Raw genomic sequence first — 265696 nt, forward strand, 5'->3', positions numbered from 1 at the left:
TCTAATACTGAACTCTTTATTTGCAAGAGAAACACTTACAAGCAGCTACCACGGTGCTCTGGACACACACACACACTTCTAGTCTCCAGGCATCTGTCCACAGATCTGGGCCCTATGGAGCATCGCAGAAACAGGGAGACCCTACTCTGCTGCTGGCTTATATAGCCTCCCCAGTCCGGTTGCATGCCCACAACCTGAGACTCTTCCTGTATGTAAGGCGGCACTTTTCTTCCCACCTCAAGATCCTCCTGGTTCTAGGAGACAAGAGGGACAGGGGAAGGTCAGCTGAACAGCCTCTTCTTCCTCCATATCTGACATACCTTCCTGTCTCAGCCTGCCCTTCTCTCCTGGCTCCTGCCTTGCGGGCAGTCAGAGCCCATAAATCAGTGGTTACCTCTTCTGAGTCACTCCCCTGGTCCCTGGTCCCCTTCCTCAGTCACACGTTCTTTGGAGCCCTGCCAGTCCTTGACACTTTGCAATTTGAAAGAGGACATGTACTGACCTAGAAATATTGAAGCTAACAAAAGTTATCATCGCACCCATTTTACTTACCAAGCAAAAACTGAATTATTTTAATCTAACCAAAATACTTTTGAATTCCCAAAACATGTTACAACTTTTGAGCACTCATTTTTGGAATTTGAAAGTTGAAAAATTCAGTATGCCCCACTACTGCATCTTCCATACCACCAGAAGTTGACCACCCTCAGTACTCATAGTAACACTGAGTCTAGAAATACTATACTGTCAGTTGGTAAGTTGGAATTAGTCCAGTTTTAGAGCCACATTAATGTTTATTTTGTAATCTGTTTTGACCTCTTGCCTGCTTTCCCCTACCCTTTCATTCTTAGTTTCACAATTTGACCACTGAAGTGTGATTGCCAACCTCTGGATTCTGGAATCCCCACATCTAGACACTTGGAATCCATGCTACAGAAAGTTTAGGATCAGAGGCATGAGAAACCAGCACATTCTGCTGAACTCTGCCAGAGATAAATTCAGTTTTCCACAAGCTGAAATAATTGATGTTATCCACTTTGTGACCATCTCCAATTAACCCATCTGAGAATGCATCTCTAGATGTTCATAGGACATTGTTTATATACATCATACTAAATCCTTCTGCAAAACAGAATCCTTGGGTCATTTCGCTCACTTTTGTTGGGCAGAATAATGCCTGGGTCTTCTCTTAATAGGTTGCTCAGTGCTTACATTTGTTGAGTTTACAGTTCTCTGAATTTGGTACCACCTAAAGACACAGCTCAGTCTACTCCATCAGTGGCCACAAGTGCAGGCATTTTCAACAAACGCACCATTGCAACATGTGTGTCAGAGCTACTTGGCTGAACCCAAGTATATTCACAAAATACAGTGGTACCTCAGGTTAAGTACTTATTTCGTTCTGGAGGTCTGTTCTTAACCTGAAACTGTTCTTAACCTGAAAGCACCACTTTAGCTAATGGGGCCTCCTGCTGCTGCCACGCTGCCGGAGCCTGATTTCTGTTCTCATCCTGAAGCAAAGTTCTTAACCCGAGATTCTATTTCTGGGTTAGCGGAGTCTGTAACTTGAAGTGTATGTAACCTGAAGCGTATGTAACCCGAGGTAACACGGTATTGCAAAATAGATTTGTACTCTTTTTCAGAGGTTGTGCTTCGGAGGGGTCTCCTCCAGCAGGTTATTTCAAATACATACTTAATTTAGCTGGTACTCACTTAAGTCAATAGGAGCAGCTTAAGAACACTGCTGTGGTCCTAGTGCCCACTCAAGGGACCACTGCCCTCACTTGAAGGGTGGGAGCACTAGGACAAAACCAAGACTCCACCCCCATCCCACTGCTGACCAACATACATGAAATAATTGAAGACCCAAATGTCTAGAGTGCAGCCAGTGCACATATGTGTTTGTGTTATTGTGCTTTTATGGATGTTGCATTGGTTGTATGTAATTCCTTGAGTGTTAGGTATTCTTCTACATCTGGTTAGAAGCCAAACTCACTCCGAGGAACGAGTGAGTCAAAGATTCTGTTGTGAGTGATGACATCTTCCTGTCTTCAAGCAACAGGATGAATACAGCCGACTTGGTAGTTTTAGTGCCCATTTGAGAAATGGTTTCCTGCTGCTGTATGGCACAGCTGCTCTTTTCACCTATTGGCTGTGAAGTAGTGTCCTACTTCTGGTGGCCTTGGGCAACCCTCCTCACCCCCAGCCGCTATACAGCACAGGCACAATGCAGAACACTGGAGTTAGGGCACTGGCTGCACAGCCAGAAGGGAGCACACGGTTAGTTTAGGCAGCTAATTACTGGAACACTATCTGTAGGAACCCGGTTACCATAGGTGTTGGGCCCTATGCGTGGTTCTCTGATCAGGACTGCAAGTACTGTTTCTAATAAAGTGCAGATTAGAATATAGTTTGACACAGTCATACACTTCAGGTTTATATTTACAGTTTAATAAAAGTATAAATTCAAGTCTCAACATCTGTCTTCTATACTATAAAGGTTTAACAAACTACTTATTAAATAAATTAAAGGTTTAAACAAATGTAGTTTTCTGTTGGCTAAGGGACGTTAAAATAATTTTGTTCTCTACATTGTGAACAGAATGACATAAAATAGCATCAAAGCAACAAAAAGTAAGATTTGCTAATACAAGTGCCCTACTGCCTTCTACTAGATTTGAGGTCAATGCAGCACCTCGCGTCCATTCTCTTAGACAAGGAATAACTTAATTGACCTGCTTATAAGACTAGTCATGCTATGAACGTGTTTTGTAGAACGGAGAAAAGGGACAGAGGATACAAAATGATTTAATAACTTTATCATTCAACTTTTCCAGCTGTGCTAAAATAATAGAACACAGAATTACACCATTGTATACCATAAACTCCTTTGTCACCAAAGCATTGACATTTGCCCTACCTATGACATACAACATTCTTCCTTTACTTTCTGGCATAAAATGCCTCGTTTTGTTTTAGTTCCTTATATAAACTGGGTGTTCAAAATCAATGAAAAGTCCTTTGATGGCAAACTCCTGAAAAAAAAATCTAGCTCATGTGCCACATTATTTTGTTAATTATGTTACTATTAATAAACTCTCTAATATCTTTTTTCCGTGCATATGCATTCACAATTCCAGAAGACCGTTTGTGGAAACAGTTATCCAAATTGTTCTTGGAACTAGCTATTTCACTTTTGAAATACTGCAGCAACTATACAATTAAATAGCCAGCAATTTCTAAATCAGAACAGAAACAAGTATTTTATAAATGTAAGCACGCTTGTCTAAGAAGCAGCTCACACTTATTTAACAAATTTATACTTTGTTCTAATACACAATCATATGCATCTTTTTTTGAAAGATAAATGTAAGGGATCCAAGACCCGTTTGCTTTTGTGGAACTTCCAGAGGGCTGTGCTTAGGAATTGCAACACAATCCTATATACCATGGATATTTTTATGTATGCAATGTTTCTGTACCTTCCTTCATCACAAACCATTCCTAAGACATGATTAACTTTGTTCCAGGCAATTTGCAAACTTCTGCATAAAATAAAATAAAAATCTCAACTCAAATTTATATGACACAATTATATTTACCAAATATAGTATATTCCTGCAAGTAATTCCCTTTGAGTAATTTTAACAGGAATCAAATTGTTAAAGGCAATTTTCTTTCTAATCTAATGTTTCACCACATGCTTATAAGAATTTGTCTGAATTGGAGTTAAATACAAATAAATGGTGTATCTGTTAATTATAAATCCAAAAATTAACTTATTCTCTGCAATCATGCACCATCTAAAATATGTGATTTAATCTTTGGGAGACTATCTATAGCCTACTGCAGAACATTCAGAGCAAGATTCTTTTCCATATCCTTGGATAACCTTTATATTAACCCATCATTGCCTTATCCTCCCTAAACAGCCCCCCAATTTATAGAAATCTCTCAGACATATCAAGCACTGTCTTGGTTATTAACTGAATGGTCCCAATGAAGTTTCAGAAAAGAAAAGTTCATGCATACTGCGAAGTCTGCACCAAAATGAGTAATATTCATATTACAGAAGCTATTGTTCCTATTTATCTTAAAACTCTCTGCTGTATATTCCCTTTCTGCAAGGTGGCATTTAAGTCCAATAACTAGACTTAAAATGTTAAATTCTAGCCTACAGATAGAATGGTTTTCTTTTGCAAGTATACAAATAATAATGTCTGTCACCATTCTAAAAACTGTTCTCTCAGTTGAAGGGATTATGGCCGAGATCCTGAAAGCCTCTCAGGCAGAAAGAAGGGTTTGCTATATTATGCTGTGCGTTTTCTTTTTATTACTAGCAACAGCCTGTACTATCTTCAGCACCATCACATTAGGAGTTTTTCCCATTTGTGGAGGCGGCTTTTCAGGCGGACAATTCTAGAAGTCAGCCCTGCTATGTATGTGGAGGCTACAAGCGGCCCTTTAAAATCAGCAACTTTTGTAATAATCCTCATTCTCCTTTAAACTAATGTGGGACAGTAAGAAAACCATACAAAATTATAGGCTTTCAGATTTTAGAGGCATTTTGTAATACTGAAACACTATTCCTTTATTGTGCTGATTTAAAAAAATTCCTGTACCTAGCTCCGAGGCTTAGCTTGCTTTTGCAATTTATTACTGACACTACTATGAAAACGTATTTAAAACAAATACAATTTAGAGAATTAAAAATATTTATACATGAAAGCAGTTGACAGTATAAAAATCAACAGTGAAATTAGAGTTCATACATATAAAATAAAAATACCAACAGGAAATTGTCCCTTTAACATAAAGGGGTTGGGGAGAAAAAGAAAGGCAAAAGATATAAAAAAGACTGCATTGTTAATTAACCTAAACTTGGTTTAGCTTTCTTGATAGGAGAGGTTGACCACTCAAATACTGATTTGTATTGTCAGTCTAAGCACTTACAATGCAACAACTCCATAGCATTAGAAATGTTTTCAGGACAAACTTTAGCTGCCACTAAAGCTTATGAAGATTCAATGAGCAAAATGTAGTAATAATATGACAAGCTACTGTAAGACACTTTATATTTTAATACAAAAGGATTCTTCGTTCAATAGCCTTTCGGCAAATAGGACATTCACTCATTCGATCGCCACAAAGCTGACATGTTCCGTGACCACAAAGAAAGATCATATTCTTTAGACGGTCCAAACACACGGGACACATGGTCTGTAAGAGACAAAAATGAAACTAAAGAACTGTCTGGAGACAAATAATAACCAAGTGTTATACCTTATTAGCTTACTATGCCTAATGTAAACACAATTTTCAGAAAGTGAGGCTGGTGAAATAAATAGCATAAAAAAACTCTGAAGGATACTCATCAACCACCTGCCTTAAAGTAGTGTTGCTAAAATTTAATTCAGCGATTAAAAATTCTCAAAGCACTTAACATACATCTTTAGCGTTCCTCACAGAAAGATACACCAGAATCATTTTGTATTGTATATGGGCTTAGGCCAACTTCACATTTGCTAAATACATTCAAAGTTTTGAAGCAATGCTACATTCTTCATGTTTTTATTATTATGACCATCATTGCTAAGGACATAACTGTCTTTGTAAATGACATCTATTTTATACAATTAAAAGGTATAGTGAAACATGAAATAAATCTGTCACACAGAAACAGACTGTGAAGCTCAGTTAAACACTTCTGAAATTTTGGAAACACACAAACCCTTTCGGAATTTCTAATGGCAACTAAAAATGAAATCTCCATATATTTCTAGATATTATGACCCCTTTGAGTCTGTAGAACTCTGTCTGATGTGATATTAAATAAAAACGGAGGCCATGACTTTATTAGAACGCCCAAGTGCTGTCTGTATCAAAGGAGGCCAGAAAGGAGACTGTTGGTCCTGCCTACAGGACAGAAAGGAAGGCAGAGTCTAGTTTGGATGACTTAGCTGATTTGTCCTTGGAAGGATAGACCATTCAGGAAACTCACTGCTCAGTTGGAGGATCACTGCTGTCCTGAAAATAAGTTTAAATGTAAGTTTGGGGGCGGGGAGGGGAACAAACTAAAGGTGGCTTTTGGCTTTTTATCTGCGCATTCATCTTTCTCCCCTACTTTTTAATAAAAGCATAAAAATTAGGAATGCTTTTGAAATCAGGACTAGTAGTAGTTTCCTGTGGATTTGTTCTCTTTGGCTCTTGTTCTGGTCTCTGGTGGCAGGGGAGAAGAGACTATGGATTATATCCAGCACTGTACAAACAGTTCCACTCATGCAATGGGATTTCCCCTTCCTCTTCTCTCCCCACGCACCCCCATGATCTGCTCTGCAGTTTACGTAAGAACCATTGCTGGTTATATTTTCTGCAGTGTTTGTGCTAGAAAGTGGGTAGAGGAGAGGGGAAAGAATAAGACATGAATAGATGAGGGAGTGCCTTTGCAGTGATTGTCTTAGCAGTAGCACCCTACTGGCACTTTCTTGCTGCCCGGATTCAGAGGGAGCTGAACTCAACACTACTGCCTGTAACTACTGCCTGACTTTTATCACTGTTATTTATTTTTATCATCAGCTTTGTGGATAAGGGCTGGGTAACAAGATAGTGGACTAATAGATAAAGGTTGATAAAGTCCAAATAGAAATGTCATTTCTAATAAGTTTTTTTTTTTATTTAAAAAAACCCTTCTACATGGCAGGGTTTCACTATTTGCAAAGGTTTAAAACCCATATTCAATCTGCCATAAAGTTTGAAGAAAAGAAATGTAATTCTTTCAAATGATGTGGCTTTTGTCCTACATTCCAATTGTTAAACATACATGAAATGAGTTGCCTTTCTGCAACATATGCACATGCATCATTTTTTAAAAATCCAGTTTGTGTCTGTGGGCATTTTATGTGAAAATAGAAGAAAGAGTACGTCCTGAATCTTTTTCCATTTTTTAAAAAATATTATTACTGAACCTAAAAGATGCTTAGGGAGATATTCTAGAGTTGATGACAATAACTGCAGTGCACAGTATGCCTACTAACTATATTCCTTTAATTGTTGTTTTAATTATTGTAACTTGTCCCATGACGTTAAGATGAAGGATTGGTAATAAATTATAAAATAACAATAATAATATTCATAACATAAACCTTTATATTGATTACTTTCATATAATGCCTTAAAAAAAACAAAGCTTTCATTTGATATTGATCATAAAAGTTATCTAAATCTTTTACCTGCTCCTTTATGTCCTGCAACTGCTGCTGCAATTTCTGTACATCAGCGTTGACATTGGTATTGTCCTTGTCTTTCTGCAGAACAGGAATGTTTCCACTTGCTACACAATGCAGAGAAAAGAAAATGGTGACACGAAATACTTACAAAAGAGCTGAACCAATTTAAAAATTACTACTAGCCCATTAACTGCATCAGAACAATGGTTCCAATGCAATCCATTTCCTGAATCAGGAAGGAGTTTGCAAATTGAAACCACTGCTAAAAGAAGAAAAATAAACAAACTCACCAATGTCATCTGTGGAGTCTTCTGTACCTTTCCCACCACAACACATAATGAAAGGCACTCTTCGCTCTACCACTGCCCGACACTGTACACATTTTTTCATCAGGCTGGCACAATCTGGAGGGGGGGAAATTATTCAGATTGATGCAGGTTTTTTTTTACTTATTTAATGTAAAAGTGGAACGTAATGAACAGATTAACAAGAAAATATCGTAGGGAGCCTAGAACACATAGCACACCCGTTTTGCATAGTCCTCACCAGTGAATATTGATTCATCCATATTAGGAACTGGAGACAGTTTATCATCTAGCACAAGATAGTTTCAAAAAGGTATGCTCCTCCCACCAGCATCTACAATCAGTTATTCACTTTTATAAGCAAAGGGATGAATCTCATACCAATCTGAGACTAAGCTTTTCCTCTTCTCTGGTAAGTGGGTGGGCAGAACACCCCGTATACATTTAAGTGTGACAAACTCAGAAACTGACTTTTATATTTTAATATATCCATCTTCGAATAAACTCAATCTATTTCAGTAAGTGACTTTAATCATCTTATTCCACAGAACAACTGTTAGCCAACAAAAGGACTTACTTTCACAAGCACACATGTGTCCACACGGCTGAAAGAGCACAGCTGCTTTTTTGTCTGAACATACTACACATTCTTCAATCTACAAAGAAAAATTACATAGCTCTTCAACTTTTCATAAAGAAGCTTTTAGTTTCTCAATTGTAGCTCAATCAGCTTAATGTCTGTTCGGGGTACATTAGTTCAAAATATGATTAAATATAACACTATAAAGCATATAGAATAACACGTCTTGCTAGGAAGACACAATGGCTCCAGCCTCACAACATTTGAACATTCTTTGAGTGTGTCAGCACTTAGGAAAGGATGATCTGATAGATACAATACGCTTGCATTTTTTTTTAAAAAAAGCTTTTCACAAATCCCTCACAAATACTCCTGAGTTAGCTTAGCAACAAATTGGAAACTGGTTAAAAAAAGAATGAATAAATGGACAGTCCTCACAGTGGAGTGAGGTGAGGCAGGGTCTCCTAAGCAATCAGTGGTTTTTCATTTTTTCATAAATGTTTTGGAGTTAAAGAGGAGCAGAGAGGTAGGCAAGTCTGCAGACACCAAATTCTTCAGGGTAGTGAAAACCAAAGGAATCTGCAGAGATGCAAAAGGATGTCTCCCAAAACTGTAGACCTGGTAAAGGTGCAGAGAAAGTCGATCAACATAGTCATGAGGGTGGAGCACATTCTGTACAAAGGAAGGTTTAAAGTTGGCGGCAGGGTTTAGTTTCAAAAGGCAACCAGTGAGAGTTGGAAAAGGTTTATAAAATTCTGCAAAGCATGCAGAAAGTGGACAGAGATTTTTTCTCTTTTACTCATATCACCAGAACTTGGGATCATCTAATGAAAACAATTGGCAGACGATTTAGCACAGTCAAAAGGAATTCTTAAGAATATAACAGTCTGCTGCTTAGGATTATGACCCAGACTGTCATTTGCTTAAGCGTTTCTGCTGTTTGATTCTAAGAGCATCATTTAAAATGCTCTAAGTTTAAAATGGCGCATAAACACTTATATTTTAAGATATGTCATACTAAAATGAGCTGGAAATAAAAGCACGCACCTTTGTCCTGGACTGAACTTGTTCTTTGCAGATAAGGCATTTCTTGACTCTTGGTGAACAGAGAGAACAGGTAGCAATATGCCCACATGGACCAAATAGAGTATCTCTCTTCATATCAGAACATACCATGCATTCTTCTAAGGTTTCTGAATCATTGCTGATCATAGAAGGGCTCCGGGAACCAACCTGACCACTAAACACAAATATTCATTGACATATTATATAAATATTCAACATAATCTGCATAGTTCACCTAACCAGCCATGCTAGTGGAAGCTGTGTACAATGACTTCCACATGTGTAACAGGGCTTTCCCCTCCTCTCCACCTCCTGCATCCCCCAAAATTGGCATGGGATGAGAACCCCTAGAAGAGAGTACATGGGAGGGGAGAGGGGGCATCATTCCATCTGGCAAGTTGCAATGCTTTTGCAGGTTGAATGATTGGAAAAAGATGGGTGTTCATTTCCACCCTATACAGTGGACGCTCTGGTTGTGAACGTGATCCGTGTGGGAGGGACATTCGCAACGTGCAGCACCGTGTCTGCGCACGCGTGGGTCATGATTCGGCGCTTCTGCGCCGAAACCTGGAAGTAACCCGTTCCGGTACTTCTGGGTTTGGCGCGGTGCGCAACCTGAAGCATCTGTAACCTGAGGTATGACTGTATATATAATCATTTTGCATTATATCATACTTTTTTTTTTTTTTTTTTTTGCTTCAAGATTAATATTTTCTCATCTGCATTGGAAGTTCAGGGGAATAGTAAACAATGTGCCCTGCAGGTAGAAAGAATTAGGTAGAAAAAGGTGGCTATTCTGTATAGCTTAAAATCATGCCAAGGGCAAAAAACCTTAAGCTTGGTAAGTATATTTTTTTTATTTTTTTACATTCCTCCTGGACTGTTTTAACACTTAGAGTGGCACTGACATTTAGTAAAAATGGAAAACAAATAACAGAAGAATATCTTCATTAATACTTCTTAAAACGTCACAAAGCTGAATTCACCAAAACCTAATCAGGCTAGATATTATAAAAAAAAAAACCTGACAAACAAATAAGATGATTTAACATCCAGCTTGTTTTACTTAATATCTAGCATATGAAGAATTCCAACAGACTCAAAAGCCTTCCTTTATGGCTTTTCAAATGATCTTAATAAATATATTACAGAACAGTTTCTTCTCTGAGGTTCCCCTCCCTTAACAGGAAAACATGGCTATATGCACTTTTGACAGACATTTAGTTAAATTTATGTTGGAAAACTGGCAAAACCTTGGATTATTATTTAAATATTTCAAAAACCTGTGAGGCCCACTGAAGAATAAAGAGGCAACAGCTGGGATCTAAAGTTCTGCACACAGAGTTCAGACTGGGCACAGGAACCTTTACCTCATTCCTTCAAATGGCAAGTTTCCTAGACAGCTCAAAAATCCATTGCATGGTCAGGGGCTTTCTACACCAATATCCCATGACACACAAGGTGCTGCCCCTGGGAGAATATATGCAACAGTGTGTATGTGGATGGAAGAGCCGATTTTGATCATGGCTCATATTCCAAAATTCCTGATCTCCTGTATGATCTGGAACAGGGAGCATGCATTAAGTAATTTTCTACCTCAAAGTTTTGACCAATTTCAAAATGTTGCTGAGGGCAGCATGCACAGAATAGCCACAGTGGACAGTGAATTCAAAAATAAAAACATTGTGCGAAATGTTAATTAAAAGCCAATGGCAAAATAAAATAAATGATTGAAGAAAAGGCTTCCACTAGCCCTGGGGTGGAGAAAACATGTTGGCTCCAGGGGCTGATTTTTTTCAGGCCCCATCCCGAAGGAGAACTTGTGGGCAGAATAACTCACCTGTGTATCACATGTCATTACGATGTCATATGGTTGTCCCGCCTGCCCATTCAAATCCCCTGCATATGGTGTACCCCAAGCATTTGGGAACCATAGCTCAAGGGGCATTGCCGCCCCATGTGTTGCACTTTAGGAAGGGAAAGGAGAAAGTAGTCTGCATTTTGCAGGCACTGCCAGCAAGTGAAACTTCTCATTGTCAGTGCTTGCAAAAGGAACCTTTCTCTCCACTCTGTCAGCCCTATGCTTGGCACTTCTCAAAGTGTTCGACATAGGGCTAGCAAAGGCTTCTTTCTCCCCTTCTGAACAAGTGATCGGGAGCAGAGAAAGAAGCCTGAATTTTTCAAGTATTGACTGTATACAGGAGAAATCCCTCTCTCAGTCAATGCCTGCAAAACACCAGGGCTGACTGTCTTTGCTGCCAAACTGAGCTGGATTTAACCCCTTGATTGTCAGCTAAACCAAGGATTACAATACATTAAAACATTAAGTAACTTAAATGAGAACACCACTATTCATTGTAGCTCACATGAAACTAAATATTGTGAGAATGCAAATCTACCTTAATTTTATTTGCTTCTCTTAGAATTGGATAAACGTACTTATTTATTTACAAGGTTTCTTACCCACCCTTCACCCCATAACATCCCAGGGCAGGTTACAACATATGTGTGTGTGTGTGTACTTTATCAGCTGTTCTATAGCAAACAGAAAATTGGAAAGGAAATGTGGGTTAATCCTATTGCGCTGCTACAATACAAACCTGACTTTTTCTTTGTGACATTTAGCCAATGCTTTACAGAGGCTAGGATCAGGACACAAGTCAAGGGGCGACTGACCCTTCTTATTACGAATACCAAGGTCAGCTCCGTTAGCTGCCAGGAAGCAGGCAATAGATGCTGCACTCTTCTTTTCTGCTCCCTGAGTACCCAGTCCCATTATCAACTGAAAGAAAGTAAATTCGCAACTAATGATGTACCTGAAAAATAATACCTTATGAGAAAACAAAAGCAACAAGACAAAACTGTATCGTTAATAGATCTGAGCAAATACTAGCCCTGAAGTGTAACTTCATGCAGTTAGTTCTTTTCAAAGTTCCTTGAACAGAGTGGAAGACTGTATCGTCTGGTAGTATCAAACACTGCATGAGCAGAGTTCCAGTGGCAAAGTGAATGGGACTACCAGGTTGCCTCAGAAGATGGCGGATTTTGCTCCGGTTGAGCAGCTAGCTCACTTGCTGTGAGAGCTGGGGGGAAGCACAGAGGCAATGTGTACCTCCAAAGAAAGCCCAAAGGATAAATTTGGGCATCTAACAGTCCAGCGGCATCAAGGTTTTAAAGCTCTCTCAATGCTTTCTGGATCAGGAAGTGTTGCCCTTCCTCTCCCTCTCCCCACATTCCATCTAAATCTGCTCCTTAGAGTCCTCCTACCCCATGGAGCTGATTTCGAGTATGCATGGGGAGCTGCAGAGAACATGAGAGGAGGAGGAAATTCCACTGGGAAAATCCACTGCACTAGTGGAACAGTAGTGTTGGATATGATGCATGATGTTGACAGTTCTTTTGTACCAAGCCATTCATCCCACATACCAACCCTTCATGTGCAACTCAGCACAATTCTGGCATCTGCCATATTTTTAAGTTCAACTCTAACCCCCATCTGCTGTTAACACTACTGCCATAAAAATCACATAATTTCTCTGCAGTTATTTTTTCCTATTGTTCTGCCTCAATGAAACTACTTGAGTAATAAAAATTAACTCACTTTCCTAGTATATACAACCACACAGACAAATATGCTGAAAATACTATCTAAAACATATATATAAATTCTATTGTCAGTTTCTATCGTTTAGTACTAAGCATACAACTGAAAAGTTAGAAGCCATGCATACTATAATTATTTACCTCATTTTTGTTCTGGACTACTGCTTGTTAATTCAAATGACATCTTATGAACTTTAAAAAAGAAATATAAACTGATTACCAAAATCAGAAATATTTGGGGATTAAAAAAAAAAGTTTTTCTACCAAAGTTGTCCATGATAATATGTCAAACTAATTATCAATTGGCATTTATAATGGAATATTATCTTTAAATAATTGCTTTTCAGAAAACAGGCAGCAGTCCAAAACACAACAGGATCTTGCAACATACTGCAGAGAGAAAGTATAGTAGAGAAGAAATAAATAAATTCAAATTATTTACTGTGTTCTTCGATGGCTCCCAAGCAGTATCTACCTTGCCCACATCTTGCATGTCTTGGAGCTGACGAAGCTGTGACAAAGTATGATGCCTCAGGGCTTCATGAAGGGGTGTATCCCCATCTTTATCCTGAATATCCAGTTTAGCACCTGCACGAACTAGAAGCTGAGGAGAAACAATTCAACATTTTGAACATTTCTTTTCTCACATAATGAGTCACAGACACATTAGAAACTCTGAAGTGCACAATAGCACATAAATTTGCCATGCAAAGTCACTTTAATTATGTTCAGACTTAGTTGTATCTTTTACGCTATACAGTGGTACCTCTGGTTACGAACTTAATTCGTTCCGGAGGTCTGTTCGTAACCAGAAACCATTCTTAACCTGAGGTACCACTTTAGCTAATGGGGCTTGCCACCATGCCGCCGCCACACGATTTCTGTTATCCTGGGGCAAAGTTTTTAACCCGAGGTACTACTTCCGGGTTAGTGTATCTGTAACCCAAGGTGTTTGTAACCCAAGGTACCACTGTATACTTTGAACTCCGTTTTTACCAAATCTAATTTTAATCTCAAGAAATATAACTAGCATACAATTTGATATGTCAGAGTTAAGTAACAAGCTGATAAGAATGGGCTGCACCTAATAGTTGAATGGCTGGGCGAATGCAGCCAGATAGGCAGGGTATAAATAATAAATTATTATTATATTATTATTACAGTTGCATGACCAGAAGGCAGCTCAGACAACCAAACTTGTTCTTCCTCTCTCACTGCAGCCTAACACCCCCTCCAAAGTCTCTCCATGGGGTTGGGGACAGGGCTCCAGAACAGTGCAGGCCACAATGTACAGGAGGAGTAAGACTGCACTGTACAAGTTTCCCTCATCTGATTTCAGATTTTCCCCACATCCCACTATTCAGGAGTCTATTTGGTGAGTCTTATCAGGAAATACAAGGGCTACAGAGAGGGAAGAGGCAAAGAGATAGGCGGCACAAGCTGTCTTCCATTCATGCAACCATTGGGACACAACAAAAAGAGTGTTCTATCAGCAGCTGCTTCAATTCAGTGATATTGTAAATATATATTTATTTCATTTGACCGACATCACCTCTTATGCCTCCCTATTTCCAAATTCAGGAATATTAATATAGTTGGGATAAAATGGAGGCAAAATACAAGTTTGCTGTGAAAATGTATGTACAAGCTCAGTTCAGACATTGCACTACACCATTGCTTAGCATGATAGGAACAAGCTACAACAAGCCTTGGGATTATGTCATTCCGAATTCTCCTCTGGGACAGCCACAAGGCATAATTCGGAAGTGTTGTTGTGCAAATAAATCAATGTACCCTACTTTTCAATCTACAATAGAACTAGCGAGAATATCGAAAGCAAGAGTATATTTCATTTTTTTAATGTTAATATAGCAACAGACAGTATGTGTTTGAACAGAATTTAAGAATGATATATACTAGAGAGAATGAGCAAGCATATATATTGCAGGGTCCACACAACAGGAATTGTGTGCTTGTGGCCTGGTAAAAGAAAAAAGCACCCAATTGGGCAACTGTAACCTACAGTCTGAGAAACTGCCTTATGGTCTACTATTGGTACCTTACCCGCACTATTTGGGTGTGCTGTCGTTCTACAGCAAGGTGCAGTGCAGTTTGTTGATTTACATTCTGGATATCCAGGTTAGCATTGCCCTGAAAGAGATGTTTCAATTGTTACTTATTAACATTAAAACCAACAAGAAATCCTGAACTGGACCTTTTCTTGGTCCCAAAAGCCAAAAAATATTTCATCTACATATTAGTTCATGAGGCTAAAACCAAATGAATATCTAACTATTTATAATAGCATACATTAAATATTGATCATGTGACATGAAAACCGCATTAGATCTTTCCATTAGTCATCTTTAAAACCCAATTTATACATAAGAGCATAACACTACTTGCAAATGGAATTAATGTAAGCAACAACCCTCAAAATGTCTTACTAGATTAGACAGTAACTTTCCCACTTGCTTACAATAAAGGCAACTTAAGCTACACTGGGACTAGCTGGTAAAATGGAGTGGGGGAGCAAGGCTAACTAGTGTGTGTTGGCTGTGAAAAGTGCAAATTCCATGCTAGGGATAATTAGGAAAGGAATTAAAACTGCCAGCATTATTATGCAGTTATACAAATTTATGGTGTGACCACATTTGGAATACAGTTCTTGTCGCCTCACCTCAAAAAGGATACTGCAGGGGTTAGAAAAGGTTCAGAAAACAGTAACCAAAATGATCAAGGTGACTGGGCAACTTCCTTGTGAAGAAAGGTTGCAGTGCTTGGGACTTCTTAGTTTAGAGACAGTGGCCTGGAGAAAGTGGGTAGATAAAAGTTTTCCCCCTCTCTTATAATTATAGAGCTCATGGACCTCCAATGAACCTCAAAGTGGAAGACTCAAGACGGATAAAAGAAAGTACTTCTTCACGCAGCACACAGTTAAACTCTGGAACTCGCTTCCCCAGGAGGCACTGATGGCTACCAGCCTGGATGGCTTTGAAAGAGGAGTCAAAAAATCCTAAACAAAATCATGAGAGGGCTATTAAGGGCTACAAGCCATGATGGCTATGCTCTGCCTCCACAGTTGGAGGCAGCAATGCTTCTCAATGGCAGTTACTAGAAGCCACAGGAGGGGAGAGGGCTCTTGTGTTTGAATCCTGCTTTCAGGTTTCTCACAGGCATCTATCTCAGTGTTTTTCAACCACTGTGTGCCGCGAGATGTTGCCTGGTGTGCTGTGGGAAAAATTGAAAAATTTGAAAGTTTTTTTTAAAAAAAATTCAAATTTTCGCCCACTAGACGGGACTGTGTCCTGGGTATGGGGGGGGGGTTGACCCCACCCTCGGCCAGCAGGGGCGCCGATTGGTGCTCCTCAGGGGGTCACCCTCCACTTTTCTGATGCCCGGGATGTGATTGGTCCAGACTCCAGCCTGGACCTATCACAGTAGGACATCATCTTCCGACTTCCTTCCCGCCCGAGCACAGTGTGCGCAGCAGCAGAGAGAAGAAGACGTTGCGACTTGAGTCACCAGGAGGACCCGAGAAGTTGTCAATTTATTTCTCTTCAGTCTCCACTGAATGCCTTGACTGGGTTAGGGACCCATATATATATATATATATATATATGCTTTCGTAGATTTTCACGGGTACAGGAATGCAGGTTTTGGTGTCCTCGGGTGTCTTCCCGTGTAAAAGTTGGGGTGTCTAGGCGACGTTTCGACGAGGTCTCACTCGTCATCTTCAGGCTGGTGCTTTCGGCTTCTTGTTACTGGAACAGAGCAGGATCTCAGTGTTTGAGTTCCTATAAATACTGTTGAGGAGGTGTGGTGTATAGCCTCCAATGTTCTGGGCAGAGAGGAGGTTCCCAGGCTAGTGTGCCTTTTCTTCTTTTGTTCCTTAATTACTTGAGGGATATCTTGAGTGATTTCTTGAGTGATTTCCTGAATCCCACTTAGGTGGGTCATTTAAGTGGGTCACCCACTTAGGTGGGTCACCGGTCATCGCTAACCTGTACATGGAACACTTTGAAACCAATGCTTTAGACAAGTCAGAACACAAACCCAAACTTTGGCTCAGATATGTTGACGACACCTTTGTAATTTGGCCACACGGGAAGGAAAAACTGGATAGCTTCCTCACACATCTCAACAGCCTACACCCCAAAATACAATTCACTATGGAAATAGAAGCCAACAACCAACTTCCCTTCCTTGACGTCCTAATCTACAAAAAACCTGATGGCTCCCTAGGACACACTATCTACCGGAAAAAAAACACACACCAACCGCTACTTACATGCACAATCACACCACCACCCTGCACAAATAAACTCCGTAGCCAAGACTCTCATCTCCAGAACCAAACGCCTGGCTGACGAAGACCACTTGACAACTGAGTTACAGAATCTCTCAAATGTGTTAATTGCCAATGGATACCAGCAAAACAGGGTTACGAAGCTAATCCAAAAAGAAACACCCCCCAAAAACCAAGACACAGAAGAAAACAATGGCATAGCCCTCCTTCCTTATATCAAGGGCACTACAGATAAAATTAGCAAAATCCTCCATAAACACAATATCAAAACAGCCTTTTGCACCAACCAAAAAATAGCCAATATCCTCAGAAACCCCAAGGATAAAATTCAGTTGGAAAACCAAGGGGTCTATGAAATACCCTGCAAAGTCTGCCCAGCCACGTACATTGGACAAACAAACAGACGAATAAATGCACGGATCGCAGAACACAAGAATGCCGTCAAAAAAGAAGAAAAAACTTCCTCTCTTTTCCAACACATGAAAGAAACAGGACACGAAATTAATTTTGCAGATTCCAAATTGCTCTTTAACATGGAACATCACCACAAGAGAATAATCATGGAAGCCATCGAGATAGAGAAACACCCTCACAACATGAACAAGCGTGACGACACATCCCGCTTGCCAGACATCTGGAAATTAGCCCTCCCCACAAAATCTGACACCAGATCCAGAGGCACACAGAACGCCATCACCAATCAACCACACCAGACCCAAACCCAGACCCTCTCCACAGATAAATTACAGACACCATCCAGTAACCAAACCAGGGTGGCACCTCCGGATGCTGCACCCCCCTGCAATCCCTACACAGATCTGGCTGGCACAGGCCACAAAACCACAGCTCGCCCCTATACACGAAGCCAAGCCAGAGCACAACCAAGTGCAGTACAGCCATCTTCTCAGAAAAACTCTTCACAAAGTTCAAGAGTTCAAGACACGAAGGCTTTAGCAACTAATCCACACCTAATGACCCACCTAAGTGGGATTCAGGAAATCACTCAAGAAATCACTCAAGATATCCCTCAAGTAATTAAGGAACAAAAGAAGAAAAGGCACACTAGCCTGGGAACCTCCTCTCTGCCCAGAACATTGGAGGCTATACACCACACCTCCTCAACAGTATTTATAGGAACTCAAACACTGAGATCCTGCTCTGTTCCAGTAACAAGAAGCCGAAAGCACCAGCCTGAAGATGACGAGTGAGACCTCGTCGAAACGTCGCCTAGACACCCCAACTTTTACACGGGAAGACACCCGAGGACACCAAAACCTGCATATATATATATATATATATATATATAATAATTTTTATTAACCGGCCAATCAAATAAAATTAAATCACATCACATAAATTCCGAATTACAAAACCGAATTTTAAATTTTGTTGAGGGGACCCATATTTCAAGATCCGAAGGGGGATTCTGATCATCTTCATGCTACTGCCAAACAGAGTTCATAATTCTATCCAGTCTTATCTTGCTGTTTCCACATCACATCTTGTTCATATATTTTCTCTTTTTTCTTTATGATCTCTTCTGATAGTCTCCTTAAGCCGATAAACACCAATAATATGCCTGTGTGAATTTTTCCGTTCTTCCAATCCTCAAATCGAGATGGTTTCCATATATCATCGCCTTCATAGATAACATCACTCTTTCCATCATTAATCTCGCAAAACTGTCGCTCTTAAGTCCCTCTGAGGAGTTTCACCCACGATATAAAAACAGCTCTAATTCTCTCTTTCTCCTCCCAGACTCAAGACCTCCGACAGAACTTCCCAATATGGCGACGGCATTTTTAACTGCGTCATTCCAAAGCTCTTATACATTCCATGCTCTTCTTAAAACAGGCTTTGGTTCAAAAGTTTATCTCCACACAGCCTTAAATCCACAGCTTAAGTCCTTAAAACGACATTTCTGACTTGTGAGGGGAGGGGATTCTTGTTTAATCACATAAGGAAAGAAAGGAAAGTTTTTTCCCCCTCCCCCATCAGTCATTTGCCATACTGAGTCTTGGCGTATCTTCTCATGATTTATTCTTGTCTTGTTTTATCTGAGATCTCTTCTGTTACCAATCTTTACTCCCCCTCCTTCCTTGAAATATGTGCGTTCCTTCATCCAAATTCTTTCTTTTGAAGTTCTTGCAGCTAGTGGCGCGGATCAGGGACGGCGTCCAGGAGCACCGGAATCCCACAGGAGGGCTTTGTGCCTAGTGCCCCCATCTCCACAAATTCGGGGGTGGTATAGGGCACAGCAGGCAAGGCAGTCCCCCCCACCATCCTGGGGGGGGGGGGGTAGGGAGGCTAATTACTCTCATCATAGCCTCCAAATTACCTCGTGTGGGTCGGAGAAATGTTATTGTCAGCCATCTTCCGATGCGCCCCCTAGTGGCCCCCCGGGTTAGGGACCCTTATAGCTCAGCATCAGTTGGTGGAAAGGACATGACTTTACAGGAGCAGGAGGAACTAACTGAACTGAGACAAAATCGTGGTTTCAAGCTAAGATTTGCTGATCTACCTTTGGACAGTTTTTGGTTGGATACTGCCAAGGAGTTCCCCCTTCTGGCAAACAAAGCTATTTTGACATTGCTCCCATTTTCCACTACATATCTGTGTGAGATGAGCTTTTCAAGCATGATTGCTATAAAAACTAAATACAGAGAGAGACTGAGAGCTGTTGACGAAGAGCTATGTGTGTGTCTTTCTTCGATTCCAGCTTCGATTCCTTCTGATATTTCCACAGCTGCCTCAAATAGCAGGCAATGATAAAATAACTTTTCCAGACACCATGGAAGGTCAGTGACAGAGTAGACAATACCGGGTAAGATGTACAAATGATCTAACTCATTAAAAGCCAAACTGGCATAGAAAAACGGTTTTGAAGATATCTTTTTAAAAAATTATTGCTAAAGTATATTTTTAAAAAAACCTTACCTGATGCACCAAGAGTTCTGCCACTTCCACATGATTATTAAGTGCTGCCAAATGCAAGGCAGTATAGCCATCGTCTTTTTTCTCATCCACAATCCATGGTCTTGGGAGCTTAGACAGTAACACCCTCATTGCACTGAAATAAAATATAAAGTACTGTATATTATCCTGTAATGGTCCAATGGTCAAGTTGTAGATACTGTATTGGGCAATTCCACCGGTTTCCATAACGGAAATCCATTCACGCAAAAGGTCTCCTGTTTTTCTTTGTGCCTACTCTAGCATCCACATACTCCCAAAATCTGTTGGGATTCTTTTCTGAGTAAGTTATTTTTAATCACTTTAGCGAGATTCTTTGAATTTTACTAAATTTTCATCCTAACTTTCAAGCTCCATGAGAACTATGCAAAAAGGACATTATTATATTCCAGAAGTAATAAATTATAAACAGCTTCCCAACGTTTATCATGAAGGTGATGTTGCACCAATGTCCTAATTATGCAGTGATATGGGGTTGCCTGAAGAAAGAAAATACTTTCTTTTTTCACAGAAGTACATATGTAGAATGTCTACTTCCAACCCTGGCCTCAATCTCAGCTTCTTCCTTGTGATTAAGTTACTTCACATTCAGGAATGATGTTCATGCAGCTCATGTACCACCTGGTGTGCTTCAATCTGCTAGACTGACACTACATATTTTCTTCCTATTAACTTATATGAATGGAATTCAGATGCAAGATTCGATGGCAGCAACAGTGCTCCACTGCTTTTTTCTTTAGAAAATTTCCCCAGCCTTTAAACTATGATAATTTCCCAAGAACATACATGGAACCTAGTACTTTGGTTAGAACAGAAGGTGCTGCTAGGGGAGTACAGAAAGGAAATGTATGTGTGTTATACCTTACATATATTTAGTTAATATATTTAAACAGTGGAGGGAGCTAGGTAGGAGAATCCAAACATGGGGTGCCACCAGAGAAAATGCCCATTATCTATCTAATTATCTATCCATCTGACATTTGCAGGCTGCAACATGGAAAAAGGCATGTACAGGTAATACCAAGGAGTCCTTGTGATATAGCTAAGGCTAAATAATTCTTATTTGTCAATTATTTTATATTGCACTCACATATTGTATTTCCAACACATTATTCCCTTCAAATATTTTAAAACATTTAATAAGGGAATGCTGTCCCCCACATCCTCTCTACCCCCTTTTCTGAATGCTGCATGTTGGAGTTTCCTGCAACAGCAATAACCACCCTTCCCTTCAGCAGTCCTCCCATAAATGGAGAGCTGTGATTACAGGAATGCTGCATAGAAATTACTTGTTTGAGGTCCATCTGATTGGAGCCCGCCCCTAATTGCTTGCAATATGGTATTTTATCAAGAGATGAATAGGAAATGCCATATTTTTAGCCATGTTTAATATATTGTTTTGTCTGCTGTTTTCACTATTCATAAGATATACTGCAGTATTTCCTAAGCTCAACTGCCCTTGCGCTATGAAAGATTTTAAAATAAAACTAAGCACAGTTTTTCCATCTTGCTTATTAACAGATTTAGGTTCAATTCTTCAAATTTTAATTTGTTTTCACACACAGAAGTATTTCTAAAATGGCATTACATTTAAATGCTGCTTATTCCTTAGTTTTTTCTCAGCATCTTTCCCCTCGTTTTGATGTCTAATGCCTCAAAACAGAGTCACAGATGCTCGAGGCTTGTGAATTCAAGATAAAAAAAATCTAGAAAAACCTAAGTAGAAACAGAATACCTCACTTTATTTGACATTGCTAAAAACATATCAGCACAAATGACTGAGCACTGTTGGGACTGCAGGATGAACAATCAATAGAGAAAGAAAGATAGAGGCACGCTCTGCCCCTGGAACTGCAACCAACAGCCGAGATACTATTTTTTGCAATGGTTGACTAAATATGGTCAGGGAAGAGAGAGGCAGAAGAGAGTCTGTTTGCCTGGGAGTGGATGTTTTGAATGCTTAGCTGCCTATAAAGCTGAAACAGTTTTGCTCGCTCACTCTGAGAGGCAAATAGATCCAGTCGAAATAGCATGTATGTGGGAGCCCTGACCTTAACAACATCTATTCAACACCTGAAGACAGGAAATAGCTACAACAAATCTGGCTGGAAACTGAAACCCAAGGAAGAAGAGAGACGAAGCGCAACATCTGAAGTGAAGGAAGGGGGAAATACTTTATTGGGAAGGGGTGGGGGGTGATGCAGGTGCATGCTTAATTTTTAAGATTTCGTGAACATTTTTTGTTGTTGTTTTCAACCGACAAACAAGAAGACTTTGTCCTGCTTTGGGTTTCCTAGCAGCCTTACCCTGGATATTTTACTTTCAGTCTTGCAGCCACAAGGAACTTGTTTCCACGCATCCACATAACAGATACCTATTAAAATTCCTGTTTATGTTTTAGATGTAACTATTTTAGAAAGTGAAATATGTATTCACTTTCACCTTCTCACTGCTCCCCCTCCCACATAACGAAGAGCTGAATCAGCGAATAGAGTGAACACTCAAGATGAGATGGCTGCTGCTGATGTCTCTCTCTAGGTCACTACCTCTCTTCCAACTGCAAATGCTGCATGATAAGCTTACAGGTAACAGAGCATTAGAAGTCCTAAATTATTCCACATGTTTAAAAGATTCCTGTCTGCATGTATCATTTAATAGATTGTTTTTGTTAATCTCTATTGTAGGTAACACTTATTGCCAGTGTGTTTAAGTATCAAGCATCTGTAAAGAGTAAATTTGGAAAAATCCTATTTAACCTAAAAACCATAGACAGGTACCTGTTTGACAAGAAATCTTGTCTTAGCTGTATTTTAGAACATTGCATCCATTGCTATCTAAGCAATTTCTAAAAGTATTAATTTTAGAGAAATGCATCACTTCGTTCTCCCTTTCAAACCACATCTAGCTAGCATTTTGTGACCATTTTATTACAGTAAGGAAAAAGGATGGCAATGCATGAACTGCACAACACTTTTACTAAGAGAGAACATTAAAGGTATTTTATTCTTAAGCATGATTACAATCCAGTTCAAATCTGAAAACAAGCAAGTTATAATTCTTATGCTGCATTGCTGTTCCTCCTTGTAGTACTGTGCTAGCTACTGCTAGGCTCTGATTTGCTCTCTATCAGCTGCACTAGCTTTTTGTCATGGGCTGCAGAAATTGAACATACATGATTTTTCTCTTGCCTGACTACCGTTTAGATGTTTTACTCAAGCTTTTCTCTAAATTAATACTTATGAGAACCTATTTCCTTGTTCAGATCATGAATCAATGTCACAAATGCGATTAAGCATCTTTCAAAACTGTTATTTGTACATTTCACCTCTTAAAAAATAGCTGACCCCACAAACAAATTTTATAGGTTTTTGCCACCTGATCTTGTAATTTCTATGCCACACTAACAGATTCAATAGAAAGAGATGGAATTAGATGGCTAAATATTGCAATATATCTGATATAGTAAATGTGGTAAGCTGGCAAATGACTCTGTATTGCAAATATAGGAACTATTGCATGAACTTAACTATTTCATAAATGTTCAGTAAGGACCAGCTCACAATGCGTGAACTAGAGCCAACTATAGGCCAAAGATTTCCCGTCACCCGCTTTGAATTTTACACTCAGCATCATCTTCAATAACTCGATAAAAAAAAATTGTGGGAGCTACAACAAACTACTAGCATTGGGATTTTTTTTACAAAGAAAATCATTTCCATTTTATTTGGATAATTGCCTTCAACCTCTAGAATGAACAGATTTAAATATGGATGCAGACAGCCAGCAAACCAAGCTCAAAGTGGAGTACAACATCCCATTTCATGGATATAATTGGTACAGCCAACTTTTGATGAAGGCAGATTATTCTTCATATGCAAGCTTAATTGACAGTAAGAAGCAACGGAAGTCCAGACAAGTACTTGAAATCCTCATAGACAAACAATGACTGTTAATATGCTTTAAACTACTGTGCAGGTAAACTACACCGTGAATTTTAGCTTCACCAGCAGATTAAAACAAAAACCAGTTCCTGAAATTAATTGGGAACAATTATTTTGCACTTTAGGATAAAGAAAAAATGTTTTCAGTTTCAACCGGCAATTAGCAGCTGTTAAAACCTGTCCAGAGCACATACTTCTTTATGTACCCATATGCAGATACAATATTATGGAATGTAAAGAAGTATGTATTTTTGGCAGGTATGAACTACAACTAAAAGAAAACTGAACTAAGCTGATCAAAGAATGAGGAATCCACTTTAGTCGTATTTGGGTGAAAGGATCAGGTGAATAGTAGTACAATTTGTGAAACATTAACATTTGTCTAAGTGTTGCATATATCTTCATTGTCAGAACAGTATTGGTTGTAGAAGCAGACACTTTATTTTCTATCCTAAGAAAATAAAATCAACATCACTAGAATAAACAATAAAAACACGACACTTGTGTAAGCATGTAGGTGTGAGAAGATCACTACTAATCAATTGAGGGTCATAACCTTTTAAAAAAAACATTATTTAGCTGAAAACTCAGGATAAGTGGATTTGATATTATGGCACAATGACATCTGGGCCATAAGGCACCATATACTTGCTTATGCTGCAAGCAGCCATATCTAAATTCTCATTCAATTCATGTGTAAAGCTTTCATATGTCAGCAACCAGATGTCTTTAGTTCCCAAAGGCTTGTTTTCAAAAATCAGAAGAATGCTAATTAAAGTTTTGAGAAATTTAAAGATGGTAGATTAAATCTGAATATCATGAGGCAAAATTTGAACCACAAAATATGAAATTATCTTGTTATTTGTTAAACAGGTTTTTTGATGAAGAGTTAAGAAATGAAATGCTTGCTCTACCCCTAAACTATTACCTGCAAGAACCAGGTAAAAACTGAAAAAACAAGAGCTGAAGCCTTAAAGAAACATTCATAATACATATATTAATTCAGCTCATATTACCATTTCATATATCAAACAATTCCTAAGTAGTACAAATTCTCAAAATCAAATTCTAGCTGTTACTAAATGGAGCAATGTTAAAAATATCAAAAGTTTTCAAATTTGGATTATATTAAAGATGTGACTGTTTCTCATTATGTAGATTTGAAATTGAAAGTTATGGTTTTTGTGTATGTTGGAAGCACATTTTGTTTTAGCCAGCCACCAATATTTAAAGATAGTTTGTAAAGCAACACTGGTATTATAACTAACACTATAATCAACCAATTTATAATCTAAGAGCAGAATTCACAAGCAGCAAAGGAATCAAACCTTGCTTATTTCTATGAAGCACTGCTCATTTCTAGAAATAGGGCACCTGAGCAACAAATTAAAGATTAACTTCTGAAGGCTCACATTCTTAAAATTGAGCATTAACATGAGTCAGACTTTGCACCTTTTCCTGCACCAGTATTGTAAACAAGCAGCAAAACAAACCTTAGATCAAAATCGCATAGAACTCGGTAAAGTCTTGTTTCTCTTAGAACATAGCCACACTATAATGTCATCCCCATCACTTAGGTCAGCTGTTGAATTCTAGCTAAGCACAAGCTGAACTCTGGACATCTGCTGACACAGTTGTAACCCAAACATCTCAACCATTTGACTGACAAGGATAACAGATGCTGACATTATCAAATGCTACCATGCTTCTTTCCATGGTCACTTTTTATCCTGATATAGCCAGTACATGAAACTATTGCCATCCAAAAGAACACTCGAGCAGCTGGACCTGTACAACAGTTTCCATATAACTGATAAAAATAGATACCAGTTTTATTGCTGCTCAAGGTTTAAGCCAAATATGTGCCGTTTCTATATTTAATAACAAGGAATGAGTGCATATTTACAGAAATCACATCACCACCAGGGCACTTTGCAACAAAGCTGGCAGGATACATTTAATGTATGCATTATTAATATATAAGTTGAATATTACCCTTCCTTTCGATTGGCTCAGTGTAAGCCTTTAAATATCGTATTGATTTACTGCATGTACTACATTTCTTCAAAATCAAAAGTGTATGCACTTTTAACTCTGATATCAAGGGTTATGTATTATAATTGAAACAACAAGGAGAGGTAAGAACTGTTTATGTAAACACACACACACACACACACACACACACAAATGTTCTATATTGAATGAACATTACTACAGAAAAGGCCTTATAGAACACGGAAATATGAACCAAGGTTGTTCCAAAGTACAACTATAGAAGCATTTGTCGAACACCACTAACAACCTAACATTGCTCCTTCTTCACCTTCCCGTAATCAGTTCTCTGTCAACAGCTGCTGTAATTAAATGTGGCAGTAGCAAACTAATATAAAAATAGTATTCTCTTTAACTGAAGTAATCCCCTTGGGAGATAAATACGATACCCGATAGCCAAGAGAAACACATTACTAGTATTAAATAGTTCAACATTCACGAGAACAATCAATTTTAAGGCCATGACTTAAAATCTTCTTTTATGAATCTTCTATTATGATTAGAAGTTACGATCATAAAAAGTATACAAAGAGAACAAAACCAACTATTGCAAGCCACGAAAGTGTTTTCTCCTATTGTTTAACATTTGGAGTTTTACTTTTTTGAACTTTTTATTATAGAAAGATGAGCCATTTAGGGGAACTTTGGAAAATTGTAAATTTAAAAAGGAATATATACTGCATACAGCTCTTGTATTCACACAATAACACTTTAATGAACACAACATGGAAACAATTGTATGCCTCTTAAACTTCAATGCTTTGCTAAAGCTGGTAAAATGGAACCAAATCACTTGTTTAATGGATTTGGTCCCCTTCAACCAGCTGTAGCTATGTATTGATCACTACAGGACAAATGCTTTCATCAACAAGGTATGTTAATAATGGAAATAATATTCAAGAAAAAGAAGGCTTTTAAAAAGCTGTCAAGCACATGAATGCAAACAAACTATCAAAAACTGACCACCAGCATCTATTCCTGGCAAACTTATAGTAGGGACCTCACTTCCAAACCAAAATCCACAATATTGGAAATTGTGTCTCATCCGCCCATTCTTATTGTATATCAATATGAATTTGAGGTTAACAGTTCCTCTTTCTTTATGTCACTGTTTGTTTTAAAAAAAGAGTAAATGTATGTCAGTTCTCATAAAATAAACGCAAAATACATGTAAATATATTTGTGCTACAATTCCTCTATTTTAATACTATCTTTGTACAACTCAAATTAAGTTTAAAGAGTAGCAAGCATTCACTAAGACCTCTTTTCTATTGTGTTCTACAAAAATGAGAGTGTTTTTTCAACACCAAAGGGCCAATACAGATATCAAGCACCACTATAAAAGCTTAAGATGAGATGAATCTGTGATAGTAGTACTCTTCCACAAGGACATTATGGGATCAAAAACTATCCTATTAAATCAGATCAAATTGATACGGTTAACATGCAACTATTATAGATCAAGTCATAGTTTGGAGAAACTAACTACAAAGGTACCTCGGGTTAAGTACTTAATTCGTTCCGGAGGTCTGTTCTTAAACTGAAACTGTTCTTAACCTGAAGCACCACTTTAGCTAATGGGGCCTCCTGCTGCCGCTGCACCGCCACTGCACGATTTCTGTTCTCATCCTGAAGCAACCTTTTTAACCTGCGGTACTATTTCTGGGTTAGCGGAGTCTGTAACCTGAAGCATATGTAACCTGAAGCGTATGTAACCCGAGGTACCACTGTAATGGCAGTACTCCAGGGATGAAGCAGTAGGATCTAAGACTGAGTTGATAAGCTTGTTAATAAATTCAAAGAAGAGTAGGGGAAAGCATTGCAAGCAGTCTAATTTTATAGTTATCACATGACTAGAAGTACAAGGTAAGTAGAATAGCTTTTACTAAAGCTTTGGGAAAGCAATCGGTGTCCAGATAAAAAGTAATTGTGTAAGCAACGGAAACAAATTAAGCAAACTTAAGTACACTGTAAACTTAAGTACCTCTTTCTGGAAATAAATCCCACTGAGCTTAATGAGTTTAAGTTCTGAGCAGACATGAAGAGCATTCACTTTTAAATTAACTATGACCTGGTTTGCACATAATACTAAGACAGACTATGACTTAGCACATGAAGTGAAGACGGCAGCTGCTTTGCTTCTCTATCCAGCCATGCTGGCGCTGTGAGCTAAAATGTGGTTTGGTTTAACATGTCATCTGAAACTAGGCTCATAGTTTCTCTTTCTTGACAAATCACAAGCTGCAAACCTTCAATAAACTTTGTTACAGCTCATGACTTGTCTGGAACTAAGCCAAACCATGCCTAAATTCACAGCAGGAAGAAAACCGGAGGAGGAGCAAAGCAGCTACAATCTCTTCTCCAGGAACCAGCATGCAAAGCAAAGCTATACTTCTAAGAAATGCTAAGATTTATAGAAAAATATTAAATGCCAGGACCCTGGCATTTATTTAAACATCACTTTCTAGGATACAGTTATAGGACCAAAATTAGAATGGGAGAGATGAACTAATGTTTCTATTGAAATACATTGTTGTGAGTTTGTGCAGCAAAGAAACAATACATTTACAACATAGTTAAAATATTGCTTTCATTTCCTCTGAACAGTAGCGCGCGCGCGCGCGCACACACACACACACACACACACACACGAGTCATACACAAATGGTTAATATTTTTTAAATAAAAAATGAGGGCCGCACCACACAGATGCAGAGATTGTCTATGCCAAGCAAAATGACCTGAATTATTTCTTGCCCACTGGGTCCAACTATCTCAACTCTGGGCCCATAATGTAAGCATGACATTTTTACAGGGTCGATGTGCATAAAACTCAGTGAATACATAACTAATGATATAAGGATCTTGCTAGTGTAATTATTTAGCTACAGTAACTTGTGGACTATTGCAATGCACTCAATTTGGGGCTGTCCTTGAAGACAATTCAGAAACTTCAATAGGTCCAAAATGCAGCAGATTACTGGCTGGGATTCTATTTAGAAGTCTTATAACCTCTGTTTTAAAACTGCTGCAGTGGCTGCCAGTTCATTTACAAGCACCCAATTCAAGGTGCTCATATTAGTGTTTAAAGCTCAACTAAGGGCCTTTCGTTCTACCAACCTCCATCCTTACAGACTTTTTCAGGTGTTAGGATATGCAGAGGAAGGTCTCTTTGTAGTTCTATCACCAGCCGCCATATAGGGGCATAGAATCTCCTGCTCAAGAGCAGGGCAGCAGGCCATCCAAAGCTATAAAAGTTTCCAAATGCTGTTTTGCACAGTGCAGGTCCCATATAATCTCTTCTAGTATATATTTTTCTTAGGCTGTCTTCACACTAGTTTGCAGTGGCATCTACCAACAGGTGGCACTGTAAACGACAGTGTACCTACAGCCTTCTGAGAGCTGCAAAATTATGGCAGCAGAGAGTAGTGGAGGAATGAGGTGCTGGGAAGCATTTTCTTATGCAACTCTAATACTTGGGAAATGTGCCTTTATTTCTAACTTTGAGGACCAGTGTCATGGTTTTGATACATCAGTTACTAGCTATTTCATTCCAAGGCTCTTCTATATCAATCCTCTTCATGGTTGCTATCAGCATGCCTCAAATATATCACTTCTCGACCTATTCAGTTACCTGAATTTTTAAGCAATGAGAATACAATTTCATTCTCAACACAATAATATGTTATAGCCATGTACTGGTAGCCTAAACATCCCCACATGATGGCTATTATCAGAGTCCAAAAAGAAGGAATTATGGTGGCAATCAGATAAACATGGGCAGCAGTTAACAACACAGGATAAAAATAAAGGATTGAGGTGGGATGGAAATACAAATGCAGTTACACATGAAACATATCATAATATAAACTGCACATGTGTACACAGGCCCTGCATTGTGTCTGAATAGCAGCATATATTACAGTGGAACCTTGGTTCTCAAACTTAATTCGTTCCGGGAGTCCATTCGACTCCCGAAACCAGTTCTGCAATGCTCACTTGGGCTGCTGGGAAGATTTAAACCACTTAGCAACAGAAAAGCCATAATGTACAAATGAAACTTGCATCTGAAAAAATGTATAGTCTTTCCCACAATGAAATCTATTTTTTTTTTCTTGCTGATCTTTAGGAACTAACAAATGTTTACTGTACCTTGGATTTCCTCTTAGTGCAGCATGATGGAGAGCATTAAATCCATTGTTATTTGTAATAGTAACATCTGCTCCAGCTTCTAAAAGTACGGCCAAGATGTCATCACGTTTTTTACTTATTGCATCATGAAGCGGCGTGTCACCCTCAGAATCCTAAAAATAGGCATTAGTTAATTCCTGCTTATTACTGCATATTTGCAGAGAAAACGTCTGATGCGGAAGTTACATTTAGTAATTTGTGTTATATAAAGATTACATTTACTGTATACAGAATATAAAAACACGAATGTTAACTTGATCAATGCAAAATGTAACTTTTGATAAAATATTATGATCTTTTAATCCCCATGTTTCAGCTGAGGTTGCTTTCCCCACTCCAATACCACCACTGGGCTATCTAAGGACTATCATGCCATGAGGGGAGAAGGAAAAGATAGAAAAGACTGGAGAGCTGTCCATCATCTAGCATCTAGCTCCCTATATTTCAGCTGAAGTGGTCCTGCCTTCTCCTAAACTATTCCAGTAGGCTACTCAATACCTATCTTGCCCTGAGGGGAGGAGAAATACAACTTTCAATATAACTTTCCCCCTTTGTAGCTTCTTTTTGTTGCTTCATTCTACAATTTTAATTTATGCTTACTGTTTCTATGTAAACCGCTTTGTAAAGTTCATCTGAATAGCAGCATATATTATAGTGGAACCTTGGTTTTCAAACTTAATCTGTTCCGGGAGTTCATTCGACTCTTGAAACCATTCGAAAACCAAGGCATGGCTTTTGATTGGCTGCACTCAAATGGAAGCTGCGTCGGACATTTGGCTTCTGAAAAACGTTCACAAACCAGAGCACTTACTTCCAGGTTTGCAGTGTTTGGGAGCCAATTTGTTCGTCAACTAGGCAGTTCAAGAACCAAGGTTCCACTGTATATAAAAAATGTAAGTAGAGAACAACCAGATATTCAAAGAACACCAGGTATGATGAAAATGTCTAATACATTTCCATCTATGTTTGAGGAATTCCAATAGTTATTTTGTCATTTGTTTGGAAATTGTATCTGTATGCTTTGCTACAGCCATAAACTGGCCTGCAGGAGCACAGCTGTGTATGGAAGTGTCCCCAGACTGTAAACCTGAAAAGGTGATACCTATCCCACCCAGAAGAGGTTGAACACCCATTTCCAGATCAGCTTGTTCACCCTCATCCAGTTCATTACAGCCTCTCAACATTGACTAAGAGTTTCCACTGCCTTCCTGGCATCTGATGGAAGAGCGTTGGGTGCCATCAGTATACCAATATGATTGTACTCCAGACTGCACCACTGCACTCCAGATCTCTAGATAACATCTTGCAATGTAATATATCAACACACCATGCTATCACTGAACATACATGCACTCTATTAACGATGAAGCCCTTACTATCAGAGGAAACCAACTTCATTGAAATTTGAGAGATACTGTTTCAATCAATAGCAGAAGATCCCCGAGATTACAAAAGTTGTCTGTCTATGATCTAAACTATTAAACACCGCAGAAGATCAACAACTGAACTGATAGTAACATGTTCAAGTCAAATCGAAGAAATAATGGCAACAAATCAAAGTTATGATTGCATAGATCAATGTTATAATGCATGTTTAAGGTCATAATTGCATATATTTCCATATACGTATCAATGTATACAGCAAGAAAAACTGCTCAAATCTAACAATTATATGGAAATTTGGAGGCAGATCCCATTTTATAACTTTAATGTTATTTATGTACATTCAAAAACTCCACATTTCCATACATTTTATTGTATCAAAACAAATAATAAACAGGAGCTTAAATTACCTGGAGGCTGGGGTGGCAACCAAAGTCCAGTAATGTCTTTACTACTTGGAGATGACCTTTATTAACAGCAATATGAAGTGGTGTCTGTCTACGTTTATTGCGAGCATTGAGATCTGCACTGCCTCTGTGCAAAACTTCTATTACAGCTCCTTCATCACCAAAAGCTGCATGGTGAACAGCCCTGTCTCCATCTTTGTCCTAAATGATCAAGATTCAGTGGAATTAGTCATATTACTCTTGCACTGGACAATAACTCTGGCTCATGATAAAGCACTTTCTATACCAATAGCAAAACTGTCTTATACAGGCCTTCACAACATGAATTTCGTTATTGAACCAACCAATATCTAGTGATGTTTTATTTATGTTTTATGGATACTTTTACTGTTTTTATTATATTGTACAGGTTGTATACTGCCTATATATTTCTTTTGAAAAAGAGGTTTATTAAATAAATAAATAGCCACAAAGGAAAATGCTGCAATGGTATAAAACATCACAATTATCCTAACAGTTAGAGAAAGAATAAATGAGAATACTGTATAAAGTACAGTCCATGTGACATTTTGGCAAGATGTAAACAACACAAATTGCACTACTTATGCATCACACCAGTTATTTTGCTGTTAAAATGTACAACTATTCCATGTAATAGTCTAGTGAAGTTACAATGCAAAGACTAGGGCAGAACTCTACGGTTTAGTAGGGCAGCACAAGCGGCAGAACACGGGTTTTGTGCCTCTTCACTTGAAAGTGCAGTCCCTATCACAATATGGATGTCTCATCTCTTGAATGGCCACTGTTAAACTATGTAATTATCACAATTCGTATTTTTCTGCATTTCATTTCCTTCTGACCTCACTATTTACAATCCTCTCCCCAAGGTACAGGCATATATGTACATACCTGCAACTCAGGATAATAGGATAATACTGAATACATCAGATGAAGTGGACAATAGTCCACAAAAGTTTATTAATATGTCTGTTAGTCTTTTAAGATGCCTCAAGGCTTAAAAAGACTGGAAACAATCAAATTAAACAGATTGCAATAAAAGGAGTCATAAAAAGTAAAAATATTCCTTAGCCAGAAACATTTATAAATGACTGATCTGAAAGTTTAAAATCATTATGTAACACTAAGTGACTTCTATTAGTAGCATTTAGTGGACAAATTAAAGATTTAAATACCTCAGCTTCTACATCCACATTCTGCTTCAGAAGCAATTTCAAAATATCAACATGCCCATTCTGACTAGCAGCTTGCATAGCTGTGTGTCCTGCACACTGCCCATTCACCTGGAAATACATGATAAATCAAGTCAAGGCAGCTTACAAATACAGAATACATTTATTATATGTACATATGCTCAAGAACTGCACCAAACTATCTAGAGAACAAATTCAATTTTGAATGACAAGTAAATAATCTAACATACTTTACAAATAATTTATTGAACACATTTTAATACTTGTCATTTGATGAATTGTCTCTTCAAATTCCAGTATCTCTTTCACTTACCAGCTTAGCTAAACTAATGCACTATAAAGACCTTTAAATCTACTAAAGAATTGAAGACTTAAATTAAAAATTTAAAAATTCCAAAGGATTATGGAATGGGGTGTCAATGATCATCCTTAAAGTCATTTGGCTAGCTCGGATCAAATTCTGACAAATTATTATCTATTAAAACAGTACCAATACAACTACTTTTTCAAGACATTTTAAATGTGTATCAGTGTATCTGCAGATCCCAAGATACAGGGAAATCCAAAGCAATACAATCAGGTGAAGGCTACATGTCATAATTCCCTATTTCTTCTCTTGGATGAACCAGGGCATTTCACCCAAATCCTAGCTACTTGAAGGGATAATTATAACAAATATTTCAGGATAAAACTTCCTCTTCTGGGTAAGTTGAAACAATATAAAAAAGCTTTTGACAACAATACAGTGTACAGGTAACTAACGAAAGCAACAAGCTGAAGAACACCAGAGTTGGACTGATTTTCCCTTTTAAGCACTGTACAATTAAACTTCTTCCTTTCACTCAATGCCATTATAGCTCTAGCTGCAAAGATCATGGAAGGAAGGCCTATCTTTGTTTTGACCATTGAGAAGTGCCATTTAAAAAAACAAAACCTAGAAAGGAATTGGAAGTATCTTTTTGCATTAGCAGTTAAAACAAAGTACTCACATCCACATCTGGTCTCTTAAGCAAATCTTCCACTTTGGCTACATCTCCATTAGCAGCTGCTTTAACCAGCTCTTCATTAAGATCCCCAGATTCTTGAGTTTCAAACAGTTTCTTCAATAACTGGGACAATCGCTCTGTGAATATTATAACAATTTATTTTAATACAAATCACAATATCTGAATGTTGTGTTGCACTTGAATGAACGTCAATGTATTTATAACTCAAAAACACTCTTACGTAAACCAAACAAATTATCTATCTAAAACAATGTTGCAATTTGCTCCAGAAAAATAGCAGCAAAAACAGATTCATCACTTCATAACTTAAATATTAAGAATCATTCCCTCCAATAGTGAACTTGGGTGAGTCAAGTGCCTATCCATTTAGAAGTAAAACATGGCCAGCAAACAATACAGAAGCACTTCTACATACTGGGGGTATTCATATGGCATACAGAACTATAGGACTGTACATTTAAACTCATATAGCCCTGTGAGATTCCATGTCTTACAGAATGTTGATGAAATAGAGATAAGAAAACACTCATTTCATTGAGTGCTCAGAATGAATGGCAAAGGCAGAAAATTGTGCCTTTGGCTCCTACCTTTAAGGTGTGGCTGGACAGCAGCACAGTATGTTTCCTCCCACTTAACTCAAAATTATGGATTTCTCTATTCTTTTCTATGGATAGCATTCACTTCTACTCCCCAAAGAAAAGAAAAGGAAGGTTCTAAAGGAACCTAAAGTTGAGCAGACTGTGAGAGTTTAGAAATAGGTGTGTAGCTGAGGGCAGCTGAGACATGAAATGGCACCTGACTTGTCTGAGCTGCCAGTGGTTCACCCACAGAATTTGTCTTACCAGGATTAAATTTCAGTTTGTTGGCCTTCAATTAGCCTGACTGAGAACATGCAAGGAATTACTTCCACTGAAAATGCCTACAAGCTTTCTTGCACCATCTTGTGGACTGTCTAGTGATTATGACTGATGGAACATTTTAGCTGCATCTGACCCAGTAAGGTTGCAGTCCTACAAACGATTACCTGGAAGTAAATCCCACTGACTTCAATAGGGCTTTTTCTAAGGAGGCATGTTATTTATATCCACAACCTGTTTTTTTATTCTTCTGAAGCAATTTAGAACACCATACAACAAAAGTATCTTCTAAAATCAATTCATGTATAAAGTAAAAGTACCCAATTATCCTTCCACTCTCCTCTGCAAACAGAATAATTGACAGAACTGTTTTACATTAAGAAAATTTTATTTCCCTGAAAGTTAATGTAGTACTTTCACTAAATATTTTTCTCTTAGGTAACACACCTTTAATAATTTCACATCTTGTAGACACTAACTTTCTAACTTACCCCCAGATGCATTGCTTATAGCGGAGCCTGCTGATGCTACCTTTGACACAGCAGCTGGATTGTATGTCCAAGAAGTTCCACAAACCTCTACTTTTAAGTCACTATCTGAATAGATCTGCTGGACCCTTCCAACTTTACCTAAAGTCTACATTGAAGACAAGACAGTCAAACACATTTATTATGTTACAGCTTTGTAAGTACAGATTGTCACATCCCATACTATATTTTCAATCAAGCTGTATATACCCTAGCCTCCCCCAGTCTACTGTCTTCCAGAAGGTTTGGACTATGAGTTGTATCTAATGCAAGCCCAACTCAGAGTAGATGCACTGAAATTAATGAACATGACTAACTTAGGGTAGTAGACACATGAAATTAATTGAAACTGAGTTTTTAAAACAAACAAACAAAAAACCCCTACAACTCCCATCATCCCTGACTACTGGCCATGCTGATGGGAGTTATAGTCCAAAACTTTGATGGCACCATGTGGGAAAACGCACCACTACTGCTTGAATCGTAACAATAGGCAAAGATGAAAGCTAGAAATGTGCAGAATAATCATTAAATTAAAATCTAGTTAATTTCTGTTATGAAGTTGTTCAGAAAGACATGTTCTTTTCCAATAATTCCAGGTGTTATTTATGTGGTCCTACATCTTCCAGACCATTATAGCTATTCAAGCGCCTACTGTTGGAAATTTTTGTTTCAAATACCTTAGAGCCAGAAAATTAATAATTTCTAAGAAAATCAATAGTTACAGAATTGTCTAGTTATCCAATCCTTAGCATAAACTTAATAAATGGGGAGAGGCCAGAGAATGAGAATGACAACTGTCAGTGCTCCTCTTAAAAAAGGACATGCTTTTCCACCAACTTGTCCCTTACTCGCATCACAATGGCAAATGTAAGTAAATAGCTTGAAAATACATCCGGCAGAAGACACATACTGTATTCTCCTTCCATTGCGCTAATTATATGGGGATGGTGGTCTCAATTTGCATAGGAAAAAGACCTGACACACTTTTATTTCAAAGGGTATCACAAATATCCATAAAATCTCATTGAAGGTGTTGTTAACAGAAATTAATTATTTTCTGGGATAAGCTGTGGTTGTAAAAGAACAACTAGAACAATTGTCCTGAAAGAGGGAAATGACAAGTCTTCTTCACATGTTGATTTAATGAAGTATCAAGACTAAAATTTCACTATCAAATTCTTCTATTTCCAAGCATTAAGAGACAGAATTATAGCATTATACTAGGAATTTCTATACCAGCACCACAAGACATGAGTGGGCACCAGAATCCTGACACTGATGCAATGGCACAATTGACACCAGCCAATTGTGTACATGAGCCAACATCTGTACTGGTGCACAGATTTCTGCCCAACTGCCACAGCATGAATGTATAGGGGTTTTTGCACCATACTATGAGCACAAAAACGAAAGGTTTCCCTTCAGCATTGAACGGTTCCTCATTTAGAAGAAACCAGACTTAGCTTAAACTTACAGGAAGCATTGCTTCAGCCCATTCGCCGTGTCCTCTTTGAAGCAGCTTAATTCTTTCTAGGTCATAACAAACTTGGACAAGATCACCCACTTGAAATTGTGAAGTACCACCTTCAGCACCTTGAGCAGCATCTCCACTTCGGACAACGTTGGCTTTGGTGAGAACAGCAGGGTTAAAAGTCCACCTGAAAAATATCAATGGCCATGAAACATTATGATGAAGTGTTTAGTGTTTATATTAACTGTATAGGTACATTACTAACCAATCTTAACCCACATCTGCCAGTCTACAACTGGTTGATTTTGCAAGACTCCAATATGTCTCCATGGTTGTATCTAGTAGTTTAAGAGTATCCCTCAAATGTTTAAAGTAAAATGAAACGGATTAATGTAGTCACATTTCTGTAATAAATTACTGGCCCCACATGCTAATTCAATTTGATAACTGACTCTCATTAAGTATTCCAGGCAAGAAATAATGGCAGAATGTACCTATTGCCACTTGGATACTGAACAACAATGTCATGATCTTCATCTATGCCACAAACTGTGCCAGTAGTAGTTAAAGTTTCAAACATTCCATCAGTCCATCCTCCGTGGCCATGCTGCAAAGACTGAACAATCTCCAAGTCAAGATCAATGTTTACTAGATCACCGATCTGCAGTCCACCAGGATTTCGGTTACCGTTTTGTTCACCTAAAGTTAGAATTTTAAAAAGACAAAGTAATGTTTAGGAATCCTCATTCACTCTCGCAAATAACCAAACTACCAACTGGATCCGTTGTAGTCCTAAGGTTCTCATTCTGGTAGTGCAATGATTTAACCTTGGCAGAGCAGAATTCCCTCCCCTTCTCCCTCTTGTGCACCCAGTAAATCTGGGAGCTTCCTCGCTACCCTGCAGAGGAGATTTGGGAAGGAGCAGGGCAAGGAGAAGAGGTAGTGTAACCAGCCAGCGGTGAAATGTATGTAGAAGTCAACTCACTAAGCAATATAGATAATAGTATCACCATTACAGCTAACAGAAGTAGCATACAGCTAGGAATTGTTAACCATGATAAATACTAGACAAAAAAGTATTTTTACCTTTAGTGGTGTCAATTCCCTACTAGGTTATGCACACACACAGGGTTGTATCGAATGCTGCACTAGCAGGGTTCCACTGGTACAATGGGATTTCTGTTTCTCCTCCTCACCCCAATCCCAACTCTAAATCTGTGGAAGGGGGTCCACTCATCCCTTCATAACTGTTTTTGAGGATTTGTGGGAAGCTAGAGACATTCCATTGCACGCACAGAATTCCACTGTATCACTGGAGCTCCAGTATTGGATACGAAACAAAGACTTGAGTCAAAATAAATCACAGAGCAAAATTCAAATTATGTTACATTTAACTCACCAAGCACAGGACAGTGGTCTCTGTAGAAGGACCCTCCTTTCGCATCCTGAACACATTTAAGGTCTGACTAAAATAAAACAAATGCAGAGACAGAGACACAGATCTTTAGCTTTAAGTATGTGAATACTTAAATACTGAGCCAGAATTTGTATCACAATAGTAATTGAGTATCTAGACCATTTTTGCAACATGCTTCCTTACGTTGTATACTTCCTTCTGTAGCCTATGGAAATTTGAAAAATAGATGATTGTGTATTGTGACAGATACTGTTTCAAGTGCTAATTCAAGAGCACTATAAAGGGAAATGCTAGTCCTGTTGATTTGGATGTAATTTTAAATTTTATATGGCGTTTTTGTGTGGTTTTATGTAGTATTGTTGTAAACCACTGATATATTTTATGAATAAAATATATGAAAATAAATTAATGCTTTCATCAATAATCCTGCTCATGTCCTGTGCCCTCTCAATCAGTCAACTCACAGAAGGCTTTGTCCAACACTATCATCCTTTGTTTCACCAGTCTAATAGTACCATGTTGTATTAAAGTTTCCCAAAATAGTCTGCAAAAGCTTAACTTGTATTTTTAAAAGTGAAAATAAACTTTCTATGCACAGTAGTTAAATAGTTTTACCAAAATTTATGGTTTCTAGAATTTTGAACAAGCACACTGAAGTATTCTGGATGCTATTTTATCCTTTACAGGATACATAAGTAACTTATTTTAAAATGTAATCACTATTGAATATACTGTAGATAGTAGCAAATTCTAGTATGTTTCTTCTTCCCTAACTCTTGCTTTCACTATTCCTAATCCAAATAGCAGCCATCTGGTGCTATCTCTGAAGCAATTCCCATTGGGTAAAGGTCATTCAACGCATGTACACTAAAGTGTGAAGCGAACAGGAAGAGTCTTCTAATCTGTATCATCTGGAACTAGAGGAGTAAACAAAGGAACAGGTGGTGTATAGGCCAGCCATGTGCTGTTCAAAAATATTTCTTTTTCTTACTTGAGAAAAAAAGGTCCCAAGTACTAAACTTGAGGTACTGGCAGATTGCATCATGAAAAGAATATGTCATCCCCCAAGTTATATGAACACACACCAGAATGATCCTAAAAAATGAAAGGCTGCTAACAGATTACCTCAGAACCAGAACATTTATTTAAAAAATACCTCAACTGCAAGACAAAACACATATGCATTCACACAGCACGCTGTGATGTTACAAATATGCTTGCTATAATCTGACCCTATATCTCTAAGGATTCGTTGAAATGCACTGCTCTTTTTTCACTCCTCTCACCAATTCAGTGTGATCAGAAAGAATCAAAGAATGTACATGAAAAACAAATGACTAAGCTGCTTCCAATAGCTAGACATGTCTTTGCTTAAATAGGAAGGAAGCAAAAAAAAAAAAAAACCTTCCAAAAGAGGATCCTAGACTCAAATGATACCTTCTATTCAGCAAAAATTGTTTCAAAATAAAACTATTTCCTTCAGAATTTAGGAGAAAGGTGAATTTAAATACAACAGCCAACACAACAGGAATAAAAGTATAATCATATCTACACATTAGTTACAAAATTTTGGGACTGGCATATAGGAATTTTTTCCTGCATACGAAATAAATCGCATGTAAGGGACAACTGAAAATTAGTAAATCACTGTTTCCAAATAGAAAAGGAGGGGTGAAGTTTGCTTAGACAATATTTGTGCAAACTACTAAGACTACTAAACGCAGTAACAGTAAACTGAGATTTTAAAAAAGGGAATAATGACTTCACTAATGTGAAGAAATACATTTGACATACTATTTTAGCAGGTATGGTCATGTTTAATGAATCCCATTTAGCACATTACTTTATTCTGCTGAAACATAGTATTTCTCAGTTTGCTACAACGCACTGTGTCAAACTGGAGAAAAGTAAAAACTGTCCCAGTTTTGCCAAAGAGTCTGTTGTATTATTGGAACCACATGGGAAGTTCACTTCTAAAACTTGAAATTTAGTCAAACTTCAAAGAACGCTAAAATACTATGAAACTATCCAAATGTTTACTACAGCCTAGGATGTAAATAAATTAACATTATATTAGGAAACTAAACTCTTTTCAGCAATTTTCTCATTTATTTTGTTGTAAATAAGTATCTTATTTACAAAACTAAATGCCTCTGATTGGAATAGAAGCTAGCTCATAAGTTGTAAGTAGTTTGCATGTTTAATGAACTGAGACCAGACTTATGCATATGCATGAGTTGTCCCTACAGATGTAGGAACAATGAAGTGGCTAATAGCATGCAAACTGACAGAAGGATGTAACAAAAGAAGATAATAGCACAGCGCAAGCCGTTTTTACTATTCCCCCATGAAGCAATTTTACTCTTTGTATTGCTTTACTCCTTACCATGCCCTCAAAGCCAACTCTGTAAAGGTTTTTAGCGCCATTGTCCCATAAAACATATGCTGCACTGTGTGGACTTGATGCACTCCAGTCTTGGATTTCAGTGACCTAGCAAAGTAAAGAAGAGGAATGGGAGTATGTTGCCAAAAAAGTAAATAATCTTTATCCACAACCTATAGATAAGAATGCTTCCATTTATTAATCATTTGCTTAAAACAGTTGTGCAGCACCTTTGACTTCCCAGATGTTGCTGAACAACAACTCCCATCATCTCTGACCATAGGATGTGCTTGCTAGGGCTGATAGGAATGGAAGGCAAAAGGTTACCACGTCCTAATTTAAGACATTTATATCCTACCTGTTGAAAAAGTTCAAGACAGCCAAGAAACAAAGTTATAATATATAAATAAAAATATGAAAACCCCCAAAAAACTACATCATTATTTAAAAATACACAAAGCAGGACCAAAAAATGGAAAGATAAACTCCTTAACAGCCAAAGGTTTTCAAAAAGGAAGCTCTTCACACGGCATCAGGGAATGGCCAAGGTGGCTCTCTCTCTGGGAAAGGAGTTCCAAAGTCTGGGCACTGTCCCCCCAAAGCCCTCTTCTCTGCTCTTAGAAAATTTTGGAACACACAGGAGGGTCTCTGTTGATGACTTTGCATATCAGCAAAGCAGCAAGCCAAGTTATGCCTCAATATTTACACACATTTAGAGGAAGAGTCTTAATTTTCAAACTAAAATCAGCTAACAGACAAACCCCCATTTTATGTTTTTAACCATGTAACGAAAGTGGAGCTTTCCTTCAATTTAAACATTAGTGAAGTAAGCTTACACAAAATATAAAAACACTGGACAACCAATAAATTCACAACATAGCAAAATGTAAAACAGCTAATTTGTCTTAAAAACCTAGCACATCAAGATAAGCATGATTTTATTTAGGAGAGGCTTTAACACAAACAGAATTTCATTAAGAAGGTGTACACCCCATGCACACATACCCGGATCCGATTCAGGACCCAATCTGGCACTTCAAAGCAGCCTCCATCCAGCATACATCTAGACCAGAGCTATAACCAAGAGACTTGCTGACTTTAATCAGGGTTTAAAACACTAATTATACATGCAATCATGGGGAGTAAGTGGTGTATGCATCTCCTTCAACCCCTTGACTCCCCCACCCCCTTTGGATGGGCCCAGGATGCTCTGGGCAAGCACAATTCAACATGGGACTGCCTCAACCTGCCCTAGCTAAATGCCAGGTCAACCCAAATTGGTCTGGGTTTCAGCGTGAGCCAGTGTACAGTTCTAAATTATGTATCTGGCTAACACTACAAAAAAGGCAGTTTCTGTACTCAAATAGGTCTGATTTAGTGAAAGGTCAGAGTCTAGAATGAAGATCCCAAATCCAGTTGGAGAAGTTCATACGAGCATAAAAGGTAAAGGGACCCCTGACCATGAGGTCCAGTCGAGACCAATTCTGGAGTCGCGGTGCTCATCTCACTTTACTGGCCGAGGGGGCCAGCGTACAGCTTCTGGGTTATGTGGCCAGCATGACTAAGCCGCTTCTAGCGAACCAGAGCAGCGCACAGAAATGCTGTTTACCTTCCCACCAGAGCAGTACCTATTTATCTACTTGCACTTTGACGTGCTTTCGAACTGCTAGGTTAGCAGGAGCAGGGACCAAGCAACGAACCGCCGATCTTCTGATCGGCAAGCCCTAAGCTCTGTGGTTTAGACCACAGCACTAACTGCGTCCCGTACATATGAGCATAAACGGGCCTTAAATAACTGGGTCCCAGACCATTTCACAGTTAGGAAAAAAGTAAAAGCCAGCACCTTAAATTGAGCCTTGAAACAAACTGGTAACCAGTGTAACTGGTGTAAGATAGTGTTAAATGGTCTTGCTCCTATCATCATCTTAGCAGCAACATGTTGAACCAAATAAAGCTTCTGGCTAGCGTTAATGGCAACCTGAATTAAAGGTTATTGCATTAATCCAATCTGAGTGTTACCACTGCTGATGTAGGCTGGTTTTTCCATTTAAGGTTGCAACTGGAACGTCATCCTAAACCACTAGCAGACACTCCTGAATACCAACATGACCTGAGCATCTAGGGTTAGCATCAGATCCAGAATCCAAAAGCTGAAAACTTGGGTCTGTCAGAGGGAGCATAATTCTATCCTGTTCGATAGAATTCCCCACTAACAGCACCTCTACCTTGTCTGGATTATGCTTCCATTTGTTTACTCCCATCTATTCCAGTATTAGGGACGCGGGTGGCGCTGTGGGTAAAAGCCTCAGCGCCTAGGGCTTGCCGGTCGAAAGGTCGGCGGTTCGAATCCCCGCGGCGGGGTGCGCTCCTGTCGTTCGGTCCCAGCGCCTGCCAACCTAGCAGTTCGAAAGCACCCCCGGGGGCAAGTAGATAAATAGGGACCACTTACTAGCGGGAAGGTAAACGGCGTTCCGAGTGCGGCTTTGGCTTGCCACGTGACCCGGAAGTGTCTCCGGACAGCGCTGGCCCCCGGCCTCTTGAGTGAGATAGGCGCACAACCCTAGAGTCTGTCAAGACTGGACCGTAGGGGCAGGGGTACCTTTACCTTTTATTCCAGTATTGCCTAACAATGGCTTGGGGTGTCTACCACCTCCCTGGAATTATCTGGTAGAAATGTATAAGCGGAGCTGCTACTGGCTTTAACTGCACTTCAGGTCAAACCTCTGGATGATCTCACCCACTGGCTTCCTATAGATGTTAAAAAGCTTGAGGGACAAAAAGGAACCCTGTAGTACTCTACTCACCAAAACCATGGGGCAGAGCAGCCTTCCCCCAGCACTGCCTTCTGGCATCAACCTTCCAGAAAGGACTAGAGTGGCTGCAACACAAGTGTCCTCAAGTTCCAAGTCAGCAAGCCAAACCAGACACAATACCAAGGCTGATCCAGGAGAATCAGTAGGTACACACATACCAGACAGCCAAATCTATCCCTCAAAGGACAATAAAGATATTTTCTTGGAACCAGGCCAAAAAACATATTAGGATTGATTCAAGCAATTGGCATTATTCAGTACTAATTGGATAAACCACCAAGCATTTCAAATAGCAAGTTTAAAGGCAAGTTAGAAACTGGATGGTAGTTAAGGGTCAGTCAGTCCTCCCCCCCCCCCCCAAAGCGTCTCAATATGTCTTCATTTACCGCATTTCCCTTAGAGAAGCATAAGTCACTTCTGTGGTCCAGGTAGTCCATGGACGGGCTCTACTTAACTATGAGGGGCTAGGATCAAGAATACAAGAATATATACGTAGACTGTCCATGTCCTCAGTGTACCTAGTGCATCATCTAGACATGTAAAGGTGGAAAAGTAATCACTATAACATGACTAGATGGTACACTCACTATATCCATATTTGGCTCTGCTACTATGATGAGATCCAAGTTGATACAGATACTAGCAACTTGACCTGTAAAATGTATTGACAGCCCCTCTTCCAGAGGGGGATGAAGGCCTCAGCAGGATTGTCAAATACCTCAGCAGAAAAATCCCCCAGACACCAAGAATACATTTGAATCTGTAAATGCCCACAGGTGCATCAATGCAACAGGTCCACCAATTCTGAAGAATTATTTTGTGGCCTGTATTAAAAACCTAACCAGATATGGAACTGTGCACGACAAGGGAGTTGTCATATTCTGAACTCTTACTTTGCCTCGACGTCCATTGCCGCCATCCTGATCTTCCCATTGCCAATCAACTCCTCGTACCACCCTGGCACCTGTGAAGATTCCTCTTGCAGTGATTTTCTTTGATTTACGGCGAGACTCCAGCAACACCCTAAAATTTAATATCAAATGGTAAGTTACAAGAAATATCAGATTAAAAACTAGTTGTTCAATAGCAAATATATAATTTTCAGGAATCAAAAGGAACTGTTTTGATTAAAACCATGGGCTCCTTTGCAAGAATGTATGCGATAGAAATTAAATAAAAATAAATTTTAACATGTCTTAAATTTCAACACATTGAACATTTTGTTATCTGAGGTGGTGACAAGACCCTTCTATATCTAATACAGTCTCATAATTAGGCATTCTAATGAAAATGAGCATTTAAAACATACCTTTCACTTCCTGGTGTGGTTATCCTGTAAAAGCGATGTCTAAGATGATGTTTATCCCCATGATAACACACAGTGCATAAGTCATAATTGGTGCATTCTGCACATTTCCATCGAATACCAATTATTGGTTGTTGGCGACACGTATCACACATTGTTCCATCATGTTTAATTCCTGTGGAAAGGAATAGAGTTAGAACAGTATTTTGAAATGCATACATCCAAGCATATGCAATATACAAGAGCACATGCATCAACAGCATATGCATACACAAAACAGCTTGCTAAACAGCCAAGGTTTCCGCACCACCACTCCATGTCAGTAAGAACGCTGAAAAAGCATCACAGCTCCACTAGGGGCGCATCAGAAGATGGATGACAATAACATCTCTCCGACCCATACGAGGTAATTTTGAGGCTGTGATGGGAGTAAATAGCCTCTCTACCCTCCCAGGATTGTGGGGGGCGACTGCCCTTGCCTGCTGTGTCCTATACCACCCCCGAATTTGTGGGGATGGGGGCACTAGGCACAATGCCCTCCTGTGGGATTTCGGCGCTCCTGGACGCCGTCTCTGATCCGCGCCACTAGCTGCAAGAACTTCAAAAGAAACAATTTGGATGAAGCGAATGCACATATTTCAAGGAAGGAGGGGGAGTAAAGACTGCTAACAGAAGAGATCTCTGATAAAACAAGACAAGTCAGAGGAACAAGTATGAATCATGAGAAGATACGCCAAGATGGGGGAGGGGGAAAAAACTTTCCTTTCTTTCCTTTATGTGATTAAACAAGAATCCCCCCCCTCACAAGGACTTAAGCTGTGGATTTAAGGCTGTGTGGAGATAAACTTTCGAACCAAAGCATGTTTTGAGAAGAGCGTGGAATGTACAGTGGTGCCCCGCAAGACGAATGCCTCGCAAGACGGAAAACCCGCTAGACGAAGAGACTCGCGGAACGGATTCTTTTCGTCTTGCGAGGCACCACTGTATAAGGGCTTTGGAATGACGCAGTTAAAAGTGCCGTCGCCATATTGGGAAGTTCTGTCGGAGGACTTAAGTCTGGGAGGAGAAATAGAGAAATAGAGCTGTTTCTATATTGTGGGTGAAACTCCTCAGAGGGACTTAAGAATGACAGTTCTGTAATTAAAGATGGAAAGAGCGATGTTATCTATGAAGGCGATGATATATGGAAACCATCTCGATTTGAGGATTGGAAGAACAGAAAAATTCACACAGGATTATTATTGGTGTTTATCGGCTTAAGGAGACTATCAGAAGAGATCATAAAGAAAAAAGAGAAAATATATGAACAAGATGTGATGTGGAAACAGCAAGATAAGACTGGATAGAATTATGAACTTTGTTTGGACGGATTTGGACAACGCAGTAGCAAGAAGATGATCAGAATCCCCCTTCGGATCTTGAAATATGGGTCCCCTCAACAAAATTTAAATTCGGCTTTGTAATTCGGAATTTATGTGATTTGATTTGATTTGATTTGATTGGCCAGTTAATAAAAATTATTTTTTTTAAAAAAAGAAAAAGCATCACAGCTGGTCACTGAAGGCTCCAATACTCAGATGTTCTCAGATGTAGATAGCATTAAACCACTCACCATGTTAGCTACTCTACGATACAATGGAGACAGTAATATATTATCTAAATGTGGTATCTCAATATATCAGAAAGTTTTTAATCGCTAGAAATGAACTTATTTGAAAGGAAGGAGACCAAGCATTTTAACAGTGCAGTCCCAAGCCTGTCCACTCAGAAGTAAACCTCACTGAGATCAGGTAAGTATGCATTAAGTCAGGCTTCCTCAAACTCAGCCCTCCTGATGTTTTTGGCCTACAACTCCCATGATCCCTAGCTAGCAGGACCAGTGGTCAGGGATGATGGGAACTGTAGTCTCAAAACATCTGGAGGGCAGAGTTTGAGGAAGCCTGCATTAAGTACTCTCAGATAAGTATGTATAGCAAGGGTGGGAAAACTTCTTCAGCTCAAGGATCATATTCCCTCATAGCAAACCTTCTAGTAGCCATGCATCTGTGATGGGCAGGACCAGAAACAAAGGTGGACAAAAGCAACCAATGTCTTACCTTTGTACAAGTTACATTCCAGCCACACAAAAATCAGTTCTCTCTCTAAACCCCCAACACATCGCAGCCCCAAACATTTATCACAGGCCAAAGGTACATTCCTGCCAGGCAAAAAACTTTCAAGGCTGACAACAGGTGTGGGAGTGTTGGTCAGATACAGAGGCCATCTTGGATCCCTGGCCTCAGTTGCAATCCCAAGACTTATCTAAGAGTAAGTCCCACCAAACTCAACAAGCTTACTTGTAAGTATACATTCCACTGTAAATGTAATTTTCAAACTATTCAAAACTCTATTTTGAAATTCTATTAAAATACTTGCACATATTTTAAAGATATAATTCAACAGCAATGACTTCCCTTGGACTGCTTAAGTGTTAATAAAAACTTATGAAACTACTAAGGATGCTTAACATACTCATTTTAGCATGTCCAAAAAGCAACTGTCATGTATATTTACAATTCTGAAACTGCCCAATTTGTCTGATACCATTTTAGTATCCATTTATTACACTACCAATTAAATTAATTTAAAAAACTTTTAGGTAACCTTTTCACAGAAAAATATAGCAATGGAAAAGTATCTGTCCCTCATCATGAGGCACAAACTTTATTTTCTGCCCAACTTATTTCCTAATGGGCAAGTGTGACAGTACTGATAAAATGTTAGGTGATGTTTGTAATCAGCACTGAAAATCCCCCAAGGCAATATGAATATACACATATGCATGCCCTTTACACTTTGCATGGGATGCATCAAGTGTGGAATCCCCTATAACAAAGACTACACTCTTATGCACATTTACTTGGGAGTCACATTATGTTCAATAGGGGCTTCAGAGTAAATATACATAGAATTGGGCTCCATTATTAGTTAATATGCATAATCTGAGAAAAAAGGCTAAGAGTATTTCAATTAAAAAATTGAGCAGAAAAATGTACAAACCACCTGGTTTTGCTTGTTACTATTTACTGAGAGGAATGTAGTTTGTTAGCAGTTTTGAAATGTCAATTATACCACAGGCACTAAAAACCACTTTGTATCTGTCAAAATAGGAACATCTGTCAGTAACATTCACTTGCAAGTTTACTGCTAGAAGGAAGATGCTCAACGCAGCTGCATTCACTTTCAAAGAACTCCTCTTTCAAAGTTATCACAGTCAAAGGCTACAATCCAGCGCACACTTACTTAGAAGTAAGCACCCCTAAAGACCCGGGGGGGAGGTTGGCTCTTTTGATTAAAGCAGTCAAGGGTCGCCCTATAAAATCCCAGACCTAACACCAACTGGGGAAAAAGTTGCAAGGAAATGAAGACTTCCTTTCAGCACCGAACGATAAGGTAGGTCCCCATTTTCAAGAAGACAGTCGTCCCCGCTGTACTTATTGCAGTTTTATAAATATAAATTTTATTTGTGCATTCAATAAATAAACACTTGTCCCAAGGGCCTATACTCAACAGAAGCAATAGTTCTACGCATTCTCTGGCCTGTGAGCAAGCCCACCTGCAGTCAATGAAGCTGACTTCCTAGCAGAACGAGCCCAGGGTCGCGCTTGTAGCCCCTTCTGCGCTGCGTGGCATCCCCACCCGTCCGTCCCCCCCCCCCGTCACAGCTTTGGGGGGGGGTCGTGTTGTAGGAAACAGAGTTTCCATCACAGTGAAGAGCCCGAGGGCGGGCAAGCCCATCGCAAAGGGCCGCCTGGATGTCTACCGACTACCCAAGCCGGCGCCCCGACGACGCGACGCCAGCCACGGGCAGGGCGAAGCGACATTCCTCCACGAAGAACAATAAGCCCTCTCTCTCTCTTTCGAGCCTCGCTGGGAAGCGACCCCCGCCCCACACTCCCCGCTCGCCCCCTGCCTCCCTCTCACCGGTGGGCGCGCTGTCGAGGATGCGCAGGTCGTAGGCTCCCGAGCAGCGGTAGTTGGCGGCCGTGCCGTTGTCCCACACCACGACCACCTCCTCGGGGCTCTCGAAGCTGCGCACGGTGCCCACGTGGCCCTCGCCGCCGTCCTGCTTCCCCCACTTCCAGTCAGGCCCCCTCACGACCCGGGCCCCGACGCCCTCCACCATCACGCGGTTATTCCTCGAGTTGCTCATCCTGCCTCAGCGCTTTCGCCCGACCGCGGCCTCACGGGCCGTTGAGGCCAGTAACGGAAAAAGAGGGAGGTGGGAGGAGGGCCCGAAGGCTGCGTCCACTTCGACGCCGGGGGGCAACAAAGGCGGCGAGCCAGAGCCAGAGCCGGGCCGGCCGGTCTCTCTAACTGGAAAGGGGTGGGGTCGGACGCGGCCTCCGCCAGCGGAGCGCGACGCCTGCAGCTTTACTGGCCGGCTCGCACCCCCCTTTCCTCCCCGCGATGGTCTCTCCCCCCGCGTAAGGCGCTCGCGCCGCTCCCTACAGGTTCCAAATGCAGGGGCGAACCCGGCGCTTCAGCTGATCCATCCGGGCACCATGGCGGCAGCGCCACCACGGCCTGGCGAATGGAGGAAGGGCGACGTGCCCTCCTGCGCATGCTCCGGTTCTGCCATTTTAGCTGCCGGGGGAGGGAATGGCCTCTCTCGGAACAAAGAGGAGAGGCTCCTCAGCGCCACCTAGGGAGCCGAGACGTGTACTGCGTTTTCTAAAGGCGTTTTCTGTTTCCGTTTTCCCTTGAAAACTTTCCAAAAAGGTAAACGGGGATCTTGTCTGAATTGAAAAGTGTTTAGGATTGTTAAGTACACACGTATAGATTTTCTGCTGCTGTCCATGAGGGCTATAGATGCCAGGATCCCCATAACACTGCTGCCCCTTTAACCGGCATCATCTCATCACACCGACCAAGATCTTTCATCCAAAGCGTCCAACTGTTTCTTGATAGTAGTAAAAATGTCCAAATGTCTTGATAGTAGTAAAAGTCATTTAAAGATGATGGCTATAAGACAAGAATATTACACACCACTCTTATGTGCTTAATAGAGACAGATGCTAGTTCCATAAAACGTATGGGTTCTTGGTACACAAAACTCGGTCCAGGATTGTAGCCTGAACGTATCGGGAAAATGATATGGGCAAAGTGCTTGATGCCAGCAAAGTTTTTATTAAGACAAAAATATATAACCTCAAGAAACCTGGTATTACAGGCATGCCTTACAAATAATAATGTGTTCATTAACTTGTTTTTGTTTTGTTCTTAAAAAAGCTTTGGAGATTTTACTATTTCATCCACTGAAATTGCATTGAAAGATGTCATCCTTGCAGATATCCTTACTAATAATAGCCTGGTGATAACTTCCAGAGGACTAGCTGTATGAGTCTGTTGCTGCAAAAAGCAACCTTAGACTAACACTTTTATTATGACATATATGCCTTTTTTGTACTAAAGTCCACAAGCTTTTGATTGCATGTGTCGCACCAGCTGGCAGCCTTAGAAACTGTCAAACCAAATTCATTACTTTTCCCTTACCACTGAAAACAAAAAACAAGTACAATTCAAATTCCACCCAATAGATGGCAGATACTAGCCATCTAAAGTTGGGGCAGCAGGGGCGGGGGATTATTTTAAAGTGAGAAAACTGCAGGTGGCAACCCCCATTGTTTTCTTTCAGGTCTTGGGCTTCACTGATTCCCTGAGGAAGCCCGATGCAATGTGTCTTGAGTATTAATTAGGGAACTCTATTGTTATACCCCTTCTGCCTCTTTAAAGAATAACTGGATACAAAGCTGTGTCAGTGTATGGTAGCTTTCCCAGCTGTGTGCATACAATACATTTCCTGGTACGTAACAGCACCCTTCGTGCAACACATGTCCAGCTTCCATATTCATTCTGATTACCTAGCTAACTATTTCCTTTTAATAGTGCCTTTGTTGTTTTTCCTTATTGCTGGATGGTGCCTTCCTAGCATTCCATCCCAAGCCTATTACAGCTAGCCACTATTCAAATGTGCTGGTCTCAACTTTTGATTTCTATACATGATGGAATTTTCTTTTGCTTTGCAGGTGCGTTCCATGCACCAACTGGTGGCTTAGCTTCTGACACTGAGTATCTTTGGGGTGGGGTGGGGTGGATGGCTGAAGATGAGATATCATGTGACAGGAGCAGGGTTGTACAGTAAGACCAGATGTACACTGAACATTTATAATGAACTACAAAGAAGGGTCCAAGCAACAGGAGCTCATCCCGTCATGGGGATTCGAACCACTGACCTTCTGATCGGCACTTAACTGTCAGGGGTCCTTTACTTTTACCTTTTACAAAAAAGGGTAAGTTGCTATGAAACACAGCACACTCTGGATTGGATTGTAACATTTTTATTATGCTGCCCAGAGAAATCTGTTTATGTAATAGCATATAAATGTTGTTATTATAAATGAATAAATTTGTTTATCAGAGCAAAACACTTTTATAGATTTTACAATTTTCTTGCCTTTTTCTTTCTTGGCTCATAGTCATTGTGCTTTTTGTTCCCTTAAGGTTTTTCAAGCTTTTGGGGTCGATGGCTCCCGTGACCAACTACATTCTTTCTGCGGCACCCCTGTGGGGATCAGGAACCCAGTTATGTCACTCCTTGCCTGTAGAGCTGGCAGCCTCTCACCCTTTTTCAAACACCCACCCTGTTGGAGTATTCCCTCAGCCTCCTCTCCCCTCTCCTTGGGAGTCCTTTGGGCAGCTGCAGCTGCTGCCCAAGCCTTTGAGCTTTCCCCCACCCCTTGCCCCAAAGAGAGGTGTCTCCTCACACTGCCCCACAGGGGCCTGGGAAGCAACCCCTGGCCAGTCCTAGAGGCACCATTCGCCTTTAACATTTAGTCTGACGAAAAGTTCTGTGGAACTCAAAAGGTTGAGTCTGCATTTTTAACCCTGATTGGTCCTTTAATATTTATGAAATATTATTGTCAATATTTCATAAATTTATAAAGCACACCACAGCCTGGAGCTATTAAAGTAGCATAAAATAAGCCTTCACTCACCTCCCTACTCAATCACCATGATCCTTGTTATGATACAATTATGATACAAGCAATTCATCTTCAACCTGTCACCCTAATTTAAAAACAACAACAGAGTTCTATGAAACTTGTTATGATTCTAGTACTTTCTCTAGGCCTAGACAGCATCTTAAAAAGCAGAGACATCACCTTGCCAACAAAGGCCCGTATAGTTAAAGCTATGGTTTTCCCAGTAGTTATGTATGGAAGTGAGAGCTGGACCATAAAGAAGGCTGATTGCCAAAGAATTGATGCTTTTGAATTATGGTGCTGGAGGCGACTCTTGAGAGTCCCATGGACTGCAAGAAGATCAAACCTATCCATTCTTAAGGAAATCAGCCCTGAGTGCTCACTGGAAGGATAGATCCTGAAGCTGAGGCTCCAGTACTTTGGCCATCTCATGAGAAGAGAAGACTCCCTGGAAAAGACCCTGATGTTGGGAAAGATTGAGGGCACAAGGAGAAGGCGATGACAGAGGATGAGATGGTTGGACAGTGTTCTCGAAGCTACCAGCATAAGTTTGACCAAACTGTGGGAAGCAGTGTAAGACAGGAGTGCCTGGCGTGCTCTGGTCCATGGGGTCACAAAGAGTCGGACACAACTAAACAACTTTCTCTAGGAAGGGAGTGGATTGTGAAAGCTGCTGGAACTCTGGGAAATTGGGGGACTCTAGTCCATTATTATCCTGAAATGGTTTAAAGGGATATTAGACTAATTGATGGAAGAGACTAGTATCAATAGTTATTTTGCCTGATAACTAAATGTAGAGGGATAACAATGTAGAGCTGTCATGGACTGGGTGGATGTATAGAAGTGGTGGGAGGCACCAGATGAATAACCCCCAAGGGAAGGAGGCTCAAAGCTAGGGGACTGGTAGTGGGGTGATAACAAGTGGTCAGAGGGAGAAGAGGGAGCAGATTGGGAGGAGGTGTCAGAAACTGAAGAGGTAACAGGGTTTAGTGAGCAGGAAGAGGCTGTGGCAGAGAGCAGTCCAGAATCAGAGGCAGAAGCGGGAGCTGGAGAAGAGGGTTGCCAAGAGGCAGGCTGCTGAAAAATCAAGGACGTCTCCCTCCCCCACCGTTGCAACCAGCTCCCCTCCCCGCTAGTCTCCCAGAACATGAAGGGGAATGAAGAGGGCAGAACAAAGAGGGACAAGAAGAAGGTGCCTCAGGTTGCTGAGCAGGGACCCAGGGGAGGAGGAGCCTTAGAGTGCAGTGGACCTTCAGTCCTCATTGCGGCAAGACCTACTAGGAAGAGCTGCTGTGCTCTTTAGGCCTGATCTGTTTTCTTTCTTTGGATAAATAATTAACTTTACTGACACCATGTGAGTTATTGCTGACCAGCTCCCGACCCCTGCCTTGACAAGAGCACATTCTTGGCATACAAAATGTCCCAGGTGCAATCTCCAGTGTAAAAAGATATCTAATAGCAAGTGGTGGTAAAGACCTCTGCCTGAGACCTTGGAGAGATCCTGCCAAAATCAGCCCTCCAAATGTGGAAGAACTCCCCCTAAGTTCCAGGCAGCACAGAAAATAATTGTGATGAGAGATGTAGTCTGGAAGACACCAGATTAGCTGTCTCTGCTGTGGAACATACTGGTCTGGGTAAACAAATAGCCTGACCTGGTATTTTTATTTTTTCTATTTATTTTATAAAATTTATATACTGCTTGATTGGAAAAAAAATCAGCAAACAAACTTCAAAGTGGTTTATTGTCTCCAGCAGGGGGAGCTAACATGATTACAGTGGTACCTCGGGTTAAGAACTTAATTCGTTCTGGAGGTCCGTACTTAACCTGAAACTCTTCTTAATCTGAAGTACTACTTTAGCTAATGGGGCCTCCTGCTGCTGCTGCACCGCCGGAGCACGATTTCTGTTCTCATCCTGAAGCAAAGTTCTTAACCTGAAGCACTATTTCTGGGTTAGCGGAGTCCGTAACCTGAAGCGTATGTAACCCGAGGTATCACTGTACTGTATTTCCCATTCTGTCTAGAATTGATGGGTGTTGAGCCACAATGTGTGGAGGACCCCATGTTGACAGCCCTACCCACCTGAGAGTTGGCCACAGTTCGCTCTGACCAATTGGCCCTGTGGACAATACCGAGCCAGATGGACCATACCTACAGTGGATGCCTATGGAGTTAAATTTAACTCTATATAAGGCATTTTCCATGTTCCTACTTGCTTGGGGGATTCCTGCAGCCATCTGGCTTGCTTCTGTAAAAATCTGAGTCCTGGACTAAATGGATAATTGAGGCATTAAACAGTTAGGCATATGGTACTTTCAATGAGACTGCCACAAATCCTGATAGCTGAAAGGTACGGACAGTACTGAAAATGGGATTTGAAAATCATTAATCCGTGAAGAGATCAGCCATGCAACCCTGCAACTTCTTGCAGACACGTTGATTTCAATGTCCGGAATAACCAAAAGCATCAAAGCTAATATTTGGACAGAGGTCTTTCCAGTAGCTGCCAATATTGGGGTTTTTTTAGCGTGTGGCCTCCGCAACAAAGGCCGATCGAGCCACGTCACCAGGAAACGGATAGTGTCCGGATAGCCAGCGTCACGGCCTGGTTGCCACGAGCAGCTTACCCCCAATTCAGCTTCAACGTTTGCAATCGGGATAAAGGTCGGTCTGCACAGAGAGGAAGGAGGGCCAATCAATGCCCGCGTCCTGCCGATGCCAGAAGGCCGGCTCCAGCCTCAATGCCCACCCATCCTCCCCAGGGAGAGAAGGGGGAGCGAGGGCGGAGCAGCGTGTCCTGCTATGCCCTGTGGCGAAGCAGCGACGGAGGCGGAGAGCTTCTTGCTGCTGCTGGTGCTGCTGCAGCCGCTGCAGGTGGCTGCTTTTCTCGGATCCTTCCGGAGGGGGCGCTATCCTGCTTGGGCTCAGCCTCGACGGCAGCAGCAGCAGCAGCAAGACCACCAGCATCCTAGGCGTGCCGCGCGCTTCCCCGGGGCTGTGATGTAAGCTGCGGCCGCGCAGCTCGGCGGCGACTTCTGGAGAGATGAACCTGCAAGGGCTGACCCGCGGGGTGTCCTTCTATCTGGAGAGCCGCGTCCGGGAGGGGCTGCTGGCTTCCGGCGTCGGGTGGTCCCTGGTGCTGTGCTTCGGGGCCGCTTACGCCTGCTATTACCTCAGCAGCATCGCCAAGGTAGGGGGGCTTCTCGCGTCCCGACCCCGGCCAATGGAGGAGGGAGCCGCAGAAAGCGGAAAAGGCCAGCCGAGGTCAGCGCCAGGCTAAGCTCATCTTTGAAATAAGCAGGGCTATTGTCCTTGGCTCGCCTCGGGTGCAGAGGCGGCGGAGGGAGGCGGCGGAGGGAGCCTTTGCAGCGCGCGGCGATGGCTGCTGGGCTAGTTTGAGGGGCGGGGGGGGGTCCTCTTTTCGTTTTCATTGTGAAGGAGTGAAATGCAGGTCATTTTGACTTTGAGCTCCCTGCTGGCTGGGCAACCTGGTGCTTTGGAATTGCGCAGCGCATATTGCAGGTGAAAAGCAAGGTGGAAGGGAACAAAATGTGAAATCTCAAACCTGGGGTAAAACATGTAGAATTATATACACCATTTTATACAAACAATCACACTTTACATGAGGAGTAGACGTCTCCTTCAGGATGTGTATAGTTTTACTTTTGCCTCCTAAGAAGAACCCAGCTGGAGCAGACAGACCAGAGGTCTAACTAGTTAGGGACCTTGTTTTGCCAACCCAGTGCCTCAGGGAACCTCCACTCTCAGGGCAGGAAGGCAGTAGCTCCTCTCCTCTTCTTGTTCCTTGGCAAGGAATACTCAGAGGTATTCTGTCTTTGAACCTGTGGGTTGCATCTGTATGCTTCATGACTAGTAGACATTGATAGACCTATCCTTTCACAGCACCTCAAATAGTTTGTGTAAAAGTACATTTCATGGTGACAAACTCATGAGTCGTACAGGCGTTTTTCAGGATTCACAATTCAGCTGAGTGCAGCAAAAGGCTGTCAGCGTAGAAAACTACACTGGCAGAAAATGGCAAGTGGGCTATTTGAACCCATACGGGCAGTGTGTTTCCAGGCTGAAGCCCCAGAAAAGATCCTCTCTCTCTCTCATTGCCACATTCTAGATCAGAGCCCCAAACTGTGGCTTGAGCTTTACCCAGGTGGCCCACAACATGTCTGTAATAATACAATTGGTGGGATGGGTGTCTGTATAATTAGGAAGTGATGAAGGGACATGTCAAGTGAGGCTGTAGTAAATTAGGAAGAACGTTCTGTGAAAATAAGTTGTTAGGAAGAACCTGAAGGAGGGGAATAGCTTGAGCAAAGAATGGATCTTGCTCCACCAAAGCCATGAATAAATGTAAGACTGCAGTATGATGTTCACTTACCCAGGAGCAAGTCACATTGAACACAGTGCCAACACACTTGCCTTTTTCTCGCTTTAGAAACCTCAGCTGGTGACTGGCAGCAAAGGCTTATCCTGTTTCCTACAGGACCATTGCCCTGTGGTGACAGAAACATACTATCCCACTGTGTGGTGCTGGGAGGGCCGTATTCAGACTCTCCTTCGCCCTTTCATCACATCTCGACCATCTGTGCAATACCGGAAGTAAGTGCCTCTGTCCTTCGAAACCTGTGAATTATTTATGAAGGTTCAATCATATTCTTTATAGATTGATTCTGTACTGTTACCTCTAACATAAGATCTTAGTGTGGTGTACTGTGCTACGTTAGGCCCCTTCAGGAGTTGCCTTCCACATGTGTTGGGTGGAAGGTCAGCTTGAAGGGGAAAACCTATGCACATTTAGCTGAATGTGCACAGTCAGGATTCACAATCGCACAGGTTCCACATTGCATAGACGAGCCTGTATGCATTCAGCCAAAATGCCCATGGGGATGCATGAAAGTCTGAGGGCAGAGCTGGTACAAGTGGAGTCATTGGGATGGGGACGGCACATATTGCCCTGCCCCACCCCTCTTCACACCATTATGGAACATGTGGAAGGTAACTTCTGAAGGAGCAAGTGTATTCATACATATATGAGAACTGGCCACACTTCCGAGCATCATATGTTATTGCAGCTAGTGTCTTTGAGGCACTTCCAGTATCCTGAAGAGCTAGGCTGTATGCACATGACAAACCTCTGGGCTCGGAAAAGGCACCAAACTGGTGGAAGGCCGTCTATTTTCTAAGGATCCCTGAGAATTTGCTGTAATTCCAGTTAAGTGGGAAGTTTTACTTTCTATTTAAGGGGTCTCTGATATTTATTTAGCATGGGAATAAATGGCTCTTCCATTGTTAACGGGGATGTGGGTGCAAAGGAGCTATGTATCAAGAGCCCACTTGGCAACAGAAGTTTTTCCCACACTCTTAGTTCATACAGTATTCTGTTGGAGAAAGCAGACCTAAAACTGGCTACTAAGTTTCCTTTTCAGAGCTTTGGCACTTAAGCAAAGTGGTCAGATGTTTGCTCCTCAGTAGTGGTACACAGCAGCTGCTAGGCAGAAGCAGCACAGATGTTTTTATTTTGGTATCTTAGTCATGTGTTTGCTCACACTGTTCTGCTTATGCAGCAGTAAGTTTTTAGAACTGATTTAATAGTTTCACCTTGGTTGCCCTTTTTTGCTACTGTACATTAAATTAATGCATATAGAAAGATGTTCAATCATTTTTTAAAGAATTGCAGACAGAGAAGCAAAGCAGATTTTTTTTTACCTCCCTCTCCATCCCTATATGTGCTTACTCACCTTAGTCTAACCAAGGAGTCCACTTGATGGACCTTGACCTGCATGCGTGAACTGGATGCACATCCACATGCATGCCTGAATGCAGATGCTCTCTGTCTGCACTTCATGGTTTTCAGCTGAATGTGCATTTGGATTCATGTTCTGGAGAGGGAAGCATGTTTGAAAGTGCATCTGAACGCATCTTCCACAAAAAGCAGTGTTATCCAGTTAGAGCACATCTGATTTAGACCTACTGTTCTTGATCTAGGCAATGATCTATGCATGGAAACCTGTTTCCTTGTGTGGATTTGATCAGGTTGGCTGACTCCATGAGACCAGTTCTAATGACAGCACATGCAGTTTCAGGAAACCAGGAAGCACCTGCCCCTCTAACAACTGCCACTGATCCTCCTCACAACTTGAGAAGAAGAGCTTCAGCAGGTTTCCTGTGGAGACTGGGCTGTGAGATTGTGCACCTTAGGGCATGGGTTGAGGCTAACTCCTGACTTGAGCCATTATTGACATTGCAAGGGGCATTCCATCCCATAGTTTAAAGGATCTGGGAAAGAGAATTGGGCTCTCAGCTGCATATTATCCCGGACCAGTTCATTCCCCATTTTAAGACCCAAGCTGAAGGAAACAAGTAGCCAGCTGTGCCTTGTCTTCCAGCCAGCTGGTTGAGGCCTCATGCCTGCCTGCTATTTTCTGCTGCCAATGTTTGGAGACAGCATGAAAGCAGTGTGAATTACAGCCCTGACCTCCCCCCCCCCCCATTTTTTTAAGCAACAACACAACTTTCTTGCATACCTTGAGGAGTTGTCCTAAGGTGGGGCCTCTTTTTTCTCCCATTCTCCTACTGACTGTGTCCACCCATGAAACATCTGATTAATGAATGGGAGTGAAGGCGGTAGAGTGATTTTTTTCCTTTATTGTTGTTTTTGCAAAGCTAATCATTGTTGGTTTTTCCAGTGAGCTTATTACAGCAACCGATGGAGGGCAGATTTCACTGGACTGGTTTGACAATCATGATAGCATTCATTACCCAGATTCCAGCACCAGACCCACTATCCTCTTGCTGCCTGGCCTCACGGGAACTAGCAAGGAATCCTACATTCTCCATATGATTCAGGAGAGCAAAACACTGGGCTACAGGTAAAAGCAGTTTGGCTTGCTAATGTTTCTGTTTTAACCACTCGGATTAAATCTGCACAAGCGGGAAGCCACAATCATATGTAGCGGGTAGAAGAGTAGCACAGACAGCGCTTGGAAACACTTTTTATCCCTTTGTTGGCCCTGACTTTCCATCCACCAGATCTGACACAGGCTCCTTTGGTAGCTGTCTCCATGACCTACTTCCAGTCTCCACTACCACTACAGCAGACCATCTCAAAGATGGTTCCTGACGTGTTGGGAAACTTCAATCAGGGATCCATGCAGACTTAGCTTGACTAGGGTAAAGAACTGGTGACTACCTTAGCATAGTGGCAAAGAATTTGAGCTGTGAAGTCCCTGGCTGAAATCTGACCATCCATGAACTCTGTTAGTGGACCTAGGCAAGTTACTGTTACTTAGCTTCAGTCTGCCAACCCATCGGCACTAAGAGCATCATAGTAATAATAATGAACTGCTTGGCAAGGTTTACTGAGGTTATGTATGTGAAACACTTAAGGAAAGGTCAGTATTAACCAATACCTCTGCTTGTGTAGTTCAGACACTCCAGAAACTAAATGCAGGAGTGTGGAAGACAGGGCAGGAGTGTGCGTGTGTGTGTGTGTGTGTGCGTGCGTGCATGGGCAGAGGGTGGTGTATTCACGTTGCCCTCAATGGTCCAAGCTATCACTACACAGGCATAAGCTTTTGTGGAGGGAAGGAATTGGTCTCAGAGGATGTAAGCTCTGTGATGCATGTCCACCAAGCCAAATCCATCACAGTGAGAGAAAGGAAAGGGGAGAGGGAGAGAGAAAGGTTTCTTTCAGCAGTGAGGAGAACTTGCCCTTCTCCACCTGGGGATGGGAATTGTTTCAAAGGATTGTTTCAGTAGAGGCAGAGACTATTACATCCCAATTCCATACCAACATTCCTTTCAACAGTGAGGAAGCATTGCTGTTTTACTCGCCCTCCCGCCATGTTAACACGCTCCCTGCTTATATGTCATACGTTTGTGCAAAACAATGTGTATGTTGATGTCCCTGTTTTGAATAATTGGCAACTTTATATTTTTAAACTGGAGCAGCTTTGAAATGTACGGATCTTCACATCCAAAGACACACAGGTTAACAGTTCTGGTAAACGGTGCTCTTCTGTTTTTTTAAAGGTGTGTGGTTTTAAACTATCGAGGAATTGCTGGTGAAAATCTCTTGGTAAGAATTGCTCTTAAATTAAGTAAGAACACTGAGCAACCATAATGTTAGCATATAGCATGGGTGCGAATACCTGCAAGCATGCAACACTTCATAAGCAATTTATGGTTAATTCCATCTCTGGGAGGGTTTGTTCCTCATTGACAATTGTGCCTCTTTATCTCATACAACGCAAAGATAAGAAAATAAAACAGTAAGTTAATGTCATATGAATAAGGAATCTACATCATTCATTCATTCATTCATTCATTAAATTAATCAGTAATTTTTCATGTTTTAATTGCGTTTAATTAATCTACTAAATGATTTACCTACATAGAAATTTCTCTAACTTGGAAAACAAAATAAGGACTTCCAGATTTGTAGATTCAATTGAAACATTACTGGAGGTTTGTGCAGCGAACCCCCATAAGGAGGCATGGACAGCTGCCAAAGGAGACACTAGTTCCAGGCTGGCGCTTTGCGAGAGTCTTGACAGGAGGAGGAAGTGGAACGTAGAAGCGCTTCTACCTATCACTTACTGCAATAGATGGTGTTGAGTTGTAAGGCCTGGTGGTTGTCATGCTGGGGGCAAGATGAGGCTAGTGTCAAGGTCTGGCATGTTCAGGCAGCTGCCAGGCTTCAGATCTGTGCTGAAAAAGGCCCAAAGTTTATCCCTGACCTTGCCACTCTGTGGCCACTCTTCTTGCTCGCTACACAGAAGGAGAGGATAGAAGCTGCTCCTTGTCACTTTCTCTTGTTGCTTGATTGCTTGCCTAAATGGTGATGGTAGGAAAGAGGAGGAGGAGGAGCTACTGCTGTTGCTTGCTTTCTCTCCTCAAGGCAGCCGTACGGAGGGCCACTCCGCACATTCTTGCTTCCATCGCTCCTCACTCACACACCCAAAGTGTGCAAGTAGTGATGACAACAGGGAGCAGCTCCTTGGTCACTGTTGGTGACGAATGGGCCAGTGGACCCAATCCCACTTCTGTCCAGAGGGGGAGAGGGCAAGTGGGTGAACAAACAGAGACTGCTGCTCCTCACTATGGCCTACATGTTCACTTACCCATTGGCTCTCTAGACAATCAAGCAGGATGTCAAGAGATGAGATACTCACTCAAGCGTAAGGAGAAGCTCCTCAAAGGCAACTTTTGCAGCACCCCAAAACCTAAACCCAGCTCTGGAAGTAGGTTTGAAGGCAACATGTGGAGATGCAGAAGCAGCCTTCCCTACTTGTTCGGATCAGTGACCAAACAATTTTAGGGTTTGCGAGGATTTAAGGTACCCTATAAGCCCACACGGTCCTTCTGCCTTCCTTCATTTAATCTGCCTCCCCAGAAGGTGTGGAGATGCACATTCAGTGCATCCTTCCTATCTCTGCAAGCTACAAGGTGCTGTGGGCTGAGGTTGTAGAGGGGGATGATAAAAGGGTCAAGCTCACGTACCATTGCTGCTCCATATACTTTTTGAAAGATGTCTCTTTTACTACCACTTCAGATTTATGTATTTTTGTGTTTTCATACAATAAACCCACAACTTATGTGGGGGTTATGTTCTGGGGATCGCGCCTAAAGCCAAAATTGTGTCTAGTCCAAACCTATTGGGTTCAATGGTGGGTGAGATTGCCAAAGTCATTCCCCCCAGAACTCCTTTTCCATCCTTTTTTTGCCACGTGTGTAAAGCTGAATGTGCACAAGTTAAATACACTTAAGATGCAGGCTTAATGTACTGTAAACAGCCCTGTGATTCTCAGATGAAGAGTGGTATAGCAATTTAATAAATAAAGTGAAATAAATTAATTTATCTTTTCCCCAGTAGCAACTAAGAAGATGGAGGAGTTTCCCCCCCAAAAATGAGGAGTCAGTGAGAAGTTATATAAATGATTAAGGTCTTGGTCTTGTCATATAACAGCTGTTGCCAGCCTCTGGAGAGGATTTTTGCATGTGAAACACAGTGTACAGTTTTACACATTTAACATGCTGGTTTCAAAGTATGAATAATACATTCTCATAATGAAAGAAATGTGAGAATCCATTTTCAGCATACGTGCTTCTGGAGAAGAATGTGCAAAGCAGTTTTGTGGCACACCAAGCCCTTTTTGATTATATTTCAGATGAAGTGAAAAGATCTTTTGTTTAGCTGTACTTTGTGAAATGCCGTGTAATCGGCTTTGCCTGTTTAAGCAATAAAAGGCTGTTTTCCCCTATAAACAGCTGCAGTTGTGACTCGTCCAGTGTAGAATTTTTAGCATAATGATATAAAATCCAGTCATAATGGTTCTGGAGAGATAAACAAGAAATGAGTTAAGAGACAAGCACAGGCACATGCAAGTAAGTTATCTTAATCCTCAGAGCACAAATAAACTCCCTCATTTTGGCAAACAATGCGTTTTTAAAGAACTAAATTGCAAATAAAATACCAGAAGATTAATGGTGCAATGCTACACACGTTTACTCTGTCCAGTGTGGCTTGCTTCTAGTTAAGCATGCAGAGGACTGTGGCTTAAGGCACACTTTCCTAGTGATCAACCCCATTTAACCAAGTGGAAATTCTGGGGTAACATGCTTAGAATTGCACTGCATATTGTCAAGCAAAGTAAGAGATTTTTTCCCTAATTAAATAATTTAAAGGAAGCTGAAATTTTAATGTTTCTGCTACCTGGGAGTTTAGCTTGTAGAAGAAAACAGCAGTGCAATCATATACATGTGTACTCAGAAGTAAGCCTTGCTGTTTTATTAATGTCATCCGGTGGGCAAAACTCCCATTGAGTTCAGTAAGTGAGTATTAAATTGCAAGTGTAGAGTTCAGCCTAAAACATCTAATGGGGCCAGTCTGAAGAGTCGTTGCATTGAAAAATCAAGGTTTCTCCCTTTTACTCAGGAGTCAGAGGCTGTTCTGCGCACACATCTGCACTGAGCACAGTTCCCTTTTAGATAGATTGTATGTGGACTACCCTTAAAAAGAAAATGCTATGCCGAAGTATTCCAAATTTTGTTGATTTTGTAGCTCATCTTGTAATGGACTGTGATGGGTGGAGTCAGAGGGAAAAGAAGGCGGAGCAACAGAGACAACATCAAGTGGCCATGGTTTTAACCCATCAAATGCCAATTATTAGCTGTAGGTCTTCATTTCAATTTTCAGCTAAGCTGTGGACTCAACTGCTTAGGCTTGAGTGTCCCAACCCAGCATTTGCTGAACTAAAGAGGAAGAGGCAGTTAATCAGCCCTGAATCTGCATATTATCCACCTGCATGCACCTCTCCTATCGGCTTCGCCTCAGTTTGACTCATTTTTGTTTGTTTGTTTCAGACAGAACCCAAAAATTAAACACTTCTGGCATTTATAGGGGAGAATTTATGAGTGTGGAAGGGGTATCCATGCTCCATTTCCCCCGGATGTTCAAGTGCCTCCTGTAGGGTATGGAAGCCTGTGTTTGCCTCTTAATGTCTAAGCTCTAAATTCTTTTTCATGAAAACACAGCATAATAAACTTGCTTGCCTTTCAGATGCCACAAGATTCTTTGTTATTTTAGGATCTAATACCTCTTAAGCTTCACCCCGCCATCTGCATAGTAAGAATAATAATGCTGGCTTGCTTTAAAAGTTTGCTTAGAGAGGACTGTTTGCAATATTTTGAGCTTTAAAGAAAAAAGCACATTGTTTAAATATTAAATCATGTTATATGACCATTATAATAAGTCATCATGGGATACCAAGCAGTAGGCGTCAGCACCCTTACAACTTCATTGTTCCACAGGACAAGTGGGGCAGGTCTATGCTACCTTGCTATGGCAGCAGCAATCCAGCTGAAAGCTTTTATTGGTTTATCCTAGGTTGTGGTACAAAGTGCCTTTAGGAAGTGGTACAGATGAGTTACCCACATTCTCCTTTTCTGTACAATTCCGCACTGTGCAAGAACTTTGTGCACAATGGTTTTAGTGAAGATGGCTCTTGCCAGTGTTGCTATGCTTCTGTACGCTGTTACGGTACTCTCAGTCAACTTGGACACCAGTGCAACAGTTATTGCATCTAACTGTGTGCACTGATTTGTAACTGGGCTCCTAAGCCTAATTACAAATATACATCTTTTGTAGAAAACATTTCCTTAACATATTGTGAGCTTAGTAGGATTTAATTGCTTTGCAAAAGTTATAGTGTAACGGGAAGAGGGAGTTTGTAAAATTTTAGTAGTGCTGCTATTAATACTAAAAGTGAATGCACTTGAAATCTTACCTCATTGAATATCATAACTTCTAAAAATGTCATTGGCGCTTGTGTTAATCTTTTTGTATTATATTGCTGTATCAACCAACCTGGTGCTGTGTTGGCCTTGGCTGAAAGGCAAAACAAGTGTTTATTGTCCTCTTTCCCACTTTTGGTTTCTTACAGACCCCAAGGACTTACTGTGCTGCTAATACAGAGGATTTGGAAACCGTTACTCATTATGTACACAACTTGTACTCCTCAGCTCCGTTGATGGCAGCAGGTGTTTCTATGGGAGGGTAAGTATTTATGCAACATAAATCCCAGTAGTGTAACTCTGTGGTCATTAGAAACCAATTTGCAAAGGCCCTCAATAAAGATTCTGCATACACAGCACTAACTCCATGGGAAATGTACTGTCTAATTTTCCATCATGTTTCTACTTCTTCTTGAAAGAAAGTTTTACAGGGGAAGAGTTATTTTTCTCACTGAACCTTCCACATGGTATGCTTTTGTTTACCATAATCACTTACAAGTTTATTTGCTGGAACTGATGGTAACTCTCAGAAAACAAGTGACAATAATTGGCATACATGACTAGTGGGAGCTATGTTTGAACATTTAAGCAGCATTTTATTTATAAACCTCAGACCTGAATTAAAGGCATCTGCAGGATAGTAATCAGTATTTTATTATTATATACATCTTGTGTGATTGTAGGATATGATTAATGTAACCAGTCTTCAGAATTGTGGGATGTGACCTACATCATTTGATACCATTTATTGTTTTGGGCCAGTCACATTTCTTCTTGTTTGGGTTTGATTATGGCAGTTGGCTTACAAGTCATTATCATAGGGTTGTAGTACCATGAGGGAGAGATGCTTTGCTGCTTACCTGAGGCAGTCAGCTCTGTGTAACTGTTTATATTCCTTAGGGATTTGGTTATTGTTAGTAGGAGACTTCTAAGACATAAACACATAATCAAAAACCTTGTACACTAGTCTGTTTATTAAAGAATTTGTATAAAATTGTATAAAAGATTTGTATAAAAGGGAGGCAGCAAAGAAATGTTTTCTTCCCCTACATTTTTATCTGTTTTATTGTGCATATGAACCATCAGCTGTAAACTGGAACACATTTATCCTTACCCAGACTTTGTCGTTCTTCAAAAGAGCGGCACCAGGCCAGCTAACACTAAAAACTTTTGCAACACCTTTTCAGACATCATAGGGAAGCAAAAATCTTTGCCACATACAGTCTATATTGTATACACAACCTTACACATAAAATGGCCCCAGAGGAATGACAAAAATTGCTGCTGCTGCTGCTAATATGTTAGTCTCGCAGAAGCAACAAAAAAACAAACCCTGATTGGCTGTGATCTATCTTTTGGGCTGTCCTTCCCGTTCCTTTACACTGTAACCCCAGTGCCTTTGAAAAATTGATCCTGAGGTGGTGGAGATATTGGGGATAGTGTGGAGTATAGTGTTAAGTTGTGGGTGAACATATCAGACGACACAGCGATTCTTCAAACAGCTCTTCTTTATTCAGAGGCCAGAACAGAACTGAGCTGAAGGGCTCAGTCAGCCTTCTTATATAGAGCTCCAGTACAACGTTACTGTAGCAACTTTCTAAAACTATCCAATCACTGAACGTCACTTTCGATCCTTCATTTGCATAACTATCTACAGTATCCCCCTGCTGGCCCAGGGTGAGAACTTCAGTACATAACATACAGTGTGGCAAACTATGGGAGGAGCAGGAAATAGGCAGAAATTGCATCTCCATTTGCATGAGTTTTTTTCCATAGGTCCCTACTTGTGGGAATAATATTGTTGACTACCAAGCAGAGTTTGGGCAAGAAATACTGCAATAATATATCCAAAGCACTCAGGGAAAAACACACATACGCTAATACCCACGACAGCTTTCTTCAGATTGAGTCAGATATCAATCCAGTGAGTTCAGGTAAACTTTTCATTTAGTTGGTTGAAAGTTTCAAGGTTATTATCCTTATCATAAGCCATGATGGAAGCATGTTAAAATGTTTGGCCCCACAATGCCATGCACATGATGGCTAGTATTGCCTTGACTAGTTTCAGCGCTTCATCTCCTACTACAAATGTTTAGGACTGAGGTATTTTCATTTGTGATTTCTTCTTCTTTTTACCTATTTGTTTATCTCTTGTTTGTAGCATGCTCCTTTTAAATTATTTGGGCAAAACTGGCAGAGAAACACCACTGAAGGCAGCTGCGATTTTTTCAGCAGGATGGAATGTTTTTGAATCTGCAGACTCACTGGAAAAGCCAGTGAACTGGCTTCTCTTTAATTACTACTTAACCAGCTGTCTACAATCTTCAATTATTAGGTGAGTCAACCTCACATCCATTGTGAAAGACCATAATATATTAGTATGAAATTCAGGTTCATTGCCAGTCATGTGAAATATGTTATGGTGTGTTGAAGGAAGCAGTACCCAAGCGGAAGCTGTCGTCTTCGGCTATTTTTGCTCATGTGGTTACTCTCGGATCTCTATTTATTTTACAGACATCGGGAAATGTTTGATAAGCTGTTCAATATGAACCTTGTCATGAAGGTATGAGGGTTAGCCATTTGTATTTCACTTCATGTTTTTATTTTTACTAACACTTACATAAATCCTTTACTTGAATTCTGTACCTCAGGCTAAGACCATTAGGGAATTTGATAAGCAGTTCACCTCAGTCATGTTTGGCTACCCTACAATTGAGGATTACTATGCAGATGCTAGTCCATGCCGTAGACTGAAGAGAATTGGAATTCCAGTGTTGTGCTTAAATGCTATGGATGATGTCTTCTCACCAAATCATGGTAAGTTTTTCCCCCTTTTAAGAAGATGCTGTTGGTTGACCTCAGTGATTGAGTTGTGTCTGAAATAGAATGAGAAGTTAGTACAGAACTGGGTGTGCAGTGTAATTTTCTTATGGTGTTCCACTCAACGCACACGTTGCCAAATATTGCACCAATAAAGGGTATATAATAATAATAATTATGGGCGGCTTACAGAATATCTAAAAACATAATAAAAACATCAAGCCTTAAAAACCTCCCGATACAGGGCTGCCTTCAGGTGTCTTCTAAAAGTTGTATAATTCTTTATCTCCTTGACATCTGAAGGGAGGGCATCATTAGCGAGAAGGTCCTCTGACTTCATAGTCAGAAAAAGAAGCCTTACATAAAGCATGTGTCATAATTCTTGATTTTTTGTTACTGTGTAACATCTCTGGGTGGCTCTATTTTTAATTATGTAAAATGAAAATATAACCTTTAGCAACCCAGAACCCCAGACTTTTGTACGTCATAGCTCAGTTAAAACTTATATTGCCCAAGCTGGTCTTCATAAAATTGATCTTTTAAAGCTGCATTCTGCTGACAGCAGAACTGCACTTCACCATTGTGTTATAGACTGAATGATAGTTATGAGAGAGAAATGTTGGGGTGGGAGCTTATACTTTGTTCCCTTATTTCTTTAGCCATACCAGTAGAAATCGCAAAACAAAATCCTAATGTGGCTTTGATTCTTACTTCTTGTGGAGGCCATATTGGTTTTCTGGAAGGACTGTGGCCAAGAAGATGCACATACATGGACAGAGTCTTCAGACAATTTGTTCAAGCTATGTTTGAGCACGGAAGCAAAATCCTTAACATATAGCAACTTAACAGAACCATGACTGCAGCACAGCGGCATATTATGATCAGGGTAACGAAGCTTAATGCACACGATTTAGCAAATAAGCCAGCAAATGGATGAAATCCATGATTAGGAGCGAAATATAGTTTGCTTTGATAATTTTGCAATATAGTTACTTTTTTATTTTAACATGCCTTATAAGAATGACCTTAAATAAAAAGAATACTCTGCACACATTAAATTGCACTTAACCAAAACCATGTAAGTAAACCAATAAAAATTACTCAGGTTTTTTATTTATTTAGATAATTTATTTAGGAATCTTGCATACTTGTTCACATGCACATAACGTTCAAAACCATGATTCTATTGTAATACATGAAGTGGGCTTGTCTCTAAGGGCACTTATGGAGGAAATGCTTTAGGAAGATTTTAAAAGTAATGCAAATAGGAGTTTAAAAAGCCATCATTAACTTTAGCCATGGGCTACAATAGCATTACAGCACTTTAGACCCTATGGGGATTATATGTACTGCTTTTTCATTTATGTTGATGCCATATATGTCTTACTTTTTAAACATTGTTAATTAACTTAATAACATTTATATTTATACCAGATGTTTTATGTTGAAATGCAGAATGGAAATAAATTACATTTTTAAAGAAACATATTCGTTTAATTTTCTGTGCAATAGCAGGTAAAGTTTGTATGTAAAGTATGTTTCATAGAAAGAAAACTAAGCTTCTCATTAGAAAGATTAGGAAATATTTAACACAAAGTATAATTGCCCCAGGCTGAATAGCACCACTGGATTATTTTCAGTCTCACTCTCCAACCCACTGGGAATAGAAACAGTTTCAGGAATAAATGTAAATATTTTTCAGGAGGTTTTGAATTTGAGACTATGCCCTGGAATGTTTTCTTACTTTGTCCCTCCACTGTTTCCTATGTAGTGGAGTAATATTCAAGAATGATCTCCTCCTGAGTAAATACAGCCCATTTCCCACATTTCCAGATACACAAATTCTTCTATTCGTATTAACAGAATGGAATAGTGAAGCAATACAAGTAAATTTGCTTCCTTCTACACTGTTGTCTAAGGCACAGTTCCACCTCTGGTATTCTGCTGGACAGCCCATACAGAGGACTTAACAGGGAGCTGAAAGTTGTTTGCGGTGGGTGAAGGGAGCAGGTGTTGGCCCATCCCTCTGCCCCATCCCTATTATCATGAATTATCACGCATCATCCCTAGTTTCCTTGTAACAGATTCTGAAGCTTTTAAACCTGCTTCTTCTCCGCAGCAGAATGCACTGGTTGCAAAATCAAGCAGCATGTGGGAGAGATATCAATTATTCTCTAAAACAAGTTATTAAATAATCCTCTTACTAAAATAGTCCTCATAAACCAGCAGCTGCTGGAAGTTTTCATTCACTGACTCCCTGAACAGTGCTTTAGAAACAAGACCTCAAAAAAAGAGTCTGAGAATGTATTGTCTTGTTAATATGATGACAATGAATAATTTAAAGCCAGAAAACATTTGCTCAAAAGCCTTTCATATAAGATACTTTGAAACGGAGTCATACTGCTTAATTCTAAAGTTAACTTGATTATTGACAGATTTTGGATGAAGATTTCCATCCTACATGCACTGACTACAGCAAGACTTGCTTTCAGTTTGAGCCTTGAAACTAATAAAGCAGACTGTTGCTATTCATTTCTATAGAAGCAAAAGTGAAGTAAAAAAGGTAAAGGGACCCTTGACCATTAGGTCCAGTTGTGGCCGACTCTGGGGTTGCGGCGCTCATCTCGCTTTATTGGCCGAGGGAGCCGGCGTACAGCTTCTGGGTCATGTGGCCAGCATGACTAAGCCGCTTCTGACGAACCAGAGCAGCACATGGAAATGCCGTTTACCTTCCCGCTGGAGCGGTACCTATTTATCTACTTGCACTTTTGACGTGCTTTCAAACTGCTAGGTTGGCAGGAGCAGGGACCGAACAATGGGAGCTCACCCCGTTGCAGGGATTGAACCGCCAACCTTGTGACTGACAAGTCCTAGGCTCTGTGGTTTAACCCACAGTGCCACCCGCGTCCCTAAAAGTGAAGTACATTGACTTAATTGGGACTTTTCTCCAGGGAAAATCCATTCAATCCTTTCTTGGGTTAGAAGTCTAAGTGAAATTGGCGGGATTATCAACTGTATGGGATTATAACAGAGTTGTGTGTTATGGGGACATTAGCATTGAAATACAGTACAAATTCAGTTATCTTCCCAGTATTGCCAAATCAAGAAATTCAGTAGTTTTCTATTATAAAAAATACTTTCTAAAACCAGAACTGCTCCCAAACTACTTGTTTTGTTTATGAAGTTACTTATGTTTATAATTCCATTCATGTAGTGTTTTCTTAATTCTCAATATTCAAATACTGCACTACAAACAATCCCCAACCTTTTTTCAGTTCTACCTACTTTGTAGGACTAAGAGCACTGTTATGCCATTCGTTTGACCTGTTCCCCCCAGGGCACAATAAATTGCTAAGTGATTTTAACACTAACGAGAAAATAAAGATAAATCTTTTCGTATACAGCACTCCTTACACACGCTTTCCTGGAGTAAGCCCCTTTAAACACTACATTTTCTTGACGACAGCAGTAAGAGGTCGCTGTAGTGCCGCAGTCTCTTATCGGTAGATGGAGGGTACAATTCCGTTATATACAAAGGCTTACAGTATATAATTGCGAATTTAATTCTCTCTAGTGCCTGCCCGTATGAAGCCGAAGCTACAAAAGAGAAAGGCGTGGGAAGACTCAGGGTTTGCAGAAGTGTGTGTATATATATATATATATATATATATATATATATATATGAGGTTTGCAGATGTATATACATATACATTATACGTATGTACGCCGGGAACAGTCCGAGTGTGCACAGTGTATTTGGAACACCGAGCTTTGGAGGGAGATGAAAAGGAACGAACAGCCACCCGAACAAGACAACTGCCTTCAACTGCTCATGCGCAGGTGCTTCTTAGAAAGCTCGTCGCCGGATATCCGGCCCAGACGCTACGAGGCTTTTCGGGCAGCAGTAAGCGTGACTGTCAGGTGTCAGCTGGCAGCGCTTTGGGGGCGGGACTAAAACGGTGTCTTCGCAAAGGGAGGCTAAAGCAACAAGACTTTCCCGCCGCCATCATACTTCTGGTTTCTCAACGCAGTCTTTCGACTCCTTCGGCAGTAGGCGGGGCCGGATTTAGGTTTGACGAGGCCCTAAGCTACTGAAGGTAATGGGACCCTTTATATGTCCAGTTGCCTTTTGTCAACAACAAATTGTCGTTCTATTTTGTGTTGAATATATGCTATATGGTAATTTATGGACCTAATAGGTATCTAAAGCCATTTGCACATGCAGAATGTAGGCTCCCTATATATAGAAACGAGCAAACCAGTGATATTTTAGGAAGCAGGCTAGCAGGCAGGGGTCATTACTTACATCATACTACACAACACAAAACACTGTTGCTGTATGTAGGTTTTATTTTTTACCCTATATTTTGGAAATGTACATCCAGGGTTTTTTCCTTTACATTTTTGGGGGCCTCCAAGTGAGTGGGGCCCTAAGCTATAGCTTGTTTAGCTTATACCTAAATCTGGCACTGGTTAGGGTAAGAATGATGGAGGTACACTGGGCAGCGGATGGTTGTGCTTAGGCAGCCATAACCCACTCCTCCACAACATACAATACTTTTTTTTGATTGGTTACTCGAACAGAACTCTGGGGTTTGGAAATAGAACTGACTCTTGTCGGGTGCAGTAGAAGGCAGAGAAATGGTTTTTGCATGAATGCAGCTGGGTTGTTATTTCAAAAGAAATAAACATTTTACTTTTTTCAAAAAAACAAAAACACTCAGTGCGCCTGGTTCTTGTGAGGCAGTTGGCGGAAATCAGTGGAACACTTTCGTCCGGCCTTCCTCTAAGCCCTTCATTTGTTGCTTTTTGGCAAGGATGTAATCATTTCCCGGAGTCAAAGACAGAATTATTTCAAAGCAGTGCAGCGAAAGGAGGGCTCGTAACCTTTCACTCTTGAATGGGTTTTTCATAAGTAAATAGAAGTTTCGCTTCCTTGCCCCGCACATGGAGGATTGTGAGCGCTGTAATCGGGAACCGGAGATCCTCCTGGAAAGCCATTCTACGAGTGCCCTTGGGCTGGCGTGATACCCGGATATGAGGAGGCGTTCTAGTCGCTTCCCTTTTCTCTCTCTCGCTCAGTGTTATTCGGCGCCGGCCGGGTGACATGAGGAACCTGCGCGGGTGACACCGAAGCTGCCTCGAGCGGAGCCCTCCCCCTCCCCACGCCACTTTGTTCGCGCGCGCCGCCGCCTCGCCTGCCCACCTGGCGCCACGGCCCCAAAGCGCCTCGTCCTGTGAGGGGGCAACTTGGCCGACCTCCTCCTCCTTCTCCTCAAGAGGTAAATGACAATCCTCCTGCCCTTCCTCAAGCAGCCGGTGGGGAGGGGCGGGGATAAAACCAAAAAGAAATATACGGAGGCTGTGGCCTTTCCCCGCCTGAGTCTCCCTCTCCCCCTCCCACCCCGAACCCCAGTTCGGCTATCGGGACCCCGAGAGAGAAGGAAACCGACGGGGGTGCGCCTGTTTCTCGACTATGGGAATTTTGGCTTTGTTGGAAGCGCCTTGGGGAAGAGGAGCAACGCCTCCCCCCACTTATCCCCCCCCCCCGCGCCTCAAAACATTCCTTGCACTCTTTGTATTTGCAAGCTCGACTCCCCTTTCTTTTTCCCATGGAGCTCCGAAGCGGTGCATAGCGGATTAGGGATTTCTGGTGTCAATAGGCAACATGGGCTTGGGCTGCAGTCTTTTAACTACGGACTTAGAAGGGAGCCCCATTCAGTTCAGTGGGGTTCGCTCGCAGGTAACATGGCCTCCCTCCAGCTCCCCGCTTCTCTCCCTCTCACGGGCAAATCTGGCTATTGTATTGCTAGGTACTAGCCAGGTGAGGGGGAGGGGGAGAAGGGAAGTGGCACAAAGCCACTTCTTTGGATGTGTTAAACTTCTTTGGATGTGCTAAATCGTACCCATTGCATTGATAAAGGAACTGGTTTGGCAAGCTCCTCTTTACGGTCTACCATCGTAAGACAGCACAACCCAAGATTTTGTAGGAGTTCAGGACATCACCTGAACTGACCACAAACAGAATCCGATGTTGTGTAAGTGGCACTTCACACAACAAGATTTTGCCTTCCTCTTCTCGCAGCCCCCTCCCCCCATCCCTCTGGATCAGATTTTAAGGGTTTGTGGGGAGATGAGGGAGAAATCATAGAATTGTAGAGTTGAAAGGGACCACAAGGTTCATCTAGTCCAACCCCCTGCAATGCAGGGTTCTCTTTGCCCAACATGGGACTCAAACGCACAACTCTGTGATTAAGTGTCTTGTGCTCTACCAAGTGAGGGAAGTTCCGTTGTACAAGCGGGGTGGCTGTGTTGAATCAAATCAAAGTGTGTGTATGAAAGATACAATATAATGTCCATATGAGGCACTTGATGATGAAAATGTTTATAATGGGCATAAATCTATGGCCTTGTGTACAAAACCTTGACCTTTGGTACAAGTCAGGTGGTCTCACAGTTGGGGTAGTGTGGGCTTTTGTGATAACAGGTAAAGGTAAAGGGACCCCTGACCATTAGGTCTGGTCGTGGCTGACTCTGGGGTTGCGGCGCTCATCTCGCTTTATTGGCCGAGGGAGCCGGTGTACAGCTTCCGGCTCATGTGGCCAGCATGACAAAGCCACTTCTGGCAAACCAGAGCAGTGCACGGAAACGCCGTTTACCTTCCTGCCAGAGTGGCACCTATTTATCTACTTGCACTTTGATGTGCTTTCGAACTGCTAGGTTGGCAAGAGCAGGGACCGAGCAACGGGAGCTCACCCCGTCGTGGGGATTCGAACCGCCAACCTTCTGATTGGCAAGTCCTAGGCTCTGTGGTTTAACCCACAGCGCCACCCACGTCCCTGTAGCCATAGGCGATATTGGAATCGCTAATGCTCCAGAGATAGCTTGATCCAGGACTTGAGAAGGAAGCTTTATGTGACTTACTTTTCAGTTCAATCTGAGATATGCTACAGATTTAATTACACAACAAAAACATTACTTCTTCTTCTTGTTGTTGTTGCTCCCAGCACATACCTGTTTGCCATTGCTCTGTGCCCTTACAGGAACTATTTGTTTCAACTATCAAATAAATACTTGGTATGAGAAAAAACCAGATACATATTGTTATCTATCTTGATCCACCATGCTGCCAGATAGCTAAAGTAGCTCGAAAGATATTAGAGATAACCAATTAGGTTTCCCCTCAGTAGTACATATACCTCTCACACATCCTTTTTTTAAATAAAAAAAAAGTTTAAGGAAGTTTTACTTGTTCTCATTTATTGCTATTGTAATTAAGAGAAACTTACACAGGAGACAAATTATCAATTTTTCCTCTTAAATATGGTGACACTAATAGTTTGAGTCTATAGGTTTGTTCCTGATCAATCAGTGGTAAGAAAAACATAGGTTTCAAAAGGAGACTTGATAACACACAGTATTCCCCCGCCCCCCAAAAGCATGTGAAATGGCAAAAATAATAGAAATTTCAAAATAACTTGTGCACGGTAAAATGGCATTATTAGAATCTGAAGTAGAATAAGGCCTGGAAGAGTCTGAGGTGGTTAGAAGGAATGCTTATTCTTAAATGTTGATGCTGTGCTCTTCAAGACAAATCCTGTTAAAATTTCATTTACTTTAGAATAATTAGAATCAAATCAAGAGTGCAACATACAGAGCAGCTTGAAGCTGAGTCAGGCAGGGGAAAGGAACCTGTGATCTCCAACTCCCATCAGCCTTAGCCAGCATGACCAGTGGGTCAGGGATGTTAGAACTGTAGTTTAACAACAGCTGGAAGGACAACAGCTCACCATCCCTGGAATAATTTTGTGCCCTATTTAATTTGCATAAAATGTGTATGTTATTTATTACCTGAAACTCTTGCTTATTTGATATATGGTTCACAAAATATCTGCAGCTTCCCATAGAATTAGAAAACTAGTTGAAAATTTGAACGCATGTTCTTGGAAATAAGTTTCACTACTGTAATGAAATACGACTGAGGGATAACTGTAAAACACTGTCATTTCCAATAATATTTTGTTGTTTCTGTGTTTATAGGAGATATGTAATGCTCTCCTTGGATGCAAATTTATAAGGAATGTGTTTTTCACAGATCAGCACATTTCTTCAGCTGAGACAGAGTTTATTTATAAAGCAGTACCTGTGAGTAAGCCAAGTCATCATGTTAAACTTTGCATTTAAGTTCTATTTTTTGCAGAAATAGTTGGAAATACTGTATAAATGACTTAATACTTGTCTTTTTCAGAAATGGCAGCACAGAAAAGAAAATCTGTGCTGGTAGAACCCCCTGCTAAGCGGCAGAAACTGGATAAGAATAGTAAATCAGTATCAACTAGCAAAGGAAAAAAAGTGCTTCATGCCAAATCAAATAAAAATACTGTGTTGAAGAAAGAAATGCACAAAGTCTCTACAAAAACTAACAGGACAGCTGTCAATAACTCCATAAACAGATCCTCTAAACCATCCTCCCAAACTAAACGAGCACAGAAGTATTCCAGACAGACTTCAAATGAATTAAAGAAGAAAAGTTGTAAAGCAGTACGTGTGAAACAAACTTCCCTAAAGCCTATAGGAAAATTATCTTCTACGAAAGCATCCCTAAAATCTTCCAAAATAAACCATGGTAACCATCTGAGCTGTACAAAGACTTCCTCCAAACGCACTTCTACAGGGAAGGAAAAATCCAGTGCCGTCAAAAGTAAGACTTCTCGTGAAACCAAGAAGCAAAAGAATTCATCTGCAGATATTAAAAAGTGTTCTACTGAAGCTCTGTGTAATAGACGTTCAGCATTGCACAATAGAGCTACTCATAAGAACTTGTCCTCTGAATCAAAATCGAGGGTAGAAAATTCCAAAAAGGGTAGAACTACTAAAGCCACTAAATTCCTTAAAAGTAACAAGGTTAACTTTGAGGTTCAGAATTCCAAAAAATCTTGTGCAAAAAAATCAGCTTCTCAAAGCATTGAACAGATGCGGACTAAAACTTTCAGTGATAAAAAAGCTTGTGAATCTGACAAAGGGAAAAAAACTACAAGCTCAACAGATACTAATTCTAAAAAAAGTACTGTTAGAAATACAGAAGAGCAGTTGCATGTCACAAAAGCTAAAGATGTGTCTTGGAAGGAGACTGTGCAGGATGTTCCTCAGTCACAACCTGCTGTTTCACATGATGAGCATCAAACTCGAAGATCACCAAGATTGCAGCAAGCATCTAATGTGCCTACCATATCTTTGCGCAGCAGAAAAATTGAAGGAGGACGTGCTTCTACTCGAAAGCAATGCACCCAGATGAAAAAACAGGTTCCATGTATTAAAAATGAAAAGCTGGACTCTGTCCAGCCAATAATGGAACAAAAAATCTTGAAAAGCGATGAATATAATAATGGAGAAATAGAACTAACAAGTTTTGAGAAAATTGATTCTCTGAAACAGAAAAAACACGAGGTGGGTTCTAAAATCCATGATTTGACCACATCTGAAGAGAAGGTAAGAGAATCAAGAAATAGTCCTGACTGTAGCCTTCAAGAATCTAATAATGGGTCTGTCAACACAACTTCCTGCTCTGTGACATCAACATGCAGGGTAATAAGTAAAGAAAAGGAATCTGTGCATAAAAATGGAAAGATCAGTGTAAAAGCAAAGAGAGGTTTTTCAGACTCTTTGAGTCAAAAGCCTGCTTTTCAACCAGAGAATGTGATGAAGTCAAAAAAGATTAGCATTCTTGAGCTATGTGAGGAAATTGCAGGTGAGATTGAGTCAGACACTGTGGAAGTAAAAAGAGATCATCCTAATGCTGAATGTGGAAAAGAGGAAGAGAGAGAGACTGTAGTGGAGTTGCCTCAAACTGCAGTATCTACTGAAGAGGAAACTAATCAGAACTCTCCGTGTAAGCGATTTTTCCCCAGCAAAAAAGGAATGTCTGTCAAATGTACTGTGAATGGCAGACATAGTACTGCAAACAAAAACTCTAAATGGACCAAAATAAAATTAGCAAAGGTTAATCACGTGAACCAAAGTCCTTCAAATTCCTCAAGTACACCAGCACTTGGTTTGTTAAAGTGCAATATTCCAGAGAAACAACAAGAAGCAGTCGTTGTAGAAATGCACCTTCCAGAAGCCCAAAGGAAACAGGTACAATCAGAGGACAATGGCAATGCAGCACATGAGCAGAAGTTAAATATACCTTGCTCTAAAGGAATCCAGGCTAAAGACAGGGTGGCTATAGAAAATGGTCTCTCTACCCTGAGCCAACACCATTGCCCTGAGCCAGCCCCAGATGAGGTAATCAGTTTTTAATATTATTGTATGTTGATTGTACACATTTATATTTCAGCGTCAGATTAGAAATGTTTTGTGAGGCAGTTTGTGCATTTACTTTAATATACCATGGTGCAATCTGCTTAAAATGGGTCATTTCATCCCATTACTGCTACTTTTTCTAAATCATGTGAAAAAGCTATTCTGGTCAATTTCACTTTAAGCAGGTGTGCATGGTTGGCTGCCCATAAAATCTTCTAGCACATCCATTGTTGTTTTACAGTACAACAGAAGCTTTCCAAAGCTTCCCCTCAACAGCAAAACCAGACATCTCTGCAGTGTACCACAGCATAATAGCTTTCTGTGGTCAATAGAATCATGTGCAGGGCAGCACCAAGTGCAAAAAGTGATCCGCAATATTTTTGCCACTAGATTTTTAAAAGCTAATTTGTGTAATTCAGTTACTAAATTAAACAGGAATAAATAACATGAATGATTGTTGTTTCCCAAGTGCTGTACTCTTTTTGTCAGTATTGGATCTATAGTCAGATTGCTAATATAGTCAATTCATATGGGTTTTTCTAAGTCTGGTTTGGTAAGACACATAGTGGAATAGTTTGTCTAAAATGTTATGTTTCAATATTTTCTTTAGGGCTTCAATTTACATTTGGACTCAAGTCCAGAAAGTACACCAAGGAAAATAATTACAGCACAGTCACCAGTGAAGGAAGTAAAAAAAGAAAGAGCAGAAATAAAACCTCAAGGTGAATCTTAAAATACAAGTTCCATACATTTTCACAACTTCTTATTTGTGTGAATTATCAGTAGCTGAATTACAAGTTGTATTACAGGAAGCTTGATGGATTTGTTCATAAAACTGTAGAAGCAGGAATTGGAAAAGGCACCGTCTATCATCCATTCCAGCACTATGCCCTTGACAGGCTAAGCTGAAAGTATCATGGCAGCTGACTAGCTAGACCACAGCTCATGGGTCTCAGGCTCTCCTTGCAGGAATTACACACAACTTTCCATGTAAATTGCTCTATATGTCCTGCAAGGGAGGCAAGTGCCCCAGATCTTTAGGGCTGAACCATCAACATGATCCAAGCACTGTTTGAGCCTGCAGCTGTGACTTTGTGGTGGTGGTGCAGAGATGGCAAGGAGCAGCGCATCTGGCCTCAACTAGGAAGGAGAGCTGTAGCACACCAGATTATTATTTATTAAATTTCTATACTGCCCTACACCCGCAGGTCTCAGGGTTGTTACAGCATAAAATCACAATATAAAAAAACAAATTAGGTAATAAAATAAAAACAACCCAATAAGCTCCAGTTGGCTTCACATTTTCAGGGCAGCTGGAGGGCCACAGTGGGTGTTGCAGAGAGAGACCTCTTGGTCAGCAAGACCCTCTGGCCTTTTGGCTCCCAGTTGCTGTTGAAAATAAAGAGGTGGAGTTAATCTAGTCCAGAAAGGAGCTCAGAACTGTGTAGCTAAGTGATAATGACTCGCTTGGAGGCAAAATGAGATTGGTGTCGTACCAAATAAACCTTAAGCCATTTATACGTGGAAGAGCAAGCCTAAACACAATCATGTGCTGTGTGCGTGAAAAAATAGGAATGTATGTGTGAATGGCCCTACCAACCACTAGTCCAGGCCCTAACCATCACTGGCTTTGGCCATGCTGACTAGCATGTGATTGCCAACTGCGCATCCACTGCTATATGTCCTTGGGAACGAAAGGGTGGCCCACCCTTCCAAATAATGACATGCAGCAGTTTATCCCATTGTTCTTATTTACCAAGTTCACATTTCTTTGAATGGACGCCCTGGTATGTTCAAAATTTGTTCGCTTCAGACTATGCCATTGCTGACTAGACTACTGCTTTTACCTTAGTATATCACCTTAAGTATAATGCTGGTCTTAGTACTATATATTAAGTACTAAGCTCTTTGGCTACATGCTATATACTGCAATTCTTGAATCATTATTAGAAGTGCTACTGTGTTGGCAGTTGTTCCTTAATGTTTGAGTCATACAATAGTTCTGACTAGCTTAGTGTTCTCTACTTTCATAGGAGCTATCTTGGTGAAGCTTCGGATTAGGTCTTAGTCATGTTGCCTGGGATTCTTAAGATCGGAAATGCCAGGGATTGAATTTGGCATCCTCTACATGAAATCTCTCCCACTGAGTTGTGCCCTCTTCCATTTTTTTCCATATGCAGACCACACATAGCAGCTGTAATGGTTCCTATTGTGTTCAGTACTGTACGTTCAAGGGATTGTGTTTGACTATTCTGAATCCAAAATTGCATTTGGTTACAAAAGTGGCCAGATATAAACCTTAAATAATATAAAACTGTATGTTGTAAGGCAAAGTTACACAGAAAATCGATTTATTTCAGGTTAATATTTGTGTTTTATTTCTGCATGTCTGTCATTCTCTGCCATCAAGCAGATAAAATCTCAAATACTGGGTATACATGGGAAATTATATATATATATGTATGTATGTATGTGTTCATGTAAGTAAAGTAACACATTTATTCCTTTATAGATGCAGCTCCCAAGCAGTTGGTTCGGACTCTGTTCACAAATAAAACCTCTGAGACAAATGAGAGCAGGTATCAGTTAGTTGCTTTGCTTGTTGCCTTTGTTCCTGCAGTGAACCTTTTAAAGCTTGTATTAAGCCCTTCTCACCACAACTAGTGAAATAGAATCATAGAATTGTAGAATAGTAGAGTTGCCGGGGATCACAAGAGTCATCTCGTCCAACCCCCTGCGATGCAGGAATCTTTTTGCCCAGCGTGGGTCTTGGACCCACAACCCTGAGATTAAGATTCTCATGCTCTAACGACAGAAGTTGTTGATGCAAGAATACCTTCCTTTTTGTATTGCCCTTGGTTTTGGAAAAGAAACTTTTAAGTGCCTGCAGATCCTGTATGTTCAGGCCTCTAAACTCCTGGGTATTCTTTCCTCCTGCCATGATCAGGCTCTGCCAAAACTAGTACTTCCCCCTGACATTCCTATGAAGACTCTGAAACAAATATTGCTGCTCCCCATACCTTTTCTTATGCAAGCCTTGGTTATGCAAGCCTTGGTTTTCTTATGCAAGCCAGAATAGCCATACGCTATTCTGTATATCAAGTAATTAGAGGTTTCAAATGTTAGACGTTGCTATCTTTTTATTATTGAAGTATTAAACTTTTATAGACTTAGTTATGGCTTCCAATTAGCTTGTTAGCTTATTGAATATAAATGCAGTTGTTCCTTGTGGGAGTTGTATGCAATTTGTATTGACTGAAGTCCTGAGTGATGATATAATTAAAAGATTGCTATTGAGAATTCAAATGTTCATAACTGTATGCAACCATATTGTTAGGATAAGCAGGACATGCTGAACAGTGCCCTCTCTAAATAGGCTCCACTATACTTCTTCATCATTCATAGTAAGGAAAGCCCCCCCCCCCCCCCAATTTCCCATAGATATTTCTGATAGTCTGCCAGGCAAATGACATATTAAAGAGAAATCATTCCTCCTTGCCTGAGTTTCATCCCAACCCCACCCTTTGTCCATGTCTTTTTTCCTAAGGCTACATTTTCCACCACCCTTGAGGACAAATGGGAAGCTGCATAGAACAACCTCCATTAATGTTGTACTGCTTGCACAACCCACTGAGAATCATAGCATGGTAGTAACAGACACTAGTGCAGCCTCGCAAACCCAGCAGGCTGGCTTCTCTCGCTGAACTTTTAGAAAGCCAGTAAGTTCCTTAAGACTCAAGGGAGAATCATGATGGGGTTGGTCAGTTGTGTGTGGTCACCTGGAAGCAATTCTTAGTTGGCCAAGCAAGTGGTTATTTACAATCCTGGTCTATCAGATGAGTGTAGGATTTGCACTTGTCGGTTTTGCTTGTTCTTTAATATGAACCATATTTTTTCAACAAAGCATAGCTAAAGAATTTTGAACAATTAAAGATTTTTTTTTTTTTTTTGCATTAAAATAGGTTCCAGTTACTTCGGTTTAATATTTGCATTTTTAGTTGAATTTAAGTTCATATTAAAATATATAGAGAAATAGGCAACATTTTGTTCATTTGAACTGTTTTTTATACTTAAAGGACATGTTTGCCAAAGATTGCATTAGCATCAAAATGTGGTGGTATCCTTTCATCTGAAGAACATATTCGAAAACCAAAAGATGTAGCAAAAGATAGCGATAAGCAGCTGATCATAGTAAGTATTGTGCATTGTAAGTATGTTATGTTGTTCTTGTGCATAATTTTAATCAAAGTACATCGTGTCCAACTAAGTTTCATGCAGAGTAGACCCATTGAAATTAATGAACTTAAGTCTACTTTGCGTAGGACTAGCGTTGGCTACAGCCCACAGACTAAATACCCACCCACCATTGTCATGGATGGCACCCACTTTTATTCCTCCTAAATACATTGATGGTTATTATTTAATTATATAAAGAAATGTAAAGTGCAAATTTGGGGGTTTGGTCACAGAGAGGAAAATCGTGCCTTGTATTATTGACGCTGGGTGCCCTGATCACTACTGACAGGTATTGTTCCATGAGTGAACAAAATAGAAACTCACCTCCATACTCTCTCACACATTAGCATTTTGCTGGTTTGTGTATGAAATACAGAATTCAAGCAATTCACTTGATTGAGAAAATCTTGTCCTCATACTAATGGAAAATAGTGTAGATTTGAGCAACATGGAGCCAGCAGGGGTTCATGTTTTTGTAAACTGCCTATTGTGTTAAGAAACTTTGTTTAATGTGCATATTACTGCTCCTGAATGAGCACTATATTTACTTTTTAAATATAGGATGCAGGACAAAAGCGATTTGGAGCCATTTCCTGCAACATTTGTGGGATGCTCTATAGTGCTTCAAATCCTGAGGATGAAACTCAACATCTACTCTTCCACAACCAGTTCATAAGTGCTGTAAAATATGTGGTAAGAACATTTCTTTCATATAACATTGTATGCTTTGGAGCTTTTGCTATGGATTAACCAGAACAGCGTTTACTGCTGGATACAGACTATTTAACAATTACCCTAAAAAAGTGTAGGAAAGTGTTAGATCTATTTAAATGTGTTTTTGAATGCTAGTCAGTATTAATGTATCAATGCTAATTCATCATACCTTTTCAAGTGTTTTTTTCTGGTCCTGGTATTTTTTCCTATGCATCAGTACAGTATTACAGTATCTAGTCAGTAGTTTCTCTATTTGCATAAAACTGTAAATATGTGTAAATTAGGTATGGCCATATTTTCAAGTAACTTGGCTAATAGAAAATACTAAACTTTGCGTAGTCTGACTTTTAATTTCAAAAATTGCACACCAAACAAAACTGCTATTAGTCTAAATATAATATGCCCCTGTAACTTCCATTAAAATCAGTGAAGCTTGTTTTCTTTATCATACATGTTACCTTCCATACATTGACATTGACCTCCAGGACAACTGAACTGAATTCACCAAGCTACTTAATTTATATATGACACAAATTCAATCTTTGGTTCAAATCTAGCTTGGGATATAAGAATCTTTTGTATATCCTTATAGTTGTACAATTCGCAGTCATATAATTTTTAAAAGAAGTAATCATCCACAGATATATCACAACATTTATAGTTAAAAAAGAGGCTATCTGAAAACGATCGGACCAGTATTTGTTGCCTATACAAGGTAGTTAAGCCATTTTAGCTTTTTTTAAACTTCTGCTCTCCAGGGTTGCCTTCAAAATGATCACAGCATAGCAATTGATATTACTAATAAGGCTCTTGTTTCTAGACTCTTTGATTGTATGAAAGTACAGGACTAAATTAGTTTTTTTAATGACTGATATAAACTGAAAGCTAAATTAAGGGTGCATGTTGGAGGTTTTGTGACCCAGAAATGGAGCAATAGCCCCTGAAGTTGGCAAAGCACTGGCTTCTGTGCTCATAATGCCTGGTCACAGCTAGCCACATTTTGAACTAACTGCAGTTCCCAAACTGTCTTTGGAGGTAGCCCAATATGTGATGCATTCCCTAGTCTAATCTTTTACAAATTCTACCCTCATTTTGTGATGCCCTGTATCGCTATTAGTAAGGGAGAAATAAATCCAAAAATGGAGATGAGAATGCATATTAGCAGACTTTGAGGAAGTTTATTTTAATATTTCTGGGTTTCTAAAATTGAAACCTACCTTTTGAATAGGGTGGAATAGAAATCTAAATACCTTGATGAAATGAATTCTTACTGCTAGTGCTGAAAAGGATCTTCATCTGGTAGCAGTGGTTAGTTGCTTTAGTACATTATAATTATTATTATTTGTTTGAAAAAAGAGCATGTAGTACTGAAAACAACAGTTCCAGATTATTATTTTTAAGTAATGTTTTAAATTTAGAAGACAGCGTATCTTCCAGGGAGTTCCCCTTTCTCCCTCCTTCAAAGTGTTTTGTGTTTCAGGGATACGTCACTTAGGCTAGTGAAATATACCATAACTTTCTGCATCCTTTCTGAGCAACATAAACTCTAATTTCTGGCTAAGTCCCATCTTAATAGACTTAAGTGGCTTTTTGTTTTGTTTTTCCATGCAGGTACTGCTCATTAATCACCATCAGTGTGGATCTGAAGAAGACTTAATTACCTAATTTTTGAGTATGTTTAACTTCAGATACACACAGCATAGCAACTTATCCCTTTAGGTTCTTAGAAGGTAGTTATTCTTTTTATAGCCTCATTTTTGTGACTATGATCGTTATGACCAGTTACAAAATGAATGATTCCGTTATTTGAACCATTGCATGCCACTCAGTTCATGGAAAACCTCCTGGAGGTCTTTTGCATGCCAAGATGTTAAAATGTAATATTTTGTATTTATGGAGGTAACAATGTTTGTTAAAGAAACTCAGTTTTTAAAATCTGCTCATTTCTGCTCACTAGAGACTAGAATGCATCCACCTGCACATATAGTTGCTCTACTTTGGTGTTTGGGCTATTGGCTCTGATAACCAAGTTGTACCAGTTCTCAGCTAATTTGTTTTAGAGTTGTTTGGGGCAGCCACAGAAAAAACGAGAGGAAATTCTGAAGTATTAAAACAGTGTTAATATGAATAAATTAAACCACAACCCAATTGGGTTTGTTGCCTACTAAACAAGATGCAGATTTTAAGGGTGTGCTGAGCGCTGCGGTGGGGGAAAGTGAAGTCCTGTTGTACAAGCAGAAATCCATTCCTCTTACATATAGATCATTTTGCATAGTGCTACAAAGAATAATAGTTGCGAACATTGGGTTAAGCAATGTAAAAGTGTCTATTTAGTCAAGTATTTATTATGTGCTTTTTTAGGGCTGGAAAAAAGAGAGAATTTTGGCTGAGTATCCTGATGGCAAGATAATAATGGTACTTCCTGATGATCCAAAATATGCACTAAGAAAGGTAGAACAAACCTTTAAAAAAACCTCTATTCTCTTCTTTGTTTTTCACATGAGCAAATAGCTTAGTTAAGCATTTGTATGAACTTGGCTCATAATTTCAAGTGCATTTAACAGGTTGGTTCCTGTGTTAACATCAGCTGTCTGTCTCCTAATCAGCACACAAATCATCAACCAGAAAGACCTGTTACTAGTAGTGTTATTTTAGTGCTCTCTTTTTGGGTCTATATGTAGATTAGAGAAACTTAAATAAAGTGAATGCATAGGGGCTGACTGTTTATAAACCTTTCCCTGAGATTAAATATCTGCTGCCTTTGACTATCCACATGGACCTGTGGCATGTAAAGGTACAGATATAATAGATATGAATGGTCCAGTTATTTTTGATAACATCATGTTTGCTAAAGTGCCAGACCAGAGCTTGTTATTGAATAGAAGTAGATAATTATCCTGACAGGCCACTGCTGAGCTCTGTAAGGAAAAAATGTCGGAAAAAAATTCTAACTTACAAGGCCAAGCTGGAACTTACTGTACTCTACTGTAGAGGCTACTTTTTTGATAATAGAAAGCAAAAATATAACATATAATCACTTGATAAATATAAGTATTTATGTGGCAGGGCTGAAACTCAAATTCCCAGAACAATGAACAACTTGCTTTGGAGTTCTGTTGAGTTGCTGTAACAGGGAAGAAGGAAGAATTACTGTTGTTCATATGTCCAACTGTGGGTGGTTATTTTTAAAATAAAAAGTTTCCATAGTCCCTTTTAATATTTCAACAAAGACACAAATTGATTTTTTTGCACAGTAACAGAAACAATCATTGTTCTTTTCCAAGATATTCATTGTTGCACTTTTCTTTATTTCTTTTCAGATTCTTCAGTAGACCTAGAACTTATTTTTTAAAAACCTTTTTCTTACTTGTGAATATACTGGGTATAATTATATTATGCAATTTTTGGCAGGTTGACGAAATCAGAGAGATGGTAGATAATGATCTGGGATTTCAACAAGCTCCTCTTACATGCTCCAGAACTAAGACACTGTTATTTATTTCTAATGATAAAAAAGTAACAGGATGCTTAATCGCCGAACATATCCAATGGGTGAGTAAGGCTGTGTCCAGAACAAGTTTCTTCTTCATTCATTGGGTGGTTTTTTAAAGCTCTCTTCATTTTTGTAGTATTTTCTGTGGATAGGCTATACTATAAAGAACATTATTTGCAAGTGGCTCAGTCTTCTGAGTTATGTTGAAGGCTGGTTTTTGGCTTTTGTTCTGTTTTTAAACTTCCATATGCTTCTTGACACAGCTGGCAGTAACCCTTTCTGTAATGGGCAATGTGAACTGTTTGCGGAGGGAAGGAGTAGCATATGTGAACTGTTTTCTTTTATAAAATGAGCTGTTAGCTTTATGCCTGAAGCAATCTGGAATATCTTCTGTAAGTGGGTTTACTCAGAATTCTGTCTGTCTGTTGCAAGCTCCAAGCTGCCTGAAGACAATGTTCTCTAGTTCTGCTCAGATATCATAAAGAACATAGCTGGGGGGTGTTTTTTTAATGGGGTATTTCCTTCTACTCCAAAAAAATACGTCCGAATGAGGGATACTGTCAAGATGAATTGTATGCTGGCCCAGTTGGTCAGAGGACAGACACACCCTGAAGGGGACTGGTGCAGACCATATACCCTAATTAACTTCTAAAGTTCCACATTGTAGGGAGTGACTGTTGACTCTAGCAGACAATTTCTCAGTTTGAAACACGAAAGCTGCCTGCTTTTTGTTCTTTTCCTAGCAATAAAAATGGCAACGGTGTGATTGAACAAAATTCTGAAAGGAGGTAGTGATGAAAACATCTATAATAGACAAGTTCACCTTACATTAGCTGTTTTAGTGCACTTTGCATTGGTAAAGTATGCTGAAGCTAGGTTTGTTCTCTAGGGATACAGAGTTATCGAAGAAAAGATACCAGAAGTTAGTTCAGAAAACGAGAAAGTCACATTTGAAAGGCAAAAGGCTTGGTGCTGCTCAACGTCTCCTGAGCCTGCTATCTGTGGAATTAGTCGCATCTGGGTGTTTAGCATGATGCGTCGGAAGAAAATTGCTTCTCGGATGTTAGAATGTTTGAGGTAAACATTTATATTGTATTTTAGTATGAAATGTGTTAAGTATAGGACTGGAGTCCCCATCATGGTGCCTGCAGGCACACATACACCATCCCTGATACCCACAAGAGGATCTCAGTCCTTAGAAACAAACAAAAACTAGTTGGTTGAAGGCTTTTTCCACCTCTGCTGTCTGTTAAGAATAGTTCCACTTTCTTTGGCCTCTGTACAGAGTTTTAAAATGCCCTACAATCTTTGCCCTTCGCTTCTCAATTCTAGCCAGAGGTATGGAGAGAATGTGCTGCGATGGATGTGTCAATAAGGAACAAAAAGATAGTGTGTTTGTGAAATGGAAGTGGCAAGGCACATTTTTAGCAGCAGTAACCACAGGGTCCCCCCCCCCCTTTCTGTGGGGAGGGAGTGGGAGCTTTTTGGATCTCCTCCCCAAAAAAAGTCCCACAAGAGAGGGCTGAATGACTGGGGAGCAATTCTGTAGTTCTCCCCATCCAAATAAGCCATAGGCCTCAACAGCTCCCCACAGCTGTGGCTTTCCCAGTTGGGTGGACATATCTTATAGAATTGGATAGACTATTTTTACAGAGCAGTTCATGGACCCAAAGCCCAGTTCCTCATGATTTTCACAAGGTACCAGCTGAAAGCCAGCATCAAATTACAGATCGCACTGACGTCCACCAGATTTGTGGAACATGGCAGGTGCTGCAAGGGGTAGATTTTGGAGGAGGAAAGGGGGAATCTCATTCCACTCTTGGGCAGGACACAGTTGAATAGTGCCCAAAATATTTAGCATTTTATACAGTCATCTGAATACTCTAAAGTGCTTCACAAATCATAATATTAATCTAAATATTTACTTTTTATGTTTGCAAGCATGCTTAGTCAGCCAGTCACATCTTTCACTTTATTTGCTATTATTGGAAGCCTTCTGTTTTATCGTAACTATGAGTCCAGAGAGTAGATAGTCATATTTCAAAAGTTGTGTGAACTGCTGTAATTTCTCTTCTTACCCTCTCCTCTGGTCTTTAAAACTGCTTTTTCAAAAACATGGAATAGGGTAGCATTTGATGGTGCCAGTTGTTTCACTTGATTGATGGGGATTATGGTATTTGATCAAATAGCATGGTACCCGTATATGTTATGTTAACGCTATTCCTTTTTAAAATATCTTTTAAACAGGAGTAACTTTATATATGGCTCATATCTGAGTAAAGAAGAAATCGCCTTTTCTGATCCTACCCCTGATGGAAAACTGTTTGCAACACGGTACTTTGGTACTAGTCAGTTCCTGGTATATAACTTTCTCAGTGGACAACAACCTGCTTAGAGTGGAAATTTTATAGCAAAATTATTGCCCAGCTGCAGACAGAGAATGGGGCACTTCCTAGCAGTTAACTCAGGAGTAGTAACAACCAAAATGTGGTTGCTGTATTTTGTTAACTGTAAACAGTACAAAAAGTAGGGTAATTTTTTTTAAAGGCTATTTTTATATAAAGAATGTATTATATCTATAGTAACTTAGTCATGTTTACATGCAGTATATAATTGTTCATAGTGGACTGTCAACTAGTGCAAGAACTGTGGTCGCCTTTAAAGTACATTTTGAAGTTCACAATGAAGTAATTATACCAGGGCAGTGACAGCATTTCTTTTCAATAAGAGCCTATACATACATATCATCGCTAAAAGATGTTCTACAGCATGACATTGTTTAGTTTCCGTATACACTTTGAATGGAAAACAATGTTTAAAAAAAGACAGTGTTGAATAGATTAGCCTGAGAAGAAGGAAGCCCTGACTTTTTTCAGCAATAGCATACTTTTTTTGTGGACTTCACTTTGATACTTTATCCAAAATCCCTCCAATTTCAGAGGGTGCATATGTTGAAAAACTGCTGTGGCCTTTCTTGACCTGTATATAATGTAGATTAAAAGTAAAGTATTTGATAATTTTAAAATAATGTACTAATGCTCAGTAAATTTAATCAATGCCTTTGATATGGTTGAATATTAAAAGTTGATTGAAACACTAGTCTGATTATTGTATCAAAATGATGGGGTGATTACCAACTATGCTAGCTAAATTTTGAAGACCTAATATATCAGGTTCCTAGTGTCACTATGGAAATTTTCAGTCTAAAATGAAACTGACTGACATGAGCCTATCTCATTTCCAATAGCAGCTGGTGAACTACCTCTAGGAAGCCCTACAACATGTAGGTGTAGCAGCTCAAAACACCACTTACCTTTACATTGTTAGTGTAACACTGGAAACACAGATTTAAAAAGTGCTGCTTTTTCACCAAATAAAAGTTTGATGGCAGGAGATTTTCCACAATTTTAAGAATAAGACAGACTCTTGAATGGTAATGTGATAACATTAATTGAATTTAATGAAAGAACATTATAAACATACTATAGCCACAATTGCAGACAATTTCAATTCAAACAATAAAATGTGAGGTAGACTGGCTAGTGAAGCTAAATTCACCAAGCTTTGGTTAAGAGAATTTTACATCAAGGATTGCTTCAGACCTGATGAACTTCTTACACAGAGAGACTATGTACCCCTACATCGAGAAAAAGCAGGCAGACAATGCAGAGCAACATATATGATGCCTACAACACAGATTTGTTATATATACATATATTGTAACAAATCTGACACGGGATAATCACACTTCTGGATTTACAGTTTGCATACCTTTCACCCTAGAAATAAAAGTTACCAGTATAGGAAATTGGTCAGGAGTGAAGCAGTCCTAAGAAAAATATTTAAACCCTTTTCAGAGGTAACACAAAACAACTGCATAAATTACAGATATGAGTGATTTGTTTTATAATTACAGATTACATTCAATATTAACCGGTGTCTTAACTACTTATATTTGACAAGTCTACCGGTAAAATAATGCTGGCCTCTTTAATACATTCATGTCACTGCCTTGCTGGCAAGGCTTGTAACCAAAATATTAGATTGTAGCATCTGGTATCTTTTTCTGATGTACTGTCCTGTAAAATCATTTAGAGAGCTTGCATTATTAAAGCATATGGATGTCAGTAATTAATTTCCGAATACATTTCAGCTGGAATTCAACCAAAACTCTTATTTCTTTGCCTAAGTGACAATGCTTTGAATGTGCTCTTGTCCAATACAGAAAGAAAATAGATGTAACCAGAATCTTTCTACACAAAGCATTCCCCAATATAACAGAGTAGTTGAGCTTCTTTACTTCCAACAATGATTTAAAATATTTCTGCACGTGTTGGTCAGTGGAGTGCACTAGTAAAAACCCTAACCAAAAACTGCGTAAGTGGGGTAGCAATGTGAGGGGCAAGAGCTTCAGGCAGTTACTTTGAACTAATACTACTGAAAACCATGTTCAGAAAGCAGTGTATCAAGTAAGGATAAGAATATGCTGTCAAGGAGATAGTACATTTTTCTAGGTAGAGAATATAGTGCTTAGAAACTGATACCCATAAACACAAACTGTTCTGAGATGGTATGTAGACAGTCTGCTACAAATATGGCCAAAAAACCCTGATTGTGTGAAAAGGCGCTTAGCCTCCAAGTTCTCACCTTACACATATTCTTGTACCTCTTTACCAAGGGTCTAATCACTCTCAGCACATGGAATTTTAAGAACTTAGTGCAAACATCATATATACAAAGATTTTTTGAAAGATTTTTTATCTGCAAAGTTTGCATTAAAATGGAAACTTTCACAAATTTACCTTATGCGGGTATTAAGTTCAGCCAACGAAACAAGAACAAGACCCTAAAATGCCAGTAATTCTACATGTGTCTTAATAGGCTACACAGTGAATACACCAGCCTTCTAGTTCCTAACTGCAGTTCTTACATAACCTCCTACCAAACAAAAATTAAGGTACTCATTAAGTATAAGGCAGATTTTTTATGGGTACAAAAAATCCCAAATAACCTACACTAAAGTAAACAATCGTTCATTTGAAACATGCTACATTTACATAAAGCTATAATAAAATGAACAGGTATGAAAACCATTATTTTCCTTTTCAACTTCAATCAATATATTATGCTTTTCATTATTTGTAAACAGCTTTTTCACAAGGTTAAAAAGTTGTACAATTAACACTTTTGTTCTAAATGCAGTTTGGCAGGTGCTTCTTAATCGACTTTTTGTGTTCTTAATTATATTTAGATCATAATAAGTGTAATGCACCGAATGAAATTCTCACTAACAAGATGAAAACGGGCTGCATATAAAATATTGGTGTGACAAGAAAAAGTGTAAGAATGGCAGTGAAGGAAGAACCACCACAAAGCGTAACAGTAGGAAAACCTGGAAAAAGCAGAGTAGGAAAAAGGAAGTGAATTCTATCCATAAATGTTAACTGCATTATGAAGCCCTGATTGTACCGTACTCATTTAAACTCTCAGCATATTTCACAGCACAAAGTGCTGGTATAAAGAAACCCACTCTTAAAAAAATTCACAGCCTATTTAAAAATAGTGTTATTTTAACACCTCTCTAATTCAAACAAAGCACAGAGCTTGATCCAGTTAAGCACACGCATTCAGTACCTACAGATGAAAGAATTCTACGGACCCCAGCTGAGTTCTGCTGTATCTGTTTCCATCAAAACAAGCATGTACTGAGGCATTAGAAGGGCACTTCCAGCAACAGGAGATCTGTGCCCACCTCCTGTACCACCCCCACCCCCTTCTATTTCTGTGCCTTGTATGCTACTTATGTTTAGGACCAAAAGGAACTTGTATGGTGCAACAGTAAGAATATGGAAAGTGCTCTCAGACTTTCCATTCTTTCCACTGTCTTTTCATGCTACCTGTTTAAGCCCATGTGCTTGCATTGGGGAGTTGGAAAAAAACAGCTCTATTGAACTCAATGGAACACAGGTGCTGGAGTTGTGCTCCATTAGATCAAGCCCTAAATAGTTAAAATGACCTGGCCAACTTTTCCAGGTGTGCTTAAGACCTTTATTTGTATGTATGTATGTATGTATGTATGTATGTATGTATATAAACACACAGCTCCTGCTGTTGGTCCCAATTCAGTTAGAAGTTATTTTAATGGACTTTATGGCTCTCAGAACTTGTGGCTCAGCTTGCTTCAGCCATTAAATACTTCACGCTTCTGGCCTATGGTTCGTCTGTTTTTCATGGGTTAGTAAATGCTCTCCATAAAAGCACACATATAGCATTCTCTACCCAAAAAACTAGAGAGAAAGTTGAAGCAAGCGAGACACCGACTGCAAAAAGAAATAAAAGAACTTCTGCTAGAAGGCTGCTTTGTCACCTCAAAATGATTTCTGATAGTACTGAGGATTACATCATTTTGGTGGAGTTTAAGCACACTGATGAGACAATATGAATAAGCAGGCTGGTTGTCAAGATTGATCCATGTGCAAAAATAGGTTCCTGCACATGGCTTGGCATGCTACCAGAGAGAAAAGGCTGATCACCTACTGAGTTGAAGATCTTTCCATTCAGACCAATATTTCACCCCAAAAGGTGAAATAACAGCTGTTCTGACAAACCAGCATGTGCACACATTGCCTGCCTTACATTCATCAATTTGTTCAGGCTTATGTAGTAAACTTTAACTTTTGTGGAAATTTTGCCAAAAGTTTCAATACATATAAAATTACAAACCTTAAGCTAACACTGCACAGAAAGTGAACAAAAAATAATCTTTCAAACACACAATTCTAGGTTACTTTTTGTCTTTTCAAACCCCTGAGTTATACCGTACCAAAAGTACAGATATGAAGAGAAATGGACAGCATTCCTCAGCATATTATCTTCAAATAATTCCACATTCTTACTGCGAACCGCATGTAACACATTCAAGCTGACAGATGCCAAAAGTCTGTTTAATTCTCCTCCTTTAGCATAGTATAAAGCGATCAGGAGAACTTGCCATCCACCCAAATGTTATTCTCCACATCATGGGTCATCATGGGTATGCCATTACGTAACAGTGACCCACGAGGAATCAACTTGAATCAATTCACTTTTCAGTCATAAAAAATAAAGTCTGGGTTAGAAATTTGGGGGATCCTTAAGAGTAGTGAACATAAATATTGGTTGCACTTTGCTCCACAGTGATTGTACTTTCAAAGAAAGGGGGGAAAAGACACAATCCGACTTCTCAGGTTCTGTTCTTTTCCTTTGCCATTTGTTTCCTCTCAAACTTATATATGGCGCCCAGTCAGAAAATAGAGTGGCTTATCATCGCTACTATTAGCAGTCTGAAATTCATCTCTCAGACGAAACTGCCATTCATCTTCCAGCTCTAGACGGACTATTGTTTGCCGCAAGGAGCTCCTGTCTTGGCAAATGACACACAGGGTTGCACCTAAGGTTAAAAAACAAAGGACAGTTTATACCACCATTTCATTTCCATGTTTGTTTTGTTAATTTTCTGATATTTCTCCCTCCTCCTTGGAAATATTACATATACACAAGTAAGGTATGCATCTTTCCCAGCCTAATTTCACTGTATACAGTACACAGCACTCCCTCAACCCACGTTTTTCAGATTTCCACTATCCCCTTCAGGGAACAGCTTTCAGGTTCTACTTCCTAAGAAAGCCAAAAGCCACCACACTGTTAATCATAAGATTGCCCATAATATGCCACTAGTGATGATGTGATGTTTCTTCAAACACGGTCTGTCATCGTAATCTGTAAAACGATCAAGCTCCAACAAGGTGGAACTGCTTTTCCAGTTGCAACTGTAATGCCAAGTCTTAAATGGGAGTTAAGTAACCATATTATACCTAACATTAAAAGGCCTAACATGCATTTTTACTAATATTTTACCATATTTGTAAGAAGAATTCCCACTTCACCTTTAACCAGGCGTCAAAAGCAAGTGGAACAATCAAATGTTTTTTCTACCCTTAGAAGAAAGTACAAAAAAGTAGTTACAAGTAACGAAGCAACTCAAATTAACTAACTCACAAAAGGGATACTTCCTGAGTTGCCAGAAGATTGTGTTTCCCTAGATGTGTCTGCAATGGATTTGGCTTGCAGAGCCTCGATATTCCCACCAGTCTTTTAGGCTCCTGCCAACTACCATGGTTCCCAGTTCTAAAAGGCCCCAGAGAAAAAGGAAGCAGGCATGGATGGTGATATCACCTGCCATTACCCTGCGACGAGCTTTATAGTTCCTGCATGTAAGAACAATGCCATCCCAATCTACTCTGCTAGAAAACCATTAAGCAAGCACTAGACACAAAAGGTCAGAACAGAAATCACATTACCTTTCAGGAACTTGAACCTCTTAAGAAAATCTGCTCCCACAAAGGAGTCGCAAAGATATAGAAGTAGTCCACTGAAAAATACCCCTTCACAGTTGACATTGACAGAGTGCGGTCGTGAACTGACATAGCAAAGAGCTACCTAAATCAGAAATGAGAAAAAATGGTTATATTTGTTTGAGTTGTTGTTTTTTCTTTAAAGTTTTATGCTCTAACTTACCAACAGGAACATCACCACAACAGTGAATAAATTGCAGTTACTACCCCCAACATCTAAACAGTCAACTCAGGAGTAACTGCATAAAATAAAATATTGAAGGAATCCACAAAAAATGTAAAAGCATCATCCTGCCTACAAAAGGGCAGGAGTAGAAATGTATGAGCAACTAATGTCAGTTTTCATGGGTCCCCGGTTGTAGCAACTGAATACAACAATATCAGTAAATCAGCAACATAAACGGAAGCTAATGACCTAAGAAAATCACGGCACAGTTGCCTTGCAATCTTCCGTTTTTTAAAGGACTGGAATCCCCCTTTCCAAAGTTGATTATTGGTAAGATTCATAGATACATACTTCAGGCCCAATGTTCAGATAGCAGTCAATCGCTAATACAGGGTTTCTGAAGTTGTGGATAGCCTTTGGGAAAAGCTTGTATGTGGCATGTTGAAGAAACTTTTCCAGGAGAAACTGAGCTGGAGCTGCCAAGAGTGTGTGCTCACTGTCTGGAGCACAGACATACTGAAGAGGCATTATGGGAGTCAAGCTCTCAGATACCTGTGAGGGAAATATATATATATACATAAAAGTGAAATGTAATGAGCAGCATCTCAATCACCAGGCAGCTGCCTGAGGATAACATGTGCCAATGCCAAACTTGAGAAGAATCATAAGACTTGAAGAACACTTGCTCTCTGGAGTTTTAACAAGGTTTTCATTACTTCAAGAAAATACCAGCTAATACTAGAGGCCTCCATGCAGCTATATTATGCTCCTCAGAAGCATGTACTGACTGCTATGAACAGGTGCGAAGGCAGCACACAAAATATACACAGCTACAGTATACACTAAATATAACGAGTTGGATATTTTTGCATTTTGGTTATGTGCCCAACGACTGGCAGCAGAGCAATGGTTAAGATAGTACTTGGGTGCAAGGGTGGGAAGACTGTGGCCATGTCATTTGAGACCAGGCAAGGTAGAAAAGGCCAGAGTCAATTCTGAAGAGATTTCTTAACTTCTCTTGTTGCCCTGCTATGCAATGGATGTTCTGCTACATATGACGACTACACAGCTGTGTGCTGTTGGGGAGTCAGGAAGTGAGTAAGGACAGCCTTGGAGAGCAAAAAGGAGGCTCAAGAAGCAATGGTTTAACAGGCATGGCTAAACTTGGTCTTCCAGATGTTTGGGGACCACAGTTTTCATCATCCCTGACCACTGGTCCTGCTAGCTAGGGATGATGGGAGTTGTAGTCCCAAAACATCTGGAGAGCCAAGCTTGGCCATGCCTGGTTTAGGATGTATGGGGAACAGAGGTCTAGTATGCACACATAAAGGTCCTCAAAGGCTCATACCCCCTTGATGTATCCCATCTTTAGTAGCTTAACCCTGTTGACAGGGCCTTTGTTGTCTTTTAAGCCATTTGCTTGGCATTTTTTAAATTAACAGACTACAACATAAGAAGAGATGCCTCACTGTTAAATTATTCCCAGAGTCCTACTGGGAATGCCACTATTAAAAAGAGAGAAAATAAAAAAATGAACAAATTTAGTTTCAGAATGAAATGTCACAAACTAAGGCCAATGGAAATATGTAAAGGTAAAGGACCCCTGGATGGTTAAGTCCAGTCAAAGGTGACTATGGGGCTGAGGCTCTCATTTTGCTTTCAGGCCAAGGGAGCTGACGTTTGTCCACAGGCAGCTTTCCGTGTCATGTGGCCAGCATGACTAAACCGCATCTGGCGCAATAAAACACCGTGACGGAAACCAGAGTGCATGGAAACACCATTTACCTTTCCGCTGCAGCGATACCTACTTATCTACTTGCACTGGCATGCTTTCAAACTGCTAGGTTGGCAGGAGCTGAAACAGAGCAACAGGGGCTCACCCCGTCACAGGGATCTGTACCTTCCAATCAGCAAGCCCAAGAGGCTCAGTGGTTTAGACCACAGCACCACCCATGCCCCTAATATGTAGGAAAGGAGTGAAGAACCTAGGGTCTCCAGATATTGTTTGCCATCCCGATTTAGGGTTATATGGGCTTATGACATGCTATAAAGACACCTCCCCCCCACTGCCCTACAAAGGACCTTCCAATTAGCTTCTAGCACCACCAATGAGCTCACAGACAGAGCACAAGCAGTCAGGAGTCAGTGTTTGGGAGGACAGAAACATGCTCTTAAAACAATATGCCAACATGAAAGGAAACACCTTGAATCATCAAGTTTCCCCCAAACAGGTGTGTGCCTGCCTTTATCATTCACCTAAAACTGATAAAAAAGGTTATGACTGGAAGTCAGGATTTGTATGCAGACCTGGATTACAGTTTCAAGTATCAAATATAGTATACATAGGAGTCAAATAATGCATTTTAATTCTTGCAAGTTATATTTGCTCCCCTGCAAACCCCTCAGAGTACATTATTAGGAGGCTCTAATAGCCAAAACAGCTTCCTCTTGAGATAGCTAATCACTCAGCTATTAAAAATCTTCCCCCTTCACCAGAGATTTCACCACAAGCAGGTAGTATGCCTCTGAAGGCCAGTTGTTAGGAATCACAAGTGGAGAGAGGTCAATGTTGCTCTTGGGTCTTCGTGCTTGCGGGCTTCTCATAGGCATCTGGTTGGCTACTGTGAAAACAGGATACTGACCAAGATGGATCCTGTGCCTGATCCATCAGAGTTCTTCTTTGCTTCTTATGAGGTAAAATGAAACTGTTGTCACTGAAGAAAGCAAAGGCACTGTTTTGTTTTCTTGTTGTTCAATGATGGTACTCACCATGATTTTAGGCTTAATGGCAAAGTCCTTTTGACCTCCAACCTGGATGTGTTTCTTCATGAGGCTGAAGTTGTTAAAGCAACAGATAAGCAGGCCGCTACTGTTTGTTCTCAGATTAAAATCTACATCTTCACAGAAATACCTAAAAAATGGATACAGATTTACTTAACCAGTCATGTATTTGTTGAAGTCACTGATTTCTAGTTCATGGTATGCACCTTCTGATTACCATAAATTATATTGAGACCAACTCTCCTATAATCCTAGATTGCAACAAAAACACTTCTCTGTAATTGTTGTTCCTCATGAATGGCCTTTGCAGTCACACATAAAGATGGTTCACCTGACTAGTGACTTGGAATTTCTTAAAGGCCACAGCACAGACTATACGGATTTCCCCTCCCCTACCAGGTGGTAGCCTAAGGCAAGAGAGGATTTTTATAGGAGGAAGGAATAACACGCTTTTGTCTCAGGTTACCACCTGGAAGCTGCCCAATATGGAAAGTGGGAAGAATGGAGAAAGGGACAGCACCATAGAAGCATGTCTCTAGGGGTTAAATTCACTCTTTTCTTGAAAAAATGGCATTTCTGCACTAATATATTTATATTTAATGTATTACATCTAAAGCCCAATTTTCCTCCAATCAACTCAAGTCAACATACATAGTTCTTTATCCTTCCCTTTTATCTTCAGGCCAAGAGACAGTGACTGGTACAAGCTATATGGCTGAGTGGGGATTTGAAACTGGGCCTCCCCACGGCTCCCCACAGACCATGCTGTGAGCCTGCCCTTTACAGGGAAATAGCTTAAGTCAAGGCTTTACAGTAACCATATTTCTGAATTCTAAATGTGTCTGTATAGGGCCAAATCAATAAAAAATCATATTCACAGCGGTCAGAGGCTGCTCTTTCAGTCACCAGTTGTTCTGTCCCTTCAGGTTCCAAATAGGTCAAACAAACACTTGGTGAATCAGCCTAAGGCACATGTGCAAACTGTCCTTGATACGGTATTTTAAAATCTCATTATCTGTGCTCTTAGAAAACTCCTATTTCAGTGGGGATTGTGCTGGGAAAGGTCTCAAAGACTGTACACTCTGGTCCAACTGGAGTCCCACTAAAATGCCCTAAATGGAAAAAAAACACCACACACACACACACACACACACACACACACACACAGAGCCACCTCCATTTCTTGTTGGTTTCATGTACAAGTGGTGGCCATTTCCGTTCCTGCCTCCTGCCACCCCAACCCATTCTCCCCTTCCCATCCCCGTTCCACCTTTGCTTTGACCTCATTTTGCCTTCTTCCAGGTCCAAAAGGAACCACACATTGCAGATCTCATGTCAATTGGACACACCTAAAATGGTCAATGCCTGTATTATTTTCAATCTATTGTTCAAGCCACCAACTTGTATATGGCAGAGCTACAATCGCAGAAATAACTCAGCTTATTTTCTTTACTGGGTTGGCTTCCTTTAAGCCTCACTGACACCTGTACATTCAAAACTAGTATCACATCTGACAGCAAAAGGGTTGCATTTTCCTACCTGTTTAGATCATATTGCACATTTTGGGTCAGGTCTACGTTGAGTAGTATAAAGTCATGTATGTGGCACCTGGAGAAAGGAGCTTTGGGAGCTCTGAAATTCAGTTTGCTGTTCCATTTCTGAATGCCCAGTATTGCATAATGGACAATTTTTGGTGTGGCTTCAATGTGCTGTAGAACGCTCTTCAGAGACACATTTTTACTCGTTGATCCTTGATCCATGGGCTGACTATGAAACGCAAAATATTTTTTATTGTACTGCATCACAACTCCACTCAGAGGAACAAGTTATGACCAAGCAATCTGACTCTACTGCAGCTTTGTACCTCACAGGGTTGTTTGGAAATTATTGTGCTTGCTTTAAGAGATATTAGGCTGCATGGAGTGATCAGTCTTATCATACTCTTTGTCTCTTTTTCATGTTGCTCATCTTTCAAAAAACTATGTCTAGAATGTAGAAATACTAGATATATTAAAAGTACAAAGCAGTGTTCCAAATCAAATCAGCAAGAAACACACATGCTATCCAGTTACACATGTGAGAAGGGGCAGCTTAGCCATGCTGCTGCTGGTCTTATCTCAACATCACCCAACACTGCTGCCCCGTCAAAGCATGGATACTGTGTGAAGGGGCTAATAGTGTAGTGATCCAAGATTCTGCTATAGTTCCTAGTCTCTAATTTTGAGACACTGACTTACCTGAACTGTTCTTGGATGACATGGCTGTTCCATAAGACACAAGAGTCATCCATAACCACAATGAATGGCCAGACACACTGACGCTTGACTCCTAGTTCCTCCAAGCGATTTCTCTCCAGCTCCAAGTTATGGTAAGAAAGCTCTTTAATAAGGAATCTGGCAGCACCTGAAAACATGTAGCATAGAACTTTACCATTTGGGGAAAAACAGAGACCTCTAAATTCCACATAACAGTTGGAAGTTTGTGAAAATAGACAGGATGGAGAATGGCTTTTATGAACGCCAAGGGGTAGGAATCAAGTGGAATTATGCTGTATGAAATGGTCCAAAGACAGACTTTGAAGCTAGGACTAATTGGAAACTGGCCGACTGTCCAATGAGTGTTGGCTGCAGTCAATCATGTCTTCTAAGGTCAAAGAACCACCATATGGCATGGCATTGAAGAGGAAGTCACCATGCTAAGTCCACTAAATTCTAAAGCACTGCCAAGGTTTAGCTATGCTAATATATTTAAACAGTATTCAAATCTCTGAAAATATTCAGTGAAGCTGAATTATGGGATCTTATTCTTTATGCAGTCATGAATGAAACTGGGAGGCCCCAAGATGAACCTAGAAGAGTGGCCGGATTTTACTTCCAGATTTCTGGAATAAGCATTCTGCACAATTTCAGTTCTCCTAATGAAGCTCACAAGCTGAGCTTTAGTCAGTCACTATCTCTCAGCCTAAACTACCTCACAGAATTGTTGTGGGGATAAAATGGAGAAGCTCGGGTGGGGGGGGTGGGAGGAGAAGTACTGTATGTATGCTACCATTATCTGTCTGGAGGAAATGCAGGAAATGTAACCAACAAACAAAAATATTACCAAAACTTCCTAACTTCCAAAATCCCCCCCACATTTTGCTAACTGCCAACACCAAACACCCAATGTGAGCAAGACCATCTTAGATATGTCCATTAACATACCATACAAAACAGTACATGTAAGTGAAATTGTAGTGGAAATCAAAGAGAATAAAGGGAGGGAGAGAAAGTGCCTGCATGTGCATAGATAAGAGAAGAATTATAAACAACAAAGAAATCTCTTCACTACTCACACATTTAATGCTAACTGGATACTGCTCCCTATAATTATGTTTCCATGTCATTAACCGGTATGTTTCAAATCAAAAAGTTAGGACTATATAAATGCTTACCAACTCCAGCATTGTTGAACATTCCTGGCAAAACCAGCATGATGTGGTTGGGCCAATATTTGCGGTAAAGTGGCATTTCATATTCCTTCACCACAAGCAGATGGAGGTGGCTGATGCCTTCCATAGCATGATATAGATTCAAGAGACCATGCTCATGGCGTCCACTTGAAGGAGTGAAAATAGGACTCTTTACTGCATTCAGGTTCTGTTAGCAGCACAAGAGAAAAGAAGAGTTCATATATGTTGGGCACAACACATCTCTCTTTGTTTCTGAGGTGATATACCCAACTTTCTTGTAGGGAGAACATGCACACTGGTAGACCAAACTTTGTCAATCATAGGGTTCTTCATATTTCTCACTTGACTCATCCTTTTCCTACAGAAATTAATTACTCCAACTGACTTCTATAGGAAACATTGATGGGTCTGCTAAGGCTGGGTAAAAAAAATTAGCCCGTTCCCTAAACTCTGCAGGCCACAACATAACAGAGAGAAAGTTGTTTTGCTCTCACTTCGTGCTTTCAGTTAAAACAAAGTAGCTTGCTTCAATGACAACTAAAGAGAACCACAGCATTCTGTAAAGGAATGGCAATCAATAACATTTGGGGCATGTGTGTGTGTGTTAAAATAGTCTGTCATACTGACAGGCCTTTGCTAACATTAATAATTGTTTTGACTTGCAGCTGACATATTACGTCAAAAAGAAGTGCTTCTTTACAAAGCCCAGTGTTGAACTATGGAAGATGTAATGGTGGCTTTAAAAGGGGATTAGACAAACTGATGGAGATTAAGGCTGTCAATGACTACTAGTTATGATGAGTATGTTCTACCACCAGTCAGGGGCAGCATGCCACTGACTGCTAGTCACTGGGGAATAACAGCAGGAGAGAGCTATTGCCCTCATATCCTGCTTATGGGTTTCCCACAGGCATCTAGTTGGGCACTGTGGGAAACACATGCTGGACTAGGTAAGGTTCTCAGTGCTCCAAACCACAGTTTGGAAGCTTAGAAACAGGTGCTGGGCTTGCAAGCTCCCTTATCTGTCCTCTTTATCCCTTCTAGACATGGGCCTCCTCATCCCTTTCCTGGTTTGCATCCTCTAGTTTCTCACAATGAGATCCAGATTAGACAAGCTATGCTTAGAGCTAACTGGAATTACGTCCATACCTTGATGATGAAATGTATAGTTTAAAGTGTCTTTGGGGTCAATTTTGTTTACTATTAACCAGAATTTTCCTAATTTGGATGTCACAACAAACTATGGTCATGCAAACTAGGAAATGAAATGGAATCCATGCATGAGAGATTGTAAGAGAATGTTCATGAGCTAAGAGCATATTCCTAATCTTCCAAAGCGCAGTTTGGGGCATTGGGAATGTGGCATATGAATTCATCCATGAAGCCAAAGATTGTTAATATATATATATATATATAATATAAAATTCATGACATAACAACAAGCAGAAGATCAGCAAGCTTCTAACAATATGCAGCAAGAGTGAGGGGTGTGGATTCACTTGAGCACCTCTTGTAGCTTCCTTGGGTTGCGGTAACTCTACTGATGTGAAGACCTAGTCATCCATGGCCCATAGTAACTCAAGGCTTACTTTATGGCCAGAGATGCTTGTGATGGTTAATTCCTGAGGGGGAGGAGCAATGTAGAGGGGAACTAACTTCAGACTCTAGATCAGTTTCTCAGAGCTGAGCTATACTGAAATATTATGCTACAACAGGGTGTGCTTTACATAGCTAAGACAGATTTCACCCACCTTATCAGATACAAGAGGAAGCCGCATGCTTTCCAAATGCTTGCCCTGCTTGCTGAAGACAAAATAGCTCTCTTTGGATTTGGGAATGATAAAATGAAGCTGGATCTCTTCTCCTAACATTGAGGATGAGAATGTAAATGCATGTAGGGTGGAGTCAGACATCTGCATGCAAGGAAGAGAAAGAAATTGTAACCTACTAGAGAGGCCACATGCCAATGCATTTCAACAAGTGTGGGCAACACAGTTGGATAAATCTTGCACAGAAAATAATCTACTAAGTCTAGGAACACAGCTACAGTGGCTCAGTCTTCTACAGTTTTATTATTTGCAAGGTTACAGTATAGGGCATTTGTCAATCTCACTTCTTACATCAGGCTGCTTTAAAACTCCTGTTGTTTAGTACAAGTTGGTTACTCTACACATTGTTGCATACTAATGGAAAAAGAGAAGCACCACCACGTTTTCTGAACTGAAGAAGGTTTTTTGTGCGAATGTTGCAGAGCAGATGGGCAAGGAAGCCAATGGACAAGGTACACCTTACACCTCTTGCACTGCATGTGTGTGGTTATGTGTGCGATGGCAGAGTAATACATCTTACAGCTGAACAGATGGATCGGGTCCCAGAACACAATTCAGCAAACCTGCATGCCCTTTAAAGGGCAGATCTACAATGTTATGTTGATTTTAAACCATTATGCATCATAGCTTCTCATAAAAAATTCCACAATTTGGGATTTGGTAAAGCATTAAGGCATTTCTGCTAGATCAGATCTCTTTATCTCGCCCTCTGAACTCTCCCAAAGCTACCCTCTTGAGTCACACCCCTCTTTAGTCCTGCTGGAATGTGCCTGATAATGCTTCTTGCTTACCTGGATGGAGGACAGAGGCAGAAGGTTGAGTGTGATGGAATGTCAAGGGTGCTTCCCAGCCAGAGGAATGTACATGGCAGATAGTTAACTCTTTAGTGTCCAAGATAACACATACAGTCGCTCCTAAAGTTCCAGACCCCCCCCCCCCAATGTAGCATCTGGGCAGCAATTCCCAGGTCTGTGCTCTATGGAGCAGTTGCAGCAACAGGGGACCACTCCCCCTCGACCAGTTTATGTCCCTCCCCCTGATGGGCTGCGTGCATGCAGGCAGAGACATTGCCTGCATGGCAATGTCCTCTGCTCATCCCTTTTCAATCCCTTCCTGGTTCTGGGAGACAGTGGTGCAGAAAAGGGTGGGGAAGCACCTGGCCCTTCACTTGCCTGACCTGCCTCTTTCTCCTCTTCTTCCAACCCAACCTGTGCTCCACCTTCCAGCTCTGGAGCTTCCCCTACCTCTGACCCTTGCCTTGTGGCTGGAACAGTTCCCTACAAATCACTGGCTCCCTCTTCCGAGTCATACTCCAGCCCTCCTTCAGCCCTGGTGCACACTCGTCCGCGTTCTGCCAGTCCCTGACACAGAACTAGCCTACCAGATGAAGGAAAAATCCACATTTATTGTGCTGCCTACATTTGCCTCTGGTTCGGCCCACCCCTGGAGCATGTGGCCCTTGGGAGGCTGCCTTAGAATAGGGTGTGGACCTCAGGCTAGAAAAAGGTTCCCCAGCCCTTGTACTAGAAGCATTCTTGTCTTCTACTCTGAAAGAGTGATCTGGAGCAAGGATTGGCAGAAGGTAGATCAGAAGGTCCACCAGCAGATCTCTGGGTGCTTTTCAGCAGATCTGTAGAGGTTTCTAACTTGTTCCCAAGATAAAATGAACGATTGTTAATGTGGTTGTGTGACTTGAAGCCCAGGTCTAAATGGAAGCCCTGCGTACCGGAGCTGAAGGGTTTATGTCCATATATTGATGGCACTGTTCACAGTGATGGAAAGTATTGTAAGCTGCATACTTTGTCAACATCATAGACACAGTAGCCCGCTTTCTGTGTTCCTCAGCTTTGGTTTCTTTGCTTGGTTCTGTGGACGGAGACAATGAAGGAACAAAGGCAATTCCTGCTAGTTATTTAAATGTTCACAACAGAACTGAAAGATCAATTGCTTTCTAAAATGTTTCAAACGGCTAGGAAGAAGAAAGCAGCAAAATCAGTTTTCACTTGCCTTGTTTTATTCTTTGTAGCTGGTTTGTATATACCAGACTCATGAGGAAATATTTAGGATCATGCACACTGAGGTCAAAAGGCATTTTGCTGATTATTTCAACATCAGGCCACTGATCATTGCTAGGCTGGACAATTTCTTTGTCCTCTGTATGACCTGAAAAAGGAATCTTATGAATACTGATACCAAACAAAATCTGATTATTTATACAGTACTTTCCCACTACCTAAGTTCTCCAGGCACATCAACATACATTTCAGTATGCTGCTGTCACAACTGCTCTGACAACAACTCACAACTCGCTCCCATTTTTACAGATGAAGGTCTGGTGCTGAGAGGTTGCATGCACATTCCATCTTTAAAGCACATTCAAAGCACATTCTTTCCTTCACAGAGTTATAATCCCCAGCACCCTAAACAAACTAGATAGCAGCTTTCCTAGGAGTAAAACAGGGCCAAGATGTTAGAATAGTTTAAAACCCCCGAAGCTTGGGCAGTTCAACTTAGCAACTTTGAAAGCTAGGCAATTGTGTCTGAAAATACTCTTTATAGTTACATTATGTACATTATTTATGATGATCAAGAAGAATGTTGGACAAGGAGAATGCAAGTCTAACAAACTCATGCATTTCTAGTCCAATTTTCACTCATTTGTACAAATTGCAGAATGCAAAAAACAGTATACATTTCCTACAGAAGGTACACAAATCTTTGATAAGCAGTATTTTAAAAAATAATAATCCCTCTTCCCAGGGCACTCTGAAAGCTTCACCCCTTACAAAAAACTGGTCATAAGAAATTGTAATTGGACCTTAGTACTTACTAGTATTAATATCTTCCTCATCATACACATCCACTTCCAACAACCTGATCAGCATGCGAAAGAGAATTCGTAGGAACTGCAAGTAAGAACCAGTTTTCCCAACCTAAACAAAGAGGGGAGGGAACTCTCAGAAAAATGTATAATCGGAGAAGTATTTTTGTCTGCTATGAACTTTCATTTGAAGATCTGCTAAAGTGGCCCAGCATGGCCCAACAACCATCACCAGTCACTATGCAGTTTAAGTCCCCGTTTTTGTATTTGTCCTTTTGCAGAGAGAGCATTATGTGATCCTATGTCACATAATGCAACATCATCTTATTGTGATCAAAGGGAAAAGAATTAGAATTAGATAGATATCTAATTCAAGAAGGCTGCCCTTCTGCAGCAGTGCCGATACAGCAATACTGTGATACAATACTGGCCCAGTTCACAGTAAACCAGTTGGTGGCTTACCATATAGGCAGCTTACTGGGCTTTTTTGTCTCGCTATCACCTGCTTGAGGAGGAAACAAGCCATGATGCTTGAGGCTTAGCATTACATTTGAACCAGGAATCATAGTTTGTTTCACTCCAACAAACCACTGTAAGTAAATCTAGAGCAAACCTTTGCTACAATGATCACCCTAGTAGTTACTTTGCTCAGTAGCAAAGTAAGGTCATATGCTACTGATATCAACCCACAGATTTGCTCTCACTTTCCCAAGTGTTCTATGCAGTGGTTTGCAGGATTATGCAAGCACAGGAATAAGGAAGCATGGAAGAAAAACAGTTGACTTCTCTCACCGGCACACTTGTGTGTATCCTAACATGCCTTTCTATACCCTAAAGCCCAGCCCTTCTGAGCTGCTAAAACATTTTGACCCACCCCTAATCACCCTGAACTTTGAGAGCTGCCACAACAGTCCCAAAGAGGACATTACCTGCGGAGGTCCCGTTAGAAGCAGCCGCCGTGGGTGAAAGTTCCTGCTGCTGGTGGTATCTCCATGATTATTGTAGTCCACATGGTGCTGCCGAGCTGCGGTCCACTGCCTGTAGTACAAAGACTGCTCTTCACTGGACATATCCTTGTGTATCAAAGGCCTCAGAGAGCTCACCCAAGACACATCGGCATGAGGCAAGAGAGAAGAGGAGAAAGGATGCTGCCCACTCTTCTGTGCACCAAGAAGGCTGTAGGCGGCTTTGGATAAGATCACAGTCCGGGGTAAGGACACCCGCAAAGCCTTGCCTTCTTTCACAGACTGGCCCGGCCACCGGAATGACTGGCTGACGGAGGAGGTTGCTGCTGACAGTTTAGAAGTGGTGCTGCTTGCTACCTGGTTGCCGAGAGAGTCACATTCTTGTTTCAAGGTCTCCCCAGCAGCAAATCCTTCATCAACTGAACTCTGGGCCACATTCTGGAAGTTCAGGGGTGGCGGCAGCTTCTGAGACTTGTCTGTAGCACTGGAGGAGCTCACACCATTTTCTGCTATAGAACCTGAAAGAAAGAAAGAAACTGAAAAACACTCAGTAAGCTAAAGTACAGAATGTCACACACGTTTTCTGCCTTACAAGATTTATACAGTCACACCTTTGTTTACAGATGCTTCAGGTTGCGTTTGTTCGGGTTATGGACCAGCCAAAACCCGGAAGTACCAGAACGGATCACTTCCAGGTTTCGGGGGTCGCGCATGCGCAGAAGCGCCTAATCGCAACCTGCGCGTACACAGACGAGCTGCTGTGGGTTGCGAACGTGCATCCTGCACGGATCAGGTTCGCAACCCGAGCGTCCCACTGTACTGTAAATGACTTCATTCTGTTTATGGACACCAACAACCTACAGGGTCTAAGATGGGCCAACTCTGACAGATGAGCAGGACTGACTGGTACCACTTGGAAAGCTTTGAGGCAACATACACTTTTTTTGCCCACGTTGTCTGACTTAAAACCACACAGGTAATAACGGGTCACCTGGAGTTACTATGCCCCATCCACCTATCAAACTCAGCCCTCAAACTCATGGAGATTAGAATCCAAGCATGCTGGCTGCTGTAGCTTCCTACCCCTGTGCTAAACCATGCTTTGGTGATATGTCCGAAGTATCTTTAATCTGCTCCTGATTATGATTAAAGGGATAACCCACATTTGTCATTAACGGATCACAGTTAAAGGGTTCAAATGTCTCCATGAGTCCAGAAAGGAGCATCCTACCATGCACAGCTTCTCCAGTTTTTATATAGCACTATGATGGGAAAAGCCATTACATCAATCCTGGGATGACCGCACTGACTGCCAATTTGTTTCAAGTCCACACTGGTTTTGACCTATAAAGCCTTAAGTGGTTCAGGGCCACAATGCCTCAAGGACCACCTCTCTCCATATGAACCTAACCAGACTCTGCGATCATCATCTGGGGCCCTTCTTTGTGTGCCTCCTCCACCAGAGGTCAGTGACATGAGAATGGGCCTTTGCTGCAGTGGCTCCCCACCTGTGGAATACTCTCTCCAGGATGGTTTGGCTGGTGCCTTCATTATACACCTTTCAGCAGCCAGCGAAAATGTCCCCCTTCAACCAGGCCTTGGGCTGATTAACATCCTATACCCCTTTAAATATGTTTGCAGAAGGGGCTGGGGAGAGGGGGGTTATTCTTTCATGTTGTTTTGTTTCTTCTCGTTTTTATTATGTAGTTTGCGTTTTTATCTTGTACAGTGGTGCCTCGCAAGACGAAAAGAATCCGTTCCGTGAGTCTCTTTGTCTAGCGGTTTTTTCGTCTTGCGAAGCAACCCTATTAGCGGATTAGCGGATTAGCGCTATTAGCGGCTATTAAAGGCTTAAGGGATTAGCGGATTAGCTGCTAAAAGGCTATTAGCAGCTTAGTGCCTTAGAAAAAGGGGTTGGGGATCGGGAAAAAATCGCAAGGCATTTTCGTCTTGCGAAGCAAGCCCATAGAGAAATTCGTCCTGAGAAGCACATTGAAAAACGGAAAACCCTTTCGTCTAGCGGCTTTTCCGTCTTGCGAGGCATTCGTCTTGCGGGGCACCACTGTATTTTTAATGTTGTGAACCCTGAGATCTACAGATGAATGGTGGTATACAAATCAAATAAATAAACAAACAAAAGTCTGATTTTACATCGCTTCCTTTCCGCTTCCCCTCTGTACCATCTTCCCCTTGTCCTCCTTCCCACTCTGAGATCTATGCCTCATTCCCATCCTTCTATTTTCTCTTATAAAAACTGAAATTGCTTCTTACATTCCTGCTTGCTTAACTGCTGACTATTCAGCCCCTCCACAAAGTCCAATGTCTAACAAAACACTCATTCCCAAGCAAGGACCGTATGGAATGGTAAATACACAGCCAACCTGAAGTTCCAGTCACAGCACTGCTGTTACTCTGAGGTCTCTCCAAGTCAATCAGCAGCTCATCCGTATCATTCTCACTGACACTGGCCTTTTCCTGCTCCTTTTCACTAAGGTCTAGAGCTACAATGGGTCCTCGGATTGCTTCCTTTGAAACATAGCAGCATGCCAGGCCCACTTCTTGTTCTAAGGCAGTGCGAGTTAAATAGCTTGAGTCAATCAGCCGAAGATCACAATATTTCAGAGATCTGGAAAATCAATATATAAGGATTTAACAAGGGGTGCATTATTGCATTATTATTATTATTATTATTATTATTATTATTATTATTTCAATAAAACATTTTGGGCTGTGGTTTAAGCAATACGCATGCACTCTGAAGCGCATCAATAACCTGTACTGGAAAAAAAGAGATGCAGTTTTTAGTTCACAAGAAACATACTGCTTTCTCAAGTTACACTAGAAAGCAGATGACTGGAATGCGGGAACGAGGGAATCCATAGAACTATGGGATGGAGTCTTCATTTGATCTTTTATATTTGAAAAAGCTGCTGTTTCGGTCTTTTACCTTCTGATTTGACTCAGCAAAATGTTTCCCCCTTTCTTGGTACCAAACCCCCCGCCTCAAGGCCCCAGTGTTGGCCTGAGGAGGACTCCATTTCAAATGACACCCCAATAGCCCCACTTCAGGAAGAGCCCTTAGCTCCCTCCTTCTACACTGCCCCAGCCTGAGGATGTGGCTCTTCCATAATTCCCAGAGTCTGAGAAAGATTCCTTTGCAGCTTCTCATGCTCCACAACCACACAAATCGGAATGTAAAAGACCAAAACAGCAGCTTTTTCAAATATAAAAGTATGCAATCATGGTAATCAAACCCTCATATCAAAAGTAGAAAACCACACTTAATTAACAGGAGCAGAACAACGGTTTTAAAAAATTCAACATAAAGATTTGGCTACAGAGTCCAAACCTTCATATACACTATTTTTTTTTTTAAGGTACCCCTGCCCGTACGGGCCAGTCTTGCCAGACTCTAGGGTTGTGCGCTCATCTCACTCTATAGGCCGGGAGCCAGCGCTGTCCGCAGACACTTCCGGGTCACGTGGCCAGCGTGACAAGCTGCATCTGGCGAGCCAGCGCAGCACACAGAACGCCATTTACCTTCCCGCTGGTAAGCGGTCCCTATTTATCTACTTGCACCCGGGGGTGCTTTCGAACTGCTAGGTTGGCAGGCGCTGGGACCGAACGACAGGAGCGCACCCCGCCGCGGGGATTTGAACCACCGACCATGTGATCGGCAAGCCCTAGGCACTGAGGTTGTACCCACAGCGCCACCCGCGTCCCTTCATATACACTATAGTCTGTGTTTAAAAGCCTGACTGTGTCTATCCATGTATCCTGTGGCCTGCAGACGAAGTAGCAGTGAATAGTGGAGCCCCAGCCAGGCCAGGTGAATCAGAACCCTGGTCTTCTCCCAGGCTGAGAGTTATCGGAAGCCTTAGGAAGGCTAGCATGCTCCTGTTGAATTTTTAAAAACTGTTGTTCTGCTCCTGTTAATTAAGTGCGATTTTCTACTTTTGATATCAGTGTTTTATTACCATGATTGCATAGTGCCCTGATAACTCTGCAGAAAAGCAAAATAAATGCTTTTAAATAAAATAATTGTGAAACCATTGAAATGAATAAGCATATAAATAAATCAAATATTGATTTCAGTCAAGAACATGTATTTTCACAATGAGGGTGTGCAAGAGACTAAAAACGTGTTACCTTTGTAGATTATCACTTAAAATAAGTGGTTAGAAGTTATGCATATATCTTAAGGTGCTTTTGAAATAACATTTGCACTGTAGAATTCGGAGCATACCTGGGAAACGTTTCCCCTAGTGGATCCTTGCCAGTTAAAACAACAATGCAAGGCAGACCTTCTAAATCCTGGTAAGTATGTGGAAGCCAATCCTCCCGTTCATTTCCTCTCCAGGCCTGTGAGAAAAGAACAACAAGAAAGCTTGGGATCCATTGCATACGTATCCAAATTAAGTCATTCTCTGAGGCTAGCTGAATGCTGACAGGTTTGTTGCATCTCTCTGAATGACACCAGACTTGCAAAGCTCATTTTTTCTAGGATGACAGCAAGCCAGGTTGGACTGTGGCTTTGTGGTGTGTGTTAACCCTTTGCTGCAGTCCCAGCTATTTTGTGAATAGCTGGCATGGGTGAGGAGAAATTCCTTTTTTTAAAAAAAAATATTATTCATTTTTATCTTTAACAATTATCACAAATAAATCATAATCATGTATACATAGGATTCTCTGAATAACTGGACTTCCCTCCACCCCTCCATGGTTTCCATCATTATTCTTTTCCAACTGCATCTTATAATGTTCACCATACTTTCTTACTACAGTGGTACCTTGGTTCTCGAACTTAATCCTTTCCGGGAGTCCAGTTGACTCCCAAAACCGTTCAAAAACCAAGGTGCAGCTTCCAGTTGGCTGCAGGAGCTTCCTGCACTCAAGCGGAAGCCCCGTCGGACATTCGGCTTCCGAAAAACGTTCACAAACCGGAACACTTACTTCCGGGTTTGTGGCGTTCGTGAGGTGATATGTTCAAGAGCTAAGCCGTTTGAGTACCGAGGTACCACTGCCTATGAATTAAGCAGTATACCACTTTCTTTCCTTGCAATTCAATGTGTTTAAAGCTGTATTGTGCTTCATTACCTGTTTCAAATAACTGGGCAAGTTTTATTTGCTATTTTGCTGCAAGAATGTACATTTTTATTTTTGAAATTTCCTGATTAAAACCATCCATATCTGCAATCCGTATGCATTTCCTCCTTCTCTGCTTGCTGAAGTATACGTGGCTTTGGAACTGTACAGTATTTTCAAGGAAATAACAAAATGCAGGACTCTCCCTGTCACATACTCTGTCCCAAGACACAGCCCTCACCATCCCTAATTTATACCCTTGAGTGGTTTTGCCTGGCTGGAATTCTGATAATGCTTCTTACTTGCCTGGATAGAGTAGGATGAGGGATGCGTGCCTGTGAAGGAAACAGGCTGCTCTGCAAAGGTGAAATTCAATTCACTTTTACTCCAGACCCTGCCTGCATATGGTCTTAAGAAGGTTTCTCCAGAAGGTGGCCCTCAAGCTGGAAAAAAGCTTCCCTTCCCCTACTATAATGGCTAACATTTGAAGCTAAAGAATCTAACCATGACCATCTGAATGAAGAGCAGAAGTTGGGGTCAAACTAGGCTTTTTTTCACCCAGTTTGGCACCCCCACAACATGCATTTGTGTACACACACACAGGCTTGGAGCCTCAATGGTGTCCCGCTGGAGCATTGACCTGGGGCAAAAAACCTGGCAAGCCCCCCAACCCACTCTGTAGCTACGGCTCTGAGCAGAACATATACTTTCAAATAAGAAGCAGAAACACAGCACAAACCAACAACACCCAGTGGTCATTAAAAATGAGGTGGGGTCTCTTTCACGGGTGTTTATCTTAAGAAAAGCTGTCTTGAACATGTGTGCACAGTAAGGAAGAAACTTTCCACAACAGCTTCCCCTTTACTATTTGATGCTCTCTATCCAATGTTTTCTGCCTCCCTCATACATATTCTGCACACGAGTATTTTCGTTTGATGCAAAAGAATAGGTCAGAAATTAAAATACTTCAGTGGATAAGTCAATATGGAGCTCGGCTTTTTGGTAGTTTCCACTGTGAAAAGGACTGTGACTAATTCCTTTCTCTGACCTAGGGCAGAAGCCGTTTCTTCTGTTAGAGATCTACTTCTTTTCTCCACACAATTCAGCCTCTGGTGCTATGCATAACTGGAAATAATACAAATTGGGCCGTGCCCACCGGTGGAACTCACAAAGCTCCCTGCTCAAGAGCACATCACAAGCTTTTAGTATTCTGCTCTACTGGCTGTGCTCAGATGTAGGAACTAAAATACAGTGGTACCTCGGGTTACAAACTTAATTCGTTCCAGAGGTCCATTCTTAACTCGAAACAGTTATTAACCTGAGGTACCACTTTCACTAATGGGGCCTCCTGCGTGCAATTTCTGTTCTCAACCTGAGGTAAAGTTCTTAACCCGAGGTATTCCTTCCGGGTTAGCAGAGTCTGTAACCCGAAGCGTTTGTAACCTGAGGTACCACTGTATAATCATCCTGAAGGGCATGTATGTAACAGCAGGTTATCTGTCTCAAGTGCAGGCTGATGCATCACTTGAGACTGAAATGAGAGGGAAAGACATGAATAGGAAGTTTGGCTGCCAAATCACAGAATACATTATCTTCAAACTGGTTTCTTCCCTAGTGATAAATTGATAATCCATCCACTCTTTGTACCTCATTATTTGTGAACACAAAATTTTGTTCTTCAGTGTTTTAAACACTGAATTATTTTGTTTTTAACAGAAAAAAGTAAGTTGCATAATGCTACTTGTTATGAACAGAAAGCTGCGTGATGCATCCTGTTCTACTAAGAGTTTGATCCAATGAATGTCTACAAAAAGCTGTTACAGCACCAGCACTTGTACCAATGCAAGCTAGTTAGCAGTCCAGTTTGCACATAGCACTAAGCTAAGTGATGACATAGCATGAACGAGAAGGCTCCCAGTACTGCAGTCACTGCCTTCCTCTCCATACTTGCTACTGCTCTATTATTATTTATTGACTTTAAATACCACCCTATACCCGAAGGTCTCAGCAGTTCACAGAGTAAAATCAAAATAATAAAAACCACAAAATACATAATCAAAATAAAAACAACAACCCAATAACCCCCCCCAAACCCCACATTTTAAAAGGGCATAGGATGTCATTCAAATCAACCAAAGGCCTGTTTAAAATGGAACGTGTTTACCTGGCGCCTAAAGGTGCAAAATGAAGGTGTGGTTTTACCACTGCCTCCTTCCAACAGACACAACACTAAGCCAAACTATGGTTTAGCCCTCAGTAGCACAGCAGCCATAATCTTCACTCCAGGAACCTACACATATGCTCATTTGCACTCAGCGGCTAACCGGCTCAGGTGCCCGGTGTGGCGTGTGCATCCTGCAGCCGCGGATGGGGCGCACTGCGTGGAGCCCGGTGTGGCGTGTGCATCCTGCAGCCGCGGATGGGGCGCACTGCGTGGAGCCTCTCCGCCAGCTCCCGCTCAGCTGTAGGGTGGCTGAGGGAGAGGCGGTGGGCAGACACAAGCCTCACGTTGCCGTTTCAGGCAGCGCGGAGCCTGCAGCGCCCAAGCCACCACGTCACTCCCAGGAGTGCCGGCCCTCGCGGTATGACCCCCAGTGCCAGCTGTGTTTTGTTACGTTTGTTGACTGAACTAAAAAGTTTCGTGAGCCCAATTTTATTTTATTTTTTTAAAAAGTCATATTTTTGTCATTTTGTCACCCCCTCCCCAGTGATGCCACCCAGGGCAGCCTACACACCCCTTCCTCTGCCACTGTTTGCACTAAGCCAGGCATAGGCAAACTTGGCCCTCCAGATGTTTTGAGACTACAACTCCCATGATCCCTAGCTAACAGGACCAGTGGTCAGGGATGATGGGAATTGTAGTCCCAAAACATCTGGAGGGTCGAGTTTGCCTAGGCCTGCACTAAGCCATGGTTTGGCTTAATGTTATGTGCAAATAGGGTCAGTATCCCATTCCCAGTCAGAATATTGTGCCCTATCTGTACAATGGGTCTTCATGTTTGTAAGTTAACATTAGATTTTGTGTCTGCAACTGTGCAAAAGTACGGAGCAGGGGAAGATCCTTGACTCGGTCACTATTTGTTGACTCTTGCCCACCATATCGCCTTTCTCCCCATGTTACTTCTCCCAAGACTTTCCATGGTCTCCTTTGCTAGTACAGTTGCACTGATCTCAGAAGCTATAACATTTTGCAAAATTCTGAATGTTTTGATGTCTCAGCAAGTTCATGAATGACATGATAGCTCAAAACACCTGCAACTATGTATTTTTTTTTCTTTGCAAGTGGACTGTATGAAATCATTCGCCAATGACTTTCACATGAGTTCAATGGTAACGGGTCTGTTTTTGCTTACTCAGAACATTGTAAAGCACGGTACAGTAAGGCAGTATCTGAATAAGTGAGTGTGGTCAAAAGTAGCTTATTACATTGTCTCTTCTCCATGGGAAATTTAAACACACAGCAACAAATGACCAGACGCTTATTGCATGCAAACCTGTAAGTTCTATGTAATATGTAACACAAAAGCAAACAAGCCACCTAAGCTAACCTTTAATCGCTTCACAAAGTGCTTGGCAACAGTAAGTTCTGAAGCTGGATTCCCCAAGATGATCTCAAACCGATACTGCAGGCCTAGTTTATCTCGAGCTTCTTGCAGCCTCTCTTTTGCCAGCATTGCCAGCTGCTCAGAGGGAATCCTGATGACTAGCATGTGGCCACGGCCATTCTTATCCTTGCCGGGTGCAGTGATGATGTCATCCATTATGCTGAGAGTCTCAGGTGTGCTGTGGTCCCTGAGGGAGGCCATGGTGGTGAGGGCCATCAAGGCTTCCAAATACTGCTGAATAAGCAGATAGCAGCGAATCACCATGCTGTGCAGCCTGGGGTACCTTGAAAAGAGCACAGCTTAGTTTTAATTAGTCAAGTTAGTATGTGCTGGTCTGATGTTGGGTCCAAACATCAGACAAAGAAAAGGAAGAGGCATAGACTGGGACTCTTAAAAGTATTCTCATTTTAATTATATGATTAATCGTATAAGCGCTGTGTTTGCATACATTTCTATACTGCTAGCAGAATTATAGACAGACCCTAAACATCACAATCTAATCCAATCCAATCCAGAGGTTAAGTCCCATTATGTTCAGTAGAGATTATTCTATAGTATGTATCTGAAGGAGTGTCTCCACCCCCATCGTTTTACCCGGACACTGAGGTCCAGCACCGAGGTCCTTCTGGTAGTTCCCTCACTGCGAGAAGTCAAATTACAGGGAACCAGGCAGAGGGCTTTCTCGGTAGTGGCGCCCGCCCTGTGGAATGCCCTCCCACCAGATGTCAAAGAGAATAACAACTACCAGACTTTTAGAAGACATCTGAAGGCAGCCCTGTTTAGGGAAGCTTTTAATGTTTGATGCATTACTATATTTAAATATTTTGTTGGAAGCCTCTCAGAGTTGCTGGGGAAGCCCAGCCAGATGGGTGGGGTATAAATAATAAATTTATTATTAATTATTATTATTATTATTATTATTATTAAGGACTGAGTATCCTTTCCTGCTCACTGCTCATTAGGATGGGGAATTTGACATTCCTCTTTCTAGACACGCATACTCATGGACTTAGCTAAATACTATTCCAAAAGCATTTACCTCTCTAACAGTGTATTCACCATTTTTTCAAAGGTTTCATCACATCTCAGAAGAGGGCTTGTGATTCCCCACTGCAGAGATTTGCTGTATTCATTCAAGCCAAAATACAGCTTCTCATCTTGGCTCAGTTCCTCCTGCTCCAAACAGAGATAATGCAAGTAATGTGATTCTTAAGAGTGTACACTTGTCCTATATACAAAACACTCATGTATTTTTCACTTCCCCTTGAAAATTATCATTATGTTCATACATCTTATAAATGGCCTTTCCCCTTCATAAACAAGGTATGAAATAACATTTGTTCAATACAGCCACAACCATATTGCCCACAGATTCTGTAGCTGAATGAAGAACTATAATTAAGTCCCAAATAATGGATTATATAGATCTCCACATCAGTTAAGTTTATCCTAAAATCCCTTTATGAGGGAATTAGTTTAATGTAGGGCTGTCTTCAAAGACAGACCCAAAGCTCAAATGATTTCAGAATGCAGCAAGTAGACTGCTAACAAGGACCAGGAGTTGGTCTCATATCGCACCTCTTTTGAAACAGCTTCACTGGCTTCCTGTTTGTTTTCTGGCTCAATTCAAAGTGCTGCTGCTTACTTCTAAAGTCTTACGCGGCTTAGGACACAGGTATCTGCTGGACAATCTTCTCCTCTTACAAGTCACCTGAAATCTAGCTCTGAGGCTCTTTTCTGGGGGCTCCCAACATCACCAGTAAGGCAGGTGGCAACCAGGGAGAGAGCTTTTTTGGAAATGGCACCCTATCTGTGAAGTGAGGCTTTCCCAGTGAGGATTGCTGCTCCCCACTTCATTATCATTTTTGGTGCAAGGCAAATACCTTTCTCTTTCCTCCCCCCTCCCCTGGCTTTTAAACACTGCTAACATTTAAAGTTATTAATTCATTTAAGTTGCTGTGAGCTCTTACTGGCTGGAGGTGGAGTTTTTTTCATCCTACATATAAAAAAACCTATTTATTATTATTCTAATGCAAATATTTAAGTGTCTTATGAATGGTGATATGTTTTGTACTATGATTAAATGCTTAATTCTAGTAGCTGTAGTTTATTTGTTCGGAGATGCCCTATTCCCCTTCCAGTGTGGTTTAAGAATCTCCTCACAGGGCACTCAGAATTGTAGCTCTGTAAGTAGAATAGGGGACCGCCTAACAACTCTCAGCACCTTTAATAAACTACAGTTCCCAAAACAGCCATGACTGTTTGAAGTGGTATCTTAGCACTTTAAATGTAAGGTGTGAATGTGGCCAAAGCTGGGAAGGAGGGAAACACCTTTGGCAGCTAGCAGTACTGTACTGGAAGAGAATGTCACTGGTGATCAGAGCCATTAGAAGGGGCTAATCCAATTGGTGTTTTGAGAGTTCTTGGGTAAAATCAAGGGGATCCTGTGAGGTGGCCACAGAGGCTGTGGACAACAAAGCATAGAAAGCCAGATGAAGCGTCAAATAATTTGTTGGAGGTGGAGTCAAGCAGAGGACAGCTTAAAGGGGAAAGACAGAAGAGGAGGCATAACTGAAGAGACAGAGACTGCCAGAAGCTGAGGAGTCTGGCAAGCAGCTGAGTGTGAGAGGCTGAAGAAAGTTTAAAATGGGAAGGACCAGAAGTGCAATAAGGGGTGGAAGGTTCCAGAGGAGTTGTGCTTAAGAAAGTAGAGAGACTTCAACAAGCAAGCCGCTGGAAAACTAAAGCCAGTCTTCAGGGTGGTGGTCCTGACCAAAGTGAAAGATTCTCTTCAGAAAGAAGTCTGCAATGTGGCTGAAGATCGATCAAGCCCATGAGAAGCAAAGTGAGGGCTGGGCCAGAGAGAAGACTTCAGTCCAGAAACCAACTGTATTCTGTGAGTACTAGCTGGGGTAAAGAGACAGAGGAATTAGGCCCTTAATTTAAATAGGGCAGTGGTGGGGTGTTGTAGTTGTTCTATAATATTTGTATTTTTGAAGTCTTTTGTAAGCACTCTATGGATGTCAATTGGCTGTTTAAAGATGGGCTATACATCACAGAAAATAAATGAAGTTAGCACCACTAACAACCAATTTCTGGGATTTACCAAAGCATACGAAGCAATTGGTAGGCGAGACAGCGACCAAGTTGAGCATTATATGAATCCTTTCCCTTCTTAGATGCCATCAGAGCTTGACTTTAGACTTGATTAGATCAGCAGACAAAATCAATTCCCACTTTATGATAACAGCAGAGACAAAGACCAAAGATGCTCATAAAAGCACATAAAAGCTTCCTAAAAGCTATTATAACATTTAGACCTCTTACCATGTTGCCTAACTGTATCCAGTGTACTTCATTGGCGGAGCTGATTCTGGATTGCAGAGTTTGAAGAGCGTATGGGAAAGAACTCACTTGGAGGACAAGGAGGTTGAAAGCTTCAAGTACCTCTCTGCAATTTATCATTCTGTCAGCCAGTCCATGACTAGGCTCCCCATGGGATAGAGAACTTGAGATGGCACTAGGAAAAGCAACAAGACATTTCATTTTTAATGTCTGCTTCATGTTCTGTAGATCAAAACAAAAACAAAAAGATTACAACAGGAGCTACAGAAGTCACTTAGGCCACATAGAATCAGGAACTACTTAAACATGGTGTTGGTGTACAAATATTGGCTTAATGTCCCCTACTCCACTCTACAAATTAAGGTTTCATGTAAATATTTGTGGTGCAGTGCCTGTTTATAAAATTACTAATTGGTGGTACCAGTTATATAAAAAGTGGTTTTGTGTTTTTCAGGAGGTTGGGGAAGAAAAGAAAAAGCTAGTAAGTTTGAAGCAGAGGTGAGCAGCATACAGGCCCCAAAGTGGGGAATTTAAAGTGTGGGTCATGCCATATCATATGGCCTATTCTGAATCTCTGGTACCCATTGTCAGCATCCTAATGCTATGAACACCATGACTCTGCCCATTTTGCAAAATCTGGTCTTAAGGCACTCAGTCGCAACAAGACATAGTACAGATAGAACAGAGCATACCACTGTCACTGGGCAGGATTCTTGAAACCCATGGCGGTATAAATGAGGGAGCTGCTATGGAAGTGATCCAATGAACACAAGTGGCTGCCCAATTGCCATTTATCTACAATATTCCATAACACAAGCCTTTCACCATGTTGAGCCATAATCATTTTGGGTATTTTCCTGCAGCATGGGGCAGGAAGGTGTCTGACAGATATGGTTCATTCTGTACTGCAGTGACGGGTGCACTTGTTTCAACTTACTAAAAGCCTAAGAGCTCATACTTACACCTACAATTGGAATGAAAGCCTACAGTATAATATTAACTGTTAATACATGCTTTACTTTGAAGGAATTACCTTGTTAAATCCACATGGGCATTGTCATGCACCAGCACAAAAAGGGTATACGGATTCTGCTTTACCCGTCTCATGAAAACATCAAACTTGGTTTGAATATCATTGTCTAGCCGCACCACATATTTTTCAGCTCGTTGGTAAGCTGCTCCAGTTTCTTCAAGTCCCAAGTCTACAAGAACACCTGGGGGAAGAAACGGCAGAGACGGGAACTTTGCTTTTGCCCAATAAACAAACAAATAAGTTCTGGGTATGCCAAAAACAGGCTACAGAACAGATCAAATGCCAACTCAGCCATGAAACTCAACATATAGGAAAAACAATCTGTTAGTGTTCACATGCCAAGCATGGTAAGCTAGGATTCCTGGTTTAGCCTGGGTTATTGTGACTAAGTAGCACACTGTCACACAGAGATAATTCTGTCCCTACTTCAAACCTCCCTTCATGTGAGCAAGTAAAACAAATCAGGAAGCAACAATCAACTTGGCTTCCTGTGATGTGTCCTGGATTATTGCTCCCAAACCCAGATTTGTAATTCAAAATTTGTTTTATGATCCTGCCTTGTTTGGGAGCATGATGCCAGAATGCTGGGTTTGCACATGGAGGGAAGCCAAGCCTAACTGCAGCTTCAGAACAAACTTTCTTCACTAACAATATTACCTATATATTAAATATGTGTAACTTCTGTCAAATGCCCTAGGCTGAATTTCAGTGCCAGATTTGTCCAATGTCACTGGGTGTATTTTGTAAAACTATGAATGTCAGAAATTATACTGTGTACAAAATTCAGGAACCTAAAAGTGTTTAGTTCGTTTTTTTAAAAAAAATCTAGTTTCTAGTTCCTAAACAAGGAAGACGAAATCTTAAATCCCAAAAGCAGAAGCAAAGAGACAAGCAAAGTTTCCATTGGGCACTATATCAATTCCCTAAGAATCCATGTTCTAGCCAGTGAGTGATTAGGTTAAATAGAATTATGAAACAATAAGGAAATGCTTATCAAGATGCCTGATTTGCGTAAGATATATGAGACACGGGCATCTTCTCTTTGATGCAGAATTCACAGGAGCACAGCTACAGATTACATCATGTTCTTTTGTATTTTGGTTTTATTTCATTATGAATTCAATCCAGACATATATAAAATGCTTTGTTGTATTCAATATGCTGCTTTTCTCCTTGTTTTCTTTTACCTGATTGTCGAATCCGTTGAATGGTCTGTTGGACCAGCACCTCTGAACGAGGGACTACAACAATGAAATCTACTTTGCTGAAGTGACCCAGATCCAGGCTTTGGTTGCCACTGTCTGCAATGGCGCATACCTGTGACAAGAGCTTTCTGGCAATTGTGAGTTGTGGTTGATAAATTTGGAATGTTTCAGTGTCCAAATCTAGGAGAAAAAAGAACTATAATTTAGCTTCTGGGTGCCAGAAAATAGTCCAGAGATGCCCATTAATTATTTTCTGTTTCTGAAGCTAAACAGGCCTGGTCAGTACATGGAAGAGAGCTGAATGGAACTTGTCTCAGGTGAAGTGTGTAGACCAGCAGTAGAGATTTGGATCTGGCTGGCAGGCCAGATCCTGGGTTCTGCCGCCCTCAGTAGACCACTTTGACAAGTGGGTATGTCAGTCACCTGGCACTGCCAGGACATCAGGTGACTCAAAGGAAAATCCATGTTGAGTCAAGCATGGCTTGAAGTCACCACCCCTAAGTCAGTAAGTGCTGACTTCAAGCTCCCTTTTTTGTGAATTTTGCTACACTATGAAATTCCCTATGGGGAAACTGATAGCAGAGCTGACTCAAGCAAGCTCTCAGCTGATCAGGTGGGACAGCAAATCTGCCTTGCCATTGAACACTCTGGAGTGCACTTTAAGGCTCCTAATTGTGCACTGACAGCCTCACATATGATGTCAGACACATGACAGGTGGGGTTGGTGTACATGAAAAGGCCTTGCAGGTCAAACTGGGACCCACAAGCGGATGGTTCCTCATGCCTGGTAGATAAAGGTAAAGGTAAAGGTACCCCTGCCCGTTCGGGCCAGTCTTGCCAGACTCTAGGGTTGTGCGCTCATCTCACTCTATAGGCCGGGAGCCAGCGCTGTCTGCAGACACTTCCGGGTCACGTGGCCAGCGTGACAAGCTGCATCTGGCGAGCCAGCGCAGCACACGGAACGCCGTTTACCTTCCCGCTGGTAAGCGGTCCCTATTTATCTACTTGCACCCGGAGGTGTTTTTGAACTGCTAGGTTGGCAGGCGCTGGGACCAAACGACGGGAGTGCACCCCGCCGCGGGGATTCGAACCGCCGACCATGCGATCGGCAAGTCCTAGGCGCTGAGGCTTTAACCCACAGCGCCACTCGCGTCCCTTGCCTGGTAGATAAGCAATAGGCTAATTACACAAATCATTTTTTAAATTTTCTGGAAGGAGAAATTCCATTTCTGTGTAGGGACAAGTGTAGCAATATGGACCTTGTGACCCAGCACTTTTCAATCCAGAAACAGTAGATAAATAAATATTTAAAAATTAGTAATATTACATAGTGACTGTGACTTGTTTAAAAAGCAGCTTCATACAAGTGTTTGTAGCTGTTTTGGTTGCTAACGCATAAAACTGCAGTAGATGTGGGCAGTAACACATTCTGAATCACTTTTTAAATACCCTCCATGGACCCAAACCACACAGGAAACTTTTTTAACACCCTTCTCGCTTCATTCATATCACACTGGAAACACCTTTCTAAGATTACAATAGGTGGTTACTGTTATAGCATTTTGTTATCAGCAGCCTGCTATGAATTTATTTGCCATACTTGGTTGATTTCATTTTTTGGTGATTCTTTGAAAGAGCTTACAGTTAACAGAAAATAGTTGTTAGCTTTACTCGCTAGGGCCCCAATAATGAGCAGAAGACCTGGTAGCTGTCTGGACCCTCTCAGCATTATTGAGTCCAGTCCTTGTCCTTCACAGGTACACACACACACACACACCATCCTGCACATTAGTGCAGCCAGCCAACTATTCGCAAATTCAGTATAAACCTGGTAGAAGATACTACAACTGTGGAACTACTGACACCACTTCCCCTTGGTCCCCCCCCCCCCCCGAATTAGGATGCGGTGGCAATATTTCTATGCCGAGCAAATACCATGTTTTCTGTGGCTTCATGGTCTGGGCCAGTGTAATGAGAGCAGGGTAGAATCTTAATAGAGCAATCTTTTATATTCTCCAGTTCCCAGGTGAAGGCTAACATTTGGTTTCCACATAAAGTGTTTTGTTTTTCATAAGGAAGCCCTTACCTAATTCTTGGGTGGAAACCATGGCAGCTGCTTCTTGAGATGACACACATTCATTGACATCCCCATTGAACGGGATTACGACGTTATCTCCTCGTCTCTGTTGTATTGCCTCTAACAACTTGTCCAGTTCATCGCCTAGTAAAGAACTTTCTTTTAGAACAATAAGGTAGATTAAAAGGTATACCACATCCCTATGAAATCTTTCCAAGAAACGGTGTAAAGAAACACCATGCCACTAATGAACACCTATCCAGCATTTCCCCATCCAAATACTGCTGAATAAATGAAGATTAACAAAAAGGTTAAAAGGCAACCAGAGCTGTCCAATCTGCTCTTTTAACATCAGTGGTTAGGTCATATAATAAGTAACATTTGCAATGGAATTGATGGAATTGTTTTGTGATGGTTCTGTTTCTTCCTCCAGAATTAGTGCTGAGAAGACTGCTCCCACTCTGAGTTATACCCTACATATTTCCACTAGGTTCAAGCTTATATTCTATACTTTTTAAAATCCCAACAAAACCACTGGGAGAGTTCATCCAGATGGAGGCATCACAAAAATGCAGATTATGCTAAATTCTATTTCCCCTTTTCACTAATGGGCTGGATGATGGTTTCAGTCAAGACAAGAGAAAGCTATTTACAGTGGAGGACTTGAGAGAATGGCTAGCTGGTGAAGTCCTTGTGGTGGACTGGCTCATTCTCTCCACTAAGGAAAAGAATCTTCTCTACACCTCTCTAAAGGTGTCTGTTCCCACATGAACCTGCTTAAATGCTGAGATCAACTTCAGGAGCCCTTCTCCAAGGACTGCCCACCTCTGGAACTGAAGCAAGTGACAACAGGAGAAAGGGTCTTTTTAGAAATCCTGAAATGAATTGGTTTCTTTTATTTGTATAGGACTTTTAACTTGTTTCAGTGCTGTTTCTTTTTAGGCTTTTAGTTGTACTTGTTTGTAGCTGCTGATTTTTCTATTGGTTTTACTTATAAACTATGAGTTGCTCTGAAAATGTTAAATATTTTAAATCAAACAAAACAGATTAAGCAAACTATTGGGCTTGACATTGCTCTAAAGTGTCTCAGTTTGCTTCCATTGACCCAGAATGCCTTTTATAAGCTTTGGTTGATTGATAGTTGTGCTAGAAGAGAGAGACCTGGGTATTGGCCTTGGAGACCAGACTAGACTCTATACAGGGCATTCTTTGAAAACTGTCCAGAAACTTCAACCGATGCCCATTTGTTAATAAGTGTGAGCTATTGAGAACTTCTCATGCTAGCTCTGAAAAAATTCCATTTGCTACCAGTTTATTTCCAATCACCATTCAAAGTGCCGATTTTTCTCAGTTAAACCCAACATGGCTTGGGCCTCAGCTATCTCAGGAAACGTAGTTTCCCATATGAAGCCCACAATTTAGCATTTTTAAGAACTGCCAATGAGGCTCTGCTCCAAATGCCTTATTTCCAAGGACTGGGACTTACTTCCACTAAGAGCAAGCATTTTTGTTTGTGGCTCCTGAGCTGTAGAACACATTTCCTGGAGAGACCTGTCTATATGTTCTTCCTTGGACTCATTTTGAAACAAAGTGAAAGCGTTTTTCTTCTTCCAGCCACTTGGGATTTCCCTGGAAGTATGCTTTTAATGTCGGCCTCTCCACCCCCACTAAACCATTTTATAATGTTGAATTTTCAAATTGCCTTAAAATGGCTCTAATTGCTTTAAAATTTGCCTTGGGGACATACGATGTAGAAACGTGGTAAACAAACGAAACTCAACCCCTCTAATGTCGTGGTTGCTCCAGTCTAGAAAGCGGCAGTGAATGCCAATGATTAATGTTAAATGAAACAGGAGGGGGAGCCCTCACTTCATAAAACAAGCATTAGGAGGCAAGAGATGCTTTTAAGATGAGGATGGGGAATAATATTATCTGCTCACTTCCTTGTACGTTGGCTATCACACATCTACCTCCTATACTATACGTTGAGCTTTCCTGACTCAAGAGATCTCAAAAACTCTACTATTATTATCTAATATGAGAGAGAGAAATGGACAGATCTTTAAATCAAAGAAGTAACAACAGGAATTTTAATTCACTCACCTAAAGATGTGTTTTTGAAATGTGACGCCAGATAACTAACTTTTCCCGTAATGAGCTCATAACTGATTTCCTTTAGAAACTCACTGGTAGTAAGCATACTCTCTGCTAGAGCTCTAGACTGATACTGACCTAGAGAACAGAAAGGGAAGAGTCACAGGACGTTGTTTGATACAATGGTACTGCCTTCATAAAGAACATCGTGTGTCACAGCTCCAGTCTTAATGATCTATAAGCAGTTTGTGAGAAATGAAAATTTTAGCCTAGAACCTTCGATGACTCCCCTTCATGTATTTAGATCCTTGTGCATCTGTCTGAACTTCTATCCAAGCATTTAAAAAGCCCCTGTAAAGGTAAAGGGACCGCTGACCATTAGGTCCAGTCGTGCCCGACTCTGGGGTTGCGACGCTCATCTCACTTTATTGGCCGAGGGAGCCGGCGTACAGCATCCGGGTCATGTGGCCAGCATGACTAAGCCGCTTCTAGCAAACCAGAGCAGTGCACGGAAACGCCGTTTACCTTCCCGCTGGAGCGGTACCTATTTATCTACTTGCACTTTGACGTGCTTTTGAACTGCTAGGTTGGCAGGAGCAGGGACCGAGCAACGGGAGCTCACCCCGTTGCGGGGATTCGAACCGCCGACCTTCTGATCAACAAGTCCTAGGCTCTGTGGTTTAACCACAGCACCACCCGCGTCCCTTTTTTAAAAAAAAGAACACCCTGTACGTAAGGATAAAAACAGTTGTACACCATTTTACTACACAGTAAGTGGCCTGGGTAGCTCAGTCAGTACAGCATGAGACTCTTAATCTCACGGTCATGCGTTTGAGTCTCATCCTGGGGAAAAGATTCCTGCATTGCAGAGTGCTGGACTAGATGACCCTTGTGGTCTCCTCCAACTCTATGATTCAATGGCAGGAGCTGATATGCCAATGTTGTTTTTAACAGGTATCCATCATATCTAATGGTAGTTCATATTCTGAAACAGAAAAAATCTCATTAGTAAGAAATATTTCCTGATGTGCAAATGGTGATCTCAGTCCCACAACTACTCTCAACTTATTCAGATCTTCTTCTTTGTACTTTTTCGTGCTTTGGAAATGTTATGTACTAAGCTTGGAGCCTAGAACAATAGGCAGGTAGGATCCTAGAATGCAACAACTGATTGGCTTGCAGGAGAAGACCAATCAGGCTCCAGGAGGAAGTTAATCAGCCAATCAGATGGGACTCATTGTATAAATAATGTATATAAAAGCCTGAGGTTTGTGGGGAAATTCAATCACTGTTTTACAAGCTGCAATAAAGAGCATAAAATCACTGCAGGACTCCGAGTGTATTTCAGGAAATATTTGTATTTCTGGAGTTGGAGCCATAGAAATGTCTGCAGAAGTGGGCAGGAAGAATTTGATTGGCATGAGAGTGCTGAGGAGGACAGAAGCCCTGAAAATCAGACATGGTATTCTACCCCTTTTGCAAGCCCTAAAACACAGAGTCTTTAAAATAGAAAAAGAAAAAAAGACACATAGGGTCACTTTCCCAATATTGCTGGAATGTGTACATACAAGAATTAGACTGCAAGTGTTAAGAGCACTCACATTAGTATTAGAAAAGTGCATTTCTGAATATCCACACCTGGAATGCAAATATAGCAACAAGGGCTGGAATATGCAGTCAATTAAAAAATTAGTTCACTCCTATATTAACAGCAATCATGCATGCACATATTTAGTGTAAGGGAGGTTCAAAGGTGCATTTAATGCCATGTGAAAAAGGCTGCATGTCTGCCAAAAACAGCATTATAAGTTCCAGAGATAACAGCACAATATCCCGACACAAATTTAGTATTGTGTGAGCAAGTGCTTCCCCTGCATTGAGAGTAGAAGGAGCAACAAGAGAGCGCATTTTCACATCAATTCAGCACATCATTTGCCTGCTGTTCCTCAAGGTCAGGCTGGCCCCTGAATCCTGTGAGTGCTCTTCTTGTTAAAAGAAGTCACACAGAGGAATAACTTGCTCAGAAAGAGCAGAGAAGCCAAGTAAGCACAAAAGAATAACTATGTATATAACCGTAATGTCAGACAAAATTGTCTGCATTAAAAAGATGGGCTTTTTTTAAGGGTACAAATTAATCTCTCTCAAACTGGAATTTCTCTTAAACAAGACATTTATGTAAGATATTTGCCTGGCATTCAGTTATTATGCAAGGAAATAAATAAATAACCTTAACCTATTATCAGAGCTGAGCTGAAACTCTATAACCAATTTTGGTCTAGATTTTGTTTTGTTTTCAAAAAGCACCTCTGATTTTCATCAACATTTTAAAAAGATTTTTGCTCATATTGTGTTACATAATTCATTTAGGATCATTCATAATTCATAATTCTTTTAGGATCATTCCTAAAAGAGGTGCCCAATCTTATAATATTTAAAGGCTATTCTGTAGGATGTTCCCAAGTTCTGGAAAATGATACTCTATTCCTGTGTTTGCTGCCACGATGCCCACAAAGATTTTCATAGCTGCCCTAGTCTCTCAGCTTTCATTTTTTTAAAAGGCAAGTCTCTAGCCCACCTAGAAACAAGGTTATGGGGCAAAATGTGCTGGTACCTCCTCTATTTTTCTAGAAAAAGAGGTGCCAAAACTCACCATTAACACCTCCCTTGTTCTCTTTTAATGGCAATGGCGCCCACCTGAGAAGTGCAACATGCTGATGACTTCACTAATACTGTTTTGGGTGGCTGGGCACAAATCCATATATGCCACAAATAAATTAAAGACAAACTTATCTGGCTCAAAATGAAAGTGGTTACAACCCAAGGGTGAGAAACACCCCAATTCCAAAGATTAAAGAGATATACACTAACAAAAGGGATATTGAAATTGAGAATGCTGGGTAGAAATACTATCAATGAATAAATAAATAAATAAATAAGTCAAACAGTGCATGTTTATTCATGTTAACGTTGTGCCTGTGTCTTCACTCTTCAAGAGATCTCCAAGAAACACCTGCATTCTGTTTTGCCAGTGAAATCCGGTTGTTAACAAGGCATCACCTTATCAAAGTTGTATCTATATTGTTTTATGGGGAAAAGGTACCCACCTAAAACTACCACACAGAATTCGTTCCCTCTGGTCTTTGACGCGCAGATGGCAACAACGTAATCTGGCAGCCTTTGGTGGTGTTTCATTTCACTGAGAGATCGCAGTGTTTCTGAAATGCCTTCGGCCAGGGAATTCTGAGTAACCACCACATGCACCATTTCCTGGGAGACACTGGCAATTAGCCTGGCAAGCCACGGGAGTTGAGCTGGCAACAAGATGCCCTGAGCACTCGTTTGTTGGGACTGCTCTCTCACAGTAAACTCTTGCATAGCTTTCAGCACGATCTGTTCAAATTCTTCCCTGAGTGGTATTTTATCAGGACCTGCAATTTTTGATAAATTAAATGATCAAAATAGGTAATCAAAAAGTCTCTTCCTGTGGTCGGAGGAGAGGATATATTGTTTTGATATTATCCCTCCCCACTCACGCTAGTGAGGAAACAGCAGAGCACATTCCCTTTGCAACTTATTGGAAGCAAGTTGATTATTCGTTACAATCCTTTAATTAAGCAATCCAGTCTGGCTTGTCCTGTCTAGATTGTTCCTGGTGAGTTTCCCCTTTTTATTTCCCTCTTAAAACAATAATAACACAACACAGTCATCTTTAAAAGTAAGAATAAAGTTTTACTCACATTCAGTTCACAGCAGTAATCTGAAGGCAGGTTTTATCTTGTGGTTACAGTGAAAAAGAAGTCTGAGTTACTTCTCAGACTTTCTGCTTGTGAAGATTGAGCTATGCGCTGGCTAAGAGCCAGGAGAGAGAGAGTCCAAGAGAGAGGTGGTTGCTGGGCCAGCCCTTTTATCTGGTCAGCTTGGGTCATGTCCATCTACTTGGTCACACACAGAGGTAAGAAGCTCCAGAGCAGGTATAACAGGAAGTCCTCCCTATCTGGAGCCACATTCCCCTGTGTATCCTTTCTAGGCAACAGAAAAATGTTGTACTTGACTGCTCTAGTAATCATACATCCCACACTTCCATCAGACTGTCTCATTCAATTACTAGGGAAGTGTGCTGAGATATCTAAAAGCACAGGACTCAAAGCACAAAGTTGGCCACAGCAAACATCTCCAGTTTTGTTTTGTTTTTTAAAGATCATGGATACAATAAAATAAAAGGCAAAAAGTGGCTGGCAGAGATTATTACCTCACGGAGAGACAAATTCAGTGGGAAAAAATATGCAGACTTCTCTCCTGCAACCTGTAGCTTGGCTTTGACTGCAACAGTTTCAAAAGGACCTTTTTATGCAAGCCCCTTTAAGCAGGTGGCACAAAGAAGTTTGGATTGCAAGGGGTGATAACGACCTCTAATGAGTACAGAATTGCTTGGTGGATGGTTAGAACAGAAGGCCTTTCACTTCCTCCAATTTTGTCAACTCTATGACAATGTTATTTTAGGCACCAGAGACAAGGCAGTTGGAGATCGTGAGGGAAGCAAGCAACTGTTCCACAGGCCTAAAGCATTAGCAGTAATCAGAAGTGGGATTCTGTAGTGCTCACATTTTTGTTGCTGATGCGCTGAAGGATGGAGAAGGAGGCAACCACATTCTCTTCTCATCTCATTCAACATTCACTCAAAAGTAGAGGAAGAGATGTAAGAGGGAAATACACACTTTCCTCAGCCGATCTGTTTGTCAGGAGACTTGCGTCATGCTTGACAGTCATACATTACAGCCATTACAGCCTCCATGTGGAACTGGGCAAAACTCATACAAGTGTGCTTCACGTAGGGGTTGTTTGGCTCATTAGCTTCTTACAGCGCTGAGGTCCAGTAAGGTATTAGGGTTGATAGCATTGAAAGCAGAAGGATTAGTAGAGCTGTACTCCCCCTGTCTGACAGAGGTGATCCATTAGGGCAGGCATGCCCAAAGTCCATTTCGGGGGCCTAATTTTGCCTGCCATTTGATTTATTTAATCCGGCCCCTGTGGCAGTATATTGTATGTCCTTGGGTAAAATCCTAAAAAAAGCTCAGCAACAACTTCAATCCTAAAAAAAGCTCAACAACAAATCTGTCCCTCTTTGAAAAAAGTTTGGGCACCCCTGAATGATTAGGGCAACCCAGGCAGTTTAAGTGCCAAGCCTGGAGCTAAAACCTTTTTGAAATGAGTCCAGAAAATCCTCTTAAGAGTTCACCACCATCTTCTCAGACACCTTACTCAAAGTAGGATTATTATTAGTTGTAGTCCCAAAACATCTGGAGTTGGCCTATGCCTGGCCTATGATGAAGAGGCATTGTTGTGTGCTTCTGATTTTACAAGGACAATTCAGATACTTACCAACAGTCATTAATACTTTTATAAATGCAGGTTCAACATGCTAGGAAGGGTGTCCCTGATTCCCAGGAAAGCTGATGCATTTCCAGAGACGTCTGTCAAGTTTGCAAATACCGTATTGGCCCGAATAAAAAATGCACCCGCACCTTTAAAATTCAAGGCTTATTTGCGGATACAGCCCACCTCCCGGCACTACCACCCTCAACGGGGGCTGGGGTTTCTCGATGCCCCACTCCCCAAGCCCACACCCCTGATACCTTTCCTCGGCAGCTGTTTCAGCAGCAATACTGTAAGGTTGCAAATATAAGCCGCACTTTAACTTTTCACAATCGGAATTTGGAGGGAAAGTGTGGCTTATATTTGGGGCAATACAGTAGTAAGCAGCTGTATTGGATTCTTACCTTACAAATTCTGCACATTTAATGAAGACAGTATGTTGCACTGACACAGGAGAAGCATGTGCTTGTCTTAGTCCATCCTGTTTTCCTAACCTCCCTCTCTCCTGGGGGGGTTGGAAATCCCTATGTGACTATATAGGAATGGCAGCAGTAATGGAACTGCTGCCTAGCACAAGGAGATAGAGAAGATTCTTAATCTCCCCATAGTTAATTGTGTGTTGCTTACTATTTACACAATAGGTGTTGCTTTCACATAAAAGGTTGCTTGCTGTTCCTAAAACAATAGCTACAAACTACAGCTATAACCCTTTCTGAATGAAAAGGATTTGCTGTAGCTGAAGGTTTAACACAAAGCAAATGTGAGATTTTAATAGCAGGATGAAAAAGGGAGGTACTCTGAAAAGGGTAGCGGAGTGACCAACTTCTAAAGATCCAGCAATTTTAAATTTACTTTCTGGAGCACTGAGCATAGAAGTCTTTTTACATACAAAAACAAGGAGCAAAAACAGTGATTTGTTACACACACACACACACACACACACACTTGTAATGACTTACCTAGTCGGACAAGATACTGTATTGTTAAAATAATCATGTTTTCCACACTTAGTAACTGACTCCCAGTCAAACCCAAAAGTTCCAAATCTTTGCTTTCCAGCTGAGGCATCTTGTAGCAATTCACTAGCAAGGGGCTTACTACAATATCTCCAACATTCCCATAGAAATAAGGTAAAGTGCCATAACCTTCAATAAAAACAAAGACAAAAACTCTAATCAAGTTGTTTCAAAACAATTTTGCAATAACGGAAATTTATTCAAAGCAATAGTATTATAACTAATAAAACAAGGGACTATGGCCTAGAGGCCCTCTGGATCCCTCCAATGTGGCGTAGAAGCTTTAAATTTGGTGAGAAATGTTTTTGCATCTTTGCATCTCAGGGCCAAACTCCACATTTTTAAAAGTAAGATAAGTCATAAAGTGGAATGAATGCGCCTCTGGGGGCGAAGTCAAATCACGGCATTAGCAGAACCAAAGTGATCTCCTTGGGGAGCAAGCCTGGGCAGTGTGTCTGGAGGTTCTGGGCTGCCCAGATGACAAGACCCCAGTCTCGGCCTTGCTGAGACTGGCCATCCCAACACAACTGAAGGCTTGCTCATTTAAAAGGTAAAGGAAAAGGACCCCTGACAGTTAAGTCCAGTCACAAATGACTCTGGGGTTGCGGCGCTCATCTCACTTTACATGCCGAGGGAGCCGGCGTTTGTCCACAGACCGTTTTTCTGGGTCATGTGGCCAGCATGACTAAGCCGCTTCTGGCAAACCAGAGCAGCACACGGAAACGCCGCTTACCTTCCCGCTGGAGTGGTACCTATTTATCTACTTGCACTTTTTGGGGTGCTTTCAAACTGCTAGGTTGGCAGGAGCAGGGACCAAGCAACGGGAGCTCACCCCGTCGGGGGGAATTCAAACTGCCGACCTTCTGATCGGCAAGCCCAAGAGGCTCAGTGGTTTAGACCACAGCGCTACCCATGGCCCTGCCTCATTTAAAAACATGAGTTAAAATATTGTAACAGCAATATTGGTACTGTTCTGTTGGTTACGATTTCTATGCCCAAGTCTGGAATCCTAGCTCCATAAACTTCCCATGCTAACAGCAGAGCTCAGTCTGCAGGGTCACGACACACCCAGAAGGCCTCAAGCTCAGTGGTAGAACCCATAATTTGTCTGTACAAGGTCCCAGATTTGATCCTCAGATAGATTCAACACTGAGCTAGATGTAATGATTTGACGCACTGTGAGACACTTTCCTATACTCCTATGCCACACCTAATTCTTTTTTAGAATATTTTTTCTTGGTGCAGAGTGTGCTTTTTTGGTCCTTTAATGGCCATAATTTTTGACATAGGGTACGCCTTTATTCCTGTACGCCTGTTGTGACTATTTTGCTCCAGGAAAATACCACACTGCTCAGCTGAAAGCTGGAATGGCAAGTTTCAGGCAAAGTTTAGACAGCCCTCGGGTGCTTACTTATAGCCTCCTCCAGTGCTGGCAAGTTTCTATAGTTCTCTTTGCACTCTACAGGGCCAAGTCAACATCAATGGCTTGCCAATAAGTGTTCCAGCCTAACAGGGGTTGCCCATGTCTGCTATTTGATGTGTCAAAGTGAAACCCCACAGGCAGGAAGCAAGCAACTGGTTTGTCCACTTGGCTCTTAAAGAAAATAAGTAACTAGAGGGAAAAATTATCTTCACCCTCACCCAATTTAGCAATGAAACTGACTAAACACAGAAGCTGCCAGCCAGGTTCTGCTTGCAATCAAGGACCCTAGCCTTGGAAGAGCTCCCGCCACTTCATGGGAGACATTTGCTTGGGCAATGACCAGGCAATGTTTGCTCAGGCATGCTGCCAGGGGAAAATCAGTTATAATGAGGTGCTCCCTCCCTAGCTTGCAAAACCCAGAAGCAGAGCTCTGATCAAGGATATCAGTGGGAATGTGATGCAGGATGCATGCAACAGCATGCCAGAAAAAAACAGTTGGCATGGACACACTTTTAAGATGTTTAACAAGTGAGAAACCTGGACATAATTTTGAACAACCTAATTCACAACTGCAAAAAAGAAAGAAAAAACCACCACCAGAGAGATAACAGGGCCATTAAACCAATCACATTTAAAAGGACTACATTTCCCCTGAAGTAAAGAGGGGAGGAAGGGATGCGAGTGAGCCTAAGACACTTTGCAGTTGACATTTCCAAATTAAATAATACAACAAAGTGGGCCCAATAGGGTCACATGCACAATGTATAAAGTACATGGCTTCCACTGAAGAATTCTGGGAAACATAATTAACCTTACACATAACTACAATTTACAGCACCCTTAAAAACTGCAGTTCCAAGGATTCTTTGTAGGAAGCCATATGCTTTAAATGTATGGCATGAATGTGAAAGGTCTTATACTTAAACTCTTAATGGCAATCATCTACATTTAACTATGCAACATCCTATAAGAGGGAGTTGGAATATTTTATACAAGTACACTTTTATAAAAATATCAATTGTTTCATTTAGTTGTTTTCTATTTTTTCATTTAGCAAATTAAGGTTTGAAGGTATAAGGCATCAAAAGGAGTTGGGTTTAAGTCAGTTCCTCTTTTGATTCTTACGTTGCAGCTTAATGCTGCTTTTCAATGATTAAATTCTCTGCTAATTAAAGCACAGTTCTAATGTCAAGGATAAATTATCTCACAGGCTGCGCAAAGAGCTTATTTCCTTTAGTTCCTCACTCAAGAGCCAAATATGACGCACAGATAGCCTCTTTCATGTTAGGCTTCAGCAATGGGTTTCAAATAATAAAACATTCTTCATTTAACACAGAACATCCCTGGGATGACACATTAGGAATGTTTGGAAATGGTCTGGCTGCTCTCCAGCAAGAAAAAGGAATGAACTGGATTCTTACTGTGTTTCACAGATGAATAGCTGCAATATTTAGATTTCAAAAGTGTTTTTTTTTAATAAACAAAAAACAAACCCAAAGCATAACATCAGATGGTTTTATTTCATATTCTGAGCTTACCTATCAGTATTACTGGCCTGACTCCTGAGTTATTCAGCAGATTTTCAGGAACTATTACAGTCTCCCCTGCAGGGATGGGCTGAGGCTGTAAAATTCCAGTTAACATTGATTGAGGAACTGGGACTGACAAAAGAGGCTCTATAAAATACAGAAGGGGAAAGAAAACTCCCATTACTAAAAGACTCATACTGTGATTTGGCCCTACGAACAATTTAAGGGGAAAGAAAACCCCTCCCATTTCCACTGATCATTAATCACAATAAAATTCAATACACTTCTGCATTTCCTCTAGCAGCTATAACAAATTTAAATAAAGAACCAAATACCCTTCCTTAACTCCACCCCATAAAACAAATGACCTTTTTCTATATATATAAAAAAAGGAGTTACTGTATTGTTTGTAGCTAAGAGTGAGGGGGAAACTAAAGGGGCCAAAGAGGAATATGCATCTTCTTACAAAGCCAGGTGCTGGGCTAGGAGCTGTTCACTGGGGCCACCTTTTACGGCCACCTGTCAGCATAAAGAAAGGATGAGAGTCCATGCTAACCTATGACCGATGACATGCTGATTAGAGAACTAAACACAGTCTGCCAATTGAATATTGGTTTACATGTGTCTGAAATCACAAACATTAAAATTAAGCTTTCATCATGAAGGAGCCACGGTGGTTTTTAAAGTAAAAGAAGATGCCAAATGCATCTTAAGAGCTAGCTATAATCCTCATCTTTTATGTAATTGTAAGGCTCCCCTCATGATCTGCAATAATCTAGAAGTTGCTCAAAGGTAAAACAAGGTTGCTGTTTTGAAGCTACAGGTATCTTCCTTGATTTATACAAGGGTTTTTAATCAACCAGGAAATGGATTATTTAAAATTAATACCCTCTTAGTATGGACTACTGTTATCCATTAACAACATACTTCAAAGTAATCCCACAGAAATGAGAGAGTGGCTTGAGCACAAAAGATCCCTTCTCATTTTCTTTGTATAGCAGAATTTAAATTCCATGTGTGCCCATAAGGTGCATGATATTCAACTAAGTCCTACTCAAAGTAGACCCATTGCAATTAATGGACCTAAGTTAGCTATGTTTGTTAACTTCACTGGATCCATTCGGAGTACAACTAGCACTGATTATCACCCACTATATTTCCAAACCACAAGACATGGTTTGAAAAATACATATGCAATTTTATGTACATGTCAATTATGTGCAATCTGAATTTTAATATTCTAATAGAGAGAAGTTTCATTATAGAAACTCAGACTTTAAAATTACCAGCAAAAAATGGCACATGGAGCACATTTCATAGATGCACATGCATAATGGTTTTTGGAGCGGCTGAGTTGTGAATGGATTTGTACATTGCCCCTTAAGAAGAGAAGCATGGAACTTAAACCCGTATCTCCATCCAGAATGTGACTGCAACGTTCTGTTATCAAAAATGCTCTTGTTAAATCCGACTGTGGTCCAGAATACATATAGGGGTTAATAATTTTTAAATATACTGCAGATCAGAAAAACTCAAAAGACAGGGAATGCACAAAGTACTAGTAATAAGTAGTGGCAGGTGATGGGTGAATGACTGTATTAGAATACTGGAAGACAGGACTGTGAGACAGCTAATGTGTGTAAATATGCATGTAATTTTGCATTGGATTCAAATGGAGTATAAATGCATTTAGCTTTATTGATAGCCCAGTAAAGCAGTAGCTACACAGAGAGGAATGCAATTTTAAAGTAATGGGCTACATCCAACTAACAAATTCATGGAATCATAGAGTTGGAAGGGATGCTGAGGGTTATCTAGTCCAAAGCCCTGCAATGCAGGAATCTCAACACACAGTTCCCCATCCAATTTAAAACCATACTGGAGCCTGCTTAGCTTTACAAAGTTTTACTATTGCACTATGGAGCTAAGTTAATTGTGTCCATGGATTTCAGTGGGTCTACTCTGAACGCAAAAGACAACTGAACTTCGCCAATTATGAAATGTTGACATTTGGGAGTAAAGTTTTCCACGTCATGGAGAAAAGGGCATGCTGACATACAGCTGGACATTGGGGGTACCTAATTATCTGATCTAACTCAATAATGTATTTGTAAATGCATTTGAAGACACTTAGTGATGGGTTTAAGCCAGGTGGATCACAGTGCTATTAAGTAATGACATGTCCTTTTGGTTGCAGAGAAGTGAAACAAATCTAGTGTGGACAAAGGCACATCTTAGGATCTTGCCTGATCTTGGAAGAGGTCGAATGGCAGGAACAGGCACAACTAAGCCAGGAGGAGGCGGAGGCGGAGGCGGCGGAGGAGCGACTGGTGATCCAGGGGACCATCCCCGGTGTCGTTTCTTGGGGGGCCCAGAACTGGACATGGATGCTAGGTTGAAACAATGCACAAACGAAACAAAGAAGAGAGAGAGATGAGAGCTTGCGCTAATTTAAACAGAAACCCAAACAAATGTGAAACGGGAGCTTGACAATAGGTGATTTGCCCAATAAGGTCCAGTGATCCCTTAACACTTTTAATTGCCCCAGAAATGAGCAAGTGTTCCAGTTACGGGGAACCCACAATCAGGCAAGGAGGAAAAGACAGAGCAATCCTAATTCTGACCTGGAATTGCTCAAAGCAGCAGAATCACCGCCATATGCGAATGTATTTCTGGTCAGGGCAGAAGGCAGTGGTGGAGAGTTTTTGCTCCCTTTTAAAATTTTTGCTGTGTCAGCTCTAGGCTAGCGCAGCAGAGGGACCTCAACTCTTGTTCAGAAAATGAGGTGCCTTAAAAATCCGGTTGATCTTGGACTGACCCACTTTGCTTCTGAAAGGCTGCCATTTCAGGGCCTTATACTGGTTGCCACTAGAAAGAACATTGTTCATGCAAATCAGCTCAAGTCTTCTGCAGGTACAGCAGGGGCTTCCACAGCACCAGTGCCCAGAGGAGGGACACTTCCACACCACTCCCTCAGCATTGCAGATCAGGGATTAGGATCACCATTAATTTATTAAGTTTACATCCTGCCTTCCCACTCAAAAGCAGCCCCCCCCCATGAAAAACATGCCAAAGTGATAAAACAACCAAAGCATCTACAAACACCAAAAAATTTAAGAAGCAATTCCAATACAGGTGCAGACTGGGAATGATCTGAACTTAAAAAGGCTTGTTGAAAAAGGAAGGCCCTCAGTATGACCAAAAGTACAAACAGAGACGATGCCTGCCTAATATTTAGCAGGAGGGAATTGCAAAGGGCAGTTGTCACTTCCTGTATTGTGCTGAATGACTTCCTGATCAGGTACCATCTGGAGGCCCACTCCTGCAGTGATCAGCTGGGCTTATAAGGAAAGCAACCCTCTTTTTAGGATCATGCAAGGCTGGGAGGTGTGGCCACGGTAAATGGGAGCATTGAGGGGCAGCCCAGAACATTATTACAGGCACTAAATGTCTGAAGTGCCTCTTGTTTCATCCAAACAGTGTTTCTTTTGCACTCTATTCCAATATGGTACAGCACTCTTATTCATTCAAAACTCTGATTCTCTGAATGTTAACCGAAGACCCATTGAGGCTATATTGAAATAATTACAAATTCAGAGGGTTTTGTGTTGTTGCTTTTTACCTGGCTCCCCAGCTGCATTGCTAGGGCCAGGAGACATCGAGTGAGGCACAGGTCGGGAGACTGTAGAGCTTATCACATTAGTCCTTCCTCCATGGTTGTTTCCACTAGCAACATCAGTGGCACGCAGAGACAGGGGAGCTGAATGTAACAAAATACAGAGTACCCATTAGGTGACAGTTGGCAAATGAACATGCATATTGAAGAACCTAGAAAGGCTACAATAAGCTGATACAAGCAATGTGTGCACAAATTGCGCCCTATGCATTTGGCTTCTCTATTTTCTAGCATAAACTATAAAGTTAAGAACAAAGTGGGATCAAGGGTATCTGGAAAACAGAACCGGGAATGACAGCACAATCCTATGCAAGTCTACCCAAAAGTTAAATCCCACTCTGTTCAGTGGAGCTTACTCTCAGGTAAATCTGTTGGCAGTCCTAGTAAAAAGGCATTTGATCATTTTAGTTTGCCTTGACCAGATCCCCCAAGAATTATTAGTTTTTTTAAGTGTTTTAGTCTCATTTTATGAAACACAACTATATTTAGAGCCTTAATGACTGAAACAGTATTTTCCCAGAAGGTACATTAAGTACCTGGACAAAATGCTCAGATATGAATTTGGATACACAAAAGAAATCTATGTACTAGGAATGGGTGACATTCATCAAGCACAGTCTTTGTTCATGTCAGAGTGCCCTGAGCAGCTACATGCAAAAGAGGACAACGCTCCTTCACCTTTAACAGTTGCCTAGGAGGCGGAATTTTCACAAGCCCTACGTGAGATTATTTATATCCATCATTTTTATAATGGGGGGGGGTATGTCGAAGGGGAAACAGCATGGGCGTAGCCAGAGCAGCTGCTCCCCTCCCTTAGATCAAGTAAAACAATATAAATATTTAACTGACCAATCACATTGGTTTTGCTCCTACAACAAAAATCCTGGCTACACCTATGGTAGCCTAGTAGGAGTAGGGCTTGATGGAGGGAGTCTGTTCTCCCCACTCCTCTTTAGGATGACAGCAGTTGTTGGATGTGAAACTACGGCTTCACCTTAAATCAGCAGGTTTTCCAACCACTGAACATTTTGGAAAGAGGGGCGATCCTGACGTGCTAATATTCTTCCAGTCATAGGATTCTGGAAGGGTCCCCTATTACAAGAATTAGCAAGCCTGATTACTAACTACTACAGACCAGATGTTTGGCAGTGCCCATGCTGCTTTGACTTTGTGTTTTAGTTTATTTATTATTTACTAAATGAATAAATTGGTGCACAGCACTGTTAATCTGTTGATGATGAGAGTCAGATTATCAGACTATAACTGGGAAGACCCAGGTTCAAATTCCCACTGTGATATGAAGCTCACTGAGTGGCAGTGGGCAATTCACTATGACCTGGTTCACATGTCATGTTAAACCACAATTTGATTATCTGATTCTGGCTCAGCAGCTTAGCCATGGTGTATTAACCACGAACAAACCATGTTTTTAAGTCACAGTATGCTGTTAGTTTATAAACCTTGGCTAATGTTAACCATGGCTTAGTGTTATGTGCAAACCCGGCCACTATCTCAGCCCAACCTACACCATAGGACATGAAGATAAAAGGGGAGATATGACACCTTCAGTTACTTGGAGGAAATGTAAATCACTGTGATATATATTTCTGATACAGCAGTATATAACTATTTTTGTAAACAAATACATAAACAGAATAAATAAAGGTCTCACACACATCAGTATGATTATTATGAAAATAACGTGTGGATAACAGCAACCTTTTAGAGAGATCTCAAACATTTGATTGTTGTGGCATCTTGTTTCAGAAAGAAAATTGCATAGCTAATAGATCTATGTTTTGAGAAAATTAACATACAACTTTATAAATTTAGGTGAATGCAAGTTGACTCCTTTTCCTCACACAAATAACTTTATATCAGCTCTCCTGAACTCTGGGGAAGACATATTACCTGTTGCAAATGTGTTTCCTACAAGTTGTACCGGCAAAGCAAGTGGTTTCACTATGTTCTTATTCCGAGACAAATCTTGAATTCCACTTAAATTAGCAGAGGAGGATTGTGTTGGACTGAACACTGAGGAGTCTGTCAAAGAGATTGTTGAAACTACTTTACAAAATCTACATTATCTTTGAATTTTCCTAAGATGTCACTTACATGAGCTCATTGCAAATGCTGATTATTTACAAATAGATCATATACTTACCGCTTATAGCACATTCAAGGCAATTGTAAACTTATAACATATTCAAGACATTTATATTTTTTAATACTTACTATGAAAGTGGTTTAAATCCCGGAACAAGTTACTAATACATACTCTCATGTATTCAACTAAGGTTACTTCCAAGTAAGCAGTTTCTCATCTTTTACGAGACTTACATACAAGTCTGTATGTTTCTATTCGAAAATAAGTCCCATTGCGTTAAATGGAGTTTACTCCTAGGTAAGTGGAAAGAAGCCTGTAAATTAAACTCCTAGAGCTTGCAAGTAGGTACACTTTCCATTTATCAGATATGCAAAGCAGAAATAAACCACGAACGACCCAATTAAATAAAGCCAAGATCAGAACTGAGTGGCTTGTAGATTTGTTGCTGTACTTGACCACAGCATATACTAACCATTTGAAAGAAACAAATAGCTTCCAGAAACCAGAGAAATTCAGAACTAACTACCGGTATTTGCCAAAAATTACACTGGACACAGGTGTCAGATATGGTATGATATAGAGAAGGAGCACTGCCCAGGAAATGGGTGCTTATCCCACATACTTTATTCTTCAGTAGTATAGGTGCTGGTGGTGTTTCAAAAGCCTCCTTGACCAGACTGGGGTAGAAGGAAAAGTTTATACAATGCTCAAAGCTACCAGAATTCAACAACTGCTGCATAAGCACAGAAAATCAACTATGAAAGCTGAACAGAAGATAAAGAGAACCTGATTCAGGAGACTACGCAAGATTTTAATTAGTATTTGCTAGGGCCAGTAGCTTAGCTCACCCAAGTTATTTCACCAGGTTTTGGGGACATGTGCATTCCATTGAGTTCTGAACATCAATTTAATCCCAGGATAAGCTCCTTTTATCTTCTCTTCCCTGCTGCCAGCTAGGGTTGCCATATGTCTTCTTTTCCCAGGACATGTCCTCTTTTGCATGGGTATGTAAAATGAGAGTCTGCATAGCGATCCATAGTTAAAAGTAGAAGTTGGCAAGTGTGTCCTCTTTTTTGCTCTTCGAAATATGGCAACCCTATCACGCACGCACCAGATTACTACTGGTTGCTGCTGCCTCACTTGCTGTAGGGGACGTCTTGGGTCATCAAGCTCAGAATCACGAAGTTGGTTCTGGGGGACTGGGAAAGCTCCAAGTTAGGGTCCACAATTATGCTGGCCATGGAGAGGGCTCTACCACCTTCTGGCAGATATGATAAACACACCCTTCCTTTCAACCTAGGAACTTAGGAGGGATCTTCCCAGGGTTGCACTAGATTTGGAGGCACTTGGGAAGCCGAAGTTGCAGCACAACTGTGTGAGGAACCTAGGCAGGCTTCGTTTCCTAGGCGTAGTGTCACTGCAGGAACAGTCTCCAGCCCAGAGAGCCACCCCTGACTTCATGATCAATTTTAGAGGTGTATTAGTTGATACCAAGACTCTTTCACTGGTGGAATATCCTGGCGTCCACTACTGTTTTGCTAGCTACCATAGGCACCCAAAATGTAGGAACCCCCTGCACCAAGCAGTTTCACACTGCCCCATGTGGATATAAAGCACCTCAGGCAATATCCTGTTGCCCCATTTTCTCCTTTTAAAGTAAGTGATGAGCTCAATAATGCTTAGTTATCATTCAGAAGGGTGCCCCATTAACAGCAGGTAAACTGAGACATGCTCCCATTTCACGGTGATAGCCCATAATTCTTCTCCAGTCCTCTGAGTCCTCGTCAGACTCATAAGCCATCAGCAACAGAATGATTCAGTCTAATCATGATTTCCACATGGAAAGCCCTGGATAATTACGACCATCGCCTCCCCATAATTAACAGAAGCAAAACAGATTACGCAACATGCATTTAATTGGAGTGGACTTCTCCTTGAAAACAATGCATGCTGGATTTCACTGCGCAGATGAAGGAAAGTAAACAGGGCCTGTTTGTTTCAGCCTACATCAGCCCCAGTGAAAATAACCACTGAGAAAAAGCAGAAGGCAGAAATTAAATACCCCAGAGATAACACAACACTCTGAGAACAACCAGTGCAGTGCTGGGGAGGGGAAGAGAGGTAGAAGGGGGCTGTTTGCCAGCTGCAATAATGACGGTGAGGAATAGACACAGGAATTTAATATCATTTGCCAAAAGCCTGACTGTGCTATAAAACACTGATGCTTTTTGAGAACGATCAGTGCAGGGAAGCATGGCAAAGAAATCTGGAAGAGCACCCTCTTGCACTACCGTATCTTCCAGAATCACTCAATTGTGGGCTAGTGGGCTTGATGGGCTGGATATATCCCATTCTGCTTGGAAAAACTAACAGCAGCATGACAAAGATCTACATTTCATGGTTCCAGTCCCCAAGGTAGATAGAAGCTGCAATATAAGGCAAACCAGTGGTCATATTTTTTCATATACTGTACAGACTTATATAGAGAAAGTGACTAAAATGACAACAATAATCTCTGCGGGTTAGTTATATTCAGGCAACAGTCTTAACTCTGTACCTACAAAGAAACACAACAGGAATTATGTGTTAATATAAAGCCCAATACGAAGCATTTCTAGAACAGAAGCTCTTGCCTTATTTTCCACTTCCCTGCTCTGCCCTATTTCCTTTTCAGCTATGCGTTTTAGAGTGCAAGCCTTTGGGCAGAGGCCACCTTGTTCTCAATTTCCGCATTTAGTAAATTTTAGGAGCGTTAACATGTAAGTGATAAAAATAAATAAATAAGAACTATAATGTTTAAAATATATAATGCTTAGAAGTTTGTTAGAAAAACAACCCTAACACACACACACTGATGCACAAGCACTGGGTGTGAGGACCCCAAAAGAAAATGGTGGTTTTCATTTGAAAACATGAGTAAGGTATCCAGATTCAGAGACCGGGTGTTTCCATAGGACTCCTGTGCATTTTATAGTTATGTAGAAGAGGCAACAGGAACCGTTTTCTCACCCCTGCATGACAAGTTGCACCTCCAGAAATCCCCAACTGTTGGAGGAACAGGAGCCTTGTCATCTTGTACATCCTACATATATATACATTTGCCAACCTGGTTCCCTTCAGATGTTTTGGACAACAATTCCCATCAGCCAGCTATATATCACTGTCAAAAATGAAAGTTGCAAAGTGGTATTCTGTGTACTCCAGTTCCTCCTCCTTCCTAACAGACTCATCTTGTGTATTTCCCAATCCCATTGGCCTTGTCTACAATGAGCATAGTAAAATACACCTGAAAAAGGGAATTAATTTTAACACATGGAATCTATGAACTACTCACCCTCTAAGTGGCCTTTTTTGTTTCTGCACTCCATTTTTTTGAATGACAAGGAACTGGCCTGAGACATTGCTAAATTCTCTTTTAGGCACCAGGCAAAGACAACTCAAACATTTGTCACTTAACTTTCTTAGTCTTCTGGTCTGCTTTTGGTGAAGCTTTGATCTGACTGGCCTGGCGTGCTGGTAAAAGTGGGCTGAATTGTTTTTAAATGTGCTGTAGCTTGTTTTTTCCAGTTATGTACTGTGAGATAACATTTTTCTGTCTGTTTCCTTCAGTTTCATTTCTGCGATTGATTTAATGGTATTTTAACGAGTTATTGTTAGCCTTCTGTGGCTTACTGGGGAGAAAATCAGCATACAAATGTTCTAAATAAACAAATATAAATCTCATATCCTATCAAAAGCCATGGCTCCTCAGGATTGGTGTATATAATAAAACTTGCATTTTTATTATATTAGGTGGCATTTGTATTTATTGATGAAGGTAACGTGATAAGTGTCTTCATTGAAAGATTATAACTCTAGCAGGAGGTAAAAAGGGTTTGACAACTATGACCTGACAAACAAACAGTGATCTGGAAGAACAAACCAAATGAAAATCATGATGAGCTGATAAGGCAAAAGGAGAGCATAGAAGGTACGCTTATTGACTTGGTAGGTGTAATAAGATTACTCATTATTCTAGGTCAGGCACGTCTAACAGGTAGATCGTGACCTACCAGTAGATCACTGGACATCTGTGGTAGATCAGTGGTAGATCATTGGCTCCCCGCAAAGAAGCTCAACAAGTTTGACCTGAACCCCTAAAAAATAGGCTTTCCTCCTCCCCCAAAAAATCTCACCAACTTTGACCTGAACCGCAAGAAAACGGGGCTTTCCTCCTCCCTAAAAACAGCTGAACAACTTTGACCTGAACCCCCCAAAAAGGGGGTAGATCACTGCCAGTTGTTAACTCTGTGAGTAGATGGCAGTCTCTTGGGAGTTGGCCACCTCTGTTCTAGGTAGGATAGCTTCTCCTAGGACTACATGTTTCTATGCCAAGAAGCCTCAAAGCCAATATTTCTCTCTCCCTTCCCCCTGCTCTCTCTTCTCTCACACACAAAACACAGAGAAAACTTTCTTTGCATTGGGTTTGGGGCTTCTTACAGTAGAGTCACCCAGAAATAATTCCCACTGAAATCAATGGGTCTTGTTCCCAGAAAAGTGTGGACAGGGCTGTAGCCTTAATAATCTGGTCTAGAAGTTTCAAACGCAATAGAAGAATGATTTACATTGCTTCAAGTGTGTTGAAATACAGACTCTTGAAACCCAGTATTTTTTTATTGTTGACATCACTGGAGAACAAATGAAGTACAGTCGTACCTCGGAAGTTGAACGGAATCCGTTCCGGAAGTCCGTTTGACTTCCAAAACTTTTGAAAACCAAATTGCAGCTTCTGATTGGCTGCAGGAAGTTCCTGCAGCCAATCAGAAGCTGTGGAAGCCCGTCAGATGTTCGGCTTCTAAAAATAGTTCGCAAACCGGAACAGTCACTTCCAGGCTTGTGAGATTCGGAAGCCAAAATGTTCAGGAACTAAGCTGTTTGAAAACCAAGGTACAACTGTCTTGGTTTCTGATCTTTTTGTTAGATACAGGCACAGTTACAATGTAAACCTTTATGGCCAGTGTTGTCATTGGCCCAAACCAGTCTTCCCAGGTCAGCAGGCTGGGACTGATGGGAGTTGTAGTTCCAAACATCTGGAGGGAACCAGGTTGGTTTCCTGCCATGTGGTCCCAGAACTCCTATTTGACCAACACATATGGTGTAGTAGGAGAAAACAAACTTTCCGGTGATTAAAAAAACCCTCTCTTCATCAGGATTCTGGCCAATAAAGAATTCAATTTACCTTGAGAGCTTATATAAATTCTACATAGACTTCAGACAATTCAATAGAATGTGCCAACTCTGTTCTATCACTTAATGTTGTACTATAGGTACCAAAAAAAATACATTTATATTTATTTATTGAAGCATGCCATTTAAAAATATGAGCCTGCGCAAAAGAACTCTTAACCATGGCTAACAGTTGCTGTCACTTAAATACCATTAAAGCAGGTGGGTAAAATTTGAGCTCAATAATGGAGAGGGGGAATGGCGTGTGTGACCCCTTGGCCTGCTCTCAGTCTTTTAACCAAAGTTAAATGAATTATCTGCATTGGCTATATGTGGTCTTTTTAGGATAACTGAGGCTACATATACTATTCTTTATGAGACGCTGGACTCAGACACACCTTCTTCGTCCTGTCTCTTTCACCCCACACTGCATGTCAACTGTGGTTTAATACAACCAGAGGCTTAATATTAGAGGCTGAATGCTGGTTAGCCAGCACATGACAGAAGCAAGGAGAGACAGGCCAGGAGGGTAAGTGCTCAACTCCAGTGCTCATTTGTAGCATTATAAAACAGTTTATGAAGCATCAGATTGTCATCCAAACAGAGCCTGCAACTTACTTCCTTTAAGACACCAGTGGCAATTTAAAGGAGCCTGTGAATTTATTAAACAAAACATAACCAAAAATAAAACAAGAGTTTTCATCCAAACAGCTGCACATTAAGATCCTAACTGAAGTGTTACCTAAACAATGGACCATTTAAATGCTGGAAAAACATTTCTTCCCAGCTGATCTGAATTTGACATGAGAAACGCATAAGCTGGAATCTCCCAAGCACAACCTTGATTCATTGCAGGGGGGCTTTAGAAGGTCTTCTGCACAAGCCACAGTGAGATACATTGTGTGCTGAAGACTCCTCACACTTGGATGGCTCGTGCCTTCGGCTTCCAGCAAACCCCAAGCCATATGATGTGAGTCATAACAGACAGCACAGTCACTGCTTCATCAAGTGTCAGCTTTAGGATACAATTAACTCATGGTGTTTACCTGTCTGAGTGAACCCTGGCTTGTATCCATTAGCTGTTCCACTCTCAGGGGTCACAGATGGAGACGCTGAAGAACTAGGTTTAGCAGAATGGCTAGCAGAAGAAGATGGCCTGCTTCTACATTCTGCAAGTGAAGTAGCTACAATACATATTAAGGCAGCCAGGTTTCACAATTCAGCAAAAAAAGGAAGTTTGAAAACATCAAGAAATCTTTTTAAACATTTTTTTGAAATGCTAGATATAAAAATTCATTCAAAAGCAACACTTGGAATTTTGTCAAAAAAGGGCTGTTTTCAGCTAAGAAAGCTGTTAAATTCCGTGCAGCAAATATGAGCCTTCTGCTTTGATAGGGAAACTCAAGAGTGATTTAAGAGAGAGAACATCTTCGCACAAAGAGAGCTCAGTACCAATCCAAATAACACCACCATTCCGTGGTATATTATGCAAGTCAAAAGTAATTTTTAAAAAATGTCTAGCAACAAAAGAAAGGGCTTCTGCATAACTGCAAAACCAGTGTTTTCCTTGTGTGCAGAAAAACACCTAGGATGTTGCACCAGGGAAGGAATGCAATAAAGCACAGAGTTATAGACTCAATGCTTTTTGAAAGCCACATGTGGGGACAGAGCAGGAAGTTGAGGGAGTAGCAACACTAAGTGCAATTGCACACAACCAGGAATATTATGACAACTAGGAAATTCCACTGCATGGCTGGCTAATTGAAAGCCTTTTGTAAACATCCAGAGGACTGGCTAATATTAGCCCAGGGTGCTTGTTCTCTCTGATCTCATCTCTCAGGCAATCACAAAGCAAAATGAAAAAGTTTAAATTCTGGCATAGGTCCATCTATGCCCATCACTGTCAAATGTTCTTGAAACACATTATTTGACTTCAGGCTCTTTGTGCTGAAGCTGATCTTTCTATTAACATTGACCAAATTTTTGATTTCCGCAGTTTTCACAAAGCTCTTAGTGTTCGTTTAGTGAAGGCCAGTGTGTGTTGTTGAAAAGAGTGTTAAACTGCAAATGGGGAGGGCCTGGGTCTTAAAACCTAACTATAGTCAGCCATGAAGTACAAGGAATGGTCTCAGGCACACACCAACTGTGTTGCACCTGACACTAAAACATGGTTTGGCATAACACGAATGAGCTAGAACGAGCCCAGGTTCCTTCTCTCCTCCAATGCAGCTTGGAGGAGGACATTGGTAGCATCTAATTTCAGCTTCCTTTAATCTCTATCAGTTTATTGTGTCTATCAGGCTGTGGTTTATCACTAACTCTTGTCTAGACAACACACACACACACACACACAAACTGAGATTAAAGGAAACTGAGAGCAGATGCTGCAAAAGTTCTCGTCCTGGTCACGTGGAGTATGTGAGCCCAAGGAGAACATTGTTCCAACATGTGCACATCACAGTAAACCATGTCAATGTGGCTACTCTCTCTCAGCCTAACCTACTGCACAGGGTTGTTATGAGAATAAAGAAAGGAAACCATCTTAGCTGCTCTGAATGCTTTGTTGGAAGGGTGAGATAAAAACATAATAAATATTTATGAACAGGTATCAGAAAAGGTGTTGTTGTTGTTAACATGATGCTCTTCTTCCTTTAAACTGAGCTCTAAACTCTAACCTGAGCTGAAGTTGTAGCTCAGTCTTCCTCAACTTGGTGCCCCTCATATGTTCTGGACAATAGATCCCCATTGACCATGCTGGCTGGGAGTGATAGAAATTGCATTCCAAAACATCTGGATCATACCAGGTTAGGAAATATTGAACTAGTCTATCAAATACTTTCACTTACTACATTGTCATCAATTGTTCTGAATATTTCTGCAGCAGTTGTTCATGGACGTATGCAAACAATCATGCAGGGATAGCAAACTTTCAGGGCATCTTATTATGTTTCTGGGTCTTCACCCAGAAATGTTAAGTGTGAATTTGTTCCCTTAAAAGGGGGGGCGGGTTCCAGCAACTTACTATTTAGTCAAGCTACATTTAAAGTTCTCTAAACCAAAATAAAGGGTATGTATCTAACAGGATGCTTGTTACCTTTCCAGCATATTAAAGGTCCCTTTGACAGCACACCTTGGGAGCTCCTTACTAGGTAGTACTTTAAGTGCTTCTGCTTCTTTGGCTGAGTGGTGAGCTTCAAGTTAATGTGGTTGGAAAATTCAGTGAAATATCGAAATCCTCTTTCTCCACAGCCTATACAGTTCCCAGAAAAACCTGAGGAGCGGTGGGGAGAGAAAATACAGATCAAATCCTTCCCAATATATTCTGTGAAGTAAAACAATTCCATCCCAACTCTTCATTTTGCTTCTACTAACTGTATGCACCAGATTCCTGCTTGGAAACAAATATATTCCCAGTTGCACACAAATAGCTTGAAGAACAAACAAAAGATAAGAGAGACATCTAGCTTCATCATTACTCCCCAGGTATCACCAGCCTTGATTCCACCTGTACTTGTACATTCTAGAAGATCAACACTACAGTATTAGGAGGAGCAGATAGTTCTATTAAGATCCTCAGTATCCTTCCACAAAACAATATTTCTTTGCCAGCTTTAGAATGCAAAGATCTTATTTTCTACCCAGAACCCAATGTTCATCTCAAGTTTTCTGTTAATGCTGCCTTGGTTTCCCTTGGATTTATTTTATGTGGAAAAAGGATTTAAAGTAGTTACAGTGGATGGGAGAGAGAAATCAATATTCTCTAGTCCACAGAATTCCCTGATGTAAGAAGTAATGTTTTCACAGCAGACTTTTCCCTTTTACAGGGGGTTCTGACAGGACATAAATAAGTAAATATTTGAGGCAAGGCACTTAGTACCATTGAAACAGAAGTTGAAAGCTCAGCACTCCAAAGAGTACTGTAATCTCTTCTAAACATAAAAGACTTGGGAAGAAAGGTCATAAGGTCAAACTAGTTTCGCAAGGTGGCCTAAATTACATCTTTAATTGGGCTCTACTGTATAAAGTTAGGGCTATATATTATCCTTGACCCATTGTAGATTTCCTACTGATTTCAAAGAGGACTTTGCATGACGACAGAAGGCAAATGACAATCGGCCAGTGAGGTGTAACAAAACCATCTCCTAAACATAGTCCCCTGGTGATTATAATCTGCGTTTAGACAACGTGTTCAACAGCAGGACCCACACAACACATGAGCCATGAGCTAGGGTTGTTTTAGCTGCCTAATCAACAGTTCATGTTTTATTTCTTGAATCTGACAGAAGGCAAGCTACAATGACCACAACTAATGTGGTCAGCAGTGTTATTATTTGAAATTTGAATATTTGAAAATATTACATTATTATGCTCCCAGATGTAGAAAAATTTGGTTCAGAACTTGAAATCGTGAACCACATTTGTGTGGGGATACTCTTTCATCCTTGCTTGCATCCAGTCCTTGGGAATTTGTACCACCACCATATCAAACCTAATTCTTCTGTAACGACTAGAAATTCACTTTTTGTTGAATTAAGCAGAAAATTTATGAGGTTTCTAAAACCCCACAGCTCAATCAGAAGGGTCTGGTGAATTGCTCAGCCCTGTTATCTATAAGCTATTCAAGAAGTAATATTTATAATTTATGTAAGGATATTTGGAAAACATTGCCAAACCAGCTCACACATTCATTGTGGGTTTCAATATAGAAACTTGAAGCTTGGTGCATATGAAATGTAAGAAAACTCTGGAAACAGCCAATTTCTTGCCTCCATTCCTCAAAATGATTGGACATGGAGTGCCTTATAAGAACAGCCAGCACTCCAGCTCAGAGCAAGCCAAGGCACAGATAGGATGGAATTTAGGGCTGTAGGATTTCCAAACCACCCCCAGACAAGCTGATGTAGGGGGAACCAAGAATGTAGTTCTGAAAATGGGACAGGCCACACATGCGGAATTTGTCTTTACATGTTTTAATAAAACCTCAAGATGCTGATGAGGGGAGAAAATCAAGTGACAGCTTAAAATGCATGTAGGATGCAAAGGGTATGTGCAAATTTATTCATTTGTGGAAGGCAAACTGAGTATGCAAAGAAGTATTTCTATTCAGGTGGTAGCTGTGCTGGTCTGACACAGTCGAAATAAATAAATAAAATAAAAAAATGCATGCACACGAAAGCTTATACCCAGAACAAACTTAGTTGGTCTCTAAGGTGCTACTGGACAATTTTTTAATTTCTTTGTTTATTTCAAGTATTTGTATAGCTTTCTTGCCACTCCGTCTTCTGAGAGAAGTGCCATCTGGCAAGAAGAGAAAATGGGCATGCTGCTAAGGCAGGAGCTGAAGAAGGCTCCACACATTACATGGAAAATACAACTGTTGTGCATACATCAGTGAATTTTCCGAACAACAAAAACAATTGTTGTGTTCAGGCAGCCAACCTTGGTGTTGCAGGTTCCCCAACTCTCCTTCTCCACTGCAACTTTGAGAAGGAGCTCAAGGGTATTTGCTTCTGATTTCCACTAAACTCAGTCTAGCATGTTATCTGAACCCCGATCTGTGGTTAATATTTCTATGGTTTATTTAAACAAACCAGCCTCATAAACCATGGTTTGAAGTAGGCACCTTGTGGGGAGCTGCAGTCCAACAATATCTGGAGAGACCCCTGGTGTAAGAAATTAGAAGCTGGTGGTTTCTGAGTTAGCAAAAAGTGGGTACCACCACCACCCAGATTCCAACAACATGCAATTCTTCTCTGTATAACTGATGTCCCAGTCTGAGCAACATGTCATGAAGACCTGGAGCTCCTATCCAAGCATCATCTTTCCCATGGGTCAAAATACTTGTCCAGCGTGTTCCAGACTCCAGAGCCCTTGTCTTCCCTCTGTGTCCAGCAAACCAAATTCCTGTCTCTGGCCTTGGACTATCTCAGATTCTACATTCCTGTCACAAATAGGCTCTACTGAATCACCCCTATCCTCAGTTGATAAACCTGATCCTAGCCTAGAGAAACTCCACCCAAGAGCTGAAACACTCATCTGGGGCAATTGCTTGCTGCCCCTATTAAGCAGAAAGTGGTTATTTAAACCTCTGGTCAACAGACAATGGGCTGCACATAATGGGGCATGGACTTCTGTGGCAAGTATGAGAAACAATCAGGGCAATCTTTTACATGTGTGCTCAAAAGTCAGTCCCACCGATTTCCATGGGCTTAAAACCAGGTTAAGTAGGTACAGGACTGCAGGATATTTTGAGGATTTGGGAAATCTTACACAAGTGTAAGAAACCTCTTATCTTCCAGATGGTGGTGGACTACAACTCTCATCATACCTGACCATTGGCCATGCTGGCTAGGGCTGATGGGAGTTGGTCTAATGACATCTGGATAGTTAGAGGCTCCCCACGCTTGCTTTAATGATATTAAAATTGAAAAACTGGATTCATGCTTTGTTTATAAAAAGCTTTAAAAACAAATGTCTGCATATTCCGGTGAGAAATCCATGTACTGAATTGGCCTAGCCTACCATTAACCCAAAGCTTTGGTCAATTATACATTTATCATAAAACATGAAGAATAATTAATGAAAACCTTTTACCTAAAAGTGCATTTTTTCCCTGGTCATCTGGCAAAAACCTCTTGTCAACAGCACAGACTAGAATGTGCTCGGGAAGGTTTGGAGACTTGGCTCCTACTAACAGGAATCCTGCTGGGATATCGATCTGTTCCATACACAGCGAAACTAACCTCAAATCTTTGCCTGCTTGACAAAAACCTGAAAAGAAATAATACATCATGAAATATCTACAAGTGATTTACTGTCGTCTTGTTCCACTTACTCAGAGCAACTAAGGAGAACAACTAAGCCTAATAGTGCCACACCCTCCATGCAAAAGATCTCATGAAACAATTGCCTGCCCTCAGTGGCGTAGCGTGGGGGGTGCAGGGGGGGCCGGCCGCACCGGGCGCAACATCTGGGGGGGGGGGCGCTCGCACTCGCAGCTCTCTGCCCCTACCTGGCTCACTCACTCTCTCTCACTGCAGTGCTGGCTGTGCGAATCCGATCCGAGCCGCCGGGTCGCCGCCCACTGTGGAGGGGGGGGGTGCCAGGCGTGCGGTGCGGTGGAGAGAGAGCGAGGGACTATCTGGGGGAGGGACAGGGCAGCGGGGGGCGCAAATTACTTGCCTTGCCCCAGGTTAGGGGGCGCAAATTACTTGCCTTGCCCCGGGTGCTGACAACCCACGCTACGCCACTGCCTGACCTGGTTCAATATTTCACCAAGCCCGATAAAGTCTATGGACAAAGGGCACTAGACAAATTAGTAATTTATGAAACAAATGTAGACCTGTGACAGAAGATAGCAGTTTGTGTGTTAAGCAACTACCATGAAATACAGTAATATTTGTGCTATTAAATTTTATTCCACATTTTTTGTGAAAAACCTGTTGATAAATTAACAGTGAGGTTTTCTCAGTGTATCTCAGAGGCAGGCAAGGCAGGCGCAAAGAAAGAGTACAGGCCCCTTTCTCTCTCCCTTTACAATTCAGTCTGACCCACTGAATTGTAGGGTGATAGCTACTGGCAATGAAGCAGACTTGTTTTGCCTTTTAAACCAATATTTCTACTGGAAATTTTAGCGATATCGAAATATGTCCCCAGGTTTTTATTTCCCATAAATTGGGGTTACAATCCTGAATATTTATTATTTGCAACTATCATCTTTCCAAAGGACACAATTTTTTAAAATCCATTTTTCCGGAGGAGGGAATCAAACTGACTATAGTGTTGTTTATATTTAATTTTCCTATGTTTTTATATATTGTAAGTTGACTCAAAGGTTTGTGATGAGTTGGGATATAAATATCTGAAGTTAAATAAAGTTATGCACACATTCAGAGTTATCTTTGACAGCTGTTATTGAAGATACTGTCTCAGAGTTCTTGCTGGGACTTACAGTAGTGATTACTGCTGTGTTATATAAAGAGCATTGCCATTACCAGAATTACCCAGAGATGACTGATAAGGGAAACAAATACCACAAGTGATAAGCAAGCAGCTTTGATGTCTTATTTGCTATCATCATTATTCCACGGTATGTGGGTGTGCCTGAATGAGTATTAACTCTTGAAAGTTCAAATATTGTATTGCATAGTATGTGAACAAAGGCTCCCCGAACCTGTCTGCAAGAAGCTTTTATCAGCACAAAAGATTCTCTGCTATTATGATCAGCAGTAGGGGTGAGGAGAGCTGCCCCTAGTTCCACGGCTCTCAGAAGTTCAGGGTTGTATATGACCAAGGCCCTAACCTGTGGAATATCTCCCGTCCCCACGGATGTGCATCTGGCACCTTCATTATGCACTTTTTGGCCTATGCTGAAGATGTTCCCTCTTTACCCTGGACTTTGTCTCCTGAGGTTTATTTTTTAGGATATACACTATTCTGTTGTGATTGTAGTTTTACCTGATTTTATTATTGTATTCTTAAATTGTTGTAGCCTATTCTGGATGAAGAGTAGGTAAGTAGGTAAGAAATAACAACAACACCAACAACACCACCACCACCACCAACAACAACAACAACAACACCAACAACAACAACCTGATTTTCAAATGTTGATTCTATTCTATTACATCTACAACAGTTAAGTATTGTTAATTTTGTGGTTTAAAAAACCCAAAAAACTCATCCTTGCCAACAATGTCTTCTCCATTTAGGAAAGAATAGTAATATATGTTTACTTGTGTAAGCTCTACTAATACTAGATTTTCATTGCAATGCTCCAACCAGAAACGCTAATGGTCAGGGATTATGGGTGCTGTAGTCCAGTAACAACTAAAGGGTAGCTGTTTGCTACCCCGTTAGAAGGTAGAAACAGCTGAAAAACAGCTTCTGGTCTTCCTGGTCAGAAGAAGCTGTAAATTTATCCCCATTGGTAGATTTACTTTATCTAAGGGTAGATTAAAACATTCACATGAAGAATCAGCAAAGAGAATAGCGCAGGACTTAAAACAGTTGACAATACACTATGGGCGAAGCCAGGATTTATGACAGGCATAGGCAAACTCGGCCCTCCAGATGTTTTGGGACTACAACTCCCATCATCCCTAGCTAACAGGACCAGTGGTCAGGGATGATGGGAGTTGTAGTCCCAAACCATCTGGAGGGCCAAGTTTGCCTATGCCTGATTTATGATAAGGGGCAGACTTCGGGGGTTGGGGCAGAACCTTAGCTAGATAAGTATTTTTATTGATTTACTTGATCTGCTTACGCCCATGCAATACACTGGGTACAGTGACAGAACTGCAGCATGCTACAACTCTTTACAATGGATAGATATCCCTTCCTACTTGGGACATTTTAGGTAAGAGGGAGGGGAAATATGTAATAGAAAGAAAAACAAGCATGTTCAAATTAAATGCATCATTCCAAGAGAAAATACACCAAATATATTTATTACTTTACTCAAAGCATTCTTACTCTGGTCTGCGGTCAATAAAAAGCTCCCAGACCAGCTCACATATATTTACATAACTAGAAATTAAAGATTAAATATATGTGAGCTTTTGTTTATTTTGTATCTACAGCTGAAGCTTAAACCTGGCCTCTGAACTCCCAAGAATATAAGAGTTACAGCATTTAATGATATCCTCAACAGTTAACATTTGAACAGTTCTGAGGCTAGGCAACCTGTTCCATTTTAGCTGACACAAACCATTAGTGGTTGTTGTTTTAATGCAGAGTTCATTGTTATTTTCCTTAAGTACTCAGAGTTTGTTTGCACTTCTGGTATTGTCTTAGCAAAGACAATAGCATTTTGGACCAGGAATGTCAGTGTTAGCTCAAAGCAAGAAATCATTAAGGAATGCAAATCTACTTCTCTGAAGTAAAAAAAATCTTACATTTTCTTCTAAAGAAATGCAGATGGGGTTGCCCCAAGAGCAACTGAATCAACACCCCCCACAGTTTAACAAGAGTAATCTCAAATTGTGTGTAAAACTATGGCCAGGCTATCTATCTTTATTAGGCCTGAACATGGATTTTTTCCCTTACGGATCAACACAACCACCTTTCCTTTCTGTTTCACAAATTATTTAATCTAAGACATCTGAAGGCAGCCCTATTTAAGAAAGTTTTTAATGTTTAATGCTATATTGTTTTTGGCACTCGATTGGGAGCCACCCAGAGTGGCTGCGGAAGCTCAGCGAGATGGGCGGGGTATTAATAATAAATTATTAGTAGTAGTATAAATTATTATCTGAAAAAGTGCCCCTCCCCCTTTCCCCCAAATGCAAGATATCTATGACAACAATGTATCTCACTAAATGGAAACGAACTTTGAAAAAGACAATGAATTGAAAGTGGAGAGTGTAGATACACTTTTCTCTGTTTACCTGTTTGTTTTGCAGCACAAAAAAGTTTAATAAAAACTATATTTAAAAATGTATCTTAAAAAAAAATTCTTGCTTAAAACCTATTGAAGTTGATGGGACACAGTTTGATTTGAATCCCAGTGATCTGAGGAGTATGCTATTGGAGTGAACTTTTGCTAGATCGCAAACAATGTAACTGACAGCAGGTGTTTATTACCTATTTTGTCCAATATAACTGACTGATGGCAATATGCTTACATTCACAAGGGGCATACACATTTATACTATCCATGGTTACATTGAATGCATGTACACCATCTAGACCAGTGGTTCCAAATTGGTTGCCCATGGACCCCTGGAAGTCTGCATAACCGTCTCAGGGGTCTGAACCACCATTCACATAACAAAAACTACAACAGAGATATTGAAATTTTCAAAAGTAGGGGGTCCATTGCTTGACTTTTGACAAACAGGGGGGTTGCAGTACTTAGCTAATTGTGAACCACTGAACTAAACCAATCATGATATCCAGAATGTAAGGTTAGAATCATAGAATCATAGAGTTGGAAGAGACCACCGGGGCCATCGAGTCCAACCCCCTTCCAAGCAGGAACCACCATCAGACCACTCCTGACATATGGTTGTCAAGCCTCTGCTTAAAGACCTCCAAAGAAGGAGACTCCACCACACTCCTTGGCAGCAAATTCCACTGTCGAACAGCTCTTACTGTCAGGAAGTTCTTCCTAATGTTTAGGTGGAATCTTCTTTCTTGTAGTTTGGATCCATTACTCCGTGTCCGTTTCTCTGGAGCAGCAGAAAACAACCTTTCTCCCTCCTCTATGTGACATCCTTTTATATATTTGAACATGGCTATCATATCACCCCTTAACCTCCTCTTCTCCAGGCTAAACATGCCCAGCTCCCTTAAGGTTAAGGGCTCTAAAGTCCTCTCAGTCATTAACAAACATCTTTTGAAAAGACAAGCATTGGTTCTTGAATGTTTACATTTGTTGGTCGACTTTAAAGGCATGGAATATAGAATTTAAAATTAACTTGTAAGCAACTGAATAATTAAACTTCCACATGGTTACAGTTACCATTATATAGCCATGTCCATTGTCAAATACCTTGAATTTTACTACTGGTATATATATAGATTTTATTATTTGTTCTTGTTTTAAAGGATTCCTCCGCCTTTTTGGATATTGTTTTGCCATCCCTTATGGAAAACAATTAATAAATTCTATAATAAATGAATTCAAATGGGAATTATTATTATTTTAAACACTTTACAATACACAATGTACTTGAACTTTGCCACTTATTTCATCGGGACTTGATACACACACAAAAATCTGTGGAGGGATGATGAAGTGAAGTAGCACCTTATGTAAATTTCAAGGGGTCACCACTCAATGTATGAATCTTTGCCTCCAGGGTGGAGCACTGAAATACTAAATCCCTCAGTGTATTCTGCAAACATGACTGTTACTTCCCCAGGCCTTGCGAAAACACACCGGAAAAGTTTGCTGAACACTTCAGTAATGCAAAGCAACACGTTAATGATAAAGCAAAATGATAAAGACATTAAGAATGAACAAATTGCTAAAATATTTCTGTCTTTCCAAAAAAAAGTCAGTGCCTGTTTTTTAGCCAATGAGAGACTGCATTCTACAATCACCTCATCTAAAATAAAATAAAAACCTCACAGAACTCATATGCTAAAAGGAAAGGAGTTTGGCCAACACAGCTGTGAAAATAAAACAAAAGCACTGATGCTGTGTAAAGCAAAGATTGCATCCCTTTCTCCACTCCCCACTCCTCTTTTCTTAACACTAACAATTAACATCCCCTCTGTGGGGTACAGACCTGTTATTGTGCTGCTTTAAGCTAAGGCATAAGAAATTACCCACCAAGATCTGCATAAGAATTGGAATTCACAGTCTCTTCCACTTTTAACTTCACAGCAGCTGATCAGGTATTAAATACCTGGCTACCTAATTGGTGCTGAAATTAAGGTGTCAGCTCTCACACAGTGCAGAAAAATGGCAGTTTACAACCAAACAACTTGACTGGTATTATTTGTGCTTGACACATATCCTGGATGCTCTGTTAAGGACACTAATCATGAAACCAGCAGCTATTAAGGTGATGGGAAACTGAACAAAGGTGTGTGGGTAAGGGGAAAAAACAGCATTTGCCCACATCTTATTGCAACACTCCAGAAAGTCACAAACTAAGGCAGCCTTGGTTATAAAGAAGCTGTCCATAGATATTAATTTCATTTATAATTTTACAGGAATATTACAAATGCTCACTAAAGCCTATTAAAGTCTTCTTGTTAAAGCATTTCCCAGCTTTAAATAGCAATACATTCCTTGGAAACGGATTTGCTCCACCTGCAGTTCCTGCCACCTCACCTTGCCTCATGGGCAGGCTGGCCCTGCTACTATGGGCACTAAAATAGCCTCAAGCAATACAACGTCAACTGTCACAATTATTGCTAGCAATTCAAAGTCGTATGAATTACAAAAAGATCAAAACATTTTGCACCTACTTTACATACAACAAAAGCTCATTCAGACTCAATGGAAAGCCTGGGCATGTAACTGAGCACAGAATCACAGCTGCATACATTAAATTAATGCAATTCAGAGTTTTGTGGCAACTTGAAAACTAAGAAAATTATTATGCGAGATGGAAATCCTATATCTATTTACTCAGGAGTAAGCCTGTTGAACTTAGTAGAACTTTGAAGTAGACATTTACATAATTGCATTGCTAACTCCAAGATGACACACAACTCTGTTGCTTTTGCTGTAACAGACTACTATGGCTATCCTTCGGGAAAATGCTATACATTAATGCTATCATAACTGGCTATGTGTAGCCTTTTGCAAAAGAAACATTCTAATTCAAGTTAAGTCTTAGATAAGTAAGGCTTAAACCAACCATCAGTAGTGCAAGACCCTTCTGGGGCAGGGTTTTGTGAATATGGGATTGGTGGACTATTGGAATCAGACATGTCTTCATCCTCCTCATCTTCTTCCATTTCATTAATTATTTGGCTAGCAGAAAAATCCAAAATTCCATTCTGGGTGTAACGTTGCATCAATTCTTTGTCCAGCTCTTCCACTTTTGGTTTAATGTCTAGAAAGCATTATTTAAAAAAAGACAAGAGGCCTGCATTTAAGTGATGGTAGGAGAAGATATTTAGGCAGTTATTTTCAACGAAAAGTATGCAACGTTTTATCCAGGATAAGAAGGGCAACTAAAATATGCCATACTTGCTTGGTTACCTTCCGGCAAAATAGGCTGCTCAGGGTCAAGATACAGCTGAGAGAAGATGGGGCGAGGAACCACACTACTGCATCTTAGAGAGGCCTCTATCGAGTTGTGCAGGGCTTCTTCAAAACGGGCAGATTTCAGTTGCCCTGCATACGAATTCCCCATGTTCTGAAAAACAAATTTAAAGGGTTGGTAAGAGAGATTTAGGGTTAAATATGCAGACACACATCCCAGAATTACAGGAAACAAGAAGTGATGAATGAACAAATGTTTTGCATAGTGCACACATGAAGGATAAAATATTAGCAGTGGCAAAGAAAACCATAAAAACAACATAATGGAAAGCACGGACTGTTCTTGTTTTTGTTCAAGCCGGCCAATCTGCCTTTCACTGATAGAGTTCTTCCTGTCACTGAAAAGTGCTGCAATATATCGGCTTGTACATCAGTCTCCATGTAAAAAAAGAAAGAAAAGAAAACTGCCATTTCCAATTTCACCTGGGGTAGAGGGAGTGTTCAGCAAAAGATCAAGGCCAGCTTTATCTTATCTTATTTTATTTATTTATTTATTTATTTATTTATTTCCCGCCCTTCTCTAAAGCTGGGATTCAACCTTTAAAAACATAATTATAGAATACAAAGTAACAAAAACCAAATAAGTTAACAACAACAGTTAAAATGCAACGACACACACATTTAAAACCAGCATCCAGTTTGCCCTGATAGCAGCTCAGTTGTAAACAACACCTGCCCCTTCGTTTCCAAAGCCCTGTCTGAATAGGAAGATTATACAGTAGATATATTCAAGGTTAAATAGTGAAAACAATGTATTTCGGGAACACTTCTTGTTTTATTATTTTCTGTCCTTCCATAGCCTAACAAAACTTAATTAGAATTCTGTTTTGACAGGAATGGCTTGCTATGCAAAAGGAAGCGCGGCAGAAATATCTATGAGAGAGAGGTTAAGCAGGTGATGTGTCTGGCAAAGTGCAAGCTATAGGTCCTGTTTAATTCTCCATCCTCACTTATGTGCCCAAGTAGGAGGTGCTCTTGCCTCCCTCCTTATGAAGTAGAAAGAAATGCGAAAGAGAAAGAAATGAGCGGAGGAAGGTGAAGATGTCAAATAAGCCAGGAACCATGAAGCACGTCCCTAGGATAGATTGTCAAACAACTCCCAGTGCAGAGCCAATTTCTAGTGCCAATATCTTAACCCAGAGATCTGTATTTTTTGAAGTTCCTCCCCATTAATATTACCTGATCGACTTTGAAAATATGCATTAAGGGTAGGCTCAATGTCATGCAAAGTGAGCTAATTCAGGTCTAAGCACAGAAGCCAGCAAAATTGTGCTTGCAGGGTTCTTACTGTTTTGAAGCAGAGGCAATCAGTGAATTAGAATGAAATACATAGATAGTGGCCTAAAACTGATTCCTGCACTGCTCTAATTATCATCTAAACTTAGGAAAATTGGTGTTAAGGCATTGGCTTGCTAGTAGTCCTGGATATGATCATGATAATTTAGTTTATTTTAACAGAAGTGCTACAAGCACCTGCTTAACTTGAAAATTTTAAAATAACTTAGTTTAGGCTGGCTTTTCTGCCCAAATTGCCATTATTAAACATTCAGCAACTTTGGAACAGGAATGCTTCTGCTGTTTTTCAGAGATCTAAGTGGAATGCAAACTGTTAATGTTTTGGCTACAACTGTATCAGGTTGATAAGAAAAAACTAAATTTAAACCCAAGGAATTTTTTTAAACTATACATATCATACTTTCATGGTACTAAGGAAACAACATGAATTATGGATTTCGATGTGTATACAGTATATACACACATAAAGGATTTATGTAATAATTTATGCAATAACTTGTACCTTTAGCCTTCCACTAATGAAGGCTTTGCCTTTACAAAACAACTTGCTTCGCATTTCTAAATAGCCAACTTTGAAGATAGGATCTACTGCACCTCCTGTGATAATTAATAGGTAAAGCCTAGTAAGTCTTCACAATGTTAGTAGAGATGACAGCATACTGAAAATAATTTATTAGTATCTGATTCATCTACTGAAATATACTATACGTATTGCAGCAAATTACTGTGACTGTAAACCTCAGGCAGGTTTTTTCCCCACGTGCTCTGCCAGACTGCCATGGCAAGACCCATTTGTTTTAATCAGACACAGGCTTATTAGATAACATGGGTGGGTCATTTTTTCACTCCCAGCAAATTTACAGTAGGTTAGCCTTTGTCTTCAATATAACAGAAAGTACAGTTTTTATCATGGACAACAATAATCTTGTATCCAGCTTAATGCAACTGTGATCAGAATTTACGAGGATTTTCTATGCCTTGTGAAAACCAACAAACCTTACAGATCCACCTGCCTGGCATCTACACCTGAAGAATTAGTTCTTCCCCAGCTTCCCAGATCCTAAATCCTCGATATGATTCCCATATGCTTCTCCCACACCATTTAAGCTCTAACTTGAGGCTCAATCCTTCCATTTGGCAAACTGAGGCCCAAACTTCAGCCTGTGTGAGTGTCTGGAATGCCCTGTTCTGAGGGAAACACACACACACACACACACACACACACACACACACACACACGGTCCTCACCATCAACACTGCAACATAATGGCCACATTCACAGAAAACACTGAAAGCTCTATGATGCTACTTTAAACAGTACAGTGGTACCTCGGGTTACACATGCTTCAGGTTACACACTCCACTAAGCCAGAAATAGTGCTTCAGGTTAAGAACTTTGCTCCAGGATAAGAACAGAAATCGGGCTTCAGCAGTGCGGTGGCAGTAGGAGGCCCCATTAGCTAAAGTGGTGCTTTAGGTTAAGAACAGTTTCAGGTTAAGTACGGACCTCCAGAACGAATTAAGTACTTAACCTGAGGTACCACTGTATTGGCTTCCCCCAAAGAATTCTGGGAGCTGTAGTTTGTTAAGGGTCTGAGAGTTGTTAGGAGGCCCCTATTCCCTTCACAAAGCTACAATTTTTAAGAGTTCCCCGTCATGAAGGATTGATTGTTAAAATATTACGGGAAGGGTAGCTCTGGAAGGGGAATAGGGGTCTCCTAACAACTCTCAGCACCCTGAAACTACTATTCGCATAATACTTTGGGGAAAGCTATCACTGTTTAAAGTGGTATCACTATGCTTTAAAAGTACAGTATGAATGTGGACAGTGCAAGCTGGGTTCTGCCTGCTTTTGAAGCAGCAGCAAAGGAAACAACAAGCTAAAATGTAAGCCAAGGAAGAAAAAGAGGAGTGCCGCAACTGCTACCACCACAGCAGTAATTCTGAGGAGGGGAAACAGAGTTCGGGGCAATAAAAAGCAGTGGGGGTGGCAGCAGATTGGACAGCAGTTCAGGGGGTGAAATGTATTGCAGTCATCCTGAATGTATGCAACTGAGCTTGCATCACACAGAGATCCACAACCTTTCAGAAACCCCAGTGAACCCTACTTTACAGAGAGTACGAAAACTTTACCAATAAAAACAAAAGAACCATTTTACTGACTCACATCATAGGACCCTCTAGCCCAGATATCTATCTCCAGCATTATCCAGACAGAAGGCTCTGGGGAGTTCTCTAGCAGGCCATAATCATATTAGTCTTGCTTGTCCTCAGGAGCTGATACTCAGAGGGATAGCGACTCTCAACACAAATGTTCAAATTTTTTTAGATTACATGCTGATAACTCAATAAAGCTCTCCACTATGCTTCTGTCTAACCACTTTATTAAAAAAAAACCCTGTAATGTGCCAGTTTCTGGTAACAAATTTTGAAAATTACTTTTTCGATTTAATGATTTAGAAGATTTACAAACTGCATTTAAGAGCAACTGTCCTCATGGAGTAAGCTTTAATACGGTATTAATATATATACTTTAAAAAATTAGACACATTAAAATACCATCCTACAGTACCAGAAAAATAAATGATAAAATGAGCCATAGTAAAAGACCTAATCAAACCAGCATAATATAATTTTAAAACAGCTAACACTTAAAAGGGCTTACTCTTGATAGTTCCACAACCTTCAGAAGAGTGGGGAATAGCAGCCAACAGAGGGCATTCTCTGTAACAGTCCCTAAGTTGTGGAACTCTCTCCCCAGATGTCTGGCATCTTCACTGCACAGCTTTCACCATATGCTGAAGTCGCCCCTCCTTACCCTGGGCCTTTGTTTTAGGACAGTGGTGTCCAAACCTCTTTCAAAAAGGGCCAGATTTGATGAAGTAAACATGCGTGAGGGCCAACCATTTTGCCTGATGTTCTTTGAACCATTAAAATTAAATGCAAGTTAAATGCAAATTAAATTAAATGCAAATTAAATTAAGATGGGGGGAAAATCCAGGAAGCTGAAATATGTCAGGAACATTGTAAAGTACATTACAAATTAGTGGTAATAAAGGTTGTCTGTCAACCTTTAAATTCAAAAAATATGAACAGGAACATAACACCAAGTTGGCACAAACCTCTTGATGAGGGTAGTAAACAAACCAGCAAAAAAAGGTTAGAGGAAGTGTTTGTGTGTATGTGTTTGTCTCCCCCTTTTTCTTCCCTCTCTCCATTGCTGGGGGAAAGACAGTATATATGTGTCTGTATGTGCATGTTATAGTTTGCAACACACTGTATTAAGCTCAGTTTGGGTACCCCTGTCTTGACACATTAGGAGCCAATTATGCAGAAGGTTCATTGACCTGAAATCTGCTTTGCTACAATACACTGTGAATGTGGGCTCAACTGGCATCTACAACCATGGATAAAAGGCGGTTCTTCTTTTAATTAAAAAGCTTTATACTTAAACTTCACTTCATGTTTGTTGTGGCATAGATGGGTGTGTGGCCACCCCAGTTAGTGCTTCTCAGGGCACAAGGCTCTATACTGGCACAGAGCCTTTTTAATTTGCATACTAATGATCTAGTGCCAGCTCTTGTAGTAGTTGCTCCTCCTAAAATTGCATCTAAACATGCTCATCATGCAGTCTTGCTCTCAAGGACGTGGCTTGGCCTGAAAAGGCTATTGCAAGACATTTCAACTTCTTTCATTAGCAAACAGTGTTTCAACAACTATGATAAAACTAAAAAAAATGAACTCCTCCAAAAGGAATTTGGTTTATAAATAGGTTTTTAAATAAAACGAGATCAAGCAAATTAAAATTGTTAAAAGCCACAGGTTTTAGTTCCACAGGCTCCAGGATGTTGTAAATATGTTTTAGTTTGCGGAGAGGAATGTCGTGCTATGCCAGGCTACTCTGGAGTCACCCCTTGCCCACCTCTCTCCATCCGTGGCTGTTCACCATGGGCCTGGGCTGCTCCCACTGCTGTCTGGGGAGCACAGCACGCTGAGCAAGGAGCAAGCAAGCACTGGCCTGGTGGCCATTCAGCGAGGGGGCAGGGCTCAGTGCAGCCTGGCCTGGAGACTGAAGGGCGGCCTGGCCTCAGGAATGTACCCTTGACAGTACAAGGAAGGCAAACCAAGCCCTCTACCCAGCCTGCATGGAGCCTCCGTGGTCTCTGACCTCTGCTGGGGTCATAGCCATGGCAGGAAGGCCAGGCCAGGCTCTGGGTCCAAAGACGCCCAGTGGCAGGCAGGCAAGGGCCGAGATGGGGGCCACCAGGACACGCCTGTGTGGCGATGGGAGCAGCCTCCTGACAGGCTGTTCTGCCACCTCCACCAGGGCAGAGCAGGGGTCCCTGGGGGAGCAAGCACCTGCATAGGGGTGCCTGGTTGCGCCCCCTCGGAATTTTTGCCCAGGGCCACGGCTCCCCTGCCCTCCATGCTACACCACTTAGTAGATGAGAAACGTACTTCACAAAGAGAATAAAGCAGACAATTCAATGGCTATTCCCTAAGACCAGGAATGGGATGCTTCAGGCCTTCAGACGTTGGGCCATGTTGGCCAGAGTTTATGGAAGTTATAGTCCAACAACATCTGGAGAGCCACATGTTCCCCCATCCTTGCTCTAGATGATGGGAAATGATTATTTTCCTTAGACTCACACATACCCTTGCACTATACAAAACTGTAGCCAATTTATTATAATAAACTGATCATGTAACTGCACGTGCATAGTGATTAATTACTCCATAGGCTGCTCTATCAATTATGTAACTATTTTTGTAAACATATCCTCCTTACATGTACAAACATGTAGCACTCATAACCTAGTTTTCCATTAGTCTAGAATGAAGTCTAGAATGAGATCGTCCTTCTACAACATTTGATAATTATTTGTTGCACAGAAATTTTAAAGTCGTGGAAGTCATGCTTAATTTAATTCATGTAATCTACTTCTTATTTACCTCAGTTATGGAAAACTCTTAGTTATTCACAGAAATCACAGGCAAATCAGTGCTGCTCTATCATCAACATAGGGATTTCTGGCTTACATGCTATAGCCGTTTTGTAATATAGTAAAGACGGGCACAGGTGGCACTGAGGTCTAAACAACAGAGCCTAGGGCTTGCTGAACAGAAGGTCAGCGGTTCGAATCCCCCCAACGGGATGAGCTTCCATTGTTCGGTCCCTGCTCCTGCCAACCTAGCAGTTCAAAGGCATGTTCAAAAGCAAAGTGCAAGTAGATAAATAGGAACCGCTCCAGGGGGAAGGTAAATGGCGTTTCCGTGTGCTGCTCTGGTTTGCCAGAAGCGGCTTAGTCATGCTGGCCACATGACCCGGAAGCTGTACACCGGCTCCCTCGGCCAGTAAAGCAAGATGAGCACCGTAACCCCAGAGTCGTCCGTGACTGGTCCTAACAGCCAGGGGTCCCTTTACCTTTAAAGACTGACCATTTGCATCGAGCAGTGCCTTACTCTTGCATGTCAAATAATGAAGTCAACTTACCATACTTTAACTTACTAATTGAGCTTATTGGGGCTTTACCACAAAGGCCCTAGTAAACAGAGGGCTAGGAAAAGTCCTAGGCTCATTTCAAAATGAATTTTCACTGGGGGGTAGGGGAACTCAAAAGGACATTTTAAAATCATGCAAAAAAAAGAAGGCATTTTTAATCTTCAATTAAAAATAATGAAACACATATTTATACAGGATTGCAGCCTGAATTGGTTAAAGGTGCTAACAAGGGACCTCATAAATTTCCAGGCGTATGAGAAAAGTTTATCCCATTCTCTTAGGCTTGACAAGATCAGAGGAGCCGCAGGGGTTTCCCAGTTTCTCTCCATATGCTCAAGTAGAACAAAGGAAAGAATGGAACAACTCTATATCTTAGGTTAAAGGGAGACACGAAATAGAGGAAGGATGTCCCCTCTTATTTATCTTAATATTTATAGGCTGTCTTTCACATAAAATAATAAGTGGTTTGCAACATAACATCAATATAAGTGACAAAAGATTACTAAAAATATATGAATAACAAAAATACCATGGCTAGCCAAAATTCCTAGTAGAGGCAGCACTAAAAATCAGTGTTCCAGAGTTCCGTTGTCAAAACTTCTTTAGATAACCATGTTTTGTAACCAAATGTACGTATCTCTTAATTTTCTCTCATCTGCCTCCAGTACCAAAATAAAACCCACCAGAAACTGCTGGTTTTAAAACCACCACTCTCTTATTTTCTAAATGTTAATATTTTCCAATGCAACTGAGCACTTGTGCAAAACGACAAGCAAGGCACAGGACTTATTTGGCTGCTATAGGTGGTGAACATGTCAGGCAAATAGTTTGATTCCAGATAAAGCTATCGTTCTCATTGATTAGCACATTTCGACATTTTGGGGCAAATGTCAATAACTTAACTCCCTTGCCTTCCTCTTGGTCTTAGCACTCTTCGCTTATATACTGTACATACAAAAGCTTAGTTGTAAATTGAAGAAAAAATGGCTATTTGGTGGTCCAAACGCAGCACTCTGAGGAAAAGAGCATTTTCCTTTTAGAAATGCAAGCTCTTCCTTTCAACATCTTCTCAGTGAGCACAATCTAGCCATAGCCAGTTCCATTCATTTCAACTGAGAGAAGCAAGCATATCCTCAACTCTCCCATTGAACTCAATTGAGTTTAAAGTGCTTAATTAATCTGGACTGCAGAGTGTCCCAAGTCGTTATGAGAAGGAGGGGAAAACCAACTTGAAAGTAAAACTTTAGGAAGTGAAAGTGAATGTCCTTCAATTCTGTAATCATGCTTTCCATTCCTACATCGACTGCACTACCACAGCTGCAAACATTTGGGAAGGATTATCCTTTAATTTAGACAAAAGCAAGCATTCCTTAGGTAAATCAGCACTTCTTCTTTTCCACCATCAGACCCATAAAACCTTTTCACGACACAGATTTCAAGAGAACCCTTTAAGGTTTTAGGATGTCTCCCCTTTTACTAAGTAACAAAATACACCCCATGGTGTCTCATTGACCCCACTCAGCTGTCCTTTGACCTCTTCAATTGTTGTAACCTAACTTCAGGGGCCACAGAACTTGCCTCCCATATCCAAAAAGGCTAATGTTGCTTCCTCCTAGCACCTGGTGAAACAAAATGCAGGGAGCCTTTCTCCCCACCCCCCAACCCACACTACAGCTACTATGCTCCAGATGTTCGCTTCTAAAATCTTTCTGAGAGTTGGCTTGCTGTCTGTGTGGTAACCAAGAAGCAACAATTAAGACCTGGACTATGGCAATGACCCTCTTGTTCATTTGGGCCTGAATACTCTGTTGGGCCTCCTGCCCCTAAGGATACAACAGGTCATAAAACAGGAATAGATCTTTGGCCTCTTGGAAATACTAGGGTATTTAAGTACAACAAGAGACAATAGGAGTCCAATGTTCCATATAAACGAAATCAAGCCTCTTCAACTGACCCGTAGCAAGGAAGAGGTCAGTGGATTCCTCTTTATTTTCCTTCCACATATTAAAATATCAATCACATACTTTCCCTTCCGCTTCTTTTACCCAGCTCCCCATATCTTTACATATTTTATATTTCTGAGAGAGCAGAACATAAATCTTGTTTTCATTAAACATTGGGCTGAAAGAACCCGCAGCTTATGGATTATAGCATGAATTTCTAGATAGAAGGAACAAGCGGTGATCTCTATCACAGAATCTCCCATCCTCTTAATACACTAAAAAAAGCCTACCAATGTAGCGTTTGCAGTTGAAAGAATATATCTGATTTCAATTTGCAAAAATGCACAGTTACAGTTTTCAAATACCATGCCAACTGTTTTTAATTCTTTTCTCGTAGCGTAACAGACTAGACATAAGTAAACAAAATGGAACTTAAACTAGACAGGAGAGCAGTGCTTCTAGTCAGAAAGCTTGCTGACTCAGGCTCAGCTCATTCTGGGTAGAGTTGCACCCACCTTGAAGAAGCAGGTTAGTTCAGGACATCTCTCAGATAAAGCTATAGTTTTGGATGCTAAGGGAGTGGTAGTGTTTTTGTCCCGCTTCAGCTGATATGCCAACTATGCCCATTACTGGGGAAGGCAGACCCAGCCATGGTCTTACAAGACCTGGTTGCAGCAAGATTGGATTACCGGAATGTGTTTTACATAGGGTTGCCTCTGAAAACTGTAGGTGGTACAAAAGATGGTGGCTGAACTGTTGATGGAGACTATCTTTTCGGAGCAAATCAAGTGCACTGGCTTGTCAGTTTGTTCCCAGGCCTGGTTCAAAGGACTGGAACATATATCTTATTTTATTCCTGCAAATCAATTTGGGGCACCTCTGGATGCATGAAGAGATCTATAAATACAATGGGTCGTACAACTAAGTTTTACTCAGAGTAGGTGCACCGAAATTAATCAACCTAAGTTAGTCATGTTTATTAATTTCAATGAGACTACTCTGAGTAGGACTAGAATTGGACAAAATCTAATCTTCCCTAAACTCAGCTTGACACTTTTAAACAAATACCTTTGGACTTGTATAGAAGAGCAGGCCTGTATGTTCCTGCCCAGATTCTGAGAGCATCAGGATATGCCCTCTTAGCTGCCCAGCTCCCATCTGAAGCACAGGGGGGCATTCTCAAGGGCAGCACTCAAATTGTAGAACTCGATTTTACTCTAATACTCCCTCATTTATGGCACCTCTCTCCGCTGAAAACATTTTGAGTTTGGCAGGACTTTTTTTGAATGCTAGTTCTCCATTTTGTTACTATTTTCTTAGTTTGCTTCTGTAATGATGGTTTGGGGTTTTTTATATATGTATGTGTGGTAATAGTTCCCCTTTTGCACTAGGAAGGCAGCATATAAATGTTTATACAAAATAACTGAACCAATATTAAGACAAAGACTAATAATATACAGTGGTAACTCTAGTTGTGGACTTAATCCATTTCGGGGTGCCATTCACACACTGAAAAGTCCACAACTAGAGTGCCTCTTCTGAGCATGTGCGCAGTGCAATTAAGCGCTTCTGCGCGTAGCATGCAGATGGCGTCTGCGCACGTGCGGGCGATGAACCCAGAAGTAAACATTTCCAGGGTTGCCGTGTTCGTAAGCTGAAAGTCCGTAACAAGAGCGAAACACAACACAAGGTATGACTGTATATTGTGTGATATCCAACATTACTCATACGCAGAATACTCACCAGAGACCCACTGAAATCAATGGCCTTAGGTCCTTAAATCCATTCATTTGTGTGGGTCTGCTTTATAACTAACAATGGATACAAACTGTATCTTGCTTAGTATTGGTATTACACATGATTAAAAATATACAAAGCCCATGTTTACTGTCTTTTGTCTAGTAGTTTTGAAATATAAAATGAAAGTTTTGTGTGCAAGACAAAAAAAACACCTTTTAGTTTGACATTTCAGCAAAAATATTTATGCTGTGTTTTTTTTAAAAAAACCAGCATATTCAAAGTTTCAAGACATTTATTGCAACAAATAAGTAACTTGATTCAATGACTAATGGTTTTTACCAGTGTAAAGTAACTAGGAATGATACAAGGTTCCACAAGGTCATAAATTGTGATGTTTATGCTCATGTTACAAGAACGTCACAGAGGCACACACTAACCTAAGAGGTATGAATTCGTGTGCAAATTAAAACTTTGAAATTGATAATGTAATTGAATGCTTCTGAGGAAAATGTCTATGTTAGAAGGCTGAGGAAAAATACATCTTTGTACTTCTCTCGCTGCTATAGAAGACGATGAAGTCACCAATGATAAATGCATAATTATACAAGCTGCATTCTGAATGTGAAAATAACACTACCTTTTTTTATTCCTTTCAACCTTTTCTAAATGTATTCATGATGGACGATTGTTCAAAGGTATTCTGCCACTTGATCCAGATTGGCGAAAGTTTTAAAGATCTGTAAAATAAAATAAAAATAGTTTAAAATCATTGAAAATGGCAGAGAACCAATAATATTATTTGTAGCAACAAACAAGCCTGAAAACAAAATTCTCATATGGCAAACCGACTTAGTAGTTGCTCAATTTTTTGCTATAGATCTAATTATAGTATAGATCAAACACATTTCTGAGAAACAGCAAAACTCCAGAAACTGCTGCCATAATAAAATATTGCAATCTCTCACGTTTGAAAACTACTGAAAACACTGAAAAACCAAATATCAAATAAACCACTTCATATAGTAACACAATGGATCATCAAGCAGTCTCCAGGCAGTTTGTATTTCAATTGAATACAATATGGACACTCCCTTGTGTCAATTTGGCCTAACACAGGGGTGAGTGGTTCTAAATCAAAAATTAAGAAATATGAAATGTGTCTTTTCTTTTGGAATCAAATAAAAAGTTTTCATTCTCCAGATTTGCTATAGTGAAGACATTTGCTTAAAACATTTTCTAACACTGATGAGCAGTTTTAATATTTGAGGAGTTACTTTGCTTTCTAATACACATTTGTACTTATAATTCCATTTGCTACAGCAAAATCTGTTACTTGAAATAAAACCACCTAATTTTACTTATAGAACTAAAGTTCTGTGCCACTAGCAGAGATGCCTGGGTTAAGGGGCATATTATATGCATATTAGGATGATTAAGAGCAGAGTGAAATTTTATAAATATTTTAACTTTAGTACGCTCAAAAGATTTGTCAGGCAACATTTCCCCTTCATAAAAATACCCAAATTTTGGGAGCATAGGCCCAGATTCAGCACCCTCTGTCCACCAGTGCAAGGGCTGTTGCACTAGCATAAGGGCAAAAATTAAGGTTGCACAATATCAAATACAGCACCACAGTTGTAGTACCAGAAGCTTGTTGAGCAACAGAAAGGACTGGAACTACAGCAACAATCTGTTATGGAACCAGAGCAAGAACCATAGAGGCGGCTTCCTGAGGCTTCTCTAGGGCAATTAGTATACTGCTAAGTAACCTTAGTGTGACATCCATTTTCTCCCATAGTTTTACAGAAAGAATATTGTTATTTGTGATAAAAAGGCAACCACTAATTTAAACAATGCCAAAAAACACAACATTCAAGACCTGTATACAGCTGTATACAGCTGTCATACTGATGCCACTGTTGTACTGTTTTCACATGCCATGAGTAGAAACTCTGCGTAAGAGAAGCTTTTCATTTAAGAGAGAATACTAGAACCTGGAAATCAAATGCTGAATACCAGTGACAAGTTCTAAGAAGTGTGCCACAGAGTGAAACTTGCTTTGGAAAAGCCAGTGTGGTGTAGGGGTTAAAGTGTCAGGACCTGGGAGACCAGAGTTCAAATCCCCACTCAGCTATGAAGCTCATTGGGTGACCTTCAACCAGTCACTCTTTCTCTGTCTAATCAACCCCACAGTGTTATTGAGAGAATGAAATGGAAAGGAGGTGAGTCAATGCTACTCCTTGTGCTTCTTGGGAGAAAAGGTTGGATGAAAACTCAGTAATGAAAGAAAAAGAATAGAAGTCCATCACTAATCTGCATTCATAGGCTGCCGACACAAGCGTAAGCATACTTGCATTAAAATGATTCAGATTAAATCCTTGGGAGTGGGATAGCACATAACCATCTTTCATGTGGTAACATAGAAACTCCCTGCGTGGATGGTTTTAACCACATGGAGAACCAATTGTCTGTAGAAATCAGCTACACTCTCTGCAAAGCTTTGCCAAGATTTCTGAGTGGTTGCAGAAGCGTGGGAAAACCCAGCTTAAAAGTGTGGCCAGACTACATGGTTCAAGCCATTAAACAATCCATTTTTTAAGTCACCATCACCATGTGGTCATGTAATTTCCCCCTCCTTTCCATGAAGCATGGCATATTGGGAACATTATTATTATTATTAAAATTTGTATACTGCCCTTCATCCAAAGGTCACAGGGTGTTTCACAACATAAAAATACAAAACGGGAATACAAAATACATTATAAAACAAACACCAACCAATAACACCCACCCACAAACACTATTTATTATCTAATCGAGCAACGTACAGCTGTCTCCAGGAGTCCAAACACATTTCCTTTTGTCTTTCAAAGTAGTTGCTGACAATGGAACATGACCTTGAGATGCAGTTCCATTAATTATATCTTATTGGGTAGGTTTTCTATAATTATTATTTTTGGGTGGACTGTGTCCTATAAGCAGAACAGTTTGATTTTCAACCAGCACACAAGTTAAAAATCATGCCAATAGTATAGTGCTGAGGAACTGGAAGCAGAATACTGTAAAAGCAGAGACTTTGACTGCTTTCCACAGCTTCCCAAAAAGTATGGTGCTAAGAATAATTTAAGACTCTAGCTTCCCAGTAGAGTAGGAGACAGGCCTGCCACTATCATACAAAAGAGCTTGGGATAAAGTCAGTCACACTAAACTCTTTATTTGCCCCATTTTCAGCGCTCGCGCTCTCTCTCTTGCTCGCTCTCTCTCTTTCTCTTTCTAAGGTGCACCAACTTTCCACACTGCCAATTTTTAAAACTCCTGCAAACACGAGATGGACATCGAAGTCAAGCTACATGGTTTTTTTGACCATACTGCAGAACTGTGCAAAGACTTTACTTATTATTATTTACTATTTTTGAAGTCCACAATACAGTTCCTTCAGGGCAGAAATCACTATTTTTGGGGCCACGTGCTGAACATTTCACCTGCTAGTAATGACATCTTTGTATTTTCTTCTAATTACACTCAAAGCTAAGACCTTTGGCCCTGGGCCACAGACCTCTATTCAAGCTGCACACATTCTCTTAAGCACCCTGATCCTTTGTTGTCATTCTCAGTCTTTCATCTATTATTTACATCCATTGAGAAGGGAGCTACTCTACCATTTGTGAAGCTTTAAAGCTTCTAATCATCTTAATTTCTTTGCCTTTTCTACCCCTGCTTCCCCCCACCCCACAACACAGCAAGCAATTTGACAGAGTCGTTTATTCAAGCCAACAGTTTTGACACCTCCGAAACCTTGTCAAAAGTAGAAGAGCACTCTCATCTGTATAAGTCTGCTCTTATGAGACAGCTTCAGCACCAGCAGCTTAAAAAATAAATAAAATCAATTTCATTCCGTAAGACATATCAAACACAATTAAGCTTCACTAAGAAATCACGGAGCTAGCTTTTGAATTGAAACAACGGGGAGCAATTCCAAATGTTTACAATTTAAATGCTTTCTTTCTTTTGAAAGCATGAGTGCTAATGATATAATCAGGCAAAACTTCCTATTAAACGAAGCAACTAACAAAACCCTATCGCTTTTTTCACGAGGAAGGAAGAAAATCAGGCAACAACACTTTGAACCACGAAGGAGAGCTGCCTGAGCTCTTTCTTTCCTTCTTTTTTTGGAAAGGGCTTGAAGAGTATGGCCTAATGCATATCACACATGCGCAAAACACAACATTAAAAAATACCATGCTGTTTCAGTGCTACAGAATACAGAGGCTATTTTCCTATACAGAGAGACCATCACAGTTCTGACTCTCCTGCTGATGGCAAAATACAAATAAAAAAGCTGATGAGATTGTTTTTTACCATGATTTTGATGACCAGCTCTGATTCTTACACCTACTAAAAAGTCTTGATGACAACATATGATCCATCTTGGTGCTTTCTTTTGGTACTGCCTTCCTTCCCAACTGTGCTTCCTTGTTGCCTGCCTGTTCTGAAAGCCTCCAGCCCCTTTGTCTTTTCTTATTTTCACCATTTGCTTCAACTAGCAGTCCACTTGAGACTCATCCATCTTATACATCCTCAAGTGACAGATGCTCTTAGAAATGACCATACTGCTGCATGAACAAAAGATAACATCACCTCTAGGAACTCAAGGGAGAAATACAACAGCAACCTTAACACTGCGTTCTTCTGATGGTTGCCACATCGTAAACCTCTCAGAAGTGAAACAAGAAAAGCAGTAACAGAGAAAACAATTTAGTAATAATTTGAATGACACTTTCAAACTTTGCGTTTTTCATACACTTATGTTGCGCTGTTTATAAGCTAAAGGATGAGATCCATGCAATTCATCCACTCTGTGAATTGCACTTTAAAACAGAGGACAACCTCAATAGGAACCCTAATACACATTTTCAGGTAATCACTTTGTTTCAGTGCAAAAAGTAATGGAGAATGATGTGTATTTACTAATATGCACACAAAGTATGGAGATTAATAGTAAAAAAACAACAAAACTTTAAAATAAAATTTATTTTTATTTAAGAGCTAGAACTGTTAAATACATTTGCAGTATGCTTCAGCTGACTTTGAAGGGATTTTGTTCTTGTATATATTTTAGAGCAGATGTTTGTTTGTTTGACATTAAAGGGACAACAGCAGACCCAGAACATAATCATACCATGTACATTCACTGTAGTCTTTAAACATTTACTCATAAGTGCAATTAGTCATGACACAATGTGTAGCTTGGGATGTTAAAAAGAAAGATAAAAGAAAGAAAAGGATGCTGTGAATAGCTATAAATCACTTCTCTAACAAAGGAAGGTCATATTAAGATCTCCCAGCAACAAACTAATGAGACGCCACATATGAAAACAGTCATTCCTCTCTACTAAGAGAAAGCTATGGACTGAAAGTACTCATTTCTTTCTAGGGAAAGGGTCAATTTTATTTCCTCCCAGTCAAATTATAAATGCAGAACAACCTTTGCTAGATAACAGGGTTACTTACTCCCCAAAACAACGAAGGGGAAAAAAATCAATACTGATTATGATGAGGAAACAAGGGGAAAACAGTATTGTTGAAAGGAATGGATCAATTGGTCCAACATTTTTAATGAATTATACATTTCTGTGATTCCAACATACCATTTGGCACCATATGCATTAGTTAAGTCCCTAATGAGTTACAAACAGAAAGCAAAGTAAGAGCCCTAAACACATGGTCAAATATTGGCCTTCTTTGGACATAAAGCTAAACCATAGGCTTGTTTACTCTTCCTCCCCTGCCAGTCCTCCTATGAGGGAGTTTGCAAGCTCCCCCCCTCCAACATAGATTAGCTGCATGTAGTTTATCATGACATCCAGAGCTCAACAAAATGCAGTGTGTTAAAGTAAGCCAACTTCCAAGTATTAGCTATGAAGCTGTCTTGTCTCAACAAACTATAATTAAGATTAACCATAGTTTAGGGTCCAGATGATATGATAAACTGTGGTTAATCTAAAAGAGAAACAGAAACTTCCAGTCTCCTCCTTGCACCCTGAAGAGGAAAGGATGGCTTGCATGAATCTGAGGCACACTTGATGCTAATTTTACATCTCAATGCAGCCACTAAGTTTAAAGATTTCTTTCATTCCAAGCCTTATAAAGAACAAGTATAACAGCAAATCACACATTCATAAATGTTTTGGGGATCAAAAACATCTCCAACTTAAGCGAATTGCAAAGTAAAGTAGGAGTGGAGGGTATTATGAAACACTGCCTGTTCTCTCCCCCCAGTGCCGGAGCATGCAGCTTCGCCACTGGGAAGGGGCCATCAAACCCTGGTTCCAAATACATTCTTGTTTAGACAAGCCTACACAGATATCTAGAATTCTGATGTTTTTAGTTTATTGCTGGTCTTAATTTTCTGAACAGATTTTTAAAATTATTTTTGTAAAATACATTGAAGGTTTTGTTTTGTTTTTACAATCAAGTGGTATACAACTTTTATGAAATGAATGAATGATTCTACAGACATTCCCAAGAAAGACAGGAAAAGAATATGTTTGGGGGTGCCCCTGCTTCAATCAAGGCTTCAAGCAATACTAGGGAGTTAAATATCACTAAGTATTTTGAACGAGTTCCCCTCCCCTTATATTTGCACCAACAGAGGGATTAGCAAATTATGTCCAATTATGTGCTATATAGCCCTTTGTAGGCCTGCTTCCCATGCAAAGATAGCATGGCATCCTTCAAAAGCAGAGGTAGAAGAACTTGTTCCCTTAAAATAAACAAGGCAGCCTTTGGTTGACAGAGTGCAAACATCCAAACATTTTAGATTAATCCAGAGAAATTGTAGATACTAAGTGGTCACTGGCCAGTTACTGACATGTTCAGATTAGACTGTCATGCAGAGCAAGTTTACTCAGAAGTAAGTATGAGGTTCAATGAGATTTTTTCCCTAGTAAATGTGATTGGGATGAAGCTGAAGTTTGCCAGTAATTATATGGGTAAGTAGAGAGACTGGTTCAGCTTCCTTCTGAAAGTAATCACAGCAGATTAGCACTTCTTGGTCTAAAAAGTCCACCTTTTATGTATTATCATGATCCAACATAGGTAGAAAACTTTAGGGTTGTTTCATGACAACAGAGACACTCAGTATCAGTAGCAAGAGACCCAAGCTAAATTAGTTTCTCCAGGCAAATGAGAAGCCTTTAACTTAACTTTCCCAGGCAACAAATATTAAATTAGACGCTCTTTGAAACAGGAGAAGTTCTGAAACGGAAACACCCCCCCCCCCAAAAAAAAAAACTTTGACCAGCTATAGTGGTTTAATATTTTAAAACAGATTTAAAATCGTACACTGTACAACATAATCCTATGCACATTTGTATGGAAGTAGCTTCCCCTATGTGCCCTGTTAGTGTGCACAGAATTCTTCAAAATATAAATTATGTTATTTGCATTTTAGTTTATTGGCAGTTACGTCATAAGGTACCATTTCCAGTTAAGTCATGCACTACTATCTCTGCAGGCAGCGGGGGGGGGGGAGAAATTTGATTCAGTTCATATTTCACACTGTTTGAAAGAATATTTGAACTGAAACACAGCCAGTCTTGGAAATTCACATTTCTCTGAACTTTGCAATGCAACTTTCCAGCCGTGTAATGTGTACAAAAAGCAACATCCAGGGTGAAGTGTGCATACAAATGTGTATGTTAGTGAAAACAACATACATTAACTTACCGCTTTAAAAAATGCATATTAGTCTAAACTGCATATAAAATGTGCAGATTTTTGCACATGTTTATGGATAAAAATGTTGATGGATTTTCATGCTGATTTTTAAAAAACAAATAAATTCCACCGTGTTGCAAAATTTAAGACTGAAAAATGAGCAACTTCGAGAACTGAAAAGGGACAGATTTGTTCATTCTTCCTGGGGGACTTTGGTGTGCACATGATGCTCTATGCAAAGCTGAGACTTCCTCATTTCCTTTGATATCAAGGAATACTCTGCAGACTATACAGGACTTAGTAATCATTGACATTGAAGAGAATGGGTCAGCCGTTTCTTGCACATAGTTCAGGGTGCACCTTTGAAGTCCCACATTAAGGATAATGTTAACTTACAAACCTTTAAGAAATTATGTACTACTCTATCCGCAAGTGCCTTTTCCTCAATATCACAGAAGTCTACAACTAACATGGGTATCTTTTTCTAAAAAAAGAAAGATGTTAGTATCTATTTTGTTATAAGGTCAATAATGGCGTAATATTTTACTATGCTATTCTAACAAACAACTCGGCTTAAAGTTAGTTTTGTCCTGATTAAAGTTTCCCATTTCTTTGGTGCCCACTGTATCATCCTGTTTCTGGTGTTCATAGTATTTGCAACAGCTTCTCAACATATATTCAAAACATGGATATTGATTAATTATCCCAAAGAAGGTGCAATCAGCAGGCTGATCCAAACTCATTTCTTTATTCTACAGGAACCTTTTATTCAAAAAAGAAGTTGCCAGAACTGGAACATGACCTTGAAACGACAACTTCCATTAACCGATGTCTTATTCGGTGGTTTTTTTTAAAAAAAAACCACACACCCAACAACAGCCCATTAAATTAACTACTTTTAAACACAATAGGATCAATATGAATGCAGAAAAAGTACACCCCATGGCAAGTTCTTATTGCATGGTTGATCAAAAACAAAATAAAAACACCCTGTAGCTTTCCAGATCACAGTCAGTGCCAAAAAATCCACCCAGGAAAAAAATCCATCAAAATGAAACTCTGAAAGGGCTTTCCCTTCACCAACCTATTTGCACTTCAAAAACTCCTTAAGTCCCTTCAGCTAAACCCCAGGGTTTAAAACATTGCAGAAATACAAGAGGGTTTGGTGTCATTTATCTTCCTTTTGGCCTCTGGTCAGAGCTGTAAAGTCTGCCAACTTTGGAAAAGAAAAAAAAGAGAGAGAGAGAGAGAACAACAGTCTTTGTATATAACCCATTTCGTTTCAAAGAAAAGTTCCAGACTAGAGTCTTGCACAATTTGTCTCTTTAAATCTAATCTACAATTAAGAGCTATTTGTAAACCAGAATGTTCCTAATTAAGCACTGGAAACCCATAGAATTAAAATTGTGTAACATTTGTATACGTGAGAACAGATTATTTCCATGTCCTACATATTATGTTGTTCTTGTTTAGTCGTTTAGTCATGTCCGACTCTTCGTGACCCCCAGTGCTTTTTTTTTTCCTGGGGGGACGCAGGGGTATGCATACCCCTAAACATTTTGTGAATCTAAGTTTGGCCTCATTGAGGGGCAGTATTTCAATATGAGTAGGAAAATTTCTTTAAGAAAAAAAGCACTGGTTATACCCTAGAATGAATCAGATTTTTAGTACATACAAAGTCACTTAAACTAACAACATGCCCTATACTAGGCAATGCACAGAATGCATTTCAAATTTTTGCTAATTTCAAGGGAAATGGAAATTTTATGCACCACAGGCATCTTCTTAAACAACTGTCAGGGCACAACAACTCTATTTATATGTCTTACCCATATTATCAGATACATCCTGTAACTGCATTCTTTAGAGTGGTTTTCAAAGCAAAGCATTGTGGTTTGACCAAAATCTAGCTTTAGTGATTAATGATGATGCCCAGTAAATACAGTGAATATCAAAGTTACATTCTTTCCAATATGAGAATTAAAACAAGCAACAGCAAACCTTAATGTTTATTTTCACTGAAGCCACCACTTTGCTGTTATTACCTTCCCCCCCCCCAACTCTTGAACCACCTTAACCTGGAAGTAAGACCCGCTGATTTCAATAGAATTTGCTTTCAAGTAAACACAGTTTGAATCAGTTTTGCATTAGACAAAAGTAATTCCCAGTGTGTTTAGTGGTCTTACTCCTTAGTACACAGGATTGCAGCTTCAGTATGTGATCCAAAGGTCACAAGAGTCAAATTCAAAGTTTGCCACTGCTAAAAACACCAAACTGGCATCAATAAAAAGAGTAAAATGATTCATTTTATCCATCTTGCTGTAAAAGTGCTTTGAATGGCTGATTACTCTCAAGATTATTTTCAAACTGGATTGCTACATTCGCCTTCTTTTAAAAAGACCACATTTCACAACCAATGTCCCTTATTTCAGCAAGCCACAGCCTGACAAGGGTCCTAATTTTTGAAAGGGAAAAATCCTATTGATTGCAAATGTGCAGTGTAATTACATATAAAACAAGATTGTCAAAACAATGACAAATCTCTATACAGGAAAAGTGCCCCAAGTTGTAGGAACAGTAACTCAGAGACAGAACCACATAAACTTTGGTGCTGTGGAAATTTCCTCAATTTTAGAGGGATGCCTTTTGGCTAATAAATTCTAAAGAATCAAACACAATGAGAAGGAACACACAACGTTTAAGTTCATGTTTTTCAAAATGAAGGTGGCAAAGAAAAGAAAACACACAAAAAGCTATCCTGCAGATTCACCAGCGACTAGGGTGGCAGGCCCTGGTCTAATTCCCTAATAAAAGCTCATGACAACCTGCAGAGCCCAGGAGCGCAAATCACATTAGTGGGAGATACCAGATGACCAAAGAAAAGCACTGGGGGCCTGGTAAAACTAGTAAACAAAAGGCAACATTCCAGATAAATACCATTGCTAGAATTAGCATTGTGAGATCCCTGAATCTGATAATACAAAAACAGATTAGGTGCTGGCAACAAAAGAATAAAATTGGGAACAAAGGGGTCATTCTGACACATCAAGAAATGATCTTCATTAACTCAGCGCACATTTACTGTGCAGCATTAGAAGCAATGAAACTGTGATGACACCAAGACTCATGAGACATTACTGGAGGTAACACTTTCTTTACTGCATCCAATTTACCAGGCAATTTGGTTCCTTTCCCTTTTAAACTTTGTGACAATTTAAAGACCTGTAATGATTTTAAGATTTGCTGTCCAGCTCATTGCAATTTACTGTCTGACACTCAACTGTGCAGTTCCAGAATGAGGTGATTTACAAGTCTCACAAATAAACCTTTTGCCATCTTACAGTATAAGTTAATAACACTGGTTGTTGTTATATAAGCAAATTATCCTTCTGCCATTCATGGGGCATTTATGTTTGACTCCTACAGAAATCAAGCATGCTTAACCAAGCCTTCGTCTTATTTGGTGATCACTCGTAGCTGAGTAAGATTGTCTTCCATAAACACAGTTTTAACAATGAGTCTGTAAGTGACTGTGGAGGCCAGTTCTGGATCCACACGTCTTTCCACAGTGGGGACATTGGTTTCCAGGCAGAAGTTTACCACGGTGTGGATTTGTCAAGCGTGCCTTCATCTTAGCATGTTTCTCCCTTGTGTCCTGAGTTCAAGTGTCTTCAAAGCCCATGACACCTTTGGTAAAGGCTGTTCTCCAACTGGAGCACTCACAGGCCAGTGTTTCCCAGTTGTCAGTGTTTATACTACTTTATATATATATGTATAGATTTGCCTAGAGACTGTCTTTAAACCTCTTTTGTTGACCAACAGCATCACGCTTTCCATTTTTAAGTTTGAAATAGAGTAGTTGCTTTGGAAGACGATCATGCATCCGCACAACATGACCAGTCCAATGAAGTTGATGTTGAAGAATCATTGCTTCAACACTGGTGATCTTTGCTTCTTCCAGTACAGTGGCTCCCAGCCTTTTTGACATAACCAGAATGGCTTGTTGTGGTGTGACCCATAAGAGTTATTGTCACTAGAAATGCAGACCTTAGGTCTTTGGCTGCCATCAATTTCATACATTTTAATGGCAAAAATTTGCTTCAGACCACTATTCATGTGGACCTCTTCAGCGTTTTGCTTATGGGAATGCAAGAACACCAACTGTCTGTTTTCAGAATATTGTTTTATAAGCGATAATATATATTATAAAACATATTGTAAAAACGTATGGTGACACAAGTGTGTAGTTTGTGAAAGTTTCACAAAGTTGTCAGGAGAGCCCTATTTCCCCTCACAGAGCTACAATTCCCAGAAGGGTTTAACAACCTCTCTTCCCAGGGAACTCTGGGAATTGTAGCTCTGTGAGAAGAAATAGGGCTCTCCTAACAGGGGTGGCACTGTGGGTTAAACCACAGAGCCTAGGACTTGTCAATCAGAAGGTCGGCAGTTCGAATCCCCGCGACGGGGTGAGCTCTTGTTGTTCAGTCCCTGCTCCTGCCAACCTAGCAGTTTGAAAGCAGGTCAAAGTGCAAGTAGATAAATAGGCACCACTCCGGCGGGAAGGTAAACGGCGTTTCCATGCGCTGCTCTGGTTCGCCAGAAGTGGCTTAGTCATGCTGGCCACATGACCCGGAAGCTGTACACGGGCTCCCTCGGCCAATAAAGTGAGATGAGCACCGCAACCCCAGAGTCAGTCACAACTGGACCTAATGGTCATGGGTCCCTTTACCTTTACCTTTAACAAGCATTACAGCAAGCCAATGAAAGTTGTGAGAGGTATTCACCAGACCAGTTAAGGACTAAAAGTTATAATTATTTTGGGTTTACTTATAAAGCCAATGACCCACTTGAACAGGCTTCGCAACTCATTTGTGGGTCACGACACACAGGTTGGAAAACACTGCCTTAGGGTGTAGTAACAATTTATGTAGCAATCAGGGCCAACCTACCCATGAAATGGAAGTGGGGTGAAGCAGCTGCCTCTGGTGGTGGAAGCCCACAAGCCCCACTTGCCCTTCTGCTTCTGCTGCCAGAAGCAGCGTTGGCACCAATTTCCAGAGTTATCTTGCTGAAATCTTGTGAGAGGTCATGCAGAGCGAGAGATCTTGCAAGATTTTGGCAAATTCACTCACATTAGGAATTAATATTTTAGAAGTCAGCAATATCTGCAATAGAAAGTATAATTTTGCATTTCACCCCCAGGGAAACTTGAGATAGGTTTTGTTTTGGGCTTTTAAAAATGGCCACAAGGACATAAATCACCTATTCCTGTTAAACTAATTAAAAGCAATTAAACTCTAACAGTGTGTAGAGGTAACTTGAGGAAGCAGCCATAGCTCAATGGTAGGACACATGCTTGGCATGCAAGCAGGGCCAGTCAAAGACCGTTTGGTGCCCAAGGTGAAACATAAAATGAATCCCCCTTCCGGGGAAGACGGGGTGAGTGAAGATCTATATCAGGAAGAAGGTAGGACTAAAGATCTACACAGGGAACAAGGGTGGGAAGAGACCAGCAATGCCTCCTATTCGCTGAAAGGCTGCTGTAAAGGCGGCGGCGGCAGGAGCAGCAGCAGGCAATGCATTCCTCAGAGAACAGCTCTGCTGCCCCTATGAATCCTGACACCTGAGACAGGTGCCTAATCTTGCCTCATGTGTGAGCCGGCCCTACATTCAAGTCCAAGGAAAATCCCTGATATCTCCAGATAAGGTTATTGGCAATCAACATAGAGCCTTCTGCAGGTAATACTGAGCTAAACAACAACAACAAAGATGAACCAGTGGTCTGATTCGGTATAAAGGAAGTTTCCTGGATCTCTTCTGTTATTCCTTGTGTAAGTACCAATCAGTTCAATGATGTCTACTCTTAGGTAAATTGATATAGGATTGCAGCCCAAGTGGCTTATTTTAAGCATATACAAATCTTTTTCTTAAAAAGTTAGTTCATGATTTCTTAATATACAATTGGATTTTTCTAAATAGCTAAACCAAAATCAATACATAGGACTACAACAGCTGAACTCAACTGCTAACATCCTTAGAGGAAGCTGGATCTGCTTCTAATTTAATTTGCGGGACAAAAATAGACAAGCATAAATATTTTGCATCTATATACCCATACTATATATCCAAGCCGCATCCTGTCTGTCCTTACAATATGAAATACAAGCTGTCCTAATATTCAGTGATGCAACTGGTTGTGGGGCAGAAATGGAAGCCAAGACAATATAATTGTCTTGTTAGCACCAGCAACCTTCCCCTTCAGATGTTTGCTGGCAAAGTTTGCTGGCGCTCACCTTAGCTTGGAAGCAATTGTTCCAAAAGGAATATCAACCTTAACTGCAGAACCACCCACTGTGTTGAGAGTGCCATTTTTGCTGGGCTGGTGGTGGGGGGAGGGCAAGTAGTGAAGAAAAAATACTGTATTCCATATCTAAAGCAAGGAAGAGAAACTTCCCTCAATTCAAAGTCAAACTTTTCAAATTGGTGACACACTTTTTGGACATGCATCATGTCATGATACAGTAATTCAGTTTTGCACCATTTAGTGACACAGTAATTCAGCTTTACTAGCAAACCAGAAGTTAACCTAAACCTTTCCAGCCCCAGGAAGAGTGTGGGGAGCATTCGTCCGACACATCTACACAATGCAGCCGACACACTAACGTCTCACAACTGACAGTTTGGAAAGCTCTTGCTGTAGCCTGATCTAACTTGACAACCATGTAAGAAGCTGTTATTGCTTAGTCTAGGTACCTTAGTGCCTTGTTACAGCTACTGAAACATCAGTAAGGTTCAAAATAATTCATTCTCCTCTCAGACAGCAAATGGATTTTGACATTATTTTGTTGTAAAATTGTTGCATTCTGTAGCCTAGTAAACTCATCATGGTAAGCTAAACTATGGCTTACTGGGCCTGTGTAAAGGGGCCATTTCCCCAGGTAGGAGCTCTTACTTTGCGCACCTCCCTGGTGGTTTATGCATTGCAGCTAAACCAAGGTTTGGCTAAGCATCTTGTCTGAACCAGATCATCATCATTTTTCACCATCATCATTTTATTCGTATACCGCCTTTCCATAGTTAAAACAATGCTCAAGGCAGCTTACAACATTACAAGATGTACATAATTACCAACGTAACAAAAGGCATAAGCAATAACTAAAACACATCAAAAAGTACACAACCAAATGGAAAACAATTTCCACATAAATAATAAAATCTAAAACTAAGAATACAGCATTAAGATCAATCACAATTTAAAATGACATAGATAAAAAATTAAAAGCAATTAAAAAAACAAAAACGAGCCCTCTCTGCCCAGCAGCAGCAGCAGCAGTCTCAGTCCTTTATGGAGACTGTGAGGCCCCGCCACAAGCCAAATGGAGAGAAGCAGGGCCTTCAGGCTCCCAGCAGGTCAGTCTTCTACTCTGTAACCCAAGGTTCATCCTATGGTTTCAGATCTTGCTTAAGAATGTAAGATCTTTAACCACAATCTCAGGTTTGGACAACAGCAGCCAATTGTTATGCTTTCTATAACCATCCAGTGTTTACCGACTCTCTAGACTTGCACAGCTGGCTCTGGCCTTAGCTGTTGACACAGTAAAGCAGGCAGTGCTCAGGAGAGAGCTGGCACTCAGGAACTGCCAAAGGTCTATCAACTGAGTAAGTGGGTGCAGCCAAGTGCTATCCCGGTTGCCTCAGGCTTGATTTATGAAACAGGGCTGCCTCCAGAGCCAATTGCTGCTGCTGCTGCCTTCCTGTGGCCAACAGTGCTTCACAACCATCAGTTTGTGTAAACATGACCTAACATGCCTGCTTTGACACACATTAATATTTTAATTGCACCATTGAAGTTTATAAGCCCTAAGCTCTCCTTAGGTATCCTGTTCAAAAGGTATCAGCTACTGGAAGCTACAATAAAACACAATTTTACACATGACTGGTTTGTTTGTTTATATAATGCATCATTAAAATATATCAATATTTTTAAATAAGTAAAACAAAATGTAAAGCAATACAATAAAATGCAATAAAATACAAACATGCTATGAAAAGCGTAAAAGGTTTAAAATAGGCATCAATTAACCATTGTGGAAGGATGTACTCATACTTGCCTGTGTAGACCTGTTGGAATAGAAAAGTTTTCAGCAGGCATTTATAAGTTGGCACAGAAGGCACTTGCTGAATCTGTTCCACAGGACTGGGCCAATGACAGTAAAGGTTCAGTTTTTGCTGTTGTCAAATGAGCCTCACCAACTCAGGTGACCAATGACACTCCTGCATATGATCTCAGGGATCAAGCTGGAATATAAGGAATCAGGAGGCTCGAGAAGTACCCTGGACCTAAGTTGTTCGGGGCTTTAGAAATTTAATTCAAGAACCTTCAACCTGGGTCTGTATTATTAGGCAGCCAGCACAGCTGTTTTTAACAATGGTGTCACATGTTCTTGACCAGAAGCTGCCATCAGCAGTCTGACTACCTCATTTTGCACCAGCTGGAGTTTCTGAAACAGACTCAATGGCAGTCATAGAGGCCAGTCATTATAGTAATCTAGCTTCCAAGTGACCAAAGCGTGGACTACAGTGGTCAGGATATCCCCCCGTCTAGGAATGGCTGTAAATGGAGAGCCAGATGAAGCTCATTAAAGACACTCCTAGACACAGAGGACACTTGGACTTCTAGTAACAAAGAAGTCAAGCCAAGCACCTGCTCCTTCGGAAGAAATACAAATTCAGCAAATAATAAAACAAAAATCATTACTACACTAGCAAAAGAGTGAAAATTCTCTCCCTCTTAACTCAATGGACACCAAAACTGTTCTAACGCTTTATCTCCATCATGGAGTATAGCCTTCGTACTAACTTTGCAGTCAGTCACAGCACACCTGCAGCATGATGGAGAAAGAGCACTTTGCACAAAAAGGGCCTCAGAACAAATATAAGAGCACATAGTTAACCCTTGCCTTCCCAGAAAGCTTGCAGGCACCATTCTATACAATTAATTATTAACGTAACTCCAGCCAAATTGAAAGCTACCCAAAGCACCATTTAATTTTTTCAGGCACTACCTCAGAAAAGCTACACACCCACACCAAAATGTGGACATTTACAGTTACCAATATCTTCATTTTTTTCTGCTTTAAAATGTAAACAATGCAAGGCAAACTTATGCTATCAAGTTGTTAGGCCTGAATATATATACAAGTGTTCTGATAAAAATGTTTTCCCCGTAAAGCTTTGAACTTGTTGTAACATAAATACAGTATTTAAACCCCATTATGTTTGCTTTTTTGGTGCTCCCCGCCCCCCAAATAAATATTTTCGTTCAAGTACTCTTCACAATAAGACAAACCTTGAAAGGTATTTTTTAAATAAATAATAATAATAGTGTACCTCTTCTTTTGTTGACTGAACATAAGCTTAATAAATGTGCTAAATCGGGTCACAATCTCATCAATTTTTTTCTTAATTCAACATTCCTGAAAACACACACCACTGCTTATAGGCGCCCCAACAGAAAACATGAACTACACCAGGGGTGTCAAACTCAAATTCATCGGGGGCCGCATCAGCAGTTTGGTCACCCTCAAAGGGCCAGTTGTATCATTAGGTTTGTGGTTTATAACTGATTGCACTGGTAGCTGGGGACACCTCTCCGGTGTACTGTGTACATGTAGAATACGGTTTCAAAACTGCCGTTTGTGTTCCTGCTAAGATGCTTCCTTAGTTATTCCACAAGGGCGACTCTCACAATCATTCCTTGCGCCTTCCAGGTGGCACCAGGTGGCTGCAGTTACGTCAGCCGGCCGGCATCGGCGCAAAGCAGGGAACAGCCTCTTCCGCCAGGCGCCCGAAGGCGCGCTGCAAACACGGTGCATTCTGGGAAAGAGCCTCTTTCCTTGAGAAGTGGTGGCGGCAGGTGGGGCGTGAGGCGCGTGCGCACAAAGGGAGAAAAGCCGCGCCGGGTGGAGGCAGCCGTGCCCATGTGCGAAAACATTTCCCACCCACACACCCAAGCTCTGCCCCCTGCCATTTCTCTCTCTCTCTCCCCCGTCCTCGTCGAGCATGCGCAGGAGGGCGGGCTCAAACGCCGAGAGGGTGCGCCCGCGCGCGCTGCGCTCCTTTCAATTTTTAATCCAGGGGGGCCACATGACAAGGTCTGGCGGGCCGGATTCGGCCCGCGGGCCTTGTGTTTGACACCCGTGAACTACACAATGGGAAATCCCAAACTGTTGCAAATCCAACTCTCATGTTCTCTTCCTGAGCCACTTCAGTACTAAAAGTTCTGGGAGAACCACAGGGTTTCCCAGTGGCGTAGCGTGGGGGGTGCAGGGGGTGCCGGCCGCACCGGGCGCAACATCTGGGGGGGGGGCGCTCGCTCGCACTCGCAGCTCTCTGCCCCTACCTGGCTCCACGGGTTAGGGGGCGCAAATTACTTACCTTGCCCCGGGTGCTGACAACCCACGCTACGCCACTGGGGTTTCCCAGTCAATGAATCCAGATGCAGCTGCTTGGGGCGGGGGCCCTTATGCCAAAGTCTTTCACTGGCAGCACACACAAAAATTGGGGGGCAAGGGGATTGGTGCAATAAAATAATAATAATAAAATTGAAAGGGGAGGGAGATTTAAAAAATGCTATTTGTGTGTCCTTTGGTGAGTACAGTTCCCTCTTCTCTCTTTTTCTGCTCAATTTGTCCCTGGTACAACTGACACCCATTTTTTAAAGTGAAAAAGTAGAAAGCAGGAAGGCAATGGCAGGAGGCCCCTGCCAAAGAGAGCACTCCTGGATATTGCACGCTGCAGTGTGGTTTGGGAAAATGCCAGTGTGCGACTGACTACATTTCTACCACAGTTAGTTTAACCTTTGAAACATGTCAGTCAGTGGACAGACCTCTAGGTAAGGTCAACACAACCTTGCCCATGCCAGCATTCTCTCTGTATTTGCTTGGGAAACGGTAGTGTGTTCAGTAACTTGTTCTCCGTGAATACAGAATGTAGCCAGCAGATCACAGTCAATCACCATTCTCCCTGTAGGAAGCAGCCACAAATGATTTTTTTCAAAGCTGCATATGCATTAAAACTCTAGGCCATTTTTAAGATGACAGCCCTTTATTCAGTGACACCACTGATATTCAGGCCAAGATTTATTGAAATAGCAGGTTTTTATTTACTGTTTGCTTATTAATACATTTCTTAGCTGCTTTTCAGCCTCGGTGCTCAGAGTGGTGTACAGTACTGCATGATGAAATAAATACAACACATACCATACACCGACAAGAACAAATTGTAGCAGCAGCAGCTAAAGTCTGAAACATTTTTAAGACAACAGGAAATAACTTTCCACCTATTTTTTAATTTCTCATATCCGAATGTTTTTTGTTTGCTTTAAAGCACATACAAATAAACTTCTGCATAGCACACAATCCCTCTGCCTAAATAATTCTGAGATAGCAACAGGCCTGCACAGAATCCACAGCAACTGCAGCTTTCAGGTAGGAAATGTGGGTCTTGGGGAGCACTAATTTTCTGGGGCTCAGCCCCTGCCACATGAGGCAATTGCCCCAGTTTGCCTTACGGAAGGACCGGCCCTGTTGAGACAGCTCTGTACACAAGCAAGCTAAACCAAGAGTTGGTTTATATGCGACACTGATCAGGGAAAATTTATTCACACATTTATCTCAGCTTTCTGTCCACGACAGGCAATCCTGGTGGCTCACAATTTGAATATAAAAGCACATAGCGGACACATAAAATGGCACACTAGCCAACAACAGTAGTCAATAAAAACAGCGGCACCTGAGAACAAAAGAGCAGCAATAAACTGGAATAAGAATAAAAGAGCCAGAACTTTCAGCCACCACTCAGGTCAGCAGCTCACTTAAAAAAAACCACCATCTTAACCTGGTGCCTAAAAAGAAACAAGCAGATTTTATATCTCAAAGATATAAAATCCACACCAGGGCACTTCTGTGAAAGAGACCCTTCCTTGTGTCCAGCAAGGAACTTGAGATATGGAAGAAGGGTTCACTTAGGGATCTTGTAGGTGTAAACTCCATATCCTCTTCCTGCATTGCACAAAACCCCCGCTTGACTGCATCCTGAGCCAGCAATCCAGGAGAGGACCAGGAGAGGACCGGGAGAGGCTAAGACACAGTGAGGTCATCCCACCCCACCCCCAGTGCTACGGCTCAATACTCATTTTTACATTGCTGTAAACACAGTGGGGGATATCTTCACCCAATCTGTATTATGTGTTTGTTTTCCTGCCCTTGCATCCCTCAAACCCCAATTCAATGAAGCTGTCCGCTGCGCATGTGCTATGGCTGTCTGAAATGTCTACACTTCAGCTTAACTGTGCCTTCTGTTTTCAAATGGGATAACACAGCTGGTTTAGTGGGGAAATGTATCGAACAAGATTCTACAGGATAGATATGGACTGCGGATAACATCATGCGTGCATGACTTCAAATGCCAGTTGGTGGGAGCTCACTCAAGCCAGAGTAAACAGTAATGTGTACATAGCCTTAGTCTCCTCTGGACCTTCACTGGGTTAGTAAGCTCCAAAGGGAGCTGTTAATCTCCAGCTCTTTCTGCTTCAGCTCTAGCTCTGTTTCTGGCTCCAGATTCCATGGCAGATGTGGACCAGTGCATTTCCCCTACATCCCAGGTTCCAGATTTATGTTTGTTATGGAAACAGGGTCTAGAACCTGGGGCAGAGAAAGAGAAGCAACAGAAAAAAGCAGCAGTTGTTACAGTAATGATGTAATCACCTTCTACCTTTAGACATCTAGACAGAAAGTCAGCTGATAGACGAACCCAGAAACTGGGGGATCTGTATGTCTGCTCATTCAGTTACAATGTTTCTGTGTCTAAGCCCAAAAACAGGACTAGAAACTAGAGTTTTTTTAATCAATATGATTAGTTGTTGATGGATAAGATAGAAGAGAAAAACTGAAATAATTTTACGGTATAGTTTTATTCTTCACAGGACAAAATTTGTATCTGAAGCTTTCAGACAAGTTGGTCAAGCCAATATACTTCAAATGCAATTAAGGGCCTACCAAATTGAACCTACTCACATGGCATTTAGTGCTTGCCTATCGAAGTTGAGAGGTGGAGAAAATCAAGCGCAGCAAGATCATGCTACCCTTTCCTATTTCCATAATGAATATACAGTACTTTTTAAAAGTTTAATTGTTAAAGAAAACAGTGCTTATTTAAAATGTGCTACTTTCAAATGCTTTTGATTCAACAGGTACATTTCCATGATTTCAGGCTTCTCACCAATATAAAGCAAACCTGCTTTTAAAAAAGTAAATGTCGAGAATAAGAGAGTGTTAGGGAAAGATTCCAAGTGGCCTGCAGCAACACAAGATTCAACAACAAAGTTATCAATGTTCTTTTTGTATATATCTGAAGAGCGTACACTGAACACATCCTAGAGATTGTTCTCATTAAATTGGGAAGTGTGCAGTTGAAAACAGACACAGTGTACTTGGGATGAAGAGTGCAGGAGTACTGTATGTGTTTCAAAACTAGCAGGAGGTGAATGGGAGGTCAGCTCAACAGAAGCAATTTCTTGTGGTTTTCCGAGAAGAATCTGCACTTTAGCTGAGCTCTACCTCTGATGAGAAAAAAAAATCTAAATATTACTTTTTTAAAAAAATCTCAGTTTTAATTTATTTTACAGCTATATCAAACCTTCCTATATTTACCCCAGGTCATACAATTGCAACCTGGGTAACTTGAACTCAGCTCCATAACTGATTTTGCTTTGGTGTTGTTTCCTCCCTGTTCTTTGGTCAGCCACAGCCAAATGCTGATAAGGGAGAAAATCTGAATTTCCCTGGAGCACAATACTGTGCCGTCAATATTTCAGGATCATAATCACACACTCCAAAGAGTAATGTTTTCTGCTTTTCAAGAAGTAAAGAACTCAGTGCTTCTAAAGAAGCCTCGAACAGCAAGTGCTCAGGAATGCTCCTTGGAATCCGGTCCATGGGGCAACAACTTTGAACAGCCACTGCTTGACCTAGGGGTATACTCCAAAGCTTGCACTGAAGGCAGCAAGGTAATGACAGTAAAGCCTTTTAAGGTCCCCCCCCCCTTGCAAAGTCTGTCCTGCCACAGATCAGAAGGAAGACATCCTAGTCCATCAAAGTGGAGGAAACACTGCTGTGTGCCATGAACACAATTAATCTTTGGCACCCTTGACAAAGAAGTTCCTTGAGAGAGGAGTTTTTCTTATTTCCTCCGGGGCAGGACAGAAGATTGTTTTGATCCATCATTCCCACTTCCTTATCTTTTTTTGCCAACTATCAACATCAGCAGAACTGCCTATCAGTAGAGACAGCAGGAGGGGAAGACCTAAATGATGGATGGGGGCACCAGTCCTCTTCCACTGCTATTTAAGTGTAAGAATCTATTGTTAGGAACTTACTTTACAGCAGTTAAACAAATATAATGGTTACCAGATCAACCATTGTGTTGCTAGAGTTAACCTAAAAGTACCACGAAGAAGTTAGCTAATTACACTAAACCGGATCTTAAACCCAGATGAGTTTTATTGACAAGGGACTTTGAATATACACATGTTGAAAGGGGATTTTATATTTTAGATATACACACAAGAGAAACTTAAGCAAATAGCCAGTGATCTCCTGTTTCCACTTAAGTAGCATACCCAGCACTAATTCATACACAACACTCTTGAAAACTCCACTAAGTTTGGCTTAAAAACAAACACGCCCATCACCACATAGCAAATTTGTGGACCAGCAGTGGATATTAAAGCAGAAACAGAGGCAGGGAAACCAACAGATGTGTATGTTTGTCTTCCACATATTCTTTGCTCAGTTGGCTTTCTTTAACTCAGGCAACTCCCCATGAAAGGGAATGGTAGATAAATTCAACATGACTTGCTCTGCTAGAGAGTGGTGCCACTTCTTAGACATCACCTGTTTCTTAACAGAATATGCTTCCATAGACAACAGCCTACTGAACTTCAACTACATCTGGAAGCACATGCCATAACGAGTCGATAGAGCTGTGAGGAGGGGAGGGGATTTCTGGCCAACAGGTCAAATTTAGCCTAGAATGGGTCTCAGTTGGGCTCATGAGGGAGTTTGCCCTGAACCATGCCCAAATGCCCCACTTCTGGCATCATATATGACATGTGTGGTGCTGGTAGAGATATAACTGAATCTGCCATGCAGCCAAGTTTCCTGTGGGGAACACAATTGTGTAGCCGATCCCTGCAGAAGCAGGGATGAACACGATGCCCAGCTGTTAGAGAGTTCACCCTGCCCTTCACATCTTCCTTTCTTTTTTGAGGCTGCTCTGCCAGTGGCGTAGCATGGGTTGATAGTGCCCGGAGCCGTATAGAGGGGGGCGGAGGGAAACAGAGTATGCATGTGCATTCAATTGCCTAATAGCATCCTCATTACCCAAGAGATTGCAGCCACATTGATAAGAAAATAAAGAGATTTGTTCTGGAGAGGTCACTTCCTGGAGAAGACATTTTCAATGGAAGTGCTGTATTCAGGCAACACCAGGTATTGAAATGTTGTGCCCTTGACAATTTTGCGCCTGCAACAACCACCCCTATGCCCCCCTCACTATGGTCTGCACATTTTGTGTTGCTAGAATATTTATTCGTGTGTCACAGATGTATTTGCTAGAACACATATTATACCAGAGCTAACAAAATAGACTTCACCACCACTGACACTGGTGCTTCCATCATCTACTCAGTGCAATGCTTACATTGCCTTTTTGTAACAATCCTGGAAATATAATTAATGGGTAGTACAAAAATATCGTAAGTCTATAAAAGAAAATGTTCTGCAGTCTGTAGAACAATTTCTAATTGCTAAAGGATGGACATTTCTGCAAGAATGTGGAAATTGCGAAGCTGGAAAGCATAGTCATGCCAAGGGCCATTGGTACCAATGTGTTCACCGGCAAGGGGGGGGAGAGAAAAGTAGATATTCACTTACAACATAAATGTTTTAAGTATCAGGAGGAGTTACTACCACCCATTCTGTATAATTGCATACAAGATACCTTGCTTAGTTGACAGAAATAAGCCAAAGAATGAGAATAAGGCAAGAATGCCAGAAGATGAACTAAGCTACGAAACAGGAGAAATACAATGCAGGTAAAAATTACCAGGTGTCTGTTGTGTGTACAATGAAGAATATTCCAGAGCCATAAAAACCTAGTAAATAAGATCTGAGCAGTAAATAAGATCTGAGCAGTTGTTCAGGTCCTGGAAGGTGTAAATCCTGCCTTATACAGTGGTACCTCAGGTTAAGTACTTACTTCGTTCTGGAGGTCCGTTCTTAACCTGAAACTGTTCTTAACCTGAAGCACCACTTTAGCTAATGGGGCCTCCTGCTGCTGCCGAGCCGCCGGAGTACAATTTCTGTTTTTATCCTGAAGCAAAGTTCTTAATCTGAAGCACTATTTTTGGGATTCTGTAACCTGAAGTGTATGTAACCTGAAGCGTATGTAACCCGAGGTACCACTGTATTACAATTATCTCTAGATAATTACCTTGATGAGCAACATCTCATTTTTGTTTGGAAATAGTACAGGCCCTTCAGCAATATTAAAATTGCTCAAGTTCAAGTGCTTTCAGCAGCCTTTGCCAGCATGGTGCTATCCAGATGTTTTGAATTAAAATTCACAGCCAGCTAATGGGAGCCTCAGCCAACTAATGGGATTTGTAGTCCAAAACATTTGGAGGGCACCAGGTTGGCAAAGGCATTTACAGGAACGGAAAGACTGTCAAAATTGTCATTTTACATCATGAAGTATTCAAAACTATAGTACTTTGTTCAGTTGAAGCTGTATGGCAGGCAGTTTTAAAATACAAATGAAGTACTACCCTGGTATTAAGTGAAAAGAGTTTTTAGGCACATTTTATAAAAATGAAAATAACCGTTTTCATCTTAAATGAGATAGAATGTGGCTTTCACTGATCTATGAATATGAATCTATGGAATCAGGCTGACTGTCTTGTTCTTCTTGACAGTGACTGGCTATTTGGATAGAAAAGGTTGTGAATTCTGCCTTGAGTGATGAGGTGAACTTTGTAGGTTACTTCTTCAGGCTGTGATGAGGTAGTTCCTTAAAACTTCCTTAAAATTACCGGTATATTTGTTTAACTTGTTCATAAACTATCTAGAGTTAGGGGTTAGGAGTGAGCAGTCAGGTTTGCGGATGATACCTAATTGCTCAGTGTGGTTGAAACAAAAACGGATTGCAAATAGCTGCAAAAGGATATGTCTAAACAGGGTGGATGGGGAGTAAAATGGCACATGCGATTCAATATAAGCAAGTGTAAAAGAGAAAAAAACTAGCAGTTACTGAACAGAAATGAACTTGATGAAAACATTGACCTGACCCATAGTGTGGCAGTTGATAAAAAGGTTAATTCCAAGTTAGGGATAATTAGGAGTGGGCTTGAAAATAAAAATGCCTGCATACAAATCTATGGTGTGATTGCACTTGGAAAACTGTTCACAGTTCTGGCTGCCTCACCTCAAAAGGGATATTGGAAAGGTGAGTAAGATTAAAAAAAATGTCAAACAAAATGATCACGAGGCTGGAGAAATTCCTCTATGAGGAAGGGTTACAACCTTTGGACTTCTTAGTTTAGAGAAAAGGGGAGTAAGGAGGATCCCTGATAGAGGTACATAAGATTTTGTACAGGGTGGAGAAAGTAGATACGAGTACTCCAAATCCACTGGCTACAGACAATTATTTCTAATAAATAAAAATATGTTGCAACACTTTAATACTATAAAGCATCACTCATTCTAGTCATGCTGACTAGTGAGGCATTGCATGCATGTTCAATTAGGATGACTGCTATTACACATGTGCAAATTGACAAGATATATAGATAGATAGATAGAGATAGAGATAGATGATATAGATGATATAGATGATATAGATATATGCTTCTATGTTCCCCTCGTTCTTTGGTATACTCTATGTACAAGCAGGGAAAGAAACAGAACTCTTGTGGATTTCTTATTTACATCAATTATTTCTTCCTGAACCAAATCACCAAAATCAGAGCAGGACAGAGGCTGCTAGGAACAGGGAGGGCAGGATGAACATCTTTCAGTTCTCTTAGTGACCTTTGTTTCAGTTCTCTTGGTGACCTGCTTGTGGAGGAAGCTAGACTAGAGCCTTTAGAGAGCTGTACCAGAACAGCAGAAGGTTATGGCATCCTGTACACCCTTTTGTTGAGACTGCCAAGAAAAGCAGCCGCACACAAGATACGAGAACTCAGCGAACTTTTCAAGTTTATCTGTACCGCTATAACCTTGACTGTTTGGTTCTGGGCTTGCATCATAGAAATATTTGTTTGCACTGTCTGCTGCAGAATGTTCTAAAGATTAGCCTTCTCCAAGAACTAGAAAAAAGCAGGCTAATGAAACCCCATAAAAAGCAGAACTAAGCAGTTTATCTACCAATTTTCCTGAAAAGTTTCAACCGTCCCTATCAAACGTCCCATGGTTAACGTGCTCTGCTTTCTTTCCTAAGCAGAGCTAGAGCGTAGAAAACCAAGAGTGCATCCCTAGGGATCCTGAATGATTGCAGAGCGCTCAGTTTGCAAAGGGAGCCAGCACTTCAGCAAGTGGGGCAAGAGCCTCGGCTAATGCATATCTTCTAGAGGCGTGACCGATGCTCCTTGAATTGTGCCACATCTGCATTCAGACTTTCCTGTCTAATTGCATTTAGAAATTATGGCTGGACTTATTCCCAACCCTCTGGGGCAAGACAGGAAAGCAGCCAGAGCCCTCTTCAGCTGTTCTTTATGTGTGTGAAGGGGGAGACTCGTTTTAGAAGGGTTAATTAAAAAAAGAGTTTGCCAGGGCCCAGGATGGTACACTTTGGCAACCGCTGCATTTAAAAGAATCAAAATATTAAATGCTGCAGCATATTTATGTGATGACACACAGTTAACATTTAAGGCTCTGGGGATGACAAAGGGCATAAAGCAGTCATAATGCTCACTTGATGTCCCTTCTGATGTTACTTTAGCAGCCTGGAAACAACTTCAATACAGTTGTACCTTGGTTCTTGAACGCCTTGCAACTCGAATGATTTGGCTCCCGAACGCCGCTAACCAGAAAGTGAGTGTTCTGGTTTGCGAACGTTTTTTGGAAGCCAAACATCCGATGGGGCTTCCGCGGCTTCCGATTGAGTGCAGGAAGCTCCTGCAGCCAATTGGAAGCCACGCCTTGGTTTTCGAATATTTTCAGAAGTCGCACGGACTTCCGGAACTGATTCCATTCAAGAACCAAGGTACGACTGTATCTCTTCTTCCTCTATGGCACTGCTCTGGGTAATGATGGGAAAACTAGGCCATGTGGAATGACCTGATGATGTGATTCCTTTTCTCATAGCACCACCACCCTTCCCAAGGCAGTTCTCACTGTGCAAAGCCAGAACTGAAGTATCCATGCTATGGGATCCTTCCACATGATCCCAAGTGTGGGAAACCTGCATCCCACCAGAAGTTGCTGGACAACAACTTCCTGACTACTGGCCACAGGTTTGGGCTAATGGGAGCTGGGAGTGCAACAAAATCTGTTGGGAGCAGGGGTCTCCCAACTCTAGTTTAGTGCTTTCAGCACTATCAGTACTTGGTGGCTACCACACCACTAATGTAAATCAAACTGTGTGTATGTTTAAATAGCAGCTGTGGACAGAGGTAGATCAGGACTACAGGTGCAGGAGGGCTAATCATTTCATATTTGCCTCAAAAGGTGCTACATTCACATTTATGTTAAATGCAGAACATATGCTTTGGCCCTTTGCATATGCTTCTTCACTCTAGAGAAGTAGTGATGAAAACATTTTGGAAAACACATGACCCGGTACTACTATACAAGGATTTCTTTCTGAAATCTTAGTGAACTTTTGAACATATGTGATGATGCAATAGGTAACACAGGCAAAAAAAGGGGGGAAAGGCTTGCATAACCTTATGAAGCAACAATTAATGTAAGCAACTTAAAATCGAATGAGTTGATTACTCAACTCAAACCCTCCCTCACATACTTGAACACAGACCCAAACTTCTGAAATGTCCATTCTCCCCAGATGATTGACACACTTGTTCCTCATTGCCCAACACATTCTAATTCCATGCCTCCTTTTTTTTAAAGACTACAGACAATAGGATTTCATGTCTACATCACACCAGCTGCACGGCACCCCCTGCAAAATTCATGATAGTCCACAGGGAAGACCATGGGAAACTGTGGAGTCAGAACAATGGCAGAATTTATACAACTGAAAGATATGCAAATTCCATGCAATGAATACCTGTTTTATCTTGGTATATAATCCTATACACTAAAAATCAGTCAGAACAAAAGACGACCACAAAGTAAACATGCCCTAATGAAAACTAAAGCTTTTGCCACAAGATTTTAAGAACCAAACTTACATATTACTGAAAATTGTTTTAAAAAAGAGAGAAAAATTAACAACAGAACCTCTTTGCTGCACTTCCTATCAGGAGCCCCCTTAAGAAGGCCTGAGATGGACAACCTGCAGCCCTTCAGATGTTGTTGGACTACAACTTGACCTCTGGAATGCTGGCTGGGACTAAAGGGACTCCAGAGTCCAACCACATCTGAAGGGCCAAAATTCCTTAATCCCTTTGGGGATTAGAAATTGTGTCCGGTGAAGTAGGTGGTAACGTGTAAGAGAGAGGACTGCCATTGGAACTAGTCCCCCGCTCCTTCAGGTATACTGGGCCAAGGCCGTTTAGGGCTTTAAAGGTCAGCACCAACACTTTGAATTGTGCTCAGAAACCTACTGGGAGCCAATGTAGGTCTTTCAGGAGCAGTGTTATATGGTCTCGGCGGCCACTCCCAGTCACCAGTCTAGCTGCCGCATTCTGGATTAGTTGCAGTTTCCGGGTCACCTTCAAAGGTAGCCCCACGTAGAGTGCATTGCAGTAATCTAAGCAGGAGATAACCAGAGCATGCACCACTCTGGAGAGACAGTCTGCAGGCAGGTAGGGTCTCAGTCTGCATACCAGATGAAGCTGGTAGACAGCTGCCCTGGACACAGAATTGACCTGCGCCGCCATGGACAGCTGTGCATACAGAACCATTACGGTAAGTGGCTGGCCTTTCAGATACAGTCCTACCATTAGACAGCGTGAGGTTTGCAGTATCTTGAAAAGGCAGAACGTTTTTAGTTACTTAGATTGCAGTCCTATGCACTCTTACCTGGAGTAAATCTCTCTGAACTCTGTGAGACTTACTACTGAGAAGATATGTATAGGATTGAACTGTTTAATTTATTACTACTATTTTTACTCCCAGGGAGGCAGGTGAGGTCCTTCTGGAATTTTCTTGCTCTGGTGGAAAAACATAAAACCCTGGACCAGCTTTGCCCAGACTGGCACCTTGACTGGGGAAGGGGAACAGAAGCATTGTTTTGTGGTGTGCCCCAGGCACACAAACTTTATTCAGCTGGCCCCCAGGACAAAGAACACATCTTTAGACAAAAGGGTTCCCTTTCCATCTGGAACAAGGGCTGAGGGGAAAGCAGCAGGCAGAAGAAGGGTTAAGTGTCCTTCTCCTGTTCTCTCCCAGAAACAGTGCTCCCCTGGCCCTAAAGGAGAGGGCAACCGAAGGACAATGGAAGCATGTGAAAGAAAACTAAAATGCAATGAAGCACTGTCATATCTACAGTATAAATCACAGCCACTGAAGTTCATGGCTATTCTACACTGCTGGTTCACAGCAAAAGTATGTCTCTAAAACAAACTACTATCAATACAAAAGACTCTTAGACTAACTGCAGCAACTCTTCAAAGATAAAAAATAGAACTCCAATTTAACTGCACATTAGCAACACAGATTTTAAAAGTATTTGTATTCTCCAAAATACTTCTTACAGTAGTGACATTCTTTTGGAGTGAAGACATCTCACATAATTTCCCAGCATTAGAGGGTCCTTAACTTGAGGAGCACTCCATTTGGGGTTATATAGCTCTATATTAAAATAAATCATTACTAGTGGCCAATTAAAGTGCTGTTTTCCTATTATTGCAATTCAGCATATTTTCCGCATCCCACAAAATCATTTCCGTTTATGTGCGTGTTATAAAGATAAACAAAAAAAGAGTGGAGCTTCAACCACCCCTTATTACATGAGGGAAAAGGAAGGAGGAATCCATACTGAGGAGGAAAGTTCCATCCTGCCAAAAATTCCATTTAACAGCTTTGATTTGCTTAAATTAATTTATATATACCCATGTACATGTCATTTGTTTAAGAAACATATTAAAAAGCAAATAAAAATCAAAATGGAGTGCTCTCCCTAGAGCCCACATTTTGGCACCAGGTAAAGGCTTTTCTCCACCAACCCACCCTGCTTTTCAGCAGTTTTCCAGTAATAATAATAATAATAATAATAATAATAATAATAATAATAATTTATTCATACCCCACCCATCTGGCTGGGCTTCCACAGCCACTCTGGGCAGCTTCCAAAAAAATATTAAAATACTGTAATACATCAAACATTAAAAGCTTCCCTAAACAGGGCTGCCTTCAGATGTCTTCTAAAGTAGTAGTTCCAGTAGTTTGGTAGCATTTATGGTAGCAACACTTTTACCATTTTAAGAGTTTTTACATATTTTCTCAGCTGGTGGCTTAATATGGTTTATTGAGGTTGTTTCTTGAACAGGGATTCTGTTGTTACACTTTTACAGCCGGGTTTTGTGGTTGGTATTGGTTTTAGGATGTTTACACATCTGAATTTGTGGCATTCCATGTTTGGAATTTTAATTGTAAGTTGCCTGGAGACATTTTGAATGAATGCTATTTAGAAACACACATCTTACTACTGTACACTAATTTCAAAATGGTAAGCCAGGAGACTAATGTTCTGTGAAAATTAAAGATCCTGCGAGCCTAAAATGCTAAGCCCACAGAGAAGACTGCATCTTTCATGTCTCCATCTCACTGTTCTGGATTTTCTTCCTTCCAATTACGTACATGGTACACTTGGAAACACTGGGAGTCCACGAGAATCAGGGTTCTTCTGTGGAGGGTAGACTGTTCTTACTCTTGCACTTCAAAGGGAAACGTTTTTGATTCAAAGATGGGACTGGGTCTTCAATTTTTAAATTTGGGGAGGGAGAAGAGAATTGTGCCTACCGTATCTAGATACTTGCCTTCTCTTATACTTGTCTTGAGGTCCTGTCTCTCTTATTTCACAAAGCTCTAAGACTCTAATCTTGACAAAGTGTTTCGTAGATGTGAAAAACAAAACACACACTTTTTATGTTCTACTTTCTACTCTTTCCTACTCACCCATAGCTGAAGTTTTGCCTCCATTTTGTAAGGTTGGCTCAAACAAAAGCCTCATCCAACCTTTGTGGTTGCTGCCAATATTCCTGTAAAGTTTGGACTTGTCTCTCAAATATGTTAACTGGTATCACCTGGAAAACTGAGTGTATGGGTAGCTCTTTTAAAAAATATATTTGCTTTAGCCTGCAATCCTGCACCTACTTACCCAGGGACTAAGTCCAGATGTACTCAATGGAACTTACTCCCAAGTACAGTGGTACCTCAGGTTAAGAACTTAATTCATTCTGGAGGTCTGTACTTAACCTGAAACTGTTCTTAACCTGAAGCACCACTTTAGCTAATGGGGCCTCCTGCTGCTGCCGCGCCGCCAAAGCACGCTTTCTGGGTCATCCTGAAGCAAAGTTCTTAAACTGAAGCACTATTTCTGGGTTAGGGGAGTCTGTAACCTGAAGCGTATGTAACCCGAGGTACCACTGTATACATTTTGGAATTGCTGCTATGGATTATCTGGCCCCCTTCTTCCACCCACCAAGCAGCTGAAACAGGAAGTATTTCCGTTCTCCCACCCACCACGATCTTAACAGGTTGATCTGCTTTTCAAGCTGCCATGATTTCCAACCCAGCAGACTGGATCAGGTTGCACATAGCAACAGAATCAGCACCAGCACCTAGAAAATCTGGTCCAGGGTGTTTGGAGACCCTCTATAACCATGTGGGAGGTGGAAAAGGGGCTGTTGGAAAGGGCAGAGTGAAAATTGTCTTCCCTGTCCATTTGCAGCAGGCCTCCTCCACTGGATGAAACCTCTTTCCATGGACAGAAGCGGCCCTTCTGCAAAACACAAGTTATCTCAGGATCAGTCCTAGAAAATATTCCTTCCCATAAAAAAAAAAAGACAGATATAGTACAGTGGTACCTCGGGTTACATACGCTTCAGGTTACATTCCCTTCAGGTTACAAACTCCGCTAACCCAGAAATATTACCTCAGGTTAAGAACTTTGCTTCAGGATGAGAACAGAAATCGGGCTCCAGCGGCGTGGCAGCAGCAGGAGGCCCCATTAGCTAAAGTGGTGCTTCAGGTTAAGAACAGTTTCAGGTTAAGAACAGACCTCCGGAACGAATTAAGTACTTAACCTGAGGTACCACTGTAGATATGTAAATAATACTTGTATATATAACACATACATACAAATGCAAAAGACTTCAATCTGATAATAATTAAAATGCATCTGAATAACTTTTCTTCAGTGCATGCTGTTCTCACCAACATAGACATTTACAATTCTTATCTTCAAGGCGTACATTTTGTTCAGTGTTGTTCCACGTTGTAATCCAAATCATAAATTACAAATAAATGCCAATATACTGAAAAGATTTGTGGACATTTTTATGCAGATTCACTTTAGTAGTGGAAGTCTGTTTCTACGTATTTATCTGCTTTCATATCGAACATAATCATTTATTATTTACTTTCTGAGTATCTTGGCTCCCTTATTACTTACAGAGCTTAATAAACTTCATAACACATTTCTTAATGCATAACAAAGTGTGAGACCATTTTATTTATTGACAGCACCTCAATATGTAAATCATTTTACTCTACTACAGGAATTCAGATTGCAGGCGAGCTCAGAGTGTGTTTGGACCCTGGGTAAGAGCCAGGAGGTTGAGAGGGAAGGTGTGTCCAAAGGTGAGAGAAATGATACTGGTTTATATTTATTATTAATTTTGTCCAATGTAACATTTTTATATGATATCTGCGTATTTCTGTAACATCTGTTGTTTAAGTTGTCTGATGTTGCTTGAGTTTTCTATACATCACTTAGAGATTATATATATATAGAAATGTTGTAAATAAAATGCTGCTGGACAGATCATAACTCCCATCAGCCACAGTCACCATGGCCAAGGAATTATGGGAGTTATAATCCAGAAACATCTGGGATGACACCACAGTGGCTACCCTTGTTCTATAGCATTACTCATTATGCACAATAGCCTGGGAGTGGAAAATAGCATCTTGATTATAGCACAGAACAATTTTAAGAGGACTGCAGTTTTTCCTTCCACTGTTGATCAAAACCGTGGCTATCCAGGTTCTCTGGTGCCATTTTATGTTTTAGAAAGGCCAGACACAGTGTCCAGAGTCATACTGAATGTGTGTCTCAATACTGGTGCCATTTTTTAAGTCTATAAGCATTATTATTATTTATTAAATTTATTCTTGGAATTGTGATTAGCTGTGTTGACGTTTGCGTGTTTGCCAAAATTCCAGTTCAAGTGCACAATGAGTAAGATACCTACTTAGAAGGCTTGTTTGAAGAGGAAAGTCTGCAGTAGGTGCTGAAAAGACAACTGAGACAGTATCTGTTTCTTGCCTAAAGGGGGGGGGATTCCAAAGGGTAGGTGCTTCAACACTAAAGGTCTGATTCTATATTGCGGTAGAATGGACCTCCTGTAAGATGGTATCTGCAGGAGGCCCTCAAGAGTGAGATGGTCTTTCAGGTATCCTTCAGCTAGTACCCCTCTGGTGATGGTGACAGCATCCTCCTGCCACTGTGGCCTGTCTGCTGCTCATCCAGCTACACAGTTTTCAGGGCTCATCTGCCATACTCCTGTGCAGCTGCTGCCACGGATTACCTGCCACATGCTGGCCACTGCTACCACAGATGCTAGAAGGCAAAGAAGTGCGTCCATGCCAGCCCATCAGCACAGCACCTTCAGAGAGGCAGCCACATTGCAGATGTTTGTCTGGAAAGCAATCTGCATGAACTGAAAAGTGTGCTGCATGCTCACATGAATTGCCAGCACATAGTGGTTCCTATGGCTGAAGATGCTCTGGGCCAGATTTACTTTCCCCATGCAACTAAGTCTTCAGGCCACTCAACGTGGAGAGATTTTTCAAGTCTGATCTGTTCCACAGAAATGAAAAGCGAATGCAGAATTTGATTACACGAATCTTCAAAAGAAGAGGAAGAATGACAAGAGATATCAAAACTTTATAGACTTGCAGGTCTGAAGGATTTATACTTGTGTTCATTACCATACGGTTTTAAAACAAGGAATCCTTTTAAGTATATAACAATTAAACAGGAAATAGCAAAGTCATAATCAGCAAGCTTAGATCTTTTTGAAGTGCAAAGAAGCCAAGTGACAGCCTACTGAGTAAAACAACATCACACCTTTACAGAAGTGACTGATGAGAGAAAAATCATTAAACAGTCATGCTAAAGTACAGTGAGAACTTAGAAACCAATTACACTTAAGTGAGTAGAATCAAACAGACTTACTCTACCATTTATTTTACCATGCATTTCACTTGCATTTGGAAACTTGAGCTGCAGGACACGAACTTCAACGGAGAAACTGAAAGATTTTTCAGTAACTCTGCTCCACCAGAAGCCAATATCTAGATTATTTAAACCCAGTAAGCATGTTAATATGTTAACACTATGCATAGCATTGTCAAAAAGTGTTAAATGACCTGCTATGTAGAATCAGATGTGACCCCAGATTTTTTGGAGGGGAGGGGTCATAGGAAATTTAAAAGTAACATTTGAGTAAGTAAAGTGAGTGAGTAAAGAATATGTAAATTCACACCGTGAATTTCATCCGTTCCTTGATTATTGCAATAAGATTGTAGAGGTTAATGTGGAGAAATATGAAACAGGGTATGATGTGATTATTGTAACATCCTCAAATGTCTCCTGCTGTCCAAAACATCAATAGAGTAACAAATAAAGGATCACAATGAAAGGTTTCATTGCAGAACAAAGTGAAACCGTTTGAAATAAAAGAACAGGGCGGGAGGTTGGAAATCAAAGATGGTGTAGCATCTTTGGTGTAGTACACAGCCAAGAAAACAAACTAAGGTATAAAGAAGATGACCTCCTATAATCTTTACCTCTGCTCTAGCAAACACATGATAAACATAAATTCACAGCTTACAAAAATTATGTCAACTTCAAAATCAACTCCATGTTTATCTTTGGTTCTTCTACCCACTTTTTCTGGTGTGAAAGAAGAGGAAATCAGATGAGGAAACATCACTCAAAGTGAACCATTTATTGTGCACCCGAAAGGGTAAGTGCCTCATAAACCGCAGTGATCCATTTCCAATTACCATCACACAACAGAAGGCAACATCATTTGCATTAACAATTTTTATAGCCTCCATAGGTAAAAAGGGCAAGTTTAGGAAATTACTTATTTCTTTTTGCTGCTATAAAATGTCTTGGGACAGGATTTTGAGGCTCCTGTCATTGGGTGTGGAAACCACATTACCCCTTTGCCGTTTTAAGATAGTGAAATGAGCAACAAAGTATTTTAAAATTATAGCAACGCCTTAAAAGACAAGCATCATCACCTATTTTTTAAAATAACTGGGTTTGCAACAACAACAAAAATCCACAAGGAAGAAAGGAACGTATAGTATACAGGAAAATTCAAAGTGCAGACACAAAAGAAAAAAAACTCTGAAGCTCATAACAATTATATAGCCATATTACACAGAAATAGCACAATTTCATGTACAGTGGTACCTCGGGTTAAGAACTTAATTCATTCTGGAGGTCCGTTCTTAACCTGAAACTGTTCTTAATCTGAGGTACCCCTTTAGCTAATGGGGCCTCCTGCTGCTGCCGCACGATTTCTGTTCTCATCCTGAAGCAAAGTTCTTAACCCGAGGTACTATTTCTGGGTTAGTGGAGTCTGTAACCTGAAGCATCTGTAACCTGAAGTGTCTGTAACCCGAAGTACCACTGTGATTACTGTAAAGCAGAGGAAGAGAAAGCCCTGGACTTTCCTTCTTCTGGTATTATATTTTACTACATATATCCTGAAAAAGAATTGCAGGGAAGGGACCAAGAAATAGCTGCAGATCTGTCTCTCCAACTGAAGAGGAGCACAAGATGGCAGAAAAGGGTGCTGGAGGCAACTTAAGAAGAGCCTGCTGGATCAGGCCAATGGCCTGTGTAGTCCAGCATCCTGTTCTTATAGTGGCCGACCAGATGCCTGTGGGAATCCTGCAAGCACAACAGTACTTTGCCCATCTGTGATTCCCAGCAACTGGTCAGAGGCATAATGCCTCCAACAGTGAAGAAGAAAATAGTCATTATGGCTAATAGTTGTTGCTAGCTTTATCTCTCAAAACGGCACAAAATTACAAAATAAAAATAAAAATGCATGCCTATGGCCATTTTCTATCTGCTCCCTTTACATGTTTTAAGCATCTGACATGAGAAAACATATTGTTGAAAGCAGTCCCAAAGCTAACATTAATTGGATGCACAGGTCTCCCATCACAGATTGTTATGCTGTGGTGACAATGCAGGATGTTCCCTTCAGCCAAGTCAAAACATTAATCCATCCAGCTGAGTCTTATCTGCAACAATGGAAGAGAACCTCAAGCCCAGGAGCCCAAGGCAGCCTGCCAGGCCTCTCTAGGCCTTGGAACTCTCCATAGCAACGCCTCCAATTCTTTTGCCTCGCTAGAATACGTCCTTGAATGGCAACAATGCGTCATGCTTGCCTAGATGGAGAGAGATACGCATAGGAAAAACAGACCTTGAGTGTGGCTTAACTGTAGCCTGATGTACAAAGATAAAAGCCACATCCACTGCCCCACCTGCCAGTGGCATATGGTCCCAAGGATGCTGACTGCAAGGAAATGCAGTCCTTAGGCTGTAAAAGGTTCGCTGGCTGTTGTCTACAATGACTAGCAATAGCTTTTAGTGGTCTGAGACAGAGCCTTTTCTGAGATGCCAGGGACTGAACCCGGGACTTTTTGCTAGCAGCGCATGTGCTTCTGCTGAAAGCTCTCTTCTACACAACGAGTAAGAGGTGGCACTCATGAAACATGGGGTGGGATGTTTTCTGCTATGTCCAAACAAAGAAACTGGATTAGCAATTTCCTCTCCCTCCCATGTGACATAAGCAGTAGAAGGATCACTAATGGGATCCAAGGACCCCCTTTGGCCAAAATGTTGTCCTGGCAATTGCTCGGAAAAGGTGTGCTGTGGCTGCCACTGTTATCGTGTGATATGCACTCAGCTTCTTGGCCTGTATTTTCTGGGGTGGGGGGAGGGGGAGAGATTTTTGACAAATCCTCCTGAGAAATACAAGAACAAACACTTCACAATTTCACACAACAAAGGATCGATCACTTTGACACAAGTGGTGTTCCACACAACCCCGCAAAAAATAGAGCCTTTATAAAACACACAGTAAACCTGGATACAGAATCAGAAAAGGAGTCCAGTGGCAGCTTCCTGTTATGCCTACTGGCAGTTTCCCCAATATACCTGTATTAAAATGTACAGGGACAAAAACACTTCAAACAACATAGGATCATTGTTCTGCATTAAAGGACTAGCATGGCAAAAGACTTTCACTGTGAATGGGATAGCTAATTTCCATACCTGTAAGGACAGGTAGTCCCTGCAGCAAAATTTATGCTTATGGATTTGCAAACCAAGAGTTTAGCAAAGTGTCAAGTTTCTGAAATATGTGCAAACACAATGGAGGAGCCACACAGAAATCGTCAATAAAGCTTAGCTGTGGACATTTTAAAAATGAGAGAGTACGTTTGGTTTCCTCTGCAAAGAATCCATCGGCAACCACAAAACCGAGTTAGCAGACCTGCTTGCCTAAGCCACAGCTAGTTTTGTTAGATGCCAGTAAAATTTAATAAAATTCAGCGGCCATGACCCATGCATTTCTACAGCCACAGGCCATAATCATGAATTAGACTCTTTGCCCTCACAATTCACATGTTCCTAGTAATCACAAAGAGCACAGCATGTTGCAGCAGTAATCCAAGTAAACAGATGGAAAAACTCCTGTACTGCACACTGCTTAGAGGAAGACAGACTCTCAAAACCATACCTAATCTGCAACAACGATTGAATTACATTAATTCCCCAGTGGGAATGCTATTGAATCTTATACATTCTATTATGAGAAATCAAATGTACTTAGGAGAAGTCAAATGTATCAATGGCAAAGAGTTTTTCCCTGACCAAAAATAAATAAATAAATAAATCTTGATTTGTTCCACAAAGAGGTGTCTCTTACCTTCCACAGAGTATCTCTACACAAGGACTTTTTTACGGCCTCATAAATTATAGAAAGTGCAGCAAAAGAACCACGTCAAAGGAACACCAAGCACTGGGAGTGCCAACTTCTTAGGGAAAACGCAATCATGCCAAAGGCCCAACTTCAAATTATGCCAAGATGTTAGCATGATTCTTGAGTGCTCTAGAGGTGCTGACAGCTCTAGTGCCTAGGCCCTTCTTTGCCAACTGCAGGGCCATTCTACCCTATCCTCATTTACGAGGCTCTGATGGAAAGCTCCTATGTATTTTCCCCACATATACAATTTTTTCCAATTCACCTGTTACAAAGGAAATGGTTGACAAGCGTGTCCTGAAGTTCCTAAACACCTCATTCTCTTCCAGAAGTAGCAAACTGGGCAGCTGATAAGAGCTAAAGTCTAAAAATTTAGGAAACTGTATTTTTGCAGTGCTATGCTCACAGCCTGGAACACAAGGAAAGTGCATTGTGTTGATTCACATTACTGTGTACACTCATTACTGTGTACACTGACTTTCAGAAAGGGGACATTTCCAGCCCAACCTGGAGAAGGGCAAAAATGGAACCTGGGACTTTCTGCGTGTAAAGCAAATGCTCTACTACTGAGCTACAGCCCTTCCCTTCAGCTGTATATGTTTACATATTTGTTAAAATAACACGTGTATGGTATCCTACTACTACTCTAGATCTTACATGTTCACACTAATTATAAAGCCGTATATTATGCAAAGCTAATTTTTAGTCTCAAGTACAACCCCTGTAAAGGTAGAAACCAGTGATGTGCAGTGAAATTTTTCATAGGGGAACAGTTAGGGCCAGAGACATGAATATGCAAAGGCGATTCCGGCGGGGGGGACGGGACGTCCCAATGTCCTGTGCATGAGCACCACCCTTCCTCCCTAAGCCAGGCAGAAGCTTCCTGGGCTTTGGAAAGGAGGCATCGGGCTTTAAATACTTTAATACTCTAATTTACCAGGAACATTTAGGGGACTAGCCTAGTCTCCTTAGTCCACTGACCACAAACCACTGGTAGGAACTAAGGTATACCATTAGACATTCTCATTTATGTTCAAGGTGACAACAACATGAATAAACCTAAAAACATCTAACTCATATGGTTTATCCACATTTACCTTTTGCCCTGCTCCTTTCAGACAGCAGAGGTCCACACTTTAATGCTCCAAGTGTGTGTTTTTGTATGTGTGTTTTTGTCCCAAGCTTTCCTTGTGAAAACCCGCTCTTTAAAGATGAATTGGAGCAAATCTCAATTCAGGATTTCCATGGGTTTTAAAGACAGAGTTTTCACAAGGAAAGCTCCAGAGCAACAACAACAGAAGGGGCACTTGGACACGAAGCTTTAAATCACGGACCATGCCTAAAAAGAGTGGAGGAAAGGTAAGTGTGGATAAGCCCTTAATGGAACAAAAGTTAATAGGGAAACGAACATCCAGAATTTGAAATGGGCCTTCTCAGCATGAAATAGGTGGTGTCGCAAAACCAGATGTGATTACACAGAGTGTTTTACTGCCAAAAGTTAAATACCAGGAGAATACGCTTATAACATTTAAAAATTACTACACACTGAAAACTTTCCGAATGAACAAGCAATAGATTAACCATTTTTTATAAGGCAGCCAGATTTATTTATTTTTTAAGTTAATGGAATAATTCATCCCAAATACAGTGGTACCTCGGGTTGCAGACGCTTCAGGTTACAGACGCTTCAGGTTACAGACTCCGCTAACCCAGAAATAATACCTCGGGTTAAGAACTTTGCTTCAGGATGAGAACAGAAATTGTGCAGTGCAGCGGCAGCTGGAGGCCCCATTAGCTAAAGTGGTGCTTCAGGTTAAGAATAGTTTCAGGTTAAGAACAGACCTCCAGAACAAATTAAGTTCTTAACCTGAGGTACCACTGCACTGCTATCAATTAATTTCAATGTTTCTCACAAGCTGGAGTTTCAGAGAAGAGAATCATTCCTGATTCTGAATTCTGTTCCTACAAACTATGGTCTGAACTGAGAAGAATATAGCTCTCACCAACAATTGGAAGTGCATGTAAAATGATTTCTAGAATACTACAGACAACATGCGGATATCCTCACTGCAAATTTACCACCTTGGCAAGAATTCAGGAACCAATATCAGATCAGCACTTAAGACCACAAGACCACCCTGATTAATTCTGCAAGATGATATGCAGACAAACACAGGCAGAAAGAACAATACAGCTGAAGGAAATAAACATCACCTCTGTGGCGGGCAACATATGGCAATGTGTCAGATGCTGTCTGCCTTTCACGCAACCCCCCAGCACAATCTGTGCAACACTACTGAGTGCAAACACACATTGTTAGCATCCCACACAGCTTGTGCTATTTGGGCCCAGTGGTGTCATCCTGTCTCACAAACTAGTTAGAGCTGATTGCCAAAAGTGGGAAATGCCAAGACAAGCTAAAAACGAATAAATAAATGTGTCAGAGCTGTATGGAGGAGAGTTGAAAGTCAGTACTGTCTTCTGAAGGGGTTGCTCATTACTTGGAATTGAAGCTAAACTTTGAAAGAGATCATTTGCACAGATAGAACTCGCCTCTATGAACTGTTTCAGTGGTAAGGGATGATGGGAGCTGTAGTCCAAAAAGAACTGAAGGGCTGCAGCCTTCCCACCCCAACTTAACCGTGGTTTAGCCTAGGAGTGGGAAACTTCCTCCATCCCATTCCTCATGGACCATCTTCTGGGAGTTGCTTGCCAGTGGTGGGTAGGGTCAGAAAGAAAAGTGGGCAGGGCAATGCATGTTACTCTTACCTTTCTACAGCTACATTTGACCACATAAAAGTCAGAGGATTCTATACACACACACACAACTCTTTATCCTCCATCCACCCAAGAAAGAGGCATTATCATAGCTCAACAGATTCCAACCACACAAAAGCACTTGAAGGGTGTGTGGCTGAGGGATGTGGCCTGGGACTAGTTCTGAGGGCTGGATGGAGAGGACTGCATTCAGCCCTTGGGCCTGAGGTTCCCCACTCCTGATTTAGGAAATCACAAAAAAGCCCTGCACAAACATTGGCTCATCGCTCTTCTCTTTAAGTAAAAAGGAGGATGAATATTCCCATCCCTTCCACATTGATCATTATGAGAAGGAATGTCTGCTGCAAATTTGATAGGATGATAGCATTACTAGTAGTCTTCTACACAGCATTTAAGAAATTTTAAGAAACCAAAAAAACCAGTGCCATTTGAAAGATTCAGTCTGCCACTTTGATTCAGATTGGCATCCAATTGTACCCAAACATATATGAAAACCTGCTGCTTGATCTCCTTGATATCATGCAAAATTTGGTTGCAATAGCTTAAGAAGTGTCCAAATGCATAGCAAACAGACAACATAATAGATTAACTGTGTTTTCTTCCCAATACAGAAGCCACTTCTTTGTTTCCAGAATTTGGATGTTTAGTATATCCTGATGGAAAAGCTTTGAAGACGACATGAACACATTTAAAAGTTTCTAAAGTTACAAAGTAATAAAGGCAGTTATAACATTGCTGTTAGAAGTTACATAACTGAAAGCAAACAGGAAAACAATATAATTTTATCACAGAACTGTGTTCAACTTGACTACCATAAGCATTGACAATTTTGGTACCTAATGCTGAGCTTCAAGGATGCTCACTCTGATGAGTCCTTGGAAACAAGCTGGCACAGTTGCAAGATGCATCTGTCTCAAATGTCAGCTTATGTGAGGAAGTAAGGCCATTCCCAATTGCAAGGTTTTTAAAACAATATCACATGAAAAAAGCTGGAAGAGTTTTCCTTACCAAAAAAAGATCTAGAAATGACTCTCAAGTAAATACCATGAAAAATGTAAGGGCATTACTTAAGAAGACAGATTAAGTCAGAAGAGCAATCAGAATTCCATATCTATCCCACTTCTATCCACTGCACAAAGACCACCTTCTTTCAGCTTAGATTTGGATCTTTGTGTGGGCAATCTTGATCTATCTGAAGTGCCTGCTACCAGAAACGAACTCAAGCGCAGCAGGAGCATAAGTATTCATACTAAGATACTGGAAACCAATTGTCTTTCTGCCCCCTTCTACTTTGAGCAGGAGTGCCCATTAGGAAATAGTCTACTGTCTCTTGCTTGATCACTATTTGCCACATAAAGGGGCACAATCCAAAAAATAACCCTCCACTGACCACAGAAATCAGCAGGCTGACCTCTTAATCTACACAGAACTAGTGCTGGCTCCATGTTTTGAAAGGCCTGATGGCAAGACACCCTCCATAGGCCCCTGAGTCTACATCTTCATTGCAGCAGCCATGTTGCTCACCAGCTCAAGACTGTTTGCACATATAACATCAATCCTGAACTACCTGCCAGTCAGTTTCCTGGGCCCAAATCAAAGTGCTGGTTTTGACCTATAAAACCTGCTCAGGGCCACAATATCTCAAGGACCACCTCCTCCCATATGAACCGACCCAGATCCTGTGACTGTCATTTGAGGCACTTCTTTGTGTGCCTCCTCCATGAGAGATTCAGAGAGTGACAACACAAGAAAGAGGTCTTTTTTGCGGTGATCCCCCATTTGTGGAACGCTATCCCCAAGGTGGCTCACCTGGCACCTTCATTACATATCTATAGGCACCAGGCAAAAATGTTTCTCTATACATCCACGCCTTTGGCTAATTAAACAACATATGGCCTTTTAATTGTGTTTGTGGGAGGAAGGGTGTTATTGATTTGATATTGTTTTTCTTGTTATGTATTTTGTGTTCTCATTTTGATTTTTATGTTGTGAATCGCCCTGTGATCTTTAGATGAAGGGTGGTATATAAATATATATAAATTTAAAAAATAATAATTAAGAAATCATGATCATAAATGCTGTCCCTTCCAAGGTATGGTCTCAATCTGCTCCCTTTACTATAGGTAAAGGTAAAAGGACCCCTGACCATTAGGTCCAGTCGTGACCGACTCTGGGGTTGCGGCGCTCATCTCGCTCTATTGGCCGAGGGAGCCAGCGTTTGTCCGCAGACAGCTTCTGGGTCATGTGGCCAGCATGACTAAGCCGCTTCTGGCGAACCATAGCAGAGCACGGAAACACCGTTTACCTTCCCGCCCGAGTGGTACCTATTTATCTACTTGCACTTTGACGTGCTTTAGAACTGCTAGGTTGGCAGGAGCCCTTTACTATACTAAAGGGGAAGAGGTGTTAGTAGTCAGATCTTGGGCACAATCATTTTAGCTACCAATAAAAAATATCTCCTAACAACTAACAGACAAGTTTTAGCAGCCACCTCTCTCCCTAAGTAAAGTAAACTTTGTAAGAGTTAAAAACTTTTATCAAATTTCCATGTGAAAATCTGACTTTTCATAGTAAGTGTATGAGCCATTTACAAATTAATTCCATGCCACCATGAAAAGCTTCAAGTGACATGCACTGGTTCCACTTTCATAAACCATGATACTTTTCCAGTAGTGCAGGCATGCATGTTAGAAGAACAAATGTTTACTTTCAGGATGAAAGTCATAGGACATTGATGGGTGGGGGGAGGCCTAACATAGCAATGATCAGAGCTTTCAGTTTATAAACCTACCTTACAGTCTTTGTGTGGGTCAGAGAAGGGTTCAGGTTTGGTATCAACCTGTAAACTGGAACTGGAACTTTACAAGCTCATAAACAAGCCACGTATTTATAAAATGCAGCCCAGATTATTATTTGGTTGCAGTTACAAAGAAGTTTAATAACTTGTTTTTTATTTGCTGAAGGTGGTGGCATCTTGTTTGGAATTTAAGAACTGAGTCAAAAGCTCTCAAATGAGAAGTTCCGCCTCAACTTTCGGGAAGGAAAGGGTGGTGGCTCATAAAGTCCTTCAATAAATTTGATAAATGGATAAATAACCCAAGTGAAAAGTTCAGAGGGAGAAATTTACCAGTGGCCACTCTTCCTTTAGTAGTTGCTCTTATTCTGCTGCCATCTCTGTGGCAGCAGGACTCGTCCTAGAATCTTTCAGCCAGTCCTCCAAATTTCTGAAATTGCCTCCTAGGTTTTCCACCTGAGAATGATGTGTGAGAGAGAGTGAGAAGTGAGAGAAGTGTGTGTCCATGTGAGATAGAAGAGTTATGTTGCCACTAGGAAGAGAGAATAATTCTGTTTTAGATGGGTTTATGAACAGATTATGTTTGTGACCCCATCGCACCAGACTGCCTCTTGCACTACGTGCCCTCTCATGTCAGAATAGTTGTTGCACTCTTTTTTTTTAAGCTCAACTAATTATATGAAAAATCTATATGCATGTTATACATTTAATATGGATAAAAAGGTTAAGCCCCGTGAGGTAATGTTTCTGCAGCATAGTTTTGTAAGTATATTTATACAGTTATGTGCAGTTTTATACAATTTTACACAGTTATATATTTGCTGCTTGTATCTGTTTAAGCTCTGGTTACTTTAGGAAGCTTATATTTGCAAATAATAATGCACATATAATAATGAAAGAATTGTTCACATTTTAGCAGAACTGGAGGGAGGAAAATTGCTTCTTGTCAAGATTAAGGAGTGAGATAGGAATTAGAAAAAAACAATTGTGTGTGAATAAGCCTGACATCAAGATTTGCAGAAAATTCCATCCCTATTTGTCACAGCCCTGGTTTATATTACGAAGGGCAAACTGGCAGCCCAAAGACCAGATCCAGACCCTGAGGCAACTTTAGCTGGCAGCCTCCCAAATTTTAAATCAAGGTGTGGTAAAATGTTTCCTCAGTGTCATTTGTAAGGGAAAGTAATAAGAAACCTGTGTGCATTTCATATAAATGCCATTGTCTACAACATACTTTGAAAAGCAGTTTGTCCATTTGTCCATGCGCTGTCTCTCAAGGCAGATGGATGCCAACAACAGCAATGCCCATGTGTTCTCTATAGGTTTGACCACCTCTTGAGATATAACCTCCAAATTTGGCACAAGGGCTCCCAAAGTGGGAGTGAAAGTCTTCATTGATGTTTGGATACCCAGCAGCCATTCTGAATCAAGATGGAGGAGCGAAAAGTGATTTTGACTTGACTTTATTCAATTTGGGGCAGGATGGACACCTATGAAAATATCGCCACCTCATCTGGCAGGGCTTTATCAAATTTGGTGGGATGGTGCCAACCTAAGCCAATTTGGACAGCTCTGAATGTTCAGGGCGGGGCAGAGGCAGAATGGAATGTTTACAGGCTTTTTCGATGGTGTCTCAAATATACACAATTTCACTTACCGTATTTTTCCATGTATAAGACTAGGTTTCCCCCCCCTAAAAAGTAATGTCAAAAATTAGGGGACATCTTATGCATGGATATATCTCCCCCCGTTTTCTTAAATCTTATAGGCGGAAAAATACGGTAAATACACATTGCCTTGGAACGTAACCCCCACGTAAATTGAGGGTGAGTGGGTTGCCTATAGTTTATCAATCAATTCTTCTTCCCAGGGAACTATGGCAATTGTATCTCTTTGAGGGGAATAAGGGGCCTCCTAACAACTCTCACCACCCCTAACAAACTACATTCCCCAGGATACTTTGGGGGAAGCTAAGACTGTTTAAAGTGGTATAATGCTGTTCCAAATACCTGGTGTGGCCTAAGTCAGACCGTTACAGTATTGTCTATATCAGTGGTAGAGAAACTCGCACCCTGGGACCAAATGCAGCCTTCCAAACCCTCAGAATTTTGCCTCAGAAGTTGACTCCATTAATATTGTAAAAATAAACTTTTTGTGGGACTACAGTACCTTATTCCACAATTCATAGGACAGCTCTGTAGTTGGTCAGAATCCCAATGATTTAGATAGCATGTATAGCTCATTGCTAATGCAATGGGGCTTCCACTATTCCTCCCTTTTCTTAAAAAGGTAAAGGGACCCCTGACCATTAGGTCCAGTCGTGATCGACTCTGGGGCTGCAGCGCTCATCTCGCTTTATTGGCCGAGGGAGCCGGCGTACAGCTTCCAGGTCATGTGGCCAGCATGACTAAGCCGCTTCTGGCGAACCAGAGCAGTGCACGGAAATGCCGTTTACCTTCCTGCCGGAGCGGTATCTATTTTATCTACTTGCACTTTGACGTGCTTTCGAACTGCTAGGTTGGCAGGAGCAGGGACCAAGCAACGGGATCTCAACCTGTCGCGGGGATTCAAACCACCAACCTTCTGATCAGCAAGTCCTAGGCTTTGTGGTTTAACCCACAGCGCCACCCGCGTCCCCTCCCTTTTCTTACATTCCCCCTAATCTGCTCCAGAAGTTTCACCAATCCTCTGGAGCATATTTTTCAGGAGCACAGAGGGCTGAAGGGGAAGATCAGACTCTGTTAGATTTCATCCAGTTTGAGCAGGGGTTACCAAATTATGTCTAGCTCTGGTCTCTCACTGATAAATATTGTGGGCTGGATCCAGACATATCATACTTCACATATAGACCCATTGAAATCAATAAAATGTAAATGAATCACAACTAACTTCTGCCCCATTAAATGTCAGTGGGTCTGTTCTAACACAATGTATAAATCCTGGATCAAACTCAATTTTAAAATTCATACTATAGTAACTGTAACACTTATGCCAGTAAGCTTTATTTATTATGCCTGTCTCTCCACGGAATATCTGAGCTCAGGAGAGCACAAACTATACCAACATAGGCTAAGACAGAGTCAATAATTTTTCAGCTTCTTTTAAAAATGCTTAATGTGAAGTATCCACCTCCTATTTCTGCAATTATCAATAGGTATATCAGAGGATTGAGTTATTAGCTAGCACACACTATTGCAGCATACACGTTTCAAAAGTAATTACTAAATTACTACTCCATCCTGATTGCCTCCTGTAGGAAAAAAGACAAGGAAGACACAGGGCTTCTTCTTTTTTTTTACCTTTTTCTACAAAAAGTACTATAGTTGATAAAAAGAGAATGCAACTGATTCATTACATCAATTAACATTTGATTCCCCTTTTTGTTCTCATTCAAAAAAAGCATTGTTCAAATTGCCCTAATTTGAAAACAGTAACAGTAAGAGTAGGAAAGACTTGACAATGAAGATGTGAAACCTCTAAAAACCAGTTACCTTAGTAACCATTAGAATGTAGAAGAATAAGAATACACCAACAGTCAGGACTTCATTTCAGATTCTACGGGGTTTAGGCTGGAATACAGTCAGCTTTCATTAGCTTTTTGTTTTTCTCAGCGGGTCCTTGGACTTTGAAAGGAAACCTGAATGACAGCTAAGAGCAATTCCAGCCTTACTCTTGATTACCCATGCCAAATAGGACTGCTTTCTCCAGTGTAAACTTCCCAAGCAAACCACAGTGAGCTGGCCCTGAATGGTACTGTGAGTTGTAGTCCTGAACCCCAAATCATAATCCATGTAGTTTAGTGCTCTCTCATGTGTGGAATAAAATGGCATACTTTTGTAGGTATACCAAGTTAACCTTTAACCAACAAAGGGTAAAAAACTTTTTTTAAAAAACCCACAAAAACTCACACTCTCTCTCTCTCCACCCTTATAAATGGTGGAGGGGAACATGAAGCTTCACAACTATAAGCAACTACAGTGGTACCTCAGGTTACAGACGCTTCAGGTTACAGACTCCGCTAACCCAGAAATATTACCTCAGGTTAAGAACTTTGCTTCAGGATGAGAACAGCAATTGTGTTCTGGCGGCGCAGCAGCAGCAGGAGGCCCCATTAGCTAAAGTGGTGCTTCAGGTTAAGAACAGTTTCAGGTTAAGAACGGACCTCCAGAACGAATCAAGTTCTTAACCCGAGGTACAACTGTATGTTTATTACTATTTTAGAGACTGGGAAATAGAGACTAGAAGTAGAGGCTCAGAAAGCTTAAAGAAACCTGCCAATGCCACTCAGAAGCAGAAATAAAGTCATGGTACTGTAATGTGGGAAAGTAGTGGCCAATTTTATTCTGTTTTGGGTATACTACTATTTTTGGCAGAATGTTCTTTTTTAAAAACAAAAACAAAACCTTATCTATGAGTTGCCACGTGATCCTAAATATTTCTTCTTAGTCTTTTAAACTGAGCAGTAGGGAAAGTAAACTTACCAACAGTAAAGTTTGGAAATCTAGTGCTTCCTTCTTCTTTATGAAGAACATAGTAACACAAAGTATCTGGTTAGGATACAAGTAGGATAGCAAATGAAATATTTTTGTCAGTTCTCCCAAATATATACATTATCAGAGGAATTGCTTTGGTAGGCTAGAGACAATACAAAATGTTACTTTAAATGTTAGTTTGAACCGTAAGTACCGGTATTATGATGCTTAAGAGCATAACTTATTTGTTCTGCTTACATGAAGTAGAATAACTTGTCAACATAAGGAAAGAAAACACCTTGAATATGCTGCTATTTACCATTCGAAAATAATAAAAAGAAAATTATGCTTATGAACAGCTCTACTTGTTTAATGCATAAAAATGTGTGCCTTCAAATAAGTATTGTGTTTTAGCAGGCATCTCTCGGTTTCTTTTCTTAGCAGAAATTAGGTGGTTCAGTCTCTGAAGCTAATGAGATCTGGCCCTAGTCAGTACTGGGATATCTTATGAACATTGTTTAAGATTGTCCTGAACCACACCATCTATGACTGCGACGGACAACTGAATTTACTAAGTTGAAAATGACAACCACTTAAATATTGGTGACTAGGCCATGCATACAGTAGTACACTCAACATGCCTCAATGCTGAAATAGAATGTAGATGCCCTTTTGCTCATTCAGAGTGCTTGTACCTACAGATAAACTTGAATCAAGGCCAGAGCACAGATAAATTCAGGACCATTTTCAATCTCTAGCTGTCACTTTTAAAGAAGTATAAAACAGCTAGCCTTATATAAATTATTTAAATCCACTTCTGAAACCAAATGTTGGAAATGCCAATGCATTCTACTTGTATTGTTTTGCAAATACTGTATACAAACTAAAATGATAATAAGTGTTTTGGTTTTTTTAAAGAGAGAACACCAATTGGCTCCCCTGCTCTTTTTTTTTTTTTTTTTTTTTTTTTTTACACAAAGGCATCAGCGCTCACAGCTTTAGCACAATTATTCAATCAGTGATATTACCTCCTGTAATTCCAGAGTGTCTGTTATTACTATCAGTTAAACTACAGCTATCCAGTGTTAAAATACAGCTATCCAGTGTTTACAAATGACGGGATTCGGGAGGGAAGAGATGCCACCAGTGGTATTTGGGATTGTATATGGGCACTAAAGAGAACCAATTGTTTGAGAGAGACAAAAGCTAATTCAATAGGAAGCCAACCATCTCAGGACAGATGGTCACTGATTCAGGTTTCATCCCTCCCCACAACAAAAATAAGCTTAGGAGGTATTTTCTGTTACTAAGCAACAAGCTGAAGAAGGCATAAGTCTTTTACTACATGTTATTTCCCCTGCTTCTTTCTGATTTAATGTAAGAAAACAATGTCGTTCTCCAAAATGGTGAGTTTTAAAGAGGGGCTGAAATCAGCTCAGCTGTGAAGGTTTCCGCTAAAGCTGGCATTTTAAACCTTGAAAGCACATGATTAAAGTGGTTAAAGTTACTAGCTTTTAAAAAATCACGCTTTCCAGGCTTTGATCACTTACCTTAGCTCTTTAAAAATAATCTAGATCTCTCAGAGAGGGATCCTAACTCCCCCATTTCTTTTTTAAAAAGAAAGCAAAAGCAGCAATGCAATTCTCCTTTGCCACATAAGGAAATGATCAGATTCACATGTGCCTGGAACCTGCCAGAGTTCAAGGCTTTCTGCCTTATTTTTCCTAAGTGCTTCAGCCCCAGACCGCAAACCTGACGTACGTTGCCTTTAAAAAAAAAACCCAGCAACATAAAACCATGACAATGTAAAGCTGCAACCATAGGGTCTGTTTTTGTCTGTGTGGTATCTATGCACATAAGTAGAACTATATGCATGCCGAGAGACCTTGGGGAGGGGGGAGGGGGAAATACAGACTTTGACATAGGGAATTAACAGTAAAAAACGTCACAAGAAAGCTTGCAACCTCGCCTAGCAAGTTTACTTTTTTGCAAGGTTTGCAAAGATTACAACACAGCCATCTAAACCAGCCTGCAAAACACTAGAAGATACTGCTAGATTATATACACACTAGTAAAGGCAACTCAAGTTAATGAAGGTATCTTGATTAAAGAGGGGTGGGTGATTCTCCCACACCCTTTACCAGTATAATTGTATTATATTTGTGTTTAAGCTCCAGAACAAACAAACAAACAAACAAACAAAAAAGATTAGTATTCCTTTGCATCCTTCACATTTCTAATTTATTTAAGTAAAGCCTAAATGGCTCCAAAATGTCTGCAAGTTTCACCAATCAAGAATAAACACTGGAAACTGGGGAGGGGGGGAATGCAAGGAGTAGAGAGAGAAAGATCTAACAGGGATTCGAAAATGCTATCAACATTTGTATCCCAGGGGGAAATCTGGTGAAGGACTGTCCTGGCTGTGGAGAAGGGGAAGAAAGAATGAAGGATGAGACAAGTAGAGGGAGGAGAGGGAAGGAGCCCTTTGGCTCAATTCAGATTAGGATCAAGAAAGAACAAACAGGTTTGTTTGACCCCATTTCATGCAAGTGGGTTACCAGAGGCCTAGCTACAAAGAGACAGAGTTAAAATTATCCACACGAGTGACCTGCAATAAAACAAGATTTACAGTTATGATCTTCTTTACCCCCAAAAATGTGATGGAAAGATACTAACTTCTCAAGACAGTAGCTGATCATCTGTTTAAAGTAGGGGGCCCCTTGATCTGTTACCAACACATTCTTAAGCTGTTTTCACAAGGGATGCCAAATAGGTTTTGCACGTCCTGTTTCCCCAACTCAATGCAGTACCTACAGTGCGCGCTTGGATTCAGTCCGCACAGTGTACATACACTTAAAAACAAAACAAAAAAAGTAAAGAAGAAGAGGCCACCTTCTGCCTTCTAACTCACATTAACAACATTTACACATTCCAGACGAAAAGGCGTCAGCAGCACTAGGTGGAAAAAAACCCCTGTAGACTACAAAACATATGGTCAAATAAAAAAAGGAAGAGGGGGAAAGCTGTCCACAGCATGTGGTCTGCAAATGCTTTAACTTGTGTGTCCATCACTAACTGCGCTGTGCCTTTCCCAAGGAGGACTCATCTGTTTGACTCCTAAGCTTTGGGACACACAGCCCCATAGACACGCTGATATGCCAAACTCAGCTAACAACCTTGACTAAAGAGTCCATTTCCACCAATCCTCACCTCCAAAGAAAACCAATACCAATTGGGAAAGCAGCCAGCTCCTGGTCTTCTTATTCTGCATTGCTACATTTGTCCCCTGCACTTACAATCAAATAGGCATGATGCAAGAAGCAAATTGGATGGGGGGACAGCACAGGAAAACAAATAAACACAAGCACTAACTACAATGGGCGATAACTGAGGAAAAGGAGGAGCAAAATGGGAGCAGGCAGTGCTTTTTACTGGGGGGATGCAGGGGTGCGCATACCCCTAAACATTTTGTGAATCTAAGTTTGGCCTCATTGAGGGGCAGTATTTCAATATGAGTAGGAAAATGAGAGTACCCCTAAACTTTTTTTTTTTTTTTAGGAAAAAAGCACCGGCAGCAGGTACCAGTAGAACCAATTGTGCGTAGACCATGCTTGTCTCATTTCTCCCTGTGATGCTAACCAAAATATAAAGCCGTATCAGAGGTCAGAATGGGTTTAGTCAGACAACAAGGTTTAGTATCACTTTATTCTTGACTAGCCAGTACTGAAAATCATAGAATTGTAGATTTGGAAGGGACCCTGAGGATCATCTAGTCCAACTCCCTGCAATGCAGGAATATGCAGCTGTCCCATATGGGGATCGAACCTACGACCTTGCTGTTGCCAGCACAACACTCTAACCAACTATTCTTCCAGAAAAAATGGAAGACATTTTTGTTTCAACAAGCTTTCCCTTCTGGATGAAAACACCTCTGCCAAACAATTTTGCATTGTTTCAAATATATATTTTATCTATTTTTAAGGTATGTCTGTAAATTGCCTCAAGACCTGGGTCACAACCACACCATACATTTAAAGCACATGGCTTCCCAAGAAGAATGCAGGGAACTATAGTTTACCCCTCACAGAGCTACTATTCCCAGCACAAATAATAAACAAAAGTTCCCAGGCTTCTTTGAGGGGAGCCATGCACTTAAAATGTGTTTTAAATGTATGGTGTTGATGTCTCTCTCTCTCTCACACACACACACACACACACAGAGAGAGAGAGAGAGAGAGAGAGAGAGAGAGAGAGAGATTCAAGAACAATAGTCAGATCTCATCTGGACTACATACAGCGCTGGGAACTGTGCTCTGAGGAGAAAGTATATTTGGGGTGGGGGGAGAACTTCAGGCCCAGGAGCGAAATAGCCCTCAGGACTTTCTCTAGGCCAAGCCCCCCCCCTTCCTCAGGCCCCACCCTTCACTGCCCCTGATCTGTTCCCACCTTGAGTGCTTTTTCCTAGTTGGAATGTGTTCTTGAACTGTGATTATGCCTCTTGCTTGCCTCGGTGGATGATATATAGGGTGTGGGGGTGTATAAACCTCCGAGTTTCACATGTCTGGAATGTAGTCTTGCAAAGGTAAGAGTTTCATCCTTTGCTCTGTCCACCTTTTGCCTCTGGCTACCACTCTCCATTGGAATCCAACCACAAGGGATTGCAGCCCTCTGGCTCAAAGGGGCTCTCTACCCCAGAGGATGACAAATTGGAAAGGGTTCCAGGAAGGGCAATGACGATGGTCAAAGGTATGGCAAACAAGGAAAGGTTGAAGCATTTGGGTGTGTTTCAGCTAGAAAACAGAATTTGTGAGAGGTCTTTAGAGCACTCTACTTCAAAACATTTGACAGGCCATGTATTCTCTGCTGCCCCAAAGGGAAGGACTACAACTAGGAAGAAAGTTACAGGAATGAAGATGTTGACTGACTAGTAGGAGAAATGCCTTGATGCTAGGGCAGTTCAATAATTGAACTACAGTGGTATCTCGGGTTACAGACACTTCAGGTTACAGACGCTTCAGGTTACAGGTTACACTAACCCAGAAATAGTACCTCAGGTTAAGAACAGACCTCCAGAACGAATTAAGTTCTTAACCTGAGGTACCACTGTATTTACCTAGAGGGGTAGTGGGCCAACCCTCACTAGAGGTCTTTAAGCAGATGTTGAATACCCCTCTTTTAAGGACTCTCTAGCACTAGATTTCAGTCATCAACTATAGGGCTGGACTAGAAAGGCCGCCCCCGACTCTGGGATTCTATAATCAGTCTCATTTCAGCCCAGAAATTTATTTTTGATATTTATATCCTGCCTTTCAATGTCAGGATAAAATGCAACAAAACAAGCTAAAATGCAATTCTAATAAATGATGAAAGAAATCCACAGCTTGACCATCAAGCCCTTCTGCGCCTTTACTAATTGAAGTTTGTATAGTTCCAAGCAGACAAAGAGCAGGACAAGTCATGCACAGGCGGTAACAGTACTTTCGCTGTACTGGGTGTGGCAACAAGTCACTGTTTCTGGTGCATATATTCTAGGGTTCCAGAAATGGGACAAAACCTCCGTCTCTCGTGTGTGTGCATGCATGCACACACACATACATGTGGATTCACAGAGCTGAAGTGGCAAATACTACATGTACACATTGTTCACTACTGTACTCTACCCAAGGTTCATCCCCCACCATGAATGCTAAATGAAACCTCCAGGTATATAGAGTAGCATAACTCTGCATGCCAGCTCCTGGGGAGAAACAACAGAGCATAGCTATCATCCTCCTGTCCCGGCTGTGAATTTCCTGCAGGTCTGAGTGGCCCCTGGTAGAAACACACAATGCAGAACTAGATGGACCTTGGTCTGATCAAACAATAAAGTTCTCACTGAGGGTATTAGATAACTATTAAGAGAGACCACTCTTCTCATCAGTTGTCTGCAGTCCATGTGCACTGCTTTGCAATCTGATTTTTCCACATCGTTACACACCCACTTTTGCACACAGCAGCTGCAGCAACGTACTTTGGCAAGTGCCAGTGAAATGAAGACGCTAAGCAAGCAACTCCTAACAGTTTATTGTCAAATAATAAAGCATTTTATGCAAAGCAAACCACTCTACTTCTTAAATAAACTATCTAAATAAACCCACGGTTATTTCTAAACAGCCAAATCCCAGATAAGAACAGCATGAGGAAAAAGCCTCAAATATGACAACATAGTCTAAGTAACGATGTGTTCAAACGGTACGACTGGGTTCCTATACATTCCATATTTGGAACTAAATTCCTCCAAGCACAGTGAGGCTTGCTCCTGAGTATACATGACCAAAGGCATAGTTTGGGGGGTACGGGGCGCACTGGGTGCCACATTGTGGGGGCAGCACTTACCGCAGGGCCTGCAGCTTGCCCGAGCCACACATCTCTTCTGGGACTGACATGGTGGCTCGGTTGCCTGCATGCTCTGCCAGAAACGGCAGTGTGGGGCTTGCGTCTGCCTCCCCCTCAACCGCCCTACAGCTGAGGGGGAGTCTCTGCATTGCGCCCTGCCCAGGTCACCCCACCCCATGGGCAGCTTGCTCTGCCCCCAGGCACAGGGCGCACGCATCGCCCCAGGCGGCTAGCTATGCCGCTGCACACGCCTAGGTTCAGGCTGCATAAAAGTAATAAGTGAGCTTTGCTTCACAAGCATTGACTGTCTTATGCAGTTGGTAAGGCAACCTGCAGATCAGCCTCCCCCAGTCTGGTGCCCTCTGGCTTTTTGGAGTACAACTCCCATCAGTCACAGCCAGCACTGTAGTCCAAAACATGAGGAGGGCACCAGGTTGGGGGAGGCTGCTGTAGACCCACACAGGAGTATCCACATGTTTCTTTGTGATGTGTAAGAGGCATTATCACAGTACCCCACTAAGGATGTGCTAGCCACGGTACACTTGTGGATTCCCGTATTCACATTTTCCTGTTTTTATCTAAACTGTTGTTCATTTGGGAGGGGTTGGTCCCCTTCCTTAGTTAACCAGCTACAACTATGTCCGAGAGTGGGAGGTAATTCTGCACTAAAAGAGAATACTCAGATTGTTTCATTCTGTGTTCTGAGTAGTACAGTGGTACCTTGGTTTACGAACTTAATCCGTTCCGGAAGTCCGTTCTTAAACCAAAGCATTCTTAAACCAAGGTGTGCTTTCCCATAGCAGCGGGGGACTCAATTTACAAATGGAACACACTCAACAGAAAGCGGAACATGTTCTGCTTCCAAGGCAAAGTTCACAAACCAAAACACCTACTTCCGGGTTTGCAGCGTTCTTAATCCAAGTTGTTCATAAACTAAGCTGTTCTTAAACTAAGGTACCACTGTAGTAGAAACAGACTCTTTCCTGTTGGCTCTCCCAGTGACTGTACAGAAGGGAACTTTCACAATAAGACTATTTTCCTTTTCTTTCTATATGTTACTCCAGCCCACTTCCTGACTTCCTGTGTTTGATGATGCTGCGAGCAGCATGAGATGCCTTCTCACCACATTTGAATAGTTTCCAAGCCTCATGTCAACTTAAACGGGTGATTTCCCAAAACAACTCCAAGCACATACTCCTCCACCAACTTTGATCTGCAGCAGCTGTGCAAATTGCAATTCAGCAAGTGGCGGAGGAAATTTCAGTGAAGAATTACGTCTAAAACGAGCTATAATCTTGACTCCACATAAATATTATAGGGAATATGTAATCTAACCACTGGTTCACATTGCCTCCCACACATTGCAGCAGCACCAGATACAGATGGAGGGGGGAAGGGGGCAGGGAGAAGCTGTCACACATTCAAAACCACTATACTATAAGAAAGTGATTATGAAAAAATCAGTTTGACAAGGCTTTTATATCATCATATAATGATCATATAATTCTTTCACATCCCAAAAATGGGACCTTCAAAGTACCGGGCAATCATAAAAGACACCCAACAAAGCAATATAAAAAAATAAATAAAACACAGCTAAAAACAAAGCAGGAGCAATTATCACTCCAATCAACAAAGAGAGCATAGAAGTCATTAAATTTAAACTAATTCCTAAGAAGGCTCTACATTTAGAAACAAACAATGAACCAATACCCACATGGACAGCAGCATCTTCACTTCCCATTGAAAGGCAAAAAGGAGATTAGTTGCCTCTCCAGGGATTTCCAAAGCCATGGTATCAGCACTGAAAAGGTCCTCTTGTATGCCCACTCACTGTGCCCCAGCTGGGGATGGGAGGGTCTTTGCTGCCAATTGAAGCATTTGGGCGAGTTCATATGACAAGAGACAGTGTTTTAAACAGCCTGGGCTCAATCTTTTAGGGCTTCTTAAAGGTAAAGGACCCCTGACAGTTAAGTCCAGTTGTGAACGACTCTGGGGTTGCGGCGCTCATCTCGCTTTACTAGCTGAGGGAGCCAACGTTTGTCCGCAGACAGTTTTTCTGGTTCATGTGGCCAGCCCCCCTTTTTAAGGTGAGAAACAGAAACAAAAGGCAAAGCAAAGAAACTATGAACAGTAAATATGCTATCGTGTCAACCAATTTATAGACTAAACCTGGTGGCTATAATGCCTACGAGTGTTTATGGAATACAAACAATTCAAAAAAGTTGAACCGTATAATGAAAAAAAATAAAAAGGATACAATTAAAAACAACTAAGGATGTACAACTTTTAAACAAAAGCTATAGGAAACAGAAATTTCAGATTGCTAAAAAGATGAACTGTAAAAATATAATAATAATGTAATCACAGCATGTGCAAAAAACATATAATGACAGGACTAAGACGGAAAAACTCAGCATAGCTTGTTAATTTTCTCAATATTCTTCAATGATGTTTGTTGAATACCTGGAATGCCAGTTGTGTTTCAGCTTGGTCTGCTTCTCTCAGGGGCATGTATTCCTGTACAGCAGTTCCTTATGCATAAGTTCTACATACAAAAATAAATAAATAGTTGTATTTAAAAATATAATGAACAAATTGAACATTTATCTTCACAATACTTAAAACTTAAAATAATAACATGCTCACCATTTATCTCAAGATAGCCAGTGTCTTCAGCTTGCAATAATTTACAGAATCACCAGTTAATAAAAGTATAGTAAAACCAGATTTAAAAGAATCATTTTTTGTATACACACATATTCGCAACACACTCAGCAATGTACAAACATGGAATTTGATAGATCCTGTAAGATCATGCAAAGGTTCTGCTGAGGTTATTATACCTAACAGAATATGCACACCTGATTTCACAATTGTAATCAGGTGCACAATTGCATTGCTTAGCCATTCCATGGCTTCTGAAAAAACTTACATTAACTTGTATTCTGTGAACATATGTATTAATACAGCATAAAATCAACAATGGCAAGACATTTACTAACATTATTCTCAATGAGCATATGTTTTCAGTTTCCTACATAACAAACGTCCATTCTAATTTTTTCAGTAAATCCATTTAGAACTACTGCATTTAATTTACAGACCCACCTGACTTACTTCCTTTTTAATTGTGAAATGGTTTCCCTGAACCACATGCTTTCTCAACACAGGTTCTCCAATTATAAATGTGTATTGTAATTGTGATATGGCCCTGATTGCATACATATCAAGGAAAGAAACTGCACTCAAACTGATACAGACATCTGAACCTAAGAAATATTATTTCCTTAAAACACTTACTCACTCACGAGGAATATTTTTTTGCTACAACTCTCTTCCTCCTTTCTTGTTCCTAAAAGGCACAACAAGCTCATTATTCAAGCTTGTCAAACCCACGTTCTGGCCTATGAGGCAGGGAACTGTCTATTTATTTATTTATTCATTCATTCATTCATTAAAAGTATTTGCATACTGCTTTTAATTAAAAAATATATAAACAGTTTGCAACAACCATACACATATACAATAGAAAGCATGTAAAATTTAAAATCTGAGATCAGCTAGCCATTACAGTAATTTCTTAACTGAGTGCAGAAGCTAGGTGGCATACAAATGTTTTCTGCAGACATTTAAAGCCCAAAACAGGAAGCGACTGCTGAATCTCTACTGGCACAGCATTCCCCAGGACCAGGCCTACGACATTAAAGGCTTGGTTTCCTGCTGCAGTCAGATGACCCTCGCCAACTCAAGGTTTCCTATGCACCATGTAGCCAGTCTTTGGGATACATGCCAAAATATGGCATCCTACATGGATTTCCAAGTTAATGACCCAAATCACCAGTGTATCTTCTTATTTCATTTGGAAAAGAGCTGGTGCCTAAGAGCTTCATGATGCAAAACCTACTCTATATGTTTCTTCTACTTTGCTCCTAAACCACAGTAAGAAAATGTTCTGCTGTTCTCATTAAATGTATCGTTACTTATTCTTTTTCGTCTCTGTGTCTTGAGAAGTCATGCCACCTCCAATTTCTTTCACCATGTTACTTGTTTTCCTGTTAAATGGGTTCCCTCAACGAAAAAGGGTTGAAAACCACTGATTTCAACAACGGAAAGCAACCTGTTGAGACAGGTTTGTCTGCAGCAATCTGCCTGCTGCTGAAAACTATAAAATAGGGTCAAGTTTGCCTCTCTCTTGAAGAAAATGATCAAGCAGACAGTACAAGTAATCCTCGTATTGGATGGTTTTTCTAGACTCAGTCCAGTCCGGGTTTAGAACTGAGCTAAGTAGAGAAGCTACATTGTTTTGTCCCTATTCACAAACTGGTGGGTGTGGGTGTGGGTGTGTGTGTGTGAGAGAGAGAGAGAGAGAGAGAGAGAGTGTATGAGAGAGAGAGAGAGAAGAGACAGACAAAGACAGATGGAGACAGAAACAGAGGGAAAGAAACTGTTCACTCTTCTGGACCTTTCAGTGGCTTTTGATGAAATTTATCATCAAATTCTTCAGGAGTATATGGCACTGTCTGGCAGTCCATCTGTTCCCAATTGCTGGACTGCTACCAAAAGAGAGCACTTTAGGATGGCAGCTCCACCCCACTAGTCTTTGCCTTGTGTGGCACAGCAAGGGTTTGACCTTATCTCCTGTGCTTTTCAATATCAACACCTGCTCTTAAAAAACAATGTTTTTCAGTTTACTTGTGAAGTTTTATTGCTTGTTGAAAGTGGGTTTTTTTTTTAAATTATTGTTGCAACTTTTCTATTTTGAGTAGCACTTGGATTTTCCTTTGAAAACTGCAGATAAATGGTACAGAAATGCTAAATAAACAAAATAAGCATTCTTGCAGTTATAATGACTCTTTGGATCCCATCCAATGCGTCCTTAGATGTCGTCATTTAATTGCCACAGCAGTAATTCACTCACCATTACCATTTGTATTGTAACAGTTACAATTTGGATGGGGAATTAGAAGTCTTTTATATATATTTCCCCAAATCTCATCAGCAAAGTACACCAATTTTCCCTCCATATGCTCTTTTTTATGTCATTAATGGCTGAAGGCAACCTCCCACTCACCTATTTCAATGTCGCACATGTAATCCAATTCTCCTGATAAGCAGCTGTTCTCTTTCCTGACATTATACAGAGTTACTCAGAACTCACAATTTGCGCTCGGAAATGGTGAAGGTCAGTCTCAGAACTGAGGATAGGGAGCAAGACAGTCAGCTAAGGCTGCAGTCTTAAGGATGCTTACTTGGAGATAAGTGCGGCTGACATCAAAAGGGCTGGCCTCCACACAGGAACCTTCAGAATCAGCTTGTAAAACTGAACATATATTCATGTTTTGGATGCAGTTCACAGTAAGCAGATAAGAATTAATCACGCACAGGACCAAGAACCGTGGAAGGAGAGAGTATGGAGCATCTGGAAATCCCTTCACTGCCGTAGCAATTTGGCAACTATCCTGGTTTAAAGACAACTGCAGATCTGTGTGGAGACTGCGGTAAGCAGAACATGCCCCAACTATGCAGCCGACGACTCCTTCTCAAGAAACATATGCAGATAATAAAAAGAGGCTTTGTTTCATTAATAAAAAGAGGTCACTACTATTGTCAAACACTAGAATATTTTCAGTACAGTGGTACCTCTGGTTGCGTATTTAATTCATTCCAGAGGTCTGTTCTTAACCTGAAACTGTTCTTAACCTGAAGCACCACTTTAGCTAGTGGGGCCTCCTGCTGCCACCGCGCAATTTCTGTTCTCATCCTGAAGCAAAGTTCTTAACCCGAGGTACTATTTCTGGGTAAGCAGAGTCTGTAACCTGAAGCGTATGTAACCCAATGTACCACTGTACTAGAGAATAGGGAAAACATGAAATAGATGAGTGCTGATGAAACGTACATACTGTATTGCATTTTCTCTCTCTATTGCAAGCCACACCTGGAATTATCATCCAGGTCCTCTAGGCCATCTTCCCCCAATCTAGTGTCCTCAAGTTATGGACTTCAGCTCCCAGTTTTCCAAGCTGGCTGGAGCTGATGGGAGTACAAAACACATGAAGGGCACCATGTTGAGGGATATGTACTCTTTACTTGGCTGGAGAACTGCATTGCAAAATTCAGAGAAGTGCAAATTTAGAAGGATGCCTGTGTTCCAGACTGTGTATTTGTTTCAGAAAGTGCAGATTAGATAGGTTCACCTTTAAATGTGAATTGTATTCGATTTCTCCCCCAACCCTAGCTTCTGTTAAAGGAAGAGGCCTAGCAACAAAGTTGGCAAACTCTAGATCTCTAGAATATACAGAACTTACAGTACTGCTGCACAAAATTTAGGGGTAGCCCAGTCTGAATAAATGCAAAATTCACAACAGGGAAGCATCATCACTGGGACTAACCAAAGCATAACAAAATAGCTTTCAGGTTTTTGTAACATTTTGGTCGGTCCCAATATATTGCCGTATTGTGGTTACTTCTGTCACTTGATATGATTATCTATGGTTTTGGGGTTTTTTGCATGAATTAAGATGAGATTAGATATTCTTTTTCTTTAGCAAGCATAAAATTGGTGCAAATAACAGTAACTCACCTTATATAAGGCAGAGCTCAACCTGACACTAAACACGGGGGGGGGGGAGTATTAGATCCCTTAAAATAATTCCTCTTCTTTTCCTTTCCAATCCTTTCATGCATGCCTACTGACGATATATGCAGTGGGGACCTTCATATATAGGTAGTGGTAGGTATCTTGTTTTCTACTAGCTCCCTGCCAGCAGGTACCAACAGAAAGAAAGACAGAAAGGGGAGTTTCAGTGACCAAACTTACACAATAATAGCATCACAAAACAGCTCCTAGGTCCACAGCATTAAAGCCACATTTGTTCCTCATCACAAGGTGCCATTAGTACCAAAAGGTGTTTGGCGGGTGTGGCAAATACTGACTAATGATGTGCATGCATTATGTTTAGTTTTATATTGTGAATTTTTGGGTTTAGTACATGTATCTATTCTCTGCCCTGGGACCATCAGGTGAAGGTGCACATAATAAATAAAATAAAAATTTCTGCTGCTATTTTTATCTACAATGCTGCTTTTAGATTGCCTGGTTTTAAGTTTGCATTTTCTTTTATATAGATGGTATTTGTTATATGCTACTCCCTGAGCAGAAGACTGGGTAACAGGACCACTTCACTACTCATGAATCAGGAGGACAGCTGCTTCTTACCATCTTCTGATAAAGTGGAGCTGTGGGTGGGAGTTTCCATCCCAACAGGAGTGTTGCAGACAGTAGTGTAGAGGCAAATGCAAAGTTCAGGGTCCCTTTATGACTGTCACACCCATTCTAAGATTATACAATCATCTGATAATTATACAATAACACTTAGGGATGCATCACTGTGATCAATCTTGCCTTTCAGCAATAGCCACTATTTTCTGTGCACATACAAGGGCAAATTCCTTGGAGTGCTCCAATAATATATTTCAGAGTGACTTAAGTTGTGTTTTCCATGAAGTTCCATTGTACATAACAGAACCCACATGCAGACGCATGCCTAGGGTCCCTTGCACCCTTGGCAAGGAGCTGCATTGGCTCCTCCAAAGCTTGGAGAGACCATGGACGAGAAATTCCAAAACTTTGTGCAATGGCACCTTTCCTCTGCAGCCATCGGGGTCATGTCTGCTCTGCTCCGCCTCTCCTTCCCCTCCTCCTCCTCCTCCTCCTCCATTGATCCTTCTGCCTGGGTGAGTGGGCAGGCTCAAAGCAACTCTGAGCCAGAGTGGAGAGGTGAGATTTTTGCACCCCCCTGGGCTTGCACCCTTGGCAGGGGCCAACCTAGCCAACCCCTAGGTACACTGCTGCCTTCATGCTATTCTCTTGAAACTCAAGTGCCTTGTGTTTTCATTTTTCTTACAATCTTTGGAGCATACTGTGGCTAAAAAGCTCCCCTTTCATGCTAATTAGGCAGCTCTAGAATGCTGGAGACAGGACTCTGCTACAGAAATAATAGCAGGTCTTTGACCCCCTCCAATCCCCAAACCACCAGAGGTACCAGAATCCCAGCAATGCATGACCTCCTCCCCAGTAACTCTTCCACATCCTCAAGGGTCTCCTTAACCCCCTGTGAAGACTGAGTGCCTATCCTTTTACATGAATGAAATATTTATTCCAAACTCAGAAATTAAGTTCATTGTGTAGCCCATCATCACCCTGAGGCAAGTTGTAAATAGCATTCGCTAGACATTCCAGGAGAACAGCTGGCTTGCAAGTTGCTTTATCCTTTCACCCCTTACCTTTATTCCCAGAGTCGGCCCCCTCCCCTTATCCCCATTTGGCATCAGTGGCAGCAGCAACACTACAGCTAGTTGCGAATCACACTGAGGTTATGAACACAGACTTATCAGCTAGTGTGCAAGACAGTGTTTGTAAGGGAGACAGGAGCCATCTGTGAATTTGGATCGCTTCAGGATGGGGTGAGGTGACAAAATAAATAAACAAGGAAACCTTTACAGGCAGGCTGCTCTTGTCTTCTAGCTTGCAAAAGTTCACCAGGAAGAAGAATAAGAGTGGATAAGAATACATTAAGATCTGTATTAGAGGTGTTTTTTCCAGGTGATTCCACCTGCAGAAGGGAAGTGATAACCTTTATTTAAAATTTCTTAGATCCCAATTGCTCTATGTAGATTATGTATTAAATGCAAGGTATTGTACTAAATTTCAGCAAAGCCTGCCTTTTGTTGCTGTACCGCATAGATTAAACAGATTCCAGACTCAAAAGCAAAACAAAGCCCAAGCCAGATAATGCTATTTCAATCAGCTCTCTCGGTTGTCCTTAACATTGGGGGTGGGGGGTGGGGAATTGTTAAAGAGTCACGATCAATCACAAGAGAACTTTCGGGTAGGGTGGGGAGGGGAAACTGAAACAAAATTCCTGAATTGCACTCAGAAACCAATGTTCTGGTTTTCAAAGAACTGGTAGAATGTGTTCCTGGTCACAAGCTGTGCCAAGTAGACAGACAGCTGGATTCTGTTCCAAGACACAAAACGTTCTATTCAAAGTGTATGCAGCTAGAATAACCAGCCATCAAAATGACTTTTGTAACAGCTTTCCCCACTATCAGTCTCAGGCGGGGGTGGTGAGAGGGAATTATTTCACAGCAGTGGACTGATCACTTAATGTGAAAGAATTTGGGGTGTGTGTTTTTTTTTTAAAAAAAAGATCAAATGGATGTACAATGCATATCAAAGAAATGAAAGACTCAACGAATTATCACCAGGTGAGTACACAGTTCGCTCCACAACTGGAGTAGCATGCAATCTTCATGGCACTGAAGCAAACCGATTGATGCCTTCTTTCGCTACTGTGCTTTAAATTTATACCTATATGAGATCTGCAACCAAATGTTGCAATGCCTACTTGTCCCCTAGCAGGAGTAGTCCTTATTGGGGTTCCAGCTAGCCATGGCCTCTTCCAGGAGACCATTCCATGCCCCCTCCCTTCATTTTATATTTTTATTCTTTCTTTTCTCTTTTCCACTGTTATAACACTGAACCATCTGTGGCCATTAAGTCTGCTCAGTACTCAATGGGCTTTTCCCTTTCAGTTGCAGTTCTCATCTTAGGTTTTGGGGGTTCCTAAAACCATTTTTGTGCTTCTGCAAACCCTGTAGTTCCCCTGGACATACTGATATCACCTTTCTTATTTCCCAGTTTTCCTGTTTTGGCTCCACTTCCATCAGCAGTCAACACTCGAGTTTGTTATTAGAGGGACTGATTGATAGCATCATTTTGCAATCTAGCTAGTACATCGTCTCCAATGGGGAAAAGTTACATGCCATACTTCTCATGCAGCCCCAACAGTTGGTACAAGTATCTCGTAAAGCTGTAAACAGACAGTCAAGGGCACAGTCCTAAAAACATTAACTAGGGAACTCAGTGGGAACGACAACAGGGGGAAAATGGAGAATTGGAGAAAGCAAGATCCCATGTAACAAGGGGAGGAGTGCCAATTCCAGCTTGTGGGTGGTATCCCCAGGCAAGACCCATCAGTTCCCGCCACCTTGAATGGACCCACCTTGCCTCTATCTCCATTGTCTATTCTCTTGGACTCTCTTTCTGGGTCCAATATGCAGAGCAGTCCAAAGGAAGAGGATAATATAAGCAGAAGCTCCTCCTGGTGCTGCTGCTGCTGCTGTCATGGCTCCCTCACTTACAGAGCACAGATAAACAGGCTTTTGAGAGCAATTGAGGGTCAAGGGGTTCTCTGCTGAGACACAGGCCTTGGCAGGTCTCCAGCAATGTTCATCCCTGATGCTTGTTGTGATGGAGAGAGACAACAGCTACCCAAGTTAAAAACAACAACAACTGTGTGGATGTTTTTAGTATGCATTTTGACTGGGGCCAACAACATTTGGTTGGTATTACCTAGGCAACTGATTTATACCAAGTCAGATCATTTGTCCACGTAGCTCAGGATTGTCTACATTGGCTGGGTGCAGCTCCAGGGTTTTAAACAAGGATCTTTCTCTCCTCTACCAGGAGAGACTGGGAATTGAATCTGGTACCTTTAAAGGCAAGTGCTTTAAGATGAAGCTATGACCCCCGTCTTTCTTTTTAATCTTCACCATACGGTTTGTTTGTTTTTAATGGCCCCAATTAATCAGGCACTACAATGCCTGGTAACCAGGCAAAAAGTAGAGACGTTCAATTAAACCATGCTGTATTATGGAGCTGTGCTGTTCCTAGCTCATTTCAGCCAGTCAAAATGGGGGAAAAAATCATTGCGGTGCAGGGCTTAGCACAGGCATAGGCAAACTCGGCTCTCCAGATGTTTTGGGACTACAATTCCCATCATCCCTGACCACTGGTCCTGTTAGCTAGGGATCATGGGAGTCTGGAGGGATGAGTTTGGGGATGCCTGGCTTAACGTAACACTGCCTTCGCACCAAGGCACACTCTACGACAGGCAGCCTTCTAATCTCTTCCTCATGGAAGAAGCTCCTCAAGGGAAGGAGAGGAAGCCCTGGTTAGGGCAGTGAGGGAGAAGAGTAGTGGGCCAGGAATGGGCAAGCCCTTCTTGCAGAAGCTTTGAAGTATGCACATCAAGTAAGGAGCAGAGTCTGTTGCCTCTTTTCACCAACATCTAGAAGTGGTTCCAAAGGTTCAGAAGGGAAGGATCCCTGAATAAGCAAAAGCACGGACTCGGCAAATATGATAACACCATCTGACTGCACTCTGCTTTCTACTTGAGAACAAAAGGAAAGCCTACTGAATCAAGCCAATGGCCTATCCAGTCCAGCATCTTCACAGTGGCTAGCAAGATGCCTGTGGGAAGTCTGAAAGCAGAGCTTGAGTGCAACAGTACTCTGCCCACTCTTTCTGTCTTTTTTTAAGGCAACGGCTTCTTTAGGTGGGCTAAAAGGAAGAAAACAGGGAGTATGTTCTATTTCCATCAGAATCTTTGGTTTTAGGTAAAGGTAAAGGGACCCCTGACCATTAGGTCCAGTCGTGACCGAGTCTGGGGTTGCGGCGCTCATCTCGCTTTATTCGCCGAGGGAGCCGGCGTACAGCCAGTAAGACTAAGCTGCTTCTGGCGAACCAGAGCAGTGCGTGGAAACGCCGTTTACCTTCCTGCCGGAGCGGTACCTATTTATCTACTTGCACTTTGACATGCTTTCGAACTGCTAGGTGGGCAGGAGCAGGGACCGAGCAATGGGAGCTCACCCTGTCGCGGGGATTCGAAATGGCACTCCTAGTTTGGGGTTTTTAAAAGTTAAAATATGGTTTGACATTTAAAGCATTGCTTATATAAATGTTTCTAAAGAAAACATTGAAAGGAAAATATAGGATCTCATTGTAGGGTCCCTACTGTAACCCAGAGGACTTTTATTCACTGAAGTCAGTGGGACTTAGACTTGAATAAACATGCCTACAATTGCATTGTTACAGTTTTCACACAACACTTTCTATAGCTAAACTCAGTTGAGATTTATTCATGGAACTACTATGACAGATGTCTTGGGAAGCAGCACACTCAGTCTGCATACTGGTTGTAGCTGGATGTTTTCCAGATTTACCAACTGCTTGCAGTGGTGGAATGCAGGCGGGGGTAGGGCACGCCGTCTGCAGGGGTGCGGCCCCCAGTGACGGCAGGGGGCAGCCGTGATGGCACCCTACTGGGATCACGCTGCCGGGAGCCTTGCACTCCCCCCGCACTCCTCTTCCTCCACTAATGACTGCTTGCCAAGCTTTCCTTTCAGAAACATTAAGTCAGTGTACCTAAGTATCACCAGCTGTGGCCCACCAATACTCTGAGGGTCACAGGTTTCCTACGCATCATTATATACGACACTGAGCAAAATGACATGGATTGGGGACAATGCATGAAGCTGCATAGAGGGGAAGATTCCACTAGGTACTTTTTTCCTTTCACTACGATTCCATGAGAAAAGTGGTAAAATTAACTCTACACATTGAACCAAACAGCCTAAACTATAAACAAATCGGCCACCAGTAGTCCATAGAAACACACAGACTTTACCTGACATCTAAAAGATAACAGATGAGGCAGATATAAGTTTGACTCTGTTCGAAGTGCCATAACACTTACTTGAAAGGCTTTTGTTGTAGAATACATTGATTTCTAACGTTGCTGTTTTTTAAAACTTTAGTTCAGGGTTTTTTTAATTAAAAATATTTCATTTATTAATACTCTCTTGAAGGTGTGACAGTGGTTGACAAGATTTTAAGCAACTGATCATCATTTGCTCCAGGATTTATGTTAGGGGACAGGACTTTGGTTTGGGGGGGGGCAGAACTGAGCTATCTGTGACCTGGTTGGTTGGTTGGTTAGTTAAGTATTTTTATTTATTTACTTGATTTAGGTGGGCAGCTGCCACCCCCCCCCCGCACCCTCTGGCTATGCCTATGCATTTGATGCACATAGATATAAAAAAGCAAGACACCATAATGTGCTTGAGCAACCCTAGTGGGCAGGGGTTAGATCCAAAAGGGTGACACCAAAGGGGATAATCCCTTTTGGGTTTTCACTTTGGGGTTGTCATAAGAGCAAGGGTACTACCCTCTACTGTGTTGTTCTTAGAGCATTATTATTCTTGAAGGGAGTTTGTTTTTATATTTATCTGACAGGGATGCCCCCTGAAAGGTGGTAAACATTAGGCGTGCTAGTGGCTGTGCCAGACTCCCTGCGGGGAGAGAGTCTGTTTATGGGGAAGGTCCTTAACTCCCTAGGCGAAAAGAGGGGCATTTCCTTGGTGAAAATCTGGGTGGAAACGGTGCTTGGAAAGTTCACTCCAAAAAGGAAGCAGTTTGAGTTCAAGTTCATCCTGTCTAAAAAGAGCTGGTTCCAGATTAAGTTTGTCCGTCTACAAAATGAACTACTGTATTTTTCCATGTATAAGACACTCCCATGTATAAGATGCTCCCTATTTTGGGGGACTCCAAATTAAGGAAACACCCCTCAGCACTACCCATGTATAAGACGAGCCCCAATTTTAAACCTAAAAAAACCCTAGTCTGAAAAATACGGTAGTTCAGTTCAAGTTTATCCAAATTAACTTTTTAGTTCATAAAAAGTTTGTCTTGCGCATTCAGAATGTTACAAGCTGCTGTGATGAAGGGTCTAAAAGTAAATTGGGACCATAATCATATAATAAAATGTTTGACAGACAGAATATTAACAGGTGATGCTTCCCCTAAAATTGTATTTCCATGCCAGAAAAGGCTAACCCTGTTTAATTTTTGCTTGCCACACAGCTGTTAATGGCACAAGGCATCATGCACTTGGTTCCTGCACTTTGTGCCAGTATTGGAGGACAGCGAAATTCTTCAGCAAGGAAAATACAGGAAATGCCTCATGTTCCTTCCTGTTGGTTGCTTAACCATGGTGATTAAGTCGCTAAGGAACCTTAGCAACAGCAGCACCTCCATATCAACCTAATAAGCCTTAGAACATTTATTCCACAGTTTACTAACTTTTTTATATATGTCTGATTGACTTACTTTTTGTTTTAAATGAAATCTAGGATAGGAGGGAGGGAACAAACATGAATTGTTCATAATTTTACACCAAAATGAACCTTTCATTCACCCAGCAATTATTGGAACTACTTTCAAGTGAAGATCAGTGATGTTTAAAGTATGTAGTGAACCTTGTTCAAATAAACTAGTTAATTCCAAGAACTGGATGGAAATTAGTGGTTTTGGGATGGGGAGTTGTTGTTGCATTGCTCTTATTTGATTGATTTGTTTTTCTGCATCTGCTTATTGGTTAGTTAATTTTTTTAAAAAAAATTGAAGTGAGAATTGTGTGCCTAGAGTGATATGGTGAGTGTAAGGAGAGTGTGATTGCAGTTCATATTTATTTTACTATGTACTATGTACATTGTTCGAGATATTCATCGTTACTTAATTGTGTTACTTGAAATGTGGGAGTAGTAGTATGTGGAATTATGAATGTGGAATTCGTATTATATTTTATATTTGTTTTTTGTTGTCGTTGGGATATGTTAAACCACTTAGAGGTTTCTGTTGAAATATGAAGGAGTATATAAGCTAAATCAATCAACCTTTCAATCCATAAATCCAAAATTCTGGTTGCTAAATTGGCTGGCAAACAATAGCATGTGCTCCTGCTTCTGAATTGAACTAATGACAAAAGTAAAACGCAAGTCACTTATTTGAAGTACATGTACTTATCCATTTTGTCCCACTGACCTCTATGTAATGGGACAGAACTTGATTGTGTAACCTGCAGCTTGAACTACAAAGGATTTCAGGTTGGGTGTTGTTGTTGTTTTAAAAAAACACTATATTAACTGTTTGCCTGCCCTTTACCCCATTAAGATTGCATTACTGTTCACTAGGCTACTTTTAAAGTCAAGTGCAAGATCCCAGTGTCAGTGACGTAGCATAGTTGTTCATCAGATCATTCAAATAAACTACCTACATATTTTCACACATGATTTAGTCTTACCACAATTTAACTAGAGATTATACATTTAAACACAAGTAAACCCCTTGTTTATGACTAGAGCCTCAAGCTGTGCTCTCTAAGCATACTCGGTTGGCAGTACATCCCACAAAATTCATTGGAACTTAATACTAAAGAAATGTGCTTGGAATTGGAGTATTATGTTGCAGTCCATTATTTGTATTCTGAATTTTACACTTGCCTTAAGGCTCCCAAGAAAACCACATAGAAATAAAACAAAACAAATTGCATAAAAATAAAATAGTAAAAACACTTCTAAAGAAACAGGTAAAGTAGCAGATTAAAATTGACAAGTCAATGAGTTGAAAAAGAAGAATGGTCCATAATTCAGGCCCCTCTCTACATTAACCATCCACCTAGCCTCAGAAGGTGGGGAAGTATCAGATAAAAGTATTGGACTAAGACCTTAATTGCTCAAAAAAAGTGAAGCTGGAGGGGCTCTCCAGAAATAACTCCATGACCACCCCACTCAACGAAGCTAGAAAAACTTGCTCCAACCTCCAAAGGTACCTCCCAGACCCCCCCCCCACCTGCTTCCTCTCAGCTACTTTTTGGAAGCCATAATGGGCAAGAGTTAGGGGGATAGGTGAGAGCCAGTACCTCTTCAAGCATGCCTTGTACATCCATAACGTAAATGTATCCATACGATACTAACCAGCTAGATATATAGGCTTATTCCTGTAACCGAATAACTGGAGATAGGGCATAAGCAAATTATTTTATTTGAAAAATGTCTACCAAGGGTGCTGCAATTGGTTTTTGAAGATAATCTGCCCAAGGGTCGAGATGGAGAAAATGTCTTATAATTTAGATAAGCTCCACTAGGCTAAGGCAGCACAGGTGCAATATTAGCAGAGAACAGAAAAGTATTTCTTTTTCCACACTACCTTTACCACCAAGTAGGCCTTCAAATGGTTCTAGCCAGTGTTTCATCAGACTTCTTATCAGCTTCTACTCCATCTGTATCCCAGTTAATCCACCAGCTGATTCCCAAGCTCCCTGGAAAACAAGGGAGCTGATATGGTTCTAACCAGTAGGACAGAACACCTAGGAAAGCCTGGGTTGATTACCCAGATTAACTCCAAATTCCAGAGACTGACCAGGGTATCAGCAAAAATGCAATCCATGTCAGCAAGAAAATCTCCCAGGGCACTTTGAAAACCATTGGATCCATCAGATGCCAAAGGTAATCTGAACAAGGCCTTCAGCTCCCAAAACATTAAGGTCATCAATAGCCTAAAAATTACTGCAGAGGGGAGTGACCTATGGCCCTCAAGATGTCCCTGAGTTTAACAACATCTGGAAGGCCCAATGTTCCCCATTCCACTGTTACCAGATAACCATGACAAGGAAATAGTTAAAAATGTGCATACGCACACACACACACTATACAACTGATCACAACCACTGAGCATGTGCCCTACTACATGTGAAAGGGCCCAGATGACTTGTAACAACCCCATGCTTGTCTTGGTGACAATGAAGTCCTGACCTATATCTATCAGGAGGGCCCCATGGCCATTTTTATCACCTGTGGCAGGGATACTGTTGGGCAGCAGGATAGATGATACACCAAAAAGGGTCCCTAAAAACTGTCATTCTGTCCAGCTAGATGTTGGAAGCCTCCCAGAGTAGCCGGGGCAACCCAGTCAGATGAGTGATATATAGATAGATAGATAGATAGATAGATAGATCTGCAACTCTGATCATTGGCGATGCTGGATGGGGCTGATGACAGTTGGGTTCCAACAGCATCTGGAGAGTGCTGTGTTGACTATCCTAGACAAAAGAGAGAGGTCTCCAATTTCCAGCAAGATCAACAGCCTCATCCAGGCTCAGGTCCTGGGTGGCATTCAAGAACAGCAGTACCAGGCATAAAGGTTTGCTGACAACACAATCTGGGTTTCTTTGGGAGGGAAACAGAACAAATAAGGGGAAAGCTCTTAAATATCTAACCCTTACTCCTTCAACAGACCATCTGTCTTGCACCACAATATATCTCCTTACTCATAATATTGGAAATGGGATACCTACATCCTATAACCCATGCACAACTCATTAAAACACAAATAAAAAGGAAGCACAGCCGTGATATTTAAAACATGAATTGACAAACAGTAAGCAGTAAAAATTGGATGTTTAAAAATATCAGCTGTTAAAATTAGCAACAGAAATAAATTTGATGGCAAAACAAATATAAGTCATTTACTAGAAAGTAAATAATCTGAACTCCATGACTTTTTCCATGAGACTGTTTTTATTAAGGGGCATTGATGCATGGTTACTGAGAACCCTTGGGCTCAAGCAGATTCACTCCTGAATAAGTATGCATAGGATTACAGCTCTATTTTGCATTTTTCACATCTGTAAATCTGTATTTAAAAAACCAAAAAAATGATGCAGGCAAATCAGTTCAACTGCAGCTCTCTTCTGGTTTTTATCCTACACTATCAGCATTATGAAGGGATGAGTTCCAGACCAAGGCAGCAGACCTACACAAGTTTTCCTGGAATCAAGTACCATTAAACCCTGTGGATGGAATTTACTTCCAAGAAAATATGCAAAGTATTGCGCTGATTAAGGCATTCTCAGGATAATTGCTCTCAGCCAGCCATCCTTAATTCAGTCCTAGAGACTGGAACCCTACTACTTGGAATTTTGTCCCACTGAAATCCACGGAGTAAATCTGCATAGAATCTGTCTATATTACTAGAGAACAAACAGGGTGCTGCATGTATTATTGAGTCCAGTAAAATTTGTGGAGCCCGGGTATCTATTCAGGATAGGAATGTTTTCCTGAGTGTTCTGGAACAATTCCCTAGTTCCCGGCAAGTACAGTACTGTACAGACTTTGGCACTTCTGCAACCACCTTCCTCCTACTTCAAATTTACACCCGTAAATTTAGGACCCAGCAGCGATATCATGCAGTTCTGTGTTGTTGTTTGTTTGTTTGTTTGTTTGTTTTACACTAAATATACTTCTTTCTCCCTCACATCTGTACTTGGTAGTTTGCATCTGGGGGGAAAGCAACCCAATGTACTCGTTGGTACCGTAAAAGCCATCCCTCATTCACCCACCCACCCACCAAAGAACCATGAACCCCAAGAGCAAAAACGTTGCAGGAAGGGGCGGAGGAGGAATACCCTCCTGCCGATTCCCTTTATTTATATTTTAATTCCCCCTGTCCGTCTCCCGTCGGAGAGAAGCGCCTGTCACCTCCAACTGTCACCACAGCTGCTTGTCTCCGAAAGGGATCCCAAAACTTTCCAGCGACACGGAAGAAGACTATCCGGGAGCGCGAGGTAAGGCAAGTCCAAAGAAACACACGCGAGTCACTATCTATTGTTTCCAACCCACTTCCTCCCGCGTGGGTTTAATTCATTCGTCCCCGATGGATCGATTCGCCCCACTCGGAGCGCGTTGATCAGTCTCTGGCGGCCAGAGGCTCGTCGCTCCGCGCGAAGCCTCCTGTTGGCAGAGAGCTGGCCTAGCAAGTTTGGGGGGAAGCGAAGGGCTCGGGCCAGGCGCACCGTCTGTTGGCGAATCTGACACCCACATGCAGCCTTCTTCGGGGGGGGGGGGAGACACCAAGGCTCGGGGCAGGCCACGATCTCCCGCCCGGGTCCTCTCTCCCTCCGCCCCCCCGCTTTTGCAATCTCCCTTCTCTCCAACTGGGTCAAAAGTGGACTTTGCTGGGTCCCTCAGCCCAAAGCAGCCCGATCACCCCAGCCCAAGGAGGCGCATTTTGCACCCAAAGTAGTGACGTTTACTGGGAATGTAGAACCGACCCCCCCCCCCGAGCCCTCAACAAGCCCTTCCAAGCGCAGCCCCCTCCTCTCCTGGTGCAGCCCGGCCCGGCCTGCCGTTCCCGGGAGACGAGCGGGCGGCGAACCCCCCCCCCCTTCCCCGCCCCTGCTTCCCTTCCCCGCCCCGGCCGCTTTTTATTAATTATTGTCGCTGTTATTATTGCAACATCCCACCAGAGCAAAGGCAAGCGAAGGTGCCCCCCCCCTCCTGCGGGAAGTGGGGTCGCTTGTGTTTCCTTACCGTGCGAGGAGCAGGAAAAGGAGCGCAGGGTCTCGGGGGTCTCGCCGGACCCCCGTCTCTGCCTTCCGTGCCGCCCGCCCCCTCCCGCACAGCTGCTCCGCGAAACTCTCCGAAGGCGATCGGCTTGGCGCTCTCCGGCTGCCTCTCTGGCGCTGGCGCTGAGGAGGAGGAGCGGCCCAGCCGAGGGGCGGAGACAGGGGGCTGGCATGGCCGGGGCCGCCCCTCTTGGCTCGCCGGGCGGGAGGGGCAGAGACCCTGGGGCGTCCGAGCCGCGCTCTCGGGCTCCGCGTCCATTCGGCCCTTCGAGCTCTTTCCAGGGGGCTCTGACAGGGAGGGAGGGAGGCAGCAGAGGCGCCTTCCTTGCCTCGTACTGACTGGGGGGAGGAAAGGGCGTTTTGAGGCGCTCGTGGTCGGAAACGTCCCACTCGCCTCAGTGGGGTTTGGTGGCGCGTCGCCGTTCCGCCTCAGGAAGCGTCCCGGAGAGGGGGAGAAAGAAGTAGGGCAAAGAGTCGTGGATTCCGGCCACGTTTGAGGGGTGGCTGTGCGCGCGTGTGGCTTGGGGGGGTGCGCGCACACGAGCACAATAGCGCAACCTTGTACTCTGGAATACGCTATCGCCACCAGATTCCGCACGGACCACAATCCTAACTTAGATTAGGGGAGGCTTTCTGACCACAAGGCACTCGTGAAGTGATGTTGAATTTGATGTTGTAAACGGACAGAACAAATACCTTCCTTGCGTATGTTTGCTTTGCTCCGCACCTAGGAAAATGGGCAGAGGCGTTGCTATGCAGTGCAGTGGGATCCCCTCTGCATATTTACTCAGCAGGAAATTGAAATGTTGACTTCAATTCCCAAATAAACGTGCCCAGGACTGCAGCTTTCCCGTGCGATTCTATGGGACGGCACCACCCCTTTTTAGGGTTGCCATATTTCAAAAAGTAAGATTTCTGACATTTCTGACATTGTTCTGACATTGTTGATCTTTTTTGGGGAATTCGGCAAAATTCTCCCCACGCCATTTTTGCACCTTCGGCAAAATTCTCCCCACGCCATTTTTGCACCTGAAAACCAGGACATGTCAGTACAGTGGCACCTCGGGTTACATACGCTTCATGTTACAGACGCTTCAGGTCACAGACTCCGCTAACCCAGAAATATTACCTCAGGTTAAGAACTTCAGGATGAGAACAGAAATCGTGCTCCGGCGGCGCGGGAGGCCCCATTAGCTAAAGTGGTGCTTCAGGTTAAGAACAGCTTCAGGTTAAGAACAGACCTCCAGGACGAATTAAGTTCTTAACCTGAGGTACCACTGTAATTTTCCTGGCGTGTGGCAAGCCTACCTTTGCTGAAGCTTACGTAGGCCTCGGTCTGGTCTGGAAACCACACTTCTGCATGCCCTAGTTTGGCATGATGGACAAATGAGAGGATAGAGCTGTAACATTTTCTTGGAAGTAGGCCCTACCTTCTTCAGTAGGGATTACTCCCTAGTTAAATTTGTTGAGGGTTTCGCAACAGTGCTAGAAATTGAACCAAGAATGTTGCCAGAGAGTTCCTCTCGGGAATGGATCACAGATAGACTTGGCCTAGAGCTGGGGGGTCAAAGGGCGGGGACGGAGTATAGAAGAAAGCAAAGCAGTGAGAGTCAGAAGAGGCCGCCGTGAAGGCTTATTTGAAGCTGAAGAGGAAGGAAGGAGGGAAAGATGTCAGAGATGGGCTTTTGTTCAGTTGGACCACCCACCTCATACCCATTCCTCCTCCTCCTCCCCCCGCCCTCACCTTCCTGCTTGTCCTTCAGAAGGGGAGCGCCTCTAGCCTTGGAGATTGAGATATCAAGAGCTTAGCCAGAAATGATCCCTTGGCTTGTTTCTCTCCTTGGGGCTGAGAATGACATAAGTAGCTCTTTTTCTTACATGATAGAGCAACAACTTTGCTGGCAGTTGCAGAGTAGGATGCCAGGGAGGGGAGTCGAAAAGAACAAATTAAAACATTCCATTACCTAAAGCAGAGGCATCCTTGCACCCAAAGTTCAGAGGCTGTGCTGGTGTAAACTAAAAGAACTCATAATTACAGTCTGGTAGGTTTTTGAAAAATCTTGATGCACTTGGTATACTTTATATTATTTGGATTGCAAGCTACAATAGAGTTCATTCTATAAACCCATCTTATCCTGACACTTTTTCTCCCTCTCTGAAGTGCTGAACACATTGCAATTTTATCACACCCCAGCCTACAGATGTTGTTGGACTACAACTCTCATCATCCCTGACCATCTCTTCATTCCTGATCGTTGGTTGTGGTGCTTGGGATGATGTAGCCCAACAACAACTGGAAGGGATTAGGTCAATTAAGGCTGTCCTGTACACCAGGGGTCACCAACGTGGTGCCTGTGGGTGCACATGTATCCACATAAATCTTCCCAGATGCCCACAGGTTCCTTCTACAGTCACAATTAAGTTCCAGTGTGTTTGATATATCTGAGTATCTTCAAGATTAACAATTGGTTTTCATCCAGAGATACTTGTACACTCACTCTCCCCCACATGCTATAGTTCTGCTCTATTCTGCACAGATGAGACTGTATCTAGAGTATTGGGCTCAGTTCTGGGTTCCACAACTGCATAGGTGTCCACAGTTGGAGGAGACCTTGACCACCACCCCCTCCCTGGAATTCTAAGTGTACTGATGATTTTAATACATGGGAATGAAAGAGCTCTAGTACACTTCACTAAACAATCAAAGGCCTAGAGAGATCTCGATTCCCAGTTGCGAGGCTGCCAGACTCTTTGTACTTTTCTGGAGGAGGGCTCAAGCTAGCAGCTCACTGTTCAGATTAATGTGGCTTGTTCATCTCTGCTGATGCTGCTTTCGATTAACCTTTGCAAATCTTATGTCATCAATTCCACTAGCATCAATTCCACCCCCCTCTTATTGCAATAAACTTTATTATAATAGCCTTACACAGGCTTCCGGGGACCCTAGAGGGGAGGAAGATGGTGATAATTGGGTTCAAACTGGAGGGATTCAGGCAGGAGTATGGAACATCCTTAACTGAAGACACCATTCCCATCTCAACATACCCCCCTCCCATGATAAAAATGATGGATGTAAATAATCTCATGTTGCTTGTAGAAGTTTTCACAAAAAAAGACCCACTTCATATACATTCACCTGTTCTAGCACTGATCACCACAAGGTCCTTGAAGTGCAAGTAAGCTGTTACATTTGCGCAAAACGTTGTTGAAATACCTAAAGCAATTTGGCAGTGCAATGCCCCCTTTTCTGCAGAGCCAGTGGTGCTAGCGAAGCTAGAGCAGAAGGTTAAAGCAAAGACGGGGGGGGGGGGGAGGGAAGTATTCCTATCACTCTTTCGTTGATGCAAGACTGAAACACAGAAGTTAGCAGGCTCACTGAAGGTCATGAAGCTTCTGCAGCCCCCTCTGAATTCTGCTCCTTATGGCCATGTCTGTCTTTTTATCTCATTGTGTCTGAGATGACGGAGGATAATCTGACAGATATACACTTCATAACAGTACTGGAGTGTGCATCAAGTTCTTGGGTTTCATAATTCAAGACCACTGCCACAGAGAAAAGAAGTAGATCCAGGAGATAAGGTTCTCAAGGAGATGAAAGTTGAAAGAAGGTTTCTTACAACCAGTGTTGACATACTTTCTTTATCTTTCTTCCCACTGAGTCACTCTCCCAACAGACCTAAGTTGAGCAACTGGCATGCAACCACTTCTGCAGATAGTTCAAAGACATACATCTCCTGTGAGGCATTTCTTAGAGAGAGAGAGAGAGAGAGCGAGAGCGAGAGAGAGCAGGTTGCTTATTTAGGACAGCATCACAATTGCTATGAGTACACGTGTTTTCATTAAGAGTGTGGGTTTCATATAGCTGTGTGCAAAGATCTTTAAATATCTGAACATATGCATGTGGGAACTCTGTATGGACACAGAAAAACAAACTTGGAAGGAACCCTGTGGCATCTTAGTCGCTCTTCACATGGAAATATCAGGATAACCTAAGTGTATACACAGCACTTGTGGCTGCTGCTTAATTGCCCCCAACAAAAAGCAAAACAATGGTTTGAATCCAGACTGAATTAGTTTAACTTGGTTCCTTCCCACTGAAATCAATCCCACTGAAAGCAACTGTCATGACTTGACAATTAATGTAAACAGGAACTAAGCTCACCCAACAGTCTGGCTTCAACCTTGCTTGCTTTTCATAGATTGTAATCAAAAGACAGAAATGCTCTGGGAGAACATGATGAAATTCAGCCTTGACATTTACTGAACAGTGAGTTTAATATCTTTGAGCTCCATGGGTTCATAAACAGGAGCAAGCAGCTATCATATTGCCTGCATGCTAGTTCCAACATTCCTTGCTGCACTTTTTTTTTAATGGCAAATCACAAGCCTCATAAGTCACCAGCCTCATAAAAATCACAAGCCTCATAAGTCCCTCCTGGCTTTCAGGATCTAATCATCATGGCCCAAGGAGGCAGTGAAGACCTTTTCAACTGCATCACAACAGGCCCAGAACAGGTATTCATTGTGTAAGCTGCGTGGCCATACCCCAACACCAAATTGGAGCATCACCAGGCCAGGTCCAAGGCAGCAATTGGTTTCTGCCATAAGTGCCCAGCCTTTCCCAACCCACACCCTGAACCTGCAGAGCCTCCATGGTCTTTGGAAGCAGCTGTGTGGAGCACAGGGAACAGGCCATGCACCAAGGGACAGGACAGACCCCCGTCCCCTACATTACACATTTTTTAATTCTCTTCCATCCCACACCTCCTGCAGATGAAGAAAATTGGCCAACTCTACCTGTGCAAGTAGCATCCAACTGATCTCAGGAATGGTTAAATCTGACCATTTTGGTTTCTCTAATCTTAAATTTAGTTCTCTGCCTCTCTTGATACCGATGGAACAGAGAGACAGAGATGGGTGCCATCAATATACTGATGACACTTAGTTCCAAATCCTGAATGATCCCAGTGATTGCATTGTTTATATGTGAGTGTGACCTGTCCTGCAGTCTCTTGTGTTAAAGGCTGGGGTATCAATTTTACATAAATAAAATAAATAAGTATAATATGCAGTTTGGTGCTAATGAAGCATTCAGCCAGAGCAGGATACAATGGTGTCCTTCTTTCGGACAAAATTTTCAGTCCAAATAATCCTTCCATTGCATAGCTAACCATTGTATGCTATATTGAAAATGTAGGCCCATGGAAATATTGAGAGAAGTTTGATTTCAGATGAACAGTAATAATGAAGTATAGTTACTAAAATTCACAATGCATTTTCTATGCAATGCATTTCCCACGCCATTTTCTATACCACCCTGCCCTGGGATACCTTAAATGACGTTCAATTCATTTTAATAGATGTTGGCCTAAAATACATCCTGAGTTCTGAATTTCTTTACACAGGTTTTTGGTGGTGGTTCTGAAATGGGCTAAATCAAACAGGCAAATTAAAATGGTGTGTTGCAGCCCCCCCCCCCGATAATTTGGACCTTGTTGTACTTTCTTATTTAAACAAACTGCAGTCGATCGGCAGCTCTAGAAAAAAACACTACAAAATAAACGCAAGGATTGTGACACCTAGTGCTGATGAGCCCACATTGCAGAAAGGCTTAATGCTGGATTTAGCCCAAATGTAGAACGAAGGAAAGTGTCAGAAAAATAAATAAACCAGTGAAAAACAGTAATAATGACAGAAGGGGAAGGCCAGCATGCCTGTAACAACATTTCAATAAAACACAGGCTGTTTCAGAGCCACGGTGCAGCAGGGAGTGCTTGGAAATAAAATACATTGATTATGTTCTCTAGAATGGTGATAATTAGGAACAGAAAAGGTCAAATCCCAGCCCTCAGACACCTACCAAGCTCTTACTTGTTAGTTAAGGCAGTCCAGGATGTCTTGGGAGGAGAGGCACTACGAAGACAAGGTTGCCCACTGTCCCCTTAACCATTTTTTAAATCTTTATTTATTTGATTGTTTTTATTTCTGAGAGTCCTCATGGATGGAAGGCACCCGCCTCAAAAAATAAAATAAAATAAAATAAAGGAAAATAAAGGAACCCTCAGGCAGAATTCCCACTTTGACAAGCTGCTACTGAGTTCCATGTAACTCATTCATGGCCTCTATATTAATTTTATTTTTAAATGAGGAACCCCATCCTGGCATCCCTTGCATTGGCTGCTACGGAAATGTTTCCTGCTCATCTGTCTCTGTTCTTTGTTGAGGCCTTAACATATTTGATGAAGAAGAAGAGAAGAAGAGTTTGGATTTTATATCCCGCTTTATCACTACCCGAAGGAGTCTCAAAGCAGCTAACAATCTCCTTTCCCTTCCTCCCCCACAACAAACACTCTGTGAGGTGAGTGGGGCTGAGAGACTTCAGAGAAGTGTGACTAGCCCAAGGTCACCCAGCAGCTGCATGTGGAGGAGCGGAGACGCGAACCCGGTTCACCAGATTACGAGTCTACTCCTCTTAACCACTACACCACACTGGCTCTAACTTAACCTCAGAGAATCCTCATGCTGTTACCCTGTCTGCTGGGCAGTATGACGTCTGTCTGGATTTTATTTCAGATAGACTTATCCTGAAGAATTGCAAAATGATTCCTCGCATGAGTTCTCAGTTAACCTTACAGCAATTGACAATAGTGGCACTACATTCCCTGTTAAGCTCCCCAGGGAGGATAATACAATGGTGCCACAATCCTGTACATGTCTACTCAGAATCGTAGAATTGTAGAGCTGGAAGGGACTCTCAGGGTCATCTAGTCCAGCTCCCTGAAATACAGGAATCTCAGCTAAATGATACATGGCAGGTGGCTATCCAAGCTCTGCTTAATAACCTCCAAGCAAGGAGAGTCCCACCACCTTCCGAGGGAATCTGTTCCACCGTCTAACAGCTCTTACTGTCAGAAAGATCTTCCTGATGTTTAGCTGGAATCTAATTTCTTGTAATTTGATGCCATTGGTTCGGGTCTTAGCCTCCAGAGCAAGAAAAAGCAAGCTTGCTCCATCCTCTATGTGCCAACTCTATAGATATTTGAAGATGGCTATCATATCTCCTCTCTGTCTCCTTTTTTCCAGGCTAAACATACCCAATTTCCTCAAGCGTTCCTTATAAGGCTTGGATTCTAGACTCTTGATAAGCTTGGTCATGCTCCTCTGTACATGTTCTCGCTTGTTACTATCCTTCTTAAATTGTGGTGCCCAGAATGGTGTGCTATAGGTGTGGTCTGACCAAGGCAGAATAGAGTGGTACTATTACCTCCCTCGATCAGGACACTAGACTTCTGTTGATGCAGCCCAGAATAGTATTAGTGTTGTTGTTTTGCTGCTGCATCACACTGTTGACTCTTCGTAAGCTTGTAGTCTACTAAGACCCTAGATTCTTTTCATATGTACTACTGGCAATCTAGCTGTCCCTCATCTTATATTTGTGCAGCTGGTTCTTCCTGCCTAAGTGCAGCGCCTTATGTTTGTCTCTATTGAAATTCATTTTGTAGATTTGGTCCCTGTTCTCCAGTCTGTTGAGGTCATCTTAAATCCTGATTTTGTCTACCCCTCCCAGTTTGGTGTCATCTGCAAATTTGATGAGCAGCTTCTCAATACCTTTATTCATGTCGTTTATAAAGCTGTTGAAGAACAAGGGGCCCGGGAAAATAACCCTGTGGTACCCCACTTGTCACCTTTTTCCAGGAAGATGAGGAACGTTAAGTCCCCATATGCTACGATGGCCGCCTGGATATTGCTAGCCCAAAGATGGAAAGAAGAAGCAGTCCTAACCAAAGAAGATTGGCAGATCAAGTTAATGGACTGTGCTGAAATGGCAAAATTAACTGGAAAGCTCAGAAACCAAGATGACGAGAAATTTTAAAAAGAATGGGAAATGTTTATTATATATTTATACTATATTACAGTATATTATGTTACAGTATATTACAATATATTATATATACTGTAAACATCTTAGTACATTGGCAGGATTTTAAAAACACTTGTAATTTTAGAGATGGTACAATAAACTTGAGGTGAAAATAGAAATTTGGAGTAGAAATGATATGTAGTTAAAAAAGAAATGTAAGGAACCAGAGGAGGGGGGAGGAGGGAAGTATGGATATGTTACTGTTTTGATGCAAACCTTTTTTCCCCCTCCTTATTTTTTAGTTTGTTGTTATAGTATTTATTCTCTTTTGTTTATTTGTGATGTTTGTTACACTTGCAGAAAACCCAATAAAAATATTATATTAAAAAAAGGAACGTAAGTCCCATTGGGTTCAGTGGGGCTTACTACCAGGTAAGGTATAGAGAAGTATAGTATAGTATATTATGGTCACAGACCAATAAATTTTAGTACAAAAATAAAAGATACATTCGAACAATAAAAACACATATAAATATACGTTTTTCTTCTGAAGAAGCCAGCAAAAGAATTTCTCCCAATCTGCACTGAGATCAGAAAAACTTGGGCAACCCACTCAGTGATATAGGATGACACATGCTGTAAATAGAATGCCAAGTTTTCAGAAGATATTCTCAGATCAATTTTTAGCAGAGGGCGAATCAGCCTCTTTCTTGACTCACCATACAGGTTAAATACAGAGGGACATGTTCAAAAGATCGCAATGCTCCCGCTCCACAGAGACACAGCTGTTCATTAACTGAGGATTTATTGAATCATCTACTTAACCGTGCTGAAGGCAGCATGTCAAAGCGAGCCAGAATAAATGCTCTCCTTTGAAATGGTTAGTGTTTACAAGTATAGAGCTGTGGTGATCTCATAATTTGAAGAGTAATGACGAACAAGAGATATTAGCTGCAGTTCTCGGATACTGTGGATCTGAGCCTACAAGTTCTTTCAACAACAATAATTTGGGTCTTCTTTCTTCATATATAGAAAGCCCCCTTTGGGGGATTTGTAGTGCCTCTTCACAATCTTGGTCAGGGTGGGGGAGCAAAGGCAAAGGCAGGTTGCATAACAGTAATGGTCATGGCACTGGAGCAAGAAAGCAGAGACACTGAGGAGAAAATGGCAGACATTGGCAGGTATTCAATGCTGGCCGTACTCAGTGCGTAGACCCATTGAAGGTAATTAATATGACTAACTTTGGTTCATTAATTTCAGTGCGTGTACTCTGAGTAGGATTTAGCTGAATATAACCCTTTGACTTGGGAGGAGCCATTTGCTACTGTGCCTCAGGCAGCAAAATGCCTGCAGCCAGCCCTTAATTGTTTGCATATTGATCATGGCGATTCATGTGCTGTAGCCAGATGAACTCCACTTCAGCAGGATGACAATAACATTACTATACTTCAATATTTACAGTGGAAGCAAGTGACATAGATCTGTTTGACCTGTGTTGATACAGTAAGGATTTGTGAGGCCCTGGGGATAAAATGTCCTGCTTGTGAGCATCTCTTAGGCATCTGGTTAGCCACTGTGGGAACTGAATGGGCCTCTAGTCTTATCCGGCAGCATTTTTCTTATGTTCCTTATTTATTTTTTACTTCCTCATTGATGCCCTCCTCAGAGCCAATGTCCTTCTTGTCCTGGCAAGGTGCAGCTTCAAAAATAAGCTGAATTTTGGGATACACTACTAGCTGAGCCTGCAGCAAGTTGCAAAAGCAGATGTAGGGAAGCACAACCGGTGCCATTGCACCAGGCGCAGAGCTTCTGGGGTGCCACAGGGGGCGCCGCAACTATGTCACCCAACGGAAGGTGAGAGGCAGCTGGGGCACCAGATTTTGGCATCACACAGGGTGCCACTGAAATTTGAGGTGCCAGGGTCTGCCACTAAGCTTCACCACCAGGTCCTCACTGCTCAATATTTGTGGGAGCTTGCTGTGGTTAATCATTGGAGAGGGAAGTGTAGTCTTTTCCTTAGTATTACATATCCAATTATCTAGAATTTAAATAAACTCCAGGGCTGAAGGTTGGCTCAGTTAAGCCCAACTCAGATTAAGCCCTGATTATGGCAATGATTCAAGAGAACCAAATGTTCCCCCAAAGTTGTAAACCTAAGGACAATAGGCCGAGTCAAGTAATTAACATTTAAAATGGAGACAGGGATGCACAGAACAGGGAGAAAGCTGTTAATGGCTTTGCAGTTGTTATGTAAAAATAACATAAGATGACAACCTCATATATATAAAACCGTCTGTTAAATCAGTGGCCAAACCTATGTGTTTAAGTAGTTTAGTTTGCACAGACCAATAGGCAGTTTACAGGGAGTTTGGTCTGCAAAGCAGAAAAGAAATCACTAAAACCTGCAAAGGGACAATGGTTCAGGTTGTCTCTGCCCTCAGTAATATAGTATATGGCATGCTAGTGCCATCTACTGAATTTTGGAGGGAGTGGCAGGATAAAACTGGAGAATGTGGAAATTTGGCCAAGAGCCAGCGAGAAGGAAAGGGAGGAGAGGCCTCCAACCATACCTCAAAATGGGGATAAAAGTTCAAACCTCAGTGGAGAGCTTTGGAAATTATGATGCAGCTGTATTAACTGGAATAACAGTACCTAGGGCTATCATGAAAGGATCCACAGCAGTGCTGAAACAGTCTCATCTATTCCCAGGGCCATTGTTAAAAAGAGTATAAGGAGTACGTAGTGAAAAAAGTTGCCTCAGACACATTTTCTTTGCACTGAAAGTTGCACATGTCCTTTGTGGAACTAGCATTCCTTGGTACAATCCCAAGGATTCCATATGCCTATTCCCTAACTGTTCTGCCAGTTTTCTTAGGAGAGATCTTTTATTAGTTGACCTAAGAGCGAACTTTATATGTTAAGCAACTGTCTCCATTATTTAAACCTGGAACTTTCCTGAAGATTTAAAAAAACAAAAAAACAAAAACCCTACTTGGAAGGAATGAATAAGTGTTGTTGTTATTGTTTGTTTTGCTTTATTTCTGATTTTGCAATGCCAGCAGTTGACAATAAGGGATACCCATTAAGGGCCTGCTATTAGCCCCAAAACAAATTAGTTTAAAAATATTAAAGATGCTCTATTTCCCCCCTCTTTTTAAATCCTCATAATTAAAGCACACATACATACAAGCTCTCCTAGCTTTTAAGAAGAAGACATTACCATATTTTTTTCATTTTGGAAATACATTAAAGATACATGCAATTTTTTGTATTTTGTATATGAAATGCTTCTTAGCTAAAGCAGTTTTTATTAAATATTTATAATAGATTTGAATAGATTATTTTGTAATAATTACTTTTAAAAAGATGTGAATTTCATACATTCTGTATACAACAGATGCAAATGTAAAATTACTGGAGATATAATCTTATTTCAGACATAATAGGAAATGATGGCTTCTTGTATGCATGAGTCATTGTGACCCTCAGGCTTCTACCTTCCTCTTCATGTGTTTTGCATGTCAGAGGACAATACAAAAATCTTCTGCTTGGTTTTAAACAAACCCTGTGACATCTGAACACAGCAAATTATGCTTTGCTTAAACTCTGGCTTCAGAACTGAAACGTTGGTTAGAGCCTACCTTTAATCAATAACCATAATTTAAAGCATTGATAGCAAATGTGGTACCTGCCAGGCATTGTGGGACTATAAATCCCATCATTCCTGACCATTGGCTACCCAAGGCTAATGGGAAGCTGTAGTCCAATAACATCTTGAAGGCACCATGTTGACTACCCCTGGTTTAGATGTCATGGGGAACTGTGGTCACTTTAAAGTAAGAACAACAAGACTGATTCTTTCTATATCATCTCCTGAAGTGCACAAATGAGAAGTGGGAAGTATTTGACACAGAGACTTCTGCAGTAATAGACAATTTAAGACCACTGAGCAGATTGGAAACCAATCACTACAGACAGGGAAAATATAGCTTTCTAAATGCCAGAAGAAGTCATCAAGAACATGAGCACAATGTTGGTGACATCAGTATTGCAGCCTGAGTCAATGGTTGCTATCAGTGATATGTATTGTTTTACTTATCAAAGGCTATACGCGTAGTACCGTATTTTTCTGTGTACAGTATAAGACAATGGTTTTTTGCTTTAAAAAAAGATTGGGGGTCATTTTCAATATGGTTGGTGAATGCAATGAAGAGAATTAGCTGGAGCATCAGAACCACTTTGCCTCCCAGGTGCCCAGCATTGATGATCTGCTAAAAAAAAATGCTCAACAACTTTGGGCCATCTCGGGTGTTGGTGGCGTGCGTACACCCTGTTTGATGTTTAAAATATTGTTGGGTTCAAAAAAATAGGGGTCATCTTATACATGGAAAAATATGGTATTCATGCTACCGCTGTCCATGGTACTCATTACATTAGGGAAGCAAGCAGGGGTCTTGCTACTTACTTGCGGCAGAGGCCTATGACATAAAATTGTCTCTGGATGAAATAAGGTGGGTGGTAGCTGGGGATTCACAAGCACCATGCTTTGCAGCATGCCCAGCCACCCTGTAAGGAAAGTGTTTCTGCTCTTTTTTAAAAGGTTAACCAAGGGAGGGGCAGGACACCCAGGGCCCAGTTGAGCAGACCCAGGGTTTGGGGCTAGGAGATGACTGGCTTACAATATTATTGGAAGCAAGGGCATTTCTGTCTGAGGCTTGAATTTATTTATTCCATCCAGAAGATTAGGTCAGTGGTAGAGCAGATTATATGCATGCAGAAGGTCCCAGGGAGAAGTGGGGGACTTTCCTGCCCCATACTCTGCAGAACTGCTGCCAGTCAGTCTAGCTAGTACTGAACTAGATGGACCAATGGCCTGATTCAGTATTAAGCAGTTTCCTATGTTTTTGGATCTCTCCCTTTCTCAATGTGTGTTCCTGAGAGCAGCGTGTGTGGACCTGTAGGCGATGCATCCTTTCACTTGATCTATAGTTTATGCAGAGGGAAAACAGGATGCCACCAGGTTTTCATAAGATTTTAACTTCCTCAAAGTTGCTAGTTGTGAAACCCTCAAATATGCTGTAGTGTGTCTTCACCTTTTCACCACTGCTACTCAGAATGTGATTCATACAACTCTCCCCTTTGGATTATTGAGGGGATAGGTCCCCTGTCTGGCCTTGTTGATTTCATCACCTACATTTCAAAATATAATTTCTCAGGCTGGCCTCCTGTACACATTTAGATGGGAGTAAACTCCATGGCCTCAGTGGGACTTTATTCTGAATAAGCATGCGTAGGACTGCACTGTCAGAGTCACTTTAGCAATACCCTGATGGGGTCAATAGTTTGATATGCCCCTTGTTCCCTTGGTAAGCCCAAGTAATTGGACCCTGATGGACTTTGTTGTTCATTCATGCCTCATCTCAGAGGTGGTGAATTACCCAGGGCCAGAACAGATGTGTCAAGGGAGATTCATGAATAGGATCTCCTATGGCTTTTCTTTTGAAGAACAGGAATGTTGTGCTTGCAGAGAGGGTGTTCAGTCCTCATCTCCCAAGCCCTTTCACCCCTTAGCTCTGGTGGGAGAGAGACAGGAATGGCATATGAACCTGTCTTCTCTTGCCCCGCTTTACCTCAACCCCAGCTAATTGGGTGATTTACATCAGAGAAAGGGCATGGAAGGAAAGAGTTAAGTACCCCAGAGCACCACTGCCCCAATTTTTATGCAGTCCTATGGAACACTAAGTACCAAAACCAAAAACAAAGGAGATCCTAGCATCTCACTTGAACCTCATTGTTAGAGGTATCGGTTGGTTGCTCGAGAGCAATCAGGCAATATGCCTCAATAGTCTGTTCTAAGGCTTTCTTATTAGTGATAAAAACTTTTAGAATGCAGAGCGCCTCTATTCCGTGTGTTGCTCATTCATTGGTAGAATCTGAGTGTGGCCGGTCCTTAAACCTTCCCCAACAGAGTAGTTTCTTGACGCCCAGTCTGCGCCTCCCCTCTCTGCGCGGAAGCCTACTGTGCAAGGATGGCTTGGGTAACGGGGGACCTCTCTCCTCCCTGCTTTGCTCAGGCCAGGTGTCCTGGCACTGCCTTGCCTCCCCCCCCCCCCGAGCCCTGCATCTCTTCTCCACTAGAGGTGTGGCTTCCTTCCTCTGCTGAGGAAGTGCTGCTTCCCATGATCTTTGGGGGCTCTCTGTAATCCATCCAGCTTTTCCCCTCCTGCCCCGATGGCAGTTCCCTGACACTCATACTCCAGTTTCAGAGGGATTATTTGCTTGGTGGCTCACCCTCCCTTGCCTCTTTCAACAAGAGGTCTTCCATCTTCCTTTAGCTCCTACTATTCCCAATAAGCACAGTAATCAAGGTGGCACTGAAAGGGGCATGTAATTCCCCTGTCCCTTGGTGTACTTTGGCTGGATTCTTTTGCACAACTTTATTTTTGAGCAACCTACCTGCTCTGGTTAAACCATTTGGTAGCAACATAAACAGGACATTGCTAGATTTAAGTTTACAGAGTAGACATTATTCTGCTGTATTATTTAACCTTAAAGTATGGCAATATTAAACTGTTTGTGTTTTTGCTTTCAGACAGTATAAATGAAAAATATGGCACAAATGATTGTGAATATGAAGATAGGAAACAGATGAAGCTAATGAGTCTAAATCTCCCTCTTCGAAACAGTTATAATGGGGGAGGTTTAAGCAAATGTTGTTGTTGTTGTTGTTGTTGTTGTTGTTGTTGACACAATTCTGCCAGTAAAGACTGTAAAGGTAAAGGGACCCCTGACCATTAGGTCCAGTCGTGACCGACTCTGGGGTTGCAGCGCTCATCTCGCTTTATTGGCCGAGGGAGCCGGCGAACAACTTCCGGGTCATGTGGCCAGCATGACTAATCCGCTTCCGGCGAACCAGAGCAGCACACGGAAACGCCGTTTACCTTCCCACCAGAGCGGTACCTATTTATCTACTTGCACTTTGACGTGCTTTCGAATTGCTAGGTTGGCAGGAGCAGGGACCGAGCAACGGGAGCTCACCCCGTTGCGGGGATTCGAACCGCCGACCTTCTGATCGGCAAGTCCTAGGCTCTGTGGTTTAACCCACAGCGCCACCCTAGTAAAGACTGTATAAGGGCTCAAACACACATCTGCTTGCCTGTGATTTCTAGGCATGGATCCTAGAGGTTTTTCTTTTGTACCTCTGCTTTCCCTGAGAAAACCCACTGTTTGCTGCTGAATCTGAACAAACATAAATCTGGAGAAAACCCAGTTGACGTTTCTTCCAATTCAGCCGTAAACAGTGGGTTTCCCTGGAGAAAGTCGTGGGACAAAAGAAAAACGACTCTAGGGCCTGTGCCTAGAAATAATGGGACAAACAGAAGTGTGGAAGATCCCTAATAAGTCCCACGGTTTAAGTGGAAGCGTCAACCTGGCTGGATCATCTCTCTTTAAAAAAATAATAAAATCAATAGATCTTAGAAATGCCAAGCTTTGGCTGGATCATGCCTTTAATTCTCTATACTGCCAGAATTATTAACTTCCTATGCCATAGAAGTTTTTAAAAAGCAAATAGGTTACATTTGTCTCTTAAGTTACACAGTTTAAAACTGCTTTTAATACTAATGTGTTCTTACCAAGAAAAGCCCTGTGCGGTTAATTTTTGCTGGCTGACCCAATCTGACCTCTTGTTCTTTCTGCTACTTTTGAAATTGCTGCACTCTGTTCAGCCTGGAAACAAACAAACCCCCCCCCCCCAATCATAGAAAAGCTTGTGCTTCAAGGTTATATTTTTTAAAAGCTAAAGTTCTTATTTTAAAAATAGAAGCACCAGTTTCTCTGTAAGTACGACATCAGTTCAAGTATGTTGATGCAGTTTCCAAAGCAATAAGAAATGCCTTAGGTCACATTTCAGTCAGGTCAGCCAAATCCACCATCAGTGATTAAAAAAAATAAAGCGGAGGGAAGGGGGAGGCCCTTTATGGTCCATGTTCTGGAATTATATCTCTCTTCACATTCCTATTTTTGAAAATACTTTTGGTTTGGTTCAGAACTATATTTAACTTTGCTTTGACGAATACTCCATCTGAGCACATCTGAATGATACCATTGGATCATTTACCCAGTATTGTATGCATTGCCTGCAAATGGATTTTTCCGGAATAGCTCTCTCAGTTCTTTATCTGAGATGCTAGAAATGGAATCTAAAACCTTATGCATGTCAAACAGAGACTCCATCACTGAGCTGTGGGCAATCTATGTTTTAGTAAATATAATCAAGTCCTCACAGCCCATTATTTGAAATAACAATAATAGAAGAAGAAGAAGAAGAAGAAGAAGAAGAAGAAGAAGAAGAAGAAGAAGAAGAATTTTACCTTCACAACCTTTACCCTAACAAAACATGTTTATTTATGGTTTACAGATGCAGAGTTACTGCTGATATAGTGATGTCCCAAAAAGCAACTAGCAGCCTTCTGTCTCACTAAGGGTTTGAACTCAGCTTCTTAAATTCATATCAGTGCTCTAACATGGTGGGTGTTACCCGTGGAAGCGTGCAGCCATGGGAGCAAGGAAGTTAAATTACTGTGTGCTTTTTGGGTGCCATGTTCTTTCATATCAAACCAAGGTTTGTAATAAATTTGAATGGCAAAAAGGCATATTGCATAGAAATCTGAATTTGTTTCACAATAGCATTGAAACAGATGCTTTGAATATGAACAGCAGTATGAAAAGGTAAGGGCAGGTGATTAAATATGTATCTGACCAGTGAAGAAGTAGTTAGAAATGCTATAAGAGTTTTGTTTAACTTGAGAGCATGAAACAACATCTTTGAAATAGTGACTGGCCCAGTAAAAGAGGTCATCTCATAAATCCTGCCATGGTTTCTGGGCACCACATTATTCTGAGTGGTGAAGATGAAACCAGATTATGGAGAGCTTCAATAGGGGTTTTTAAAACTTGGTTAATGGATGACAAAATAGACACAAATTAGCTAAATAATATGATACACACCGGGGTAAATAATCTTGACTTTAGTTATATTGGTGGGATTTGAAGTGGCTGCTGCATCTGAGGTCATGATACAGTGGTACCTTGGGTTACATACGCTTCAGGTTACAGTCTCCGCTAACTCATAAATATTACCTCGGGTTAAGAACTTTGCTTCAGGATGAGAAGAGAAATTGTGCTCCAGCGGCACAGCGGCAGCAGGAGGCTAAAGTGGTGCTTCAGATTAAGAACAGACCTCCAGAACGAATTAAGTTCTTAACCCGAGGTACCACTGTATAGAATTACTGTTCCTGATTTATTTATTTTTACTAGAGGAAGAAAAGGGGTTGCAATAATCTCTTTAAAATATGATATCACCTAGACATGTAGGTGGCTCAGTTCTAGTTCTTGCAATGCTTGGCAGTGCAACATGCATCTGTTTGGAAGTAAATCCCACTATATTAGATGAGGCTTACTCACAGGCAAGTATGCATGTCTTAAACTTGTTACTAATCAAGGGTTGCATCTCATCCTGGTAACAATCTTGAGATAGAATCCTTATTTCTAGGAAGCAAAGTATATTTTTAGACACATAAAAATGGTCATGTAGCAGCTGTTTAGAAACTGTGTAGAAGTCTGGAATGCAACAAGTGATCTCTGTGGGAATGTAGCTCTGACTACAGGCTCTGATATAATACTCAGTGGATAAGTGCAATTAATCACTGAGTTATCACCACAAAATACGTCCTGAGATTATATACCCCACCACAGGTCTCACACGATGAGGGGGTCTTTCCTAAATAAGTGCAAATATCTGCAAACCCACACCAGGATTTTGTGTATTTCTGTGTTTTTGCACTGTCATTCATTCTAGTGTCCTATTGTCTCTGTGAATTAATGATCCATTCTGGCAAATTCTATTTTCCAAGAGAGATTTAAGCAAATCCTATGGACTTAGCAGAATGATACAGAAAAAGCTGATATATGAGATACAGCCTCCAAATCTCAATCTTTGTATCTCTCATTGTAGGAGACATTTTTACCTTGTCCCATGAAAGTAAACACTGAACAAACACAACACACACCATATCATGTCTACACAATTTTGTACAGTATAGTGGGATTTTATCTTTTCAAGCTTAAAGTAAGGTAGGAATTAATTTAGCTTTGACACAATTAACACAGCAATGCATTGTTTTTTATTTAGAAATTGCTATTCACGCCAGGACAGTCTCCCTCCCTTTTTTAAAAAAGATAACAGTGTAGTGTTCAAAATAAAGTGCAAAGATGGTTTGGAAGTACAGTACAAGTTAACTGCTTTGAGGTTGCTGTTTTGTAACAATCAAGTGGTGTGTGCGTGTGTGTGTGTGTGCACGTGCACGCGCGCACACACACACACACACACACATACACACACCCCAGTGCTTTTTCTAGAAAAATAGGTGCTGGTACTCACCATGAAGTTGTTACAGTAAGTGCCACACTTTTTAACAAAAAGAAGAGAGCGAGAGAGAGGGAGAGGGAGAGAGAGAGAGAGAGAGATGCCAGTATAGTTTCCAGGAAAGCAGAAGTTATTTTTGATGTGTCAAAGGGATCAAGAATTCAGACTCTAACTTATTAAGTTTTAGTTGTTGTTTTTTTACAGAAAGTATGAAGCTGCTGACTGAAAGCTGCATTCAGCTTCAATTGAGCATTTTATATCACAATCCTATATATGTCTACTCCCAAGTAATCCTTAGACTGCAACCCAATGCAGACTTAACTGAAAGTATGCTCCAGTTGTTGTTTAGTCATGTCCGACTCTTTGTGACCCCATGGACCAGAGCAAGCCAGGCACTCCTGTCTTCCACTGCCTCCCGCAGTTTGGTCAAATTCATGCTGGTAGCTTCGAGAACACTGTCCAACCATCCCGTCCTCTGTCGTCCCCTTCTCCTTGTACCCTCAATCTTTCCCAACATCAGGGTCTACCCCTTCATGGATCACTGCCTTGCTGTGGTGAAGGGGCTTGAATAACTCAGAGAAGCTATGAGCTATGCCGTGCAGGGCCACCCAAGATGGACAGGTCATAGTGGAGTGTTTTGACCAAACGTGATCCACCTGGAGCAGGAACCAGCAAGCCACTCCAGTATCCCTGCCAAGAAAACTCCATGGACAAAGACACCAGGCATGCTCCAGTAGGCACCTATAAGCTCACACTACTAAAAGACCAATTAAATTTAAATAGAGAGATTTCACCACAAGCTTAAGTGTCCAACTGAAAGTGGGAATTACAAGTCCTTAACTTTCACTAGGCTGTGGCTTCTGGCAATGAGTTGGTTTCGTAATGAAAATGATGGGGCATCACTTTGGCCCTGTGGTATTTGTCTGGTTTCATAATGAAAATGATGAAATGAACCTAATAGAAGTGAGACGAAAGTACTTAGGGTGCCTTGTGGAGAGGAAGGCCCATTTAACACACTGAGGAAACATGCGGTGGATCAGGCTGTACACAGGAAGACCCTGATAACACCTCTGTGTGTGTGTGTGTGTACACACACACACACACACACACACACTTATAACCACTTTAATTAAAATATATTTGAGAATATAAATTTCCATTTTCATCAAGTCTTGTTGCAAAATATGTTTCAACTTCAGTTTCATGCTCATAAAGGTAAAGGGACCCGTGACCATTAGGTCCAGTTGTGGATGACTCTGGGGTTGCAGCGCTCATCTCGCTTTATTGGCTGAGGGAGCTGGCGTACAGCTTCCGGGTCATGTGGCCAGCATGACTAAGCCGCTTCTGGAGAACCAGAGCAGCACACGGAAACGCTGGAGCGGTACCTATTTATCTATCTGCACTGTGTGCTTTCGAACTGCTGGGTTGGCAGGAGCAGGGACCGAGCAATGGGAGCTCACCCTATTGCGGATATTCGAACTGCCAACCTTCTGATCGGCAAGCCCTAGGCTCTGTGGTTTAACCCACAACACCACCCGCATCCCTTTCATGGTCTTAGATACACCTTATGTTGTTTTCATCGAACCATAGAGTTGGGAGGGACCACATGGATTTAGTCCAACTCCCTGCAATGCAGGACTCTTTTACCCAATTTGAAAATATGCTCAATCCCTCAACACAAAACCTTTTAATTCTAAGATTCTTTTATATTACTGGTTCAAAGGATGAAGGAAAAACAACTAATGACAAGAGCAAATGTATCAGAACATAAGCTACACTCACACATAATTGCTTTTAGACATTTTATTTCAAACATCACATCCTGTGCTTGCTGCCAGGTCTTTTTACGAAAAGAAAAAAAACCCTGTAACTAGTTATTTAGTAAGAGCCTCCTTTGCCACCCTGTTTTCTCTATCCTTTGACTTCTCTGTGGTCACTCCATGGGCTGAGCCAGGAAACAATTTTGCAAGCACTTATATGGCTATGAGCCACGTATGAGTCAACCATTTTGCATATTAAGAAAGTTCCTCTCCATTTCCTTTCAGCAGTCTAAAACCTTCCTATGTCTACACACTGTGCTGTGCTTCTCTGATTATATATTTGTTAACATAAAAATATTGTGAACCTTTTTAGATCCCACTACAAGAGATCGGGGGGGGGGGGGGGAGAGAGTGAGACTTTTATTTTCAGTCTGCTTAGTAAAAAGTAAAATAAAATCCCTTCTCTTACTTTGTGCTTGTCCCTGTGAAAAACATTGATAAGCAGGGAGTCCAAATTATAAGAACGTGCAATTTCTGTGAAATGATGCAAATGAAGACTTTTGCATAGATTGTCCTAATATTTTTGTGTGCATCAAGACATCTTGATGCCTGAGGCAAAATAGTCAATGGCTCTTCCTGCAGTCCCCTCACTCAAAGTAGACAGTACTCAAGGCTGGACCTGAGGCAGAAAATCTTACAAGCACCCCTCCCACTCTGAGGCAGTAAATATATAAAAAATTTATATTAAATAACCAACAACTTGCTGCCCTTTTATTAGATCCCAGATCTGCTGCTTTGGGCAGCTGCTTCACCCTACCTAATGGTAACATGCAACAAACATTAATGCTGCAATCCTTATCTGAGAGGAAGCCCCACTCAATATACTGGGACTTGCCTCTAGTAAATATGCTTAGGGTCATGCTATACAATGTATACAGCAATAGAAGAGGGAAGACCTAGGAGATGTATTGCACATGAAATCCAATCTTCTGACCATGAAAGCTCTCCTTTGTTTGCTGACAGAGTTGCAAGCTGCCAAGTCTTTAGCAAATAGGCATGCAGTATCTTTTCAGTTGTACTCTGCAACCCTACCACTACAATGAGAGCCGGCCCAAGACATTTTGGCACCTGAGGCAAATCACAAAATGGTGCCTCACCTCCTTGCCAGGGAACCAGGGGAGGGGGAATTAAGACCTGCATTGGAATCTGCTGCCCCTGTGGATCCTGCCACCTGAGGTGGTTGCCTCTCCTTGCCTCAAGAGGCCTACGTACAGTCTTATATATTTTTATCAATAAGAAAACTGCACCAGGCCCAGTGATGCTTCCCTTCCTGCAGTGGGAAGGTAAATGGCGCTTCTGTGCACTCTGGCACTAGTCACAGACCTCCACGAACCAGTAGCGGTATAGTCATGCTGGCCACATGACTCGGAAAGCTTTCTGAGGACAAACGCTGGCTCTCTCAGCCTGAAGCAAGATGAGTGCCGCACCCCATAGTAACCTTTGGTTGGACTTAACCGTTTACCTTTACTTTTTACTACTTAGTAAAGCCTCTTTAGGATTGGAGCCTAAAGGCTAGAAACTTTCTCATGTTTCTGAACTGAGAATCAAAATGTTTGTGCAACGTGCACCTATTTGGTTTGCAACAAAGGCCACCATTTGATGTTTTAAAGGCTAAGCACAAGGGTCAGGCAATTGAATTTAAAATATCGGAGCCCTTAACGATGGTTCAAGAGAAAGGCTCTTACAAGACTAAAGACATTAGCACAGTAGATAACTGAGTTGCTGGGAAGATGATAATTGGAATTAATGTTGAATCAGATTCAACACAGATATGTATGAAGTGCAATCTAGAATAAGTGTGGAGGGGATTCTAAGATGACACCCAACTCTATCTGCTGATGGATGGCCATCCTGACTCGGCCCCAGACACACTGATCAGATGCTTGGAAGCTGTGGCTGGATGGTTACGTGGAAGCCGGTTGAAGTTAAATCCTTCGAAGACAGAGGTCCTCTGGCTGGGACGGGACGATATGGGATTGAGGGGGCAACTCCCATCTCTAGCGGGGGTGCAATTAGTGCCAGCACCATCCGTTAAGAGTTTGGGTGTAATCTTCGATACCTCCCTCTCCATGGAGGCACAGATTGCAGCTACAACAAAGGCGGCATTTTTTCATCTCCGCCAAGCTAAGCAGTTGGCTCCTTACCTCTCTCGCCCTGACCTAGCCACTGTGATCCACACGACGGTCACCTCCAGACTGGATTATTGTAACTCGCTCTACGTGGGGCTGCCCTTGAGACTGACCCAAAAACTCCAGCGGGTGCAGAATGCCGCAGCGAGACTCCTTACGGGGTCTTCGCTGCGAGATCACATTCATCCGGTGCTATACCAGCTGCACTGGCTCCCGGTGGAGTACAGGATCAGGTTTAAGGTGCTGGTTTTAACCTTCAAAGCCCTATTCGGCCTAGGACCCTCGTACCTACGGGACCGCCTCTCCTGGTATGCCCCACAGAGGAACTTACGGTCTTCAAATAAAAACATCTTGAAGGTCCCAGGCCTCAGAGAGGTTAGGCTGGCCTCAACTAGAGCCAAGGCTTTTTCAGCTGCGGCTCCAACCTGG

At 41.2% G+C, this 265696-nt stretch overlaps 4 protein-coding genes and 1 long non-coding RNA gene across 42 annotated transcripts; 2 read left to right on the top strand and 3 right to left on the bottom strand.

Moving 5' to 3' along the window:
• Positions 1-2429: 2429 nt before the first annotated feature.
• Positions 2430-49683, bottom strand: MIB1 (MIB E3 ubiquitin protein ligase 1). 2 transcript variants are annotated; one of them, XM_083451590.1, is made up of 22 exons: positions 48994-49668; positions 45034-45205; positions 44618-44747; positions 40915-41019; positions 38511-38577; positions 37606-37810; positions 37115-37298; positions 35602-35746; positions 34236-34369; positions 33229-33336; positions 32039-32236; positions 30207-30358; positions 20026-20158; positions 14844-14930; positions 13222-13383; positions 11777-11958; positions 9159-9351; positions 8109-8187; positions 7517-7630; positions 7230-7330; positions 6002-6027; positions 2430-5220 (listed from the first exon to the last, which is right to left on the bottom strand). In XM_083451590.1, the coding sequence occupies exons 1-22, from the start codon at positions 49220-49222 to the stop codon at positions 5190-5192; spliced, it is 2937 nt and encodes a 978-aa protein (XP_083307716.1). In that variant the 5' UTR covers positions 49223-49668; the 3' UTR covers positions 2430-5189. The 2 variants fall into 2 exon arrangements, with proteins under 2 accessions (XP_083307716.1, XP_083307715.1); XM_083451589.1 differs by lacking the exon at positions 6002-6027 and having other exon boundaries at positions 48994-49683.
• Positions 24576-30034, bottom strand: LOC310682660. Its single transcript, XR_014514077.1, has 2 exons — positions 27780-30034; positions 24576-27535 (listed from the first exon to the last, which is right to left on the bottom strand). It is a non-coding gene; the product is annotated as an uncharacterized lncRNA (long non-coding RNA).
• A 4234-nt stretch (positions 49684-53917) lies between the features above and the next one.
• On the top strand, positions 53918-68667 carry ABHD3 (abhydrolase domain containing 3, phospholipase). Its single transcript, XM_083451663.1, has 9 exons — positions 53918-55244; positions 56505-56668; positions 58756-58938; positions 60101-60146; positions 64513-64625; positions 66525-66698; positions 66878-66926; positions 67015-67180; positions 67843-68667. The coding sequence occupies exons 1-9, from the start codon at positions 55098-55100 to the stop codon at positions 68019-68021; spliced, it is 1221 nt and encodes a 406-aa protein (XP_083307789.1). The 5' UTR covers positions 53918-55097; the 3' UTR covers positions 68022-68667.
• Positions 68668-71156: 2489 nt separating this feature from the next.
• ESCO1 (establishment of sister chromatid cohesion N-acetyltransferase 1) lies at positions 71157-89022 on the top strand. Of its 6 annotated transcripts, none has more exons than XM_083451584.1 (12): positions 71173-71253; positions 72266-72465; positions 75224-75328; positions 75432-77467; positions 78096-78207; positions 79998-80064; positions 81562-81676; positions 82283-82414; positions 84797-84886; positions 85847-85987; positions 86818-87005; positions 88176-89022. In XM_083451584.1, the coding sequence occupies exons 4-12, from the start codon at positions 75434-75436 to the stop codon at positions 88321-88323; spliced, it is 3027 nt and encodes a 1008-aa protein (XP_083307710.1). In that variant the 5' UTR covers positions 71173-71253; positions 72266-72465; positions 75224-75328; positions 75432-75433; the 3' UTR covers positions 88324-89022. The 6 variants fall into 6 exon arrangements, 5 of the variants coding, with proteins under 5 accessions (XP_083307712.1, XP_083307710.1, XP_083307711.1 ...); XM_083451585.1 differs by lacking the exon at positions 71173-71253 and adding an exon at positions 71264-71280; XR_014514055.1 differs by lacking the exon at positions 71173-71253 and adding an exon at positions 84047-84165 and having other exon boundaries at positions 72114-72465.
• Positions 89023-89362: 340 nt separating this feature from the next.
• GREB1L (GREB1 like retinoic acid receptor coactivator) lies at positions 89363-243199 on the bottom strand. Of its 32 annotated transcripts, none has more exons than XM_083451507.1 (36): positions 242997-243150; positions 226410-226491; positions 213430-213552; positions 169956-170055; positions 158774-158930; positions 158427-158624; positions 151702-151878; positions 148202-148378; positions 146154-146276; positions 139707-139838; positions 137742-137879; positions 136366-136509; positions 134129-134266; positions 131111-131296; positions 127883-128206; positions 124788-124916; positions 122694-122828; positions 120590-120787; positions 119403-119583; positions 118352-118544; positions 116064-116197; positions 114968-115307; positions 110581-110696; positions 108716-108960; positions 106299-106852; positions 105379-105481; positions 104556-104711; positions 104275-104414; positions 102471-102632; positions 100702-100906; positions 99506-99671; positions 98808-99035; positions 97257-97398; positions 94839-95039; positions 94268-94406; positions 89363-93357 (listed from the first exon to the last, which is right to left on the bottom strand). In XM_083451507.1, the coding sequence occupies exons 5-36, from the start codon at positions 158925-158927 to the stop codon at positions 93194-93196; spliced, it is 5922 nt and encodes a 1973-aa protein (XP_083307633.1). In that variant the 5' UTR covers positions 158928-158930; positions 169956-170055; positions 213430-213552; positions 226410-226491; positions 242997-243150; the 3' UTR covers positions 89363-93193. The 32 variants fall into 32 exon arrangements, with proteins under 32 accessions (XP_083307633.1, XP_083307659.1, XP_083307657.1 ...); XM_083451533.1 differs by having other exon boundaries at positions 146154-146291; XM_083451531.1 differs by having other exon boundaries at positions 116064-116200; positions 146154-146291.
• Positions 243200-265696: the final 22497 nt, after the last annotated feature.

Source organism: Podarcis tiliguerta (assembly GCF_965153285.1).
Source record: "Podarcis tiliguerta genome assembly, chromosome: 7".
In the NCBI taxonomy this organism is placed as follows: domain Eukaryota; kingdom Metazoa; phylum Chordata; class Lepidosauria; order Squamata; family Lacertidae; genus Podarcis; species Podarcis tiliguerta.

Bases quoted from the DNA above. Each gene is read 5' to 3' on its own strand.
- MIB1 (XM_083451589.1), bottom strand. From the start codon at position 49,222: ATGAGCAACTCGAGGAATAACCGCGTGATGGTGGAGGGCGTCGGGGCC. The intron at 32,237-33,228 runs GTATTTAAATCT...TTGATCATTTAG, and splicing joins ATGTGGATGTAGAAGCTGAG to GACAAAGATGGAGACAGGGC. The intron at 7,331-7,516 runs GTGAGTTTGTTT...TGCATTGTGTAG, and splicing joins AGACTCCACAGATGACATTG to CAAGTGGAAACATTCCTGTT.
- ABHD3 (XM_083451663.1), top strand. From the start codon at position 55,098: ATGAACCTGCAAGGGCTGACCCGCGGGGTGTCCTTCTATCTGGAGAGC. The intron at 55,245-56,504 runs GTAGGGGGGCTT...TTCTCGCTTTAG, and splicing joins ACCTCAGCAGCATCGCCAAG to AAACCTCAGCTGGTGACTGG. The intron at 60,147-64,512 runs GTAAGAATTGCT...GGTTTCTTACAG, and splicing joins TTGCTGGTGAAAATCTCTTG to ACCCCAAGGACTTACTGTGC.
- ESCO1 (XM_083451586.1), top strand. From the start codon at position 75,434: ATGGCAGCACAGAAAAGAAAATCTGTGCTGGTAGAACCCCCTGCTAAG. The intron at 85,988-86,817 runs GTGAGTAAGGCT...TTTGTTCTCTAG, and splicing joins TCGCCGAACATATCCAATGG to GGATACAGAGTTATCGAAGA. The intron at 87,006-88,175 runs GTAAACATTTAT...TCTTTTAAACAG, and splicing joins CGGATGTTAGAATGTTTGAG to GAGTAACTTTATATATGGCT.
- GREB1L (XM_083451502.1), bottom strand. From the start codon at position 158,927: ATGGGGAATTCGTATGCAGGGCAACTGAAATCTGCCCGTTTTGAAGAA. The intron at 128,207-131,110 runs GTAAGTCATTAC...CAAAAATTGCAG, and splicing joins ACAGTATCTTGTCCGACTAG to GTCCTGATAAAATACCACTC. The intron at 115,308-116,063 runs GTAAATGCTTTT...GCTCTTTTCAAG, and splicing joins GTGAATACACTGTTAGAGAG to GTACCCCAGGCTGCACAGCA.